This window comes from Bos grunniens, chromosome 4, assembly GCF_055505025.1.
Source record: "Bos grunniens cultivar Pamir isolate PY7600 chromosome 4, Bosgru_T2T1.0, whole genome shotgun sequence".
NCBI lineage: Eukaryota > Metazoa > Chordata > Mammalia > Artiodactyla > Bovidae > Bos > Bos grunniens.
The window spans coordinates 59,437,844-59,709,700 of NC_141168.1; the positions used below are offsets into that span (position 1 = coordinate 59,437,844).

At 41.1% G+C, this 271,857-nt stretch overlaps 1 protein-coding gene, 3 long non-coding RNA genes and 1 pseudogene across 7 annotated transcripts; 4 read left to right on the forward strand and 1 right to left on the reverse strand.

Annotated features, from left to right (window-relative positions):
- The first annotated feature begins 5,968 nt into the window (after positions 1-5,968).
- On the forward strand, positions 5,969-22,669 carry LOC147374227 (uncharacterized). 2 transcript variants are annotated; one of them, XR_015162536.1, is made up of 3 exons: positions 5,969-6,274; positions 21,061-21,251; positions 22,266-22,669. It is a non-coding gene; the product is annotated as an uncharacterized LOC147374227 (long non-coding RNA). The 2 variants fall into 2 exon arrangements; XR_015162535.1 differs by lacking the exon at positions 5,969-6,274 and adding an exon at positions 20,143-20,714.
- On the reverse strand, positions 21,396-211,883 carry AOAH (acyloxyacyl hydrolase). Of its 3 annotated transcripts, XM_086396565.1 has the most exons (22): positions 211,730-211,883; positions 208,107-208,293; positions 189,891-189,986; positions 177,845-177,911; positions 169,283-169,382; positions 147,868-147,927; positions 141,916-141,986; positions 131,743-131,803; positions 130,569-130,711; positions 129,649-129,697; positions 126,068-126,116; positions 123,788-123,882; positions 104,407-104,498; positions 82,264-82,346; positions 61,283-61,319; positions 60,452-60,526; positions 51,649-51,821; positions 45,837-45,895; positions 45,693-45,752; positions 44,347-44,443; positions 37,515-37,591; positions 21,396-22,825 (listed from the first exon to the last, which is right to left on the reverse strand). In XM_086396565.1, the coding sequence occupies exons 2-22, from the start codon at positions 208,231-208,233 to the stop codon at positions 22,697-22,699; spliced, it is 1,800 nt and encodes a 599-aa protein (XP_086252691.1). In that variant the 5' UTR covers positions 208,234-208,293; positions 211,730-211,883; the 3' UTR covers positions 21,396-22,696. The 3 variants fall into 3 exon arrangements, with proteins under 3 accessions (XP_086252691.1, XP_086252692.1, XP_086252693.1); XM_086396566.1 differs by lacking the exon at positions 211,730-211,883 and having other exon boundaries at positions 130,569-130,639; positions 208,107-208,946; XM_086396567.1 differs by lacking the exons at positions 21,396-22,825; positions 37,515-37,591; positions 44,347-44,443; ... (5 more) ...; positions 82,264-82,346; positions 211,730-211,883 and adding an exon at positions 94,447-96,756 and having other exon boundaries at positions 208,107-208,933.
- Positions 132,567-171,110, forward strand: LOC147374229 (uncharacterized). The gene is made up of 3 exons (XR_015162538.1): positions 132,567-132,706; positions 169,175-169,343; positions 171,012-171,110. It is a non-coding gene; the product is annotated as an uncharacterized LOC147374229 (long non-coding RNA).
- On the forward strand, positions 172,291-188,444 carry LOC147374230 (uncharacterized). Its single transcript, XR_015162537.1, has 3 exons — positions 172,291-172,403; positions 182,393-182,611; positions 188,295-188,444. It is a non-coding gene; the product is annotated as an uncharacterized LOC147374230 (long non-coding RNA).
- A 19,376-nt stretch (positions 211,884-231,259) lies between the features above and the next one.
- LOC147374231 (small ribosomal subunit protein eS7 pseudogene) lies at positions 231,260-231,915 on the forward strand (annotated as a pseudogene).
- Positions 231,916-271,857: the final 39,942 nt, after the last annotated feature.

A 271,857-nucleotide genomic window follows, 5' to 3' on the forward strand; every position in this document is an offset into this window, starting at 1 on the left:
ATCATATTAAGCAGAAAAGAGGAAAGTAAGAGAAATCTAGAAGGATAGTACTCTGAGATGACATTACAAGTGTCTTTAAATTCTGATTCTTTTTAGGGACCTGAACATTGCACATTGGTTGTTTATGTAAGGCAGAAGCCCTATAGCTCATTCTGCACACTTCTGCTCAAATGAAAGGCCTTGTCCTCACAATACACTGGATGAATGAAAATGAATATTTGAGATGTGTGTGTAATCTTTTATAATGCTTTCCCACTATAATTGACTTTTTCAATTATTTGATTGTGTTAGATAAAAGGGCTCCTTCTGAATTTTAATTTTTAACATTTTTTCTGCTGTCACAATAAGATTGCATACAAGAAATTGTTTGTAAGTAAAGGAATGTTTTGGGCTTACTGGCTGAAAATATTTTAAGAAAAATCTAAGGCCTTATCATAAAGTGAACTCTTGGATTCTTCTGTTTATCTTAGAGCAGCAGCAAAAATAGCTGAAAAGTTAAATGATAGGTTTGACAACAAAACAGGAAAGTCATCTCCAGGTGGTAGCTCCTGATATGTTTTCAAATGAATAACTTAACGTGGTTGAAAGATACTGTTATTGCTGACCTTGACAAAGAATCAATGGCTGTTGAGAATTAATTTATAAAAGGTAAATAACAAAGGACTCCCGGAGAGGACTTCCTCCGCCCTTCCTTCTTTCCTGCTTCTTAACTCTACAGTTTATAACCCATGTTTATCTTAAGGCATAATGAGATGCCAAACTTATTCCTGATGGTCAGTACAAGAATACAGAATGATCATATCCCTGGAACTAAAAATCCAGACAGTTGGTTTACCAGTGGGATAGACTAATTGAAACTGTGGTATTGATTTCACTTTTGCTTTGGATTTATATAAAAAGAGCTTGTGACTATTGCTAAGAGCATAAGAATCTGAATTTGGACACTGCCTGAAAGGTTGCCTTATTTCTTTTCTGTCCTTGGGCAGGCCTTTGGAGAAGACAAATACCTTTCTTAGCCAAGGGAGTATTCAAAGTCCTGCTCTAGAATCTGCTAGGATAAGAGTCTTAGGAGGCAGGACATAAGCATAGTAGAAGATTTGCTTCTTTATGAAGATTCATGAAAATGGCTTTCCAGACAATAGGCTCCTTCCTGGGCTCCAGGCTCTAGACACCTGCCTCTTCTTGCCCTGGTCCACATCCAAACATGCACTTCCTCTGTCAGGCCAAGGGCACATGTCCACTCAGAACCTGCACCTCCCCTCCTGGGCCATGCTCCTGGCTTCTAGGTCCTTAGAAATTCTTACCCAAATGGCCAGAGTCTGCTTCAGGGGACTGTGTGGCTCTTTCCTGGGTCATCCTCTCAGAGGTCAATCATGATGATATGCTTCCTTGACCCTGAGGGGTGGCTGTTTAGAGGGTGACATGAATAAGGACTGGAGGTGCGGGTGTCTACATGTGTGAATGCATGGACCCCCCCTGAGTGTGGGATTCAGGGATTGAGAGAGAAGAGGTCAGCTGCAGGCCATAGATTGCTCACTAAGTTGTGTGGGTAGAACTCTGAGCAACCCATGATTTCTAAATTCAACCTGGAAGTTATGGTCCTTTGAATATTTTTCACGGCATTAGAATAGAACATATATACTTTGTTTAGCAGCTTGTGAGCTTAATTTATAAGTTTTACATATATACTTTTCTATAAATGGTATGTAAATCTTCACTGTACTTTGTCCAAGACTCTGTGTATAGTTGCATTGCTGGTAAAAATACAAATTAGTGCAACCCCTATAGGGCAAGCTGGCAATATCTGTTGAAATGAAGAGACACAGCTTTGGGAAATGTTCCTGGTGTTCTCCTTACTTCCTGTAAGTAATAAATCCTTCCTTCTCCCCTCTCCAAAAAATCTTTCAAAATTATGTGTGTACTCTATGGCTTGGAGCTTGTCAGGTGGCTCAGCGGTAAAGAATCCACCTGTCAATTCAGGAGATGCAGGAGATGGGGTGTTCAATCTCTGTTTGAGAAGATCCCCTGCAGGAGGAAATGGTCACCCACTCCAGTATTTGTGGCTGGAGAATCCCATGGACACAGGAGACTGTGTCCCCCATAGTGTTGCAAATAGTCAGACGCTACTGAGCATGTGAGCACCCTATGGCCCAGAAATTCCACTCCTGGGAATTGCACAGATGAATTTGTACAACTGCAAAATAAAATATACACAGTGCAATTTTGAAATAACAATTAAAAACAACACATGTTCATCAATGAGTGGTAGTTAAATAAGGTAGGGTACATCTATACAATGGCACAATGGAATATCACCATCCTGCGTGCATGCTCAGTCATGTCCAACTCTTTGTGACCCATGAACTAAGACCTGCCAAGCTCCTCTGTCCATGGAATTTTCCAGGCCGGAATACTGGAGTGGGTAACTGTTCCCTTCTCCAGGGAATCTTCTCAACCTATGTCTCCTGCTGTGGCAGGCTAATGCTTTACCACTGAGCCACCTGGGAAGCCCTACAATGGAATATCATGCAGCAGTAAAAGAAGATGTTCAAGTTTTCCATGAACTGATGTGGAAAGATTTTCAACATTTATCATTAAATATAAAAGCAAGCTGCATAGAGGAGAGGGTGTGGATTCATATTTGCTTATATTTGCAAAAAGAAAGATTGGAAAAAATGAATAAAAATTATTATTTTTGTATATTTGGGGATGAAAACAAGATTCTTTACCTTTGTATATTATTTTTATTTTCATCTCCATGAATGTATTACCTATTAAAAATACAGGTAGATGTTTTTCCCCCTGGCGAAGGAAATGGCAACCCACTCCAGTATTCTTGCCTGGAGAATCCCATGGACAAAGGACCCTTGCATGCTACAGCCCATGGGGTCCACAAGAGTCAGGCATGACTTAGTGACTAAACTATGTTTTTCATTTTTATTTTAAAAATAAAATATTATTTATATTTATTTTTATAAAAGTTAATGAATAAAATATTTCCCATTTTTATTTCTCAAAGGAAGAAATATATAATAAAAGAAAATTGAGGTCCAAAATGTGGTTTGAGCTCTGGAACTCCCAGTGAAATGGGCATCTGTGTAAGTTGAGCCAGGTGGCTGTACCACTTGGGAGCGATATCTGTCCTCACCTGGGTCCCAGGCAGGTGGGGCCTCCTGGCTGCACCATGACTGCACTTTACCCTCACTGTTCACCTCAGTCCGGGGACCCTCCTCCCTGGCATCCTGCTTCTGGCTTTTCCCTACCCAGGGGCTCAAGCACAGTTTCCTCAAGAGACCAGAAGAGGAGCCTCTGAGCAGCTTCTCAACCTGGGGCCTGGTTATGCTCTCGAATGGGGTGCGGTTGTGTGTGTGTGCGCTCAGTCCTGTCTGACTTTTGGTGACCCCGTGGGCTATAGCCCTCCAAGCTCTCTGTCCTTGGGATTCTCCAGGCAAGAATACTGGAGTGGGTTGCCATTTCCTCCTCCAGGGGATCTTCCTGACCCAGGGATCAACCCCCATCTCCTGTGACTCCTGCATTGGCAGGCAGATTGTTTACCGCTTGAATGAGGTTGGGGGCCAAGAAAAAGCTCTGAGGACACAAATGGCCTCCTTCATTCGGATTCTTCTGCGGCACCAAACGTTGAGCTTCTAAAAGCCTCTTCACAGCCTTTTTCTCTGTGAACGTGGACTTAAAAAACTCCCTGTTTCCAAGAAAACCATTGTTGAGGGGAGTCAGCTACTTCTGTTTGGCACCCACGGGCCCAGAAGAGGCCTCTGAAGTTCTGAGGGAAGTGGGAGGAGCCTGTGTCCAGGAGGCCTGGGTCTCCAGCCACTGCCCTGGTGGCAGCTCCCAGCCCAGGCCTCTGGGAAGTTTTGCCTCCCTAACCTAGGCAGAGACCGCTGGGACCAGCACATGGGGAGACGTTGAGGCCCAGAAACTCAACACAGGACAATGACCAGATTCTCTAAGGGATGCTGACTCCCTTTTCCCTAGGACTCAAAGCCACATGGGGTGGAGGTGGGGGGGTTGGTCAATAGGAGCATGCTAGGTCTGATGAATTCCTTTCTACCCAGGGTCCTGTGAGTTTCCCTGCTATGAGGGGAGAAGGCGACCTGAGCCTCTCTGGTTAAGTGCCTCAGAGGAGAAGTTAGAGGTTTTATTATTATTTTTTTAATAAATGTATTTATTTTAATTGGAGGATAATTACAAAGTTAGAGTTTTAACAGGGATGCTGGTGTGGAGGGTTGTTACTATTGCTCTAAGTGAGAGTAACATTGGCCAGCGGCAGGAGCTTTTTAATGCTGTTTTGCACATTTAAATATTGCGTGTTTTATTCTACATGCTATTTGTTGTTTTCTCCTTAGTTCCTCCCATCCTTCTTTATTGTCTCAAAAAAGTACCAAGAGCAGGGCTTTAACAGACTGCAGCCTCTTGTCTGCTCAAGCGGAACTGAGTGCAGTGATGTGGACCCAGGACTTGGCTTTGATGCACTCATGACAGGGCTCCTTCTTCTCAGGGTCCAGCTTCTCAGCTGTTGCGTTTGGCATGAGAAACCGAATACACAAAACAGACAATGACCAGACTACACGTAAGAATAGAACTCTGCCCCATGGTCTGCAGCAACCAGCCAAGAGCAACCAACTCATTATCTATAATAAACAGCCTAGGAAGCAAGTTTGCTATCTAGATTTGTAGAAAATGGAGCCCTATCTCTAGTAACTGTTCCAGGAAGCCAAACAGTAACCTCTGTAACAATCAACCCCAGATGGTCAAGACTTGATTACCAACTGACAGCTTCCCTAAAGTCTATCTCCAATTCCGATTTAGGACCAATGTGAGAAAGCTAAACGTGTACTCCTAACCAGTTGTATGTAGGATGCTGTGCTTCTAGGTAGCCTGCCAAAGCTTCCCCACGCCAGCCACCTCGAGTCAGGCCACTACTGAAGCCTTCCCCTCTTCCCACCATAAAACTTTCCCACTCCTCCATCTGCCTCTGAGTCTCAGCCAACACAAGTGAAAGATGGTGGCTGACTCCCTTGCTATAGCAATTCTTGAGTAAATTGTCTTTGCCTGTTTCTCATTTGGGTAGCCTTTGTTTATTTCCATGACCACCACAATTTTCCAAATCTCTCTAATTCTCACATCTAACCCAAAGGCAACATTTGAATGCTAAGAAAGATGACTCAAAATATTTATGTCTTTATTATTTACTTGATACACGCAAATATTTTTTGAAGTTTTCTGAGGTGGAGTGAAAGGATTAAACGTATTTGGAGTTGGGAACCTGCAAGTATATACACGTGAGCATGTATTTTGATTCTTATAAAATAGTTCCTTATAAAGCTTTTTTTATGTATGTTTTCTTGTAATGTATATATGACAATAGGGCTTTCCTGGTGGCTCAGACAGTAAAGAATCTGCATGCAATGCAGGAGACCTGGGTTTGATCCCTGGGTGGGGAAGATCCCCTGGAGAAGGGAATGGAAAGCCATGCCAGTATTCTTGCCTGGGAAATCCCATGGGCAGAGGAGCCTGGTGGGCTACAGTCCATGGGGTTGCAAAGAGTCGATATGACTGAGTGACTAACACTTTGACTTTCAAGCATGACAATATCTCAGTTTATTAGAGTGAATTTACAGAGTTGATTATAGAAATTTTGGAAGGAGATCAGCACTGGAGGAAGTAACGCTGACTTAATCAAATAACCTCTTTCAGTCTAAGGATTGAATTTGTAGCAGCTGAAAGTGGTACACAAATACATTTGTAGCTTTGAGTTTCACCAGAGGATGGCGCCCATACTTCTCTGATAGGTTTTGCCAAGTTGGTTTGGCATCCTTTCAAGCCGTATCCGAGAGACGTTTTAGAGACTGGTTACCTAAACTGTTAACCAAATTAAGGCCTTTATTATTAATTCAGTTAAAATGAGTGTAAGTGTATAACATCTTCAGAACAATTTATGCCAAAGAATTAAGCAGGCTGAAATGAATGGAAAGCTACTTATTTCCTGTAACTGTACTCACACTTTATATTTAATTTATACAACTTTTAAAAACCAATTTCTACAAGTCAGATCTTTCAACATTTTCATTTTCTTGCCATCTGCTGCTTTGTAAACCAGCCATTTAATATGAAAACTTGCTCAGAAGCTGTACTTTTAATGCACTTACTAGCTCATCAGGTGATATCTCTAATTGAGCTGTTTGCTCCTCAATTGGGAGGCAAGTGCAAGTTGCTGGTCTGTTTTCTTGGCTTTCTTGGTGGACTTGAGCCAAAGGTATGGTCATCTTCTCGTTTCCTCTTCCTTGATCCCCTCATTTGTTCAGTGGTGTCTTCTGATCAGCAGTGACCATAATTTTTCCTCCTTAAACTCTGTACCCTGGATACTCAAGGGCTGTCTGGAGGTAGCAGAAGCCTGTGCTCAGAAACTGTGCTTCTCTCTTGAACATGACCCCAACCTTACTTATATCATACATAGATGTGCTTAGTTCTCAGTCGTGTCTGACTCTTTGCAACTCCATGGACTGTAACCCACCAGGCTTCTCTGTCCATGGGGATTCTCAAGGCAAGAATACTGGAGTGGATTGCTATGCCCTCCTCCAGGGGATCTTCCCAACCTAGGGATCATACCTGGGTCTCCCGCATTGCAGGCAGATTCTTGACCATCTGAGTGCAACAGGGAAACACTTATGTAATAGAATCCACTCACACCACAATCAGCTCACATAAAGTCTTTCAACATAAGTTAAATCCATACATGGAAGGTTTTGCTGTGCCATGAAGTAGGAATATGCTATGCTAAGTCTCTTCAGTCGTGTCCGATTCTGTGTGACCCCATAGACAGCAGCCCACCAGGCTCCCCTGTCCCTGGGATCCTCCAGGCAAGAACATTGGAGTAGGGACTCTCTAAAGTACTAATAAAATGAAGATGTCAGATAGATTCACAATCCCATTTCTGAAATTCTTAGGGCCAGATGTGGTTTGGGATTCAGAATATTTTGAATTTATAAAGTTAATCTTGTGTGTAAACCACATATTATATGATACTCCAGAAGGGTCTAGGGCAACTCCCCCTAATCAGAACAGTAATACTTCTGCAGAGAAACATGAATGTTCTCATTAAGTGGGATGAAGACTAAATGGCCTCGGGTCAGGTCAGCTTTTGCTCCCAAATAAGTTAGGAAAAACTTTTAGTTATTTGTGGATTTGAGGAATGTAGATATAAGTGTTGTGGAGTTATATTAGGTGCTTTCCACGTGCTATTTCATTTAAATCTCACAGATGTTCTATGTTAACTGCAGGAATCTGAGAATTTAATTTAATTTAATCCAATTTAACTTCATTATTAAATTACTGCTGCTACTGCTACTGCTAAGTCACCTCAGTCATGTCCGACTCTGTGTGACCCCATAGACGGCAGCCCACCAGGCTCCCCTGTCCCTGGGATTCTCCAGGCAAGAACGCTGGAGTGGGTTGCCATTTCCTTCTCCAATGCATGAAAGTGAAAAGTGAAAGTGAAGTCGCTCAGTCGTGCCCGACTCTTAGTGACCCCATAGATTGCAGCCTAGCAGACTCCTCCGTCCATGGGATTTTCCAGGCAAGAGTACTGGAGTGGGGTGCCATTGGCTGAGAATGTAATTTAATTTAATGCAATATTAAATACAAGAATCTGAGACCCAGGAATCGGGGGGTCAGAGTGGTTAAATAACTTTCCCCAGGTCACACAGCAGAGTCAACGTTCAAATTTTGGCTTTACTCCAAAAGGCAATATGTTGCATTGTCTCCCACAGTTACTAAAAATTTTGAATATTCTAAAATGCTTTAGCTTCCTTGCCAATTTTGAGTTTTCCACCCATATTTTGTGCTAATCTTTATTTTCTTTGGGGTCTGTGACAGAGAATATGATGGCCCAGTGAACTATTACACCATGATGGAGAGAGGTAAAGCCCCTCTCTGGCATCTTCAAGGAGCAGCCTTGTTTGGCTGGGAAGCAAACAGACAATGTTGCAAATGTCAGATTTTCCAGTGATTAGACATTTCCCTTGTGGTCTTGGTCCACACAGCCACTCAGCTTTGACATCATCTGCAATATAACCCAGGATGTAATTAATGCCTTGCACTTTTCTCTGGCAAATGTTGCACCAGGCTGGCCTCCCATAAAGGGATTCTGCTTCTTTGAATGGGGACTGCTAGAAGTCATTTGGCTTAATAAAGTTGTCAGCCGGCCAGGGAGGAAGTTTGGCTTTATTCTGTACCTTTTCTCAGGATGGGAATGAATTAAGATAATTGTGTTTTAAAATTATGCTTTCAAGGTAATTCATGAGCCATGTTTTTTTTTTTTTTGCATCCTAATTCTCCTTTTTCTCTTTTCCCTTATGTCTTTCCTTCTTCCAAGTTATGATCCCATTTATACTCTAAAGTTTGGGAGCTTACAGTCTTTTTTTTTTTTCTCTAGTATTTCTTTCTTGTAATTAAACCAATAGCTTAGCAATTGCGTAAACGTAAAACTCTTTATATGCCTGTAAAAATATTACAATTCACAATAAACTGTGAAATATTTGAATGGATTCTTCCAGTGACCTTTTATAGACTCTCAAGATTTGTTAGAAAAATGATTCATCAATAGGTGTACATATAACTATATGTTATCCTTAAGGTATTAAAAAATCCTCCTTGACATTTTTATAAAGATTAACAGCAGTTACAGGTATCAGTGCATTCACTAGCTTCCCACCAGTCCATAAAATTTACATACAATGAAGCGCACAAATCACGTTGTACTTTATTGTTTTTTATGTTGTATTTAAAATATATTACAATTTTATTTGTCAATTATTTCTCAATAAAGCTGACCCACTACAATAGGACACAACTTCAAACATGTTTGGATGGCTGTTATTTAAAACAAATAAAAATGGAAATTAACAAGTGTTGGTTGAAGATGTGGAGAAATTGGAAGCTTTGTGCACTGCTGGAAGAAATGTAAAATATTGCAGTCACAGTGAAAAATAGTTCAGTGGCTCCTCAAAAAGTTAAATGTAGAATTATCATATGATCCAGAAATTCTCCACTCCAAAGAATATACTCAAAAGTATTGAAAGCAGAGACTCAGACAGATACTAGTAGGCCAATGCTCCTAGCAGTATTATTCCCAATAACCAAAAGGTGGGAGCAACCCAAGTGTACATCAGCAGATGAACAGATTAGCAAAATGTGGTACATGCATACAAGCTGAATATTTTTAGCTCTAAAAAGGGATAAAATTCTGATACATGACATAACATGGATGAACCTTGAAAACATGATGCTAAGTGAAATAAGCCAGACACAGAAGGACAAATATTGCATGGTTATAATGAGGTACCTAGAATATGAGATACATTATATGAGGCACCGAGAATAGGCAAATTCAGAGACAAAAAGTAGAATGGAGGTTACTGGGACTAGGGGGAGGAGGAAATGGGGACTTATTGTTCAATCAGTACAGAGTTTGAGTTTGGGGTGATGAAAAATTTCCTAGAAATGGTGGTTGCAGACATCATGAATGAATGTACTTATTGCCACTGAATTATACACTTAAAAATGGTTCAAATGAACCAATACAATATTGTAAAGCAATTATCTTCTAATTAATAATAAATATTACAAAGTTAAAATTGAAAATATATATCATTAAACAGAATAAAAATGAAAAGGGCAAAAAGAACGTTTCCAATTCAATTAAAAATATACTTAGGGCTTTATTACATGTATATTTTTATTGAGGTGTAATTTACATATAAAATCAGTTTCAGTTTACAACATGATTCAATATATGTATATATCATAAGTGATTACCACAATAAGTCTAGTTAACATCTGTCACCATATCTAGTGGCAGTTTTTCTTATGATGAGGACTTTTAAGATCTACTCTTTTAACAACTTCAACTATACAATGTAGTATTATTAACTATAGTCAACATGCTGCACTTTCCAAAATGTGATATAGCTGGTATCATGTAATACATACCCTTTTTTTCTTGTTTCTTTTTTTTTTTTTTTTGGCTTGTGAGATCTTGGTACCCCAATCAGGGATTGAACCTGGGCACTGGCAGTTAAACCACAGAATCCTAAAGCCTCTGTGTAGCTTTTTTGGCAGGGCATTTACCCTATTTGGTGTAGTCTGAGATTCTTAGATCTGAGCTTTGATGTCCAACCACTGGACTGCTAGGGAATTCCAATATGTATCCTTTTCAGATTAGCTTCTTTCACTTAGTAAAATACATTTAAGTTTCTTCCATGTCTCTTCATGGCTCAGTAGCTCATTTTTTAAAGCACTGAATAATATTCCATTGTTTGGTTGTATCACACAGCTAATTTATCTATTCATCTACTGTAGGACATCTTGATTGCTTCCAAGTTCTGGCAGTGATGAATGAAGTTGCTATAAACATCCATGTGCAAGTTCTTGTGTGGACCTAAGTTTTCAACTCTTTTGGGAAAATACCAAGAAGTGGGCTTGCTGGACTGTATCATAGAGTATGTTTGGTTGTTTGGTTTTGTAAGACACTGCCTGTCTTCTCATATAGCTGTATTATTTCATATTCCTAGCAGCAGGGATGAATGAGAGTTCCTGTTACTCCACGTCCTCACCAACATTGGGTGTTGTCAGTATTTTGGATTTTTGTCCTTAGGTTTTCGGTGGTAACATGTTGTTTTAATTTGCTGTTCCCTAATGACATATGTTGTTGAGAATCTTTTCATATGCTCACTTACCATTTGTGTATCTTCTTAATTGAAATGTTCAGATTTTTGGTTCATTTTTTTATTGTTTTTTTTTCTTATTGTCAAGTTTTAAGAATTATTTGTATATTTTGGATCACAGTCCTGTATCAGATATATATTTTGTAAATAGTTTCTTCCAGTCTATAACATGTATTCTAATTCTCTTGACAGTGTCATTGAGCAAACATTTTAAATTTTAATGAAGTCCAGCTTATCAATGGTTTTTTTCATGGATTGTGTTGAATCTAAAAAGTCCTGTCAAATGCAAGGTCATCCAGGTTTTCTCCTATGTTATGCTTTATAGTTTTGTATTTTATGTTTAGGTCTATGACCCATTTTGAATTAATTTTTATGACTGTGTAAGATTTGTGTCTAGATTCATTTTTTTTGCATGTGGGTATCCAGTTATTCCAATACCATTTGCTGTCATTTTCCACTGTCTTCTTTCAGAATTTTTATCTCCTATTTTCTGCAATTTGAAAATGATGTGACTCTGTGTAGGTTTTTCAGCAGAGCGTTTAGCCTATTTGGTGTACTTTGAGAGTCTTAGGGAGAAGGCAATGGCAACCCACTCCAGTACTCTTGCCTGGAAAATCCCATGGACGGAGGAGCCTGGTAGGCTACAATCCATGGGGTCGAGAAGAGTCGGACACGACTGAGCAACTTCACTTTTACTTTTCACTTTCATGCATTGGAGAAGGAAATGGCAACCCACTCCAGTGTTCTTGCCTGGAGAATCCCAGGGATGGCAGAGCCTGGTGGGCTGCCGTCTATGGGGTCGCACAGAGTCAGACACGACTGACGCAACTTAGCAGTAGCAGCAGAGAGTCTTAGATCTGAGCTTTGATGTCCGACATTAATTTGGGATAAATTCTTAGTCACTGGGCTTCCCTGGTGGCTCAGACAGTAAAGCGTCTGCCGGCAATGTGGGAGACCCAGGTTCAATCCCCGAGTCGGGAAGATCCTTTGGAGAAGAAAAGGGCAACCCACTCCAGTACTCTTGCCTGGAAAATTCCGTGGACGGAAGAACCTGGTAGGCTACAGTCCATGGGGTCACAAACGTCGGACATGACTGAGTGAGTTCACTTTCTCTCTTTCTTTTCTTTCTTAGTCATTATTGTTTCAAATATTTCTTCTTTGTTTTCTCTTTCTTCCCCTGGTATTCCTATTGTATGTATATTATAGCTTTTATAGTTGCCTTACAGTTCTTGTATATTCTGTTCTTTTTTTCCCCATCTTTTTTCTTTAGCCTTTATTTTAAAATTACAGCTATTTTAAATTTCCAGTTTGGTAATTTCAACATCCTTGTCATATCTGAATTTTGCATGATGCTTGCTCTGTCTCTTTAAACTGTGGACTTCTTTTTGTTTTTGCCTTAAGTATGTCTTCTAATTTTTTGTTGAAATCCAGACACGATGTACTCTGTACTAGTTTCCTTGTAGGTTGTAAGATGTGATTCTCTGTATCTGCCTGTCTCTCCAACTTTGGGTGCAGTGGTTTGCTCTGTGACCTCAATTTTCTGGTAGATCTAAGAGGTTTTTAGTTTGTTCAGCTTTTTACTTGTTATTAGGATGGAGTGACAACTTACAAACTCATTATACACCAGACCAGAAACCAAGAGTCTCTCAGGGCAGTTTCATTTTGTATTTATCCAATTATGATTGAAGTTGAACATACTTTCCTATTTTCCTCTGTATAAGGGGCATTTGATCCTTCTGTAAACTTTTCCACTCATTCTCTGCCAAGTTCAAATTTAAATTATCTTTTTCCTTCTTTATTTTTAGGAATTCTTCATATGTTGGGAAGATGATTAGCTCTTCGTGAAATGAATTGAATTCCCTCACCCGCATTTTTCCTTTTGTCCTTTGACTCTACTTGTGGTATGTGTGCGTGCTAAGTTGCTTCAGTTGTGTTGGACTCTTTTCGACCCTATGGACAATAGCCTGCCAGGCTGCTCTGTCCATGGGATTCTCTAGGAAAGAACACTGGAGTGGGTTGCCATGCCCTCCTTCAGGGAATCTTCCCTACCCAGGGACTGAACCTGTGTCTCTTATGTCTCCTGCATTGGCAGGCAGTTTCTTTGCACTAGCACCACCTGGGAAGCCCACTTATGGTATATTTTTGCCTTATGAAAGGTTTTACTTTTAAAGAAGTAGATTTATAAATGTGTCAGTGTTTCTAGTATGGATTCTAAAAGATTTTGAAATGCATGAAAGTAAAGAAGAATTTTTTACTATTATTATTCCAAACACCATCTTCCACAGCCACTTCTGTCTCCCAAGGGAGTGGCATTCTTTCTCTTCAAAGTAGATTTTTTGGTAATCTCCCTAATGAATCCTGTAATGTGAAAAGATAAACCTCAGAGGGAGTAAGGTGAAGAGAGGAGAAATAATTTGCTCTGCACAATGAAGTAAAAATTGTACATTTCCAGGAATACTTCAAATAGGGACTCAAGGGAGGAACTGAGAACTGACCAATATGCTAAGTGGCCAGTGAGCCAGGAGCAGGAGACCAACGGAGGATTTCCAGGTGGGGAGGGGGTTGTTAAAGGCGGGGTGGGGGATGTGCAGTTTTATGTCCCTGCTATGCTGCGCTACAGTGTAACCCCTGCATTACTTCCAACCACAAAGTGCGGACAGACAAGCCAAAATGAAGAGAATGGGGTGAAATGGGAGCAAGAGAGTAGAGGCCCCAAACAAATTTTCAGAGAGTCAGGTGAGAGGCTGCAGCCAGGGTGACTCAGAAGTTACTCAGGAGACAAATTCTTTCCCCCAAATAGCCTAGAGCCATCATTTGCCAAACTTGGTTATACATTAGAATCACTAGCAGGAGGTTTTCAGAATCACAAATGCCTGAATTTCACCCAGACCAATTAAATGAGAGGCTCTGTAGGTGGGACCCAAGCTTCAGGAGGCTTTAGAAAGTTTCCCAGGTGATTCTGACATACAACCAGGGTTGAAAACTGCTGTTCTAGGTCAGTGCTTCCCAAACTATTTCAAGTATGCAAATAAATCATCCAAGAATAGTTATAATTCAATTACGAATCATTAGCAGGTGGCCCAAGATCTTGCATTTTTAACAGGCTTCTGGTTGATGCTGATGATGCTGGTCTGAGAACCATGTTTCAAGTAGCAGGGGATGGAGGTAATTGACATGTGGGTTAGTGGTAGTGCTCAGTTGCCTTCCAGGGGGTTCTAATTTACCCTGAGTTGAGACTGCTACTTTTCCTACATCTATCTTCCCTTCTCTCCTGATAGTAAACTCATTTTCAGCTGCACACTTGGCTAGATAGAATTTTTAGCTTTTAGCTGTCTTTAGAGCTGGCATACTAACGCTTGGCATACTAAGGTACGAGTAGAAGTCATCTTCCAGGGAGGAGATGTGGCTGATCCTCTTCTCACCCTTCTTCCCACTGGTCCAGGAGCAGTTCAGGCAGCAGTTGCTCAGGAAACCTTTCTGAACTGAGTGGCAGCTAAATGCTGAAGATGGCAGTGAAAATAGAGAAGGAGCCTGGGCACCTGGCAACAGAGTCTCGTTCCAGCCTGGTGCCACCTACCACTACAAGTCTCTTATGTGAGAAATAACCTTCTTTCTTTTAGCAGACTCACGGTTTGGACATCCTGGCTCTTTTTTGTATATTTTTAAAATTTATTTAGCTGCACCGGTCTTGTGGCATGTGGGATCCAGTTCCCTGACCAGGGAATGAACCGGGGCCCTCTGCGATGGTAGCATGAAGTCTTAGCCTCTGGACCACCAGAGAATTCCCCTAACCTTCTCTCTTTTTACAGCATTATTCTTTGGGGTTTCACTCATAAGCAACTGAACCTTGTCCTAGAGATACTTATGCCTTCTGGCAGATTGTGTGTCTGTTCTGTATCTTCCCATCTGTGACAAAGACGAGGTGAGCTGGATCTTGAAGAACAAGCGGGAGTGTTCCAGTGAGAGAAAGGCCAGAAGGCTGAGGAGAGAGCAGATTGAAAGACATGGAACTGTAAGAGGGCTTGGCCTTTGTTCCTTCACTGTTGCTGTAGAACAGCCCCCTGGAAAACTCAGAGGCTTGAAATGAAAAGATATCCCATGATTCTGTGGGTTGGCTGGGCTCCATGCAATCTTGCCTGGGAATGCCTGTCCAGCTGCATCCAGCTGGTGGAGGGCTGGTCTAGGAGGTCCAGGAAATCCTCTTTCACACCTGTGAGGTCTTGGTGTGGGCTGGGGGCACGTTAGATCTTCTCCCTGTGACCTCTCTCTTCCACATTGTGTCTCATCCTGCAGGGCTTCCCTCGTAGCAGCATAACCTTGACCATGCAAGACAATTCTGAGACCTAAGAGGTGAAATGGCAGCTTGTCCTCCATAGTGTTAGGCCTGGGTATGGCCGGCCTGCCTGCACCTCCTCCTCTGGGCTGGGCTGGCTTACAGTGGTGGGGATAGGGGCTACGTCTCCGTGGAAGGAGTGGCAGGGAGGGCAGCCGGTGGAGACTTACCCACTGCCTGTGCTTGTAGTGACAAGTTCCCTTTAGCCTACATCTCCTGTGGGATGTAGGCTAAAAGAAACAGGCAGGAAAAGAGTGAGCCTGTAGAGGCCCAGGCTGTGTCGGTTGATGAGTTCTGGCTTCCTCTATAGACAAAGCAGACTCCAGCCTGTGTGGTGGCCAAACCACACCCTGGCTAGAGAGACAATGAGAGCAAGTGCTGATCAACCACTCGCCATGTTGTACAAGCATTATCTTTCACAATAAAGGTGGGCTTATCTCGGGGCTAACAGCACAGAGCCTGGAGCCAGATGGCCTGGCTTCAGAGTCCTGATTCATCATATATTAGCTGTGCAATCTCCATCTAGTTACTTGATTACCCTCTGTTTCTGTTTCCTTCTCTAAAAAAAGGGATAATCGTGGCAGACCTGCCTTATATCATTGTAAGGACTAAGTGAGATAATACATGTCACATTGCCCTCTGTAAGCATCCGCTCTTGTCCTCAATATTCTCAGTAATTCTGGGAAACAGGTGTTAATACTCTCATTCGGAAGAGAAGTAACTGAGGGACCAGAAGCTTAAACAAGATTCAAACCCAGACAAGTGATTCCAAAACCTGTTGCTTCCTGAAATTCCCACTGGTTGTGTTTTGATGTGTTCCCTAGCTCCAGGAGACAGAAGGATGGTGTTTTGTCTTTATCCTGGAGTTATATGAGCCTGGAGTCTCCACTTATTATTCCTCAAAAGCTCTCTGCTCCCTTAGCAGCCTCGCTCAATGTCCAGGCTCGGGCTGATGTTTGCAGAGGGACCATGTGGAGATCACTGTGAAAATACTAACACCTGGGTTTTTTTTCTGAGCCTGTGCCAAGTGTGCATCTCAGAGGGTAGAGTCCTCAGGGGAAGACTGAAAGCCTCTCAGGTTGGAAGCTGCCTTGAGCATGGGCCGCCACAGAAGCCCTTGGTGCACGCTCTCGCCCATCTTTCTGCCGCAGTTTATTGACTGCAGCTTTGTGAACCCGTGAGTTACATTTGCAGCGCTCTGAGGCTGAAAGGGTTCCTATAAATGGTCCACGTAATTAAGTATAAACAAAGCAGCCAGCCAGGAGCACAACGCCCAAAGAAATTCTTAGCAAACCTCATTGTGTTCTCTTTATTTCTCCTCTCCGTTTCTATCCATCCAAGAGCTTCAAAAGTGTAATCCTCTTTAATGACAGATTCATGATGATGAGGCTCTTATTTTTTGGTATTGCAGTTTTAAGAAGTGACCCAGAAACAAGCTTTTAAAGCAAGCTTTTAAACCCACCCCTAACTCCTTTACCCCAAGCAAAGGACCAGATTAAAAGAGCCCTGGCTTATATGAATATTTATGCTAGACCCTCTACCAGATCAGATTTGAGGAGTTCATCCTGCTAAGCAACCACAGATTCTGTACTCAGATTTAATGAGAAAACTGACATGTTAGTAGCATATTGATGCATTCATTTATCAGGAAATCTATACATTTGTCTCAGGGCCTAGGAGAAATGCTGCCTTAGTCATTTTTAGTTCTACCAGGAAAGCTTTTGTTGCAATGAGAGGAATTCCAAAGACATCCCGCTTTACTCAAGAGATGAGGAGTGGGGGTTCTAGTCTAAATATACCTGGGAAATTCTCTCTGGATACTGCTGGTGAGCGTGTTAGAGGTTGATTCCTTTTCATAGCATCTTCCAAGGTGTTTCTGTAGACCATGATGGCCACAGTGTTAATAGCTCTCCTTTGAGGAGAAGGGGCTCTCGGTCAAAACTGCTGGGTAAATGATGAGCTAAGCAGATCTTTTTACTGTAGAACTTTCACCCTATGACTTCCCAGGAAGCAGATAAATTCTGCTGTGCTCCCAGACATTTTAGACTGTGGAGTTCTTCCTTCTCAAAGCAGAACACCCCAGAATGTATGACTTTGTGTGTGTCATGCAGCCCTTTGGGAGGCTGGGCAAGCTGGAGATCCTTTCTCAGAATAACATTTTTAATTGCAAACACAAAGGATTACAAAAAGAAACCCTTCGTATCGAAATGAAAGTATCACAGTACTAAAAATATTTTGAAATATTTAAAAATGGGCGTCCATTATTGGGGTATAGCTGATTAACAATGTTGTGGTAGTTTTAGATGAACAGTGAAGGGACTCAGCCATGCATATGCATGTACCCATTCTTCCCATATGTACTTCTTTTACAACGGGTCTAATAACTACAGGTGTTTCAAAGTACTGATGGCCATAAATGATATTTCAAGATATGGTCATTCCGCATTATTCACAAATTTTGGATCTGTAAATTCACATACTGGCTAAAATTTATTTGTAACCTCCCAATTAACACTCACGACACTTTTGCGGTCATTCGAGCAATGAGAAATTTCCATCACCTAACCTGCATGTTCCCATTGCTGAGATTGAAAAAGGCAGGACTTTGACTTCTTGTTTCAGTTCTCACACGGAAAACAAGAGTCCTTTCTACAACGTATTTACTGCCTCATTTTGGTCATGTTTATGCTTTCTGTTGGTGATTCCACTGTTTAAAATAGTCCCTGAGTGCAGAGCTGAAGCGCTACATTGTGTGCTTAAGTGCAGGAGACCAAGATGTGCCTTATGAAGAAAATAGATCGGTAATTAAGCTTCATTCAGATGTGAGCTCTAGGGCTGTTGGCTGTGAGTTCAATGTCAATCAATCAACTATAAATTTAAAAAGGTGTCTTTAAACAAAAACCACACATTAGAAAAAGATTGTATATTGATTGATTCACCATGATGCTGTGACCAGATTCTCACAGGTATGTAACCCTGTATTTCCCCTAGGACCAGCAGTTCAGCATTTGCTAATTCAGTGTCCAAGGTGACTGTAGAACATAACTGTCCCGAGTAATGAAAATTGATTGCATCTGCAACAAAGTGAAGTGAAAATATTTGTGATCGACTGCTAACAATACAGCTATAAACATACAGTGTTTTGTTGCCCCATTCATAATTAAAGGAAATGGTGAATTTTACCCAGAGGGTACTACAAACATTTTTCCCATTCAAGTTCAAAGGCCCTCTTAATTCTGGAAGAGGGTGGTTCCCATAGACTGCAGTTCAGAATCCATTCTCTTATGGGACTAACTCAGGGAGAGGGTGGAGTGGCGTAGCTGCTGCAAATTCCTGGGGACTCTGGTCCCATGATGTGCATGCATGCTAAGCCACCTCAATGGTGTCCAACTCTTTGCAACCCTATGGATTGTAGCCTGCCAGGCTCCACTGTCCATGGGGTTCTCCAGGCAAGAATACTGGAGTGGGTTGCCATGCCCTCCTCCAGGGATCTTCCCTACCCAGGGATTGAACCCACATCTCTTATGTTTCCTGCATTGTTGTGTAACAAATCTCAGATAAGATTTTTTTAATTGATTTGCTCTTGCTTGGGGTCTGATTTTATTTTTCTACGAGAGCCTGAACCCAAAAGGCTCTACCAAATGAAAAACGCCCAGGAAGTGGGGATAGAAGTTCTTGATAATTATTCATGTGGAAAATGAGGAACCAAATTTCAGTAGCAAAGGATGAGAGAAGTCTTTGATCTGAACAAAAGAGAAACAAATTACAATATAGTGTTGGGGAGTTTAGATGAAGATCATGCCTCCCCACCAAGGGGGCCCAGAAAGGAAAGCATTGCCTGTGTTGATTGCTTTTCTTTTTTACCTTTCTCACCAAAAGGAGTGTGATTCAATGGGACTAACTCAAATGTGGCAGAAAAATGCTCCTTTTTTTTTTGCCTAAATAGCAAGATATAAGGAAATGTATCCTGGACAGCAACTCTAATATCTCATTCATTCTTGCACTCAGTAGTACTTATCGAGCACCTCTTCATGGACAGGTATTGTTGTAGGGCTCTGCATACAGAGTGAACCTGACTGGCCAGGTTCTCATCTAGTGGAGCTTCTGTTCAGGTTCAAGTCCTTGTCTCTAGGAGGTCACTCCCGGATGGGGGAAGGGCATGGAGAGGGGTGCCAGCCACACCAATAAAGGGGTGCCTCTCAGAGGGCAGCACCCACATACTACGATTCTGAAAAACCAGAGGCTGACAATAGTAGCTCAAGGGGACACCAGTACAGAAATACGGGATAGAAGCTGTCCCCCATGGCTCCACAATAAATTCTGGACACTCAGAAGTCATCAGACGTACACACAACACCTTACAAGGACAGGATATCTCCAAGCCAGAGAGAAAGCCACAGTTGGATCTCAAAGAAAGAACATGTCTGGATTAGAGCATATAGAGCGTGCCCTAAGTGGACATGCCTCAGTCTGGACTCCCAGTCCAGGGGAGTGGACCTGACTTGGGAGTCCAGTTCTTGTGGAGACAGTAGTGATACCTAGTATTTATTTTGTGCAGTATTTGTGAGAAAGGAGTACCATCTTCCCCCATCCTTTGGCTTCTTGGTGCTGTGCCCAGGAAGGAGGCCAAGGCTCAGAACCCAGGGGCCTCCGTTCTCCCATCTGAACTGGTTCACATGGAGAATGAGAAAGATGGAACTGGTTAAATAATCCCTAAGGTGGGAGTTCAGTCTCTAAGAGAATTTAAACAGGAAAAAGGAGCAAGGACAAAGATGACATCTGGGGTGGGAGACAGGAGGTGATCAGACTCAGGACAGTCATCCCTGGGAACCCCCTCCCGGGACCCTATAAGTCTCCGTATACCCTCTTCTAGTTTACCCCAATAAAATAACTCTATTCCTTCAGGGCCTTCTGGAAAAAGATCAAGGCCTAAAATGAATTCTCCATGCCCCCAACAACAGCAAAAGCAATACAAGATGATCAACTTCACTGGTACTCTGGGAAATAAAAATTAGAATAGCAATGAAGTAACTTGGAAGCATTTTAAACAGAGGGGATTGAATAGAATTCTTTCTAAATGAATACAAAATTTTAGTGCAGTGTTCTCTGGGTATATTTTGAGACTGAATGATTTAGATTTCAGATTTAAAAAAACAATAACAAAACAACACGAGTGTTGGTATTTTAGTGCTTAGAAGTAAGATGAAATGTTGAAACATCAGAACCAGGAGGAGACAGGTATACCAGGTGTCCACAGCCCAACACCTCACATCTTTAATCTATTCTCCAAGTTCCCTTGTAGCTCAGTGGGTAAAGAATCTGCCTGCAATGCAGGAGACCTGATTTCAATTCCTGGGTCCTGAAGATCCCCTGGAGAAGGAAATGGCAACCCATTCCAGTATTCTTGCCTGGAAAATCTCATGGACAGAGGAGCCTGATGGGCTCCAGTCCATGGGGTCACAAGAGTCGGACACGACTTAGCAACTAAACCACCACCACAGCCCAACACCTCACATCTTTATTCTCCAAGTTTGTATTTCCTGCTTCAGACAAGCAGCCTCCTGAGGACTTGTTGGTCCCCTGCTGATCTACCTCCTGAGGACATGTGCTGGTCATTCTGAGCCAAGGATCCTACTCAGGTGACAGAAATGAATGGGTTGACAATATTTTAAGTGTGTTGGCCCTCCAAACACAAACCTGGCAGATTAATCTTCTGAGCAGAGATGGATTTACCATAAATCTAAGAAAGATTAAGTTTTAGAGTTTCTTCCAAAGCCCTGGAAGGGGCCCCAACAATGAGTTCACAGGGTCCAATGCTTTGTAAAATTGGCAAAAGTAAGATATTTTAAACACAATTGCTTCCTCTCTGTCACAGTTTCCCTTTTATCTGGTGGCTCTGGAAAAGCCATGGGAATTTTGGGGAAGTTGAAATGGAGATCCATTTAGGTTGCACTGTGTGTGTGGTTAGCTGTTATTTCTGTGCAGGTTACTGCCAGCCATCCTGGGGCAGGAAGGACTTCCAGGTACGCTCCTACTGTCCACCAGCATGGAGACAAAGTGCAGGGCTGGTGGTCAGATCACAGGAGAAAGCGAACTACAGCTCCTGGCATGGGAAGTATGTGGATCATGGAGGAGAAATGAGATGTGAAATGCACAAATCTGGGAGCTAGTCTGGGGTAAGGTCTTCCAGTCATGGATACGATGACTGCAAGATGTGGTTCATGCTGGTGCCTGGACAAAATAGAAGTGTCTCCCTATCAGGAATAAATAAATAAATTAAAAATAGTAAAGTAATAAAGCATACACAATTATACACATACTGTCATTATAATTTCATCTTTATTAAGACAAAAATTTGGGTGCAGGTAGTTTATTTGGGGAGTGATCCCCAAAAGTGGGAAAGGAGAAGTGAGGAGAGTGACACAAGGAAGGAAGAAGAGTCATGTAGGGCGACAGCTCCTGTGAGCAAAGGAGGCTGATTCTGTCGAGACCCCCTGAGAAGCACACAGAGTATATTCCCAAACTGAGCACTAAACGGAGAGGCTGGAGCCTTTATTCCCCGGCCCCCGAGAACCCTGGCCAGAACTGGCCCACACTCTGGGCTGTGCCAAGCAAGCTCCTGAGGGCAGAATGTAGAAGGGCAGGCCTGCTCTGAGGTGGAGTGCTGGCGGCACACAGACTCTGAGCCCCATCTCCATTAGCACCAGGAAGTGCCACATGGGTGAGAAGGATGTGCAATAGAATCAGAATTCTTATATGTGTGCTTATATGAACACAAAGCTTTACCAGCACTACAGATAGGGTGTGTGTCTTTAATGACTCCTCCACAAAAGAAATCTGATCGAGGTCTTCCCAGTTGGAAAACCATCCTAGAAATTTACACAGCTTTACCAGTGATGAGTTGTGTAGCTGAAAGAAACTCTTCTAAACTATCAATAATAAGAAAAAAAAAATTTCTGTTCTACCTATAAACAATCATATTATAAAATCATTATTATAGGAAGAAGTAATCAGATTATGTAGCCAAAGAATGTAAGAAAATCTTTTAAAGTTGTCATTTTTTCCCTAGACTTTGTGGCGCTTATATTTGTTAACTTGTAAAAATTTGTAATTTGTTGTGATTTATTCTCTCATTTCTTCTCTCATACATTTAAGTAAGTATTTAAGTTGTACCTAATTCTGTGTTGTAGTTGCATGTTCTGGTGTGAGAGGCCTTGGCAGCCAGCCAGTGGCCTTCCTGGGAAGAGCCATCTTTAAGGAGTCAGCCACAGAAGGAGGGTCACTTCCTGACACACCAAGACCCTGGGGAAGTTGCTGAACGTCACTCAAGCAGAGTTCTTATTTATTTTTTGGAATAACTAGCCATTCAAGGGTGCAGACAGATACGCTGTGACTCAGAATGGCACCCAAAGCACTTCATTCGGGGTCACTTGAGGGTTACAGGGGCACTGATCCTGGAAGCACAGAGTCACACCATTATTTAGATGAACTCTTAAATGAGAGAAAACCAAGATGATGCTATAGAGGGTCCTGTGAGTTTGTGACAGGCAGCCCCTATAACCATTTGTTGAATGAGTTTAGCCAAGTTGCTGCCTCCCCAGAAGCACATGTCCTTGGGGCCTCAGTGCCCGCCTTGGTCTCCAAACACCTGCTCAATCTGCGGATTGAATGGATTCTCCTTTCCCAGGACGTGGGGCCACTGGTGCTGCATCTTCTTCCAGAAGTGATCTGCCAACAGCTGTAAAACCACCTGCAAGCAAGAACCCAAAGGAAAAGGAAAAGGGGGATTATACCAAAGTAAAGAACTTATCGGCAAGATTTACTCTATTCTTTGAGTGGTGGACAGACCTTAGGCTGGCTCCCAAGGATTCCTACCTTTGATGTGGGTGGAACCTATCACCTGGTTCTAAGCAACAGAGCACAATAAAGGATGTCCTTTCAGTGACTGTCGTGTTATCTATGACTCTGCTTTGCTGGCAGACTTGCTCTCGAGACCCTCCTTCCTGGGATGATGAAGTTAGAAGCCATGTTGGGAAGCCACATGGCAGGTAACAGAGGGTGGCCTCTAGCTCACATCTAGTAAGAAGTTGGGCCTTCAGTCCTACAGCCACAAGGAAATAAAGTCTGCCAACAACCCAAGTGGGTATGGAATCAAATCTTCCCCAGTTGAGTCTCCAAGTGAGAATGTAGATGTTAGTCTGTGAAATCCTAAGCAAGGATCCCAGTGAAACTGTGCCAGTACTTCTGACCCACAGAAACTGAACCAAGTATGTATTGTTTTAAGCTGCTACCTTTGTGGAAATTTGTATTTGGTAATAGACAGCAAATATACTTTCTCAGAAAGCCATTTATTCACTTACCTATGGACAGCTAACACTTACTACAGGCCTGAGGCTTGGGTTTTGGAGATAAACAGGATGAATTCTTTCTTCAAGGAACTCCCAGTCTAGTGAGGGACTGAGACATGCAGAATGATGCTACCAAAGCCATAGGGAGGGCTGTGAGGGGTGCTGGCAACTCTGCTGGGTGGGAGGAAAGGATAGGTCCTCTCTGCAGAGTGTGATAGCTGAGCTGAATTTTCAAGGAGGAATTCACCAGATGGATCAAGAGGGAAGTAATATACATGATAGAGGATGCAGCACACACCAAAGCTCAGAGGTACAGAAGAGAATGGCCCATGGGTGGGGACCCAGGGATGCCTGGGACATGAGGCTGAATGGGTGCCCTGGCAGGGCTGTGGGCATGAAGAGTGTGGCTGGAGTGCCAGGGTGAGGAACGTACAGGCTTAACTCACAGGTCTGTCCCTGGCTCTCCCAGCCCAGTGCCCACTCCCTAGTTCCATTGTTGTATGTCCCTTTATTCACAGTGTCACCAGGATCCATTCTTGGTGTTCAGTCCTCTGGCCTGTCATTAACATGTCTTTGATGAGGAGTCTTTCTCTGCAGATAATGCCTTCATTTAGCAAATGGGGCTTGGACAAGCCTTCAGGCCCCAGATGGCTACATTTCCCTGGGGTTGGGTGGGGGGTGGTTAAAGCTGAATGAATAGAGGAATGTGATTGCTGAAGGTTTCAGAGGGGAACATATTGTTCAGCGCGGATGCTCAGTGATGTCCCTGACTTATTCAGAAGCACATGGACATTGTCTTCAAAGGGCATATCCTGTTCATCTTGCCAATAAGCAGTGCTGCCAGCTCCCTGTGGATGTGCAAAGCCCTCTTCTACTCTCTGGGCTGAAATTCTCTTCGTTTGCAAAATGAGTGAATGATCTGATGACTTATCTGGGTCTAAATTGTGCATAAGATTTTAGCACTTAGAAAAAAACTAGAACTGGTTGAGTCGAGATATTAAACATCCTTGGTATTTTAATACATTCTGAGCCTTCTGAGGTGGATCCCAAATTCCATCCATCCACCAATGTAACCTGGATTATTTCTGTGTGGTGTCTAACACATACACACCCCAACTGCCACTATCACATACAACATGAACCACTCAGACCTAAAGAGGCTGTCAGGCCAGCAGGTTTACTGGACGATCTGATCATCTCTCACACACTAAATCAGTCAGTGTTTTTTCAAAAGAGGACTGGTTTCAGACTGTTTTTCCTGCCACTTCTCAACATAGTAGCCTCCTTCTAGGTCTGTGGAAAATTATGAGTTCTTATTTTTTGGTTTTTGCATTTTACCTTGATGTACCTAAGCAGTCTTCCTAATAATTATGTGGTACCAAGGTATCTGTGGTCATTTATTTCCCAGTCTGAATTAATAAGGGAGGAGATGGGGATGAGGATAAGCAGAGGAAAGTTAAAAGGAAAGAACTCAGATTTGAGTATGGGTAGCTGTTTGGTTTGAAAGCAATTAGTTGGCTGTCACTCTAATGGAGATTAAAATATTCATGAGTGTGCACTGCTGATATTTTGGATCTAAAATGAGAATGGCATCATTATTACTAACTAGAAATTTGTGATAAAATGACCCACTATACTTAATCATTGGTCTGAGAAACGTGTACTGAGCACTTACTATGAGCTTCTTAAAACCAACCTTCTCTGGTAACTCCCATGATACACTGCTCAGCACAAGGCTCAGCTATCCTTATTACCCTGGATGAGCTGGTCCTTAAGCACAAATATCTTTTGTGCTTCCCTATTCACAATTTAAAATATTAAGGCAATACCTATTCAGTTGAGAAAAAATTTAAAAGACAGTTAAACAAAAAGAAAAACAGGATACAACACGTCTTAGTTGAATAGAGTCACTGTTAGCATTGAGCCTTTCTGAGCCACACACACATACATACACTGGATCCCTCTGTAAATATTTTATAATCTGCTCTTTTTGAGGAATAATTTACACACAGTAAAATTAACTCTTTTTGGTAAACAGTTCCATGAGTATTGACAAATGCATTCAGTTGAGTAATCATCCCACCAATCTTTAATCTGCTTTTATTAATTCGTTCTATATTACAAACCTATTTCCATGTCACTGAAAATAGATCTCTATCGTTTTTATTCATGGCACTATACTCCATCAGATAAATGTAAGCTAATTTATTTCACCGATAGAGATTCTTGCCACACATTTCCCTAACATCTGTCCTCAGGACGGGTAGAGACAATTTCCTGCTGCCGGTGCGTACAACATCTGCAGCCCAGGGTGGGTTCACAGGCTGCCTCATTCACTACCCCTGCTAGACACGTGCACGGAATGAAACTGGTCCAGTGGAAAGCTAGGGGACACAGGGTCCTGGGTAAGTGGAATATTGTGGTGAACAGGGTCAGGCTCTTCCTTGTCTCTTCCTCGGCAGTGACTCAGCTGCCTGTGCTCTCGCAGGGCCCCAGCTGCAGAGTCCAGACGGTTGCCACAAGAGTGGTGCTGCTCTTGTCCAGGTGCCACTCAGTTCTAGCAGTGCAGCCCTTACTCTGGGTAAGTCCATATCAGATGGGCACTGGTGCCGGTCTGCAGGCCGCCCTGCAGCCCCAGTGCTTAGGTGGGGCACTGTCACCCACTCATCTGCCTGCTGCAGAAGCCTTCCTGGTAGCAAAACCATGTGATGGCTGTTTCCTCTTTGAAAAGTTTGCAAAGTTTCCCACTGCAAAGTTTCCTCTTTGAAACTCTCACAGAAGGGGTGACCAAGCAGGGTAACTTAACCTCCCATTGTTTTATGTATTTTAGTGAGCAGCTTTTTCAGTTTTTACTTGCAGCCTTTGCTCTCTCTAGGATTTGGGCATGAGTCCATGGAGAGGGGAGTTGGAGGGTGGGGACTTGGTGCTATTTCTTGATTCAGTCCTTGATGACAGTCATCATGTGATTTTAGAATTGCTCTCCCTTCTGATGACAAGTTAAAATTGAGCCACATTTCTTTGCCTAACCATATTTGTACTTATGATGAGTTCTTCCCAGGCAGTACTGGTCCTCCAGGCAAATACACCATGCCAGATTCAGCCCACATGCTCATGATCTGCTCACATATGCAGACATGATAGAAGCCCAGCAGTGCTCATAGCTGGACATCATCTGAGATTCCTCCACACTCCCACTTCAGAAGATATTTGTATATACTTTTTTCAGTTCAGTTCAGTCACTCAGTCGTGTCCAACTCTTTGCGACCCCATGAATCGCAGCACGCCAGGCCTCCCTGTCCATCACCAACTCCCGGAGTTCACTCAGACTCACGTCCATCGAGTCAGTGATGCCATCCAGCCATCTCATCCTCTGTCGTCCCCTTCTCCTCCTGCCCCTAATCCCTCCCAGCATCAGAGTCTTTTCCAATGAGTCAACTCTTTGCATGAGGTGGCCAAAGTACTGGAGTTTCAGCTTTAGCATCATTCCTTCCAAAGAAATCCCAGGGCTGATCTCCTTCAGAATGGACTGGTTGGATCTCCTTGCAGTCCAAGGGACTCTCAAGAGTCTTCTCCAACACCACAGTTCAAAAGCATCAATTCTTCGGTGCTCAGCCCTCTTCACAGTCCAACTCTCACATCCATACATGACCACAGGAAAAACCATAGCCTTGACTAGACGGACCTTTGTTGGCAAAGTAATGTCTATGCTTTTGAATATGCTATCTAGGTTGGTCATAACTTTCCTTCCAAGGAGTAAGCGTCTTTTAATTTCATGGCTGCAGTCAGCATCTGCAGCAATTTTGGAGCCCAGAAAAATAAAGTCTGACACTGTTTCCACTGTTTCCCCATCTATTTGCCATAAAGTGATGGGACCGGATGCCATGATCTTCGTTTTCTGAATGTTGAGCTTTAAGCCAACTTTTTCACTCTCCACTTTCACTTTCATCAAGAGGCTTTTTAGTTCCTCTTCACTTTCTGCCATAAGGGTGGTGTCATCTGCATATCTGAGGTTATTGATATTTCTCCTGGCAATCTTGATTCCAGCTTGTGTTTCTTCCAGTCCAGCATTTCTCATGATGTACTTTGCATATAAGTTAAATAAGCAGGGTGACAATACACAGCCTTGACATGCTCCTTTTCCTGTTTGGAACCAGTCTGTTGTTCCATGTCCAGTTCTAACTGTTGCTTCCTGATCTGCATACAGATTTCTCAAGAGGCAGGTCAGGTGGTCTGGTATTCCCATCTCTTTCAGAATTTTCCACAGTTTATTGTGATCCACACAGTCAAAGGCTTTGGCATAGTCAATAAAGCAGAAATAGATGTTTTCCTGGAACTCTCTTGCTTTTTCCATGACATCACCAGATGGTCAACACCAAAATCAGATTGATTATATTCTTTGCAGCCAAAGATGGAGAAGCTCTATACAGTCAACAAAAACAATACCAGGAGCTGACTGTGGCTCAGATCATGAACTCCTTATTGCCAAATTCAGACTTAAATTGAAGAAAGTAGGGAAAACCACTAGACCATTCAGGTATGACCTAAATCAAATCTCTTATGATTATACAGTGGAAGTGAGAAATAGATTTAAGGGACTGGGTCTGATAGATAGAGTGCCTGATGAACTATGGAATGAGGTTCGTGACATTGTACAGGAGACAGGCATCAAAACCATCTCCATGGAAAAGAAATGCAAAAAAGCAAAATGGCTGTCTGGGGAGGCCTTACAAATAGCTGTGAAAAGAAGAGAAGTGAAAAGCAAAGGAGAAAAGGAAAGATACAAGCATCTGAATGCAGAATTCCAAAGAATAGCAAGAAGATATAAGAAAGCCTTCCTCAGCGATCAATGCAAAGAAATATAGGAAAACAACAGAATGGGAAAGACTAGAGATCTCTTCAAGAAAATTAGAGATACCAAGGGAACATTTCATGCAAAGATTGGCTCAATAAAGGACAGAAATGGTATGGATCTAACAGAGCAGAAGATATTAAGAAGAGGTGGCAAGAATATACAGAACTGTACAAAAAAGATCTTCACGACCCAGATAATCACGATGGTGTGATCACTGACCTAGAGCCAGACATCCTGGAATGTGAAGTCAAGTGGGCCTTAGAAAGCATCACGACGAACAAAGCTAGTGGAGGTGATGGAATTCCAGTTGAGCTATTTCAAATCCTGAAAGAGGACACTGTGAAAGTGCTGCACTCAATATGCCAGCAAATTTGGAAAACTCAGCAGTGGCCACAGGACTGGAAAAGGTCAGTTTTCATTCCAATCCCAAAGAAAGGCAATATACTTTGTTACAAAAATGGAACTCTTTAGTAAGACAACCGTAAAAACCAACCCTAAACAGTAACTACCTTTTTGTTATGTATATGTATATATATATTTAATTAACTTATTTTTTAATTGAAAGATAATTGCTTTACAGAATTTTGTTGTTTCCTTTTTGTAATATTTTTAAAGAAGAAATTCTTGCAATTCAGAGAAAGATTATATAGACTTCACCAACAATTTATGACCAACCTTTTAAATTGCTAAATTTAACACTGGGGTTCTACCAGACCAAAGTGAAAAATCTCTGAATTTATTTTTTCTGCAGGAAGAACACATCCAGTCTATCTTGGTAAGATTGATTTTAAATGCCTGCAGGGAAGCCCTCACCACAGGGAAGGCATGGTTTTATTTCTCTGGCCTCTTAATCTGCTCAGAAACACAATCTGTTGGACCTGGTTGCTTTTGTTCCCAATTAATTGTAAATTTGTAAGCTTACAATGTGATAGTGGTATAAGATGTGTTTTAAAACATTTAAGGAAAAATGTAAGTTTCCAGCTCCAGCCTGTCTGTGCTGATTCAGTGTGCCACCACTCAAACCACTGCTGCCAGCTGGTGTATAAAGCAAACTGAACAAACACGGTCCTTCATACCTGGGTGACCAGCCTAAATGACCACTATTTGAGGGTTTCCTGGCCCAGAAGGCCCTTTCTCTTCTCTTTCCCCACTGCCAGCAGAGATGCCTTCTTTGAGGGACTCCACAAGTCTGCCATGGACCTGGGGTCCCAGGGACTTACGTGTTGAGACAAATAAAGATCTAGAGGCTATTAAACTTATTTAAAGCCACCCTACTGATTTTATATATAGATGTTTGCTTCCAGCAGTGTAAACGAGTCAGGGCTCAAGAAAGAAGAGGGAGTTGATATCATGGAAGATTCACTGCCTGCAGGGAGAGTTTGAAAAGGTTGGTTTGAGTTGCTCCTTGCATGATAAGAGATGAGGCTGTTTTGCAGAGACTTTGTTGGATGGAGTTTCTAAAGGCAGAAGGTGTCAGGAATGTTTAACTAGAGAGTCTCAGCATAGCCAAGAAAACTGGACTTAATATGTTTGTGATTCTTTCAACATTTCCTGTTTACTATTGTCTGATTTTAGACTCAGAGATGTTTTGAGTGCCTTTTCAGATATTTAACTTTGCGAAGATTTTAAAAGGTAGACGTTGAACATATAGAATTGCTGTACCTTCCACAGGTCACCAATCTGGGTCTTGGGTCTTTACCATGATGTTTCTTTTCTAGGACAAACTTTCTTTGCATTTTGTCAGTAGTTTGACAGCTATTCCCAACTCTCTGCTACATCAGCTGTCTCCGGAGGCATCTAGTGATCTCCCAGATCTTCTTTCCAGTGGGTCCTGCTGGGAGGGCCAATAGTTCCGGATTCATGACAGTCACACCTGTGTAATCCCTCTCCTTTGAGTGTGGTGGAACTTGACATTTGCTTTTAACTTCTGGGATATGGCAAAGGTGATGGAACGTTACTCTGAGATTAGGTTGTGTACCATTGTGACTTCTGTTTTGCTGGCAGATACTCTCTGTTGCCGTTTTGTCCTCACTGATGAAACAGGTCACTCAGGTGGCCTCTGAGCAACAGCCAGCTAGGAACTGTTGCTAGCAACATTTTAGTTCCACAAGCCTCAAGGAACTAAATTCTGCATGTGAACTTGGAGGCAGATCCAAGTTAAGCTTTCAAATGATACCCAGCCCTGGAAGACACATTGATGGCAACCTGGGAGAGACAGTGGAGCAGGATACCCAGTTAACCCATGTTGCTGGCCACAGAAACTGTCAGATAAGTAATGTGCATGGTTTTAAAATCATTTGGTATGCAACAGTAGACAACTAAAATACCTTCTCAATCTTAATCCTGTTTGATGTTTATTTCTCTTCATAATTTGATCCCTTGGGCCAACCTCATCCCTGCCAGTGTCTCTAACTCTCACCTAGAAGCAGGTGATTCCCAAATCTGTGTCTCCAGGCCAGACCCCTCTCCTGAGATCAGAACTCATAAACTTGATCTAGTGACTGGATATAGTGCAGGTACCCCAAATTTAGAATGTTCCAATCTTCTCCTGACAAAATGTGGTCCACTGGAGAAGGGAATGGCAAACTACTTCAGTATTCTTCCATTGAGAACCCCATGAACAGTATGAAAAGGCAAAAAAATAGTACACTGAAAGATGAACTCACCAGGTGGGTAGGTGCCTAATATGCTACTGGAGATCAGTGGAGATATAACTTTAGAAAGAATGAAGGGATGGAGCCAAAGCAAAAACAACACCCAGTTGTGGATATGACTGGTGATAGAAGCAAGGTCCAATGCTGTAAAGAGCAATATTGCATAGGAACCTGGAATGTCAGGTCCATGAATCAAGGCAAATTGGAAGTGGTCAAATAGGAGATTGCAAGAGTGAACATCAACATTCTAGGAATCAGCAAACTAAAATGGACTGGAATGGGTGAATTTAACTCAGGTGACCATTATATCTACTATTGTGGGCAGGAATCCCTTAGAAGAAATGCAGTAGCCACCATAGTCAACAAAAGAGTCCGAAATGCAGTACTTGGATGCAATCTCAAAAACGACAGAATGGTCTCTGTTCATTTCCAAGGCAAACCATTCAATATCATGGTAATCCAACTCTATGCCGTGACCAGTAATGCTGAAGAGCCTGAAGTTGAACGATTCTATGAAGATCTACATGACCTTTGGAACTAATACCCAAAAAAGATGTCCTTTTCATTATAGGGGATTGGTATGCAAAAGTAGGAAGTCAAGAATCATCTGAAGTAACAGGTGAATTTGGCCTTGGAGTACAGAAAGAAGCAGGGCAAAGACTAATAGAGTTTTGCCAAGAGAATGCACTGGTCATAGCAAACACCCTCTTTCAACAACACAAGAGAAGACTCTACTCATGGACATCACCAGATGGCCAACACTGAAATCAGATTAATTATATTCTTTGCAGCCAAAGATGGAAAAGCTCTATACACTCAGCAAAGACAAGACTGGGAGCTGACTGTGGCTCAGATCATGAACTCCTTATTGCCAATTTCAGATTTAAATTGAAGAAAATGGGGAAAACCACTAGACCATTCAGGTATGACTTAAATCAAATTCCTTATGATTATACAGTGGAAGTGAGAAATAGATTTAAGGGACTAGATCTGACAGACAGAGTGCCTGATGAACTATGGACGGAGGTTCGTGACATTGTACAGGAGACAGGGATCAAGACCATCCCCAAGAAAAACAAATGCAAAAAAGCAAAATAGCTGTCTGAGGAGGCCTTACAAATAGCTGTGAAAAGAAGAGAAGTGAAAAGCAAAGGAGAGAAGGAAAGGTATAAGCATCTGAATGCAGAGTTCCAAAGAATAGCAAAGAAAGATAAAAAAGCCTTTCTCCGTGATCAGTGCAAAGAAATAGAGGAAAACAATAGAATGGGAAAGACTAGAGATCTCTTCAAGAAAATTAGAGATACCAAGGGAACATTTCATGCAAAGATGTGCTCAATAAAGTAAAGAAATGGTATGGACCTAACAGAAGCAGAAGATATTAAGAAGAGGTGGCAAGAATACACAGAAGAACTGTACAAAAAAGATCTTCATGACTAGATAATCATGATGGTTGATCACTCACACTCACCTAGAGCCAGACATCCTGGAATGTGAAGTCAAATGGGCCTTAGAAAGCATCACTATGAACAAAGCTAGTGGAGGTGATGGAATTCCGGTTGAGCTATTTCAAATCCTGGAAGAGGATGCTGTGAAAGTGCTGCACTCAATATGCCAGGAAATTTGGAAAACTCAGCAGTGGCCACAGAACTGGAAAAGGTAAGTTTTCATTCCAATCCCAAAGAAAGGCAATGCCAAAGAATGCTCAAACTACCGCACAATTGCTCTCATCTCACATGCTACTAAAGTAATGCTCAAAATTCTCCAAGCCAGGCTTCAGCAATATGTGAACCGTGAACTTCCAGATGTTCAAGCTGGCTTTAGAAAAGGCAGATGAACCAGAGATCAAATTGTCAACATCCGCTGGGTCATTGAAAAAGCAAGAGAGTTCCAGAAAAACATCTATTTCTGCTTTATTGACTATGCCAAAGCCTTTGACTGTGTGGATTACAATAAACTGTGGAAAATTCTGAAAGAGATGGGAATACCAGAACATCTGACCTGCCTCTTGAGAAACCTGTATGCAGGTCAGGAAGCAACAGTTAGAACTGGACATGGAACAACAGACTGGTTCCAAATCAGGAAAGGAGTATGTCAAGGCTGTATATTGTCACCCTGTTTATTTAACTTATATGCAGAGTACATCATGAGAAACACTGGGCTGGAAGAAGCACAAGCTGGAATCAAGATTGCCAGGAGAAATATCAATAACCTCAGATATGTAGATGACACCACTCTCATGGCAGAAAGTGAAGAGGAGCTAAAGAGCCTCTTGATGAAAGTGAAAGAGGAGAGTGAAAAAGTTCAGAAAACTAAGATCATGGCATCTGGTCCCATCACTTCATGGCAAATAGATGGGGAAACAGTGGAAACAGTGGATGACTTTATTTTGGGGGCTCCAAAATCACTGCAGATGGTGACTGAAGCCATGAAATTAAAAGATACATACTCCTTGGAAGGAAAGTTATGACCAAACTAGATAGCATATTAAAAAGCAGAGACATTACTTTTCCAACAAAGGTCCATCTAGTCAAGGCTATGGTTTTTCCAGTAGTCATGTATGGATGTGAGAGTTGGATTATAAAGAAAGCTGACCACCGAAGAATTGATGCTTTTGAACTGTGGTGCTGGAGAAGACTCTTGAGAGTCCTTGGACTGCGAAGAGATCCAACCAGTCCATCCTAGAGGAGATCAGTCCTGGGTGTTCATTGGAAGGACTGATGTTGAAGCTGAAACTTCAGTACTTTGGCCACCTGATGAGAAGAGCTGACTCATTTGAAGAGACCCTGATGCTAGAAAAGATTGAGGGCAGGAGGAGAAGGGGACAACAGAGGATGAGATGGTTGGATGGCATCACTGACTCGATTGACATGAGTTTGGGTGGACTCTAGGAGTTGGTGATGGACAGGGAGGCCTGGCTGCTGTGGTCCATGTGATCACAAAGAGTTGGACATGACAAGCGACTGAAGTGAACTGAACTGAATCTTTTCCTTTTTCTGAGTTCTTTGACTTGGTATTTTCACCTCTCTTCATCCAGGTGTCTAATTTTGTGAGTCATCTCCTTCCCTACTCATGAAATCCATTCAATCAGCAGGTCTGGCATTATACTCTTCTAGTCCCATTACCCCCTTAAAATGAAGATGGTATTTCTTAAAATTTTGTTCTACGTTTTGGGAATGAGATAAAAAATAAAGTGATTGTTAGTATATCAGGATTTTTCTATATGTGCTTACTTTCACTTAGATGGTGAATACAATCTGGCTCAAAAATTAATATCTATCATAAATTTGAACTTTTAAACAAAAATCCATGTTTATGTTTAATTACACTTGTCTCTCTGAGAATACTGGAACAGTTGAATCAATAGTGATTATACACTGTCCCCCTCTGCTTCTCCACCATGGTTTTAGAAAGAAATAGGCCAATAAAATAAAGCCTGCTCCGCTCTTGGTGGTGAGGGGCCAGTAGCAACTGTCTTGCTCAGAGGTACAGGAAATGGCGAGGGGGACTGGACAAAGGTTCGTGTCTACTCTTTTGGTTGGCATTATGTCTGTGCCATCAACATGAGGTCATGTGACTCAGCCTTGACCAACTAGCTCTTTCAAGATGGAAAAGGGGTGGACTCCTCTAGCTTCCCCATGGTGTAGAAGAATCCATTCACACGCCTTCTGCTATAGGGCACGCCATTGGGAGGAGAGTATATAGGGACATTCGGAGGCTGCCTTGAAGGCTTCAAGTCACAACCCTGTCCTGATGCTGCTCACATCTGTATCTACAGCTCGGATCCCTTCCTGAGCTTGTTGCAGAGACATCCTGTAGGATCTTTAAATGCAACTTTTACTAACACCTCCTCAAACCACCCTATCCCCCTAAAGCTGTTCTTGATCTCAGCAGGCAATGTCCTGCTGCTCATCTATCCAATTTCCCAACTCACAAAAGAAGCGTCATGCTTAGCATCTCTTTCTCTTTCACCTTCACATCCAATAAACAACCATGTTTTGTTGATTTAACGGTCTGAATCACTCCAATAGAGGCTTTCTCTCTCCCACTCTCACTACCTCTGTTCAGGCTACCACACTCTCCCACACAAAAGTGTCCTCCAAACAGGTCTCCCTCCCTCTGGACCAAACCATTCTCCACGCCACCACCTCAGGTATCTTTTTAGAGCACAAAGTGAAAGAAGTGAAAGTGTTAGTCGCTTAGTCATGTCTGATTCTTTGCGTGACCCCATGGACTGTAGCCTGCCAGGCTCTTCTGTCCATGGGATTCTCCAGGCAAGAATACTGGAGCGGACTGTCATGCCCTTGTCCAGGGGATCTTCCCGACCCAGGGACTGAACCCAGGTCTTCCACATTGCAGGCAGATTCTTTACTGTTTGAGCCACGAGGGAAGCCCTAAGTCTGGGTATTTTTCCTTCTTGCTGAAAAAACCTTCAATGTCTCCACTTCCATAGCTGAAATGTCAAATCCCATACAGACCCTATGTGATCTGTCCCTAAATCTCTCTCTTCATCCTTCTCTCTCCGCTCCACTCTTGTGTTCTGTGTCTCAGCCACACTGAAGCACTTTTACTTCCTCCAATGTGCTGTGCTTTCTTTTGTATTCAGGTCCTTGCCTTTGCACTTTCTTTGGCTCAAAACACTTTCTGCAGCCCCTTCCCTCTTCCTGTCACTTGACAAGTCCATAGTCTTAATTCTGAGTTCCCTCATCCAAAAGTTTTTCTCATACCCCTTTGCTCCATCCCATCTCCCATAATGCTCCCTTAGCATCTGTGCTTGTAAATTAGAGGCATTGACTACTTTACATTTAATTATCTGTTTACTTCTCATTCTCCCACTCTATCCTATAATCTCCTTAACCGGCAGGGGTAGTTTTTTGTTCATCCTTGACTTCTCACTGTATTTGATACCGGATAGGCACTCAGTACACATTCTTGGGTGGCAATTCGCCATCTAGACTATTCAGCTCAACATACAGGCTAAGTAGGCAGGCTTTAGGCATATCTCTCCATTGTCATCCACTTTAGTCATAGCTCCGCCCACTGTGGCCCACTCTATCACCCACTCCCAGCATGTGAACAAATTTCTCAGGAACAACTGAAGATTATAGCACACACTGATTTTCAGCTTTTGACTCTGTTCACAACAATCAGTTATTGGTGAAACCGTCTGAGTGCAAGAAAGAGCCCCAATCTGACAGAACTTGAACCCTAATGCTATTTTAAGAGGCAGGGACACAATACTCTTTTGATAGATCAGACAGATATGTCCCAAGGGATACAACAAAGCTGTCTTTGACCCTCTTCTTTTTAGTTTGTTCCTCATTACTCCCCATCCGACCATCTCCTCTCGTCCCTGTTCTCGGTAGAGTCAGAGGGTAAAATTCTGTGATGTACAAAGAACGATAAGAACTACTACCTCATTACTGCCAGAAAGCAGGTCTCCACGTGAACTATTCTAAAATCAGACATCATTGAGGGGAGGGGGCAAACTCTAATATTTAAGCAGCTTCTAGTCAATAATTCTCTGGATCAACATATCCAAGCGATACACAGGAAACTTAGATATTCTGAAGTGCATTACTTAGATTTTTTGGGTTGTTGCTATTTAACACATGGGCGTTTAATATTCACTTTAAAATTTACCCAGCATCTATGGGACTCCACTGTCCATCATCTGATGGTGGAAAAGCAGTCTTCCTTTTCTTTTGAGATAACTCTTAACCCTGCCCATGGGTACTCATGGGACCTAGAACTCGAGGGAAGGAGAACGTGGTTCTCTTCAAGCTTCTGCAGCGATGATCAGGCCTCCCTGTGGCCTGACTGACCAAAATGTAACAAGTGGCCGAGATAGCCCCGCCCCCGGTTCTTTTCCTATTTTCTATATAAAGAGATATTATAAGGAAGTCCAGTATATAGAACAGATAAAAGAGGAACTTCCCTGGCTACAGCCAGGATAATGGACAGAATGAAGACAGGAGGGGACAGCATCCAACCTTCCAGCTCCCCTTGCTCTGTGAAGAGACCAGAGCAGAACTACTTTCCAGAATTGTCCCTTGGAATCCTAGATGGGAAACAGCTTTTACAGCAGGATATTGCCAAGGACATTGTTCTCCTCTCATACAATTCTCATTTTCTAGAATGATCTGTAGAAGAAATTTCTCACAGAAATTTCTCTAATTTCCAGGAATCCTTCTGATTTTTTTTCTGAGTACTTAATTTATTTTTTTTTTTATCTTTTGAAGGCCATGGTTTATGCCTCTCTTTGCATCAGCCTCTTGGAAAGCCTGGAGTTGATTCTGTGGGTCCTTGCAGGGAGTACCTTAGGAATTTCTGGGACAAATCATGAATTGTAAACATTAAGTCAGGAATCCAGGTATCATTTCTATCTCATTTTCCTTTTACTCTGATTTTTACTTTATTCTTTAAAATGAATATTAAATTAATTTAATTTATGTTTATCTTCTATCTTACACATATATGTATATCACTTCAAACTCTTTCTGGAATAAAACAGGATAAAAATGAACATATGGATGCATATAATGAAAAAATAACAACTTTTAGCAACCATCATGTGACTGCTCTTACCTCATTAGGGTGAAATCCATCCACAGGTTCGATGAGCTGCCAGGGCTGCCCACCTCTCCTTTGCCACTCCTCCGTGACTGCAAGGCAGACACACACAGAATTAGAGACATGCTTTTCTGAGCAGTGGTCAACACCCAGAATAAGGGCTGTGAAGGATGCTCCTCCTGGGCTGATGTTTACCCAACCACATCTGCCTCTGAGTCATTGTTTCAGGATGGGGGTTTTCTAAACAGAAGTGATATTTCCATTGTATCAGTTTCCCCCTTTAACTCAAGAAGAAAAACATGTGATAGTGTTGGATGAATGTGGTTTGTAGAGTAAGGGGGGTGGGAGGGAAGGGTGAGCTGTAAAATATTCAACATTGATTTAAGTCCATCTCGTTTCTCAGTGACCAGAACAGAATTTCAGAAACAAGAGAAAACTATTAAACTAACCTTTCCTTTCATGGGTTGCCATTTCCAGACACTGCCTGCATATATCAAGCCATCATCATTAAAACTCACATAGTTCTCAGAAATATAATTACATAAAATGATCTCAACATCACATGTAGAGCATAGCTACAGAGAAAACACTATGAGCCTTAAAATGATGAGCAGCAATAAAACTGTTCTTCAACAGGGGTGAAACCCAGGAATGTCAGTTGCCCCAAGGCAATAGCACAATGAACTCTACATTGTAATATCATATTGTCAATAAGGATTTCTCAAGGAAATTTCAAATCCCCAGAAAACCTCCAGAGAGAAAATTGTGAGACCTACCGTTACTAGAGTAGCCCACCATGTCCTCACTTCCCTGGTGTCCTGAGAAGGGAGTGGGCACAGCTGTGATTCCCCCGGTTCCTCCCTCCTCGTGCGTATGTGTTCAATCACTGGTTGTGTCTGGCTCTTTGCAACCCTGTGGACTGTAGCCCATCAGGCTCCTCTGTCCATGGGGATTGTCCAGGCAAGAATACTGGAGTGGGTTGCCATTTCCTACTCCATCTTCCCTCCTCACTCCGCAAAAACTCAAGGGCAGGGATCTGTGCCCTCTTGCCCCACCCCCCACTTTTTATCTCCCTTTGCCCCAAGGGAAGAATGAAAATTCTATTAGGGGCTCTGACTGGACAAAAGAAGCTGGACTTCCCTGGAGCTGAATCAATACTATGCTGCTTTTGTAATTAGTTCTAATATCACGCCAGGCCATTTATACTTGCAGTCCAATCCCTGTCCCCAGATCAGATCAGATCAGATCAGTCGCTCAGTCGTGTCCGACTCTTTGCGACCCCATGAATCGCAGCACGCCAGGCCTCCCTGTCCATCACCAACTCCTGGAGTTCACTCAGACTCCCGTCCATCGAGTCAGTGATGCCATCCAGCCATCTCATCCCCAGAGGGGCTGCAAATACTGCTGCCCTTCTCACAGCACAGGAGACAATCCCTGCTGGTGGTTTGGAGTCTTACGCTGGATTACCAGTTCCTGTTGGCTTTTTCCCTGCCTGAATGGCCACCACTGAGCCACTCTCTTATATTTGTGTTTTACTGGGTTTTATTGGAGGGTTCTAGAAGAAACAGCTATTGGAAAATGGCCTTTGCATTTGTTGTGACACTCAAATCAATGACATTGTCCACTGTGTCCTCCACATGTGGTCCTGAGGGAGACTGCTTCATGCTGGTAAATGATGTATCTCTCTGAAGGAGTAGCATATATCTGATCTTCTGATAGGAAGCTTAGAGTTGCAATGATGCTGAAACCACACTAACCCTTATGAAGACTTATTCTGCTGAACCAGCTTGCAGACCTCAACAGTTTCTTGCAGTTGGCCACAGGGACCCTGTGAAAGACAGAGCCTTGGGCAAGCTTGCCTGGCTCCAGCTTCAGTCTGCCTGGTTGTTCTGTTTTTCAGGCATGACCTTGGAATCAGATTTTCTGTTTCATGTTAAACTCCGGCTGCTGCACCTTAACCTCTGGCCCTGAAGCTGAAGCACCTGTGGGCTGTGCTGGCCTCCTGGGTGCATAGTGCTGCTCCCGCCCAGCTCTGCTCATCTGTCTTACCTGCTGTGAGCTCCCAGTGTTTGGCTCAGGCTGTTCCTTCTCCCCTTTGATTGACCAGGAGATGATGGGCCACTTTCCTACTCACTTTTTTGGGGGGTCCTGTTTTTCTACTTTAGAATTTTACACTGATTCTCTGAGTCACTGTCAATCTGACTATCCAACCAATTACCCTTAATGGAGCACCAGGCATTTGGAAAGGTTTCTTCAAAGTCAGTGTCACCCATTACTGAGCCCACTCCATACTTTTTGCTCTTCTGTATGATCAGCCTTATCCCTGTCTTGCAGTCCCAAGAGTTTCTAAAACAAAAATCAATAATGATGCAGAAAGGTCCAGCCCAGGTTAAGACATCAGCCTCCCAGATTATCTATCCCAGGAGAGGTGACCTCGCTTCTATGCTACTTGTGCTCTCTCACCTCACCCAAGTTCTCAATGAGCTTTTCCACCCTTTCTCTTGCGTCTCCCTTTATTTTCAGTTTGGTTTCCCTTATGCTGAACAAGTGTGAAAAAGAAAAGAAAGAGAGAAAGAATCTCTATCCAGTGTTAAGTAATTCCCAGTCCATGTTAGACAATGGAAAGCAAGCCCAATGAAGACCTCAGAAAGCCTGATGAGAAGCTATAGAGTTGGATGAATAAGACATGAGGATTGTATTAATAAGATGGACAGCAAGGCATGGGTCTGACCTGGACCACCCACACATCCTCTGATCCAGCAGGGGCATGAAGTTCCTTACAGTATTTTCTGGCTCTCCTTGTTTGCAGAGAAGGTTCATCAACAAATTCAATCTAAACTTGTGCCTTTACTGGCTAAGAGAACATTTGGAAAGGAATTACAGTAATCTAGAAAGCTGGAAAATCCACAGTGGAAAGCAAATTTGAGCCCATAAGTGAAACAAATTTGAGCCTATAAGTTTAAGCCAAGATGGTGTTCCTGGAGAGAAATGTTTACTGAGAGCCCCATATTATAAATACCAGACTTCTTATAACTATGTTTCTCTAGTGTGATTAAACGCTAGCCTTAACCAAGCTTAAAGTTAGTCTAGACTGTTTCCATTTTGATTTGAATTTTATGTGCATTACTAACTACTAAATGAAAAACTATTTCCCTTAGAGGAAGGGAGAGGTGGTGATGGATATTATACTTCATGGAACAAATTCAGTCATCAGAATTAATGACTGTTTTTTAAATGAAAAGGAATGGTCATTCCTTCTACTCCCTTGGAGGCTTGATCTCATAATGTAGGATCATTTTCTCACATGATGATTCTATCTTTGAGGGTTACCAGTCACTAAATATCTGTAGACATCAGAATTACAACACTTACAGGAAGAGTCAGTAACTCACAGGCAAGAGTTTAAGGTTTCACCTGTGTTATGACCAGACAGAGTTAGATAGAATGATCCTTTTTAGTTTGTTTATCTCAGGGTGAAATTTTGCTCTTTAGAATAAATACAATTGTAAACAGTAGTCTCTATTTCTTCCTGACTGATTTTGGCGTGGGATGTCCAAGCAGGGTATCATGGTAAATTGGTCAGTTTGCTTCCTACCTGGGACCATAATTAAAAATAGGTATACGAATTCCAATTTTTTCTTTGGAACAGCTGATTTAAAGCTCTTGAATCAGCATGAACGATCTCTTGGGATATGGTACCTACTGTATTTTCTTTATTGGTAAAGTCAAAACTTTGCTAATAACCAGTTTTTCAGAGATGCAATAGAAATCACAGGAGAAGACTCATAGAACATTTGCTAGCTCCTTGATGAACAGCAATATTAGCAGATACTTAAAGAAAAATCTGAGTTCTGGTCAGATTTCATGGCTATTGGTCATTTTACAAACACACGTGGGGGAACCAGGTTTATTCTAATTGAGTTGTCTTAGAAGCTGAGGGCAGCTGGTGGAATATTTAAAGTGTCAGTGAAAAAATGGCCTTGTCAGTCAAGTGGCATTTTCCTTCCCCCATTTGGGAGGTGTGGTAGAGATGAAGAAAAAGGACATCACCTGCTCAGGCTGGCATTTCCTGAAAGGAGAAAAAAATTACTGCCTCTGTTTAGCTCATAACCAGTTGGAGGATGAGTCAGCGAGAGACAGAAAAAGTCTTTAAGGTGAGCAATCATCTTTTGGATCTGGACTGAGGCTGTCAGAGTGGAGAACAGACAGGTCTCATGTCTACCCTTGAGGGACAGGGACCCTCAACAGTCATTTGCTCTGTCTCAGGGTGTAAAATTGTGAATTACATATGAAGGTAATATTTGTGATGCTCAAATGCAGTATAGAAATGAGAGCAGAGATTTTCACGTGACTACTGAGACTGCAGATTTAATAAATGACTCCATAGAGTTTCCCAGGAGGTGCAGTGGTAAAGAAACTACCTGCCAAGGCAGGAGACACAAGAGATGTGAGTTTGATCCCTAGATTGGGAAGATTCCCCTGGAGGAGGGCATGGAAACCTATTCCAGTATTCTTGCCTGGAAAACTCCATGGACAGAGGAGCCTGGTGGGCTACAGTCCACGGGGTCACAAAGAGTTGGACATGACCAAGTGTATGTGTTGGAGGCTATGCATGGAGATGGATCTGGGAGTGGATGCACCTTCTGCCTGCCCTGGAAAAATGCTAGTCTAACACTGGGCGTCGGTGAAGACGTCACCACAGATGTCCTGAAAAGTAGATAGAGATTCCAGCTCTTTCAGAAGAGCACATAGCTATTAAATGTGGGATGCTATATCAGATGTTTTCAGAGGCAGATCCCAGGGTACCATTTCCTCTGTCTCCCCTCTCCCTCCCACTGCGTCTTCTCTAGTGGAGACTAACCTCATATGGAGAAGGCAAAGAAATCCCTGTACCAAAACTGGCCCTTCAATATCAGGAAATTCAAAAATTTCAGGAAATTCCTTGAACTACTGATGAGAACTGACAAACAAGGAGAGATACCTAGGAGGTTTCTCAGTAAGATGGTCAATCACCATGTTGATGTGGCATGTTCAGTTTAACTGAAACTTTTAAATTGCATTTATTGCTGCTCTGAGGATAAGAATGTGCTGAGGAACCTCTGCTTCCAAGCATGTGGAATGCTGGTAAGGATGGGGTCTGGGAGGAAGCTCTTTTCTCTATCTTTCATGAAGAGAAGGACTGTTCTGTTTTGTTAACTATATTCCCAGCACCTGTACAGCACATAGGAGCGCTTAGTAAAAATATGATGATTAAGTGACTAAGTTCTTAATCTTGGAGCATTATCGGATCCCCACTGATTAAGTTTTAATGTGTGTATGGATCATCTGTGGATTATGTCCAGATGCAGACAGACTCTGATTAGGCAGGTCCTAATTAGGAGTGGGGCCTAGGGCTCTGCATTTGCTGTATGGATCCTGTTCATTCTGAACTGTGTATTAAGTGGCCAGGGTATGAGAGAATGGTGCTCTTTCCTAGGTGCTGGTTATGTTCCAGGCATGGCATTTAGGAGGATTATACATTATTTCACGCAATCATCACAAAGACTTGTTATGTAGATACAGTGTCTCTGTTTCCAGGTCTGGAAAGGAGAGTTTGAAAATGTTCAGGGAATTTCCAACAGTCCCAAAGATAACAAATGACAGAGCTAGAGATTACTGTGGAAATGAGAAAGTCTCTAGTGAAAGCTAGGCATTATTATATTTTTAAAAACTTTATCTACATTCAGGGTTGGTGATGATCAAAGATTACTTAGTGGTACATTTGTTTTCACCAGGAATTCATTAATGAGGCTTTAACTCTGCATTTTAATGAGGGGTTATTTATCAAAATGTCTCTCCCCATGAGGGAAATATGTATCACCTAGGCAGGAAATCTAGTTAAGAGAGATCAGTCTTGTTGAAAAGATGTTCAGAATTGAAGTACTAGAGTCTACAATGCAAAACGTGTCAGCTAATGCAACATTTGATAATTCATGATGGCCATCTGCTTCATCCCAGATGCTTGGGCTGGGGGAACTGGGGGTGGGGAGATAGAGATGATAAACTCCTTATGAGAAATCGTCCATCCTTTGCACATACTGCAAAGCTTTTCGTTAGCATCATCTCAGCTGGCAGTCAAACAACAGAGGCTTTTGTCTTGTATAACAATTACTTAGAAATGAAAATGGGACTGGAAGGATTAAAGTCAATAGATAATAATTTTTCAGAGTCAAGATGTAAAGGATAAATCCAGTAATCATGCTTGCTTTCTTGTGACCGCTTATCAGTGACCCCAGTGTTTGGAGAGAGTGCTAGAAAAGCAGCAGCAATGTTTTTTCCCGAAAGCTGGGATATGGTTTGTCCATTTTACCATAGGCATCTGAAGTCCCTCCCTTGGAGACTCTGATTTGTTTCATCATGTGAGGGGGCTGGGAATCTGCCTTGCTTTGAGTCCTTAGGGAATCCAGTGCCCATGAGAAGAGACATGGGCTTATCCCTCAGGCCTGTCACATCCTTAGCCCATTCATAAGCAGGGCATTACTAAACTGTCAAGAATAAGTAAGATGATTTCACTGACCTGTTGGCTCCCAGCCCAGAGCCGTTTCTGACTGGTCACTGGATCTATTGCTGCAGGGATTCTAAAATAATGGTGAAATAAGGAAGCGATGCTAAGCGTCCACCTTTCCAGAAAGAGTATCATACTTTATTTCTTCCAATACTCAGAGCTATTAATGTGTCAGGATGGGCAACAGTGACCGTGTCCCTGCTACTGCCTGTTTGCTTGTAAACAAACACCTTGCCCAGGCAGGCTCTAAATGGTGGCTGCTGCTTTTGTCTTGTGTCAATACCTAAACCAAGCAAAACTTACTTTCTTGGAAGTCGAAATCTAAGTAGAAAAGGTCGAAGTTCGTAAATTTCTGGCTGGTTGCAATTTTTTTCAGCGTTTTGGAGAGTTGTTCTGCTCTCTGAATACAAAGGAAACAGGGAGAATTTCATGAAACCTAGACTTGGGCTTTAGGGAGATAATTCAGGCAGAATAAAGAAATCAATAGTTCCCACTCCCACCCCCACTGCAAGTCATCAGCAGAGAGCAGCTCTGCATATTAAATTCTGTTCATGCACAAATGGCCAACTGTTAAAATTCATTAGGAACCAAATCAGTGCAAATTAAAGTAATAAGATACCATTTTCTCCCCATGGTATTGTCAAGGAAAAGATGAACAATCGTGATAATAAAGAGTATTGCCATGGGATATGTGATTGAGAATGTCAATTTGTTTAACCTTTCTAGAGAACGGTTTGGTGATATGGATCAGATCTGGTGTACTCTTTGACCTAATAATTTTCTAGGAATTTATCTTAAGAAAATAGACATGCCACACAAAGACATACATTTTTATATATAAAAAGGTTCATCACAATGCTATATATCATAGTGGAAAATTAGAAACAACTCATATGTCCAACACCAAGGGATGATATAAACCATGATATATTCATGCACTCTGTATTCTAAAATGATTACAAAATAACGATGTAGAGGAATAATTATGAACATTAGAAGGTATAAAACAATACATGTGTTCTGATACTATGCAGGCAAAGTCCCCAAAATATGAAAGTAATACTGGAAAGACATACATATTAATTTTGGGTGGTGAGATTTTGAGTGATTTTTGTTAATGTTTTTTGTATTGTTTTACATTCCAAAGTTTTAAAAAATTGCAACATATTTCCCTTGTAAAAACTTTTAAATAAATTCCTTACAAAGAGATTATTTACCATCTGTGAAAGAAATGTGGGAACCTTTTTCAGAGAAGAAAGGAAGGCTCTGGGGCATCTGGTCCTCCCTTGCCTTGGGAGACTTCCAGCTCTGTGTCTACCTAACCTTGCTCACTTCTCTGATTCTACAAATATGTCTAGGACAAGCTTTCACAGACATCTCTGTGTGTGCGTACATGCGTGATGTGCATCCAAGAGAGGCACACAAAGAGAAACTGGCAAGATGACAGGCTCAGGGAGGCAGAGTGGGGAGACAGGGCACCCCACATTCTCTTGGCTCCTCAAGCATCCAAGAGTTTGAATTTGTTTTTTTTTAATTCACCACCTTGGAGGACATTGCCCTGCCAAAACCCCACCCCCAGTGAAAGTCCTGCAGCAAACACAGGGAGAGAATGCTCAAAGATGGGATCAAAGGACCCACAACAGCCCTACCTCTGAAGTGAGAGTCCGCAGCGTCTTGTTGGAAGACATCCAGCCGTGGCAGGGGCTGACCTGAGAGCAGGAAGACACTTTGAATACAGAAGAATGGTGCGAGTCGTGGGAACATGACCTTGGAAGCAGTCAGTGTGAGCTCACCTGGAGACAGTTGAGGAAGGAGTAGAAGTGCGCGTAGGTCACGTCCTTGTTGAGCTGGCCTGGAAAACAGAGGGATCTGGCCTGTGGCACGCACTCAGAGATACAGCAGCCAACGAGGGACCCTGATGGGTGATCCTGCCTCCCTTGAAGGAGGCTGGGGTCCCCAGGGATCTTCCCGGGTTTTGCACTTGGTATTGCTCTTGAGGAAGCCTAGGTTTTCCTTCTTTCTGAGCTCCCTAGACATTGAGACCCAGAGTTGGGGAGAAGCCCTAAGGAGTTCACTCCCATCTTGAGCTCTTGTCATGGGCTAGGGCAGGACTCCAGGGAGAGGGATACAGGGCACCATACGGACCAGAACACCACTAATGAAGGACTTGGCAGAGCAGCGGGTTTCTCCCGGCAATGGTATCAAACATGGGGCCCAGGGAGCATGCAAGGTGTAGTTGACCAAATCCTCCTTTTGTGTCTATGAAACACTGAAGTCTGACCCAATTAAATAAATATTCCAATTATGACAGGACAATCGAGTGTCTGAAGGTCTGATCATGCTCTATTTTATAGTTTGGTGAACTGAAGGTTTCCGCAAGTGCTTGGGCAGCCATCGAATGGGAGCAGCTAATGTTATACCCCTTCAGGGCCCACAAGTTCTCTTACATGAGCCCTCATTCATAGATAGGCTCTATTTTTGGTGCTTTTGGAGCAAGTTAAAGAAGTACATAAGAATAAAGTGATAAGCACCAAATGCAAGCTCATGCAGAGTCTTTCCAAATATCACCTCTAGATCCAGAATCTGGGGGCATAATTTATTTTCTCTTCACACCTCCCACCCCTGGCCCTTCCACCATATCCCCCGCTCCCCACCCACTCCCTCCCCTACTTCACCCCAGAGGCAATTCAACTTTCATGCTGCAGCTGGGACACAAAATCCAGGCTCTCCCGCATTTCAGGGGTGAATGACTGATGTCTTATCTATTAACACTTCTCTCACGCCCGAAAAAATAAAGGAAAATAATAGGGCCTATCTCGGAGCGAAGAGAAAGATTGAAGGTGATAGAACACAGTCTTATTTTTCACTTATACCTCAGTTCAGTTAGACTGAAAGATAGATTCAATTTTCTTGTCTTAGGGGAAAAATATATTATGTCTCTGTGTGGGTGAGTGAATCCCAGGACTGGAAAACTGCAGGCTTATTATCGCCATTAAAGTCACAGTGACATGCGGGGCCTTCTCTGTGCTCCGAAGGTGTCTGCGTTTTCACATTTTAGATGAATCCCAAGCCACTGGCTCTTGTCTTCACTTTTATTTTATGGACTCCACATGGAGCTCTCAGCTCCCATCTTTCTCCAAGATCCCGCTCTCCGTCACTGAGTCTGCTTTCCCTCTGTGTGTGTGTGTGTCTGTGTGTGCGTGCGTGTGTGTGTGCATGTACTTTTGCAATTTGCCTCTTTTCTGCGTGTGTCCCTGCCTGTCTCAGCCTAGCCCAGCTGCAATGACTGACACCTCCAACCTGCATCGCCACCCTTAACTCTCCACTGCCGGGAGGCCTTGGCTCTTGCTGACCCAGCCCCTGAGTGCCAGCCTTTCCTCTGCCATCTTGTTTCTTTGTTGGTACTGGGGCCATGTAACAAACCTTAGAGAGCTTGGCTGGGGCCCTGACAGCCTGCTTGGCCCTGACTCTCACCCAGTGGCCTCTCTCTGTCTTTCCCCTGCCCGGTGGCTGAAGTCTCTTCAACCTGCCGGAAGTGGCACCTCATGCCTGATCACAAGAAACATTTCTACACCATCTTCTTCCTCCTCTGAAAGACTGGACTTCACTGATATCCACAGGGACTGGAGTTTATCCTGCTCCTGGATGCTGGAGAAGTCATCTGCTGTCTCCCCTGTGGGGGCTAAGCCGATCCATAGTCTTTCTGCGTCCCAGCTTACTCCCCTCTTCTTGCTATGCTACTGCCGAGGTCCCAGCAAACGTTAGGATGAGACTACAAGGCATATCCTCCTTCTGGATCATCTCCTAGTCCCTTTTCCTTCCCCTCTATCTCCTGGCTATTCTGGTTCTGTGTCTAATTGGATCAGGTTGATGGAGAGGAAGTTCTTAGGTGAGTAGGTAAATCTGTGGATGGGATAAGGGCATATTAACTGTAGTTAGAAGATAAATAGGAGAGATGTAATGGGTTGGTTTCCCTTCTCTCTGGTATTTCTGCCTATTAAAGGTTAGGGTGTCTGGGTCTGGTCTAAGATCTTTGGATCTTCGTTCCCACAAGACAGGAACCAGCAGTGAAGCAGGTTAATGCTGGGTCAGTCTCAGGGCTTGGTTGCTTTGCCCAGGTTAGGGTGAATCTCATCTTAATCAATAGACAAACACCTGAGTCTGGTTCCCGGGTCATAGTGCTCCAAAGATTGGAGGTGGAGCAGAAACAGAATGGAGACGATGCGAAGGCAGCAGCCCCCTACTCAACCATGTCATCTTACGTGAGTTAGGAGCCTGCCAGAGGAGGAATGAGGATGCTGGGTAAATCCCACCTCCTTCCCCAGTCTGTCTAGGAAGGACCCTGATGCTTCTTGAGGAATTCAACACTTATTTCCCATGGCAACCAGACAGCAGGGATAATTTAAGATATGAATAATAACTGAAAAACATTAGACATTTTAGGTGGTTTCAACTTTCTCCCTAATTGGATCCCCCTCCCCCACCCCAATGCACCAAACTAGGGTTGTTTATATAGAACACACTTGTTCCACCTTTTGCTTTAGTGCTGTGAAATGCTAGTCTAGATCAGCGGCTGGAGGGAGGCTGTTTGAGGATAAGACAAAGCCTAGGGCTGGGTTTCTCAGCCTTGGTACTGTTGACAGTCATGGTTGTGGAGGGGCTGTCCTGTGCACTGTAGGATGTTTAGGAACATCCTTGGATTCTAACCCTTGGATGCCAGTAGCACCTGTATCTCCAAGTGTGATATGGTGGGGTTGGGTGGGTAGTCCCTGGATGAGAACCACTGGCTGAGAGAATCCTCCAAGTGATTGAGTTCCTGACCAATCACCTTTTTCCTCTCCTTGCTCTCTTCCAAATTATGTAGAGTCATTTGTAAATACTATGGTTGAGTCAAGGGAATTGCATGGCATATCTGAAAAAACTTATGTATGCAGTCTAACTTCAGTTCATGGAAAAGGAATGGGATTTGAAGTCAGAAAACCCAAAGTCAAGTCCCTAGTGGTGTGAGAGAGTAAATTGGGAGCACATTTCCCCTGCCTCCAAGTTCCCTTCTCTAAGCATTTCTTAGTGTGGGTGAAATCTAGGAATCTGAAAACATCTGTTGTGCCATGCTTAGTCACTCAATCATGTTCGACTCTTTGGAACCCAGTGGACTGTAGCCTACCAGGCTCCTCTATCCATGGGGATTCTCCAGGTAAGACTACTAGAGTGGCTTGCCATGCCGTCCTCCAGGGGATCTTCCGAACCCAGGGATCAAACCCAGGTTTCCTGCATTGCAGGCGAATTCTTTACCATCTGTGCCACCACGGAATCTGAAAATATCTGTTAGGGGAACTGAAATTTTCATCCCCAATGGCTCAAAGAGATATTCTCAGCCCAAGTGGTTGTCCTTCACATGTCCAGGGCAGCCCAGAATGGAGTAAAGTTCACTGTGTAATCACACAATCATTTCTTCAGGGTGTGGTCGAAGCCATGTGAACAGGTGGAACATGCTTTCCTTATGAAAGGCTAAACTATGTTTTCTTAGACAACAATAACATTCATAGTATATTTCATAACTGAAGAAGAAAATTACTTTAGTCCGTTGGTAGGGAGTGTGGTATGTGGACATCTATCGTCCCCCAGTAAGGGGAACTCAGTGAAGGGATCAGAGCCCTTTGAGAGCTGGTTAGAGAGTCTCTGCTCTTTTCTTGTGTGGGGAAGGGTGGAACTTGCTGAGGGAGGTAGTAGGGAGGTTAGATTAAACAGGAACTGCAGGAAGAAGCAATGGCAAGCCACTCCAGTACTCTTGCCTAGAAAATCCCATGGATGGAGGAGCCTGGTAGGCTGCAGTCCATGGGGTCTCAAAGAGTCTGACGCGACTGAGCGACTTCACTTTCACTTTTCACTTTCACACAATGGAGAATGCAATGGCAACCCACTCCAGTGTTCTTGCCTGGAGAATCCCAGGGACAGGGGAGCCTGGTGGGCTGCCATGCATGGGGTTGCACAGAGTCGGACACGACTGAAGCAACTTAGCAGCAGCAGCAGGAAGAGGACATGAGAGGACTGAAAAGACACAGGGATGTTACGGATGCAAGGGAGAGCTCTCGCCTCCACCCACTATGGAGGACACAAAGGAAGGAGTTTCGGGTCACCCCGCTCTGAATTGCTCATCTGACTCACAAGAAACTGCTTGTACCTCCAGGGTTGGTCTAAGGAGGCAGACCTGGCAATACCAGGGAAGGGACAGTCTCTTTCCATGAGAGACTGGCACAGGTGCTGTGGATATGGGGCTGAGATGATGGTCCCCAGGCCTCTCCCTGTAGATGCCTCTCTGAGAGGCCTGAGGCCAGCGCTTCCCATCTGCCCTTTGTTTAATTTTCTCTAGTAACACTCAGCCTTCTCTGACTTTTGGAATCTTTATCCCACTGTAACCTAAGCCTATGCTGGCTGAGATTTTTGACTATAATGTTCACTGATGGTTACACAGTGTCTTGAACAGCACATAGCATACAATGAGTATTTTTTGAAAGGACATTCTTCCCTGAAACACAGAAAAAGAACCCTGCTACACCCAGGTTACATATACAATAAGCTGTGCAACATTTGGCAAGCTACCCAACCTTTCTGAGCCTTAGTTTTTTTTCATCAATCAAGTGGAATGAACAGAAACATTTATCCTACAGAATTGTTTTAAGGATCAGTAATGGCAGCTCTTCCCAAGGTGAATTACTACTACTTGCCCAATCTTTGTAAAGCAGCATCTGGAATGCTACACATGCTATCAGAAATTTCCTGGAACTTTAAAGCATTTCAGGGCCAAGAACTCCAAGAATGTAGAAGCAGGAACCAAAGCTTCTGGAGGACTGTGTTCTGTAGAACTCCCAACTGGTCACTAGAGTGCACAGAAAGTAAAAGTGAAAGTCGCTCAGTTGTGTCTGACTCTTTGTGACCCCATGGACTATACAGCCCATGGAATTCTCCAGGCCAGAATACTGGAGTGGGTAGCCTCTCCCTTCTCCAGGGGATCTTCCCAACCCAGGGATTGAACCCAGGTCTCCCACATTGCAGGCAGATTCTTTACCAGCTGAACCATCAGGGAATCCCAAGAACACTGGAATGGGTAGCCTGTCCTTTATCCAGCAGATCTTCCTAACCCAGGAATTGAACCAGGGTCTCCTGCATTGCAGGTGGATTCTTTGTCAGCTGAGCTACCAGGGAAGATTCAGGGTGCACAGAAGCCATTAGAATTCCGGCCACCAGGGGCGCTCACCACTGAGGTCTGGAGAAATCCTTCCCTTGGACTTATTTGTCCCCTTTCTGTCTCTTGTTTGGACTTCGTTGGCTTGTTCTGTGTTCTGTATCTCACCTTCAGCGAAGGAGTTTCCTTATTTAAACTCGTACCTTTCAATTTGTCCAAATTCTTTACTAACTGTGTCTGCCCTGTCTGACTTTGATATGGTTCTGGCCACCTTTGGATACTGACCTTTAGATCCTATACCTGGGTACTCTCTCCTTGATTGGTTCTGGTGACATTTAAGGTGTATTCTTATATAGTTGAGCTACATATATTTGAATTATGAATACACTGACATTGTTAAAGAGTAAAAGAATCTCTGATACCAAGAGGATGATATCTGTCATGCAAATGATCCCAGAGAAATCTTCCATCTGGTAAGCCATATAAAATAACATGACTGTCATTTGGCAGGTGGGAATCTAGATACTGCAGAGTCTGCATGACCTTGGAGTACAATTTCTCAGGAGTGGTCATTTCTGGGAGAGGATCAATATTCCTGTTGGCAAAAGAAACAGAAAACATCTTAGTAGGTTATAAGGATAAATGCATGCAAATACACTTCCCTGCCCATGACACACACACTCTCTCTCTCTCACACACACTGATTATTTATTTGCAAAATATTTCTGACTTTAGGACTCTCTTGTGATTAGGAGGGCCACTGACAGGTCTGGCCTACGAGTTGTGAGCAGCAATGGCATTTGTCATGTTTGGTTGTATGAGAGCCAACATACATCTGTGTCTCTTTTGGGTCTCTAGGATACCCTTTCTCTTTGCCATGGGCCTGAACAATGTTCTAGAAGGCAGCTGCTCCACCAATGAGTACCGGAACAGGGCTCCATGGTGATCCTTGATGGACAATGTAGTGTGAGTGAGTAAATATTTATTGTGTTATGCTATTAAGATTTTAGGGGCTGTTTGTTCCTGCAGTATAATGTCACTGATCCTGACTATTGCACACAGTTAATGGAATCAAAGAAGTCTGGTACTGCTTATTATTTGTTTGGCGCTTTGAGATCTGCAACTTGGCCTTTGAAATTTTTCATATATATCATAGTCAGGGAAACAGACTTTCACTGCAAAATGAAGTGACATTATGTGTCCATACTACATCCTTCCTTTCTGCACTAAATGTGAACTTTCATGAATTTCCTGATAGACTGCTATTCCAGACTGTACCCCTGCAACAATATCTGTCAGCAGACAATTCAAATTTTCATCACTGCCTTTCTCTATGTGGTAGTGCTTGTGCTCTATAGAGGATATTTAAAATTTAAAATTTTATTTTTATCTTTTTGTTCCATAAAAGTTAGTGAAAACAGAAAATGAAAGTATTGAAAGTAGTTATAAGAGCATGGTCCTAAAATCAAAGAATTTAAGACAAACATGTAAATCATAAGTGAATTAAAAGTAGCAAATCTGTATAATAGGCTCCACAGAGTGAAGTAAGCCAGAAAGAAAAACACCAATACAGTATACTAACACATATATATGGAATTTAGAAAGATGGTAATGACAACCCTGTATGCGAGACAGCAAAAGAGACACAGATGTATAGAACAGTCTTTTGGACTCTGTGGGAGAGGGAAGGGGGGGATGATTTGGGAGAATGGCATTAAAACATGTATAATATCATATAAGAAACAAATTGTCAGTCCAGGTTGGATGCAGGACACAGGAAGCTTGGGGCTGGTGCACTGGGATGACCCAGAGGGATGGTATGGGGAGGGAGGTTGGAGGGGGGTTCAGGATGGGGAACATGTGTACACCCGTGGTGGATGCATGTTGATGTATGGCAAAACCAATATAATATTGTAAAGTAAAAAAATAATAATAATAAAATTAAAAATAAATAAATAAATAAATAAACAACAACAACAAAAAATAAAAGTAGCAAATCTTTAGCTTCAATGAGACATTTTTTAATTTAAGCTGGTTGATTTATTTTCATTTGTCTTGGAAAAGAGCAAAGAACAAAGATAAGAAATGTAAAAAATACTAGAAATAAATCATTGAAAATTTCATTTAAATCTCCCTTCTTTTCTTTGTTTCTATCTTTTTTTCTTGTTATGTTTAAAAGGCAAGGTACAAATAGGGATTCTAGAACATTTTTTGGATTTAATATCTAAGCCTACTATTATTTTTGCACAACTGATTTTTGTACAAGCCCTAAGTACACATCAAATTTGACTTAAGATACTAACCTGCATTAACCTGGGAGAGAAAATAGAATTTTCTGATTTTCATCTACTCTTTAGGCTTTAAACTGCCTGTTGTTAATCTAAATGGAATCATGTTCTCTAAGTTCTTAAAATTTCAGATTTACCTAATGATCCTGTCTATGGATTGAATAGCATCCCTCAGACTGTGACCTTATTTGAAAACAGGGTCTCTGCAGATATAATCAGTTGATACGAGATCATACTGGATTGGGATGAGCCTTAAATACAATCATTAGGGTCTTTTTAAGAAGAGGAGAGACGCACGTGTAGGGAAGAAAGCCATGTGATGCTGGAAGTGGAGACTGGAGTGAGGCTGCCACAAGCCAAGGAATGTTGAGGATTGCAGGGAGCCACCAGAAGGATGAAAAGACAAAGAAGGATTTTCCATAGACACTTCAAAAGGAACCTGGCCCTTCCCACACCTTGATTTTGGACTTTTAGCCTCCAGCGCTGTGAGAGAATGTTTCCTTTGTTTGAAGTTACCCAGGTTGAAGTATTTTCTCACTGCCACCCTTGGGCGTTAAATGCAGATTCTAAGCCAGAAAAAGTAAGTTCATGACTCACAGGTTGGACCAGACATAAGAGACATGGGAAGAGGGAATAGAAAGAAGTCCCGGGGGTATTCATTATTGTCACTTTTAAGGGACCTGCTCCTAAATGGATATCGGTGTTGTCATTTTGGAAGGAATTTTTCAAAATGTATCAAAATTTGAAGTTGGCTTAACTATTAACCTTGATTGACATTTCTCTTTTGGGAAATTGTCCTTTAATAATGTTTGCACAAATGTGCAAAAATGTACATACAAATATTGCAGCATTTCTTGGAATAGAATAAAATTGGAATAACTAAAAAGCCTGGCTACCTAAATTATAGTACACCCATGCAGCCATTCAAAGGAATGAAGTATCTAGATAAAGGTGATTGTTGCATATGGCACATTCTGAATGTACTCAATGCTACTGAATCATTCACTTTAAAATGGTTAATTTTACAATATGTGAATTTCATCTCAATAAAACAAAATTTTTTAAAAGAATAATCTAAATGTATTAACATGGGAAAGACTGATGAAAAGTATTGTTGATCAAAAAGAACAAATTGCAGAGCACTAAGCATAATAATATTTCATTTCAATGAATATTAATCAGCCTGTAAGTTAGAATTTGAATAGAAAAAAATCTGGATGCAAATACAGGAAGCTGTCTCTATTGGTTAGCTCAGAGCAGGCTTGTGCGGGCTGGTAGGGAGTGACTCTGGCATAACTCTCCCTTCCTAAATCCTGTATTATTTGAACTTCTTACAACAGATGTTATTTTGTGATCAGAGAAACAATCCAAATGAAAGGGGTCCTTGTATCATTTTATTCTTTCTAAAATAAGAAAGAAAACTGAGTTTTAATGGGAGGGGCAGAAAACATTGTCATCTTATGCCATTTCCGCTCTATTTATTTCACTTGGCCAAATAGACTTTTCGCATTGTTGCTATCCCGAGGGTGACAGACTGAGCATGCGTGTGAGGGTCACATGGGCCAGTTGTGACAAGCGTCATGTCCCCATCCAGAGGAAAAGGTGGAGCAAGCCTGATGTTTGGGGCGTTTGTTGCAGTCGGTGTATATGCTTCTACACTAGGTAATGAGTTCCTTGGACTTTGTGCTAGAGATAGGAGGAAAGGGAAAAAGATGCCCATTTTACAAAACCCCAGCATGTAGAATAAAATTCTATATTTATGGTTTTTATTACTTTGGGAAAAATTATATGGTTTTATGAGCAAAAAGGCTCTGTAACCTACCAAAAAAAAGTACTCAGAAGAATTTGAGAATAGGTTGCCTACCTACTAGGGGTAAAAGACTGGTAAGGCTTGATTTGCAGATGTCCAAAAGCACTAGAAGGACCCCAGTGTGTGGAGGGGATTCGGGCTGCCCTGTGGGCTTGTTCAGACCAGGAGAATCCACCCAGAGTAACCAGGGTTTACCTTCACTGTGTGTTTGGAGTGCAACAGCAGGGGTTAAACAAAGCAAGTTGGGGTCTGTGTCCTGTCTTCTGTCAGTGGTAAAGCTAGCATGCACACCTGTTAACTTTTGCCTTGGCATCTCAGGTTTTGTTTTTTCTGCTGATACAACAGCAATATGGCACAGAGCAGTTATGCTGAGTAAGCCTCTCCAACCACCTAAAAGCGAGATGAGTTAAGAGGGAGGAAAGTCTCCCAAACTCCCTCTTTAATGATTCTTTTTTGGTCAGAGACACAACCCTGATGATAAAGAATCTCAGCTAATTTGCATTTATGAAAGGGCACTTCACAAAATAAGAAAGCTTAACCAAAATGGCTTGAAGTCAGAATAGAAGCCATGATGCTTCTGCAGTCTCCAGTCATCTTTGCTACATCACGTACACCTAGATAATTTACATGTGTGCATTGCTAGGTATACCCTGTTGTAAGCATAGCAAGCTCGGGCAAGTTCAGAAGGGTCTGAGTCACAGATGGTGGGTCACCTCTTCTGGATGCCATACAAGGTCCCTGTGACTCTGTATCTGAAAAATTCTCAATGCCACTTCTATCTGTGTACTCTTTGACTCATTGGAAAAGACTCTGATGCTGGGAGGGATTGGGGGCAGGAGGAGAAGGGGACAACAGAGGATGAGATGGCTGGATGGCATCACTGACTCGATGGACGTGAGTCTGAGTGAATTCCGGGAGTTGGTGATGGACAGGGAGGCCTGGCGTGCTGCAATTCATGGGGTCGCGAAGAGTCAGACATGACTGAGCGACTGAACTGAGCTGAGTACTAGCATTTTAGTGATCAAAGAGTTCCAGTGGTTTGGGAAACACCTCCCAGGCCTTGTGGGCATGCTAAGTCACTTTAGCCATGTCCCACTCTTTGCGACCCTATGGCCTGTAGCCCACCAGACTCCTCTGTCCATGGGATTCTCCAGGCAAGAACACTGGAGTGGGTTGCCATGCTCTCCTCCAGGGGATCTTCCCAACCCAGTAATCAAACTCGCATCTCACGTCTCCTACAACGGCAGGCGGATTCTTTACCACTAGCGCCACCTGTTGTCAAAGGCTGACTGGGCTGAGCTGAAACTTTAAACTTCCCCAGGATGCTCTGGAACCCATGTCAGATCCACTTTGCCATCCTGGGTTTGCCTGCCACCGTGGTGCTTGCATCCTTCTTCACTCACTGGTGAGCTCACACCAGTCACTCGTGGAGAGGTGAGGGGTTGCGGGGACAGAGCTTAGGGGAGAAATATGAAAACCAGATTGAGAGACATGATGCTCATGCCAAGAAAATAACGAAAGAAAAAAATGGTGCCCAGCACATCCTTTCACATGTCAGGACCACAGGGGTGGGCTTGGAACAGACGATGAGCCTTGCCTTTGGGGTGGCTCAGACTCTGTCCTCATCCTAATGAATTGTGCCCGATCATGCAAAATAAGCCTCATGACTTGGGTGCAGGGCCAGCCACCATCATTTCATTAGCCTGGCAGGTGTTTCAGCCAGATTGCACCTGGTGGCAGGTGTGCCCCTTCTCGAGGAAGAAGGCAAACAGACTCTGCAGAAAACATTGCCCAGAATCAGAGCAAGAGCCCAGAGACTTGTTGTGGTTGAGTGTTCAGATTTCACCCACAGCTAGTTTTGTGCTTTTGAAACATCCAGGTAAGAGAGGGCTTCCCAGGTGGTGCTAGTGATGAAGAATCTACATGCCAATACAGGGGATGCCAGAGACACAGTTTCAGTCCCTGGGTCAGGAAGATACCTGCAGTAGGGAGTGGAAACCTGCTCCAGTATTCTTGCCTGGAAAATTGAGGCAGCCGTTTTCTCCAGGCCCGCCAGTTGTAACCACATTATTGACTTCCCACCCCAACTCTTTGAAAAGGCCTCTTGACATAGACGGGGAATGGGGTGGGGACTCACTGGGCCCACATTACCTGATGCATAGAGGTCCTGGGGCCCTTAAAAGAGTATGTGGTCTGGAACATCCTGGCTGGTTGAGAAACTCCTTGGCCACCCACACTGCCACTGAGGAGGCTGGGAGAGAAAATGCCTCTGAGCAGGAGTTCTGTCCCTTCCCTTCTCTATTGGTTTTCTACCCTTGATTGGATGGAATGGATTGTTTTCTGGCAGCTGAACTCCTTGGAGTCTGTTATCTATCAGCACCTTGGCTGCTTCCTCTTAATGCAGTGCTGACCAGCTGTCCTGGATGACATCTGAAACAACGGCACTGCAGAAAAATGCTTTGCAGCTGGCGACACAGATGACCTCTGTAGGTGGCCTTGGCTCTCTCCATTAGGTAAAAGATATTTAGTTTATAATTTCTAGGTCCACTCTAAAAAATGGAATTAGATCCATTTCTGTGGCTAGTATTATGTGCTTATATATATGTATATGTATATCTCTCTCTCTCTATATATATATATATATTTATCACATTTCCAGTAATTATGATATTCTTTTCAGGGATGTCGTGTTGGGATATTGGGGAAGGTTTGTGGTCACCCTTTATGAACTTGAGGCCCTTGAGGCCACTCTCATTTCTCAGCACTCCTATTGCTACCCAAGCCTCTGCTGCTGTGGTTCACTCATACTTGCCCTATTTCCAGGAATTTTTTCTGTATCACTCATATTCTGCAGTTTTTGAAAGCAATGATAGCAAAAGCCCAAGTAAGCTGGGTGAGTTTAAGCCAAATCAAGTAGAGTTACAATGACAAAGCTAAATTTGTCTATTTTACTCTTTTTTCTTGAATTCCTGATGCTAAAAGCTATTTTCCAATCCTGACCTTCATTCATTTAACAAGTACTTATTACCTACAAGAGTTTAAAGAATAGAGAAAGAAGCAGAGAACTATCATCATCACTAAAAAAAAAAAGAAAAGAAAAAAGTCAAGCAAATATCCTAAAAGGTTTTTCAGGACGAACTTATTATGCAATGTGTTGCTGGCTTGAGCTTTTTATGAAATCACTTTGCTCATTTGGGGTAATCTCCTCCACCTTGATGTTCTGGCAGATGGGAGGTATAGTTGCCATCTGTCTTTATTTTTCTAACCCCTCCACAGGACGTTGCAAAATGGGCACCGTGGGGACACCCCACACAGCCAACTCTATTCTTTCACCCAAATGCTTACTGTTTATTTGCCCAGACCCCCCGGGGCAGGTCTCTGGCTGATGTCTACCTGCCCTTTAGCTCCTTGGAAAAGGAAGAGCAGGGCCAGGCTGGAGGGACCTCTGCATGTGCAGCTCCTGCTGAAAACATGCAGTTTCAGGGATTTGGGGCTTTTGCACTATAAGTCTTTCTGCAGGTGTTTTTTACTCAGTATAACTGGCTTGTTCTCTATCCCCTCCCGGGGGATAGGATCCAGAGATTGGAGGGGCACTGGCTGATCTGACCATAGGTTTTTTTCTGTTCTTTGATGGGACTGGGGGCTGAAGCTCATTGCTTTACCTTTCATAAGCTCTTTGAGGTCAGGGATGGTGGCCTCTTTGCCAGTGTATCCTAGAGCCAGGCACAGAGCTTGGCACATCGTAAGTGGTCAATACATACTTTTAAAAGCACGTGCATAAAAGAAAGCAAATGAGACAAGTATGGACTGTAGAAAGAACACAGAATTTAGCCAGAGAACCTTGCTGGGCTCTCATCTTTGCTTCTCACTAACTATGGAAGTAAGTTTCTTAATAACCTTGCTGAAACGGTTTCCTCATTTGTAAAATGGAGCAATAGCCCTTGCCTCTTAGAGCTGCTGTGGGGATGAGATGATACAGAGAGTGGTGTGGCTCTTGGCTCATGGAAGGTTTTGGGGGTGTTTGCTATTTACTGGAGACTACCAGGTGGCTCATCACAGAGCTAACTTGGGTCCCCAGAATGTAGCCTTGGCAGACTTGGGATTCTGGGGAGAGTGGTAAACCAGCCTAGGGGCTGCCAAGGCAGGGCACATGAGTATCTCTGGGTTGCAGAATGGAATCTCCTGCCCTGAACTCACTTCACTGATTAGGCCTCCACCTCCTTCATCATAAGAGTTCTGAGGCTCTCATGGAGGTTTCCATGAGGGCAAACACAATTTCATAATATTCAGCCATGTTTTTAGCACAAGCTTAAAAAGCTCTTGGTGAGTGAAGTACAGAAAAGCAGAAGGTGGGCAGTGAGCAGGGTGGCCTGCTTTTAGTACCCCTTGGGTTGGAGTCCAGCTCTGCCATCCGTCACTAATTGGACAAGTCATGCCCCCTCTCTTGGCTTTGCTTTTCTGTTTTCCAAAATGATGGGTGGGTGGCTACTGGGGAGTTGTTTTAGATCTGATCTCACCTTTTTTTTTTCTTTTTGGCCATGATCACAGGACAGATGGCATTCACATGTGCTGCATATTCTTAGGGGTATGCACAGACTTTGAGAAGCCTTCCAAAATGTTGTGGGGGAACGAAGGCATTCAACATTTTGAAATCACTACTGATATTAGCAGTTTAGCAAAACCACTTTCTTACTATGGGCCATGGGCACAGATAGGATTGGCTGTGAATCATGTGTAGGTTTCTTTGCAAAGCTCTAAGTCTGTGCTATCTCAACCACACGAGTAAGTAAATCAGAAGATGAGTGAAGAAGCTGTTCTTATGGGATAGCTGTGATTTTGCTTTATTTTATTTCAAAAGTCACGCTTCTCAGTCTTGGATTTTTGGCTAGCAGCAGCATATTTCTTGTGATGTAATTCAGAGTTGATCATGACACACCCATTTGTTGTGAAGCAGAGCAAAGAATTAATGGGATCAGATATTTTTCAGAGGGTCTTTCAGCTTTACAGGTTGATTCTATTGAGTCGACATGTGTCCAGAACTTGTTAAGATAGGGAAGCAGGCTACTATAATGGAGTGGAGATGAGGGGAAACTCAAAGAACCTTCCAAACATTTTTTAGTAACTCACCCACTGCAGACATCATTTCCAATCATGGCATATATGACAATGGCTGGATAATCCAACAGCTGGTTCCTAGATAAACTGAGAAACCATAGATGGAAGTTGAATATCGAACACTTGGAAACCTAGCTTTGGAACCAACCAATATGAGAAAGAATCTTCAAATGGCCATCCTCTGGGTAACTTTTTGCTATTTTTCTTTCATTCTAGTGTCTCCATTCCCACTTCCCCTCTTCTCTATAATCTTTAACTCACTTCTCCATTAGGAAAAGACCACATAAATACATACCTACATTTAGAGTAGGTTGAAGTCTCCAGTAGGGGGACACGCTACCATCTTTCACAATATTTGTCATCAGTAAATCCAGATCAGTTTCCTGAGGTACTTATGTCCAGATGTGTAGGACATTATGACAGCTGTGGACATAGTCAACTTTGAAAAATCAAGGATTTCTCAAGGTTCCTATTCTGGACACCCCAGGCCTTGCTAATGAATTTTAAGTCAAATATGAGCAAAAACTTGTTTTCTCATTCATAAAGCAGGAATAAGAAGCAGTCTTTTTTTGTCTTTTTCAGATACTTGGGCCAGACCTAAGTTTTACTCACTTTGTATACATTTTTATGACCCTTTTGAAAGTATACATGTAAATTAACCATATCCTGTGGTCACTGGCCCAAGACATGAAAACTTCCCAGTGTTTGGAGAGTGACTAACAAGTTATGGATGTTCAGTATAAGTGGCTACTGGATAATAACAGAGAGTTTTTTTTTTTTATTAATTTTTCAGAATAGAAACCCAACCTAAAAACTTCTTATATCCCTCCCTTTTCCACTTACCTTTCTATAAATCTCTCCAGGTTTTGGGAGGATGCACCTGAATAGTTAAAATTGAGAAAATAATTAAAGTTAATAAATCCAAGTCAGCACTATTAGTATGAGAATTAGACTGATGGACGGAAATCATGGAAGAACCATTATTGTATGGTCAAAGGTCATCCAAACCATCATACTGATGAGAATGACTTTATCCTACAACTTTCTTAATGGGCCTTCTGTTTACTTGGCATTATATTAACATAATCCTAACATTTTTGGATTCATAGATTTAAAGACATTTACTGAGCGCGAATGGGTACACTTTCTAATAGATGTGAGAAAAAAGTATAAATCTATCAGCAGAGACAGAAACTATCCACAGATTAAGGAATGAGTTAGGGAATGAGAGGGACAGTAAAAAGGATTGTTCAAGAACTGCACATCTCCCTGGAAATCCCCATTTAATAGCCTGCTGGTGTTTCTGCTCACTCCTGAGGCTCCTCCTGACTGGCTGGTCTGTGCAAGAGTCAGATTGTAGAGCTGATTTATTTAAGCTCCCATAGTGACACATATCGGAGAAGGCAATGGCACCCCACTCCAGTACTCTTGCCTGGAAAATCCCATGGAGAAGCCTGGTAGGCTGCAGTCCATGGAGTTGCGAAGAGTTGGACACGACTGAGTGACTTCACTTTCACTTTTCACTTTCATGCATTGGAGAAGGAAATGGCAACCCATTCCATGTTCTTGCCTGGAGAATCCCAGGGACGGGGGAGCCTGGTGGGCTGCCGTCTATGGGGATCACACAGAGTCGGACACGACTGAAGTGACTTAGCTGCAGCAGCAGTGACACATATGACTTCATTCCCCTATTCTTGATACCATCAATAATGAATCTCTTTTATGAAAATTGTATTCATTGAATGTTCTTTTTATTGTCAACACTCTGCTAAACACTTATTAATTCATTTAGGCCTTAGCACCACAGTACGAGGTAGCATCGTGTGTGTGTGTGTGTGTGTGTGTGCGCACGCACGCGCGTGTGCTCACATGGGCGTGTGCGCTTGTCTCTTGCATCTCTTGCACTGGCAGGCAAATTCTTTACCACTGTGCCAGCTTGGAAGCCCTAGGCATAGTAGGTCTCCATTTTATAGAGGAGGAAACTGAGGCTCACTTACAGTGACTTTCCCAACGCCACATAACTAATCATTTGGAGAGTTGCACTTCAAAGTCTGTCCCTTCTGTAAGGCTGAGCTCTGGTTCCCTGTGTGACACGGCTTCTCTAGACTGAGTTCACTGTTTCAAATAAGTTCTGTTTCTTTGTCCATTGGAAGATAGTCTGCAGTGATTAGCGAGTAATCCTCAGGTGCGTGGTACAATTTAAGTGGCAAGGGAGATTTTCCTGTAACTTCTAGCCTTGGAAGCTTGGGGGGAAAGCCAGTGGGTTTCTTGTGGAAACAAATGGGCAAAAGGGCAGTGCACAGCTATTAGGAACTAATTAGCCCATGTCCCCTCGAAATTGTGTGACCATGCAGGGTAGGCCTCCTTTTCCACATACAACTAGATACAAGCTATATGTGCAGCATTGATGTTCTCTTGACTGATTCAGGAATTATGCATAATAAATGAATATTGCTTTATTTCCCCTCTCATTGTGGTAAAATATACAACACATAAACATAACCATTTTAATCCTTTTTGAGTGTGCAATTCAGTGACATTAAATACATTTACATTGTTATGCAACGACCATCACTATCCATTTCTAGAATTTTCCCGTCATACCAAATAGAAGCAGTCTCTGATAACACCATTCTATCTTCTGTTGGTATATATTGAACTCTTCTGGGTACCTCAGATAGGTGGAATCATACCTTACTCATCTTTTTGTGTTGGACTTATTTCACTTGGCATAATGTTCGCAAAGGACCTCCATTTGTAGCCTGTGTTAGAATTTCCTTACTTAAAGACTGAATAATTTTCCATTTTTGCACATACCACATTTTGTTTATCCATTCGTCTGTCAATGGGCATTCGAGTTGCTTCTACCATTTGGTTATTATGAATACGCTGCCTATGAACATCGGTGTGCAAGTACCTGTTTAGGTTTATTTAGGTTATTGAAATCATTGGACCATATGGCAATGCTACATTTAATTTATTTTAGGAATCGTCATACACTCTTTGTTTCCTTTTTGTGGTGGGGCTTTCCTGATAGCTCAGCTGGTAAAGAATCTACCTGCAATGTGGGAGACCTGGGTTCTATCTCTGGGTTTAGGAAGATCCCCTGGAGAAGGGATAGGCTACCCACTCCAGTATTCTGGCCTGGAGAATTCCACGGACTTTATAGTCCATAGGGTTGCAAAGAGTTGGACACCACTGAGCGACTCTCAGTTCAGGGTAGTACTAAATGTGCACACAGACATGCAAATTAAGAGCCGTCAGTTCACCTTAGCATGTAAGCATTCATTCACCCTCTCCATTCATTTGTTGAGAACATGCCATATGCCTGACACATAGTAGGGAATTAACAGGTGAGTTGGACACAGCCTTTATACCCGAGGATTACCATCTATGGGGGCAGACACACTACTGAGCACTAGAGTAAGGTTGAGTGCAGATCCAAACCAGAAAACTCAATGTGATTTGAGCCTATTATCTCTGCTCAGAGAAGGTGCCAGGTTTTACAACACTGAGTCCTAAACATAGACTCGAAGTACTTCTGGGCGTGAGGTTGTTCCCTTTTGCTCTCAAGAGGGAAGATAAGAAGGACAGCCACTGGGAGCCTACAGTGGCTGACTCATCTCATCAGCTGGGCCCTTCATTCAGTGCCAGCTCCAGGACTCTCAACTTCCCATTTTCAGTAAGATAATAAATCAAGAGGTGTTTAATTCTCACTCTTTGATTTTTTTCTTAATGAGAAATGAAAACTCAAGCCATGAGTGGGAAAAAAAAAAATAAAGGGCCAGGTCAGGGATTGTCAATAATTTCCCTCATTATCCAGAGTACAAGTGGGAACTGAGGTGCAGAGTACCCACAGAGCTTGAGGAAAATGGAAATGAAAACCTGTCATGGCATGCCATATGGAGAGCCCCTGCCTGGGCCCACATCCCCTGATCTCTCTGCTGCCAAGACAAAGATGGCAGGCCAATGGCAAAGGCTTGAGGTGGGTTTAAAAGCAGCAATCACAAACATCCACCCAAGGAGAGAGGAAGTATGCATGCTTCTTTACCCAAATGTTTATTTTTTTCTGGTGGGTGTTTGTAATAGGAGCAAAGAATTTTCTTTGCTCCAAAGTTGTTACACTTCCATGATTTCCATTTTCTTTTGGAAATCTCAGTTTTATGGGATTATGTAATGAGTTTACATAATTCCCATGTTACTTTCTCTCCTGAGCCCCCCTTTCCTGTAGTCCTGCTACTCTTCCACCAGTCACATCATCATTTGATATCTCTCTCCCTCCCAAGCTCTATTTTCTCTCTTCTCCTGTATGTAGACTTCCTCCAGGCTGCTGATTTTGTTGCTGCTACTGCTACTACTATTACAGAAAATACTTAGTAAAGCAGTTGGAGCTGAAAGATGTGAGTAAAAGAGAAAGATAGCTCCTAGCCTGTGGAATGTGGCAAAACAAGAGCAGCATTCAAAGAACTGGAGATGCCCTTAAGAGGTCCCTACCTGGTCTCTACAGTGATAGATCAGAGAAATGGAAAAGTTCTGACTATGAAATAGGGACATTTAATTTATTTGTCAAGGTAGTCCAATGGAGAATCTACCTGTCATCAAGAAAGGAAAGAACAGTGTCCTTACTGGCCACAAGTCTGAATTTTGGCTCATCTTTTTTTTTTTTTGCTTTGGGCAGTATGGTCATTTTAACAAATATTAATTCTTCAAATCCAAGAACTAATGGATATCTTTCCATTTCTTTGAGTCATCTTCAGTTTCTTTTATCAATGTTTAATAGTTTTCAAAACATAGGTCTTTTACCTCCTTGTTTAAGTTTATTCCAAAAAAAAAAAAAGTTTATTCCTAGGTATTTTTAATGCAATTTTATTTTATTTTATTTTTTTATTTATTTTTTTTTAATTTTTAAAATTTTTTTTTATTTTTTATTTTTTTAGTCCATAAGACTGTTCTATACATCAGTGTCTCTTTTGCTGTCTCGTATACAGGGTTATCGTTACCATCTTTCTAAATTCCATATATATGCGTTAGTATACTGTATTGGTGTTTTTCCTTCTGGCTTACTTCACTCTGTATAATAGGCTCCAGTTTCATCCACCTCATTAGAACTGATTCAAATGTATTCTTTTTAATGGCTGAGTAATACTCCATTGTGTATACGTACCACTGCTTTCTTATCCATTCATCTGCTGATGGACATCTAGGTTGCTTCCATGTCCTGGCTATTATAAACAGTGCTGCGATGAACACTGGGGTACACGTGTCTCTTTCCCTTCTGGTTTCCTCAGTGTGTATGCCCAGCAGTGGGATTGCTGGATCATAAGGCAGTTCTATTTCCAGTTTTTTAAGGAGTCTCCACACTGTTCTCCATAGTGGCTGTACTAGTTTGCATTCCCACCAACAGTGTAAGAGGGTTCCCTTTTCTCCACACCCTCTCCAGCATTTATTATTTGTAGACTTTTGGATCGCAGCCATTCTGACTGGTGTGAAATGGTACCTCATAGTGGTTTTGATTTGCATTTCTCTGATAATGAGTGATGTTGAGCATCTTTTCCTGTGTTTGTTAGCCATCTGTATGTCTTCTTTGGAGAAATGTCTATTTAGATCTTTGGCCCATTTTTTGATTGGGTCATTTATTTTTCTGGAGTTGAGCTGTAGGAGTTGCTTGTATATTTTTGAGATTAGTTGTTTGTCTGTTGCTTCATTTGCTATTATTTTCTCCCATTCTGAAGGCTGTCTTTTCACCTTGCTAATAGTTTCCTTTGATGTGCAGAAGCTTTTAAGTTTAATTAGGTCCCATTTGTTTATTTTTGCTTTTATTTCCAATATTCTGGGAGGTGGGTCATAGAGGATCCTGCTGTGATGTATGTCAGAGAGTGTTTTGCCTATGTTCTCCTCTAGGAGTTTTATAGTTTCTGGTCTTACGTTGAGATCTTTAATCCATTTTGAGTTTATTTTTGTATATGGTGTTAGAAAGTGTTCTAGTTTCATTCTTTTACAAGTGGTTGACCAGATTTCCCAGCACCACTTGTTAAAGAGATTGTCTTTAATCTATTGTATATTCTTGCCTCCTTTGTCAAAGATAAGGTGTCCATATGTGCGTGGATTTATCTCTGGGCTTTCTATTTTGTTCAATAATAAATAAATAAATAATAAATAAAAAATCAATAAAATTAGAAACGAAAATGGAGAGATCACAACAGACAACACAGAAATACAAAGGATCATAAGAGACTATTATCAACAATTATCTGCCAATAAAATGGACAACGAGGAAGAAATGGACAAATTCTTAGAAAAGTACAACTTTCCAAAACTCGACCAGGAAGAAATAGAAAACCTTAACAGACCCATCACAAGCACGGAAATTGAAACTGTAATAAAAAATCTTCCAGCAAACAAAAGCCCAGGTCCAGACGGCTTCACAGCTGAATTCTACCAAAAATTTAGAGAAGAGCTAACACCTATCCTGCTCAAACTCTTCCAGAAAATTGCAGAGGAAGGTAAACTTCCAAACTCATTCTATGAGGCCACCATCACCCTAATACCAAAACCTGACAAAGATGCCACAAAAAAAGAAAACTACAGGCCAATATCACTGATGAACATAGATGCAAAAATCCTAAACAAAATTCTAGCAATCAGAATCCAACAACACATTAAAAAGATCATACACCATGACCAAGTGGGCTTTATCCCAGGGATGCAAGGATTCTTCAATATCCGCAAATCAATCAATGTAATACACCACATTAACAAATTGAAAAACAAAAACCATATGATTATCTCAATAGATGCAGAGAAAGCCTTTGACAAAATTCAACACCCATTTATGATAAAAACTCTCCAGAAAGCAGGAATAGAAGGAACATACCTCAACATAATAAAAGCTATATATGACAAACCCACAGCAAACATTATCCTCAATGGTGAAAAATTGAAAGCATTTCCTCTAAAGTCAGGAACAAGACAAGGGTGCCCACTTTCACCATTACTATTCAACATAGTTTTGGAAGTTTTGGCTACAGCAATCAGAGCAGAAAAAGAAACAAAAGGAATCCAAATTGGAAAAGAAGAAGTAAAACTCTCACTATTTGCAGATGACATGATCCTCTACATAGAAAACCCTAAAGATTTCACCAGAAAATTACTAGAACTAATCAATGATCATAGTAAAGTTGCAGGATATAAAATCAACACACAGAAATCCCTTGCATTCCTATACACTAATAATGAGAAAACAGAAAGAGAAATTAAGGAAACAATTCCATTCACCGTTGCAACAAAAAGAATAAAATACTTAGGAATATATCTACCTAAGGAAACTAAAGACCTATATATAGAAAACTATAAAACACTGGTGAAAGAAATCAAAGAGGACACTAATAGATGGAGAAATATACCATGTTCATGGATTGGAAGAATCAATATAGTGAAAATGAGTATACTACCCAAAGCAATTTATAGATTCAATGCAATCCCTATCAAGCTACCAACAGTATTCTTCACAGAGCTAGAACAAATAATTTCACAATTTGTATGGAAATACAAAAAACCTCGAATAGCCAAAGTGATCTTGAGAAAGAAAAATGGAACTGGAGGAATCAACCTACCTGACTTCAGGCTCTACTACAAAGCCACAGTTATCATCTTTTTAAAATAAGGCACTGTACATTGCAAGTAAAGAACATTTCCCATAATGTCAGTGTTGGTTTTCCTTTCATGAGTAAATTTCAGCTTACAGTTTCACTGATGGATCAGTGTTGACTATAGCAGCAAGTGCTTCATATTCTGGACATTCAACGGTCTCTAAATAACAGTCTTCTAAATAACCTGTAATTTTTAAATTCTGTGCCTGGCCAGATACTTTTGGATTTTGTGGGAAAAGGCCAGGATGGAATGATTTGAGAAAGTAGCACTGAAACATGTATATTACCATATGTGAAATAGAAGACCAGTCCAAGTTTGATACATGAAACAGGGCACTCAAAGTCAAGCCGGTACACTGGGGCAACCCAGAGGGATGGGATGGGGAGGGAAGTGGGGGGGGGGAGGGGTTCGGGACGGGGGACACATGTACACCCCTGGCTGATTTATGTCAATGTGTGGCCAAAACCATCACATTATTCTAAAGTAATTAGCTTCCAATTAAAATAAATAAAAGCAAAAGATCTAGTTCTCATATGAGAACCTGTAAAAAAGGACTGTAAGGTGCATTTTACAACCTCCGCTATACAGTTTTTTTGTCAGATAGTTCCAACATTTTGGCATTGACATCTGTTAGTTTTCTTTTCCCCTGCAAGTTGAGATTTTTCTGGTTCCTTATGTGCTGAGTAATTTTGGATGTTATCCTTGGCATCTTGGATTTTAAAAGACTCTGAGCCTTGTACTTTTGTCTTATTAGGCAATCCACTCAGGTTCAGGAGGCAAGTTTTACCCAGCCTTCTGGGAGGTTATGATTTCAATGTCCATTCCCCTCTCAAAGCCTCTGTAGTGTTATTCTGATTAGTCTCAGGTCTGTGCCACTGAGAGGGACCTAGACAGAAGTCTATGTTGAAGTTGAGTTCTGAGTCTTTGGTATGCAATTAAGGATCAGATCTGTGCATGTTCAGCTCAAGATTAAGCTCAGGAGTTCATACACTACTTTACGAGGTTGCTTTCCCAAGTTCCTCACACTCTAGAAGCTCCTTGGTCCTTTCCGGTTCCTTGGGCTCCCCTCCATCGTCCTAAAGCCCCAGTTTCCACTCCCCTACTCTCATGTACACTTCTCACAGATTAACTCATTATAGGATCTCATAATAAGAGGACAGAGTGAGAAAATGAGCGATGGGGGATTTACCTTACCCTTCTGGGAGCACAGCTCTTGTCATTAGAGATGTCCCTGGTGGTGGCTCAGATGGTAAAGAATCTGCCTGCCGTGCAGGAGATGTGGGTTTGATCCCTGGGTTGGGAAGATCCTCTGGAGAAGCGAATGGCAACCCACTCCAGTATTCTTGTCTGGAGAATTCCATGGACAGAGGATCCTGTCGGGCTACAGTCCATGGGGTCGAGTTGGACACAACTGAGTGACTAACACCCCCACACCAAGAATTCTAGGCACCTCCTCACTGCTGCCCTGACACTGAGAAGAAACTCCCTTCCCACTTCTAGAGTGAAAGCTAGAGGGCTTCTTCTAACTCCATCAGTTTGTGCCACTCTTCATTTCTGGATTTTGGGAAGTATTGGGTCTAGTTTGGAAAACATCAGAGGACAACAAAATGCCAACACCACTGCTGGTTTGGCTGTACTCCTGATTCTGGTTTTCTTCTCCTGTTTACTTTCCCAGAGTCCTCCAACATCTTTCCTATAGATTCTGTCTAGGTTTTATGGCTGCATTTCTTGGGACAGACAGGGTAGAGTGTGCTTACTCCATTATACCTGGAACCAGAAACCTGAATGCGTTATAAAGAGTATAAATAGTTCATGAAAAATGTGGTGTCATACAGTGACCTAAAATAAATTTAATAATGTCATTTAACTTTAATTAAATTTTAAATAATGCAGGTTTTGCTTATAAATTTAGGAAGCATTTTGAAGAGCACAATTCGTATAATTTAGTTTAAAAAAATCAGCCATGAGAAATTTAAATTCTTTCTTTTCTCTAAAAGTGTTGCTTGTAATAAGCAGAAATATTCAAACTAATACATTGACCTCCAACTCAAAATAGTAGGTACTTAATAATTGTTTGTTGTGACAGTTTCTGATGGTGTTTCTACTACTGAAAATGCTTTCAAATTCACAAGTGTGGTTCTGAATTTCTGTGACAAACTAGATAAATGATTCCCCAAAACACGTATTTTTAGAAGAATATAATAACCTCCCCAGAGTGGCTCTAATCTACCTGCTAGTCTCAAAACTTGACATAGCTTCACAAGTATCCTTCAGCTATGCTAAACTTCTCTCTCCTTTTCCCCCAAAGATACTTTGCCCTTGGAGCATGTATGCACTGAGTCACCATCTCCCCATGGTTTTTGGATTTCTATTTTTTTTCTGCAAGGCTCTCTGCTCAAATGTATCTTCTCTGAAGATTTCCTCTCCTCCAGGCAGAGCTAAGTGGCTCCCACCTTCAGAAGACCTCAACCTCCCTCTCTTTTAGTGTCATTTTCTAAGAACCATAATTGTTTCCATCTTGTCTCTCTTTTCTGGTTACTTATAGTCTCCTTAAAGATGGGCACTTTGTCTTGTTCACCTTTCTGTTTCTAGCACCTATTGCAACATTGGAGAGGAAACAGAGAGAGTGGTGGGGCAAAATCCAATGGAGCATGAGAGGAAGGGAAGTAAAAGAGAAGAGAAGACCAGTGGTAAAAGGCACAGCCCAAGATACTTTGAAACTGACAAAAAAATCCAGCAAGTTCATTTCAACTATCAACACAAGTAGCAGTGAACTTTCCCTATGATGGCCTTTATCTTGAGCCCTAAACCAAAGGGATTGATTGAAAAGAGACTCCTTGCCATGGACAGTTACATGTAAAAGTGTAAGATATGCTTCTGAATCTGTCCTCTGCAGATGTGCTGATTCAAGAAGTACAGAATGAAAATCCTGACCTAACAGAAGAACCTCAAGCATACGCTCATCACTCTTCGTATTATAATTGTTGTCAGTTACGTTGCCCTGCTATGATGTGTTGCATGGGACAAGCAGAAGCCAGAAAGGGCTGTGTAGATAAATCCTAAGAAATAGTCCCAATGGAATCACAATATCTCCATTCTTTAATGATTCTTTGAAATTCCAGAAAGTATTAAAAATTGGAATGATGTCCTCTAATAAAAGGAGGGAAATGTATCCCTCTATATGACATATGTAACACTAAAATAGAAACTTTTGAAATCACTCTTTCAAAAGTTTCTATTATAGTTAAGTGCTGTATCTTGGAAGCATTTTTGGTCTTTGAGAGAAATAACAAGTTTTGATGCCTGCAGTCCTCCTATAGTATATCTGTGTGCATTTGCCTTTTAGATCAAGCATCTCAAAAATTGGTATTAAAATCTTTGTTTGTTGTTGTGATCACACTAGATCATAGCTCCCAAACAGAAATGTCCTAGTTGTTTTGTTATAAATAATTTCTGTTATTTCCTCTCAACATCTTGGGTTGAGACCAAATATTCCACCCAGTGGATGGGTTCATCAAATATTTACTGAGGGCCTATTTCTGTTTGGCAAAGGTGACTTCTTTGCTTCTTCCAATACTCTGTGGCTTTAAAATATTGTCTTAAAAATTTCACTTTGAAAAAAAAAAAATTTCACTTTGAAATGATTTCTAAAAAGTTGAAATAATTTCCATAAGTTAGAATGCTAAACAAGAAGTTGCAAAAATAGAACAAAGGATTTGCACATACCCTTTCATCTAGATTCCCTAAATGTGAAATGTGAGCATATTTCATAACCATAGTGCAGTGATGGAAATCAGGAAATTCACATTGGTTCAATACTATTGTCTGCTCTACAGACCTCATTCAAATTTCACTAATTGCCCCACTGATGACCAGGGCCAGCATCCAATTCAGGATTACATGTTGTATTTACTCTCATGTTCGTCTTTTTTTTTTTTAATGTCTGTTTCACCTGCTTTAATCTGGGCTGATTCCTCAGTCTTTCTTTGTCTTTCACAACCTTGACACGCTTGAAGGGTGCTGGCCAATTATTTTATGCAATATCCTTCATTTGGGGTTTGTCTTATATTTCTTCATGATTTAATTCAGATTATAACTAAATACTACAGTAGCAGTAGACTACAGTAGCAGTTGCTCAGTTAAAGTACAAAACCTTTTTTCTTCCAATACAGAGATTTGGGGGAGGGGCTGGGAGGGTATGTAAATAATAAGCCCTTGTATATATAATTGAATTCAGCTAAGCCTGAATTAATACTTCATTTGTCGTTTTTCTCTTAATCCTTCTTTTACTTTTTTCTTGTCTCTATCCCTTTCTGAGAGGACCACTTTTGACAAAGAAAGCTGACACAGAATGCTGGGTCAAGGTATCTAATTCTGACATTCACCTGGCCTCCAAGGCAGGTATTGGTGTCCCAGCAAGTAAGATGGTGGCTTTAGAGTCTAGAATTCAAAAGCAGGACAGTATGGCCTGGTGGGGGCCTGGACAGACATGCTGGTGTGCCCAGTAGGATACAAGCAGTTTTCAGCTCTAACAAGCTAATAGACCATGGACAAGTTACTTCTCCCCACTCCCTTTCACTCTGATTCTGCTCCAAGCCCTCCTCCTTGGAGAGGAGTCTACCTTAGAATTGCATCCTCACCCCATCGCTACCCAGCTTTCTCTTCTCTTCCCCACTACACCCATTCAGCCTCCCTAAGACATTATCCTGTAGATGGTCTGAATGTGAATTCCGCATGCAGCCCTGAATTTTGCCCCCCTGTTTTAGTTTCTCCAGGTCTGTCAGATTCTCTCCCATTCTACATATGGTTTAACTAAACAGACTGGTTCCAAATAGGAAAAGGAGTACGTCAAGGCTGTATATTGTCACCCTGTTTATTTAACTTATATGCAGAGTACATCATGAGAAACGCTGGACTGGAAGAAACACAAGTTGGAATCAAGATTGCCAGGAGAAATATCAATAATCTCAGATATGCAGATGACACCACCCTTATGGCAGAAAGTGAAGAGGAACTAAAAAGCCTCTTGATGAAAGTGAAAGTGGAGAGTGAAAAAGTTGGCTTAAAGCTCAACATTCAGAAAACGAAGATCATGGCATCCGGTCCCATCACTTCATGGGAAATACATGGGCAAACAGTGGAAACAGTGTCAGACTTTATTTTTCTGGGCTCCAAAATCACTACAGATGGTGACTGCAGCCATGAAATTAAAAGACACCTACTCCTTGGAAGGAAAGTTATGACCAACCTAGATAGCATATTGAAAAGCAGAGACATTACTTTGCCAACAAAAGTTCGTCTAGTCAAGGCTATGGTTTTTCCTGTGGTCATGTATGGATGTGAGAGTTGGACTGTGAAGAAGGCTGAGTGCCAAAGAATTGATGCTTTTGAACTGTGGTGTTGGAGAAGACTCTTGAGAGTCCCTTGGACTGCAAGGAGATCCAACCAGTCCATTCTGAAGGAGATCAGCCCTGGGATTTCTTTGGAAGGAATGATGCTAAAGCTGAAACTCCAGTACTTTGTCCACCTCATGTGAAGAGTTGACTCATTGGAAAAGACTCTGATGGTGGGAGGGATTGGGGGCAAGAGGAGAAGGGGACAACAGAAGATGAGATGGCTGGATAGCATCACTGACTCAATGGACGTGAGTCTCAGTGAACTTCGGGAGTTGGTAATGGACAGGGAGGCCTGGCGTGCTGTGATTCATGGGGTCGCAAAGAGTTGGACATGACTGAGCGACTGATCTGATCTGATCTGATCTGAAACAGGGGAACCATCAAGATGAATTCTTTTTTTTTTTGGAGGTGTGGGGGCTGGGTGCTGGGTAGAGAAGCCAAGAAGTTCAAGATTGAATCTGGTTCATGGGAAGGGGCTTGAGGTTGGGTTGGGTTGGGTAGATGAGTCTGCAAACACATGCACTTTGGCAAATGTTAACACTCTCCACTTTTCGTATCTATATGTTTGCAGTCAGTCCCTTGTGCCCCACTCTCCTACTGAGTGGGTTAACATATGGGTGCATAGAGAGAGGCAATTTCTCACTGTGTGGATGGGCCTCTCAAGAAAACACACTCTTCAGCACTTTTGACTTTCTGAAAACAAAACAACCCCAAACAGGTGTTTACACCAGCTTTGCTAAACTTGCAAAAATAAAATGAAGGAGGTTGCCAGCAGAAAAAGACATTCTATTTCAAGATAGTAAAGTCCCGTTTGCAAACTGTAAAGAGACCCTCAGTGCAACCCCTAAGCCCGTCAGATGCCCTCCTTGGCAGGCTGTGGCCATGGAGATTTAGGGCTGGGATTTGCTTGTTTCTTAAAGCAGAAGAGTCTTGTTTATTTTGGAAGGTGATGCCTTATGAATTTTTATTTACTTTAAAATACATACTGATATTGAATACCATGTTAACATTTGTTTTTCTTCTACCCTTTATTTTAGATGGAGTGTAATCTTGTCACTCAGAGTTTTTGCCCACCATGGAGGTATTCAGTTTGGCAAAAGATTATTGTGTGTGTGCTTTTCCTCTCTTCAAAGGTTAAATGTAACCCCTGAGAGTTATTAGTTTAAAAAAAGCATGTTGGGTTGACAGGTACCTCCTACATGCAGCAGAGTCTGACCTCAGGGTTGCAGGTACATGTCCTCAGTGTCAGAGGAGGAAGCCAGACTTGAAGCAAATGACTCAGCTATAAGCGAGGAGATGCAGCCACAGAGGCAGGGACAAAGGGCTTCAGTGAGGGTTGAATAAAAGCTAGTATTTTTTTTTAATCACACAATCATTTTTAGATGAACTTTTTTTTTCCCTTTATTTTTGCTTTTTATTTGTTGGCTGCACTGTATAACATGTGGGGTCTTAGTTCCTTGATCAGGCATTGAACCTTTGACCCTGCATTGGAAGTGCAGAGTTTTAACCACTGGACCATCAGGGAAGTTCCCAAAGCTAGTATTTATTCAGTCCTCCCTGAGCACCAGGCCTGAGTCCCAGTGATGGGGTCCCAAAAACTAGAACATGCAGCATGGGTGTAGGAGGTGGTTTTGGGGTTCATGTTTGCTGTGTCCACCTTCGCAACTGAATACTGACTGGCATCCATGCTTAGAGCTCTAGTCTCTGATGGGTGATCATCACTGGAGAGAAGGTGAAACCCCTCATCTGCTTCTGCTCCTTCCATGTTCTAGACCTTCCAGCTCAACCAGCCAAGGCTTGTTCTCCAGCCCCTTCCAGCCACGGCTTCCATCTCTTGCCCCACCCATCTCAGTGCAGGGGTCCTCCACTGCCCCACCCTCAGCACTTTCTTTCTTGCCTTAACCCTGCCTTGCCTGATGTCTCCTCCAGCCTCTCTAGGGGAGCCCCAACCCTGCTCCCCAGGCTGCATCCACCTTCCATTCCCCAGGGCTCCCTCTGTAGTCCCCTCATTTGTCCTCTACCCTTCATCCCAGCTCCTCTCTGTCAGTCTTAGACCTGCTATCTATCAGTTTCCATCACTTCCCACTCCTATCCCTAGCCCGACTTTTTCCTCCCAGAGGAAGCTCCCTTGTTTCTGCCAGATTCTTCCGGTGGGGCCGGCTGCCCCTCACCCATCTCCATTACCTTCCTGCTTGCCACTGTTTCCGTGGGCCAGGAAACTCAATGCTAGATGCCCGTCCTTTTGCCCTTGAACTCTGAAAGCCTTTCTGTCATGAACATGTGTCTTTTAAATTTACTTTTGTTTTTTCAAATCTACTTACTTCATAAAAAATATTATATTGAAAAAGTGACTGAGTTTTAAAAATGCTGAGTAAATAATAGGCCAGATGATGAAGTTAGCAACAACAATGAATGATCAAGAAGCAATGTATTTCCTCATTCAACCTTACCACAGCCTAGTGAAGTTCACGTGTGGACTGCTATCTCCCCACTTTGCAAAGGGAGCCTCATGTGGGTTTTGTGATGAATTCCTTCATGTCACATGACATAGTTTAAGGAATTGGCTTTACTGGGGAAAGGGCAAACTTACAAGGCTGGGTTTGTCCCCTGAACTTCATCATCCTACTGAATTTAGGTACAGCCTTTCCCCCAGGGAGGATGGGGTAAAGAATCCCACTGGAGCTGGCTTGTTGTCTAGGCAACCAAGAATGAGATCCCGGCGTCACCTTGGGCAACTGTGCTCATCGCACCGTGATCCCCATTTTATAGATGCAGAAGCAGACCAGAGAAATTTAATAATTTGTCCAAGTCACATACCAGTTCCAGCGCCTAAATTCAAAAAATCAGTCTGCTATTTTTTACACAAAGGAAAAAGATTCTATGAAGCAACAAGGAGGGGAAGACCTCTGCTCTCTGTTCTCTGGGCTTTACTTTACATCTCTGAGAAGTAAGGTGCTGTTCTGTGAGGACCCAGACCACTCTACAGTGTTTTGACCCTACACTGACCCCCACCCGACTCCCATGCTGTTTTGGGAGCTGTAAGGGGTGCTGCAACCGCTCCCCTTTGATGATTGTAAAGAAGGCTTAGCAGGAATCTTGGTGTGCCTAACCCCCAATGCCAGAGAATGGATACCCAAATTAAGATGACTTCAACAGTTTACATTTAAAAATGCCGTATAATTGCTGACAGTGGTTCATGGTAGAGGTATCTATAGAAATTTTTAAGATCTTGTATGTAAACATCAAAAGGAAAACAGGAGCTGTTTCTTTGATTCTCACTATGCAATTTTTAAGAAATGCTTTCATATTTCATTCAACTCTTTCTTCCCTTTTTCCTCTTTATCTCTCACTGGTTCTGAAAAATAAGTGTATCCATAAGTATGCAGGCTGTAGAAAGCTGACTTTTTCTATATCTAATAAAAACCTTGGGGAGTAATTGAAATAACCTGGCTCCGGTAGTCAGGTTACATGCTGCATAATATCAAAGGAAAAATCCATAGTGAGGAAAGCAGCAGAAAACAGGAAGAGGAGCTGGAAAATAAAGCCAGAACATTAAATAATGAGTAACTATGAGAAACTTAAAAAAATTTTTTTAAATTACATCCTTAGAAAAATAGTCAAGAAGCATTTTCAAAGAAGTTATACTAGACAGAGTGTATGCTCTGTGTATTTCTAAGGATTGTGAATTTAAAGAAAAGAAAGGAAATACCACCCCCCCACCCCCCCGCATCCTGCAACTCCACCCTAGCATCTATTCATTAGATAAAAGTTTGACAGAAGCCATGGGTTTCAATCAAATTTTGACACGCATGTTTTTTCATGATTAGGCTCTCCTCCCATATCTTTTCTCTCTTTTTATCTCCACAATCTGAATTTTAAAGAAATGCTGTCAAGACAGTGTACCACAAAAGGAGAGATGTCGACTATAAATTGTACCAAGTACTTTTCAGAGAATTTTACTTTGGTCTTTTTGATTTTACAAAAGATGGCTGCATTCATTGTGGGTACAAAGTGATGTGGAGATGACATGCCTGGGTCTTGTGAGAGAGAGATGCTGGTGTTGCAGGCACACAGGGAGAGCACAGCTTCCAGCTTGTGTTTCTGGTCAAATCCTATTCCTTATTCTGCAGCTAACATGTACCCTCAGCAGAGGACCTTGGACAAGTCCTTTATTTCACTCGGTTTCCTTCTAGATTTTTGTTGTTATTGTTGTTGTTATTTCTATATAAAACCAAAATCTTTGGGAAACAGGTTTAAAAAAAAAAGAAAAACCGATCACCCATAATTTATCAAACGTTATGATTTTGGTGTATTTTCTTATGTGCAGCTATTTGTTTTTCTTTCCTTTTAAAAATATAGTAGAAATTAAAGCAATATCCAATTTTACATCCTGAATTTTCTTTTGGCAGTGTTTTGTCTTTCTAAATAAAGATATATGGGGACTTCCCTGATGGCATAGTGGTTAAGAATCCACCTTGCAATGCAGGGGACATGGGTTCCATCCCTGGTCAGGGAACTAAGATCCCATGTGCCACAGAGCAATTAAGCCTGTGAGCCAAAACTAGAGAGACTGCACACCAAAATGAAGGTCCTGCATGAGGCAAGGAAGATTCTAGGTGCTGCAAATAAGACTCGAAGCAGTCAAATAAAATTTTTAAAAGTATAAATAGGAACCAATGGTGTCCTAGTAGGTCTAAAAAAATATGTTGTTTTAAGCCTCATTTTCTAGAGCTGCATAATATTCCATGTGGGTGTTTTTGTTCTTTGATTTTTACAGTCTCTGTTGACAGAACTTTTGACAACACTGGGGCTGTTTAAATATGTCACTGAAGGAAAAAGAGAGGGCAACAAGCGGCCAGTGTTCACTTTATGTCTATGATGATCCTTAGCCAGATTTATTGACAACTTTCCAATAAACTATTGAGCATGTCCATACACAGAGAGACAAAGCTGATCTCTTTCTGCAGGTCAGTCTCAGATGATAGACTGGTGACTGTGTTATCTTTGCTGGTGTCTCAGTGGAGTGAGACAAGCTGGGTATAAATTCTGGCTCTGAACTTCCTATTGATGGGATCTGAACAAAATTCTTGGCTTCTCTATACCTGTTTTCTTAGCTGTAACAATGTGGATATCAATCATTTCAGTTCAGTTCAGTTCAGTCACTCAGTCGTGTCTGACTCTTTGCGACCCCATGAACTGCAGCATACCAGGCCTCCCTGTCCATCACCAACTCCTGGAGCCTACCCAAACTCATGTCCATTGAGTCGGTGATGCCATCCAACCATTTCATGCTCTGTCGTCCCCTTCTCCTCCTGCCCTCAGTCTTTCTCAGCATCAGGGTCTCTTCAAATGAGTCAGCTCTTTGCATCAGGTGGCCAAAGTATTGAAGTTTCAGCTTCAACATCAGTCCTTCCAATGAACAGCCAGGACTGATCTCCCTTAGGATGGACTGGTTGGATCTCCTTGCAGTCCAAGGGACTCTCAAGAGTCTTCTCTAACACCACAGTTCAAGAACATCAATTATTTGGTGCTCAGCTTTCTTTATAGTTCAACTCTCACATCCATACATGACTACTGAAAAAATTATAGCCTGGACTAGATGGACCTTTGTTACCAAAGTAATGTTTTTGCTTTTTAATATGCTGTCCAGGTTGGTCATAACTTTTCTTCCAAGGAGTAAGCGTCTTTTATTTCATGGCTGCAGTCACCATCTGCAGCAATTTTGGAGCCCCAGAAAATAAAGTCTGCCACTGTTTCCACTGTTTCTCCATCTATTTGCCATGATCTTAGTTTTCTGAATGTTGAGCTTTAAGCCAACTTTTTCACTCTCCTCTTTCACTTTCATCAAGAGGCTCTTTAGTTCTTCTTCACTTTCTGCCATAAGGGTGGTGTCATCTGCATATCTGAGGTTATTGATATTTCTCCTGGCAATCTTGATTCCAGCTTATGCTTCTTCCAGCCCAGCGTTTCTCATGATGTACTCTGCATATAAGGTAAATAAGCAGGATGACAATATACAGTCTTGACGTACTCCTTTTCCTATTTGGAACCAGTCTGTTGTTCCATGTCCAATTCTAATTGCTGCTTCCTGACCTGCATATAAGTTTCTCAAGAGGCAGGTCAGGTGGTCTGGTATTCCCATCTCTTTCAGAATTTTCCAGTTTATTGTGATCCACACAGTCAAAGGCTTTGCATGGTCAATAAAGCAGAAATAGATGTTTTTCTGGAATTCTCTTGCTTTTTCGATGATCCAGCGGATGTTGGCAATTTGATCTCTGTTTCCTCTGCTTTTGCTAAAACCAGCTTGAATATCTGGAAGTTCATGGTTCATGTATTGCTGAAGCCTGGCTTGGAGAATTTTGAGCATTACTTTACTAGCATGTGAGATGAGTGCAATTGTATGGTAGTTTGATAATTCTTTGGCATTGCCTTTCTTTGGGATTGGAATTAAAATTGACCTTTTCCAGTCCTGTGGCCACTGCTGAGTTTTCCAAATTTGCTGGCATATTGAGTGCAGCACTTTCACAGCATCCTCTTTCAGGATTTGAAATAGCTCAACTGGGATTCCATCATCTCCACTAGCTTTGTTCATAGTGATGCTTCCTAAGGCCCCCTTGACTTTACATTCCAAGATGTCTGGCTCTAGGTGAGTGATCACACCATCTTGATTATCTGGGTCTTGAAGATCATTTTTGTACAGTTCTTTTTGTATTCTTGCCACCTCTTCTTAATATCTTCTGCTTCTGTCAGGTCCAGGTGGATATCATTAAAGAGCCTCAATTCTGAGAAATGTATTTTAACACATTTGATACTGGGTTGAGAGCTGCAATCTATATGTTGTTGTTTAGTCCCAAAGTCATGTACAACTCTTGCTGACCCCTCATGGGCTGTAGCTTGCCAGATTCCTCTATTCATGGGATTTCCCAGTCAAGAATACTGGAATGGGTTGCCATTTCCTTCTCCAGAGGAGCTTCCTGACCCAGGGATCGAACCTGCGCCTCTTGCATTGGCAGGCAGATTCTTTACTGCTGAGCCACCAGGGAAGTCTCTGTCGTTTTCCCCTCCTTAACTCTCCACAGAGCTAACGCAATCAGTGGTATCTTAGAATTGAAGAAATATCATATGAAATAATATAATATAATATGTTATATATAACAAATACTTGCTTTATATTTGTGGGAATAGGTGAAATATTTTACATAAATTGTTATTAGCATTTGGATGCTGAGAGGGATTGGGGGCAGGAGGAGAAGGCAATGACAGAGGATGAGATGGCTGGATGGCATAACCGACTTGATGGACATGAGTTTGAGTGAATTCCGGGAGTTGGTGATGGACAGGGAGGTCTGGCATGCTGCGATTCATGGAGTCACAAAGAGTTGGACACGACTGAGTGACTGAACTGAACTGAACTGAAGAGATTAACACCAGCTATTATTTTATCAGTAAGAAAAGAGCTATGTTGTCTTTACAACAGAACATTTGTTCTGTGTAGAATATATATTATAAAAATGTTATTTGTAGGTCATATACTTAGATAAAACTTGTACTGCTTGGGAAATTCTGTAGTACTCTTGTTGATTAGAGATGGCACAGGGATGGCAAATAGGTTTAAGTTTCTGTGCCAAGTCTAATCTGTTGATGATGTCTGTCAGATGTGCTGTACTGTGAGAATCGCTGAGGTGGAATCTGAGTGCAGCAGACAAGAGTGCCAAGGTGTATTAGGAGTATTTTCCCCAGGCTTTGGAAGATGGAGTGGCAACACACACACTAAGTGTTTGCCATCTCTGCATTATTGTCAGAAAATATTACTTGGCAGCTTGTTAGGCAGTAGCCAGGCCATGGTTTCATTGGAAGGACTGATGCTGAAGCTGAAACTCCAGTACTTTGGCTACCTGATGCACAGAACTGACTCACTGGAAAGACCCGGATGCTGGGAAAGATTAAAGGTGGGAGGAGAAGGGACGACAGAGGATGAGATTGTTGGATGGCATCACCAACTCAATGGACATTAGTTTGAGTAAGTTCTGGGAGTTCATGATGGACAGGGAAGCCTGGAGTGCTGCAATCCAGCACTGTGTCTGGGTCACAAAGGGTCGGACATGACTGAACGACTGAACTGAACTGAAGGCCATGGTTTATCAATCAGGAGTTTCGTCAAAATTGTGTGGCAATGGACTGAATCTGGGTTCAAGGTGGGAGGTGAGAACCACACAGGGAAGAACAAACCCAGACGACACAGATGTCTGGGACACACGGGAAATGGATGGAGACCTGGAAGTCATGACAACACTCTGAAAACAGTTTCTTTTTAAAATGGCTTTGGGGGATTTCAGCCACAAACTCTTAGCTATTTTTCCTAAAACCTCAAGACCTGTAGAAATGTGTGTGACGCTGCACCATAGGGAAAGCAGAGTCTTTGCAATGACCTGGATTTCAACCTGCCCTTGTTCTGCTAATGCTCACTTAGTTCTGCTAATGCTCACTTAGTTCTTGCCTCCTGAACCTTGATGTCCTCACTTTGGCCTTTCTAGAACTTTGTGGTTGGATAACTGAGATGCCTGTGTAGTCTTTGTCTTGACTGCATCTTGTCTCGTTCTCTTTTGCTGTGGGTGAAAGGCTTTGAACCCAAGGCCCCCTCTCAGAAAAGGCAATGGTATTAGAAGAGGAATTTGTTCATTTTAGTCTTGTTATCTAATTCTCTGCTTTTGGGTACTTATGAAATAAAACCAATCATTACAGGCACAGTGGTTAAGATTTAAATGGAACACTACATACCATTTTTTGAAATATTCTGATAGTCCCTGTGATTGCAGTGGTTTCTTTTCCGTAAACGAAGGTAAATAGAGTTTTCTTTAATTCTGAAACAAACATATATGTGTATATTTAATTTCAGGACATTTACATGATAGAGTTCAAAGCAGCATGTTTTTATTGTGATTTTTTAAAATGTGAGAATGAACTCAGAAAATCAAATCTCTGCAGACACATTTTCTCTAAATTGTCAATACATTACTAGGAATTGTTACAAGAACAGTTCTACAAAATGGGGTTGCATTGGTGTGATAAGTTCGAATTTCTTCTTTTTTTTAATGACACTTCCAATCATCCCTTTCTAACCTTTTAACCAAGAGCTGTTTTAAATCTCTTGAGCAATTGATCATTTTTACCAGCTTGATTATTTTAAACCTGACCATGTTCCCTTTCTTCTTTTGGTTGTTGTAAAGCTGTGGCAGACACTCTTGTCTTTCAGATTTCTTTCTTCCCCTTCTTCCATTTTACTTTTCAATTTATTTTAATTAAAAAAAATTTTTTTTGGCCATGCCATGTGGCACATGGGATCCCAGTTCCCCAACCAGGGGTCAAACCTGTGTCCCCTACATTGGGAGCGGGGAGTCTTAACTGGACCACGAGGGGAGTTCCCCCCACCTTCATCCATTTTAATAGAAATTTTAGTAGGACACGTGTCTGCCCCCTGAACAATGATGGCTTTACTCATCTTTACCTGCAGCTAGGAACGCCCATCTCACTAAGCTTTGGACCATGAGATAGAAGTGAAATTCTCCAGTGACGGTTTCTGGGAATGCATCTCAGGAAACAATTGTCTGGTGACCTTGCTTAGTCCTTTTTATCCATTCTGCTGCCCACAATAGGGTACCTGCCATTTTGGACTGTGGGGATAAGTTCTACACCGAGAAGGCAGAGGGGTGAGAGTTGAGCTCCCATATCAGACGTGGACTGCATATGTGAGAGAAGTAAACTCCTTTGTTATCTTATTTAAATTCCCAGACATTGAGTTTCTCTGTTACTTATAGCTGAATCTATTGGGTTAACCAAAGAGTTTGTTTGGGTTTTTCCATAATCTTTTACTTAACATTCAATAATACTAATGGACACAGATCTTAGAGACGAATTTTCAACCAGTAGCAAGCTATAACTGCACATGTTTTAAGTCACTTCCTTGGCTCCTCTTTGTCCCATCTTTGATTTTCTATCTTCTTTTGCCAAATTTTAATTTAATTTAAATGCAATTTAATGTTATGTTCTCCATATTTTCATAGGTTTCCTAAAATCCTTTTTGAAATCAGACCAGCTATAAACTAATGAATAATAATTAAACTCAGACATTTTTTATTATCTTCTCAGGTGTATTTTATCTTCTTTTCATTAAAATAGACTTCCTGTCTCACAACCTTACATAAATTACTATTTATTTTTAAGTGTTATATAAATTTCACTCATTATATTTAGAGTGCTTGCCAACTGTCTCAGTGCTTCAGACAGGTAAGCATGTATCAGGTTTGGGATACATATTTGTATCTCAAATATGTACATATTTGGAATACACTGCAAGTAGTGTTCTTTCTGAAGTCTAAGAAAATTAATAATAATAGAAAACAAACTTGTGGTTACCAAAGGAGAAAGGGGAAGGGGGGAATAAAATAAGGGTTTAGTAGTAACACATACACACTATTGTATATAAAATAGATAATGAAAAAGGACCTAGAGTACAGCCCAGGGGACCATACCCAATACATTATATTCAATATTCTGCAATAATTTATAAGGGAAAAGAATCTGGAAAATAATATATATATATCTGAATAACTTTGCTATACACGTGAAGTTAATACAACATTGCAATCAACTATACTTCAATAAAAACTCCAAATCCACGCCCCAACCCCCCCCCCTGCTAAATCTTAATGGCATGTATGTGTCAGTCCTGTTCTACTCTTTACAATCCCATAGATTGTAGCCCGCCAGGCTTCTCTGTCCATGGGGATTCTCCAGGCAAGAATATTGGAGTGGATTTTCTCGACCAGGGTTTTCTGGTTGATCAAGGATTTCCTCCATTGCAGGTGGATTCTTTACCATCTGAGCCACCAGGGAAGCTCTGAATCGTAATAACATTTCTTAATGTTAATAGAAGACCAAGGTCTCTGAGCAATACTTTAATTATAGGATTTTTGCTTTGTGGTAGAGTTTTGAGGTAAGTGACTTATTTTACTTTTTAATATCAAAGCGACCCATGCATATACTTTTCAAAATCAATTCATTTTATCTGAGTGATGTTTATTGACATACATAGCCTTATTATGTTCTATGTTCTGTATGTTCTACAATTGCACTCATCTCACATGCTAGTAAAGTAATGCTCAAAATTCTCCAAGCCAGGCTTCAGCAATACGTGAACCATGAACTTCCAGGTGGTCATGCTGGTTTTAGAAAAGGCAGACGAACCAGAGATCAAATTGCCAACATCCGCTGGATCATCGAAAAAGCAAGAGAATTTCAGAAAAACATCTATTTCTCCTTTATTGACTATGCCAAAGCCTTTGACTGCATGGATCACAATAAACTGTGGAAAATTCTTTGAGAGATGGGAATACCCACCTGACCTGCCTTTTGAGAAACCTATATGCAGGTCAGGAAGCAACAGTTAGAACTGGACATGGAACAACAGACTGGTTCCAAAGAGGAAAAGGAGTACGTCAAGGCTGTATATTGTCACCCTGCTTATTTAACTTATATGCAGAGTGCATCATGAGAAACGCTGGGCTGGAAGAAGCATAAGCTGGAATCAAGATTGCCAGGAGAAATATCAATAACCTCAGATATGCAGATGACACCACCCTTATGGCAGAAAGTGAAGAGGAGCTAAAGAGCCTCTTGATGAAAGTGAAAGTGGAGAGTGAAAAAGTTGGCTTAAAGCTCAACATTCAGAAAACTAAGCATCTGGTCCAATCACTTCATGGGAAGTAGATGGGGAAACAGTGGAAGCAGTGTCACACTTTATTTTTGGGGGCTCCAAAATTGCTGCAGATGGTGACTGCAGCCATGAAATTAAAAGACGCTTACTCCTTGGAAGGAAAGTTATGACCAACCTAGATAACATATTGAAAAGCAGAGACATTACTTTGCCAACAAAGGTCCGTCTAGTCAAGGCTATGGTTTTTCCAGTGGTCATGTATGGATGTGAGAGTTGGACTGTGAAGAAAGCTTAGTGCCGAAGAATTGATGCTTTTGAACTGTGGTGTTGGAGAAGACTCTTGAGAGTCCCTTGGACTTCAAGGAGATCTAACCAGTCTATCCTAAAGGAGATCAGTCCTGGTTATTCATTGGAAGGAATGATGCTAAAGCTGAAACTCCAGTACTTTGGCCACCTTATGCGAAGAGTTGACTCATTGGAAAACACTCTGATGCTGAGAGGGATTGGGGGCAGGAGGAGAAGGGGACAACAGAGGATGAGATGGCTGGATGGCATCACTGACTCGATGGACGTGAGTTTGAGTGAACTCCAGGAGTTGGTGATGAACAGGGAGGCCTGGCATGCTGCGATTCATGGGGTCGCAAAGAGTCGGACACAACTGAACGACTGAACTGAACTGAACTCAATAGCTGCTTTTGTTCCTCTGCTTAATGTTCTGAAGTATTTAACATCAATTTACCCTTAAATCTTTTTATAAATATTTGATCTCCATTCAATATGCTCTGATATATCATATAGTTTGGTAATTTCATCTTCTTGTGGAATTGTCTCCTGAAACCTCTTGACCTGCTTAATCTGGACTTGTTCCTCTCTCACCCTGGTGTGCAGCACATGTACTGGGAGCTCCCTTCTTCATCCTCCTGGGGATTTTCTTCACCTCTTTCTGACTTATTGGATATCTCATTTCCTGGAAGGCCACATTTTTCTTATTTTTGATGGAGCATACTCTTAAATATTATGTTTGAAGGATGTGTGGGAAGTAACATTATTATTAGCATTTGCATATCTGAAACTGTTTTTACTTTTTGACTTGGTGAAGTGTAGGGTGGTGAGGTATTGCTGGTGAGGTGGAGGGTGGGCCCAGAATCACGCCTGTCACACCGTAAGTATAAACACGAATAGGGTTAATAGGACTTACTGGGGAAAAAATTCAAATAGAGAAGAAGCAGTGTTCATTTGGTTTCTGAACTCTCATTATCTCATAAAAAGGTGTCTCAGACAGTACATAGCTAGACTAGCACATCTATATATTTTTAGAGAAAGAAAACTCTTGAGTATATAAATCATTATGTAATTGTAATAATAATAGATTTCTGGGATAGGTAATTGGTTTGTTAAAAAGGAGGAGTCCCTTGGCTTCTTGCTAAGCTACCAATAGGAAGAAGTAAATGGGCTTCTAGGGCCATCAGAGTTTGCTCATTGGCCAATATTGTGGATTTAAGAATGGCTTCATATCTTTGACAATCCTACCCTTAAATCTTGGCTGTCGTGTTACTTCTTTCACCAATAAGATGTGGTGGAAGTGACACTCTGCCAGTTTTGGATAGGCTTTTAATATTCTTGTCAACTCTGGTCTCTTAGAGCCCTGGTCCACCATCTGAGAAGTCTATCTTTTTGGAGACATCATGTAAAAGAGCCTACAGTGGAAGCAACCAAGATGTCCTTCAATAGGTGAATAGACAAATGAACCAGGTATATCCATACAATAAACTATTAGTCACAATACAAAGAAGTGAGCTATCATGGCATGAAAAGACAGAGATAACTTAGGTGCATATTGCTAAGTAAAAGAAGCCAATCTGAAAAGGCTACATACTACGTAATTCCAACTATGTGACATTCTGGAAAAGGCAAAATATAGAGACAGTAAAAAAAAAAAGAAAAAAGGTGGTCTCCAGGGGTTATGAGGAGGGAGGGGAAGATTAACAGGTAGAGCACAGTGGCTTTTTAGGGCAGTGAAACTAATCTGTATAATACTGTAATGGTGAATATATGTCATTACACATTTGTCAAAACTCATAGAAAGCACAGCACAAAGAGAAAACCCTAATATAAACTATGGACTTCAGTTAATAATACTGTATCAATGTTGACTCTTCATTTATAACAAATGTACCATACTAATGCAAGTTGTTAATAATAGGGGCAATTGAGAAGATGAGGCGTACATGGAAACTCTCAGTACTTTCTGCTCAATTTTTCTGTAAACCTAAAATTGCTCAAAAATTAAAGTCTATTAAAAAAAAAAAAAAAAGCCCTACCTGGAAAGGAAGAGAGGCCCAGCTAAACCCAGCTTTCTGGTCACCCCTTCTCAGGCACTCCTTTACATGAGTGAAGCCATCTTGGACCCTCCAGCCCAGCACCAAGTGAATATCATCAGGTGTTTATGGTCAGTGCCACACGGAGAGGAAGAATTGGCTAGTCAAGTTCTGCTTGAATTCCTGAATTTCTCACAGTGCCAAACCGTGAGATATAATAATGACTTCTTTTAAGCCACTGAAGTTTGGAGTACTTTGTTACACAACAACAGATATCCAGAAAGGATGCTTATAGAATTCTGGGTTAATTTCATGCTCCCTCAGAAGTTTGAAGGAACCAATTCATTGGCTCCTGGTCTCCTAGTGTTGTTGTCTGAAGTTATTCTGTGTTTCAATCCTTTAAGAATCTGGGTAGCGTCCATTCTAAGTGTTCTGAAGCATCATGATGATAGGCTTGGCGTGGTTTCATTTTCATTCAGTGTTAGACATTTGATGGACCTGGAAATTCATGTCACTCAGTTCTGAGCTATGTTCTTGAATTATTCCACTGATGATTTCTTCCTTTCTTAGAACTCCTGTTATTTAGGTATTGGGTCACTGATTTTCCTGGTTTTTCTGTCCTATTTTCTATCTTTTTGTCTTCTACTCTATTTTCTGGATAATATCCTCAACTTGATTTTTTTCAATACATCTATGAAAATCTTCCTATGTCACTAGTATAATTTACTTTTTTTGTTACCCGAATTAATATCTCCTCCTGTCTTTCTGAAGATATGCATTTTAATTACTTTTATAAGTGGGATATTGTTGTTGCTGTTCAGTCACCAAATCAGGTCTGACTCTAATAAGAGTTAAAAATTGTTTTTTTGGAACATAGTTTCTGTCTTCTTGAAGTTGTTTTTCTCTTTATTTTATGTTGTTTTTTACATTTGAAGTTTTTCTAATATATCTGATAATCTTAGGTTGTTGGCTTATGTTTAAAAGTGGAAATTAGTTGAAATCTTAAAAGTGGATTGGAAAGTAGGCCTGCTGGGTGTGGCTTGCAATCTATTGTCCTCGCTAGTGGGTGAGCTGGCTGGGTCTTTCTCAAGGAACCACTGCTGTCAGAGTCTTTGGGGCTCCTTCCTCTTGGGATGTGCAGGTTCCCCAGAGAAGGGTCTTCTAGTCTCTGGGTTGCCAGCGTTCTGGGGCTTGCAGTGGGTGGACCTTAGATTCAGCATGCTTGTGTTTTCATAGGGTGTTCCTTACCACACTTTGGCGTCTCCTAGTCCAGAAGCTCTTGATTTTGGCATCCCCAGAGAATAAACCCTAGTCTCATTCAGAATAAGGGAAGGGAAGCTTCTTATCTGAGGATCTTACTACTTCTTCAGTAATCTTCCAACTACTTTTCCAATTACCACTTGCTTTTAGCCTCACTGTCATTTCTAGAACTACTATATGGAGCCAGTTCCCAAGTCCTTCGGGATTCTGCAGTGTAGACTGATTCATTTCTTGGTCTTCCATCCTCCTAGCTTAGGATGCAACTTTCCTGAATCGACTAAGTCAGTTACCACTTGTCCTTGTGTTTCTGGCTTTCAACATTTTATGACTGTTGGCTCTTTCTGTTCTCTTTGTCCTTGTGGACAAATTCATTTTCTGTCATTTTAGTGGGGTTTCTCAAGGGAGAGAAGTAAATGCTTTGTTCAATCTGCTATTCTACCCAGAAGCCTGAAATGAATACTTTATCCACTGCATCATTTATACCCTCTGCGTTGACTATTTTATTATATTTCAAAAAAGCAGATGGGAAATGGACATTAGATCTGAGTTCAATGCTAAAATAATTTCACGGTCAATAAGGAGGGGTTATTTTCCTTTGGGAAAGTAATTGTTACCAATATTTAGCCAGAAATATATTTTTGACATCAAAAATCATTTCTAAAAATAGAATTTATGTACCGAAATACTGTTTTGCTCTTGACCTGCTCATGGAGAGTAAATACTGTGGATATTAATAATATAGGTACAGTTCTAATTCTTTCATTACAGAAAGAATATAGACATCTTTACCAATAGCTGAATAGTTCCATTACTATTTCTGACCACAATTACTATTTCTGAATTTTGGAGATGAGGTTTTGTACTAAGTACTAGAAACTATTTCACCTAATCAAAGACACAATTTTTTTCATCCTCATTCTCAATACATAATCTCCCTTATAAATTTTAGGAATTTAATTTCTCATGCAGTGCTCAGGGATTCTAAGAAGATAGAAGGATCAATACAATATGTTGAGAAGCCTGTAATACAATATTTGAGATGCCTATAAATTGAAAAGATTGCTTAATAGAAAGTTATTTATATACAGGGTCAGTGTAACTTGAATGAATAGGCTAAGCTGAGGATACCATGCATAGTAAGGTTAACTGTGATCACCATTCTGGTTTCACACCCCGCCTCCGTTTGCTCTCCCCTCTCTTCTCGGACTCAAGTTTCCCATATGATCTTTATTTCTCTATTTTTCCTCTGTTCTACCCAGTCCAACAGAGGAAACCCCAGTACAATAGGTTAGTAGAAGAGGTGACAGCTTCAGTTCTGTAATTGAGGAGTGTGGAGAAGGAGTGCTGAAAAGTTTTCTTTCTTACACCTTCCACACTGTCTAAGATAGGTGTGTCCTCAACATCCAGAGTAGGCTTGAAAGTTCACCATACTAAAGTCCCAGTTTTATCAGCCCCATCTATGGTAGGGCCTGGGAAGTACAGCCATTTCACTGACACACTAGTCAGATTTTGATTTCTACCCCCAACATTCAGAATAGATAAATCTTAGATCTAGTAGTGGCTTTTCCCAGAAAACACACAAAAACCCACTTTATCTAAGAACCTTCTAAGGACCCCCACCCCTATTCCATTTCACTATGACTGAAAGAAAAACACAACAAGAGAAAGAGTAAAACCAAGAATAAGCCTCAAGAATAATGCAGACAAATGGGTGGCTTTAAAACTGAAAAACGGTCACATCCTTTGTTGACTCAGAGCAGAACCCATTTGGAGAGAGGCAACAAAAACAGTTTCCCAAAGAGCTTAGCATATTAGAGGTTTTGTGGATAAACCAAGTATAATATTATTGAAGCAACAGAGATGTATCAAGTCCTTATAAATAGATTCTAAATCTATTTCTGAACTCTCATCAGGAGCACAGTCAGTTTGGGTACAAATTCTGAGGTACAAGCAATAAATGCTGGAGAGGGTGTGGAGAAAAGGGAACCCTCTTATACTGTTGGTGGGAATGCAAACTAGTACAGCCACTATGGAGAACAGTGTGGAGATTCCTTAAAAAACTGGAAATAGAATTGCCTTATGATCCAGCAATCCCACTGCTGGGCATACACACTGAGGAAACCAGAAGGGAAAGAGACACGTGTACCCCAATGTTCATCGCAGCACTGTTTATAATAGCCAGAACATGGAAGCAACCTAGATGTCCATCAGCAGATGAATGGATAAGAAAGCTGTGGTACATGTACACAATGGAGTATTACTCAGCCATTAAAAAGAATACATTTGAATCAGTTCTAATGAGGTGGATGAAACTGGAGCCTATTATACAGAGTGAAGTAATCCAGAAGGAAAAATACCAATACAGTATACTAATGCATATATATGGAATTTAGAAAGATGGTAACAATAACCCTGTATACAAGACAGCAAAAGAGACACTGATGTATAGAACAGTCTTTTGGACTCTGTGGGAGAGGGAGAGGGTGGGATGATTTGGGAGAATGGCATTGAAATATGTATAATATCATATATGAAACGAGTTGCCAGTCTAGGTTTGATGCACGATACTGGATGCTTGGGGCTGGTGCACTGGGACGACCCAGAGGGATGGTATGGGGAGGGAGGAGGGAGGAAGGTTCAGGATGGGGAACACATGTATACCTGTGGCGGATTCATTTTGATATATGGCAAAACCAATACAATATTGTAAAGTTAAATAAAATAAAATTTAAAAAAAATCTTATTAAAAAAAATTCTGAGATACTATCAAGCTGAATATCAGGGAGTAAGTCACACACAAAAACAGTGGGGCTTGGAAGGCTAGCAACAGGGTGAGGGAGAGATAAATGGTAACATTTGATGTGAAGGATTAGGACAGGGAGTATACAGGGATAAAGGTGGATAACTTACAGACTACACAGACTTTATTCAGGGGCCTCTACGACTAGGAAGTTTTAAGAAAAGGGTGAATAATTTTCTTTCCAAGTGGTTGAAGGTCAGGCCAGCATGGGGCCAGGGAATAGATTAAAGAATTTTTTAAATTCCTTCTGGTTCTTTGATACTAGCCACAGCCCAGAGCTCTGTATAAACCTTAATTCACTGCATCACAGAAGAACCAAGGTTTCAGCCTCAGAGAGAGATAAACATGCAGAATATGAATCGTGTATTCAGAGAGTCTGGCAATGGGCTAATTATGCAGGGGGAGTTTGCAGGGGTGAGGATGACTGCAGAGGAGGTCCTAGGAGTTCAGACTTGAAAAGATTAGCAAGACAGCATGATAGATTTTGAATCTGGAGCAGCAAAATAGTACAGGGAAATAGACTTCATGGGCATCATGTTCAATAATTCATGAGCTGCTGTACTCACACGGAGCTTCTTACCTGTTAACTTTCCACTAAGATTCCTTTCTCTGATCTTCTCTGAGCTGGCAGCATTGTAACTCTCTCCATCCTCATGTTTGCAGCCTCAGATATGATTCTGGGCCACTGTATCAGGGTAAATATTAAACTGTGATAAAACTTGGGGATTTAAGCCTGTGGATATTTATAAATCCGAAAAGATCACTTGTGGCGTAGAAGAAGATTGTTTCAGTAATCTCAACAGTGTTTCTCAAAGGATGCTCTGTACAACACTAGTTTCATGAGATGTATCTTTCTCATCAAACATACACACATCACATAGCTCTGTGGTCAAATTAGTTTAGGAAATGTTATATTATATATATTATATATATATATAATATATATAATATATTCATATTATACCTTGGAGCAACATTCAGAAAACGAAGATCATGGCATCCGGTCCCACCACTTCATGGGAAATAGATGGGGAAGCAGTGGAAACAGTGTCAGACTTTATTTTTCTGGGCTCTAAAATCACTGCAGATGGTGACTGCAGCCATGAAATTAAAAGACGCTTACTCCTTGGAAGGAAAGTTATGACCAACCTAGATAGCATATTCAAAAGCAGAGACATTACTTTGCCAACAAAAGTTCGTCTAGTCAAGGCTATGGTTTTTCCTGTGGTCATGTATGGATGTGAGAGTTGGACTGTGAAGAAGGCTGAGCACCAAAGAATTGATGCTTTTGAACTGTGGTGTTGGAGAAGACTCTTGAGAGCCCCTTGGACTTCAAGGAGATCCAACTAGTCCATTCTGAAGGAGATCAGCCCTGGGATTTCTTTGGAAGGAATGATGCTAAAGCTGAAACTCCAGTACTTTGTCCACCTCATGTGAAGAGTTGACTCATTGGAAAAGACTCTGATGGTGGGAGGGATTGGGGGCAAGAGGAGAAGGGGACAACAGAGGATGAGATGGCTGGATGGCATCACTGACTCGATGGACATGAGTCTCAGTGAACTCCGGGAGTTGGTGTTGGATAGGGAGTCCTGGCGTGCTGCAATTCATGGGGTCACAAAGAGTCGGACATGACTGAGCGACTGATCTGATCTGATCTGAAGCAAAGCTTCTGGGGCTTATTGAAGTCTCTGATAAACCTTACACTGATTAAACTTGTTTTCCTTTATTTAAATCAGCACTTCCAAAACTTATTTGACCTAGGAATATTCTTAAAAATGTGCATAATACCTTTAACATCTTGTGGAACTAGTGCTTCACAGAACAGGTTTTGAAGAACATTGATGAATTACCTCTGTGATCTATATTTGAGCATTATGGCATGGCCTAAAATCTCAAGTTCAGTCAGCTACAAGAATCCTACTAGAAAAATTTGGAGGTTGTACATATACTTTGGTCAATCTAGATTGCAGTCAAATTATATCATTCCAGACAAAAATTCACATCAATGCTTAATTTCTTCAAATAGCAGATCTTTCCTTTGTTTTATACTTTCTACTTGACTACTGAATGGATAATTTTACTTTAAACTTATTTTCTCCAATTTGTTGACTGCAGTTATTTTAATATTGTGATGACTTTTTGCTAATTTCTTGTAGAACATATTTATTTTAGAACACACTTAGAAATCCAAGGGCTTAAGTTACACTGATTTATTTTTATATGTATCCCGTTATGCAGCTGGTGATTCAATTCATGCTGTTTATATTCCTCCTCCCTTGTCCCTGGCGTTTTCCCTAAAATGTTAATTTCTGCAAATCTGATTTGATTTAGGCAATCTGAGAAATTGCAAGGGAAGGAGGTTTGTAGATTGTACCACACTCTGCAAATGTAAAGTAACGTCATTATGAACTTACTCAGTGATTCTTATTATTGAATACCAACCACAGTGACACACAATGTGCCAGGAGCTCGGGCTTCAGAGAGAAGTCAAGCCTGATCCCTGTACTGGAGATGCAGAGTCTGGTGTGGGGTGGGTGGAGTGGTCAGACAGTGAGTAAACAGTTATGACAAGTGAGATGATATTGGTATTGAAAGAGCAAAATAGGAGCACAGGAGAGAGTCAGATGGGGGTTAGTATGAAGATGCTGTCCAAGGAACTGACTCCTAACTTTGGTTGGTGAAGTACGAATGGGAGTAACTAGATATGACAACAATGAGGCTTAAATGCCTATGAAAAATATTCAAACTCACTCATAATCAAGAGGTTATATATGAGAACATATGTAATAAAATAAAATGCAATAATAAAACAATATGCAATAAAATAGTTTTTGTTAGATTGGAAAAAATTAAGAAAATGGGCAATATTCAGTATTGACAAAGGTGTGGGGCAACAAGTATTCTTATGCAATATTTTGGGGAATGTAAATTGGTGCAGCCCTTTTGGAAAGATTATAATAAATTAAAAATGTATACCTTCTGATCCAGCAACTTTTTCCTAAAGACATTCTCACATGTAGTCATAAAGAGAACCATAGGAAATTCATTAGAGAACTAATGGAATTCGTGAGGATTTGGAATTAAGTTGACTGTCCGTCAATAGGAGAATGAAACAACCATACTATGAAATATCATGCACAATTGCATCAGAATGCAAAATGCTTCAAGAAGTATTATGGAAGCATTAATTTATAGTATATTATGCACAGTATGATGTCATTTATGGGAAAACCCCAACAAAACATTTATTTCTTTATGTAACAAACACATAGAAAGAGTCTGTTAGGAAACCACACTAAATTGATAACAGGGCTTTCTTCTGGGAATGGGAATGAAATTAGCGGAGGGCTCTGATTTTTTTATTACATACCTCAGTATTTTTTTGTAAAATAAAATGTGTTTGTGGTTTGAATAAATAAATTAAAAATAAGTAGGGTTAAAGGGGACATTGTCTCAGTGGAGAGATTGGTCAGTACAAGGCAGGAAGAGTCCTGGGCCAGGAGTCGGTATCCTCGGCCCTTCCTGCCCCGAGCAGTGCCTCCAGTGCCTGCACTCCATCCCTTCCTGCCTTGTCTAATAACTGTTCCCGCCTCTGTCTGCCTTTCTCCCTGTTTTGGCTCCTTCTATCTCTACAAGCATGTGGTAGGATTTCTCATCTAAAAACGTCTCTCTTATCTCTTATTCCCTATGAGCTATCACCTCACTTCTCTGCTCCCTTTGATAGTAAAACCTGTTTAGAGTTGTGTATGTTCACCTGCATTTACTTCTTTACAACCTGAACCTATTCTCTCCAATCAGACATCTCTGCCCCACTAAATGTGTCTGGTCAGAGTGTCACCATGATCACCATCTGGACACTCAGTGGCTCTTCTCAGGGCTCATCTTCCTCTCCGTCTCCCACCATCTAGCTTCTGGGCACTTCTCCTTTGGAAAGACTTTCTTCACTTGGCATCCAGGACACTAACTGCTTCTGGTTTCCTTTGCCTTTTAGGGCGGTTCCTTCTCTTCCCTAACCGCTACATGTTGGCATCCCCCAGCCACTGTCCTCAGCCACTTTTCTTTTTCACACTCATTCCCTGTAATAAAAGATCTCAATTTTTTGCTCTCAGGACCACTTTATATTCTTAAAATTATTGAGGAAATCAGAGAGCTTTTGTTTATGTGAGTTATAGCTGTCAATATTTATATACTGGAAATTAAAACTTAGAAATTTAAAAAATCATTTAATTATTAATCATTTAAAATAATAAATCCATTACATATTAACATAAACGAAATATTTGTTTTCTAAAAACATTTTTTTTCCAACTCCTCCCCCAATTAGTGGGAAGAAAGGCATCATTTTACCATTTGGCTAATATCTTTAATGTCTGACAATAGAAGACACCAGGGTTCTCAAATCTGCTTCTGCATTTGTCTGTTGTGATGTGCTCTTTTAAGGGAGCTATACGAAGGAAAGCTTGTCTTAAATATACATTTAGGTGGAAAAGGGAGTAAAATTTTAATATCTTTTTTAGATAACAGCCAATTGCCTTCTTTGATTCTATACCAAAACTCAGCAAGTAATTATCTCTTAAAAGGCCGATTAGTTGCCATATGGAATCTGAAATGGACTTTTTGCACCATGTTACATTCAAATGATCTAGCTTGTCCTTTGAATGGCATGATTTCCTATATCAAACATTGGCCATTTAGAAAATATTGGTTCACCGAGTTATGCAGATATTCCAAATGTTGACACAACTTATGATGTTGTTGTTCTTGTTCAGTTGCTAAGTCTGATTTTTTGTGACCCTGTGGACTGCAGCATGCCAGGCTTCTCTGTCTTTCACTATTATTTCCAGAGTTTGCTCAAGTTCATGTCCATTGAGTCAGTGATGCCATCCAAGTATCTCATCTTCTGTATCCCCCTTCTCTTCCTGCCCTCAGTCTTTCCCAAGACCAGGGTCTTTTCCAAGGAGTCAGCTCTTCCCATCAGGGGCCAAAGTATTGGAGCTTCAGCTTCAGCATCAGTCCTTCCAATGAATATTCAGGGTTGATTTCCTTTAGGACTGACTGGTTTGATATCCTTGCTTTCCAAGGGACACTCAAGAGTCATCTCCAGCACCACAATTCGAAAGCATCAATTCTTCAGCACTCAGCCTTCTTTGTGGTCCAACTCTCACATCCATACATGACACCTTATGACACAATATTGAAAATTGTGTATCTCATTAGAAAGGACTTGGAGTAATAGGAAGTTGTCAAGTTCATAACAGAAGATACAATTTTTAAAAAATTCTAAATTTTCTCTGAAAGCTCAAATTTTATGCTTGGCAACAAATACTGGCAGTTGTTTCCCTTGAAGTGACAAGCTCATTTCATTCATTGCAGATATAATACCTGCCATATATCCAAGTCTAAATAACTATAATTTGTTTTCCAGTCTTTTTCAACAAAAGGTGTTCCGTGAAAAACTGACTAATTCAGTTTTCAACTCCCTCACACAAGTGCTTTTCTTTAGGCCAAACATCATGTTTTGTTATGTAGCAGAAGTGCTCTATGCATATTTCTATTTCATCAGATGACATTCTTAAAAATCATGTACTTACTTTAATAAAATTAATATTTTTTTCCTATTTTATAGGTGAAATTTTCAAGGGCAGATGTCCTCTCTTTTTTAATCTAGAAGGTGTGGAGGTGAAGACCACTATGATTATTAATATAGCTTAGTGCAATTTTGATTCATGCTCATATGTCAGCAGTTTTATTCACCATTGCTTTTTTACCTCAGGTAAATGGCTACACAGTGCAAAAGACAACTACTGTCTTAGCATTGTTGTGAAGATACTGTTCTTATCCTGTGGACCCCCTGAAAGGGTCTTAGAGACCCAGAGGTCCATGGACCACACCTGGAAAATCACTGATGAAGTCTATCTCCCATTCCAGTTGGCCTCACCCAACCTCAGATTACCAACTCTCTGGCTAATTATTTGTTTTGCAAAGTATAATTATAAGATAGCTAATCATTTGCAATTATATCACATATAATTTTTGAATAATGGATTTAATAAGGTTATTAAGCCCATTAGTGCCTCATACGTACATGTCTTCTTTTTTTTTTTTTTCAAACAGGAAATTAGGTTAGCAAATCTTAGCTTCAAATCCCATCTCTCCAATTTTATGTTTTTAATGCCCCAAGTGACTTGATTTGGAGTTATACATTGCTTTTCAAAATTGTTCTCTCACATAATGTCTATTGGGTTGGAGAGAATAGATAACCTTTAACACTCAGATTCTAGGACACTTCTCATCAAAGATGTGTGTTTAAATGTCCTTGAATAGCATTACTGTGCCACTTATAACAATGGCTTTGTCTATTTCTTTCTAGGGGTTTGACTTGTTTCTGGCCCAAATAGCAAATTTAAGTCAGAAGCAGAGGGAGCAGCAGCTACTCTAGAAAATTCCATCTACTTTGCACCAATTTATGTTGGCCCACTGGTCTCACTCTTATCTCTCGAGCTTGATATGGTAACTTTGGTCATTGCTTTTGGTTCTTTTGGCTTTTGTGACTTTTTAAAATTTATTTTTGGCTGTACTGGGTCTTCATTGCGGAGCATGGGTTTTCTCTAGTTTTGGCAGGAGGGGGTTACACTCTAGCTGCTGTGTGGGGACTTCTCATTGTGGTGGGTTCTCTTGCAGAGCACAGGCTCCAGGGCATGTAGGCTTCAGTGGTTGTGGCTCATGGGCCTAGTTGCCCTGTGGCATGTGGGATCTTCCTGGCTCAGGGATTGAACCCGTGTCTTCTGCTTTAACAGACAGATTCTTGTCCACTGAGCCACTAGGGAGGCCCTGGCTTTCATGACTTTTTAAGGCTAACAGCAGTTTCTTACTTTTTTTTTTTTTAAGTTGTGATTGTTGCCTTGCTCTTCGCTCCAGCTGGTTCTGCCTCCCAGCTTTGAAGAACTTCTTGATCATTTAGCCCTGGCAGGCAGAACTTCTCTGACTTCTGGCCTCACTTTCAGAAGGGGAGTTGGATAACCATAAATGCTCAGGTTAGATGTGTTGGGTTCAGGTGATTATTTCTGTTAAGGATTTGGAGTCACCTGTTTTCCTCTCTGGCTGTTGCTTGGAGAAAATAGTATGCATGAAAGATAATAATGGAGAACCACTTTAATTAATAGCTGGTCAAACACCTAATGCAGGGCTTACTACGCATGAGCTTGACTTCCATTACACAGTAACCCTGGCCCTACATAAATTTGGTTCTTAGAACATTTCAGACTCTGACCCACAAAATTAGTCACAAGCCACAGTTAGCTAAGGGTTGGAGAAAAGCATAGGAGGTGGCAAGAAGGAGGAGCACCTCTCCCCAGCAGTTTTCCTAATGGCTCTAATTCAAGCAGCAGCTAAAGAAGGACACGGACTCAAACGTCATGTTGCCCTAACAGCAACCAAACTTGAATAACAGAGAGAACTTCAGAGATCAGCAGGTGCAATTCCCCTTCATCACGTAAATGAAGTCCAGGAACGCTAAATGTTCCATCTGCAGCCACATAGAACCAGCACCCTTTCATCTGTCAACACAGACTTCCTCCTACTCTACTATACGGACTCAAAGTGCTCTGGAATTTTAGATGCTGCTTTTTCTGTTGACACACATTACCATTTAAGTTAAAGATGTACAAAATAATGATCTGACTTACATCTATCATGAAACGATTATCACAATAACTACAATAACTTTGGTGAACATCTATCATCTCTTATGTGCTCAGTTGCTTAGTCATGCTCGACTCTTTGCCTATGGACTGTGGCCTGCCAGGCTCTCTGTCGATGGGATTTTCCAGGCAAGAATACTGGAGTGGGTTTCTATTTCCTCCTCCAGAGGATCTTCCTAGCCCATAGATCAAACCCATGTCTCCTGTGTGTCCTGCATTGTCAGGCAGATTCTTCATCACTGCACCAACTGGGAAGCCCCATCATCTCTTATAGATACAACATAAAATATTACTTTCCTTGTGATGAGAACTCTTAGGGTTTACTCTCTTGATAACTGTCATATATAATGTATAATAGGAAACTCCAGTACTTTAGCCACCTCATGGGAAGAGTTGACTCATTGGAAAAGACTCTGATGCTGGGAGGGATTGGGGGCAGGAGGAGAAGGGGATGACAGAGGATGAGATGGCTGGATGGCATCACTGACTCGATGGACGTGAGTCTGAGTGAACTCCGGGAGTTGGTGATGGACAGGGAGGCCTGGCGTGCTGCATTCATGGGGTCGTAAAGAATCAGACAGGACTGAGTGACTGAACTGAGTGCTAACTTTGGTGAACAAAGTTATATTTTTATAACTTTTATAACTTTTTAGTTTTATATTTATGATTTTGTATATAATGTCCCTAGTAATTATTCATCTTATAACTGTAAGTTTGTACGTTTGTACCTTTTGACTGTCTTCATCCAATTCCTCCTCCTCCTCCTATCCTTGGGTAACCACAAATCTGATCTTTTTCTATGAGTTTGTTTTTGAAATATAATTGAACTATAACACTGTGTTAGTTCCTGATACACAACATAGTGATTCAATATTTTTATGCATTTCTAAATGATCACCATGATAAGTCTAGTTACCATCTATCATCGTACAAAGTTATTACATAATTATTGACTATATTTTTCTCACTGTACACTTCACTCCTGAGACTCACTTAGTTTGCACCTGGAAGTTTGTATCTCTTAATATCCCTCATCTATTAATATATTGCTTTTAAACAAGAAGTTCTTCCTTCCTGAAGTTTTGGTATTGTTTTATATCCTTCTATATAGGTTACTGGGCCTTGGCTTCTTTAACTGAAATAGGATTTTCCCGTTACATTAGTTGTGTTTTAACGTGTTCTGAACACAAATAACTATTTTTAATCTTCAAAAATAGTTTTTTTTCCCTTGCTTCTAGAGTTCTCCCTATTGTCAGGCTCCCAGCTCCTAAGCTGCCAGCCTCATTTTTTGTTTTTGCCTTCAACCTACTCAATTTCTTTCAGAAAGCACATAGTTTTAAGGGATATTACTTTTTGAATTTTCTGAAGCTGAGAGTCAAGAGAACAGATTTTATTAATGTTGACTCAACTGAGTGATGTAAAGATTTATAAAACTAAGTGGTTATGTTGTCTTTAAATGCATGCATGTAATTTCAATTAGAGTTACTTTCATCTCATAAAGGAGATATTAAATTTTGAGTGGGTGGAGGGTTTGACAGAAAAAAGAAAGGAAAACAACCATCTTCTCTTCCAAATGACATTTTTTTTTGCTTTCAAAGGTACATTTTTTTGCTTTCAAAGGTACATTTTCGAAATAACACTGTGAACATCCAAAGGGTGAGGCAGGAGGCATTTTCCAGAGATCCAGTTGAATAGAGAAATCCATAAATTTCATCCCATGTTGATAAGCATTTGGACCCAAAGGAACATTTGCTCAAAATGCCTGAGGCAGCTGCCACATCTCTCACAAACACTGCTTCTAAGTCAATGTTCTGCTTATTCTGATTCTGCCAGAAGAGGATCCTCATTCTAATGCCAATATCTCTTTAGTGATTTTTACACACTTCATAACTCTTTGTTCTTTAAAGGAGATTGGCCTAGCACAGGTTATCTGAAGGAATAATTTGCATTCCCTTCATGGATCCCAGCCCTGTCATCATGGCAAAGGGGCTCACATAACTCAATGGAACTATGAGCCATGATATGCAGGGCCACCCAAGGCTAAAGGTTCATAGTGAAGAGTTCTGACAAAATGGGTCCGCCGGAGGAGGAAATACCAACCCACTCCACTATGTTTTTGCCATGAGAACCCCATGAACGGTATGATTCTCAAAATCCTTCGAGCTAGGTTTTAGCAATACATGGACTGAAAACTTCCAGATGTACAAGCTATGTTTAGAAAAGGCAGAGGAGCCAGAGATCAAATTGGCAACATTTGTTGGATCATGGAGAAAGCAAGGGAATTCCAGAAAAACATCTATTTCTGCTGCATTGACTACACTAAAGTCTTTGACTGTGTGTGTGAATCACAACAAACTGTGGAAAATTCTTAAAGAGATGGCAATACCAGACCACCTTCCCTGCCTCCTGAGAAACTGGTATGCAGGTCAAGAAGCAACAATTAGAACCAGCTATGGAACAACTGATTGGTTCAAAATTGGGAAAGGAAGACATCAAGGTTGTATATTGTAACCTTGCTTATTTAACTTAGATCCAGAGTACATCATGTAAAATGCTGGACTGGATGAATCACAGCTGGAATCAAGATTGCTGAGAGAAATATCAACAACCTCAGATATGCAGATGATACCACCCTAATGGCAAAAAGTAAAGAAGGACTAAAGAGTCTCTTGATGAGGGTGAAAGGGGAGACTGAAAAATCTGGCTTAAAACACAACAATAAAGAGACTAATGAAAGGTCGTTGCTGAACCACAGAAGACGCTGGGATTCTTGGCATCCAGAGGAGAAGAATTCAGTCTGGGGCCAGAGACGAGGCTTGGCTGCTCAGAGCTTTTGTGTAATAAAGTTTTATTAAAGTATATAAGAGATAGAGAAAGCTTCTGACATAGACATCAGAAGGGGCAGAAAGAGTGCCCCCTCGCTAGTGTTAGCAATGGAGTTATATACTTTTTAATTAGTTATTACAGTGAATCAAAAGAATGTCTGGAGGTTATAAATACCTTACTAGGCTCACTCCCATAATTTACATTTTAAGATAACAGGATTAGCCAGGTTTTTTCCCAGAAACTGTCCTCAAGCAAGATACATTATTGTTATATAATCCTAAGGAATGTAGAGGGAAAAAAAGGTTTGTCCTTTCCTCTACCTTGAGAATTCCAGACCCCTCTCTCCTTGGGGACCCCCAGACTTCTTATCAACCTGCCTAGGAATTGACTCTCTCACTAAGATGATGGCATCTGGTCTTATCACTTCATGGCAAATAGTGGAAGCAGTGACAGATTTTATTTTCTTGGGCACCATAATCACCGTGGATGATGACTACAGCCATGAAATTAAAAGATGCTTGCTCCTTGGAAGAAAAGCTATGACAAACTTAGGCAGTGCATTGAAAAGCAGAGACATCACTTTGCCAACGAAAGTACATACAGTCAAAGCAATGGTTTTTCTATTAGTCATGTACTCCAGCTGTGATTCATAAAGAAGACTGAATGTCAAAGAATTGATGATTTCAGATTGTGGTGCTGGAGAAGACTCTTGAGTATCCCTTGGACAGCAAGGATATCAAACCAGTCTATCCTAAAGGAAATCAACCCTGAATATTCATTGGAAGGACTGATGCTGAAGCTGAAGTTCTAATATTTTGGCCACCTGATGCGAAGAGCCAACGCATTGGAAAAGACCCTGATGCTGGGAAAGATTGAAGGCAAAGGGAGAAGGGGGCGGTAACGGATAGAATGGCTTGATAGTGTCACTGACTCAATGGACATAAATTTGATCAAACTTTGGTAGATAGTGGAGGACAGAAGAGCCTGGCGTGCTGCAGTTCATGGGGTCACAAAGAGTCAGACATGACTTAGCTATTAAACAACAACAAAAATAATTTGCATGACAATATATGAGATGGTTTAACAGAAGCTACTGCTACAAGGGACACACTGAATGGTGACACCCTGGGGCCATCATACTGCTGTGATTTTGCTTAATGGGGATCCATTGCAACCCTTATTCCAGACAGAGAATTCCCTTTTCTATCGAAAGGAGTTAAATATATTCTTTGTCATGGCAGCTACATGGTAGAGAACACAGAAGCAGGTGGCAACTAGACACTAAGAGAAAGACAACCAGATAGCTTGGGCCCCCACAAATATATAGAGAAAAAACCTCACACGGAAGGTGGCCAACCAGCCAGGGTGTGCACCTTCTTGGAAATAAAGCTGATAAGGACAGTGCTTAGAGTCAATGTGGAGCAAGTTCTGTGAACAGAGTGTGTTTGTAAATAGCAACACAGAGCCTAATACAAGAAGGTGCTCGGTCAGCGTAGACTAGCTCAGAATAGAGATAATTTTCACATAAGCCACAGCTAGATGGTTCCTTCTTTTGTGTCATGAGGTCAGAATCTCTCTGCAAAGCCCTTATAAGAATTATAAGCCATTTGTGTCTGAAGAATCAAAACTTTTTCTCTCCCTTTTACCCCACTGACTTTCTAAGGAGGACCTGTCTGCCTGCTGGGTTCTGAAGGATGATGGGTGGAAACTGCAATAGGATTGGGGAACTAGTGGGATTTCATATCGATCAGAGAGGAACCCCCTGGTCAGAGGACAGAATAGATGCAGAAAGGACAGGGGGCACTGGCTGTTCCCAGGCCCCGAGTCAACACCCAGGGACACAGAGCAGGCTGGGTCTGGGTGACACTCATGACTTGTCATGCGTCATCTCTACTTTCAACTTCCGAGCATTAAAGCCAGAATGACACTAGGACTTTGAGGCTTGCCTATTATCTTTTAAAATGTTAATGTATATATATGAGTGTAAATAAGAAAGTAAACTTCTTTGTCTCTTGAGTCAGAAAACTTCAGTGGTGTGCTAGAGTCTTTCTTATCAGAGGTCAACTCTAGGGCCCCTGAGCAGGAGTGCTCTTTCCCTGCCAGCACAGATAGAATGTAATTTGCAGGACGCTCCATCACAAGCTATGATGATGTGAGTGTGCCAGTGGTGGGTTTGTTGTGTCACTTGTGTTCCAGAAGCAATTTCTAATGATCCTCATTTTAACACCTTGGGAACAAACCTCATCTCCTGTTGTTCCTTACATAGACACATTGCCATGTTTGAGGGTACGCAGACATACATACCTGCTGGTGGAGTACAGAAATCCAGTAGTACCAGATAGCTGGGGCCAGTCAAGCTCATTGGTAAGAGCTACTGGTAAATTGAGGAAGGATTTCTAAAGGAAAAACAAGGTAGTAATTATCAAAATGGTCACTAGCTTTCAACAGGGAGTAAGGTTGTCTATTGCTCAGGCATTGCCCTCTGCCTGTCTCTCTCTCACCTTGTTAATCTCTTTAAGGGACTTTGCATTTAAAGCATATGCCTCTTAAGGTTAACCATCATCAGAAAATTCACAGAGATCAGCATTCACTCTTAAACTGGCTTCCATTCAGCTCCTGTGAAAGATGTAGAAGCATGGCATCTCATACTCAACCCTCATTTGAGAGGGATGCTTCAGGACATGGGTAAACTTTCAACTATTTAATTTCTGAGATTTTCTCCATTTTTAAGGTTGGGTAATCAGAAAATTGATCGTCTGAAAACTAATAATACTCAAGCCTCCAGCAAAAATACCTTCCCTGAGTTCACAGCTATGCCTTCAGTTATTAAGATGGTGTCTCCTGACATCCTTGGGTGGGCGGGGGTTCTTAGACACCTTTGCAAAATCTTATGGTTCCTTTTCTCATGAAGATGCACATATACTCTTGTGATTTTTGAGGGGTTCACAGAACTCCTGCAACTCTTGCACAGCCTCCTGTTCAGGAACTCCTGACATGGAATTCTAATTCTAATTTAAACTAGAATTCCTTTGAACCACATTCTATGACTTATGCAAAATCACAAAAGAAAAATGTTGCTAGCTATGTCTCCTGATTGTTCCTTAATATAGATGATATCTGGGATAAACCCCTTCTCTAGTCTAATTCCTAGAAAAAGCTCATCTAGAATAATGTGTTTGGAATAGGCTTACTAGATTTAGCAAATAAAAATGCAAGTGCTCAGTTAAATTTGAATTCTATAAACAAAATGTGGTATACATATTCAACAGGATACTACTGAATCTTAAAGCGAAAGTGAAAGTGTTAGTTGCTCAGTCTGACTCGTTGTGACCGCATGAACTGCAGTATGCCAGGCTCCTCTGTCTATGGAATTCTCCAGGCAAGGATACTGGAGTGGTTAGCCATTCCCTTCCCCAAGGGATCTTCCTGATCCAGGGATCCAACCTGGGTCTCTTGCATTGTAAGCAGATTCTTTACCATCTGAGCCACCAGAGAACCCCATTCAATCTTAAAAAAGAAGGAAATTCTGATACATGCTACAATATGGATGAATCTTGAGGAAATTATGCTAAGTAAAAGAAGCCAGTTTAAAAAAAAAAACAACCCTTGCACGATTCTATTTGTATGAGGTATCATGTGTGTGTGCACAGTTGCTAACCAGGGATTGAATATGAGGTATTCAGTTCAGTTCAGTTCAGTTCAGTCGCTCAGTCGTGTCCGACTCTTTGCAACCCCATGAATCGCAGCACGCCAGGCCTCCCTGTCTATCACCAACTCCCAGAGTTCACTCATAACTTTCCTTCCAAGCAGTAAGCATCTTTTAATTTCATGGCTGCAGTCACCATCTGCAGCAATTTTGGAGCCCCAAAAATAAAGTGTGACACTGCTTCCACTGTTTCCCCATCTACTTCCCATGAAGTGATGGGACCAGATGCCCTGATCTTAGTTTTCTGAATGTTGAGCTTTAAGCCAACTTTTTCACTCTCCTCTTTCACTTTCATCAAGAGGCTCTTTAGCTCCTCTTCACTTTCTGCCATAAGGGTGGTGTCATCTGCGTATCTGAGGTTATTGGTATTTCTCCTGGCAATCTTGATTCCAGCTTGTGCTTCTTCCAGCCCAGCATTTCTCATGATGTACTCTGCATAGAAGTTAAATAAGCAGGGTGACAATATACAGCCTTGACGTACTCCTTTTCCTATTTGGAACCAGTCTGTTGTTCCATGTTCAGTTCTAACTGTTGCTTCCTGACCTGCATATAGGTTTCTCAAGAGGCAGGTCAGGTGGTCTGGTATTAGGGGTTCTTGTAAGAAGAGGAAGAAGGGACATGGGTACTGGACAAAGGCCATGTGATGATGAAGGCAGAGACTGGAGTGATGTTTTCACAAGTCAAGGAACACGAAGGATTGCTGTCACCAGAAGCTAGAAAAGAGGCACAGGACAGATTCTCTCTCAGATCCCTTAGGAGGAATCATCCTGCTAATATCCTGATCTCCAACTTCTAGCCTACAGAACTATGAGAGTAAATTTCTGTGGTTTTAAGCCACCCAATTTGTGGTGCTGTGCTGTGGTAGCCCTAGGAAATGATGACATGGCCTGAACTGGACAATTTGCTTATAGTTCTCATGAGGGTCCAAGATATAAACCCTTCTCAAAATGAGTCATGTAGTAGCTATATTCACACACAGTGGTTATCCCATGCTGTCCTTCCCTTTTTCCCATGGTTCTGTGAACTTCCTTCACTCCCTTTTCCTCAATCATCTTCTCCTTGTACATGCCAATCCCAAGGTCCCCAGCGTTGTTATTATTCTGAGTGCTATTTGCAGCACAAGTGGAGGCTGGAAGTGGGTGGGAGGTGGTTGGGAAGGATGGCTTCTTGGAATACAACTGTATTTGTTATGGTGTTCTTGCCTAGAGAATCCCAGGGACAGAGGAGCCTGTTGGGCTGCCGTCTATGGGGTCGCACAGAGTCGGACATGACTGACGTGACTTAGCAGCAGCAGCAGCTGTGTCAAAGGAGCAGAAACTAACTCATGGAGGCTCCCAATAAGTCTCCACAGTGGATGGAATTCCAGCAACTGATACTTTGTCCCCTCTTGGCAGGAAGCACCCACCACTTTCTGCTCTAAACTCCACCATTACCATGACTGAGCTACTCTCTCTTTTAGTTTCTGTTTCTCCTGACACTAAAATAAAATTCTTTCTCTGCTTTTTCATCTCATTTTTTCCCTAGGTCTTTCTGCTTATAATATATGTTTGCTGTAGGATTTGAGAATATTCAATTCTACTGGAAAAGACAAGAAAAACAAATAGAGTGGATGAAACTCATAAGACATGTTAAGATAGTGAGGAAGCAAGTGGTTTGTGAAATGCAGGCAGAATTTATGAGCTGTGCTAAGTAAGTTAGCAGCCTGTAAAAACACATTAAAACTCTAAGAATGACACAATACACCCCCACATTACTCTATCACCATTTCTTCAGTCATCTGCACAATGAAAACCCAGATTTTGAAAACTGAGTATGGAACTGGGCTTCTGATTCTGGGTGGGTCTGCTTTCTCTTCCGAAGAAGGTAGTAGGCAAGAACTCTTCAAACATAGGGTGGTATGTCTGATATCCTCTGCAACCTGGAATAATAATGTCAGGGATGGTAGTTGTGACGTGTGCTAGCAGAGTAGGGGAGGGAGTCTGTTCTAGGAATCAGGAGATCTGATTTCTATGTCTGACTCTACAAATTCAGCACAATTTCATGATTTGGATATGACATACTGGAAATGGGTTCCATACTCCATGCAGCCCCCATTCTCAATCAGAAGTGGGTAAAAAAAAACTTTATCTTCCTGGTCGAGGCAAAAAAGATGTTGAGAAAGGGGTAGGACTGGTGAGGAAATGGCCAGCAAACCTATCTTGAGAAGGGAGGGTGGTCTCCGTTCCCCAGTATTATCCCAGTTGTTCTCTCTGGATCAATCTGAAAAAATGGTCTCAACTACCTTGGAGAATCCTGGACTCTGCTGCTCTCCAGGAAGCCCTTCCTCACCAGTCCTGGAATTACCCCCATCAGGAGTGGACAGCGGCTGGTGCTGAAATGCCACTGGGATCAGGGTGGGTGTGTGTGCATCCCACAGCTGGAGCCCTGAAAGGCCCAGGAAGGTCACCTGTATAGGCATATCCTGGTTACTTGATTAACCTTGAAATAATGCAAATCTGTGTTTTCCTGGTCTAATAATTCAGACTTCATTGATGGTGTTATGGCAAGGCTTTACTACTACTAGCTGTGCAAAAGTCAGGAAAATATAGCTTTACTAGTGTTCCTGTTCTGATATCGCTGACTATTAGACTATCTACTTCAACAAGACTGTTGGGAGGATCAAGACAGCATCGTATTTAGAGGATGGATCACCTACCATCTCTCTTTCAAAGTGGGTTGTTTCTGGTTTTAAGAAGAATAAAGTTTATTGCCAGAAATAATAGAAAATATTTGAGCAGACAAATGGAAACCTCACATATTTTTTTCTTCCTTAGTAAATTTGGTAGATAAAAATGAAAAGTAACAGCCATTAATAGCAAAGGTTTTATAGACCCTAGCATAAAGAGAATGTTTAAGTCATATCACATTAAACACTAAAAGCCTTATTCACGCAACATTATACTCAAGATATTTCAGGCACTTAAGGCAGGAAAAATGCAAATTAAGATCTCCCTCATCAACTCTTGCTTATTCCTCTGGAGCATTATGTTCTCAGGAAACTCATCTTAAGTGTACCTTAAATGTACATATGTGGAAACACTTAATATTTACCAAGAAAAAATTTCCAAACTTGTAAACAGCACCAGAAACTCAGTGAGTATTAAATCAACTACTGCATTGCTTCAAATTTTCTTCTGACTTTATCAATGACATAAAAATGTTTTATATCATAACTGGCAAGTGTATAGCATTTTTGTGTAATATTTTCACTTAACATTACTTTGTGTGTATTTCCATACTTTGAGAAACCTCACTGGTTCTCATTTTAATTAATCTTAGTATGTATAATACTCTGGGTTTGGGAATATTTTAAGCCCTAGCTTCAATAAGCAACTTATACTTTCATTTCATAAAGCCATCTTAAATGAGAGAGAGAGAATAATGGCATCTATCACCCATATATCTGGTTCTGCCAGCCTTTCAATGACAAAGGGAATATTCTTGCTACCTTTATTTTACTGTTTACATTTGAGCCCTCCCCATCCAGCAAGGCTTTGCACAGAGTATTCTTTAAAAAAACAAACAAACAAACAAAAAAACCCTCTTAACTGAGTTAGACCTAAATTGACTATTTTTGAAAAGTACAAAATCACATGGAGAAATCTGTAGCTAACTGCTATTTGAAAAAGATACCGAAGATATCATCAACAGTTAAACAAGTCTTTTTAAAAATTTATTTCCGAGGAACTAAATTCTCAGAGCAAACAGGTTTGTTGTTGGTCTTTTGATAATGGAGTGAGAGTCTCAAGACCTGGGAATCAGAGACAATAGCTCTATCTGTCTAGCATTTGAGACCACGGGGTTCCGGGTCCTGTTTGGTCTGCCATTATTTCATCTGTCCCGCAGGTGGCATAGGTGAGGTTCTTCCCATGCTTTACGCCTTTCGATCCCACTGTGCTACTGAACTGCCTCCTGCCTTCTCAGGAAGGTCCTTCCTCACTGCCCCTCCTCTGCACCTCCCCCCACACAACCCTAGTGCCTTTTTCTTACAGGAATACCGAATCTATGAAACTTGACGGGTCTTCCTTGACTCTCACACACACTTTCTTCTTCTGGTCCCATTCTTTAGGCTTTGCTTTGTGCATAAATCTGAGAAATGGGCTATTTCCTGTCATCTCAGTAAACAGGGATTTCACAGTCATCAGGGACTGCAGCTCTCCTGTGTCAGCTGGTGAGCCCTGAGGAAACTCAGGAAGGAAAAGAATACCTGCCATCTAGCAGCCATCAGGCTACAACTACACCCTAAGGTGAGCCCTGAGGAAACTCAGGATGTGGAAACACAGGATACAGCCCCAGTTAGCTGAGGTGCATGTCAAAACAGAGATTTTAGTGAGCCCAGACCCTTACATCTTCCCATATATAGAAAAGTGCTAAATTCCTTAACTTGGAATATCTGGTTTTCTTTAACTAACAATAATCTTATGATGTTCTGACTACATGCTCTTTGCTGCAAAGCTCCTGTGTATACTCATTCCCTCCTTTCCTCCTTGGAGCAGTTTCTCAGAGCTATCTAAAATACTGTCTCTCATTTTGCCCCAAATAAAATTTAACTTGCAACTCTCACATTGTGCATTTTTAAAAGTCAACAAATCTTATAAACTAATGTACACCCATTTTTGGTGCTTGAATGTGCTGTTTCCCAGATACCTTTTGCAATTTAAACCAGAGTGGGGAAGGGAACTAATCTCAAGTTCCCCTTATGTGCCAGGCACTGAGACAGGAAACTTATGAAAATTGTTCAACCTTATGGAACCACTCTGTGAGGCAGGGATTAGTTTTTCTTCCTCTCTTTCTCCTCTCTCTATTCCACACATGCTTTTTGAATAACTATCATTATCAGATGCTGAATATTACCTCTTAAAATGAACAAGTACCCAGGTCTCATATGAATAGCAGTGAATTAAATAACCATGCTTTATCCCAATCAAAGATACTGAAAAAGGGCCTCTTAAATGGCACCCCCCACCCCCATCACTGGTTCCAGTCTGAGGGAGATTTTTGTATTTTCTGTTAGTGAATCCCTTACACTGGGCAGTGGGGCCCAGAAAAACTACTGTGAACAGAATTTAGAGGGAGTTTGGACAACTCCCAAATCACAGAGCTGGTAAATAGTAGAGGCTGGGATTTGAACCCAGGTTCTGGTGGAACAGGGGCTTCTCTGATAGCTCAGCTGATAAAGAATCCACCTGCAATGCAGGAGACCTGGGTTTGATCCCTGGGTTGGGAAGATCCTCTAGGAAAGGGAAAGGCTACCCACTCCAGTATTCTGGCCTGGAGAATTTCATGGACACGGCTTTTCATAGCCTTCTTGTATCTGATCCTTTCTTTTCTTTTTAGCTGCCAGATCTCCTAGAATCACAGCGTTAGCTAGCTGGATTTGCTAGTTGTTGAAAATGAAGCCTCCTGCTGAGGAATGGTCTTTCAGATGCTGTTTCAGGTAAAAAGTTGAGAAATCTATACATAACTCTAGAGTTGCCTCCAACTTTTCCTCCTCTGTCTCTTTTATGGAAGCCATGCATAACTTATGAAGAATGCAGAATAAGTATTTTGCAGATAAATATTGAAATTATATGTGGACCCTACATAGACACCTCTGTAAACACCCCATTCACATTCCCAGGGCCTGTTCTGGCCTGACACAAGCTGAGGAAAGGCAGCCACAGGGAAAGAACAGAGCATTCTGCTGCTCTGGAGGTTTATCTTCCAGAGCGACCTGGCAGATGAAGTTCTGGGAGAAAAAGGAGAGGACATTTCATCAGGTTTCTGCCTCTGTAGTTGCAGGCGTAACTACAGCAAGCAGCACTGTTCGTGCAGCCAATGTTTTATATAGACAACTTCAAGAACGTAGTGTAACTTTGAGTTAGATTTGCAAACTTTAGAATTTCATGTGCAGTGGGATAAGGCTATTGTCAAAGTCCCTGTGGCCCTATCATTCATTAAAGAGTAGAGAGAGACAAAAAAGAGAGAGAGAGATTGAGAAATGCAGCAAGTGCCAGCCTGACATTCTGTCTAGAGGGGCACAGAAAATAAATACTTCCCAGCTGGGTAACCTGGAAGACTTTCCTTAACTCCTCTGTGTCTCAGTCCCTTGTCTATAGAATGGACAAATAACAGCACCTGTATCATTGGAAGGTTGAGAGGATTAGAAAAGATAACCTACACCTAAAGTTTAGAATTGTAAATGCTCAATAAAAGCTAGCTGTTAGTGTTATCGACAATAAAGAAGGTCAGGGTAATAGAAAGGATACCTATTCCACATGTGGATATTTAGAGAAGGAATCTTAAAAGAAGTGTTATCCAATGTAAGCCCTGTAAGGTTAGTAAGAGGAAGCCAGTCAAAGACGGGGAGGGGCAAAAGAGTTTAAACATTTGCTATGCCATATGCTTCAAGTGGCTCAGTGGTAAAGAATCTGCCTGCCAAGCAGGAGGTGCAGGTTTGATCCCTGGGTTGAGAAGATCCCCTGGAGAAGGAAATGGCTAAACCAATTCCAGTATTCTAACCTGGAAAATCCTATGGACAAAGGAACTTGGTGGGCTACAGTCCATGGGGTTGCAAAGAGTTGGACACAACTTAGCAACTAAACAACAACAATGTCATATGGAAAGTCACAAAGCTAAATTCATCATATTATATACACAGAAGACCAGTAAACCACCCTCCCCAACCAACCCCAAACACCAAGTGTGCCAGTTTCCTATTGCTGTATAACAAATTACCTCTAAATTCAGCAGTCTACAACATACTATATATAAGCAGATCAGTAACAATAATTTCTCTGCTCCTGGGATGACATCTATTCAATGCACATTTAAACTTCAACTTGAGCTAAATAAGTAATTTTCAGGGAGGAGGTATAGCATTTCATCTTTAACCCTATGCCAGTCCAGAAACTTATGGGGGCAGTGAAGATATAGTCAAACATAGAATTCTAGAAAATATGACCAGTAAATATAAAGAGGACAGTATGGTAGGCAACAATTTTTCATCATTTTGCCTGAAAATAGCTCTTTTTATTTTTTTATTTTTACCTCATCAGCTCCTCATAGTCTTTTCCTTTTCCCTTTTCTATTATTTATCGTTTAAGCTCTAACCCCATGATTTATTTATTTGATGAATGAATGGAGGGATGCATTTATCTAAGTGCCCCATATCCAGTGAAAATGCATTGTGTAGCTGGACTTTTCATACAAAATTAAATTCTTTCCATCACCATTTTATAACTTCCCCAGTGGCTCAGTTGGTAAAGAGTCTGCTTGTAATGCGCGAGATTTGGATTTGATCCTTGGGTTGAGAAGATCCCTGGAGGAGGAAATGGCAACCCACTCCAGTGTTCTTGCCTGGAGAATTCCATGGACAGAGGAGCTTGGTGGGCTATAGTCCATGGGGTTGCAAAGAGTCTGACATGACTGAGTGACTAACTTACACTTTCACTTTCATCATCATTTCCAGAGGGACTGGAGAACTATATCCAAATTCATAAAAGTGAGAAAACAAGAGTTCAAAATGTCATGTTCTTACACAAAGATAATTGCAAATCAATCTTTTGTGGGGCAAATGAAAAAAATTCTTTCACAAACAGAAAAAACAACTCCTCTAAGGGCCAGGAACAGATAACGATGAATGAATATTATAAAAGTCCAGTCTTCAGATACCATCACTGGATTTTCTAAAAGTTTGGTCATTTCTGAAGCAGTCAGGCTGCCATTTGTCTTGGTGTGGGGGGGGGGTGGGTAGTTTTCCTCTTTTGAGAGGCAACATCCAGCCTTAGATTCTAGAAGAAGCCCAAAGTCCACAGTCAAACTACAGAGTTGAGGAGAGGGAAAGCCGTTACTGGGGCACCTAATGAGCAGGCTTGAGCTGTGCTCTCCATCCCACTAGCTCACTCAAAAAACTGCTCTCATTTTCGTTCTCTCCCCTGTTTTACCTTCGCCCAAGAAGCTGTCACACAACCTCTCTCTTTCTATCTTTCGAACTCAAGTCAGTGCTACAGCCTCTGGCCAGGGTCCCTGCCTCCTCACACGCCCCCACCATCTTCAGCAGTGTATCCCAGAATCTCATGGGGAGCTTCTTTAAAACATGGATTCTGTTCAGGTAGGTTTGTGCTAGGGCCCTAGAGTCCTTATTTTTCAGAAGTGCCCTAAATAGCTGCAGTCACTAGCCAGATTTCAGAAAGGCTGCTCTACAGGTTACTACAGTTACTCAACACCATCCTCACGTGGCACCAGCCACTGCCCCAGCCTCTTCTCCCAGTCCTCTCTCTCCCACCACTCAACCACCTGTGGCCCCTCGGACCTCGGGGCTTGTCACAAGCTCTTCCTTCTCCTTCCTTTAACCAGTTGCTGTTATTGGTCAATGGAGAAGGAAATGGCAACCCACTCCAGTATTCTTGCCTGGAAAATCCCATGGAGGGAGGAGCCTGGTGGGCTACAGTCCATGGCGTCGAGCATTAGCTAAATCCTGACGTTCTTGATTGCTCTGATCTTCCTCTGTGAGGTACCTTCTTCCTGCTCTCATCACACCTTATTATATGAGAGGAAAGTTTGTTTCCATTGTAAATCACTAATTTGGAGATTCTTTCACAGCAGCTGAGCCTATACCCTGCTTGATTAATAATTAATCTTTTGAGAAGGGATGACCTACCCTTCCTTTTTTCTGGCTAATATGTTATCAATGTGAAATCATGACCTCCTTGGTTCTTTTTTTTAATTGAATTATAGTTAACTTATAATGTGCTAGTTTCTGGTGTATAACAAAGTGATTTAGTTGTATATACATATTATATACATATACATATTATTTTTCAGATGCTTTTCCATAATAGGTTTTTACAAGATATTCAATATAGCTCCCTGTGCTATGGGCTTCCCAGTGGGGCTAGTGGTAAAGGACTCATCTGCCAATGCAGGAGACTTAAGAGACCTGGGTTCAATCTCTCAGTTAGGAAGATCCCCTGGAGAAGGGCTTGGCAACCCACTCCAGTATTCTTGCCTGAAGAATCCCATGGACAGAGGAGTCTGGCAGGCTACATGTCCAAAGGGCAAAGAGTCAGACATGACTGGAGTGACTTAGCACATACTCTGTGCTATCAGTAGGTCCTTGTTGTTTATGTATTTTATATATAGTAGTGTTTATATGTTACTCCCAAACTCCTACTAAATTTATTCCCTTTGGTAAACATAAGTTTGTCTTCTATGTCTGTGAGTCTATTTGCATTTTGTAAATAAGTTCATTTATAACATTTTTTAGACTCCACGTATAAGTGATAGCATATGACATTTGTCTTTGACTTACTTCACTTAATATAATAATCTTTGGTCCATCCATGTTGGTGCAAATGGCATTATTTCATTCTTTTTAATGACTGAGTAACACTCCATTGTGTATATTTACTCTTTGGTTCTTCTTGATCTACTTTCCTTTGGGTTCTTTATCAACTAGGCTTTAAATTCTTGGTGATACCATCTTCAGTTTCTGCTTCTGGAATCTTTGAACCTTGTATTTAATTTTTTTCTTTTTCTTTTTAATACTGAAAACATTTTGTATTGGGGTATAGCCAATTAACCGGAGAAGGCAATGGCAACCTGATCCAGTACTCTTGCCTGGAGAATCCCGTGGATGGAGGAGCCTGGTAGGCTGCAGTCCATGGGGTCGCAAAGAGGCGGACACGACTGAGTGACTTCACTTTCACTTTTCACTTTCATGCATTGGAGAAGGAAATGGCAACCCACTCCAGTGTTCTTGCCTGGAGAATCCCAGGGATGGGGGAGCCTGGTGAGTTGCCGTCTATGGGATTGCACAGAGTCAGACACGACTGAAGCGACTTAGCAGCCAATTAACAATGTTGTGATAGTTTCAGATGAACAATGAAGGGACTCAGCCATACATAAATATGTCCCCATTCTCTCCCACGCCCCTCTCCCATCCAGGCTGACACATAACATTGAGCAGAGTTCCATGTGCTAAACAATAGGTCTTTGTTGGTTATTCATTTTAAATATAGCAGTGTGTACACAACCTTCCCAAAGTCCCTAATTATCCCTCCACCCCACCAGCAACCATGAGTTCATTTTCTAAGTCTGTGAGTCTCTTTCTGTTTTGTAAGTAAGTTCACTTGTATCATTTCTTTTTAGAGTCCACATATAAGGGATGTCATATGATATTTCTCCTTCTCTGTCTGACTTACTTCACTCAGTATGACACTTTCTATGGGCCTCGTATTTCATAATGCTCCCCATAATTCTCCTCTAGGACTGATGGTTTAGCTCCTACCTCTGACCAATCCTCCAGTCGTTGCCTTAAGTAGGAAATCCCCAGAAAATCACACAGAAGCCAGACTTGACTCCCAGCCCTTGGCAAGGACTGGGCTGGGTAATCCCCAGGAGAGGCATGGAGGGAACTATTTGAAGGAACCAGTGAATGAATGGTATATAGCAATCAATTCCAACCATTCAGAATTATTTTTAAATGCTAGAATTGTCCTCTTCCCCCATGCCAATGGATTTGAGATTCTAAACGTTTCCTCTATGAAGCATCACTATCATTAAACCTATTTTATGGCCGAGAAACTTGAGGGAGAGTGAAGCAAAATGGTAGATATAATTAGCTAGAGGGCAAGGATTGTTCTCTGGTCTTAGCAATACACTGGATTGCACAGGTGTTTACTGACTCATGCTGCCTCTCTATGTGGAGATCTCTATCTAACATGCCCGGGGAGCAAGCATGTGGGCTGAGTAATTATAAATGCCTTTCAGAAGTATGGAGCTTAAAATAATTTCCTCTTGTAGTTTTTCAAAACAACCAGTGTTTGTGTCTTTTTAATCCTCACAGAAGGCATAGAGGGCAAAGATCATCAATGATTTCAGAGGCATGAGGCTGCAAGAAAACCGGACTTTGCTGTCAGGTAAGAGACACAGATGCTCACCTTGAGCAGGAAGAAAGGGGCACTGAATTGATCAGGACTGAAAGCAACAGCCCGTCTGCCCTGTGCCCATAAACGGGGAAAGGGAACAGAAGAACATTCTTTCTCATGTGGCCTGTTTGCTGTTGGAGAAAAGGATTCACCATGGTACACAGAACTCTCTTTTCCTGACAGAATAAATGAGAAATAACTAGGATTGGGGCTTCATTCTTCATTGTTTAGCATCTTTAATCCATCAGCTTTTAAGATGTCTGAGGAGCAGAAAATGTAATTTTATCCAGTTTTATTAGACAACAGCCTTTCCTCATCTGAAAAAATAATTTAAAAAGTACCCTAACTCTTAATATTTCTGGAGTCGACATGAAGTTAGTGGAGGTAGAATTTCCATATTTTATTATGTACCGTGAAAATCAACCTTTATGCTTAATGGAAGCCTTATGCTCACTGATAAATCAAGAGAGCGAAGGCAGGGCTGGGTAGTGAGAGGCAGGGTGAGAGCTGATACTGGCTCTGTTGTCTGTGGGCTAATAAAGAGTAGACTAGCTTGATTTACAAAATCATCTCCAAGAGAGGAAAGAAGTGCAGGGGGACTTGAAAGACTGGCGCTGCTTTGCTCTCGGGTGAATATGCATTTTATGCAGCCAGATTAAGGATTCATTTTGTCCTTGACACAGCACGAAATTCAATCTGCACTTACTTAGCCTACAGACAACAGCCTGCCAGGGGTCGTGTGAAGATTTTATAATAGTACAGGCAACAGTCTTCACCAGCAAAATAAACATTTGGGAAATTGTATTTTGAAAGCATTTCTTCTTCTTCTCTCCTCACCAATCCCCAGCCCGTCATGCAATTCTGGTTCAGTGAAATGCAGCATTTAATATTTTGGAAATAATTTTCAAGCAGATGGGGGAAGAGGCAGGAGGGCAGCTTCTATTACTAGCCTTGATGATCTCTCTACCTTCCCTTCTTTGTCAACAAAACAACTCAAGCAGTGATTGTTTTTCCTTTGCAAGAAAATAAAATAAGACAGCATGAAAGTGTTCTCAGATTTGCTCTCTGTTTGCTTCTGAAATCTTTCTAAGCTGAGGTCTTCTGTGTGATACAGAAAGCTCATTTTGAACCTGACTGCTGAGGATATCTTGGAGAGATGCTAAGGTGTGTGTTTTTGTTTTTTTTTTCTTTTTTAAAGAGGAAGAGAGCAGGATTTTCTGTCCCTGGCAGAGTGAGCCTCAGAACCCTTTGTTTCTGTGTAACAACGAGGGTAATTCTTCACACTCTCTTTATTGAACTACAAATATCTTTCCAGATGAACACTCTCCTAATCTAATTAGCTGTAAACAGGCCTCCCGGGTGCCACGCTACTTTAGCTATGGGATGGCATGAGCAGGAGGGGAGAGGGACTAGTTCAGGAAAGATATCCATGACTGTGAGTCTTTTCGATGGGCACAGTTGGGATGGGGTGATGTATCTGCAGGAGACTTTTCTGTCTTATAAGGAGACAAAAGCAAAGACTTATTGACTACTCTCCTAAAGGGCAGAATGGCCTACTATGAGCAAAGAAAGCTTGTTTTTCTATAGCACTTAACTGGTCTTCCCAGAATATGACTTACTAGTTAGCATAGCAAAGGAATGGCATCAAGCACTCTCGGGGATCCTGAAGGGTCTTGGCTGATTAATATGCATCCCCACTGTCAGACCCTGAGAAAGGCCATGGAGCCAAATGTTCACTTTGGAAGAGGTGATCCCATTATGGTTCCTGGTGGAACACCAGATCATGAGGGATTACAGGGTGGGGTTGGGGGTCAGTGGGTACTTTCAAGTTTCACAGTCAATGGTAGAGAATCCAAATTCAGAACCTCTGTCTGTGCAGAAGGTTGGAGAAAGGTTGCACAGCTTCATTTTTAAAGACAGCTTTCAGTTGTTCACCTTCTTCATGTCATTTTGGAAAGGATTCCTAAAGAAAGTTGAGGAGGGGATAATCTGGTCTTTGGTGAATAGCAGCGAGTGGTGAGGGGGGAAGGGTGGGCTCCCTGGGTGAGGCAGGTCCTAGGTTAATAAGAACCTGAAGAAATGAGGCTTCACTGGGTCATGGTTATGCCGTCCACCAGCCAGGCCTCCCACATGGGACCCACAAGGTTGAATAATCAATACTGGTCTCTGACAGCTGTTTCCTGCCAGTCATCCAGCCTTGAGCCAACACATAGGATTTCTGTTGTATTTCAGCCTCCTCGGACATCCCTGCTTTCTGGTGCCCAGTGTTGGCTGGAATGGATTCCAGACTTGTTTTGAAAGGGTTTGAGTCACCTGTACTGGGTTAACACCAATGACTTCTGGGCTCCAAGCCCACTCCTCTATTCTCTGCTCTGTGCTATGGGGCTGGACTCTGCAACTACACTTCCCAGACTCCTCTGCATCTCCCTGCCAATGAGAGGTGCAGGTGGGAGATGGACAAGAAGGGCAGGAGAAGGAGAGGAGGAACTATTTTCTGGCATTTAGTTGAGCTGGCATTCAGCAGCCTCTAGCCTCCAGCCCCCTTTGCTGCTTCTGTCTCCTCTCTGCACTCCTCAGTGGTTCAGAGGTAGCTGGTCCACATGGCTTCAGCAGTGAAAATACAGGCTGTGCAGTGGTCCAAGCACCAGCTGCACCTCTCCCTCTGGCTTCTGGTAATACCTCTTCCTCCTGTTGTTCTTTAGCTCTGGAGTCAGCAGTTGCTTCTTGCAATGATTAATCTCTGATAATTTTAGCATCCTTCCTTTTGTTCTATGGGGCTTCCCTTGTGGCTCAGCAGGTAAAGAATCTGCCTGGAATGTGGGAGACCTGGGTTTAATCCCTGGGTTGGGAAGATCCCCTGGAGAAGGGAAAGGCTATCCACTCTAGTATTCTGGCCTGGAGAATTCCATGGACTATATAGTCCATGGGGTCACAAAGAGTTGGTCTCGACAAAGCGACTTTCATTAACTCATTTTTGTTCTAAAGTCGGTATAATCAGTTCCCTGTATTAAATCCATCAGTGTAGCCAGTATCCTATATTAAATCTCCTCTGTTGGAATGCTTTCATTTTCTTGACTAACCCCTGATAAATGTTGATTCTGACAAGAAACCCAGTTTAAAAGGGTTCCACTTGTTGAATTAGCAAAAGGTTGGAGGCTTTCTCCCTTTGTGGTGACATCACTAAAAGAGAACCCATGGGCAGAGTGAGGACTGAGGACAGTCAGATGGGCAGAGATGCTCTCCTGGGGAACTTCAGTCTCTAACATCCTCCAGAAATATTCAGGTTGAGAGATGAGCCCACATCATGCTGATGGCTTCCCCATTTTGCTCTACAATGGTCTGTCTTAGAGTGCTTCTTCCTTGGCATTTCTACACATGAAGAATTTTGAAAACTACACTGCAGTACTCTACAATCACATCTTTCTTTTGTAAATCCTCAAAGTTGGACAGTGGAGGCAGTGGGAAAATGACAGTGGTTCTCAAGTATAGTCTGAGGACCCATGGGGAATCATAGAAACCCTCAGAAAGTATTCATGAGATCACTATTATTATCACAATAGTGAGACTTGATTTACCTTTTTCATTTTAATTCACTCATAAGGGTACAATGAGATTTCAAGAGGTTACACACATGGATACAGAAACAGGTTGTAGGCAGAAGCAGATATGGGAATTTCAGTTCAGTTCAGTTCAGTTGCTCATGTCCGACTCTTTGCTACCCTATGAACTGTAGCATGCTGGGCTTCCCTGTCCATCACCAACTCCTGGAGCTTGCTCAAACTCATGTCCATTGAGTCAGTGATGCCATCCAACCATCTCATCCTCTGTCATCCACTTCTTCTCTTGCCTTTAATCTTTACCAGCATCAGGGTCTTTTCCAATGAATCAGTTCTTCCCAACAGGTTGCCAAATTACTGGAGTTTCAGCTTCAGCATCAGTTCTTCCAATGAATATTCAGGACTGATTTCCTTTAGGATTGACTGGTTTGATCTTTCTGTTCAAGGGACTCTCAAGAGTCTTCTCCAACACCACCGCTCAAAAGCATCAATTCTTTGGCACTCGGCTTTCTTTATGGTCCAACTCTCTCATCCATACATGACTACTGGAAAAACCATAGCTTTGACTAGACAGACCTTTGTTGGCAAAGTAATGTCTCTGCTTTTTAATATGCTGTCTAGGTTTGTCATAGCTTTTCTTCCAAGGAGCAAGTGTCTTTTAATTTAGCTGTCTTTTATTCAGATATCAAGGAGATTTACAAAAGTAGAAAAGAGTGCTATTATTCTAATTTAACTTTTGTTTTGGAAAATAAAGTTATTTATTATAAAAATATGTTATTTATGTTAATATGTTTCTTATTAATAAATAAGATAAATTTATTTTAAATTTTAAACTAATAAATTCTGGTGTGGAGTTGGTATATTTTCTTCACTTTTACTAGTCACTTAAATTTCATCTCCAGCCCCTGGTCATCTAGAGTTTAGTCCCCACATGGATGTCAAATCCAGGGAAATCATTTCCAAAATTTTCAATGGCCCAGGCTGGTTCTCCCTTCCGTTGAGGGGGGGTGGGGGGGCGGTGGTCCATGTTTTGCCCCAGGACACATACACTTCCTGTCCTGATGCTTCCATCACCACCCTTACATTACTCACACGAATGTCAGAGTCCAGCTTTTTTGACCCCAGTCTCAGGAGACACCTGTCCAAGCCACTTAGTAGCCTTCCACAGTGAGGAGAAGCATCGCACTCTTCCCCCATGGGGACAGCTGAGCCCCAATGCCATACTGACACTAACCACCTCCCTTCTTCTGTGGGTTCTGCTGCAGTCCTTCTAATATTTGACTGTGGAAGGTGGGAATAGTTGACCCACATTATCTTGGGGTCTCAGTTGAAAGTTAGGTAGAAATAACTAGTCCAATTTTCAACACCTGTCATAAAATCATCCTGTATTTCTAATGAAATATCTCTCATTATTTATATATTACACATGAGGAAATTAAAGTTCAGAGAAAATATTAATAATTAAAGGTAAGTGACTAAGCCAGGATTTGAACTCTGGTATGTCCAAAATTGAGAGGGGCATGACAACCCATTCCAGTAATCTTGTCTTTAGAATTCCATGGATGGATAAGCCTGGTGGGCTATAGCCTATGGTGTTGTACTTTATGCTCATTGTCAAGTTGCTTTCAGAGAAGTTCTAGCAACTTAAGTTCTCATTAGTGATGAATGAACATGTCCCTTTCATCTTGCTAAAAGTAGGCCTTCATCACTTTTTAACCTTTGCCTATTTATCAGACGATAGATGATATCTCATTGCTGTTTTAACTTGTTTTTCTTTGATTACTACTAAAGATGAAACTGTTTTTATATTTATTGGTCATGTTCTTGATCATTAAAAAATTAAATTGTTTTTTTCCTTATTGATATGCAGGAACTCTTTATTATTAGAGGATTTAAATCTTGTCATATGCTACAAATATTGCTCTAGTTTTTCACTTATCGTTTAATTTTATGAATATTTTGACATTGCACACATTTGAAGATTTTATGTAATTAAACCTAGTAATACTTTTTTTGGGCTTCCCTTTGTAATATCATGCTCAGAGAAATTGGAATACTTCCTAAAATATTTTTTTTCAGGAAGGTATAAATCTGTTCTATTTTCTGAATCTTTGGATGACTGGGAATATGTTTCTGTGACTCTCATGTAGGAATAATATCTTGGCAGTTGGAGCATTTTTAACACACCATCCTCAAAATGCTGTAGAAGCTATTCCACTATTTCCCAAAATTTACTGTTGAGAGTGAGGTCTGATACCAAAAAGATTTTTATCTGTTAGTATGTCCCCAGTTATTTGTAAGAGCAGAATGACTGCAAGATTATTCTTTATACTTGGAATAAAAAGGAAAAGCCAGACACGATGAGGAGTCTGTTTTACACTTTCTGGAGTTGAGTGGGTTTTGGATTAAAGTCAAGGATTTCTTCAACTAAAGAAAATTATCTTTTTTTTTTTTTTTTTCAGTTTGGTCACCACTTCTCTGTCTGATGTATTCTCTTCTTCTGGGTTTCCTAGTCAATCCCCAGGACTTATCCTATGCCTCTTATGTGAGTTTCAGAATTTCCCCAGTGGGCTGACTGGTTTTCTCTCTTTTTTTTTTTTTGGCTTTATTTATTACTTTTTTTTACACTTTATTTTTTTTTAATTTTATTTTATTTTTAAACTTTACAGTATTGTGTTAGTTTTGCCAAATATCGAAATGAATCCGCCACAGTGGTTTTCTCATCCTGTTTGTTTCGCATTGTCCAACTTGCTCATCAGTATGGCCATCGCATTTTTACATCAGGCAATTATTGTTTCACCTAAAAGTAGTCTTCCCTGATCTCAGACTGTTTCTTTTTCACTAGTGTTGTCTCCTCAAATTATTACTGAGAATCTGATTTAATATCTTACAAAATTCACTTTCCTGTTGCAAGCTTTTTTTGAAAGAGCTCTCCTCTTTGGAGATCATGAACATTTTTTCTATATTCAAATGTTTCTCTGTTTTCTCATCCTTACGAGGGAGTGCTGTGTTTGCCCAGTTTTGGAAACTGGAAGAGGCCCAGTTAGAGAGTGTTCAGGTTCATGTCTGATTTCTTCAATGTGCAAAAGGGATCAAGGAAGAATCGATCATTTCTGTAGTTTAATTTCTCTGTATCAGCAATCCCATTTTCTAGAAGGTTGAAGAAGGAACCACATCCCAAGGTGATCATGTGACAAGTGCTTTCCCACTGTGCCTGCATTCCTTCCCACCTGTCAGGGGCACCATCCTCCTTCTCTGATGGACAAGATGGTCTTGCTGTGAGAGTGTTGTTCTTATCACATTGTTTGAACTGGACTGAACTGAAATGGCAGTGGAAGTGCCTTTTATGGCAGATTGTGCTGAGAAGGGAAATTCGCACCTGTTTGAAACTGACATTACATTTATAGAGAGCAAGGGGGGAAACAAACACAAAGGCTGGCACATTGGGGATGATTACTGCCAAAATTACTTACCAAAGACATCTGCGAAGCTGTGATCCAGTCAGGAGGGATGTGGAAATGAGCCCCAGCTGAGTCCCCCAGCAAAATGACTCCCCTGGGCTGTGAACCTAGGGGGCACAATTTATTTGCATTATTTATGCACTCAAGTAGTTTGGAGCCTCTAGGTTAGGTAGTTAGGTGAGCACATACCCTGGTGTGTATTCCATGCGTGGAGCATCATAACAGTGATACATTGCCACTTTTTGAGTGTTGGAGGATGAGGGGCATAGCATTTAGGAGCTGAATGAGATTTCTAGGCCACTGAAACTGCCAACTAAGCTGTAGAGATGCAGGTGTGTTTCCTAGCTCCGCATAAAACAAACTGCTGTGCAACCTCTTAAGTGAATGATGGATGAATAAAAACATCAGAAGTTTATCTGAACTCAGAAATATGCCCAGATTTTGGTCCTGAAAAATTGCTTTCTTGGAAAACATACCCATTTCTGTTATAATTCTCTTTAGGAATTAGTGATATCATGGAGCAATTTTGATTTTTCAAGCATGTTATGGATTTTTAAAGTCCTGAATCTACAAAGGCAAAAGCACGGAATGGACAATTACGCCTGATTGATGGAGAAATGGAAAAATAAAGTCACTGTGCAGCCTTGTACATTTGAGGTTACAGATCACTTAATCTGATTCTGAGGAATTCACCCATGGGTGATGCATGTACTCTTCCAAAATTCTTAAAGTCCTGAAAGAATCAAGTGATGCCTCCCAGAGTCAGAGAGGAGAGCTTCCTTTCCCCGCCTACAAACCCCCTGAATCAGGTCCAAGGATGCTCCAGCCTTGCTCCAACGGCTCCCTATCTCAGAACTCTGGGACAGCCAGCATTTGGCTATGCAACTGGGGACTGAGAAGGCCCAGGACATCGAGGAGGGGACGGGATTTAGGGAATCCAAGAGATTCCATAGTGACCCCAGAGCCTCACACCATGGTTTCACTCAATGTTTATTGATTCATTTACTTGTTAATTCATTCTTTTATTCATGCAACAGCATTTCTAAATGGTATGACTTATGTATTGGGTCCTTACATTTTCTACCTCTATCCTACCCCCCTGACAGCTTAGAGATGTTAGACTTTAAGTTGATTGAGGACAAGGACTATATCATGTTTGTCCATGAAAACTCAGAGCCAAGTATAGACCTTAGTGCATAATAGGAATAGGTATTCATGAAATATCCTGTTGAGTGAATGAAATATTTTTAAATGTTAGGAAAAAGCACTGCCTAAACAAATATAGTGGTGCTACCATAGGGTCTTGTGTGAGGCTCTTTGGGCATCAGCAGTGCCATGTTTTCAGCACTATGTGGTTGGTATTAATAAGTTTCTCCTAAGAGTACTGGTAGGCTTCCCGAGTGGCGCGGTGGTAGAGAAACCACCTGCCAATGCAGGAGACGCGAGAAATGCGGTTCAATCCCTGGGTTGCAGAGATCCCCTGGAGGAGGAAATGGAAACCCACTCCAGTATTGTTGCCTGGGAAATCCCATGGACAGAGAAGCCTGGCAGGCTACAGTCCATGGGGTCTCAAAAGAGTTGGACATGACTTAGCCCCCCCAAAAAGAGTACAAAGACTACTGGTGGCCCAGGGGTCTGTGGCACGTGGGCATTTAGAATACAGAGCTTTTGTTCAAGTGTTTTCGGGAACTCTCAGCAGTTATAGTTTGGCGGCCTCCCTCAAGTTACCCACATACAAGCCTTTAACCCATTTGACACAAGGACTTTGTCAGTACAAGCCCAGATGTCTGACCTTATGGTGTATTGAGAAGGACACAGAGCAGAATGAAAATTATCACCTCCACTTATCTTCTTATTTGGAGAGGTGCTGGATTTCAGTTACCATGGTATCTATTTTACAGCCTTTAAGAAAAAACTGAATTTTATATTTGTGTATAGTTGATTAATAATGTGTTAGCTTCAGTTGTACAACAAAGTGATTCAGTTGAGCATATACAAGTATCTATTGTTTTTCAAATTCGTTTCCCAATTAGGTTGTTACATAATATTCAGCAGAGTTCCCTGTGCTATACAGTAGGTCCTTGTTGGTTATCCATTTTAAAAGTAGTAATGTCCATCCAAAACTCCCTAACTATCCCTCTAATAACTTTCCAGTCACCCAATAAAGGAATCAGTTAAACTCATTATGCTGTAGCATCAGGCATTTCCTCATTTGTCTGTTCGACTCAATTTGACTCAGACTAGAAAAGAATATTCTATTAGGATAAGTACACTGACTTTTACCATTCATACCTTCACAGAATTTCTTCTCGTATGGGATTCCATCTTTTGGATCAACACCCTTTAAGAGAGAAGTGATGAGATTAGCAATTTGCTTTTAAATTTATGAGACACAAGTACAAAATCCTCCCCAGATGGCTTTTAAAGCACAAAGGCAAATCAGTAGATAAAATCCTTTAAAGTCTCTTGAGCCCTTAATCCAAGGTAGCAACATTCTACGTAAGTGAGTTAGGCTTTAAGGACCTGGGGGCAGGAATAAGGAGAGATCCAGAAACTGGACCATCTTGTTCAGAAGGATGCAGGGCAGGGCTCTGAGTGCTGGAAGTGTCACTGGAGGGAGCACTGAGGGTCCAGTCAGTGCTGGGACACAGGGTCAGAGTGGGCTCAGCGGTCTCTAAACTAGAGCTCTAAGTATCCTGACTTCTCCAGTGCCTAAGGAGTGATGTTTCTAGAGCAGTGATTCTCAACAGGGCTGGTTTTAAGGCAGCCCCCTACCCGCCCCTGCCCTGCACCCATCCCCAGGGGACTTCGGCAATGTCCGGAGACATCTTTGGTTGTTACAGTGTGGGGAGGGGGAGCTACAGGCATTTAGTGGGGAGAGGCCAGAGATGCCGCTAACCATCCTACATTTTTCAAGGCAGCCTGGACGATAAGACATCATCCCAAATGTTGATACAATGAGACTGAGAAACCCATCAGTGAGGTTGAGCTTGTGAGTTGGACAGGGTTACCATAGCTGAGGGCACTTTCTAACACTGAATGCTAGGTCTGTGCATTAGTAGAGTAACTGGTCCTTGGAAGGTTCAAGCAGAGTCTGGATAACCCTAAGGAAAAGTTAATACACATATATAGTTATGTTTTTTGTTTTGTTTTGCTTGTCAAACTCTGGTCTGGAGAACACTGGCATTCCACTAGATAGTAATGGTATTAACAGGATTCTAGGAAGAGCCTGATGGTCAGAATGTATTGGAAACAATGTGTTCACTCTCTTGGTCGTGGGGGCTCCCAGTGTGCAATAAAACATTAAAGACGCTGAGAAATTCGGAAGTAAAGCAAACTGTTTAGGCTTATTTGACCCAGTACTTTCTAAACCTGGGTATAGCACCCCTCCTCCTGTATCTTTTAACCTCCCACTTGACAGCGGAGTTCCTGGACACAGTTAGGGAAATGTTGGACTTGGTGGTTGCAAAATCCTCTCTGAGTTCATGATTTTGTGATTCTGGGAGTCATTTTTCCTCTACGGAAAGGGATAGGTGTGAAGGTCATGTGTCTTTTTCCTATTAACTGATGATGAACTCTGAGTCTTGGCTCTCTGGGCTCCTCGTGGATTTCCACTGTCAGACTTTATTTTTTGGGGCTTCAAAATCACTGCAGGTGGTGATTGCAGCCATGAAATTAAAAGACGCTTACTCCTTGGAAGGAAAGTTATGACCAACCTAGATAACATATTAAAAAGCAGAGACATTACTTTGCCAACAAAGGTCCATCTAGTCAAGGTTATGGTTTTTCCAGTGGTCATGTATGGATGTGAGAGTTGGACTGTGAAGAAAGCTGAGCGCTGAAGAATTGATGTTTTTGAACTGTGGTGTTGGAGAAGACTCTTGAGAGTCCCTTGGACTGCAAGGAGATCCAACCAGTTAATTCTAAAGGAGATCAGTCCTGGGTGTTCTTTGGAAGGACTGATGCTAAATCTGAAACTCCAGTACTTTGGCCACCTCATGTGAAGAGTTGACTCATTGGAAGAGACTCTGATGTTGGGAGGGATTGGGGGCAGGAGGAGAAGGGGACGACAGAGATGAGATGTCTGGATGGCATCACCGACTCGATGGACATGGGTTTGGGTGAACTCCAGGAGTTGGTGATGGACAGGGAGGCCTGGCATGCTGTGATTCATGGGGTTGCAAAGAGTCAGACACGACTGAGTGACTGAACTGAACTGAACTGAGCACTGTCTCTTATTGGCCTTCCATATGTAGGTGGGGTCACACGTCAGAGGCAGGGATGGGGTCATGGAACAAAGATAGGAGCTTCACATACTAATAACCTCTGTGTCATCCAACAGGACAGCTAAGCTTGACTCTAACAGAACAAGAGCTGCCTTAGGGATCCTGACACCTCCATACCTTAAGACTAGGGGTGATGTCTTCCCCTTCTCATGAGAAGGCAATTTGACTAATGATAGGGTGGGTGGGGTGGGCTATACTGGGGTACAATCTGTCTTGCTCTCCACATCCCAGAAATAACAGACCATCAGTGTCCTGGAGAGAAGAAACTATTTACAGAAACTTTCTCCTCTTCATTCAAGCAAATAAGGCAGCCATTCAAAGGCAATTTATCTTGAAGCTGCTGCTGCTGCTGCTAAGTCGCTTCAGTCGTGTTCGACTCTGTGCGACCCCATAGACGGCAGCCCACCAGGCTCCCCTGTCCCTGGGATTCTCCAGGCAAGAACACTGGAGTGGGTTGCCATTTCCTTCTCCAATGCATGAAAGTGAAAAGTGAAAGGGAAGTCGCTCAGTTGTGTCCGACTCTTAGCGACCCCATGGACTACAGCCTACCAGGCTCCTCCATCCATGGGATTTTCCAGGCTAGAGTACTGGAGTGGGGTGGAATCTTAAACTTCAAGGCCCCTTGTTTGTATGATCCCTGCCTGTGTGAGTGCTGGGAGCAGCTGGGAGCTGTAGAGTGTTTTAGGTGGAGAGGAGTCTGGCTGCAGTCAGAATAATGTTTCCACTTAAGCACTCCTGGTAAATTGGAAAAGAGATCTCAAAAGAAAGTGACCTGAATTTCCAAGACTCCAGGAATTTGTTAAGATTTCTTTTATCATTCTAGTTAATCATACTTTTATACTTGATTTTGTATTTGGTATACTTTTTACTTCATGCTGCTGCTGCTAAGTCGCTTCAGTCGTGTCCGACTCTGTGCGACCCCATAGGTGGCAGCCCACCAGGCTCCCCCGTCCCTGGGATTCTCCAGGCAAGAACACGGGAGTGGGTGAGGAGCCCTCAAATCCTATAAGTTCAAGACCTCACAAAATTTAGATTTGCTGCCATTACTGTCCTCAGATAAGTGTTTGGCTTTTCTCCTTCCTTCCCTTTTCTCTACTGGAAGCTACTAATCTATTCATGAGGAACCAGGGTAGCAGCATAGATGCTTCGGGATGTAGGTAGTGGGGAAACTACAGGTAATTTCCACTCTGCCTGGGTAGCCTTATGAAACAGGAAAAAAATGGCTGCAATGAAACGGTGACAGCATGTGATTTGCTCCACCAGCTGTTTGGGTTGCTGTAAAAAGTTTGCTAACACCATGATTCATTTAATTTCACACTGTTTCAGACAGAACCAAGGGGTTAGATGTGAGTGACCTTAAACAAGACTTACAGTGGCTGTGACTGAGAGAGCCTCAGCTCTCATTACATCATTGACACTTTTCACGTGTGATTGGATTCTATGCTGCTCTTTCAAACAGCAGAAAAAGAGTTGCCTTAGCCTACCATCTTATCTTCTTCCTCAGGTCTGACTAAGCAAACAGGCAATGGGCTTGTAAGGAGGGCAGAAAGCCAGAGAATAGGGTTAAGTCTGAATTTAGTTGCTTACCCAAATGCCGTTACAGTTTGAATCTTGATATGAGTCCCAGTTGTCTGGCCTACAGAGAGGACAGCCACATTAGTCTTCAGCATATATTTATCACTCTGAATGTCAGCTTCACAAATGAAGGAATGAATCAATGAGTGCTACACCAAGTGTCACTGATGACCAACAGGTTCTTCAAGGGAAAATGCCACACACCATTGTGTGTTGTGGCCCACAGAACCCTCACTCGGCCTCTTTGTCATTCTCTTGGCTTTGGGTACTTGCTGGGAGCTGGGGACCAAATGCAGCCTTTTCATAACTGACTACGTTCATGGGTGGTATTGTTGGGTAATGGTGCTGATGAGCGTAATGAACACATCTGCAGTCTATTTTCTTCAGACAGGCAACACCATTAAAGTTACGCCTCTAAAGTCCCAAACATCCGGTTAATGCTTCAGCACTGTAGTCACAGCTAAGATGAAGGCTGGCATATCCAGTTTGAGTTTTGAGATGTGATTGGCTGAACATCATCCTGGGACTAAAATGAAACTGGCACTCCACTCCCTGCAGTCCTTGCCTTACTCTTGGTGGAAAAGGCTACTTTTTCTGGGCCCAGGGCTGCCTGTAGAGCTTGAGCAGGCGGATGGATAAATGTCCACAATAACCTGTCTACTCACTTGTTTCTTCCACTAGACTGTAAACTCGTATTTCTATTTGTTTACCACGCAGCATGATGCAGAATGCTTGGCAATGCTCGATGAGCATTTTGGGGGGCAATAAAATGAACAATTACTGGTTTTTTTCATTGAGTTTTACTTCAGTGAGGACACGGACGTCCCTTCTCTCTGTAAGCACGAATCCCCTAGGCTGGAGGAGATAATTATGCCTCCCGCCTCCTTTTCAGAAGGTAATTTTCAAAATCAGTGATGAGCAGAGACCATTACCTTCTGCCTGGGTATGCCATCTTGTTGCTGTCGTTGCAATCTCTCCCTCGCCAATAAAAGCCCCGCAGTGTCTGAAAGTGAAGGGCACACACAGGAAGGGTCAGTTCTGCTCTGATGTTGTCCACGGTGAAGGCCAGTCCGAGCTGTCAGAGGGGGATTGACATCTGCAGTTTCAAATTCAAATATAGTCTGGGAACACCAGAGATCACCAAGAAAATTAAGGTGAATATGCTACGACCTCCCGAGTGAGGTGAAATATAATATGGTGCCAGGGCCAATCACAGGTGTAGCATAAGTGTGCGTGTGCGTGTGTGTGTGTGTGGTGTGTGTGTGCACTGTTGTGTGTGTGCCAATATGTGACAGCATGGGGGTGCACCTGTGTGAATTTGCAAGTCGTGAGCATGTGTACATTCACATGGGTGGTTATGCAAATGCATGTTTCACACACGCGTGTCTGTGTGTACATGTGTGTTCATGTGTATGTGTCTATGTGTACTTCCACACACAGCAGGGCCATCCAACTCCTTGAACTTTCTCTGTTAATCATCAACCTTCTCAGGCCCCAAAGCAATTGGTTTATTTTGTTCAACGATTAATAATTTTACTGAATAATTAAAAACTCTAGCCAAACTGGTTACTTGCATGGATTTATTATATTTTTGACATGTCTGATTCAAAAGGATTAAGAGCCACGATGATGTCAAACAATTCTTTTATTGCTCGAATTGCCAGGTAGAGTATCTGAGATCCCATCAACTTTGGAAAGTTTGTGACATCTGTTACTTGCTTGTTGAATTTCACAGAGAATATTATGATATCCTAACTGTTCTAAATCAAACATGTGCACACAAACACATATACACTTTTAAAAAGTAAGTTGAAATATATTTAAGAATTTTGAAAATAATTCATGACATGTTTTCAAGATAACTGTTATCCCCATGGAGAATTCCAGCTGGGAATGGCTTCAGGAAATGAAAACAGTCTAGGACTAAGATCCACTTTGATGGTCCATGTGGAGATAGCGTAAAGGTATATAAACATTATAAAATGGTGTATTATCAAATTAATAATACATTCAAATGGCATTCAATCTTGTCTTATTAAAGGAAAGAAATTTATAGGAAGCAATGCAATATTTACTGAACGTCTGGTTACTCTTAACAATACTTACTGGGAAATCACTATATTTGTCTGAATCGGCATCTTTGAATGGCACAGAATTTTGTATACTTCTAGAAGAAAGAAAATGAAACACCTGTGAGCTAAGAAAAAAGAAAGCGTGTTTGTGAAAATAAATACAGACATGTTTAGATATGACTGTGTTGAGTTTACTTAACAAAACCCCATTCTAAAAATAAAATTAAGGGCCTAAATAAAAATTTAAAAAGTAAAGATAAAATTGAGTGCCAGCCCAACTTTGCTTATTCCTACTCGCCACTCAACAGAATGATTTTCTCTCTGACATTTTACTTGGCCTATAAGGGTAAGTAAAATATAATGAACTCAAGTGTTAGAGGCCATGGGATATGGCTGCTGAGGTCCTCAGGAAAGGAGGCTGCCTTTTTGGTCCAGTCAATGAACTTAGTACTAGAGATTTTACACATTTTACACATTCTGGGACAGAAGTCTTTTCTTAAGTTTCTCCTCTTTTAAATCACTTCATCTGAGACCCGTTAGGCATTTAGTTGTCACTCCCCTTTAAGAGCCGGGTGTAATTGATGTAATTGATGATCGAGCAATTAATGCCAAGAACTACAGATACCTCCTTTGAGCGAGGATTTCCCTTAAGTCCTCACTACCAGACTTTCCCCAGCTTCCAAATGGCAAACACTGTTTTCCCTTTAGGAGAATCACTTACAGAGTAGCAGGCAAGTGCCATCATACGGCAGAGTGAGGTTACTCTTGGAGCTTAGAATGTAGAGAGAGTAACATGCTCCCTTATAGGTTTTAGTAAATGGTCTTCTGAATCAAGAGCTTCTCAGCAGTTCTGAGAGTCTCCAGGCTAGCGAATTCAGCCAGAGCAAGCATGGAGCCTAACTGGTGGTGTGGAGCCTGTCTTAGGAGCTCTGGGATGGTGGAGCCACTGGAGGTCCACTTTACAGATCTCTTGCGGATGACATCCCCTGTAAGAATAGGTAAGGTTCTCCTATGTATGTATCTGACCTCTTGGATAGCTGTTTTAGGCTCCTAGTTGAGAAAAGGAGGAAAGACACAGAGCAAGAGAAAGAATAAGAGGAAGAGGGGGAGGGAGAGGGATGGGGTAGGGAGGAGAGAGAGGATGAACAAACCCACACAGCCGTATTATCAATCTGAGAAAAAGCACTGGGTAAAAGGTCTTTCTCAATGATGCCAAAACTGTCTCCTTCTACCTTCGCCACCTTTGGGGTGAGAGTTTGTCCGTGAAGGAAGGAACAATGAGTTATTTCTAGAATTAGAACGTTTGGTCATTAAATTAACCTTTACTTGTTTATTTTAAAGGCTCAAAGTAACTAACCAAAACCATACATTCTAGACATACGTGGGTAAATCGGCCATCCTAAATCTCATAAGTTGCAATTTACATAAACTCCACAATCCCTTATTCATAGCCTGCATATCCAAACAGTCCTGAAAACCAAGAGTGGTTTCTTATTTTCAATGTTGAAGCTAATTTATTTGATGGCAAAATTTGACCTAAACCAATCTAAGGCAATTCATAACCTATACCCTACTTAATATGACTATCCATATATTTCACTGCTGAAATATAAATGTGTTTAATCAGGAGTGCTAAGAGTGTGAGTGTGGGGAGTTATAGTATACGCATGATATGTCACTTTCTTAAAATCTGGGAAATTCTGAATTCCAAATTACATCTGGCTCCAAGGTTTTGGATAAAGCATTGTTGACTTTTACTATAATTGCTTCTGCAAAATTGTATATAAATTTGAAACATTGTGTATCCTTACAGGTACCTGGTTGTATGCCAAAATATTCATTCATTCATTCCATAGCTATTTTTGAAGTCCCTACCATGTGCCAGACATCATATTAGATATTAAGGATGAGTATTAGATACATTTCCTATGCTAGAAGAACTCAGTGATGGTTGGGGAAAACAATGCATTAATAGATAGGTACAGTGCTATGGAGAAAATTCTCTAAGAGGGTTGTGCACACAGAGGGAAGACATTTCCCTCTCTACAGGGAGGGAGGCAATCTTAAAGTGAAAGTTAAAGGATTAGAAAGCATTTTCAAAGCAAGTAATTGGGTGACAGGCATTCTAGTAGGAAGGAAAAATATGGGAAGCCCTATAACATAGCTCTAGGTTCTGAAATTAGACTCCCTGGATTTGAATCTCAGGTCTGCTGTACATAACCTTAAGGCAAATTATTTCATCATTTTTACATCTGTTGGCTCATTTGTAAATGGGGTCAATGTCAGTACCTGCTTCCTTGGACTGTTGCAAAGACTAAATGAGTTGTTATGTGAAGCAAGGAAGACCTGTGCCAAGCATGTGATAAGTATTCACAAAATATTAGCTCTTTTCTTTATTATGCACAGTGCTAACAGCTATTCCAAGGGTGGCTTCTAGGACTGGGCAAACAGGCCTAAGTTGTCTGCTCTTATAACATTTTAGTTTCTGGATATATCCCCAATTCAACCCATGGATTCTCTTCAGATTTTCAGGTTCCCAGCCATACAATGTCCAATCCAGTTATGCATGCCCGTTATTTTTAGATAATTTTACTGTAAACTTCTTTGCTGTAAGTACCTTCACAGCAAGCATTTTTGTTACAAACATTCTCACTGTGTAACTAATTGGCCATAAGACAATTTTGCCATAAAAGGTAAAATGACTGGTTGATAGTTTGTTTTGATATGTATCATACAAAAATCATGACAAATGATGATGATTTGCCCCAAGAGCCAGTTTCTTATTTCTAAACACACTGCAGTAGAGGAGAAAGAGGCTGAGCGCCTGAAAAATCGCGGGTTTGAGCTCACATTTCCCATAAACCTCTGGAATGTTTATCAACAGACATGTGACAAGATGCCAGGATCACACAACAGTGTAGAGGCTTTCCTAACACAATACAAATGTGTGTGTGCTCAGAGGTGTCCGACTCTTGCACCCCCATGGACAGTAGCCCACCAGGCTCCTTTCTAGGCAAAAGCACAGGAATGGGATGCAATACAAAGCTTGGGTATAAATATGCATCCTAGTATTTGGAAGTTGATACCTCCTCTAACAAAGGAAGAAATTTTAGCAAAAAGAAAAACTGTGATGCCGAATGAGGAGGCGAATCAATGTGTAAAACACTAAGAATGAAAGCCCTGGAAGACAAGTGCTCAGGCACAAGTCACAGAATAAGGTCAGTCATCTGCACAGTAGTGCCGTTAAATCTACGCACCCTTTAAATGGACTTCCCTGGTGGCTCAGATGGTAAAGCATCTGCCTACAATGTGGGAGACCCAGGTTCAATCCCTGGGTTGGGAAGATCTCCTGGAGAAGAAAATGGCAACCCACTCCAGTATTCTTGCCTGGAAAATCCCATGGATGGAAGAGACTGGTAGGCTACAGTCCATGGGGTTATAAAGAGTTGGACATGACTGACTTTCACTTTTCACCCTTTAAATATATTCAGATATTTTGTATTTAGTAATAAAGTCTCTTTAATTGTGTAATTAGCCTCATGGCTAATTAGTTATATGGTGAAACTAATGTTTGTGGCAGCAAAGATGTTTAAAACAGGGAACTTACAGTGAAGATACCTAGAACTCCAGTTATCACCTTGGCTGGTGCAGCTGATCACCTGCTTGCTGCTCCTGCCCTTTGCCTGGGGTCTGGCTGACAAGCTTGACCCAGTGAGCAATTGTGACTGCAGCTGAATGTTATTCGTTACATAATATTGAGCTATTCAAGCTCAAAACGCCTAAAACTGTGTCATGAAACTGGGGCATTACAACAAAAGAAAACTAGGGAAAATAAAGTATCCATGAGTATCTGCCTCACATTTGAATCCCAGGCAGCAGTGCAGGGTCAGAGTGGCTCTGTTTCTTCTGCATGTGGATGTGTTATATGCATCTCTGTAAGATGCAATGAAAGCAGAGCAAACCATGGAAAGACACTTCCTGGCATGTTTACGTGGCTCACTGTGTGGTGGGGATAGGGACTGAGGTGAGTGGCAAGAGCAGGGCAAAAGCAAGAAGGAACAAATGAAAAAAGCCAAGAACGATGAAATAAAAATGCAATTAACACAGGATATGATAGCCTGTGTGAATTTATGTGAAATAATACATAGGTGGGCTTAAGCATTTGGAAATTCAATAAAAAGAACAAATTATAGATATTAAGAGGGGACCCTCCTGACTCACCATTGCTGCAATAAAAAAAAATTAGGCAGTGTATAGGCACTGTGAATTCTGATCAGAACAAAACAACAAAATCGTTGGTTGCCCCAAGGTAGTAGCCTGGTATCCTACACATTTGTGTCTCTAATAAATTAGTGTTTTTTCTTTGTTTATTCATTTGTTTCTTCACTGAGTCCCTACTGAGGTCAAGCACTGTGGTAGGGAGCAGGGCTAAAAAGTTGACCAAGAAATGGTTTCCTCACTCTTCAAAAGCTGTTGGTAGGTGTGGGAGACTGATGGAGAAGCAGCCAGGGAAGAACAGGGTGCAGGAGCAGGTGCCAGGGAGCGCGGGGTACCGAGGAGGCTAGCTACATGGCTGAAGACAGACTGGGAGCTGGAAAACTTCTTACCATTCGTGGAGATGCCACCATTGCATTTTGACGGCATTAGAACAAACAGCAGGGCACAGGGAGAGGCAAGGAGCAGGAAAGGCATTCTTATTGGAGGGGATTTTACGGAAGGGTTAATGCAGTAGAAGACATGTGGGTCTTGTCTCTACTACCTGCTGACTGTGTTAGTGGGTCAGGCATTAAATGAACTAGAACCAACTTGTTCATCTGAAAGTGGGGCTCAGGGTCAAGGGACAGACAGTGTAGTGGTTCTGGGTCCAAATATCATATGTATCCATGACTAGTTCTGTGACTTGGGGAAAATAACTTTACATATTTAAAAAGGGGGACAAAAATGGGGTCTGCTAACAGGGCTGCATTTACAAGAGTTCTTGGTAAAGAGACAGTACTGGGTTATTCTTCCTTGTCATTATTATCACTGAGCCACAGGTTATTTGAAGAATAAATGAGGTTGCATTTAAATGTGCTTTATAAACCAAACAGCACTGAATAAATTGTGACCTGGTATGAATTATACTAGAAGCACAATGTTTTAGAAGAAGAAAAACATATTGCTTTTTCATAAAAAGAATTTCCCTTTTAATTTGGGCCAGGAAAATCTCTGGCCACAGATGCTCTTGAATTCAGTGTTTCAAAGGTGGTTCAATTGCAGAGATGTCGTTTTGGTCCTGCAGGCCCACGTTTGACACAGAAAATGTAATGATGATTTCAGCAAGGAGGAGACAGGAGTCTCAATTCAACAAGAGCTAGGTATGATGAAATGATCAGGGGCCTGGGGACCTAGGGACCTGGCTGTCTCTCAGCCTCCCAGCATCTTCTTTCATGTCTGATATTCCCCCTCCACTCCTCATATCCTGATGCTGTCCGCCTCCACCTCTATTCATGAAAAGCAGTGTTGATAACTGTTTCCGGGATCTAGGCCAGCACTTTGCACAGCTGGCTTACAGGAACTCATGTGGGCAGATGAACCAGGAAAAGTTTTTAAACTAAGAGGTTCTGAATGTGGGTCAGAAGCACAGCCTTCTCTTCTCCTGAGATACTTTCAAAGCAGACTGGGGGCTGTTCAGTGGCTTTAGCTTCCATGTAGCTGATGAGATGAAGGATGGAGGAACATAGGAAAAGTGCCTCTGTTGTGGGCTCAACTGTGTTCACCAAAGAGAGCTGTTGAGGTTCTAACCTTTGGTCCCTGTGAATGGGAACTTATTGGAAAGAGGATGTTTGCAGATGTTAAGTTTGGATGAGGTTATTAGTTCAGTTCAGTTCAGTCACTCAGTCTTTGTCACCCCATGGACCTTCAGCACGCCAGGCTTCCCTGTCCATCACCAATTCCCAGAGCTTGCTAAACTCATGTTAATCAAGTCAATGATGCCATCCAGCCATCTCATTCTCTGTTGTTCCCTTCTCCTCCTACCTTCAATCTTTCCCAGCATCAGGGTCTTTTCCAATGAATCAGTTCGAATCAGGTGGCCAAAGTGTTGGAGCTTCACCTTCAACATCAGTCCTTCCAATGAATATTCAGGACTGATTTCCTTTAGGAGGTCATTAGAGTGGTCCCTACATTACCAGATGGCCAACATTGAAATCAGATTGATTATATTCATTGCAGCCAAAGATGGAAAAGCTCTATACAGTCAGCAAAAACAAGACCGGGAGCTGACTGTGGCTCAGATTATGAACTCCTTATTGCCAATTTCAGACTTAAATTGAAGAAAGTGGGGAAAACCACTTGACCATTTAGGTATGACCTAAATCAAATCCCTTACAATTAACAGTGGAAATGAGAAATAGACTTAAGGGACTAGATCTGATAGACAGAGTGCCTGAAGAACTATGGACGGAGGCTCATGACATCGTACAGGAGACAGGAATCAAGACCATCCCTAAGAAAAAGAAATGCAAAAAAGCAAAATAGCTGTCTGAGGAGGCCTTACAAATAGCTGTGAAAAGAAGAGAAGGGAAAAGCAAAGAAGAAAAGGAAAGATATACCCATTTGAATGTGGAGTTCCAACCAATAGCAAGGGGAGATAAGAAAGCCTTCCTTAGTTATCAGTTCAAAGAAATAGAGGAAAACAACAGAATGGGAAAGACTAGAGATCTCTTCAAGAAAATTAGAGATACCAAGGGAACATTTCATGCAAAGATGGGCTCGATAAAGGACAGAAATGGTATGGACCTAACAGAAGCAGAAGATATTAAGAACAGGTGGCAAGAATACACAGAAGAATTGTAAAAAAAAAAGATCTTCATGACCCAGATAATCATGATGGTGTGATCACTCACCTAGAGCCAGACATCCTGGAATGTGAAGTCAAGTGGGCCTTAGGAAGCAGCACTATGAACAAAGCTAGTGGAGGTGATGGGATTCCAGTTGAGCTATTTCAAATCCTAAAAGATGATGCTGTGAAAGTGCTGCACTCAACATGTCAGCAAATTTGGAAAACTCAGCAGTGGCCACAGGACTGGAAAAGGTCAGTGTTCATTCCAATCCCAAAGAAAGGCAGTGCCAAAGAATGCTCAGACTACCACACAGTTGCACTCATCTCACATGCTAGTAAAGTAATGCTCAAAATTCTCCAAGCCGTGCTTCAGCAATATGTGAACTGTGAACTTCCAGATGTTCAAGCTGGTTTTAGAAAAGGCAGAGGAACCAGAGATCAAATTGCCAACATCTGCTGGATCATGGAAAAAGCAAGAGAGTTCCAGAAAAACATCTCTTTCTGCTTTATTGACTATGCCAAAGCCTTTGTGTGAATCACAATAAACTGTGGAAAATTCTTCAAGAGATGGGAATACCAGACCACCTGACTTGCCTCTTGAGAAACCTATATGCAGGTCAGGAAGCAACAGTTAGAACTGAACATGGAACAACAGACTGGTTCCAAATAGGAAAAGGAGTACGTCAAGGCTGTATATTGTCACCCTGCTTATTTAACTTCTATGCAGAGTACATCATGAGAAACTCTGGGCTGGAGGAAGCACAAGCTGGAATCAAGATTGCCGGGAGAAATATCAATGACCTGAGATATGCAGATGACACCACCCTTATGGCAGAAAGTGAAGAACTAAAGAGCCTCTTGATGAAAGTGAAAGAGGAGAGAGAAAAAGTTGGCTTAAAGCTCAACATTCAGAAAACGAAGATCATGACATCCGGTCCCATCACTTCATGGGAAATAGATGGAGAAACGATGGAAACAGTGGTTGACTTCTTTTTGGGGGGCTCCAAAATCACTGCAGATGGTGATTGCAGCCATGAAATTAAAAGATGCTTACTCCTTGGAAGGAACATTATGACCAACCTAAATAGCATATTAAAAAGCAGAGATATTACTTTGCCAACAAAGGTCCGTCTAGTCAAGGCTATGGTTTTTCCAGTGGTCATGTATGGACGTGAGAGTTGGACCAAAAGAGAGTTGAGCGCCAAAGAACTGATGCTTTTGAACTGTGGTGTTGGAGAAGACTCTTGAGAGTCCCTTGGACAGCAAGGAGATCCAACCAGTCCATCCTAAAGGAGATCAGTCCTGGGTGTTCATTGGAAGGACTGAGGCTGAAACTCCAACACTTTGGCCATCTGATGTGAAGAGCTGACTCATTTGAAAAGACCCTGATGCTGGAAAAGACTGAGAGCAGGAGGAGAAGGGGACAGCAGAGGATGAGATGGTTGGATGGTATCATCAACTCAATGGACATGAGTTTGGGTAGACTCCGGGAGTTGGTGATGGACAGGGAGGCCTGGCGTGCTGTGGTTCATGGGGTCGCGAAGAGTCGGACATGACTGAGCGACTGATCTGATCTGAGCAACTGAACTGAACTAATCCAATATGACTGGGTTTAAAAGGAAAAGACAGACACACAGGGAAGATGTCCATGCACGAAGAGGAAGGCAGAGATGGAGAGATGCAGCTGCAAGCTCAGGGTTGCCAAGGATGGACAGCCACTGCCAGAAGCTAAGAGGTAAGGAAGATTCCACCCAGAGTCTCTGAAGGAATATCAGCGGGACTAGAGTCTCAGAGGGACCTTGCCCACACATTACTTTCAAACTTTCAACCTCCAGAACTGGGAGAGAATACATTTCTATTGTTCTAAGCTACCCAGGTTGCGGTATTTCAGTACAGCAGCCTTAAGAAATGAATACAACCTCTCAGTTCAGGTATAAGGCCTGACTCTCATCTCTGGAGAGTCCTCCCCTCTATCCCTTCACAATGAGAGCCAGGCTGGACCAGAATGCACTCAAGTGATAGGAACTGCCTGCAGGAGAGTGAGAATAAAAGCAACAGGGGCCCGGGCAGATGGCATGGTCTCAGTGAATATGTTACAGAGAAGGAATATTATTTTGAGTCATAGCATTATCTGTACATGTAGCACCTGTGGTCTGGCTCCAGAACTAGAATGTGAGCACTCGGGAGGACATAGTTAACCAGGAGCCTAGGAACCTGCCATGTTCCCCCACCAGGGCTCAGGCCAACAGTCTGCATCTTTAAAACCTCCCAAATGGCTCTATAGCTTGAGTTGAGACATGGGAAAAACTGAGGTTCGGAGACATGAAGTGGCCCAAGTCCTCAAATCTGGCTCAAGACACAGCACTGCAGAGGAATCCAAAAGGGGATGTTTCCAGAGAACAAGTGTGGTCCAATATACCTGGGGGTGTATGTTGGGTCCTTGTGGTTGGGAAAAGTTACTTTTTTTTCATACTTTTTGGCCACACCACGTGGCAGGTGGAATCATAGTTCCCCAACCAAGATCAAATCCATGCCCCCAGCAGTGGAAACAGTCTTAACCACTGGAAAGAAGTCTTGGAAAAATTACCTCTGTAAGACTCAGTTTCCTTATCTTCGAAATGGGAATAGTGATGGAATTATGAGAATTCAGTGCAGAAATGCAGTGGAAGTTCAGTATCTGGCCCTGGGAATAGTGGCCGTACAGTGGCAGGCAGCAGCCCTGCCACAGTTACAAGGGAAGGAGCTGGGTGGAAGGAGACCTATGCTATTTTGCCTCTTAGTCCAACGTGCCTCTCAGGATACTGTTCCATCTTTCAATAGTCTGAACAGTAGTTACTATGACACCCAGCACAATCTTAGAGTGAGCTGGAGCATGGGATTTTAAACTGAGACAGGAGGGCTTGGGAACTCTGGACAGTATCTCTGCATTTGGAATTCTGTTCATAGATATTAGAGCTAAGGTTTTTAGGTAATAGGTCGCGCTCTTGAAAACAAAGGTCCTTTACCAGCCTCTTGAGTGCCTTGCACTAAAGATGCTCAAAGAGTCCTCACCATAATGGGTGGCTGACCTCATCCGGATCTTACACAGCAAGGAGGGGCTGTCCTGTCCCCGGTGTGAGCATGCACTGGCAGGCAGGCTGTGTTCCAGCCCAGGACTGTAAGTCAGGCTTGGAGGTTCAAAGATGCTGGTATTCAGTATATTTCCAAAATGATTTGTTCTAAGCTAATTTGTCTTCTAATTTCTATACAAGTCATGAGCAAGAAACACTTTCACCTTCAGAAAGATGCCTTTTAACTTGAAGATCATTTTCATCATTAGAAAACAGAAACCACTAAAGATGCTCTCCCCTGTTAGTGCTCAGGAGTGGGCATTCATATACATACAGTTTAATCTTCTGACAGATCTTGGCCAAAAATGGGAGTGAACAAATACCAGCACCACTTCTGGAGTACGTCTGGAGAGAAAAAGCAAAAAGAGAAAGAGTTATTTATTTCAAGGAATGGTTCTCCAGTTTCTAAAGGTACTTCCTCTCTTCTTGGCTCCACATTTTGAATTTCTGGCCTCTTCTTTCTCCAGAATCTGGGCCATATTACTTAACTCAATTTACCCCGTGTTCCTGTCCCCACACTCTAAGTTCATTGCACCTGTGTGCTGGCTCCTTTGCTTGAAGGTCTCTCTTCCCCCAGCCAGCTAGTCCCATTTTCTTGTCTTTTCCAGCTCTTCCCAAAAGAAGAGACCCATCTTGGTCCATTCTACTCAGACAACATTCTTCTCCTCCCTATTTTCAGTGGCTTTAAAAAAGGATTTGAAAAATAAAGACTGTTTTCAAATAAGATAATTCCATCCTGTTAAGAGATAAAATAAAGACTAACAGGAGAGATGGCTTAGGAAGAAGGAAGGCCCCTTCCCTGGGGGGTGGGGGGGGTGGAGGGGTGGAAGGGGTGCAGATGAAGCCCCCAGAGTTTCCTGAACAAAGGGATTTCAGACAGCAGTTTACATAAGACTCTAGCTGGGGGATAAATTAAAAACCTGGGCTTTTTTTTTTTTTTTTTAATTAAACAGTGCTTTTAGAAGTATTGCAGTTCCTGTGATGCTTTTCACAGACAAAAGGAAAAACAACTGGGTAGAAAAAGTCAGGAACTGGCATTTATCAACAAAGAGAGAAAGGGAGACAGGTATGTCCTGCTTTTTTAACGTTCACTTCTCGCCACCTTGATTCGATGAAAGACCTACGTTAGTATCTATCTTCATGAACTGAAAGAAATCCGAAGAGGAGTTTTCACTTTCATAAAAACAGAAAAAAAAGCAAAAAGCAAAAATAGTGTTCATCATCTGTTGTGCAGGAGCCAGAGTGGAGCCAATGAGTAACCTCGAGTACTGAGAGAGGCCCCGCCCAGCTCCTTCCCCAGAAACCACACTGAACACTTAGGTATCAGGGAGAAATAGCTTTGAACCATGTCTGTGAGCTTCTGTGCTTGATCTCCACTTATTGTGTGCATCTGTTAGCAAGATGAGTGCTAAGGTAGTTGCTGCTTAGCCTTAGGAAAGACTTCATAGGAATGGTCTACTTTTGGATAGCGGGGAAGCATGTGGTAATTCTCACCAACCTAGAGAGTCCTTCAGATGGCTGTGAGTGTTACTAACAGTTGTCAGTATTCTGACCCTAGCAAAGGCAGACAAGTAACCTTTTCTGGCTACAAATGAGATATTTAAGGATCTTTGTGATCTTTGTACAACTTTCTAGAATGAGGAACAATCCTGACTAGTGCTCTCAACTAAATGCAAGAGGTGGAGCAGAAGAGGCTGTCCTTGTCGTCATGGAGCTCACTGTCTAGTGGAGCATAGGGGTGGATAATCCCAGCTCTCAGCATGCTCTGTGAGGGCTGCTGTGGTCCAGGCATTAATATGGCTTTCTAGGAACTGGAGGAGGAGGCAGGCGAGAAAGGAAGAGACAGATGCTCCAGGCTTTTCAACTCAAAGGCAGTTTGCAGACTTGGCTACAAATGTAATTCGTGGGCTCCACCACAATCTACTGACTCAGAAAGCCTGGGGAAGGCCTGGAAATTTGTGTTTTCATAGCTCCAAGTCATTCTGATGCTCACTAAGATTTGAGGAGCACTGCTCTAGACTCTGGCTGAAGAAAGTATGATCACAAACCAGAAGCACTGGATGTCATCTTAGTCTTAGGACTAAGAGTCTCTGGCCACACAGTTGACTTGTTCAATCAGAATCTGTATTTTAAAAAGGTCCCAGGTAGTTGGAGTCCACACCAAAGCCAGAGAAGCAGAGGAAGCACCCGGCACAGGGCTGTGGGCATATGAGTGGGGCTGGCATCTTGCAGGACATTTCAACCTGGCTGGAGCATAAGGAGCCAGGAGAATGCAGTGGACCAAGGAAGGAAGGACACATAGGATGAGCCTGGAAGGCTGCATCATGTGCTGTCTTGCGGGCAGTGGGGAATCCTGGGAGAGATCACATGTATTTCAGAAAGACATCTCTGGAGGAGACATGAAAGCCTGGAGGAGGCAAGATGGGACAGAAAAACCCATTGGCAGATAAAGACTTTAAGGCCTGGTCCTGGGCTTTCTAACCTCAGCACTAGTGCCATTCAGAGCTGAATAATTCTTTGTTGTGAGCTGTCCTGTGCATTGTAGGCTATTTAGCAGCATATCCGGCATCTAGCCACTATAGTCAGTAGCCCCCAAATGTCTCCACTTGTTGCCAAATGTCCCCAGGAGAGGTGATGGGGGACAGCATTGCCTCCGGTTGGGAACCACTGATGGAAGGTGGGAGGAGGGGGGATTGTGGTACAGAGATGGGATGTTTGGAGAACTGGTAACTGAGTGAGCTGAGCAGTGTAGACACACTGTGAAACAGATTCTGGCGTGCAATTACACCATAACATGGGTGGCAATTGGTAGAGACACATTCTAAGATCCAGAGTCAGGTTGCACTTGAAAGTTTGAGTTACTTCTTTTTATATTTACTTTGTCTGAAGGCCTTGGTCTAATTAACCTAATGGCAATGTAGATTTTAACACAGATGATAACCAATACATCAAACATTTTATAAGGACAGGCTGATAATTACTACACAGGAGATACAATGGAATAAAATGCACAGCTGTTCACTGTTAGAATTCAGCCTGAAGGCTGCAGCTGTCTTTGACATTCCTTGTGCAGAAGTTGAATCTAGGATGTAGGCAGAAGGTGATGTAACTTGTCCAGGGATCCCCAGAACTCCTTCTGTTAAGACAGATGTTTTGATCATCCAGCCTTTTCATCACATGGTATGGGAAAGACTAACGTCTTCTTACAACGTGCAAAGGGAACTTAGATGGACACAGAGCAGCACTGCAGAGACCCTCACTTGCATATTTGACAGCCCCTTCCTTTCAATTCAAACCTTACTAGACAGAGGCAGAATGGGGGCTGTTTTTATCTCAGAGATGGATTTAAAACAGCACATCTGGCTGTGTGTAATCCTATCTAAAATAAAAGTCCCAAATCTGGGCTCTCCTGGAGCATAGGATTCAGGCAACATTTTCATTTTTGCCATCTATTTAGCCAACTTCTACTTGCATCTGGAGCTTTGCCCACCCCATGATGTTAAATGAATACAGAACAATAAGCAGAGGTTAAATAAATGAGAATGTGGTGAATGTGGTAAATAGAGGCTCAAAGGGAGAGCATAACTTCTCTTCTGCATTGCAGGCAGATTCTTTACCACCTGAGCCACCAGGGAAGCCCCCTTCTGTACATAACCAACTTAAAATTGAATTTCTGAGTGATATAATACTTTTAAACCATTGTCATATATTATTTTACTTGAATTTGTATGTGTGCTAAATTGCTTCAGTCGTGTCTGAGTCTTTGTAACCCTATGGACCATAGCCTGCCAGGCTTCTCTGTCCATGGGATTTCCCAGGCAAGAATACTGGAGTGGGTTGCCATTTCTTCCTCCAGGGGATCTTCCCAATCCAAGGATCGAAGCTGTGTCTCCAGCTTGGCAGGTGGTTTCTTTACCACTGAGTCACCTGGGAAGCCCAGGGCAAGTCTGAACAGTGGCAATTTTTAGTCTTTCCAGATGGTTCTATTGAGTAGGTAGGTTTACCATCAGGGCCATCGGGTTCAGCTGTACAGATTGTACACTGCACAATTTTAATAGTCACACAGCCTGTGATGTGAATGGTGCTTCCTGAAATTCAGTACTGAGGAGGTCTGGTTGAAAGCTACTGTAATGTGGAAGGGTTAGAAACTGGGCAGAAGCTAAACCTGGACTTAAATGATGGGTTTCCCACTCACAAGCTATGTGGAATGAGGAAATTACTTAACCTATCTGATTCTTAGTTTTCTTATCTATAAAATGGGGTTGATAACAAAAATATGCTCGCTCCTTTTAGGCATTTTTGTGAGAATAAACTGAGGACATGACTCAAATATTCTAAACATTTAGATGCTCAGTGATCTGTCAAATCCACGAAGACCTCCCTACCCGACCCCCCGACCCGGCTCCCCAGCCACAACACTTAATCCACTTAATCCCCAGTCTGGATTTTCTGACAGGTTGTGCTGAAATGATATGCAACCTACTGTGTGTTTCTCTGCATTCTGGCTAGGTCTACAGTTACATCGGCCATCACAATGGAATTAATTGCAGGCAATATCCTCTGAGCAGTTTTTTAAAGATTCTTATTTGCATTTCCTGATTATTTTTTCTTTGATGGCTTTAATTTAGAGAGTAAATAAATTGCAGGATATTTTTGAGGAGCTTTTTTTTATTGTTGAATTGTTCAGTTGATTTTTTTTTTTTTTTTTTTGCTTCTCGCAAGGCATGATTGGAATCCTGCCCCATGAATTATGCTGGCAATTTTGGTGACAGAAATGAAAAATTGTAAAGTCCTAATTAGCCTTTGAGTCAATGCCAAGGCAGTTTATGCTAGTGAAGTAAACAAGGCTCTGAGAATAAATTTTTAGATGCATGTTGAGAAGAATTAAAAGAAAAATGGTATTATTCTCCAGTCTGTTTAGAGTTCTGAAGGTGGTGGTCAAGGTTTCATGTGAAGCTTCAATTTTTTGTTCAATGTCTTAAGAGGATTAATTGAACCAGTTATGGTTGGCCTTTAATTACTCACTGAATTAAATAATAATTGACGTTTCAGGCATTATGATTGCTTAATCGATTGTGTAGAAATGTCTTCATGCTGTCATTCAACATGTATCAGACTTGTACATCAAAACCCATGTGCCCCCCTCAAGTAGGGTTGCCAAATAAAATATTGTGCTGGACATACTTATACTAAAAATTATTCATTATTTATTTGAAATTCAAATTTAATCTTCCATTTTTATTTGTTAAATCTGGCAGGCTGAGCCACAAGGAATTTTCCTCCCCCTTCATTTCCATGTTGCCAAATCAATACTACTTTGACTGTATTGCATCAGTGAAGGATAAGCTGGGCCAGCAGGGAGAAGCCAAGGATGAGGGCCATGTCCTCTCATCTCTGACGAATGCCTCCTTCCTGCCAGAACTGCTAGCATCAGGGGAGACACTTCTTCAAAGGTTTACCTTTCTGCTTCCTTTTCATCTGGGGCTGAATGACCACCAGGGCCCTAGTCAAATACTTGACTTAATGATAGCCAGTTTGAACTAACCATTCTGTCTGTTAAATAAAACTATGATTGCAAAGAGGAAAAATTAGGGGAAAAGAATAATAATGGTGATGATTTTAGCTAGCATCTGTTGAGTGCTTGATAAGTCCCAGGTATGATACTAGGCACTTCACACACATGGACTCTCTTAGGTCCTGATACCTAGCTTTGAGAAAGGAATGCTGTCATTGTCCCTATCTCACTGATAGAGGAACTGAGGCTCAGCCTAGATCACATATTTAGAAAGTGATGGAGCAGGAGGCTATAGTCTCCTCCAATGTCATCTGCTGGAGGGCAGCAATTCTCAACAGTGAGTGCCAGAGGATATGTGGCAATGCCAGGAGACATTTTTGGTTGTGGTGACTATGGTGGGGGGTGGCATCTAGCAGATAGAGGACAGGGATACTGCTAACATCCTACAATGCCCTGGGCAGAACCCACAACTAAGGATTACCCAGCTCCAACTGAAGGTGAGAAATGCAGCTATAGAGAGAAGGGAGGAGAAAAAAGAGAAAAAAAGAGGATGGGGCTCATATTCCTACTTCAGTCCCAATCCAACTGTGGAGTGTTGCGAGCTTGTGTCAGGAGTAGCTCCTGGCCTTCGGAGTGGGAGAGCAGGGGCCAGAGGGAGGTGAACATGCCAAGGACAATGCTGGCATTCTCCCTGTCATTCATTCAGCTTACCAGAGCTGGAGATTTCTTGACAATCTGTCTGGCCTTCTCAAGTGTAAATGTCCATGCCTCCTATAAAAATAAAGTTAGACAATATTACAACTTGTATCCCATCTTTTCTTTTCCTGGGTTTCCAAAGTTAGGTTTTTTGTTTGTCACTTAGCAATAAATGCATTATTCTATAGCTTTCTGATAAAATAACTCACAGGAAAGCAATTTCATGTTAATAGCTCTCTTTAATAAGGGATTTGCTTTGTGCAAGATGCTATGCTAAGTGCTTTGCAAATATTATGTTATTTAATCTTCACAGCATCTCTGAGAGATATGACCTTTTTACAGATGAAGAAATTGAGATGCAGAAAAGCTAAGAAATTGGCTGCAGATCTCAGAGCCAATGTCCAAAAGAGATGCCATCTGAACCCTTGTCTTCTTGCCTGCTTTGCTAAGCTCAGTGACTTGCCTTTGGGTCTGAAAGCCCCAGTGCAGAAGGTGCAAATTTCTGTTATGGTTTCCTTTTTGGCAGCCTTTGTTAGCTTAAAGTTCATTCTCCACAACATTGAGGGTGGTGTTCCTCTGCCTTAATTATGGGTCCCCTGTTTCTCTGCTTTGGAAATATCCCTTTGAATTTGAGGCCCATCTCAAGCATCTACAGCGTCTAGCACAGTTTCTGATACATCGTAAGTGCTCAATAGATAGAAATCAAATTTTATAGAAATAAAATAAAATTTTATAGAAATAAAAGTGAAAGAAAACATTTATGATATTGTGCCAAGCAAGGAAAAAATAGGTTATCAGATTTTGCACATACAGAAAAGAAAAAAAATCCTGCAAATGTGTGCGTGTGTGTGCTCATTCTACTCTTTGCAACCCTGTGGACTATAGCCCACCAGGCTCCTCTGTTCATGGAATTTTCCAGGCAAGAATACTGGAGTGGGTTGTCATCTCCTACTCCAAGGGATCTTCCAGACCCAGGGATCGAACTTGCATCTCCTGTGTCTCCTGTGTTGGCAGGCAGATTCTTTGCCACTGCACCACCTGGAAAGGCCCTTGCGAAGAAATATGCCATAATAATAGTCGGTGATAACTTTTTCCTAAATTTTCAATAATGAGCACAAATTCAGCAATAAATACTTTTTAAAAAAAGAACTCAATACACATTGCCCTGTTGCTTATTGGAAATGATCTGTTCCCAGTACAGGGATGTAGTGAGGACCCTGAGATCTGGGGGTGAACAGACACTCCTGTCTCCTGAAATTCCCGTTCTGGCAAGGAGGCGCCAGGAACAGGTACAGTAAGCACAGCAAGTGGAAGTGAGATGAAGCAGAGAGAAGGTGCTGGCAACATCTTTTTAGGAAGGGCCATTTGGATCCCCTTGAGAGAACTGATCTGATTTTAACCCAGCTCAGTTCTCTAGGGAGACCAATGTTTAGTGAGGAATAAAGACAAGGAAGAAAAAGGAGGAGAAGAAGTGACAAGGGTTTTGCCAAGTACCTTCTGACCCCTTAGTGCTGGGCATAATTGCTGCTTCTGGGTCCCCCCTGGAACGCTGAGGGCAGATATGTATGGTCTTGGCTTGACAAGAGCAGCACTGTCTCCCACAGTTAAAGTGCACTAATACCATCATAAGAGAAATCATCAGTGCTTTTAAAAGATGCTTTTGGTAAAGCTAAATCCTATGTATTGGAAAATAGTCACCGTAGGATATAGAGGAACACAGATATAATAATAGACCGCAAATTCCACCCAAAGGTCAGACATGCCACTATTTGATGAAAAATTAAAAGCAGAGGAGCTCCCTCCATTTGTCTTCCTACATAACAGAAATGGCCTCAAAGCCCCATTTGTCCTTTCCTCTTAACTCTTCTGTCTTCCACTGGAATTATTTATGCATTTACTACCTCCAGTGGGCAGTCAAGTCCTCAGGAACAGCTTCTTTCAAACCTTGCTCCATTTGTAAATTAATTTATGTCATTAAATTTGGGAGTGAGGAGCAGTTTGTCCTAATAAACTTTTAGAAAAGATCAGGAGTAGATCAGTGAGCTTCTCCCCACCCCTAAACCCCCTCATAAATGCTTGCTTCTTGACAATAAAAAAAATTTCACGTCTAAAAGCATCATTTTATGTCCCAGGGGGCTTCTTCCTTTGTGGGAGCTTGTCACTGCTGTCAAAGTGTGATGTGAAGAAAAGACATTTTCTGTAATTTTCAAATCTACTGCTGCTATAATTGATAGCAGAGAACTTGATCACTAAAAATTATTCCCTGTAGAAACTCATGTCTAATAATACTATTTTTCTTTATTTCCTTCACTCCTGAGTGTACCAGAATTCAACTCTTTAACATCACAGAACCTGAGAAGGACCAGTTTGTGACTGTGTCCTGTCTAATTCATACTCCTTAAATGTTGAGGGACATTATGTTGAGATCTGGAGCATCCCGGGTGCACTGTATTCTCTGCGTGTTTTCCCATCCTTGTCAATATAGTGTGCTTTGGCTGAAACATCTGAATGTTTGCGAAATGCCTTTCCAAATGGTACTCCTTACCCTAAAGTGGCTCAACCCCTTGAATAGGCTAATATGTGCAATGGCTCTCCCAGCAGGGAATTTAGTTTACAGACTTCCCAAACTTTTAAAACTTAACAACAATTTTCTTTTCTAGCACACCCATTAACATCTCCCAGAGTGGGAGTAAAAGCAAGGCTTTTTGTGTCAAACATGTCTCATTTGAATCTGAACAGAGTAACTTACTGGCTCTGTAACTTGGGACAAGTTATTTATCAACACTAAGCCTCGGTTACCTCATCTATAAAATAAGGATAATAGTAATTACTACTTAACACTTTCTACATTGCAGTCTTACCAGTTTGCTGTCATTCTTCTCTCCCAGGATACAAAACCCTTGATGAGAAGGATTATGTGTCATTCACTATTACATCCCTAATATATAATTCATGGCACGACACAGATGCTTTAGAAGAACTTGTGGAATGAATGAATGAATGATTGCACAGAGAAATGACTGGTTGAATGAATATTTCTTTTTTCTTTCATTATCAATCATATGCTCGTGACTACCCTTGTCCCTGGGTTACATGAATTTCCACACAGGTGCGTAGGTGCTAGGCATACAGAGCCAGCGCTCTTCCAACGGTCTGATCCTTCGCATTAAATCATCCACATGCCATAGGATCTAAGTTTGCCATTCCCCTGAGCCTTGGTGATATTATCTGGCTTGTGTTAAAATTTCAGACTTAATTTATCCTTGGAAAACAGCATGACAATGGTGGGGAAGGTGCTGGAATTCAGAGACTCGGACCACGTGCTCTGCTTGCAGACAGCCATGGTTAAATTATATAACCTCCAAGTCTCTGCTATCTGTAAAATTGAATGTAAAGACGAAAGTCATTTGTTAAAGCTATTTGTTTGCTTGTCTTAAAGACGGGCAAAGGGGGCAAGTTGTAATCAACATGAAAATGAAGATAATTGTTCTCTTACCTTGGTAGCATTTTCACTGTTGGCAATCTAGCATTTTTAAGCCATTGTTTCTAAAGCATGAGGACCACGCTTCTATCTTCTGGAAAACTACAACTTCAGAATGGAGGGTGCAACTGTAATCAGTGATTGGAAAGAAAATTGGGGAATAGGTTCTGAGCCAGATATAAAACTCTCCTGGCTGGAAGCCATAATGATGTTTCTGACTCACTGAGAGCAATCATCTGAGCATAAGCAGATTCTCCATCAACAATGAGGGGCTTGCTTCTGGAAATACTCATTTGATCCTGCAATTTGTTATGGTCAAATCTTTTCAATTTCTCATTACTTTCTCCCTTTGATTGCGGTGTTTCCTTATTCCAGTTTCAAATCTCCTTCAGAGTCTCATGAGTGAATTGCAGAGGAAGCCATTACACGGACTCACAGAGATATAAGCCCTCACTCTTGAAACTTATAGTCCAAAGAACCATGGATATGTATATTGCATTTTTTTACTCAAGGACTTGGAAAATTCCAAGGACGACATGACATGGCTCCCTAGCAGTCTAAAAAAGGGGAAAGGCCAACCCTTTGCTTGATCATCAGGGCACACAGTAGCATATACCCATGGAGGCATTGCTTATATAAGTTTGTAACAAATAGTAGCCTGTCCAACTGGAATTTTCTGGTTTATTACATTATCTGCATTCCACTGTAACCTATAGTGGCTATTTCCCAACATGTAGGGTTTAGCTCTCCCAAAGTCCAATTTGATTTTGATGTTCCCACATTTCCCAGTTTTATGACTCTGGAATATGTGAAAAAAAATCATATCAGTTTATGTCATTTTCTTCTTCTGGGGACCAAAAATGGGGGTGGGGGGAGAGAGAAAAAGAAAGAAAGAAGAAAAAACTGTGAAAATAACTGAAAAACACCACCACTTTTGAATGCATTCCCTTATGCTGTTAAATATCTTTTCTTCATACATATTTTACCATTAGCTAAATTTCCTCTTTTTCTTCTCCTGGGCCATTTTTGCATTGTGGATCTATTAGTATCATTTGGACATTTAGTCACACAGTCTCTATCCTTTTTCTCCAGGAAATACCTTTTAAAAAAAGTCTTATTTTAAATAAGACTATTCCCACCCCACAACTTTGCCTGTCATTTCCTGTAGTTTCCAGAGAGAAATATGTTCCTTGCCTCTGGTTTCTAGCAGCTATACACATTACTTGGCTGATGGCCTCATCACTCTGATCAATGCATTTGTTATCACAGTCTTCTCCCATGCTGATCCTCCTGCCTTTCTCTTATAAGGAACTTTGTGATTACATGGGGTTCATCCAGATAATCCCAGATAATCTCTTCATCTCTAGATCCTTAATTTAATCATACTTGCAAAGTCTTTTTTGATTCTGAGGATTAGGATATGGACTTCTTTGGGGAGGCCATTATTCTGTATACCATACTGCTCATTCAACAAATATTTATTGAGAAATTAATATATGCAGTGAAATGTGCTGGGCTCTGGGGAAATCACAAAGAATTTAAAAAATAAATCAGCCAGATTATCTGCTTTCATGGAGCTTACACCTTAACAGAAGGGGCAGACATTAAATCATAATTTTACAGTTATTTATCTTATTGTACAACTGTTTCATTACAGTTATGATAATTTCTAGAAGCATGGAGAGCCATGAAAGGAGAGAAATCCTAGAGGACCTAACTTGGGGCATCAAGGAAAACTTCTTAGAAGAAATGATTTCTGATCTGAGCTCTGATGTGGGTGATTAATTAGGTGAAGATGAGGGCCAAGAGTGGAAGCTGAGAGACTAGTTATTAAAACTTTAAAACTCAAAGTATCTTTTAGAACTGTTCAAATTCACTAGGGTCATTAGCTTTTCTTGAGCTAAGGGAAGAAAGCATATTCTCAAGAGAGATAGAGTTGCCATTATTTTTTAAGTTCTCAAAAGCAGGCAAGAAAGGTTTACAAATTTGAATACCATTTAAGTACCTTCCTTGGAATTATCTTTTCTTCTCCCTATCAGAAGTCAAGGGTAACATTTGTGTTATTAGTGCTGTCCCCTGAGGATTCTCGAGATCTCTAAGAGTTTAATGACCTCCAAATAAGACTGAAAATTTAAGTCTGTGTAGACATATTCTCCAAGCTTCCAAATGTGGGCTTAAACTGAAATGCAGCTTGGAATGTCTATCAAATCCTTTGAAATGCTGGGGGAAATGACTGAATAGCAGACTGTACATTCAAGAGTGGTGTTAAATTCTATTCTCAGTTCTGTTAGAGTTTTAAAACTTCAAGTCTTCAGGGAGTGATTTAATTTAGTGGTCTCTGATATTTACAGCCTTTCCATTTCTGTGATAATTTCTTGTCTAATGATCTTCAAAGAGTATTGTGGAAGCAAAATACATAAGAGGTCAATGGAATCTCACTTAATTTTTACTTTTTTAATTATGAGAAAAGGATCATCATTTCTCCCTATATTTTTGTTCCTTTGATCTTTCTCCATGAGCCATTTTTTTGTTCTTGCTGTGCTTGCTCAGGTGGTTTTTGTGTGTGTGTGTGTGTAAGAGCTCTTTGAATCATGGAGAAAATAATTCATAGTGTGGCATATTACAAAAATGCTTTCCCAGTTTGCCATTTGTCTTCTGACTTTGTACATGTCAGGTTTTTCACCAGTTAGATGCATTCATATTTCCCTTTGTGACTTTGGGATCACAAATTACAAATAAAATTACTTAGATTTTTCTTCTTTTATGGTTCCATTCTTTATGACTCAACATTTAATTCATTTGGAATTTATTTTGCTATAAAGAATAGACAAGTATCCACCTTAAATTTTATTCCTAAATGGCTAGTCTTTAATCCCACCCATTTACTGAATACGCCAGTGTTTTGTCACTGATTTGAAATGCTATTTTCTTTTTATCAAAAACAAAAATCTCAAATGCATTTGAGTTTATTTTTAGACACTATATTTTGTTCCAATTTAAGCTTTTAGGCTGACTTTTCTGCATCTAGATGGCTATATTCCCCTGTAATTTATCTCATTGCTCATAATTTCCTGAGATGTTTAAAGAGGAACTTTAGAAACACTGTCAAGCAAACAACTCCACAACCAACAATTTACTTGAATTTTGATTTCTCATCTATAAAATTGGGATAATGGAATAACTCTGCAATTGTATGAGAGGATTTTCAATGATGTATGATAAGTAGTTAGTCCAGCTTTTGGTGTGTTACAGTCATTCAAATTGTGGTTGTCAATTACCTTTCATTTTTCATCCCCTAATGTGTACCTATCATAGAGTAGGGGCTTAGTAAATGGATATTATGAGAATAACAGAATGACTGTCCATGACTTGAAAGTCTATCAGTGTCAGTCAAGACTTTTTCACCCTAGTACTGAGAGTTGGACTATATATAAAACTGAGTGCTGAAGAATTGATGCTTTTGAACTGTGGTGTTGGAGAAGATTCTTGAGAGTCCCTTGGACTGCAAGGAGAACCAACCAGTTCATTCTAAAGGAGATCAGTCCTGGGTGTTCATGGAAAGGACTGATGTTGAAGCTGAAACTGCAATACTTTGGCCACCTGATGCAAAGAGCTGACTCATTTGAAAAGACCCTGATGCTGGGAAAGATTGAGGGCAGGAGGAGAAGGGGACAACAGAGGATGAGATGGTTGAATGGCATCACCGACTCAATGGACATGGGTTTGGGTGGACTCCGGGAGTTGGTAATGGACAGGGAGGCCTGATGTGCTGCAGTTCATGGGGTCACAAAGAGTTGGACATGACTGAGTGACTGAACTGAACTGAACGGAACCATTCCTGGCCTCAGGTATCAAAGATATGTTTGTCTTCCAGGAATGGCATTAATTTATTAAGTGAGGTAATTTGGAAAACTTTATTAAGTCTTCCAGAATATTAAGGCACACAAAAACTGTCCTTGGATGTATGTTCTCTTCAAAAATAACATTTGATTTTCTAATGATTTGCCAAGTCACAGTTGAAGAACAGCTATCACTCAAGGAGGAAATTTCCTTAATCTAAAACTCTGATGATCACACAACTGACTCCTTTTTTATTTAATAATTTGTTTTCTTCTAGACCTGGATTTGTGAGAAAACACTCACATACTATACAGAGTTAGGGTGGAGAACAGAAGAAGTGCAAATACAGCAAGCTGGGTAGGTTGACTAAACAACTGAAGGAGACGAGAAGCTTGATTTTATTCAGTTTAGTTCAGGTTTTGAGCTACTATTTTGCTAGAGTTGCCTGTGGTAGTAGCGATGGAGGCACCAATATAACAAGAGAAAGTAATTTCCTTTCCTTGTTTGACATAGAAATTCTGCTAAACTGAGAACACTTAATTCATTTTTATTTTATATGTACCTGACATAAAAAGTCAAGTCGTAACAACACAAATAGATTAAAGAAATTTACCCAAACACACACACACACACACACACACACACACACACACACCCCATGTTGAAAAAGAATGGAGCTCAGGATCAGAGATTACTTTTATTGAATAAGAACAAAGGATTAACTGCTGGTTACTAGAGAACATTTTGGTTTTAAATAGGGGAGACTCTAAACTCCATCCTCTTGTCAATTTGATTTTAGTGCTCATTCATGGATTCGTTTTATTTTTTAAAAATGTCACCATTGATTCCAAGAACCGTGGTAGCTGCTGTTCTGTAGTAGCCTTTGGAGGTATATTCTTATGCCTCCAAAACTTATTCAAGTTGGGGCTCGTATTATACTGAACTCTAGGTTGTTACAATAGGAGAATAACACAGAGATGCATTTCTGGGAGATAATTATGTCCTTATTCATAAAGGAAGAGTGGAAAGGACAGAATGCATGCCCATGATGAGTCATCTGGAAGATTAGTGGCAGGAAAGCCCAAGTCTAGATAGATGGATCAAGACATCCTTTTAAAAAAAAAAAAAAAAAAAACTTTATTGTTAAAAAATGGGATCAAGGCATCTTAAGGATTAAGATTAAGACCATCTTAAGGATTGGTCTGTTAAAGAGATAAAGAAGAAGACGCACTGGAAGTATAGACACTAGCTAGTGTTGGGAAGGAATGTAGCAAGAAGAAGAAATATAAAGGCATTACTGTCCTATTTCATAGAAAGAACTGGGTTAAAATGTAATCCATTCATTCAATACACATTTATTGGGCAGTGTGCCAACCTCCTATACCCAGAACAAGCAGTGGGGAGAGAGAACTGGCTCAGATGTAGTCCCAGCCTGACAATTATAATCCAGCGGTCAATCTTATAGCTTCAGACACAGAAACTAATGACTAACATACAAACTGGAAACTGCAATGCTAGCTGTTAGGATATAGCTGTTAGTATCATGGGGACAATGAGGAACAGAATCTAATCCTCACTGGAGTAGGAACATAGGTGTCCAGTGGTTTCTTGAAGAAGGTGACAGTTGAACTAACTAGATCTTAAAAGATGACTCAGGGAAAGGGCATCACAGGTGCAGGGGAAAATAGAACAAGGTTGGGAGGTGAGAACAAGCAGGATGTGATGGGAATGATAAGTACTGAGCTGCTGCAGAGAAGTGGATGAACCAGTTCCTTCAAGAACAAGGCTGGGGAGGTAAGGACAGGCTAGTTTATGGAACTCAGGCTTTGTCTTGGCCTTGATGGATGGCTGTCCATCAAGACAGGGAGCATGTCAGATTTGCATTTTGGAAACATCACTTGGGTGCCTGGATTTGAGGGTTTCAAGGTGGGAGGTGGAGATATCAATTACAAAGTTGCTGCAGGACTCCACCCTAGAATGATTATTATTGTTGTTCAGTCACTAACTCGTGTCCAGTTCTTTTTGACTCCATGGACTGCAGCATGTCAGACTTCCCTGTCCTTCACTATCTCTTGGAGCTTGCTCAAACTCATGTCCATTGAGTCAAGGATGCCATCCAACCATCGCTCATCCTCTACTGCCCCCTTCTTCTGCCCTCAATCTTTCCCAACATCAGGGTCTTTTCCAATCTTTGCATCAGATGGCCAAAGAAATAATAAGTCCCTGAATGAGGCAGGCAGAATTGAAGATGAAGAAGGGGAATAGACTAGAAAGAACCATTTAGAAGGGTGAAGGCTGGTGTCAGTACTGAAATATGCAATATGGGAGGAATAGCTGATGTGGGCAAAAGATAATAGTCCAGTTTCTGACACATTATGTTCAAGCTGTCTTTGGGACCTACAAAAGAAGATATTTATCTGGCAGCTGCATGCAGTGGCTGAATCTCTGAGGACAGTCTTGAACTTTGTTTGTGAGGCTTAATAACAAGAGCAAATGTTTTGTATGTTTATGATGATCAGTCACTATTCTAAGAATTTTCACACATGCCAATTTGTGTAGTCTTCACATTATCCTTTGGTGGTAGGCTCTACTCTATTCCTCATTTAACATATGAAAAAACACAAAGCAGTTGAATGATATATCTCAAAGCACTTAGCAAGTACATGGTGGGGCCAGGGTCACTGATCCCCGCAGGATGGCATTGGGCAGTCTGTGTTTAACTGCCAGGCTGTCCTGACTATAATTACTCAGAGAGAAAGCCCAGAGTGAGCAGAGTCCTGGCTGGGTGGGTCCTGGTGCTTAGGAAGGGAAGGGTAGCCTCAAGGAGACAGAGTAGTGCAAGGAGAACCAGAAAAGAGTAGAGAAGTTTCTGGAAGGGAGTGGCAAACAGTGTTAAACGCAAAGGATAATGGATAAGAATGATCCTGGATTTGATGTTGAGGAAGTCATCAGTGACTCCTTAAGTCATCAGCTTAAGGAGAAGTGTTTTATTAGAGTAATGGGGCTAGAGGCCAACCTGCAGTAACTTGAGAAGCAAATGGGACATGAAGAAAAGCTCTTCTCCTTTAAAAGATAGCTGGAAGTTGCTGCTGCTCCTAACACTTATTAATGCTTATTACAAGCAAAGAAAGCACCATCCTAAAACTCAATCTCCTGCCCCACTATAAAATGCATATACACACTTATAGGTATGTATGCATATAAACACACCTGGAGATATATATTAAATTTTAAAATATTCACAACTGCCCTATGAAGCCTGAGTATTATGTCCACTTTACAGATGAAGAAACTGAGGCCCAGAGCAATTGAGCAACTTGTTTAAGGAGAGACAGAACATAAGAAATGCAGCCAGGTTTTGAGCTCAGGTGGTCTGGCTCTAAGATCTGTGCTCATAACCACAATATTGAACTACCTGTCAATTAGAGGAAGGAAAAAATTAGATAGTAGCTGGAGAAGAATGGGAGTCCTGGGGTTTATTTTTATATTAATTTTTGGAATGGGAGCAACCTGAGCTGGTTAATAGGTATCCTCCTTTCCCTCCTTGGGTGTAGATAACTTCAGTGTAATTTGGCCCAATTAGCAAACTGTTATGAGAAAATCCATAAAAAAGGAATGAACTCTAAATATATTGTTTCTAAAACCTTCAGTTCCCTCAGCCCTTCTAAGAGGTCTTAGCAGTGGGGGTTTGGAGACTTGAAGCCCATAAGCAGAGTTTGTTAATGAATCCATGAGAAAAGGGGCAGAAGTCAAGGAACCAAGGATGAGACTGGGGGTAAATGGAGACATGTGACTTTGGGTGTCTGGGAAACTACCAGATGACAAAGAAAAGGCCAGCAGCAGGAGGAGAAACAATATTTTCAGGCTTGTTGATGGCAGCTTTCAGGCTTGGGCCAACAGTTTTTACCCTTCAGTGCTCATCAGAAGTTTTGTAGAAGTGCAGCTGCTCAAATCTCACCCCAGAAGTACTGAACCAGATGCCCTTGGGTGGGACTCCACACATATTTCTAAAAACTGCTTCACGTTCTAAAATCAGCTAAACCTTTTATACTCTGGTATGTTCCACTGAGATCAGATAAACCCTTGCAAGGGAGGAATAAAGCAAATACATGTTCAGAAAGGCCCTTTCCATCTTGTCTTTCATGTAACAAAACTTAAAGCACCTACTATGTGTCAGGCATTGCACAGTCCTGGAAACATGATGGTGAGTGAAAAAGACATGGTTCCTATCCTCAAGTGCTAGGAAAGAAACAAAGTGCTGTGTGAGAGCACAAAGAAGACCTTCAGATGGAGTGTGAGGAGGGACATTTCAACAGAAAGCTGAAGGAGGAGAAGTAGCTGACTGTGCAGAGAACTGGAAGGGTTCTAAGCCAAGTACCCAAAAACAAGGGTTCTGAGGCAGATGTAACCAGAAGCCTGCATATGCAGTCAACACCTCCTGCACCTTGGAGGTAGCCGTCTCCACTCCTTCCCAGGGAGAGCCCAGCCCTGCTCTGCTGAGCTTTCTGTTCCTCTTTGCACCCTCTGTTAGAACACTTGTCTCTTCGTCAGAGTTTGTTTACAACTCCCTTGTAGAATCACTATTTGCATCGTGACTGCCTGTCTCATTTATTGGAATACTGTCCTACATAATTCTCTCTCTATAAATATTTGCTGCCTAGGGAAAAAAAATCATTCTGTAGCAGCTACAGGACTATAGGCAAGTCTTTTGATCCTCCAGGTCTCAGTGGACTTACCTATAAAATTGAGGAGTCATATCTGTCCTGCAGATTTGTGATGGTTAAAAGAGATAGCTTACTCAATGTGCCTTGCAGTGGGGCTAGCACACAGTAAGTGCTCAAGAAATGTTTGTTGAGGCGTGGCTGCCTATGTGAATGACTGACCAAATGATTTAACTGGTAAGGAGAAAGTTGGGATCCTTGGGCAAGATTCTTAGAACTTAAGCTCTTCATAATATTTCCATTAAAACTAAAACCAAGAGATGTTTACTTTCTGATATTGAGAACTGACTACTCTGAATGTGCTTCATAATCTCTGCCAAACACACATGTGCTGATGTGAAGAGTTGCAGGTCTGAAGTCTGAAGCCCCAGGTTAAGTTCAGGTTATTCTCACTAGATATGAAACTTAGGTCAAGACCTTAAGCCTCAACTCCACAATATGTTTAATAACTTTATCTATAAAATAGAGTTTGACCCTTTGATACTATCTAAAGTTGGAGACATCAGTACACACACACACACACACATACCCACACACACACAAATGGATGGATTCATAGGTTACATACATACATACTTTACTAAATTCTCCACCAGGAGGATCTAGAAGCAATGTCATTCCAGTAACAACTTGAATACCCAGCAACTAGATCTTGGTTTCTAAACACCATTTTCCAATAAAAGGAACCAAACCATCTTAGAAAATGGTGGATTTTAGGGTTGGGGCGTAAAAAATACAAGATGACAATAAAATACTCATCTGGCATTACCAGAAAGTAAGGAAGTTTGAAAAGGAAAGAGGAAAAAATGAAAGAAGGAAGAACAGCAAAGGAAAAAAAAAAAAAAAAAGAAAGAAAGAAAAGGCACTGTGTTGAAAAGGACACAGGGCAATATGAAAGAGATCCTAGTAGATCCTAGTGGCCAACACTGAAAAAATCTGACCAAGAAAATAAGTAACAGTAGTGGATTATAACTCAAGTATAAAATACTTATATACAAGTCCATATTGACATAAATGAATAACTGAATAAATAAATAGGAAAGAAGAGACACATCTTCGCAGAAGAATTTCAAATAATGTATGTAGATAGATACTCCCTTCTCCAGGAGGTAAGCTGGGAGCCCCCATTCTGTTAGATTTAGTGACTGAGTTATAATGAATAAAGAAAAGAAAAAGGTAAAGATAGCGACTTCCCAGTGAGGAAACCTGGCAAATGTCACCTTAGCCAACTGATCAAGGTTAATATCCCCCTGAATATAGTGTGGTATCATGTATCCCTGATAAAATGTGATGACAAGGGCACTTAGCCTCTGTGGTTTTCCTTCCAAAAACCTGTAAGTCTCTCTACTCAAAATAAAGACATCAGACAAATCCCAATTCGAGGGACATTATATGAATATACTTAATCAGTACTCTGAGAACTGTCAAAGTCATGAAAAACAAAGAAATAGTAAGAAGCTGTCACAGACTAGAGGAAACTAACGGAACACTAAATGCAACATGTGTCTTGGATTAGATCTTAGAACAGAAAAAAGGACATTAGCAAATTAAAAAAAAAGGCGAAAACCAAATCAAGTCTAAACTAGTAATGACTAATAATAGTCACGTGTGCATGTATACTCTGTCAGGTCCGATTCTTTGTGACTCTAATAGCCACCAGTTTCTCTGTACATGGGATTTCCCAGGCAAGGATACTGGAATGGATTGCCATTTCCTCCCTCAGCGGATCTTCCCAATCCAGGGATTGAACCCATGTCTCTTACGTCTCCTGCGTTGGCAAGCAAATTCTTTACCACTGAGACACCTGGTAAGAAATACTCATGTGACTATTGATTAAGGACTAGTACATGACAATTACAAGAATAATGTGGCTTCTTTAGTTTTGACTAAGTAATGTTAAAATGTTAACATTATGGGAAACTGAACTTGGGTCAAGGTGTACTCTCCATGGTATGGTATGATATTTTTACAACTTTTGGTAGATCTGAAAGTATTCCAAAATAAAAAGCTTATTAAAAATAGTTTGGGGGTGATTAGATGATAATGTATCTAAAAGCGTTTTGTGAGCTCACAGAGCTGAGCACATCGTTATGAATGGAAAGGTGCTGTCCATTGTAGGATAAAATTTAGTGATTAATAAATCTTAGAAAATGTCGAATTTCCTGCTCATCTATAATTTTTTCCTAAACTCTACTACCTTCCATTAAAAAGATGCCAGGTATTTTATTAATGCCAGATATTTTCTTAATAAACTTAATGTTTAAAAAATATAAATCCCTGAGATCAGCTTGTTTATTCCTCAATTGAAGAAGAATTTGTCCTGTGTCACTATGGACCGTAGCCCTCCAGGCTCCTCTGTCCATGGGATTCTCCAGGTAAGAATACTGGAGTGAGTTGCCAAGCCCTCCTCCAGGGGATCTTCCCGACCCAGGGACTGAACCCACACTCCTATGTCTCCTGCATTAGGGCTCCCCAGGTGGTGCTAGTGATAAAGAACCCACCTATCAATGCAGGAGATATAAGAGACACAGGTTCGATCCATGGGTTGGTAAGATCCCCTTGAGGAGAGTATGGCAATCCACTCCAGTATTCTTGCCAGGGACAGATGAGCCTAGCAGGCTACAGTCCATAGAGTCACAAAGATTCAGACACAATTGAAGTGACTTAGCACGCATTGGTAGGCAGGTTCTTTACCAGTACTGCCACCTGGGAAGCCCATCGCTTTCTCATAAAAAGTGCTAATCTACTCTTTCCAAATCTACTTATGTCAGCTTCCTGATTGTTTGGATTCCAGGGAAGCACAGATTCCCTGTGCGTGCCCACAGGCCCACACACTCAGCACTGGAGAGTTATGGTGGTTTCCTGCAGAAACTGGATTTACTGTGGGAAAAGCTGTTGCAAAGTCTAGACTGCTTTCCTAAGGCAGCAGATCTCTTTAGCAGTAGTTTAAATGGGCCAGAGGCCCCAGAGAAATAGGAGAATCCATCTCCACTAGCATACACCTTCTGAATATAATTCTCTTTTAATGTGGATCAGAGTGCTGTGAAGTAAGTCTTGAGCACACCTTAGAGGTGCTGGTAGATGCAGCCTGTCCCTCCAGCTCAGGGGTGGTGAAGAAAGGGATCTGTTCAAAGTCACAGGGTCTGTTTGGGGATCTCAGAGTTAGGGGACCAGGAGGGAACAGCATAAAACTGAGGAGGCTCCAGGCTGCACCCAGCCCAGTTGGAGCATGAGCGCATGCACTGTTGTTCTCTGACCCCAAAATGAGAAGAGGTTCAAATCAAAAGGGCACACATGGAGGAACCACATCTGGTTTTCAGTTGGCGAGCTGTGGTATCAGAATCACGCTTAGGCACATGCACACAGAGACACACAGCAGCAGTAGGCAGGGCCTTGCTTGGTGTGTGAACGAGAGGAGGGATGACATGAATAATCCCCCTAAAGTAGGTGACACAAAACCGTCTGGGTGGTCTTTACAACACAGCCTGCAGGTTTCCTTTTCCTCACCTCTCCCCTGCTCTCTTGTTTCTCCTTGTCTTGTCCTCGTCTCCCCTCCACTCCCCGTCTTCTCACTCCATCCTCCTGGTGCCCACTGTACACTGCAGACTGTTTCTTGCTTCAGTTAATTATGGATGGAATTGTCATTTTGGAGCACACGGTAGAAAAGGATATAAAGACGAGGCTGAAGGACTGGCAAGAAGTGGCTGAAATTTCAACTTCACTGCAGATGATGTAGGTTCAGGGGATCCCTACAAGCTGTTCTACCTTTCGCTTTTGGCCCCCCTAAAGTCAGATGTCCATTTTTCTACACTGTGGAGCTCCCCCTGCAGGCCCCTGAAGCAGAGAGATTTCTTCATCCCTCCACCCTGTAAAATGCATTTCACAGGGACAATGGCTTGTATCACACTACATTTTACCGGCATCTGAAACACACACAAAGCAAGACCTCAAGTGTGTAGAGTCCTGCTTGTGAGGAACTAGCTGGCCCAGGAGCAGTGGTTTGACTCAAAATACCAGTACCCCAGGAGAATCAATGGAGAATCAGAGCACAGTTGAAAGAACTTGGGCTTCAACGACAAACAGACTCAGGGCTGAAGCTTCTCATTGCCATTTACTAGCTATGAAACTGGGAAAAACTCATCTTCTAGTCTCCATTTCCTCATCTCTAAGATACATATACTCCCCCAAGAGCATTGCTAAATGAGATCACCCATGTACAGTGCAGTGCCTGGCACATTAACTCATGTATTAGGCATGTGCCTGACATGACGGAGGGGACAAAGATGGGCAAGATGCAGAACTGCTGCCTGATCTATTTACACTCGAACAAGGAAACCTATGTACATGTAACGTCTTCCTATCTCTGTGCCTCCCTTTCCTCGTCTGCAACATGTGGCCGACAACACCACCTACTTCATAAGGTTAATTATGTATGAAGCATTTAGAACAGCACCAGCACATGGCAGTACTCAAAAAGCATTTCATGCTGATGACTGAGAGGAGAGTGAACATTTTGTCGAGAGGATTAGGAGTTATTTCACAGAGAAAGTGGCAATGAGACGAGCTAGAAGGATGGGCTTGACGTTGATGGGTCATTCTGGGCAGAAGGGATTATTAAGGACAAAGGTGCAGGGAAGGTGGGAAGGTTGAGGCAACAAACAAATATTTCTTTGTTATGTACAAAGCATTGTCCTACACATTGGGTATACAGTGTAAAGAAGATAGAATCTGACCTCCTGGAGGTTATAGCCTAGTGGGAGAGACACAATCACACAAGTGTATCATTCAAAACAAAGCAACTTTAAAGAAAGAAAAAAGAGGAGCTCTGACAAGAGGAGTGTGTAAAAGGATCCAGGGTAGGCTTCCTCAAGCTTTAGGCAAAGGTATTGGGGTGGGGTGACAAGATCATATCTGTTTATAGAAAGACATTTCTGGCATCCATGTTCAAAATTTATTGGAAAGAGGGCAAGATTTGGTTGGACTAGATGGGACTATGTAGCAGGAGTAACATCAAAAGATGATTGTGTGACTACTTCATACAACGGTGCTGTTACTCATAATAACATGGATGAATCTCACAGACAAAAGAAGCCAGACACAAAGAAGAATATATCGTATTATTCTATTCACATGAAATTCAAGAGTAGATCTTCATATAAATAAACTACTCTGTGGTGGATTTCAGAGTAGAGGCTATCATGGGGGGTGTTATTGACTGGGAAAGTCATGAGGAAGTCTTCTAGGGGGATGGAAATTATACCTGTCTCTTTATTACTAATTCACACTTGCTTTGCAGGTGTAATTTGTGTGTCATGAGAATGAAAGGAAGGTCTGATATGTACCATTTAAAAAAATACATACTCAAAACATAAAATTAAGGGGGAAAAGTAAAATAAAATATTGTATATACAACAGTATCATAACTCTCAAAGAAATTAATATAATTTATTTAATACTAAAAGGAAAGCATTCAATATTTTAACATTGGTTATTTCTGGTGGTGGGATTTCAGTTAACTGCTGTAAAGAGACACCCCAAGGGGATTTTCAAGAAACACTGACATAAAGGCTAAGAGATCAACCAGCCTCTCTGAATGAAGGACAGGGACATGAATCTCAGTTCCGGTCCTTCCCAGGGGAGTGAGTTTCAAGTTCCATAACCTTTCTAACTATCAGTTTCCTCAGTCTTAGAAAAGGGGTCATCCAAGTGTGCCTCCATGCTAGGGGTATTTGGGAGATTAAAGAGGATGAAGAATAAGCACAGTGAGTGCTCAGTAAATACCTGTTATTGCTATTAAATGAAATCGTGGAGGCAGATGACTGTCCACACTGCACCAACTGCTCCTCTTTTCTGGGTCATCTGTAAAGCTGGAAGTTGGCAATGTGGATTTGAGGAGGAAACTGATCATTTCTGAGATGAAATCCTCTAACTTCCTCTTACCCAGAAAGGATGGTCAAAATGTTCCCAAACTGGGAATTGAAAAGGGGGTGGTGATGGGAGGACAAGGAAATGCTATTTTGAGTATAAATTCTACAGAGTATAAAAATAAAGAATGTCATTTTAAATGGGATAAAGTTGAACATTTTGTGACTATGTATAGCTCTGAGTGTGAAAATATATGCTATGCTATGCTAAGTCACTTCAGTCGTGTCCGACTCTGTGTGACCCCATAGACGGCAGCCCACCTGGCTCCCCCGTCCCTGGGATTCTCCAGGCAAGAATACTGGAGTGGGTTGCCATTTCCTTCTCCAATGCATGAAAGTGAAAAGTGAAAGTGAAGTCACTCAGTCGTGTCCGACTCTTAGCGACTCCATGGATTGCAGTCTACCAGGCTCCTCCATCCATGGGATTTTCCAAGCAAGAGTACTGGAGTGGGGTGCCATTGCCTTCTCCCGTGAAAATATATAAAATGATGTTATTTAAGGAAACCATGAAAACCCATATCACTTGCCTTTGTACATAGAGACGTTTCTTCTGTAAAATGATGTTATTTAAGGAAATCATGAAAACCCATATCACTTGCCTTTGTACATAGAGACGTTTCTTCTGTACATTATCAAATAGCAAATATTATAATATCATATTTGCATGCTATTTGAATACATGGAAAAATTTTAATTAAAATTAACAAACTCTTCCAGATACCAGTGGAGCCAACAGCTTCTCAGGTAGAATTAAGGGAAATTTAACTAGCAGTTTAAGTCAACCATCAAGTTAGCATGAAATGCACATGTACCCCAAATATTTACATCTCTATCTCTCTGCTCAAGGAACAGGCTTATGATATTTAATATTTGTTGTTCAGTCACTCAGTTGTGTCCGACTCTTTGTGACCGCATGGACTGCAGCACACCAGGCTCCCTGTTCTTCACTATCTTCCGGAGTTTCCTCAAACTCATGTCCATTGAGTCAATGATGCCATCCAACCATCTCATCCCCTGTCACCCTCTTCTCCTCATGCTGTCAATCTTTTCCAGCATCAGGGTCTTTTCCAGTGAATCACATCAGGTGGCCAATGTATTGGAGCTTCAGCCTCAGCATCAGTCCTTTAAATGAATATTCAGGGTTGATTTCCTTTAGGTTTGACTGGTTTGATCTCCTTGCAGTCCAGGGGACTTTCAAGAGCCTTCTCCAGCACCACAGCTTAAAAGCATCAATTCTTTGGTGCTCAGCTTTCTTTATGGTCCAACTCTCACATCCGTACATGACTACTGGAAAAACCATAGCTTTGACTAGATAGACATTTGTTGGCAAAGTAATGGCTCTGCTTTTTAATATGCTGTCTAGGTTAATCATAGTTTTTCTTCCAAGGAGCAAACATCTCTTAATTTCATGGCTGTAGTCACTGTCCACAGTAATTTTGGAACCCAGGAAAATAAAGTCTTGTCACTGTTTCCATTTTTTCCCCATCTATATGCTATGAAGTGATGGGACTGGATGCCATGATCTTCATTTTTTGAATGGTGAGTTTTAAGCCAACTTTTTCACTCTCCTCTTTCACCTTCATCAAGAGGCTCTTTAGTTCCTCTTTACTTTCTGCCATAAAGGTGGTTTCATTGGCATATCTGAGGTTATTGATATTTCTCCCGTCAATCTTGATTCCAGCGTGTGCTTCATCCAGCCCAGCATTTCTCATGATGTGCTCTGCGTATGAGTTAAATAAAAGGGTGACGACATACAGCCTTGATGTATTCTTGACGTACTTGACCTACTTCCCAATTTTGAACCAGTCCATTGTTCCATATCTGGTTTTGTTTATTCTTGACCTACATACAGGTTTCTCAGGAGGGTGGTAAGTTGATCTGGTATTCCCATCTTCTCAAGAATTTTCCACAGTTTGTGGTGATCCACACAGTCAAAAACTTTAGCGTAGTCAATGAAGCAGAAGTAGATGTTTACTGGAATTCTCTTGCTTTTTCTATGATCCAAGGGATGTTGGCAATTTGATCTTTGATTCCTCTGCCTTTTCTAAATCCAACTTGTACACCTGGAAGTTCTTGATTCACGTATTGTTGAAGCCTAGCTTAAAGATATTGAGCATTACCTTGCTAGCTTGTGAAACAAGTGCAATTATGCAGTAGTTTGAACATTCTTTGGCATTGCCCTTCTTTCAGATTGGAATGAAAACTGACCTTTTCCAGTCCTGTGGCCACTGCTGAGTTTTCCAAATTTGCTGAGATATTGAGTGCAGCACTTTAATAACAGCATCATCTTTTAGGATCATGATATTTAATATTGCCAGTCAGCAAAACCATGCCAAGACCAAAAGTGTGTTAAACTGGCCTTTTTTCAATAAAAATAAAAAGGAAATGACAAGTAATCAGAAGCCTGTTATGTTATACACAGAAAGACTACAATTATGGGAAAGGGGGCATAAAATTTTGTTTTATTTTATTTTCATAGGAAGTTTCTGAAAATCATTATTTGATACCCAACCAGATCTAATCTTATATTTCATTCACAGCATGGGTAAGGCTTCCCAGGTGGCTCTAGTGGTAAAGAGTCTGCCTGCCAGGACAAGAGATGCAGGAGACGCAGGTCTGATCTCTGGGTCAGGAAGATCCACTGGAGTAGGAAATGGCAACCCACTCTAGTAATTTTTGCCTGGAAAACTCCATGGAGAGTGGAGCCTCATGGGCTACAGTTCATGGAATTGCAAAGAGTCAGATATGACTAAGCACACAGCATTAGCAGGAAATTGTGTCAACACTTGCCTTTCTCTGTCTGCATTCCAAAAAAAAATTGTCCAACATGATAAAATGCACACAGGGTATTCTGAACAGCTATCTCTGAATAATAATAATATTGGTAATAATTATATTAGCTACCATTTTATTAATACTTATTTACACAGCTGGTATTGCACTAAGCATTTTATATGTATTAATTTACCTACTTTCCCCAACAAATGTAGTAGGGAGGTATTTCAGGTATTTGATTAGGCCCACATTAGTGAGAACAATAAAACTTAGACTAGGGGAACCAAATGCCTGAGTTTTCCCAGGATGTGGGATTTCCATTGCTGATACCAGAAAAGTCGTAGGCAAAATACATGAGTTGGTCACTCTATAAAAGTAACTTGCTTGAATTTTAAGGGGTAGAGAGGGATTTAACCTCTCCTCACCTTGGCTGGCCAGATTTCCTATGTACTGCCTGCCCAAGTCTAGATTACAGTCCAAAATAAACAGCAAAGACATTCTTTGGCAGCATGGGGGAGGCATTTAAGTTGAACTTTGGGAATATTATTTTGGGTGATGTAATGGAAAATGTCGTTTTGCAGGTCCCTGTCCCAAACCACGGAGCCAGTGAAGCTGAACCTCCCTTTACAACATGTCCAAAGGGCTTGCATGGCATTGTGATCTGACGTTCGGAATGAAAAACCACTCACCTTGGGAAGGGGATAGAGGTGACACAAGGGTTGGCCGGGATCCTGTTTACAAAACTCCAGGGTATGACACACCACATCAGCATTCATATCTGCTCTGAATCTGGAGGGAAATAGGGTAAAACAAAGGCTATTTAAAAGCTCTCAGGCATTAGAAAGCAGAAGTAATTTCAAAAGAAGGTAAATCCCCGGAATGGATTCTGGCATGGCCTTTGAGTCCAGTCCTGTGTAGCTGCTGGATCAGAACAATTTCCTGCCACTTGCATTCTACTTTCACATTAAGGTCCTGGGCGCAGGGAGAGACGGGCTAACAGCACTGAGCTGTAAGCCAGCCTCTTGCATGGGCACTGGGATGCTTTTCTGGAAAAGCCATAAATAAAATTGAGATAGGAGAAATGGACAGGAGTGTAACAATATTTTAAAGTTTGCTGAGCCTTATAGCAAAAAATATCTTTATGATATGGCCTTAAACAACCGAAATCATTTTCTTAGGTGTAATCAAAGCATCTCTTTTCCTTTTAAAGTAAATTTATTTTTTTACCTTTGACTTTTTCCCCTGGGGATGATGTAAGGATAGTGTTCTTCAAGCATTTGGGTTTATGTTTAGATTTGAAGGGGCTAAAACAAAGCCTCCATATTCAGTTTCTACCTGCCACTCCCAACACGCTTCTTAAACCAAGAAAATGAATACAAAAGAATTAAATGATACCATAAAAAAGAATGAAATAATGCCATTTGCTGCAATATGGATGGACCTGAAGATTATCATAAGTGAAGTAAGTCAAAGACAAATATTATATATTACTTATATGTAGAATATAAAAAATAGCTCAAATGAACTTATATACAAAATAGAAATAGACTCATAGATATAGAAAACAGACTTAAGGTTACCAAAGGGGAAGATGGGAGGGATAAATTAGGAATATGGGATTAACAGATGCAGACTAACATACGAAATAGATAAACAACAAGGTTTTACTGTGTAGCACAGGGAACTATATTTAATATCTTGCAATAAACTATAATGGAAAATAAAATAAAGAAATATATGCATAATCAAATCACTTTGTTGTACCCTTGAAACTTAGACAATATTATAAATCAACTATACTTCAATAAAAAAGAAAAAAAAATTGAAGGTCACTAGTATGTGAAAACATACTGGAGAAGGAAATGGCTACCCACTCCAGTGTTCTTGCCTGGAGAATCCCAGGGACGGGGGAGCCTGGTGGGCTGCCGTTTATGGGGTAGCACAGAGTCGGACATGACTGAAGCGACTTAGCAGCTTAGCAGTAGCAGTATGTGAAAACATAGGCTAAGATCGCGGCTTCCAAATTTCATTCCAGCTGAATGAGACTAACAACGTGACTGGCAAGATGGCTTTTCAGCCTTTTGTGAGCACCTGAGTTAAGAGGGCAAAGCGAGATCATCATGAATCATCCACTTGGCCCCAGGGTTTCCGCATGGGAGGTGGAGGGGAAGGTAACCAACTTAAAGGTGGCTAAGCAGTGGGACAAGCTATTTGTGACACACAAGGTCCATTACCAAAGTAATATCTACCCAGGGTCAGTAAATCAGGAGAGGGTGACTGTTTTCACACATCTGTTCTCGATTTAATGGTTCATTTATTTAACTGATGACTGCTGTCTTTGTGGGAATCTGGTATTTAGTGGACTCAGAAGGGTGATAAATAGGGCTCTGCTTAATTTTTTTTTTTTTTTAACCTAAGGCCAATATCCCATCTGTGGCAATTCAGAACCACAAGAGCCAACTCATCATATGGTGTCCACCTATTCTGTTTCCCCTGCAAATAGAGCACAATTTCAAGTAAGTGAACTTGAATATGAGAGTGAAGATGAAAAGATGTTCAACATCACTCTTTATCAGAGAAATGCAAATCAAAACCACTATGAGGTACCATTTCACACCAGTCAGAATGGCTGCGATCCAAAAGTCTACAAATAATAAATGCTGGAGAGGGTGTGGAGAAAAGGGAACCCTCTTACACTGTTGGTGGGAATGCAAATTAGTACAGCCACTATGGAGAACAGTGTGGAGATTCCTTAAAAAACTGGAAATAGAACTGCCTTATGATCCAGCAACCCCACTGCTGGGCATACACACTGAGGAAACCAGAATTGAAAGAGACACGTGTACCCCAATGTTCATCGCAGCACTGTTTATAATAGCCAGGACATGGAAGCAACCTAGATGTCCATCAGCAGATGAATGGATAAGAAAGCTGTGGTACATATACACAATGGAGTATTACTCAGCCATTAAAAAGAATACATTTGAATCAGTTCTAATGAGGTGGATGAAACTGGAGACTATTATACAGAGTGAAGTAAGCCAGAAGGAAAAACATAAATACAGTATACTAACGCATGTATATGGAATTTAGAAAGATGGTAACGATAACCCTGTGTACGAGACAGCAAAAGAGACACTGATGTATAGAACAGTCTTATGGACTCTGTGGGAGAGGGTGGGAAGATTTGGGAGAATGTCATTGAAACATGTGAAATGTCATGTATGAAACGAGATGCCAGTCCAGGTTCAGTGCACGATGCTGGATGCTTGGGGCTGGTGCGCTGGGAAGGCCCAGGGGGATGGTATGGGGAGGTTGGGAGGGAGGAGGGTTCAGGATGGGGAGCATGTGATTTTTTTTTAAAAAATAAAATTTAAAAAAAAAAAAAAAAAAAAAAAAAAAAGCGAGATCATCATGAATCATCCACTTGGCCCCAGGGTTTCCGCATGGGAGGTGGAGGGGAAGGTAACCAACTTAAAGGTGGCTAAGCAGTGGGACAAGCTATTTGTGACACACAAGGTCCATTACCAAAGTAATATCTACCCAGGGTCAGTAAATCAGGAGAGGGTGACTGTTTTCACACATCTGTTCTCGATTTAATGGTTCATTTATTTAACTGATGACTGCTGTCTTTGTGGGAATCTGGTATTTAGTGGACTCAGAAGGGTGATAAATAGGGCTCTGCTTAATTTTTTTTTTTTTTTAACCTAAGGCCAATATCCCATCTGTGGCAATTCAGAACCACAAGAGCCAACTCATCATATGGTGTCCACCTATTCTGTTTCCCCTGCAAATAGAGCACAATTTCAAGTAAGTGAACTTGAATATGAGAGTGAAGATGGGGGCCCCTCATTCAGACTGGTGTTCTCTAACTGAAAAATAGGAGAGGGAGGCTGGGCATGTGGTATCCCTCCCAAATCCTCTAAGACCAGAGTTTTATCATCAGAAAGACTGAATGTGAGAAGCACTCCTTTGGACAAGAATAGAAAATGCTGAGCCTCATATGTCCAGACAAGTGTATCACGATAAGGATGTGCAAGCTGCAAAGAAGTGGCAAAGTAGCATGTGTGCTCTTGACCAACCTCAGGACAAAAGGCCTAGGCTACACATACTTTGTGAAATCCTTAGGAAATCTCCAAATTTCCTACCAGGGGCTTCCCTGGTGGCTCAGCTGGTAAAGAATCCACCTGCAATTCAGGACACCCTGGTTTGATTCCTGGGTCAGGAAGATCCACTGGAGAAGGGACAGGCTATGCACTCTAGTATTCTTGGGCTTCCCTGGTGGCTCAGGTGGTAAAGCATCTGCCTGCTATGTGGGAGACCTGGGTTCAATCCCTGGGTTGGGAAGATCCCCTGGAGAAGGGAAAGGCTACCCGCTCCAGTATTCTGGCCTGGAGAATTCCATGGGGTTGTAAAGAGTTGGACATGACTGAGCAACTTTCACTTTCACTTAGGAAATCTCTAAACCTGTAATAACTATTCCCACTCAACATTGCTTTCTCTTTTCCAGAGCAGCAAATAAGACCAAAATGGTCACATTTCAATTTATATCCTTTTATGACCTTTACAGGAGTGAGTCTTGTGGGCAGGAAACTTCAACACATTTGACAGAGCTAATTAACAAATTTAATTAGGATCATGGTAGAATGAAGTCAATGCTGATGATCGTTCATCATCATCATAACTCAGAAGAAGGGAGCAAGGTCAGGGTTAAGTTTGGACAGACAGGTAGAGTGATAGCCTATGGCAGAGAGCAAGGACAGGGCCTTTCACACATGAAAGCTCTCAAATTTAAACCTTTGACATCACTTCCAAAGGAGGATTTATGCATTAATATATAGTCGCAGAGACACACTCATAGCATTGAAAAAAGATCTTCCTCATATGACTTAACACTTTTATCCCACTTCTGGACTACGCTCTTCAGAGTGTACTATGAATTTAATCATTTATAGAAATCTTGTAGTTATCTTTTTCCTTATTTACTCTTATTGAATTATAGCTGATTTACAATGTTAATTCCTGTTATATAGCAAAGCAATTTTCTTGTATCTATATATCTATATATATAGATCGGAGAAGGCAATGGCACCCCACTCCAGTACTCTTGCCTGGAAAATCCCATGGACTGAGGAGCCCGGTAGGCTGCAGTCCATGGGGTCGCTCAGGGTCGGACAGGACTGAGCGACTTCACTTTCACTTTTCACCTTCATGCATTGGAGAAGGAAATGGCAACTCAGTCCAGTATTCTTGCCTGGAGAATCCCAGGGACAGGGGAGCCTGGTGGGCTGCTGTCTATGGGGTCGCACAGAGTCGGACACGACTGAAGCGACTTAGCAGTAGCAATAGCAGTATATATATATATATATATATATATATATATATATACACACACACATGGTTTTTTTTATTATTCTTTTCCATTATGGTTTATCCTAGGATTTTTTTTTTAATTGGAGGATAATTGCTTTATAATGGTATGTTAGTTTCTGCTGTACAACAATGTGAATCAGCTGTTAAGTATACATATATCACCTCCCTCTTGAGCTTCCCTCCCACCCCTTTGCCATTGTCCTGTGAATGGCTCAGTTGTAATACTTTATATTTTTGTCCTTTAAAAATACATTAATTACACTTAAGGTGTATCAAAATTGTTATAAACTCTGTTTTGCATTTTTCTTCTAAATATGTTAGTAGTTTAGGCCTCTCCTGATCTCTGAGAACTCTTAAGTTGGAATATAGGAATTTATGATTGAGAGCATAGATACTATGAAGCAAGGGAGATGAGCAGAAGACCAGCATCAGGTTTGGTTGGCAATATTTGGCACAGTGGATGTCAGAACAAGGAGGACTGGGCCCCTGGTTGCTGGCTGGGCCAGGCTGCTCCTGGAAGTAGCCCCACCCTGTCTGACCTGGGTTCTTGGGGGAATGAATGCCTGAATGCTAAGTGCCCCACTTCCTAACAATATCTTGTGGTTTGCCAGTGGGTAGAAAATGTAATTGCTGAATAATTAGCCCATGAATCACTGAGAATTGACTGGTGTGAAATAATGAGGAGAGATGCCCTCTGGGTTAGGAAACACATTTAATATTGGAAGCCTGAAATTTAGGTAAAACTAAATTATAAGATTGTCATGTTCAGGGTCTACATCAACCCAGAACTTCATGTGATTGATTAAAACAAGCTGTAAGAAGAGGCCACCATAGGAAGAGTAATTTCTATCAGCAAACAACTAATATGGGTCCTGAAAAATTACTCACAAACAAAACTAACAGTGGATGGAACCGCAAAGAGGGATTGTTTATTACATCTATCTTTCTTCATAGTGGCTTATCCCATGCTAGTGAGAATTAGCCATCGTATAACTTTGAGTCATCTCAAAGAAAGAACTTTCCTCCTTTCCCTATCACCTACTCTTTCAATGGCTTGCTGGGCCCATTCTTTCTCAACCCTCTGTGTCCATTTGTAGTTATTTGAGGTGGTGACTGTCTCTTGTACAGTCCACACCTATAGTACTGGTGCAAAGTCTGTCCTCCCTTTGATCCCATGCTTACCTGGCTCTTGCACTCAGCACCCTCCAGCCAGCTATAGAATAACAATGGATGTCCCAGTGAAGCCAGGCCACTTCCCTATTACTCCCAGCACACTTGGTAGCTAATCTCTGATATCCCTTTTAGATATCTGTGGGTACTGCCCTTTGTTGGCCTCTGTGACTCTCCAGTCCCCTAATCCAGGTCCAAGAAAACCTCTCTGGCCAAGCTGATGTTTCCCCAGCGCACCTGGCTCAGACTAGGTGTGTAAACAGATTCACTATAGGCTATTTTTTTTTCTTTTTTTATATGTTCAAGTAATTTTCTTTGAAGCAGTCTAGTCAGAGTTCATCTGTGGTGATAATTTTGTTTTTAAAAAGAATTAATCAATTTAACGAATGTTTATCGAAGACTTTCTATGCTTAAGTATTGCCCCAAGCCCTGCTGTTACAGGCTTCCCTGGTGGCTCAGATGGTAAAGCATCTGTCTGCAATGCAGGAGACCTGGGTTCGATCCCTGGGTCAGGAAGATCCCCTGGAGAAGGAAATGGCAACCCACTCCAGTACTCTTGCCTGGAAAATCCCATGGACATAGAAGCCTGGTAGGCTACAGTCCATGGGGTTGCAAAGAGTCAGACATGACTGAATGACTTCTCTTTCTGGTGATACAAAGATCCCTCCTTCCTCCTTTTTTCCTTCCTTCTGTATATTCAGTATTTTGCTTAAGTATTAATATTTTGCTTAGATTAAAAAATGTAGTCTTAGTTCTCAGAAGTATTTCAATCTCATTAGCAACTTAGAAAAGTAAATGGAGAATTACATTACAAACAGATGTGAAAAGCACACAGGAGTTTGCATAGGAAAGGAAGAATTTGTGTGAGTGTGTGTGTGTGTGTGTGTGTGTGTGTGTTGGAGGTATCTATCTTAGCCTGGGGAGAGTCAGGGAAACTTCCAGAGGAAGTGACCCTGGAACTAAGATCTAAAGAAGTAGGAGATGAGGGAACATTTCACGCAAAAGTCCTGAAGCAAAAACCTTCTGGTGTGTGTGGAAAATTACAACTGTTTTGGAGCATGGTATGCTATAGAAGAGCCAGGAATGAGTCTGAACATGTTCTCAGAGATAAGGTCATAAACAGCTTTGTGCAGGGGGCTAAGGAATCCTGTAAAGTGTGTAAAAAACTTTATGTTGGAGATTGCCGTAGTTAGTTTTGCATTAAGAAGCTATTTGATCAGCTAGAATGTGGATTATGGACTTGCAGGGCAATGGGGGATCCAGCAGGCCTGGGGTCCTGTTAGGAGGCAGTGGCAGTAATAGAGAGACGAGCTAAGAAGATGGGAATCCCTGCCTTCTAAACACTCCCAGTCCAGGGTCCATGAAAAATCACTGACCACAGTAGAGTGAGATTAACATAAATAGAGGCAGGGGCACAGCACGATGGAGCACTGATTGTCCCTCTGGTCTGTATTGTTTTAAGTTTCTTTTGTCTTTAGAAATCTTTAACTGCAGGCTACCCTGCTGTGGGGGTAGTTTCTCTGAGCCACTCTGCTCTGAGGCTAAGGGCATATAAAACAGGAACCATGTAAGAACGTTCACAGCAGCACTTTCTTCACAAAAGAGAAAATCAGAAAACAAGCCAAATACCCATCAATGGGAGAGTGAGGGAATAGATTCTTGTAGAGACACAATGGGATATTCTATGTACTCAGAGTGCATGAACTACAGCAATGCCGCGAATCTATGGATGAATCTTAGACATACAATTTTAAGTGGTAGGTCCCCAAAGATTATGAATGATGTGATAATCTCTTTATAAAGAAATAACTAAAATTTTAAAATATGCTTTAAAGGAATATAGAAAATAATCATAATAGGTTTTAATAATTACTTATATATTATTTTATGACTATAATGTATTATATTAATAAAAATATACATATATATATATAACTATACAAAAGGAAAACAAGAGAATGATGAGCATGGACTTTATTACTTGGGTGGAGAAAATCATGAGAATAAAGACACGAGACCCTGTGGTTAGGGTAAGTTATTGTCAAGGTCCAGACTTTGCTTTGGGTGGTAGGTTTGGGGGCTAATGACATTATTCAGAATAACTAGGTAAATAACTGGATAAGAAATGCAAGAAAGCCAAGTTTGGATTCTTGATGAGAAAGAGCCAAGGACAGGAATATGATGTGTCTGATTCAGTGTCCTGAGCTCAAAAAAGAAAAAAAGGTAGAAGAAAGGAAGCAGACAGAAAATGACAATGGCATGCATATAGGATCCTAAGGGGCAGGGGTTGGAGAAGAGGAGAAGGCCAGGCAGCCAGCAAGTGGGAGGCAAGAAGAGAAGAACCTGAGAAGCATACGGCCTGAGAATCCAGGAGGGACTGGAGGGAAAGCCCAAGAGAAGGGGGCAGACATCCAGTCCCAGCCACTAGGATCTCCCCATTTATTGGCATTATTGGTCAAAATTCTTCCAAACGGCCCTTGGAGAGAAACTGAGCCAAGTTGCCACACAGTAATTTGAAGAGAGCCTTTGCCTAGGATGACGATCTGAGTCAGGTTTGAATTTTCTACTATTAACAAGAACCAGATAGGACTTATGTCGTGTACAGTAAGTACATCCGGCTGGAAATGGAGCCAGGCATCTCCCAGTTTTCTCCCCACCTCCCACCATGTCCCAGCAACTGAATCAGATGAATGTATTAGTATACTCACAGTTTTGTGATGTCTGGTCCAAATATATGTACCACTAAATAGCAAGTGGTCTTCAAGAACAGTTTTTCTAAGAAAGATAAAGCAGGGGAAATAGATTATTATGATGAATTTAACACATGAGTCAATAATGATCTTTACTAGGAACTGAAGCTGAGTGCTTAATTTATCATTAATTCGAGTGATTAATTATAAGGATTTGGCAGAAATGTTACAGTTATTATATCCATGAAAATATCATTTCCAGCTCTGGTTTATGTAAATGCTACTTTGCTTACTATACATGCTAAAGAAGGCTAGTTTTTGATAAAAATACAGTTAAATTCTGGAGTCTCATTTTCTTTTGTGTAGCAGGGAACGTCTGAATGGTAGTGAGGATCTCATCTGTTAATGATAGAAACAGGATTTGCTGGAAAGTAAATAATCTGAAGTATTGCTTTGTTGAAAATATTCTTCTCTGGTATTCATTTGGGGGGAAAAAAGACTTGACTTTGACTATTTAGCTTTTGCTGTTGGTATCCCAGAGATAAAAAGATACTAACAGTCACAGGTGTCTCTGTATTGCCACCTACACCAGAGAGAACACACACATAGACACACACAAACCCATTACCTAAACAATCCCCTTCCTCCTGCCTCCCCTGTTATGACAGTACAGGAAGGCTTTGTGCATCAATCTGTTTGCACAATGAAACCTGTTAACTCTCTGGCCCTGTTTCTCTGCTTTGTCAGCCATTGTGGAACCCTGGTCATTCCAAGGAGGACTTTAGCAAGGTTAGGATAGATGGACTGTCCAGGAACAGATGGGAAACTCTCCCTGGGAATTTTTCTTGTCCTGTTTACCTCAAACTGGGCTGCCAGTTATTTGGGGAGTAGGGTAGTGGAATAACAAGATAAATATGGGAACTCTCTCTAGTACTCTTGAAAGAGAAAGTGTTCATCACTTATGCATGTTCCACTCTTTGTGACAGCATGGACTGTAGCCCACCAGGCTCCTCTGTCTTATGGAATTCTCCAAGCAAGAGTACTGGAGTGGGAGTACTAGTAAGAGAGCCAATACTCTTGAAAAGTGAAAGTCACTCAATTGTGTCTGACTCCTTATGACCCCATTGACTGTAGCCTGCCAGGCTCCTCTGTCCATGGAATTTTCCAGGCAAGAATACTGGAGTGGGTAGCCTATCCATTCTCCAGGGCATCTTCCCAACCCAGGAATTGAACCGGAGTCTCCTGCATTGCAGGCAGATTCTTAATGGTAAATAACCATAAGGGAGGCACAATGTAAATACTACTTTCATATTAAAATAGTTTCATGGGACTTTTTTTTTCGTGATAAAGCACAAGACTTCAAATTCATTATGCTTTTTAAATAGGAACTTAAAACCTATCGCACATTACTATGGACCTTACAAAAATAAAAAGAATGATAAGGAAATACTATGACATCTTCATGGCAGCAAATTAGATAATTTAGAAGAAATGGACAAATTCCTAGAAAGACAGACTGCTGAAACTGACTTAAGAATAAATAGACAATCTTAATAGAGATATAACAAGAGATTTAACTAGTAATCAAAAATGTCCCATAAAGGAAAGCCCAGGGCCAGACAGCTTCACTGGTGAATTGTACCAAACATTTTCAAAACGTGTCTGACTAGATATTCTCCAAAGAAGTTACACAAATAGCTAATAAGCACATGAAAAGATGGTCAACATCATTAGCTGTTAGAGGAAAATGTTAAAAACCACAATGAGATGCCACTTCACACCCACTATGATATGCTAGAATAAAAATAAAGATAAGCACAAGAAATGATGAGGCCATGAAGAAATTAGAATCTTCATATTCTGCTGGCAGGAATATAAAATGGTACAGCCACTTTGGTAAACAGTCTGACAGATCCTCAAAAGGTTAAGTATAGGGTTACTATGTGTGCCAACAAGCCCACTGCTGGCATATACCCAAAAGAATACAAACATTTCCACACAAAAACTTACACATGAATGTTCATAGTGGAATTATCTTTATATAAAATCAAATAAGTGGAAACAATTCAAATCCAAACGTCCATTAATGACTGAATGGATGAAAAAAATAGTCTATCTACGCATAACAAAATGGTATCCAGCTATAAAGAGTAATGACTTTCTGATACATGGTACAACATGGATGAACATTAATTATGCTAAATGAAAGAAACATGCTTCTGTGGTTGCATTTATATGAGATGACCACAATAGGCAAATTCATAGAGACAGAAAGTCAACTTGTGGTTGCTTAGGGCTGGAAGGAATGGATGGTTAGGAGTGGGCAACTGAGGTGGGTGGAGGTCCTTGTTGATATAATGAAAATATTCTTAAATATATGGTGGTGATGGACATACAACTCCGTTCAGCTGGTAAAGAATCTGCCTGCACTGCATGAGGCCCCGTTTCCATTCCTGGGTCAGGAAGATCCCCTGGAAAAGGGATAGGCTACCCACTCCAGTATTCTTGGGCTTTCCTGGTGGCTCAGATGGTAAAGAATGCACCTGTGGTGCAGGAGACATGTGTTCAATCCTTAGGTTGGGAAGATCCCCTGGAGAAGAGAATGGCTATCCACTCCAGTATTCTTGCCTGGAAAATTCCATGGACAGAGGAGCCTGGTGGGCTACAGTTCATGGGGTTGCAAAGAGTCAGACACAACTGAGTGACTTAATTATTAATTGAAGTATACACTTTAAATGCATGTATAATTGAACTAAATCTCAACACTACTGCTATAAAATAAAAACAGCACCCCCTTGGGTGTTCCTTTTTAGGGGTCCTAAGGAACTTTGATGCTCCAGAACTCAGAGACTTGGGTTTCAGCACTGGGTAACTGGCTTTGACCTTGGTCAGGTTGATTTCCCTTCTGGGTTTCAGTTTCCTCATCTGAAAAATGTAGGAGTAGGATTCAGTCCCCTTCACTATGTTGTCTTGGAAGTTGGAGGATTATATAACTGACATTCAAACTTACACAGACTTGTAACGCACTTTGGAATGAGTTTCCAGTGTTGTTCGTGAGAACTAGTTTAGCCAAGAGCAGAGCAATTTAAAAATGGACACCAGGTGTTCTTTGATACACTTGCAGTGTTGTCTGAAAGGCAGGGAACAATTTTTTTTCTTTCTGGTAAAATAAGAGATGCTTCCGTGTGCATGTGTGTGTATGTGTGTATTTATTCTAGAATCTTGTTTTGCTCAAGTTGAAGTAAGTGGCAACATTTCCTAATCTCTGTGCAGGGCCAACAATCAGTTTCCTCAAATTTCGTGATGGTTAAGAATGACAGGCTACTGCAGAAATGGCTAATGTGGGACACGAGCTGGGTTTCTGAGAGCTAAACTCTAGATAGACCTAGAAGACGACAGAGCAGAGATAGGCAAAGTCTCTAGAAAAAGCCTGATCGGGCCCAGTCAGCCATAATTAGGTGATAACCTGTTATTGCTACAACTGAACAAAAGATTGACACCAACATAGTGCTAGTAACCTATCTGATGTAAAAAGTCTACAGTTAAATTGTGCTTGCGACCAGGAAGTTACAAGAGCGTTTAATTTCTACAGAATGAAAAGGACTTGAAACAGCATAGGGATAAAAAGGTATGGCCAATTCCAAAGGCAAAGGAAGGTTAAAAAAGAAACAATTGCACAGTCATCATATGTTAAGTGTATCCATATATATGGGTGTAAATAAAACCTAGAACATTTCAGGTAGTAAGTCACCTTTAGGTTTACCATCATTTCTTTTCTCATAAGAGACTTTTGGGGGAGTGGTTTTTTCACCCTCATTCTATGAGAAGAAACTTTGAGAATTGAAGGCTTCCTCAAGGGTAGAATGGTTCAGTAAGAGATTAAAATCTTTTATTCCAAAAGCCCAAGTTATTTGTAGTATGCATTTCAATGTACTTAGGACATTTTTTGATGCCTCATCTACCTCGGGTATGGCAGGTGTATACCAACTTACTAATTAGAAATTTAAAACACAATGAGTTGACCACCAAGATAGTTCTGTGGCTGTGTGTTCTAAGGGTGCATGTAGATTTTCAGAGCCTACAGAATGCGAAGAGAGTTGCCTTTCTCATTTTAAGTTGACATCAGTTTTTAACTATCATACTCCACGGAGATAAGATTTCTGCACAGGTGACCCAAGAAAGTGAAGTTCTAGCAAGACACTGAGGGCATAGGAGTCTGCTGACCCCTGGTGAGAATGATTCTATTAATCATTTTTCCATTAACAATTCTGAGATTCTTCCAAGGTGTTTACTAATGAGAGCCAGAGGCAAAAGCAGTGGGTGAAACTGAAGGTCAGAAATATTTTGCACAATTCGAAAAAACTGTCTTCCCAGGCACAGGAAAGGCCAACATGATTTACTGAGTGATTATTCTCCAGAATGTTTCTGCATGCTTTTTTCTGCTAAGGTTATGTTTTATAAACTTATTTAGCTTTGGAGGTAAAAGCAGTATTACTTAAAAGTAATTTTAAAAATCCTAACTGTTGCTGTGCATAATTTGACTTCCCCTCTCTCCCATTCTCCTAGCTCTCCAGAGAGAAGGCAACATTGGGTGTACTCAGGCAGTGCGGATGTTTTCATATTTCATAAACAAAGCAGTCCTAGGATGTCTTCTAGAAGGAGAAATCTTCAGCCAACGATCAGACTGCCACTGTTGCCCTACACAATTCGCATGACTGTTCTATATGTTCTTCCGCCTCCACAAAATGGAAACAGTAACGTCCACTCTGCCTTCCTGTCTGTCAGGTCAAAGAGCCTTTAATCTGAACTGAGTGCTTTATTTCCACCCAGACATAAATGTTAATTAACAAAATGAAAATACCCCCAAGTAGGCTTATGAATTCTTTGAAAATCTCCTCTAATTGAAAGGTAGCCCACTACTGAAAACAGAAATACCTCCTTTGCTTCCCTTTGGTGATGTGCCAGCTACTATTTTACTGGAATCTGACTTTCAGCCTCTCATTTTACCTGAACAAAAATTTTTTGTTAAGAGTCAGAAGGAGCCAAGATGGAACCTTGAATACCAGCAATCTTGGTTAATGCATTTTTATGTTTTGCTGGTACATTAGAACAGGATCATCTGAGAAACAGGATTTTTACTCACGCTTTCACCTTTGAACAACAAAACTTTGCCTAAAAAGAGAAAATCAAACTCGAGGCACAAATGGTGATATCTATCAGTGTGGTCTGCTACACAGAAATGAAAACTAGTCAAAACAAGTCTTAATGATAATTATGACTATTTATTTTTTTTCCTTGTAAAATGATAATAACATTTTCTTCTTCTTCCTCTAATTCAGAGATCTGAGAATAAAAAGTAAGGTTTATAATAGGTGCTGAATGTCCAATAATAAAGGGATGGATAAATAAAATAAGGGACATTTATATGGTGAAGGACTGTAGAATAACTTAGAGGCTCGACCTAAGTCTATGTATATCTTGACATGTATAGATCCAAAAACATACTGTTGACTGAAAACCAGAAGTTGCAGAGTGGTATATGCAGTAACTATTGATGTAAAAATGAGATCCCCACAAGGGAGGATTCTGAGGCAGCAGAGTTTTCGTATTTCACTGAATCTCAATTAAAAAAAATAATAATAATAATAAAGCTTCTGAATAGGAAAACCAAAACACTATGAACATTAGTTACAGCAAAACTAGATATCTCCATGAGCCCCCAAATACAATTAAGGCAACAAGAAATCACTCACAACTGTGAGACTTGGGGGTTATCAAGTGTGGGAGAAAGTAAAGGGATGCAAGGAGTAAATAGATGAATCGCCAAAACAGCCTGGGTATTGATGACAAAGTATGGTGGGCCAGTAAGAATATCAGCTGAAAGTGGGAAAGGCGGGGATGAGGTTTAGCCCACTTCTGTTGGACATGAGTACAAAAGACTCAGGGTTAGAAGGACAAAGGCATTTGAGTGGTGAGGCATCCCCGAATTCTAGAAACTCATCTACCAGAGCTCCCTTCCAGGATAAGACTCACACTGAGGAGAAATTAGCTGGATAGAAGCAAAACAAAGAGAAAATCCAGATAAAAGTGGGCAGGAAGATAGAATCAGAAAATCTCAAAATGCAAGCAGCCATGTGTTTATTTTTTAACACCAACAAAAACAACAGAGGAAGGAATTCTGTGCATTTGGAGAGGCTGCCCTGAACCACTTCTCTTTCTAAGAGTTTTGGAAAAATAATTTCACATAAAAATAAGCAACAGAAATGTATCTAGGTCAACTCCCATACAAAGTTATTATAAGAAGAAAAAAAAGAATAAGGAACAGAATCACATCCTTGCAGATAGCAAAAGCATGCCAGAAAATCGTGCCAAAAAAAAAAGGATTAAAACATAACAGTATTTTAAAATGAGTGAGAAGTATTAATAAAACGATACAAGACATGAAAGAACAACAGAAATCAGAACTGAAAAAACTCAGAAATGGAATAAAAGAATTCAGGAAAGAACACAAAATTATAAAAGAAATGACATCCATATTAGAATGAATGTGAGAATAAAGGCATACAATAGCTCACATTGTAAAAGAAATAGAAGATGAAAAAGAGGAAAACTTTCAAGATAAAAAAAGAAATGAAGTGATGAAGAAGTATTCATCATATATTAATGTATGTATATGGAGTCTAGGAAGATAGTACTAATGAACCTATCTGCAGAGCAGCAGTGGAGGCGCAGACATAGAGAAAGACTTGTGACACAGGCGGAAAGGAGAGGGTGGGATGAATAGAGAGAGTACTGAAATATGCACATTACTGTGTGTGAAATAGGTAGCTGGTAGGAATCTGCTGTATGACACAGGGAGCTCAAACCCGGTGTTCTGATTACCTAGAGGGGTGAGATGGGGTGGAAGGTTCAAGAAGGAGGGGACATACGTATGCCCATGGCTGGTTCATGTTGATGTATGGCAGAAACCAACACAATATTGTAAAGCAATTATCCTCCAATTAAAAATAAATAAATTTCTCAGCCTAAAGCCATCTTTTCAGAAACCTCCATGCCATGAGAATGAAGTGGAGGAAGAAGTGAACACACAAGCTGAAGCACAAAAGAAGAAAGATGAGGCAGAGGTCCAAGGAAACCCGTATAGCCATGGAAACCACAGAAGCAGAAATAAGGGAAGTTAGAGGCCAGTGATGCTGGTACAAATTGTTGGATGGCATGCCTACTATCTAGAACTTGTCTCAGTGGATCTGGAACATCCATAGCTATTCTGATCACCTTGACCACCTTTGAGAGACCCACCTTGCTTATATCAAAGGGGTCCCTTTAGGTCCATTGCCCTGGACCTGTGATTTTTGGACTAGTTATCTTCTCAATTGTGGCTGAATGTAACATGTATACGATAAATCATCTCTTTTGCTGTCTTAGCTGAAGAAAAGAAATTGTTAAATTATTCATTCAAGAGATAGGCAAAATCATTAATACAGGCAAAGAAGATTTAAAATATGGATACTGTAAATCCCCGAAGAAGAAAACCAAATCAAGAAAACTGAGCAAATACTACAAAGTTTGTGAGATTTAAAAAAAATGTATTTGAAGCCACAGATTGAGAGAGCATACCGTGTGCTTGAGGACATCAACATACAACAACTGACACCAAGATATAGTCTAGTTAAATGACTAAATTTTATAAAAATGAAAAAAAATCATTCGAACTAGGCAAAAACAGTAAATAACTTATAAGAAAAGGAAAATTAGATTATGATTAAACTTTTAATAACATACTTATGACACTTGCTGTTACTGCTGCTAAGTCACTTCAGTCGTGCCCGACTCTGTGCAACCCCATAGACGGCAGCCCACCAGGCTCCCGCATCCCTGGGATTCTCCAGGCAAGAACACTGGAGTGGGTTGCTATTTCCTTCTCCAATGCATGAAAGTGAAAAGTGAAAGTGAAGTCGCTCAGTCGTATCCGACTCTTAGCGACCCCATGGACTGCAGCCCACCAGGCTCCTCTGTCCATGGGATTTTCCAGGCAAGAGTACTGGAGTGGGGTGCCATTGCCTTCTCCGATTTACAACACTTAGGGAAAGAAATTACATGCCAAGGAGTTTTATATCTGGAAAAACACTGACTTTCAAGTATAAAGGACAAGCCAGCTTGTTATTAACATGCAAGAATTCAGGGCCTATTGTTCCCATGAGTCGTTTCTGAGGAATGAATTTTAGATAGTAACTCGACTAGAGAGACATCTGCATAAGGGCTGGTGGTGAACATCAGTCTTATAGTTGCTGATGGAACTAAAACTAAATGAGGGTGCAAAGGGAATGTATATATTGTATGTAATGGCTGTATGCTAAAATAATACAGTACAATGATTAAAAAGTGTAGAGATATGGGGAAAGCATATTCAAATAACAATTTAACTGCTCTCAAGGATTATAAAATATATTAATAATAGTAGAATTAAGATTGACATCCTGAGCTTCTTGTATGTGAAAAGGAGAATCGGTAAATGAGTAATCATGAGATATTTTAATTTAATCAATCCCCTTGTCCATAAGAGTTAGGACTTCAACTGTGGAAAGAAGATACCGATATGAGACAGAAGATGCAAAGAAAAAATCCTGCAGTCCTGAATTTGAATTTAAAGTGACAGGATGAACTCATTTGATGTTTTATCTTAAAATAATATAAGTAAATATATATATGTATGTTTTCTATCACTGTCAACAGAAGAAGTCTAGAAAGAATGACCGACTGAGTAGCAATGACATTCCTATGCACTCAGACCTTGTGGTCTTAATACTATTTCCCACTAAAAGAAACCAGAGCATCTAAGAGAAATGACTGATTTCAAGCCTGGGCTTGGAAATGTACTAGACAGGCTAGTACAACTCTCATACCAGTTAGTGAGGAAGCTATCAATGATTATGTAGACTTATGTCAAAAGGAGTCAGCTTACAGAAGTTCCCACTGGTCAAAGATGAGACAAATTTGAGCTTCAAAAGGATAATAACTGAAGTAGACTAAAACTCATCAAATGCATATGAATTCATGAGTTCATAATGATACTGTAAAGAAAACCTAGGGACATTACTTTGCCAACAAAGGTCTGTCTAGTCAAGGCTATGGTTTTTCCAGTAGTTATGTGTGGATGAGAGAGTTGGACTCTAAAGAAAGCTGAGTGCTGAAGAATTGATGCTTTTGAACTGTGGTGTTGGAGAAGACTCTTGAGAGACCCTTGGACTTCAAGGAGATCAAACTAGTCCATTCTAAAAGAGATCAGTCCTGAATATTCATTGGAAGGACTGATGCTGAAACTGAAACTTCAATACTTTGGCTACCTGATGCGAAGAACTGACTCATTTGGAAAGACCCTGATTCTGGAAAAGATTGAAGGTGGGAGGAGAAGGGGATGACAGAGGATGAGATGGATGGCATCAGTGACTCAATGGACATGAGTTTGAGTCAACTCTGGCAGTTGGTGATGGACAGGGAGGCCTGACGTGCTGCAGTCCATGGGGTTGCAGAGTTGGACATGACTGAGTGACTGAACTGAACTGACTAAATGACTAGTTTGGGATGATACCACAAGGGCAATGAATTATTTGAAAACTGGCAAGTAGAGAAAAAGAATCAAGCATTTACCCTGCCTTTCTTAGAATAAATAGTACCATTAGTAACTGTGGAGAAAAAATACATGCAAGAATTCAGGGAATATTGTTCCCACGAGTCCCTTCTAAGGAATGAACTTTAGACAGTAACTCAACTATCTAATGGAGAAGGCAATGGCACCCCACTCCAGTACTCTTGCCTGGAAAATCCCATGGATGGAGGAGCATGGCAGGCTGCAGTCCATGGGGTCGCTAAGAGTAGGACATGACTGAAGTGACTTAGCAGCAGCAGCAACTATCTAAAGATATATCTAAATGATAATGAAGATGAGGGAAACTGACTCTAATGTATTTCAGCTGCTAAATGAAATATAATTGATATATTAGAACAGCACCATTTTGTAACCCCAATGCAGTAACAGTCATAGAGCATCAACAGTGCTAATATCACAAAAATAAAACAAGAGAAAAACACTTATGATGGCTTCCTGATGAAAGAAAACACCATTTATAGCCTTACCGAAGAAATCAAACTGGAGTCTGGTCAAGCCTCAGATCTAGCTGCCATTTTCAGGAAATACAGACACAGAGAAACACATTCAATCCTACCACAGGGATGCACCAACAAAATGCAGAAACTACAGGGCAGATTCCATAGCTCACTTACAAGGAAAAGGAAGGGATGGAAAAGAAACTGGTAGATTAAAATGAGACTTAAAAGACACATCAAAAATTAAAAACTGAACAGAACTATGGTGTCTGGAGATACCCAGTTGGATGAGAAAGTTATAAAGCAATATAAGAGGATGATTATAGTAACAGGCAGGTTTTTTTTTTTTTTTTTCTTTTTTTAGGGAGAAGGAGGAGTTTTTGATGAGATGGAGCATGTGGATGGGACTTCTGGAGTAGCCACCAATCTGTTCCTTTTTGAACACAGCCCTGTTCCTCTGGACTCTGTTTACAAAGATGTTCACCTTTCAATAGCTAATAAAACTATACATTTATTTTGTGTGGTTTTCTGCATTTGTTTCCTTTTACCAGGAAAAGATTTAAAAATTACCCATAGATAATACTACACATCATCTATAGATTCATAGACAATGACGTGAATGTAAAAGTATAAAATTTGACAAAGCTAATACCCATCAAGTTCACATGAATGGTTCTCTCTAGAGAGGTAGAAGGACAACAGAACTGGGATCAGGGGAGGCCAAAGCGCCTTCTAGTTTATTTGTCACATTCTAATTCCATGAAAGAAAGATGATGCAATTATGTCAAAATGTTAGCAGTAGTCAGACTGGGACGTTGCAAGCAAATGTATTTGTGTATTATCTTCTCTTAGTTTTTATTTTTAAATACAAAACTGAGCTTATGAGTGTACATTGTGACTGTAAACAATAACTTTTCTAAAAGTGCATTGATGCCATTGACAGAGCATTTGTTAAGTCAAAGATAAAACTGTCTTGAGTCCAACTATCTTACTTAAAAATAATAATGTAGGCATCTTTGGAGAATTAGTTCCTTAACATTAACTGAATGAATATTTGACTCTCAATGAAGTTCACTCATTGTGATTGTACACCTAAGAATATTCTAATATAAGGGAAATAGAATCAATATTTTCATTCTGATGAAATTTAAAACAACTATACAATTTGCTTAAAGGCTTCCCAGGTGGCTCAATGGTAGAGAATCCACTTGCTAATGCAGGAGATGCAGGTTCAATCCCTGGGTCAGGAAGATCCCCTGGGGAAGGAAATGGCAACCCACTCCAGTATTCTTGCCTGGGAAATCCCATGGACAGAGGAGCCTGGTGGGCTACAGTCCATGGGGTCACAAAAGAGCCAAACACAATTTAGCAACTAAACAACAACAGCATACCATTTGTTTAAACCACAGATTATTTCCTTCTTTTGCAGGATGTGTAAGTGATTTTATTGAGTTCCAATTCATATCAATGGACTGTTCCCAGATTATTTTCCAGTTTGGAATTTTAAGATCCATTGTCTTTTCAGACTAAATAAAGTTCTGTGTTAGAAGGGATGTATGTGCATTTGAGAATGTGTATGTGGTTAAATTAACATAAATCATTGAAAATTATTTATTATTGATTTTTTTGCCTTCCTGGTACTTAAGGTCATGATCACTAGGTGGGCAAATCATTGTAAATGATTCATAAAAAAATTGGCCATTTGACATTTTGCTCCCTAAATGTCCACAGCAATCTCATTCTGCTATGATGGAAAATGAATGTCTGGGGAAAAAAAATGCCTAGAGTGTTCTTTTGTGTGCTTCTTTTAATCCCTATGATCCCCATAAGAATATCAACTCACAGAAGGAACACAGTCAGATTCTCCTCTGTAAACTCATGTAGGGTATAAATTCACTCATGATGGCTCACAAGTGAGAAAAGAATCAGACCCATAGCCAAGTGACCCTTTTTACATTACCAGGCAAGTAGCTGCACAGTCTCTCCATTGAGATCTGGACTGTCGAGTTGTGAACTTGAGTGAGCTGTTCAATCATAGACACCACCAGCACACAACCTGCAGGGAGCAGAAGAGAAGTCAGCTATGTCACATGGAAAGGTTCTCTGGAGGACCGGAAGAAGAAAGGGGGATATGTGTGTGTCCTTAAGAACACAAACCTTCCCAAAACAGAGAACTTTTCTTTGCCATGATTTTTATAATCGACCACATGAATGAATACGCTGAGTTTTTAGTGAAATATGATAAGAAAATTATGACTTTGGGGGTCAGAAAGACAGGTTATCAGCTGACTTTTGTCACTTTTAAGTTATGTGACTTCAGGGAAGTAATTGAATCTTGCTTTATTTCCATTTCATTTTGATCATATGGGGGAAAGAGGTGCCATTTACAGGAGTTAGTGTGTAGAAGACAGCCAGCCAGCGCTGAGGACAAGCTCGTAGACACTGGCCTCTGCTGTCTACTCTCCCTCCCTTCTGCCGTAGATAGCTTCACTGTGAGTAGGATCATCTCCACCTTACACATGCTCAACTTATGACCCGGGCTCAGATTTTTAATTGCAGAAAAGCAGTGGAAATTGCCCAACATTTGGAGTCAGAAGACCCGGGACTGAGTGCTGCCCTTGAATCTTGGGTTTATCATGTATCCTTTCTAAGCCTTGGCTTCCTCACTGCAAAGTAGTTAAGTTTCCTGTAGGGCTGCTGTGATGATTAAATGAGATGATAGTACAAATGAAGATGGCTTTGAAATCAAAACACTATTGTAAAATATTATTTTACCTCTCAGCTATAAAGCACTCTGCTTGAAAGCATGTACCAATACAATAAGTGTCCAGAAGGAACCTTGGATTAAATTAATAATATATTTCTCAAGCTACCTTGATGTATGATAATGGTTAAGGCACGGAATTGCTAGGCTAACACCCCTAGAACGTTCTGTCACCAGCCTAAATTGCCAGGGAAGACCAAACCTTCTTTGTCCAAAGGGAGGGGACTCTCATCTATACACAAGGGGTTGGTTGTTCAAAGATCAGTAATTCTGAGAAGAAACTGTTCAGCTTCACTGAGATAACAGGAGTGGAATTTATTGGCAGAGGCTGGTTTCCAAGGAGGCAAAAGAAGGACTACATCTAAAATAAAGAAGTTCCAGGGTGGCTGGCCCAGCAATCAGCTCACTATTATCCATCTGCTCAAGAAGCTGGGACCCAAGTTCACATGCAGTGTCATTAAAACCAAATTCCCACTAGGAATCCTTGAGGGAAAGTGGCTGATAACAGATGTGAATAGTACAACTGGGCTTCTCTAGACAGAAAGAAATTAAACCTCCCATAGAATGAGAGATTGCCAACAAAGAAGAAGAAATTCCACCTTTCTAGACATTGCAACACCTGATCAGGCTTTGGCCTCGGTTGTTCTGTACCCTTCAGTAAAGCTGGGCTCACCAAATCTGAGATAGTTCAACCTTGATAACCACAGTCTTACTGCTCTGGGAGCATCTTCCTCTGGGGCATTCAACTTCAATTACCAAGGTGGATTAGGTGTGTTTTTAACTTAATCCTTGCATTGAGGGCTTTATTACATTGCAGTGAATTCAGTAGCTGATACTTATTAGCACTATACAGTCTTAAAAACATTTTCATGTATATTTTGTTTCATTTTACCAATAACTTTTCAAGAAAGGGGGCTTCTCTGGTGACTCAGATGGTAAAGAATCTGCCTGCAATGGGGAGACTGGGGTTCAATCCCTGGGCTGGGATGATCCCCTGGGAATGGCTACCCACTCCTGTATTCTTGCCTGGAGAATGCCGTGGACAGAGGAGCCTGGTGGGCTACAGCCCATGGGATCACAAAGAGTCAGACACAACTGAGCAACTAACACTTTTTCAAAAGATGGATGCAATGCAATCTCATTTCAGAATATTTTTAAAATATACAGCAGTGTTAAAAGGATAAACATCACTTAAATCATCCAGAGATAAACAAATTTCACTTTTAAACACAAAATATATATAATATACTTGAATTTTTTAAAATTTATAATGCACTTTTCAATCTTGATTTATGTCTCTGCTAATCACTTGTTAAGTTAGGTGGAGCTAAATACATTTTAATAACTGCAATTTAAAATAATTATAAGTAATTATATTGCAATGTTATAAGAGGATGCAGTGTGGTATAGTTGAAAAGAGAGAAGCTTTGAAATAAAAATTAAACTTTTTAAAAAACAAAGTTCAAATACTGGATTAGTCACTTAAAATGGTGTAACTTTGAACAAGTTACCTAACCTTCTGGAACTTCTTATTAAGAGTTTACAAAGAAGACATACAGATGGCTAACAAACACATGAAAAGATGCTCAACATTACTCCTTATCAGAGAAATGCAAATCAAAACCACAATGAGGTACCATCTCACACCAGTCAGAATGGCTGCTATCAAAAAGTCCACAAACAATAAATGCTGGAGAGGGTGTGGAAAAAAGGGAACCCTCTTACACTGTTGGTGGGAATGCAAACTAGTATAGCGCTATGGAGAACAATGTGGAGATTCCTTAAAAAACTGGAAATAGAACTGTCATATGACCCAGCAATCCCACTGCTGGGTGTACACACCAAGGAAACCAGAATTGAAAGAGACACGTGTACCCCAATGTTCATCACAGCACTGTTTGCAACAGCTAGGACATGGAAGCAACGTAGATGTCCATCAGCAGACGAATGGATAAGAAAGTTTGGTACATATACACAATGGAGTATTACTCAGGTATTAAAAAGAACACATTTGAGTCAGTTCTAATGAGGTGGATGAAACTGGAGCCTATTATACAGAGTGAAGTAAGTCAGAAAAAAAAATACCTATACAGTATATTAATGCATATATATGGAATTTAGAAAGATGGTAATGACACCTCTATATGCAAGGTAGCAAAAGAGACACAGATATAAAGAAAAGACTTTTGGACTCCATAGGAGAAGGTGAGGGTGGGATGATTTGAAAGAATAGCATTGAAACATGCATATTACTATATGTGAAACAGATGACCAGTCCAAGTTCGATGCATGAGACAGGACACTTAAAGCCGGTGCACTGGGACAATCCAGAGGGGTGGGATGGGGACGGAGGTCGGGGGGAGGTTTGGGACAAGGGGATACATGTACCCTCGTGGCTGATTCACGTCAATGTACAGCAAAAACCACCACAATATTGTGAAGTAATTAGCCTCTAATTAAAATAAAAAAAAGAAAAGAGTTTACAGTTAGAGTGTAAGTTCCTTTTGGGAAGGATTGGGGTCTTCCTATTTCTAACTTTGAGTACTTGGCTTGGAGGAAGGAGATAAGAGATGTTGGCTGACTGGAAGCAAACTGACTAGAGAGCCACCTGAGGCACAATTCAGTCACTTGGTAGAGACCTCCATAGAAAAGGGTTAATGAATGCAACCGACTTTGTGTTCTAGCTCCGTCATCTCACGGATGACATTGCTTACTCTTTGTTCCATCTCATTGCAGGACATGGCTCCACTTCTCATCCTGCTGTGCAACAACCAGCACCCTCTCTTAAGTTAACCAGCAGATTCTCTAGCAAATAGTCACGACACACAGCTCAGGATCAAAGACGAACGCGGTAGAGGTTGGGTTGAGCTCTTGCATAGCAGTCACTTCATAGAGTCTCATCAAGGAGCTGCAGCATTTGTCACCCAGAGTGGACTTGAAACACACAGGTACATACCTGTTTGTTTTCATCCTTGGCATGGAAGGACAAATGCAAAGAGAATTGTGCTGCTTGAGATTAACCTGCTTCTTTGTCCTTACAAAGGTGAGGTTTTCTTTTACTCAGAGCAGTCCCAACAAGGACTGATGATTTTCGTGGCTCCTTAGCACTACTTACTTAAATAGGAAGTCATTAGATAGTGCCACTTGGCAAGTCCTAAATAAAAAGGAACCCCTTCCCCCCAAAATTTAACTGTCTCTAAAGATTGGGTATATCTTGCCACTATCGCCACTCTGCCTAGTGAAGAGTTGTTATGATCAAAAGAACTCTGCAGAAAAGCAGGTAATGGGGCTTGAAATATGTAAACGCCTGTGCTGGGCTCAGCTTTGATTTGAGTCCCACTCACTTGGACATCCCCGCCCATTTCCACCGAGCTCAACTCCCCTTGGGTTGTTAATTTAGGGTCTGCAGTGAGGTGTGTCCTGAATCCTTTAGTAACAAGAATAGAGAAATTGACTTTGCTATAGTTTCTAATAAGAGGTTTCACTGTCTTGACAGGCTGAGAAAATGTTTTCCCTTGGAGAAATGCATGAGCAGAGTAATTTCTTCCCATTATAGACTATTCTCTGGCTGCTAATAAAAAGGCCTGGGTTTGCTGAAGCAAGTTTGTCCAAGCTACTGTTCATTTAAGAAGTGATGAGAGTGGGTGAGAACTATGTATTTTGCTCAGTGGTCACCATCTGAAATCTTCCATATGGAAAATCTCTTCTCACCTGGCATCTGAAAATAATGAGTATAATAGAAACAGACACCCTTGACATTGTAAGAAAAGAAGCAAATAGGCTAGAATAAAAACACCTGCTACAGGAATCTGCTTCTAGACACACATCTCAGGTAGACTGCAGACTGTACCATGGAATCTTTTTGAAATGAAACAGAACTCTTAAAACTCTAATTATAATCATATCTGTGCTGGCTGGAGATGCGGCCAACTGCAGAGAGAGGTCTATTAGATTTCCCATTTGTCTGAAGCCTGCACTTCATCGAGAAGCCTTGAAAGCACCTGGCAGTTATCAGAACCAGAGTCAGTGTGACTACACTTCCTTTTTGACCCTGGGTTGGGGCATAAATAATTCATTACATGGCTAGAATCTTCTTTGCCGTTTTCAAAGAGTTTTGCATACATTTTCATCTCATTTAAACTTCACAACAACTTTACTCATCACTGTAGGAATTATTGCTCTTGTACAGACCAGAAGTCAGAGGCTCAGAGAAGTTAGGTCCTTGCCAAGTATGTAGCTAGTGAGCAAAGGAACTGAGACTGGAACCCAGAATGTAGTCTGGGTCCCTTCTGGATGCCAGGCACCATGCTGAGCTGTGAGTACATGCTGAGAACAAGCTGATATGGTTTCTGCCCTCTCAGAGTTTTGTAGATGGCCAAAGAGGTAAGGATTCAACTTGAGAGGAATGGGAAGCTGTGAATAGGTTTTTGAGGAGAAGACTGTTTCCATTCGATCTGTGTCTTGAAAATATCATGCTGGCTGTCCTGAGGAGGAAGGATCTTAGATGGTAAATATGGGGGCAGAGGGATGAAGAAGGAGGCTGTTTTGGGCCTGGGGAGAGATGATGGTTTATTGGACAGCGTAACGAGAGACAGTGGGAGTGGAAGAAAATAGACAAATCTGGGATCTACTGTGGAAGTTGACCCAAGGGGATTTATTAATGAACTGATGAGAAACGTGAGGAAGGCAGAATCAAGGATGACTCTTTCATTTCTGGTCTGGGTACCAGAGAAGTGTAGAACACAGGTTTTAGAGTCACAGCCCACCTGGATTTTTGTCCTTGCATCCCTCTTGGACCAGCATGACATTTTCAGTTCATTTCCCATATGACCCATCTCCCCCAACCTGGTGCCCCTCCGCAAATGACTAAATTCTGTTCTCAGATTTTCCTAATCGGGTGGGAGCAGAGATTATAGTTTTATATGTTGTAATTCTAACCAACAAACTTTATACCCAGACTTTCTCACTTTGGTGAAAAGGAAATAAGAAAGAAAGGTAGGAAAACAATCACCTAAAATGATCCTGCAGCCAGCCTTGTTTCCCTAGGATATTATTTACCAAGCCAGATAGGGTAGCACACAGCCCATCTGTGAATACTACACTTTCACCTTTTTGTCCGCTTTCTTCTCTCAGTCTGGACATGGATAGGGAAAGAGGGTAGGAGAAGAAAAGAGAGAGGAGGGGAGGAAAGAGAAGGGAGAAACCAGGGTACAGTAGAGAGTGAAGAATCTGGGGCTCAGACAGACCTGGATTCAAATCTTGCTTCTATCATTTGTGAGTTGTTGTATTTGGTGGGATTGTTAACCTCTCTGAACCCAGATTTTTGGTACCCACAGAACAGAATAATAAAATGCCCTTGTGCGGTATACATTAAAAATGGTCACAGACATTTTATACTTCCTCCCATGAAGAGGTGATATCTATCTTCCAGCCCTTTGAATCTGGCCTTGTGACCTTGCTTTGATCAGTAGAATGTAGAAGTGACAGCTTTTCAGATCCAACTCTAGACCCCAAGAGGCCTTGCATCTTCCGTTTTTCCCATTTAGAATTTCACAGCCATGAGCTTGAGCTAGTCTGCTGGAGAGGCCACATGAAGGGAAAGTCCAGTAATAGTCTGACAACTACCAGGTTTGTGAATGTGTGTGTGTGTTAGTTGCTATGAGGCCATTCTAAATATCCAGCTCATCATTCCACCATCTACTAACTGAGTGCAGCAGCGGTAGCGAGCCTACCTAAGACCAGCTCAAGGGTCACTGAAAAATGCCCAGGCAAAAAATGCCAACCCACAGGCTTGCAAGCTAATAAATGATTGCTGTGTAAGTACACAGAGGTTTGTAATTCGGCAAAGGCTATCTGAAAACCTGGCAAAAGTCTTGTGAGGATTAAGTGATACAACACATATAATGCACATGGTGCCTGGCGCAGAGTGGATGTTTCAGGTTAGTTTCTACCCCACCTGCTGGGACCATCATAGGGTAAAGAACGTATCTTCCATGACTCTTTTTTAAAAATAGAAGCTCAGAAACCTATTTTTGAAAAACATGTAACATCACTAGTCTTTTTCCTTTTCTATGGTTGAATTTACTTTTATTATAGATATTTTGTATTTTCAATGTATTTGGGCAGATTAGGCTCTGTGTCCTAAACCAATCATCACCTGGAATATTATTTTTATGAGAAAATGCTCAGTGAGTTTCAAACTGCCATCTCTCCCAAAAACACTGGCAGTGAAAGAGGCACTATATTGGATGATTACTGGTGAGAACAAGGCTAAGGGCATCCAAGTGGGGGCAGAGTCCAAGCAAAGCAGCAAGAGGCAATTAGCAGCCTGTGCTGAGAAATACAGAATAGTGTGCTTGGCTAATTTAGAAATACATAGAAAACAATGATAAAGAAAAGACAGTGAGGACACTGGGAGTCGATCCATCCTGTTCTTATTCAACACATACTTACTAGTGCCCACTATGTGCTCAGAGGCTTGAGTATACAAAGAATAGGAGAGCACAGGACACTAGAAAATGCTGAAGATTAGAAAAATAATCTAGTTATTGCAACCTGCAAGTGTTTGGTGGCGAGACCTATTAGTGCTTTGGGAACACATCAGAAGAAGAAACTAACGCTGCCTTTGGTAAGTAGTGACATTTTCCTGGAGGAGTTGAGTGTTACGAGATGGGAGGACCTTATTTGACAGAAAAAAGGCAGGAAAGGACTTCAGGAAGAGAGTAGCAGTATTTCTAAAGAACTGAATGTGAGAATGAGAAGAGCTGGCCAAGACTTGAGCCCAGGCTCCATGGGAAAGGAAGAGTAAGAAAGTTAGGAAGGAGATAGATCATGAAGAGGCTTGAAGCTCAGATTACAGACCACCAGCTTCATGCTCTAGAATATGCTGCTGCTGCTGCTAAGTTGCTTCAGTTGTGTCCGACTCTGTGCAACCCCATAGATGGCAGCCCACCAGGCTCTGTCCCTGGGATTCTCCAGGCAAGAATACTGGAATGGGTTGCCATTTCCCTCTCCACTAGAATATAGATTAATGGTTTTCAAATATTTTGCTCTGAACCCCCAAAAGAAATTTGAAAAGCTATGTACCCTTCTACATTTTAATGGATGTTAAAATATTATTAAGGGGTATAAGTTCCATTAGTTGCAAGGGGTACAATCCCAGGAAGATTGTAAATATTACAATAGAAAAATTACATTAATCTTCCATATGTATCCAAAAGAATCTAAATATTATAATGACTTATACTTACTCTCATCTACTTTAAAAATATATGATCAAATTCTTCTTTCACAGTGAAAAATTTGCATTGATAATTCCTTTCCTTGAACTCATATTTCAGTGAAAAGTCTATTTCACTGAATTTTCCTTCCACTAGAGTTTTATCCCAATATAATGTATTTTTATGGTTGAAGGTATTTTTTCACACTAAAAATATGTATAAAATTTAAATAAAACCTTTACTTTCTTGTGAATAAAACACTGAAAGTATTTTAAAAATTCTTCTGGATAGATTTTTATTAGTAAAATTAACTTATCTAAGCAGTATGTATTGTTAATTTGATAAACAATTTCTAAATAATAAAGGTAAAATTTTATTGGAATTCCATCTTTTAATGAGATGGTTGGACTATTTCAATTAATACCTGTATCTTTTGAAAAATATTACTTACTCTTGTAAAGACACAAGGTTCATGTCAAGTATCATGTCTTTTTTTTTAATTAAAGTATAGTTGATTATAATTTGTGTTAACTACTGCTGTACAGCAAAGTGATTCAGATATATATATGTGTGCATATACATTCTTTTTTAAATATACACTTCTCCATTATGGTTTATCATAGAATATTGAATATAGTTCTCTATGCTATACAGTAAGACCTTGTTGTTTATCCGTTCTACATACAAAAGCTTACATCTGCTAACCCCAACGTTCTTATTTTTCATTTTTAAAGAGATAACAGCTGAGAAAACATGCTTACTTAAAGAAGTAAAAGAGAATGCAAGGACTTCTGATACCGTGGTGTCACTCAATTCTTTAACTCCTCTGAGTTAAATGTCAAAAATCTGAAAGTGATCACATCACTGAAAATTATTAAGTCTCCCTTCAATTGTGTTGAAAGCAAAAAACTTGATAAAACTGAGTTGCAAAAACATTTGCTGCCCAATCAATGGAGCCTTCCACTTTCTCAATTTCTGAGAAATATTTTAAAAAGTTTTACTAAGACTTACCTTTTAATTCTACCTACTACAATTTCACTTAGAGAGATCTTGTTAAAAACTAATATGCTCAGAAATAATTGGCAAGTTGAAATATTGTTCTTTTCAATACACTTTTGCCTATACAACATTTGAGGTAAAATTCTTTATCTTATTGTGTACCTCATAGACATTTTTGTCAAATGTTGGAGCCACAGATATAGTTCATTCAAGCTATGAAAAATGCCCTCTGTATAAACCTAAATGGCAAAGTCAGATCTTATTATCAAAGAAATTAACCAATCAGATTTTCTTTCAGAAGAATATAACTTTATTTTTTCATTTACTTTTATATTTGAATTTTAAGATAGAGGATGGATGGATAGAAGAAGATGGATTAATGGGTGGGTGGATAGATGGACAGATGGATGAATAGAAAGAAGGGTAGACAAATAATGAGTAAATGGATAGATAGAAAAATAATCTTAGACTATGCCCAATCATTTTTATCCACAAACTTAATTGCTAACTTGAGAAGTTCTCACCTGCCAGCAACAGCTTACTACTGCCAAATTTCTCACATTTTGTTGAAAGAAAAAGGTGTTTACTTTTACTTGTCTACTTAACAATCCAAATTTAGAAATTAAATAAAACAATAAAACAAGATCTAAACTCATTATAAATATAAACCTAGATGGTTTTGCAAGGAAATATACCTGAATATCAATAGTGATCATCTGACTTTGAGGACTACAGTTCATTACATTCTTTAAAAATATCTGTATTTTCTAAAATCTCTATGGAAGTCATATATTCTTTTATAGCTACAAAAAACCCCCAATAAATTGTATTTTATCAAACAATATCTCATTGAATAAGCTTTTTAATAGTTGCCTTCTACTTCAATAAGCTTAAGGAAATTATGAAAAGACCTTTGTTCTTTCAGCTCTCTACTAGGTGTTTTCACAAACTATATCTCATTTAATCCTCACAGCAACCTCATGAGATTGGTACTTCCCATTTTACAGATGAGAAATATGAGACTCAGAGAGGTTAAGCAATATACCTGAGGCCTTTCAGACAAGTAGTGATTCAACTGCTCATGGGCTAGCTAGTGATTCCTACCCAGATGCACTGAAATTTGAAATTTATACACTGCTGACTATCACAGTGCATACATTAAAATTTTGGATTCTGAAAGTGAAAATTGTCATTTGTGTTAACCAAAATAATAATTGCTATAGTGATGTCTATATGATTTGCGAATATAGTTTCTTAATATTCTTTTCACTTTCTAATGATGTTTTCTGGAGAACAAAGTGTTTAATAAAGTACAACTTGTATTTTCTTTTTGTATAGTTCTTTTGATGTCGTATCTAAGAGTCTTCACGCAGTCTAAAATCACAAAGATTCTTCTTCTGTACTTTTTCTGAAAGTTTTTAGTTTTAGTTTTCACCTTGAGGTCTAAGATCTATTTTGAGTTAATAATTATGTATGCTTTGGAGTAAGGAATCAGACAGTGTCAGCTCTTTAACTGGTTTCTTTGAAATTTTTGGCTATTCTGGCTTCTTGTCTTTTCCATACAAATTTTAGGATCAGCTTGCCAACTTCTACAAAAAAAAAGATGTTAGGATTTTGAAGGAATTGTATTTAGTCTATTAGATCAATGTGGGGAGTATTGCCATCTTAACACTATTGAGTCTTCTGATACATTAGCCTGAAGTTATCTCTCCTTTTCTGTAAAGCACCTTTAATTTCTCTTTACAATGTTTTATAGTTTTCAGTATAGAGTAATTACATTTCTTTTGTTTGATTTATTCCTATTTTTATCACATTATGAATGGAATTGTTTTCTTAATTTCAGTTCTTAAACATTTGCTGTTAATATAAATAAATATAATTAATTTTTATATTAATCTTGAATCTTACCACCTTGCTAAACTTGCTAATTCTAGTACTTTTATTGTAAATACCTTAGGATTTTATATATTCAGGAACATGTCTGAAAATATTGTTTTACTTATTCCTTTCCAATTTGCTTGCTTCAATTATTTTTCTTTCTTTATTAAGCTGAATAGAATCTTCAAAACAATGTTAAGTACAAGTGGTGAGGTAGACATCTACCATGTTTCTGATTTTGAGAGAAAAGCATTCAGTCTTCCCTCATAAAATATAACATTAGTAATAAGTTTTCATAGATGCTCTATATCATGTTAAGGAAGTTCCTTTTTCTTTCATAACTTCTTGAGTGGTTTTAACATGGATGGGTGATTGATTCTGTCAAATTATTTTTCAGTTTCTATCAGGATGATAATGTAGTTATAGCTTCTATTCTACTAATCTGATATATCCTATTAATTGATTTTCAGATCTTAAAACAACCATGCATTCCTAGGATAAATGGTACTTTATTATGGGGTATAAACTAGTTTATATGTTGCTGCATGCAGTTTTTTAATGTTTTTTTAAGGATTTTTGTGTCTATGTTCATACAGGATATCAGTCTCTTATTTCCTTTTCTTGTGATGTCTTTGTCTGGATTTGATATTAATGTAAAAGATGGAATGATCTAGAAAGTATTCCTTCCTCTTATATTTTATGAAAAAAAGGGAATGAATTTAAATGGGTTGGTGAATACATTCAAAGTTGTGGCTAAGTTGGCTTTACTTTTCTTAGGCTCTTTCAGGTCTTCCCAACACTTGCAGTTTCCAAATCAGTCAGGGATGTGTGGAGACCTTATCTTGGCCTTCTATGATGCTCACATTACTAGGGCTTCACTGTGAAATTTCTGGCTGATCGTCATTGTCTCACCTAGGGCCAAAACCTTAAGCTAGCAAACTGCGTGTTCTCCTTGTTAATTCCCAACAGAGTCCATCACTTTTAGCCAACAAAGCCATCTTTGAATCCTGGCTGAATCAAGCCTGTCCCATTAGCAGTAGACCTGCTGGTTTTTGCAGACAGCTCCATGGTAATGAAACTACTGTTCTCACTAACTAAGCTGAGGGCCAGGGTAGATGGAGCAGCCTCAGGCAAAAAGGTCAGAGTTTTACTGTTCTTCTTGAAGTGCGAGCAGTTTTTCAAGAATAAACATTCCTCAATTCACTGTGGTCCAATGGTTGATTTTTAGTGTCCCAAAACGGTTGCTTAAGACAGTCTTTCCAGTTATGCTTGGCCTTTTGCACAGCGGGCTCACGAGCCCCTCATACCATAATAATCAGAATTCCCTCTTGCACTTGTTTATATCTGAAAGAATCTGGGGCTTATGTTAAAGGGCAATCTAATCTGTTTTAATTTACATTTGACATTTTTAAATTGTGGGAATCATACTTTTAAAAAAAGGACTTTGTCCAGGGAAAGATTCGGAAGATTTGTCTTCTTTGTTAACATTGAAGAACAATTAGTTTATTAGAGAAAGGGAATAATAGTGGAGTAATTTATTTTTCTTTTCAAATTCTAAGTGTGAAGGCGGGAGAAAAAATCTTGACTATCAACCCCTTCCCCCTCAGAAACAAAACAAAACAAAACAAAAAACCCTCAACCCACAGCATTCTCTTCATCTATTAATTTCCTCTATATAGTCATGCCTATTTGGTGAATCAGTTTGGGATTCAGTCACATACATTCTCTTTTGCAATACTCCTTAGCATTTAGTTTGGAGACTTTTCTTTTTTAATCATTTCTATGAGTGGTTGGCAGAATGACAAGATTAGTGAGGGCAGAACCTCAGAATGTGATTGGATATCACTTCTGTGATTATGTTATGTTCTATGATAAGAGAGGGGCTTCCCATTTGTTGCTAGTGGTGAAGAACTTGTCTGCCAATGCAGGAGACAGAAGAGACTTGGGTTGGGAAGATTCCCAGGAGGAGGGCATGGCAACCCACTCCAGTATTCTTGCCTTGACAATCCCATAGACAGAGGAGCCTGGTAGGTTACAGTCCATGGGGTCGCACGGAGTTGGACATGACTAAAGCGACCTAGCACACAGGATAAGAGAGATTTTGCATATGCAGTTAAGGACTTTAGTTAGTCTACTTTGAGTTAGTCAAGTTTATTGGACCCAACATAATCAGGTCAACCCTGTAAACAGAGGATTTTTTTTTTCCCTCTAGCTGTTCTTAAAGAAATAGGTATGTTGTTAACTTCCTTTGTAAAGGAGTAGCCTCTAAGAGCTGAGAGTGATCCTTGCTGACAGCTTGTAAGTACATGGGACCTTAGTCCTGAAAATCCAAGAAACTAAATTCTGCCAACAACCAGTGAACTTGCAAGAGGACCTGAGTCTCAACTCACATTGCAACCCCAGCTGACATCTCAATTTCAGCCTTGTAAAATTCTGAGCAGAGAACCCAGTTATGCTATGTCCAGATTTCTCATGTGCAGAAATTGTGAGACAGTAAATTTACATTGTCTTAAACTGAAGAATGTATGGCAATTTATTACACAGCAATAGAAAGCTAATAGACTATGAACGCTTTTTTTTTTTTCCCCATAAGTGCATCTTTCAATAAGATAGCCAAGATTTGAGAATTTGTAGTTACGCAGATAAAGATTGACAAGAAATTATTCAGTTTGCTCGGGCCTCTTTGCTTTATATTAGGTTCAATTTTAGGCCTTTTATAGCATATTTTCAATTGTTTTTTACTGATTTCCCAAAGAGTACATAATCACAACTCCTTTGGGTACTTAGTATGTACTGAGCACAGTTGTAAGTCCTTCATGTTTATTTACTCCACATCACCCTGGCTTCCCAGGTAGCTCAGTGGTTAAAAAAAAAAGAAAAGAAAAACAAAACCCTGTCTGCCAATGCAGGAGATGTAAGATACCAGGGTTCCATCCCTGGGTCAAGAAGATCCCCTAGAGGAGGAAATGGCACCCCATTCCAGTATTCTTGCCTGGACAATCCTATAGACAGAGGAGCCTGGCAGGCTACAGTTCCATGGGGTTGCAAAGAGTCAGACACAACAGCGGTATGAACATATACCTAAGCCTCCACACCGTCCTAGGATGCAGGTCCCATGTAATTTCATCTTATAGACAGGGGACACGAAGTACAGAGGGTGAAGCTGTGCCCTTATGTCACGTATGTACAGAGAGGCAGAGCTAGGACTCAAATCCAGACAGTCTGAGCCCAGAGTCCAAGCTCTCTTACTCTTAACCACCATGTCTTACTATTGTTTATGCAAGCTCATCTAGAAAATGTGGAATATTCAGAAAGCGCTGAAAAGAAATTACAAATCATTTGTAACCTCATTACTCACAGATAACCACACAACCACAATTAGCATTTCGCTGTTCATCCTATCTGGGATAACAGCTATGTAAACAGAAAGGTGGGTACATTATAACTTCTGGGGGATTTCACTCCACTTAATGTTTTGTGACATTTTTTTTTCCCTCTTTCTCATAATATATTTAAACTATAATCTAGTTTACTGTGTCTCCCTTTCCCTCCAAAAAAGAATTTATTCACTTTCTTCTTGAGGAAAAGCATACTGTCCACTGTTTTTCAATTTTGCACACTTTGGGATCTTTCCCCAGAATTGTGTCCCTCTCTCTAGAGTGTCTTTGTGGGTCTTCTCTGCAGGGGTATGACCCCAGAACAAGCCAGAAAAACAAAAGGCAGATGTGAGCTTAGTGAAAAATGGAGGTGATCATAAACCTACCATCTGCGCCAAGGTTGGGGTTAAATTCTATGATAATCTAAAAATATAAGTAGAGGATTTAGGAGAGGGGAAATGGGAAAGTGAGGGACAAAGTGCAGAGGGTTGCATGAAGCTGCAGCTGGGAACCAGAGGGCAAATGGCTACACCTCGAGCCTCAGCAGGGCCTGTGAGGGTGAAGGTGAGCAGGCACCAGCAGGGAGTGACTGCGGACTGCCAATACCAGCCAAAGAGCTGCACCAGCCATGACACTTCCATGTGGGAGCTCTGAGGGCCGGGGACTGTAAGTGTCAGGGAGACACACAGTCTCTCCCCAAGAACCGAGAGCAACCCTCAGAGAGGGGAGAAGGAAAAGAGCCCTGAATTATCCGGAGAGACTAAACCTAAACCCACGAGTGGAAAGATGAAATGTTTTCTGTCCTCAGCAGTGACTGTGATGGTTTATGAACAAGTGTTCAGATATAGAAAAATAGAGAAAATAAAATTTCTGTCCATGTAAATTGTTATCATAGATTTTCAACCTTCTCTGCTGGCTCTGTCTAAATCTTTCCTATTTTTGTCAGTGACATTGTTACTTTACCATTCCCGCTGGCCGAATGCTTAGGATCATTTCCTCTTTATCATTCGAACATAAAGTCATCCCTGACCATTGTATGTGTGATGTGGGGGTTGGTTTTAACTTTACTCCCAAGGCATTTTATATGCTTAACCAAACATGAATGATGGAAAAAAGATTTTTTGTTTTCTTTTAAAACTCTTTAAAAAGCTTCCTGAGCACCAAATAGGGCTTAAATAAAAACAAAAAACAAAAACAACCTCAAAAGTCAAAACATTTAAATGTCAATGACTTAAAAATGTAAGGATTATTTTGCCCCTAAATCATCCATGTAAAGAAAATAATGTTTTGCAAAAATGAACATGACTTAATATTGATTTCATAACATTTGAAAGGCAGCAGAAAGAGGCCCTGCCCATTCCAGCACAGTAGAATCAGAATTTGCTTGGTGATCAAATGAAATGTATAGTTCAGTGCAAAGAAATTATGGTAAAACTAGGGAAAGAGGCCATTAGGGTTTTGCATTGCTTAGTTCTGATTTTGGAATATGTTCAAGGCCATGCCCTCCAGATCTGCTGGCTGGTTCCCACTGCAAAGGCTCTTCCTGGCATAGGCACTGCGGTTGTTTGTTTATGATGGGGATGTTGGCTCAGTCACTCAGTAACTTCTACAGTGGCTCCTTGTGGAGCATCTCTCCAGTCACGACAGTCCCCACTTCCGTGAGCATTGCCACCTCCCTCCCCGAAACTGGCAGCCACATCTGCATTGTGAGCTCTCTTCACTCCCACCTGCCTCTTATTCACTGATCTAAAGACTTAGCCCAGATTCTTTCTTCTAGGAAGTTAGATTGACAGCCAGAAGGAGAATCCCTCTCTGTGTGGGTTGACCTCTTATGTGCAAACTCTGGATTATGGGAGCCAGTAAATTGGAAGGCATATAGTCTTGCTTTTTCATCTGAAAGTTGTTGGGATTAACAGAAGTCCAACAGGCAACTCCTCCTTTACTCCCACCCTCTCCAAGAGGCTCTCCCTCTTACCACCAGCTGAGAGTGGAGTGAGCTTACTTTGCTGCTTCCTAAGACACTTCCACATTTGACCGGTGACTAAGGGCATCCCCAGGTCCCCTTTCAGGAGATACCTCCCACCGCCACAACTGCTGAAGGCACACACTTGACCCACAAAATTGTGGTATGACAAAATGGTTACTTTAAAATTTGTTTTGCAGTAAAATATAATCAAAACAACCACATCATAGGATCCCCTCAACACCTCTTGCTAACTCTCTGAGCCTCATTGGGAATGGGGCAGGAAAGGAAATGAGTATATTATGTCTACTTTATGGAAGTGTAAGACCAAGTTATCTCAGTTCAACCATCCTAAAAATAAAACTGATTTCACTTAAGCCTTTCTCAAGAGCATTTCATTTTATAAGCTTGAGGTATTTGTTTTGAGAAAAAAGAAGGTGGTAAATAATTATTGGATGGAACCAAATATTGAGTGGGGACAACCTCCTAGGCATGTTTCCAATGGGACCACAGATCTCTGTTTCCAGGTCTGTGAAGAATAGATTCTCATGGAATCTGGGCCTTAAGGTTTTAATTTAAAAGAAGACTTTTAAACTAGGGATGTGTTCTTTACCATGTATAATGACTGGAAATCATGATTTTTTTTTCAAGAAATAGGACTAAATCAGATATTTTCTCTCCAGTCTCCAGAAATAATTTATGTGTCACACTCTGTATCCCAATTTTTCATTTGTAAGAGATGGCCACTATGCTTATCCCTTGAGTTCTTTTCTTGGCTCTTTTCCTGGGATCTGCTCATTGAATAATTACTACTCAGACTTTGGCTCCATGGACCGACCCTGTGAAAGCCTGCTGGGAATCTCCAGGTATGATATGAATATCAAAGGTCTTACCCTACTTTTACTCCTCTCCAAAACAACAACAACAACAAACAAACAAAAACACCAAACAAAAACACCAAACAACAACTTGGAAATAAAATACTTTAATAAAAGCTAAGTGAAAGAGCCTTATCTCAGCCAGTGTTCAATGTTTTCAGGTGACTGTTTATTGTCAACTCTGGACTCACTGACAGAAAGAACAAAACTAAGATTGCTGAATCCCTACTGTGTGCAAACACCATAAATTTACATGTATTATCTCAATTCTCACAGCATCCCCATGAAGTGGGTATTATGTGCCTCATTTCATTGGTAACACAGAGGCATGGAAGTGTTAAGTAAGTTGCTCAAAGTTTCAGATTGTACAGGATGGAGCAGAGGATGGGGATGGCAGCAGTTCAAAGGTCAAAGTCTACCTTCTTTCTGATATATAATGCTGCCTGTTGTCCTGAAAGGCAGTTGAGAATTTCAGGCTCTTACAGTTGCCATCCAAGGGGAGAAGATTTCAATCACCAATGAGGTGGAACACTTTTAATTCAAGCTAGCAACTATATAGCACACTTCTATACACGCATATTTGCATACAGAGTGAATGCTTACTTTAAAACTCAAAATTTTTCTCTGCTAGTGAGGTTATTGATACTTTAACTGGATTCTTTTGGCCATGGATGCCATTAAATAGGTGGTTTTCTATGAAAGCCAAGATTTTGACCCCATGATATTCACATTAAAAATACACAGAATAAGAATTCCCTGGTGGTTCAGTGGTTAAGAATCCTCCTGTTAATGCAGGGGACACGGATTTGATACCTGAGGAAGATCCCACATGTCTCGTGGCAACTAAGCAAGCATTCTACAACTACCGAACCTGAGGAGCCCATGCTCTGCAACAAAGGAAGCCACTGCAATGAGAAGCCAGACACCACAGCTACAGAGTAGCCCCCATTAACTGCAATTAGAGAAAGTTTGAGCACAGCAATGAAGACCCAGTGCAGCCAAAGATAAATAAATTTATATATCAAAAAAGAAGTAAATAAGAAGTAAAAAAGAGCTGAGTTTGTTTTAAAAAAAAAATGCACAGAATAATTACTTACCTATGCAGGCATGGCCATTGGAGTGTCTGGTGTCAGGCCAGTTGCCATAGCCTGAAGAGGCCAAGGTGTGAAGGGTCAGGAGAAAAAACACAGGAGCAGCCATAATGAGTTTCCGAGGAGACTTCATCTCAGAGCTATTATATCAGGAGACTTCAGGCTGGTGACAGAAGCTGCAGGCTGAAGGATGCTGAAGTTGAGGCCCAAGAACTGATTAGTCTCTCTCCATTTCTCTTCTGTCCTTTAACACACGCTCACCACACTCACATACACATTTTTCACTACGCAGAACCCAGACAGGGAGCCGCACGTCTTGGGTCTGGGAAGAGCTGGAGGAGCCCCTGGTGCACAATTCTTCTAAGCTGCAAACTGAAGGAAAAGCTGCCACAGGTTGCATCTGAGGCAGCCAAGAGTGCTTTTGCACTTGCTGGCTGAAGTCAGTGGCGGTAAACCCTAGGAACCTTGAAGCCTCCCGGAATCATCCTGTGGCCTGGTTAGGCAGCTCTTCCTCTTTCTTTCTTGCAAAACAAAGCTAAACTAAAAGTAAAACTGAAGAAGAAAACCTCAACCACAAACACACAACACTTTAGCAATTTGATAGCAGTGTTCAGACTGTAAAAATTACCATCTGTTATATTCAGAAGTTATACAGTTTTGCTCTAAACTGTTTTATATGCTGAGATCAGGCTCCTTTGGTGGTTAAAGAATGTTCTGATCAAGTAGTTGCTTTCCTTTGGAAATGTTGGATTATTCCTTCAAGGGTCAAGTTTTCCTAGGGCCTTTCATTGGTGTTCAGAAAATGACCAATGAGATAGTCATTGGGCACTTGGCACTGGTGGGTTTTCAATCTAATAAGAAAAAAAATGAGCTGAAATTAATCAATTCATTTTTACTTGGCTGTGTATGATACATCTCTTTTCTGAAGAATTTCAAAGTATGTTCAGATCCCTCACCTGAGAATGATTCATTCATTTTTGAGAGGCTGATTTTCTACTTTGAAGATGAGAACCGAATGCTATTTTTACAAGGAAAAAAAAACTAACTGAAAACTCAACCAGACTGTAGATAAAGACATATAATCTAAATGCTTTGTTCTAAAATAGGATACAGCAAGGTCACAAGCTGTTTCTTATCCAATAAGATAAGAAGACTGGGGCAAATGGCCACAATCTGATGGGCCTAGGGATCAAGCAATCAACATTCTCCCTTATTAGGCTCTGAAGAAAGCTTGTTATAGACTTTATAAAATATTATAAAAGCTATCAAGGGACTTCCCTGGCGGTCCAGTGGCTGATATTCCACGATCCCAAAGCAGGGAGCCAGGGTTCTATCCCTGGTCAGGCAACTAGATCCCATATGTTGCAACTAAGAGTTTCCATGTCACTAAAGATTCTGCATGCAGTGACTAAGACCAGGAGCAGCCAAATACATAAAAATATTAAAAATTATTTAATTGTTTTAAAATTTTAATTAAATATAATATTTCTAGTAACATTTACTAGAAATCAAAATTGGTAAAGATTTCTTCTCCTCCTCCTCCCCCTGCTTTTACTTAAGGAGTAACATTTTAAATAGCAGGTAGAATTTTAGAGTTGCATTCTTTCTAGGATGTAGGAGATACCAATTTTTATGGTTTGAAGATTCCTTGAGAAAGCATCAGTTTAACAAATGCCAATTTGTCAAATTTCTGAATCTGTGACAAACACCAGAGTGTTTCCCTTCTTAAGTCCCCAGCACTGGCTGGGTCAATGACTACCAAAAATGTCTTGCTCATCAAGGGCCCTTGACTTCCTTTGAGGCTGATCTGCTGGTTTGCAAGGTCCCTGACCCTGTGGCCAAGGGAAGCTCTAGAGGTCACCAGGACCACCAGAGGGGTCAGGACCCAGGGAAATTCTAGAGAATTCCTGAGGAGGCAGAATCAGAGTTATTACTAGTACTGCCTGCAAAGACAAAAAGATACTTGTTCAGCTATCCTGTCTGATGTTCACTTCTAGGTCAAGTATTAGACGAGTGGTGGAACCTTTCTAAACTTTGGTTTCCTCATTTATGTTGGGATAATAATATTTCTCAGGATTCTAGGAAGGACTAAAATAGACAATGGATTCATGCTATAAAGCAGTGTGCCCTGCAAGAAGTGTTTGGTAAAACAAAGTTTTGGTTACTGCTATCCCAGCAGGAGTATGAGGAAATCTGCACCCGAGGCCAGATTTCAAGAGAATTATTATAAGACATTCACAGTAGTTGCAGGCCAAGATATAGGAAAATGATACTGCCTGCATTTATTAAAGGCTGCACTTATTGAACACCATCTGTGTACAGAACCAGCCCTCCAGGAGCACAGAGGGTAGTTTGCTAACAATAGGTGGGTGAGGAATCTTTGCATAGGTTCAGAAAGAGCCACTGCACAGGCTCTGGGCCTGCTGGGGCTTACCTGGTAATTCAGCAGTAAAGAATCTGCCTGCAATGCAGGAGACACAGGTTTGATCCCTGGGCTGGAAAGATCTCCTGGATGAGGAAATGGCAACCAGTTCCAGTATTCTTGCCTGCAAAATCCCATGGGCAGAGGAGCCTGGAGTGCCACAGTCCATGGGGTTGTGAAGAGTTGGACACTACTTAGTGAGTAAACAACAAGAACAAACTGGAGCTCCTGAGGGTCTCCTAGTCTAGGTATGTAGCTGTGAGCCAGACTGGGCCACCTCAGGGTGAGGGACATTTCTCAGTGTTAAGACAGTGGGCAAGTTTTAGACCCGTGGTCATGTGTGCACGAACTCAGGGAGTTCACCCACAAGCACTCCTGGAATCGTGGTCCTGAGGTAGACTGGATGCTTAGGCTTCAAGCAGGGTGGGCTGTACTGGGAATCCTGGGCTTAGTTCTGCAGTGGAGATAGTCCTTTGTCGTTTCCAGGGCTGAAATTCCTCAGCTGCAGGGGAATGTCAACATGTAGTGGGTTTTCCCTAAACAGAGGTGATTTTCATGCTTGAAGGGTGAATTCTTAGTTAGCAGGGTCAAAAGAGGAACACAGAAATCAGGAAATGACTTGCTAATTGATACTGAAGGGAGTGCATGTGCCCACACACCGCTAAACAAACCCTCCCTCCAGCTGCCCAGGTGGAGGTGGAAGTGGGTGTGGAGGCGGTGGGCCCTACCGTTTGCACAGGCTCTCTCAGACTCCTGGTCTCCTCTCCCCCGGCCGTCTCACTGGGCACTGAGTGCACATGGCCTAGAATATCTGTACAACTTGCTGAAAGGCCCTGGACCTATGGCGTGGTTTCTCACAAAAAACCCCTTGTTGGACCCTGTGTATGTCCCCTGAGGACCTCCTGCTGCCAGAGGCTCCAATTCTGATTTTCTCAAAATCTCTTTTTAGAAAATGAGATTTCTTCCTTGAAGCACTTTGTTACTTACTTCACCAGAAGCGTTTGGATTCGAATCACAGTCTGTCCTGCTGGCAGAAGGCTGAGGGTTTGTAAATTCTTGAATGTAACACTGGTGGTTGGTTGTGGCTTGTTCTGTCTGAATATGCTTCCTGATTAGTTTTCGAACTGAACTGGCCTCAATCACCTCATTCACAGCAAGTTCCTTAATCAGAAAAACAAAAACAACAAAAACCCAAAACAAAACTGACCTGGGTGACAGAAGACACTAAATTCCGGTGCTCTCTCAAAAGTGCCTCTTCTCTGACTTTCTGACACCAAGGATCTGTCTCCATGCTTCTGGCTTCCCAAGACTTTCTGGGGTGACTGTCTGTTCAAACCAAGCCCAGATCCTTTGCTGGCCCCTCCGCCGCAGTCAGAGTTTATTTATTCTACTTTCATTCAGTCTCTTCTGTTCCTTGCTGCAGAAATCCTAAATTAATTCAGGAGAAGGGTGCATGCCGGCTGATTAAAAGCATTCTGGTGGAGGGGGGGGTGGGTTCCCTGGTGACTCAGCGGTAAAGAATCCACCCACCAATGCAGGAGACATTCCTGATCCAGAATGATCCCTCATGTGCAGAGAAACTAAGCCCGTGTGCCACAACTATTGAGCCTGTGTTCAAGAGCCCAGGAGTTGCAACTACTGAAGTCCACGTGCCCTAGAGCCTGTGCTCCGCAACAAGACAAGCCGCAGCAGTGAGAAGCACTGCAGCTAAGCAGTAGTCCCCACTCGCTGCACCGAGAGAAAACTCGCACAGCAATGAAGACCCAGCACAGCCAAAAGTAAATAAATAAATAAAATTATTGTAAAAAAGCATTCTGGGCTTAGGATCAGGTGAGCTTTCATCTTCATCATGGTTTTAGCACTTTACTGTATGTTCTTGGGCAAGCTGATCCACCTCTCTGAGTATCAGCTTATTTAACTATAGAATGGGTTATATGATGCCAAATATCATAGGGAAATTATGAGGATTACAGAGACAACATGAATTTAAAATAAACTAACAGTGTTAGATACATTTAAAACTAACAATGAATTAACACTATCCTTCTCCAGTATTGGAATTTTAACATGTTTTACTTTGTACATTTTCTCAGAACCTTTAAAGGGATGTCCATTTTAGTTATGCACTTAAGTAGATACAGAGTAGAAATTCAGAACACACTAGAGGAGTGGCCAGCCATGGGTATTATCAGTGGAGGGAGAGAACTTGCAGATGTATTGTAGGAAGTAACCACCTGATAAGAGAGAATGTGGAAAATCACCCCAAGAGGTACACTGGTAACTTCCAGCAGGAAAAAACACCCCCCAGAAAATAAGCCAGTGATCCTCAATGTGTTAACAGTGTGGCAATGGCAGCAACGCTGTGACCCAGACACACAATGAGTTCTGTACTCCAACACTCCTTTCTTGCTCCCCGTTAATCATATCCCCCATTCCCACACTCTGACATTCTTAAGACTTTTAGAGATACATTCACACTTGCTGGCAGAGGTATGCCGTTTATAACTACAACTGCCTTCTAAGGAGAGTGAATTCTTTAAAATGAACTTCTTTTGTCTGCTGGTCAGCTGACAGTAAATTTGGGAAAAGGAACTGTGGCACGAGTTGCTTTTCAGCAGTGAGGAGGTAGAATTTGGACACAACGTAGAAGGAAGGAAATAGCAGCAGAGAAGGGAGAAGCAGAATCAGATGAGATACTGGGGTCTTGCTGACTGAAGAGGCAGCAGAGAAGTGCTGGGACATGGGGATGACAAAAAACCCTGAGCTAATAGGAAGTTGTGATATGAAGAGGAAGTTGTTTGCTGTGCCATGTGAGAGATGATGCTTTGCCCAGATTCTGAATGGATTCTTGTGGAAATCAATGAGGAAATGAGTTTCATGTTTGGATCAGAGCTGGGCAGAGCAAAGAAGGTAGTAACAGGTCCAGGGAGGGAGAGGGACCCGGAGTTTATATGCTCAGGGATTCACGGGTATTTTGGGGAGGGCTTTGGACTTTCACATGTTATAAATAGTCTCATATGCTTTAGACTCCCGTATGCTATAGACTGGGGGGAATATGGGCTTAAACTAGTTTTACCTAGATCTGCAAAGTATAAAGCAGAGTTCGAATGCACAAAACAGAATAAAATAAACAGGTGAAATAAGCTTGAAGCACATTCATTCATTCTTTTATTTTTTTAGATAAAAGAAGTTCAGAGTGGGCAGTTTAGGGCTGTTAGGTTGTCCCATGGTGTCTTCAGGCACCCAAGCTTCTAATTTTCTGTTCGACTATCTTAGAATTAGTAGGGCAGAAAATATTAGACCTAATATGGCTGCTAGAGCTCCAGCCATCATGTCTATGTTCCAGAGCAGGATTAGAAGAAAGCAGAAGGCTAGTGAAGCTTACACCTTTCTTTATAAAGAGCTTCTTTCCAAATCTTCAGAACATTTTTGCATACATCTCGTTGGCCACACGTGGCTACCAGGGATGCTGGGAAATAGTCATATAAGCCTTCCTAGCTTAAGGAATCTGGGGCAGGTGGTCTTTATTCTGATGGCAACATGCTCAGTGAAAATCCAGAGTTATAAGCAGAAGGAGAAAGAGAATTATTGGGAGGCAACTGTCTACCATGTGTATTATACATAAATATATGTGAATATTTTTCTTTCTCAATTGTATATAATTGATTACCTTGCATTATGAGCATTTGGAAGATGGAATGAGGCACACTGACTCGTCCTATTCTTCCCAGTGGTGTTTTCTTTAAAATATGGACAGCAGACGCTCCCTAAAGGCACTTTTCTCTCTAACTCTTGTTCCGGACAGCTCATGGAAAAACATATTGGCAAAAACTTTCATGAAAATCACAGCTGAGACTGAAAAGGGACAAGCTAACCTATGGTCAGGGGACTGTCGGGAGTAAGCCAGGGTCCTGACTTAATAGGGAGTTTGCCACTACATTTGAAAAATATGGATTAGTTAAATCTCTTCTGGGGATATTTTCACGGAAGAAGTGTAAATAAAATTCACTAAGCTTCAAGCTAACCATGAACGAAATGCTAAAAGCAGCTTCAAGTTACATGTGGAAGATGTAGGACATTGCAGCTGCAGAATGATCTCAGAAGCAAAGTGGCTAAATATAAGGAGACCTTGAGAACTTGTCTTGAGCTGCTGCTGCTGTTAAGTCGCTTCAGTGGTGTCCGACTCTGTGCGACCCCACAGATGGCAGCCCACCAGGCTCCTCCATCCCTGGGATTCTCCAGACAAGAATACTGGAGTGGGTTGTCATATCTTGAGCTAAGTGTATACTATTTTACTGCATGAGCCCCAGATGCACACAATGAGTTCAGAGCAGTCTATTACAGGCTTATTTGGAGTTCTACATTCGGTTCAAAGATCTCTTCTTGATATCCCCAGTCACTGTGTCAAGAGTTAGTAGACAGAGAGTAAGGGAAAAGGAGAGAAGATCATGAAATTGCTTCACACAGTATCTGGCACAGAGCAAGATGCTTACAATGTTGCATCCAAATCCACGTCCAGACTCCTGCCAAGTGCCTCCAAAGGGAAGGTGATGGAAGGGAAGCAAAGGGAGGGATGAATATACCTTAATAGATTAAAAAAAAAACAAATAACCAGAATAAATATATCCATGAATGACCTTATGTTATGATAATATGGGCTTTTAGAGAAAAAGAAAGATACAAGGAGTTTTATTAAAGATGAAATTAGAGTTGAAGAAAAATAGTAATCTTATTAAAAAAAAACACAGTAGATCATATTATCCTGATGCTTACAACCCGCCATGGCTCCCTATGGTCCACCAAATAACGAGTGAATTCTTTGGAAGGGCTCACAAGTCTTCTCATCATTTTGAGACTCCATCCCTTCAGTCACATTTCTCATCACTTTCCCAGGTGTTCTGCTGGCATCAAATTACCAGTGTTGTGCCTAGACAGGCCCAGCTGTTCCTGCCTCAGTGCCTTTGCAAGAACTTTCACTCTGTCTGAAATATCCTTTTCCTTATCTTCCAGGACAACTGCCCCTTTTTGTTCAAGTTTACTTCTTCTCAAAAACCTCCTGTGTCCCTTGCCAAGCACAAGTGTTTGACCCATTCTCATTGTTACCAAGACACTTCAGGCAAGCCTCCACTGGCCCTTGCCTCTGTAGCCTGGACATTAGTGTGGACATCTGCTACTTCTTCCCCTCTACTCCCTCCACTGGATGCTGAGGGCAAGTTGTTTTGCTCTATCACTGTGGAGTATGCACCTACTCATGGCAGGTATTCAATAAATGAATCATGGGGGGAAAGGGGGGAGCAAGCCAAAAGAAAAACTTTAAAGATATTATAAAAAGTGCTGTGCAAGATTTAAAGATATTATGGCAATACAGTGGAACAGATGACATTTTTCAGCATGTTCTCAGGAGTATTATGCAAAAGGAAAAGCATTAAAGGCATACAATTTTGTTTTCAGAACTAAACCCTAGTATAAATGTTGTGGAATCATATCAGCAAAGGATGCAAAGGAGGCTGAGCACCTGAGTTAGGATTTGAAAGGCAGTCCTATATCTGTGTAGCAAAAAAAACAAGAAGTGAGAGTGTTATCTTTTCAGAGAGAAGTCTACAGTCATGCAATTTCCTCCCAATTTGTCATGCTTGTTTTAATAAGACAGCAGAGTTGATTTCCCTGCAAACTATGAACCTGCCAGTTTGCTCTGATCAAGGGTGACCCTTCTTCAGACCCTCATCCCTCTATCTTCTCCTGAAGTCATTAATTAGACCATCTGCTTCCCCTGGTGTTTTCTGCTTTGCTGGAATACATTTCAGGAGTGGTTTAGCCTCTCGGGAGATACCATCTCGCTGTTCTGTCTTACCAACACCCCTACCTTCCCAGTATTCAAGTCAAAAAGAATGGAACCATCTAACCGGGTGTTTCCTGTACACCCGGCTCCTTTGAAGCATCTCCCTGCAAACTGCCCAGTGGAGGTAAAGCAACAATCTGGCACCTCATTTTAAAAGCTCTGGTGAGATATCTCTCCCAGGAGGTTAGAATACCTTATGGCTGCAGGCCATGAGATAAGAAATCCACTTAGTTTTTGATTCAGAAATTTCTTTTCCACTCTTTGATGTGAGAAAGTGCTCAGACTTTAAAACAGACCTGTGGGTTTAGAAGGCGGGCCTGACTCAAGATACCCATGTGGAAATGATCTGTGCCAGGCTTCAACCAGCTATACTAAAGACAATCCCATTAACACATAGCACCATGAACGACGTCCTTGAATTTCACCGTGCAGGAAATAGTTCATTCTCAATCAGCAACAGCAGAAAACTTTAATCCTCACATTGTTAGCTCTGAAACTTGGATCTTTTACTTCCATGGAGTCAGAGGTCCTAAGTTACATGATTATTAATGGAAAGAATCAAGTAGTGGTCCTTTCTCTGCGTTTTCTTTCATATGTAAATTTTAATAAAAATATAAGGAAATATTATATTGATGAAAGACAAGATTTTTCAGTAAACAGCTTTCAGACATTCAGCATGAAAACAATTATAATAAAATATGACAATGTTTGATTTAGTGCCAATATGTGGCTTTTAAATAAAACCAAATAATTTCCTATTAATTGTCAAGGAAATTAAAAAGTCAGCCTTATTTGACTGGATCCATGGACTGCAAGGAGATCCAACCAGTCTATTCTAAAGGAGATCAGTCCTGGTTGTTCTTCAGAAGGAATGATGCTAAAGCTGAAACTCCAGTACTTTGGCCACCTCATGCAAAGAGTTGACTCATTGGAAAAGACTCTGATGCTGGGAGGGATTGGGGGCAGGAGGAGAAGGGGACGACAGAGGATGAGATGGCTGGATGGCATCACTGGCTCGATGGACGTGAGTTTGGGTGAACTCCAGGAGTTGGTGATGGACAAGGAGGCCTGGAGTGCTGCAATTCATGGGGTTGCAAAGAGTCAGACATGACTGAGCAATTGAACTGAACTGAACTGAACAGTCTTCATAGGGTTCTGGGAAACTCTTCATTGAGTCATTCAACACATTTATTGATCATCTGTTACTGATTGCCTTATGGCCAGGTGCTGTTGCAGGCATGGAAGTTAAGAAAACTCACAGATTCCCATCCTCACTGAATTTACATTCTGTGGACTCACAGTGGACCCCAAGTGCCATATGACAAATCAATTTATTTAAATATGGTTGAGTTAAGGCAAACTGGAAGTGTTCAAACAGGAGATGGCAAGAGTGAATGTTGACGTTCTAGGAATCAGCAAACTAAAATGGACTGGAATGGGTGAATTTAACTCAGTTGACCATTATATCTACTACTGTGGGCAAGAATCACTTAGAAAAAAATGGAGTAGCCATCATGGTCAACAAAGAGTCCAAAATGGAGTACTTGGATGCAATCTCAAAAATGACAGAATGATCTCTGTTCATTTTCAAGGCAAACCATTCAAAATCACAGTAATCCAAGTCTATGCCCCAACCAGGAATGCTGAAGAAGCTGAAGTTTAACAGTTCTATGAAGACCTACAAGACCTTCTAGAACTAACACCCAAAAAATATGTCCTTTTCATTATAGGGGACTGGAATGCAAAAGTAGGAAGTCAAGAAACACCTGGAATAACAGGCAAATTTGGCCTTGGAATACAGAATGAAGCAGGGCAAAGGCTAATAGAGTTTTGCCAAGAGAATGCACTGGTCATAGCAAACACCCTCTTCCAACAACACAAGAGAAGACTCTACACATGGACATCACCAGATGGTCAACACCGAAATCAGATTGATTATATTCTTTGCAGCCAAAGATGGAGAACTTCTATACAGTCAGCAAAAACAAGACCAGGAGCTGACTTTGGTTCAGATCATGAGCTCCTTATTGCCAAATTCAGACTTAAATAGGAGAAAGTGGGGAAAACCACTAGACCATTCATGTATGACCTAAATCAAATCCCTTATGATTATACAGTGGAAGTGAGAAATAGATTTAAGGGACTAGATCTGATAGACAGAGTGCCTGATGAACTATGGACGGAGGTTTGTGACATTGTATAGGAAACAGGGATCAAGACCATCCCCAAGAAAAAGAAATGCAAAAAAGCAAAACGGTTGTCTGAGGAGGTCTTACAAATAGCTGTGAAAAGAAGAGAAGGGAAAAAGCAAAGGAGAAAAGGAAAGATATACCCATTTGAATGCAGAGTTCCAAAGAATAGCAAGGAGAGATAAGAAAGCTTTCCTCAGTGATCAGTGCAAAGAAATAGAGGAAAACAATAGAATGGGAAAGACTAGAGATCTCTTCAAGAAAATCAGAGATACCAAGGGAACATTTCATGCGAAGATGGGCTCAATAAAGGATAGAAATGGTAGGGACCTAACAGAAGCAGAAGATATTAAGAAGAGGTGGCAAGAATACACAGAACTATACAAAAAAGATCTTCATGACCCAGATAATCATGATGGTGTGATCAATCACCTAGAGCCAGACATCCTGGAATGTGAAGAAACATCACTATGAACAAAGCTAGTGGAGGTGATGGAATTCCAGTTGAGCTATTCCAAATCCTGAAAGATGATGCTGTGAAAGTGCTGCACTCAATATGCCAGCAAATTTGGAAAACAGCAGTGGTCACAGGACTGGAAAAGGTCAGTTTTCATTCCAGTCCCAAAGAAAGGCAATGCCAAAGAATGCTCAAACTACCGCACAACTGCACTCATCTCACACGCTAGTAAAGTAATGCTCAAAATTCTCCAAGCCAGGCTTCAGCAATATGTGAACTGTGAACTTCCAGATGTTCGAGCTGGTTTTAGAAAAGGCAGAGGAATCATAGATCAAATTGCTAACATACGCTGGATCATCGAAAAAGGAAGAGAGTTCCAGAAAAACATCTATTTCTGCTTTATTGACTATGCCAAAGCCTTTGACTGTGTGGATAACAGTAAACTGTGGAAAATTCTGAAAGAGATGGGAATACCAGACCACCTTACCTGCCTCTTGAGAAACCTGTATGCAGGTCAGGAAGCAACAGTTAGAACTGGACATGGAACAACAGACTGGTTCCAAATAGGAAATGGAGTACATCAAGGCTGTATATTGTCACCCTGCTTATTTAACTTATATGCAGAGTATATTGTGAGAAATGCTAGGCTGGAAGAAGCACAAGCTGGAATCGAGATTGCCAGGAGAAATATCAATAACCTCATATATGCAGATGACACCACACTTATGGCAGAAAGTGAATAAGAATAATGAGTCTCTTGATGAAAGTGAAAGAGGAGAGTGAAAAAGTGGCTTAAAGCTCAACATTCAGAAAACTAAGATCATGGCATCTGGTCCCATCACTTCATAGCAAATAGATGGGTAAACATGGAAACAGTGGCTGACTTTATTTTTTTGGGCTCCAAAATCACTGCAGATGGTGATTGCAGCCATGAAGTAAAAAGACACTTACTCCTTGGAAGGAAAGTTATGACCAACTCAGCATATTTTCATACTGTTCATGGGGTTCTCAAGGCAAGAATACTGAAATAGTTTGCCATGACCAACCTAGATAGCATATTAAAAAGCAGAGACATTACTTTGTCAACAAAGGTCCATCTAGTCAAGGCTATGGTTTTTCCAGTAGTCATGTATGGATGTGAGAGTTGGACTGTGGAGAAAGCTGAGCACAGAAGAATTGATGCTTTTGAACTGTGGTGCTGGAGAAGACTCTTGAGAGTCCCTTGGACTTCAAGGAGATCCAGCCAGTCCATCCTAAAGAAGATCAGTCCTGGGTGTTCATTGGAAGGACTGATGTTGAAGCTGAAACTCCAGTACTCTGGCCACCCGATGTGAAGAACTGATTCATTTGAAAAGACCCTGATGCCTGGAAAGATTGAGGGCTGGAAGAGAAGGGGATAACAGAGGATGAGATGGCTGGATGCCATCACCGACGCTATGGACATGAGTTTGGGTAAAGTCTGGTAGTTGGTGATGGACAGGGAGGCCTGGTGTGCTTCGGTCCATGGAGTTGCAAAGAGTTGGATATGACTGAGCGACTGAACCTAACTTAACTTAACTGAGTCACTTTTGCTTTTTTGTCATTATTCATTCACATGATCAGAACAGAAGCTGTAGGGAGAACACCTCCTTGGGAAACTCACAAACCTACCATTTCCACAGGGCAGGAAGCTCGCATCCTTTATATTACTCTGCCCTTGAGTGGTCCTGACGCTGAGCCCTAGAGTTCACATAGATTGGTTCATATGTTGATTTTTAAGTACATTTCATAGATAAAATGAAACAACTTCTTCTATCAGTAAGTTAATGATATGAGGCCTTTTCTCTGATCCCCTGATATAAAATATCTTCTATTTTATAGTCATAGACCCCTTTGGAAATCTGATGAAAAACTATGGATCTTTTTCCTGGGAAAAAAGCACATATACAAACACACTAAAAAAACAAATTTTACATGTGAATTTTAAAGCATCATAGATCCTTGAAACCCACTTATTTATTTTCTGGAAGTTCATGGGTCCTAGGTCAAGAACCCATAATTTGGAAGATCTTACTTTTCTCAACTTCTTATTCTGTATTTCACAAATGTGAAATTCCCACGAACTGGTGTTTTCCTCTTTAAACTTATCCCCTTGGGTTGAGAAATTTTGTAAAGTTTGAAAGTGAAGTGAAAGTGTTAGCCACTCAGTTGTGTCCAACTGTTTGCTACCCCATGGACTGTAGCCTGCCAGTCGGCTCTGTGGGATTCTCCAAGCAAGAATACCAAAGTGGTTTGCCATTCCCTTCTCCAGGGCATCTTCTTAACCCACGGATTGAACCTGGGTCTCCTGCATTGCAGGCAGATTTTTTTACCATCTGGGGCACAGCTATTTCCGTATTAGCATGGTGATAGAAGCTCTTCCTGCTAGACAAGGTAGTCAAAATGAACATCAGCCCTGTGTCTGGCTGCTGTCATTAAGCAATGTTCAGGAAACTCCAGCCCAAGGGCTGATCTTTCCCCACACCAAATGTCATATACTGGCTTTCATTTCTTCCCTCCAGTTTGTACCAGTAACATCAAAGTTCTTTTGCAACTTTTCTTTGCATATTTGAGCAAGCTCTGTTATTTCAGTTTGTATTCCTCTTTTCACCTTTCATAAAATCTGCTGAATACCTTATCACAGTCATTCAGAGAAGAGGGAGTCTCCCTTTTCCCTGCCATGAGGGAATGTTTGCAGAGGACGAAATGGTGACTTTAATTTAGAATTGTTTGTGAAATTCATTTTTCAGTGTGGTAGCCTAGATAATGGCCCTCCAAAGATATTCATGTCCTAATCTGGGAATATGTTACCTCACAAGGCAAGAGATTTTGCAGATGTGATTAAGTTAGAAATCTTGAGCTAGGGAGATTACTCTAGACTACCTGAGTAGGCCCAACATATTATGAGGATCCTCATAAGGGAGAGGCTAAAGGGGCAAAGTAAGAGTAGAAGATACAAAGGGCAAAGTTGGAGTGATGCAAAGAAGGGACCAAAAACCAAGAAATATAATGCTTTTAGCCTTTCAAAGCTGACAAGGAAAGGAAACAAATTCTCACTTAAACCCTTCAGAAAAAATGCAGCTGTGCCAACACTTTGAGTTTAGCATACAAAACCCAGTTTGGAATTCTGAGCTCCAGAACTGTAAGATAATAAATGTGTGTGTGTGCATTTTAAAACATTGATTTATTTATTTGACTGCATCAGGTCTTAGTTGCATCATCTGGAACCTTTCATTGTGGTGCATGGACTCTCTGGTTGTGGTGTGAGGGCTCAATATCACGCAGGCTTAGCTGCTCAGCGGTATGTGTGTCCTTAGTTACCTGACCAAGGAGCGAACCTGCAGCCCCTGCTTTGCAAGGAGGACTCTAAACCACTGCACCACCAGGGAAGTCCAAAAGTTAAGCTCCTAAGTTTGTTGTAGTTTGTTACAGCAGCAATGGGGAGCTAATACCATCACTGACTATTTCATTCAAAAAGAACAGAAGAGTAAAGGAGAAGCAAGACCAACCTTCCAGAGGAACCTGCCTGTGCTCTGTCTGCTACAACATCCAGAATACAAGGTGTCTGGAGTTCGTCTGTGTGTCTCTGGTTATTTCTCCTCACCAACTGTCTCTAGACGGTTATGCCTTCATAGTCCTTGTTTGTGCTCCTGCCTTTCTGTCTTCTCTCTATCTTCTTACAGGGCAGATGCTTCCCTGCTCTCATTTAATGTCTCCATTTTCTTGTGGGCTGAAAACCAAACAAATTATGATTCACTTTAAAAACAAAAGAAAATAGGCTTTGAATGAGAGCTCACAGAATCTATCAAAGGGCCATATGACCTTTAAAGGTTTTACTGTGACATCTATTTTGACCCTAGAGGTTCCATAGCTTGTCATCTTTGCTTAGAATAGTTTGATATTCTGGATAAGCATTCTCCAAATAAAAGAGAGTTAGCTCTGTATTATTAGATATAAATCTCACAAGTAATTTTATATCGATGAATAATTACTATGGTGCCATGCTATACAGAGGTTAAGAGGAAGTTAATTGGAAGTCTGCTTACCTTTGTGTTGCCTTGAAGCATCTTGAAGCAATCTGAACCTGTTTCTCCAACTATAAAATGGGCTTCATAGCACCTGCTCTCTCTTTTTCCTTACTTGATTCTTACAACTGTCAGATGAAATACTTTATGAAATGCTTTTTAGCTGCAAAAATGTGATAGAGTAATACTTGATAGCAAAAGTCGCACTGAAATTTTTATTTATTTCAACCAGTGTTTGGATATTTCAAGGTTTTCTTTATGCCATTTGGTAGAAATTCATTCATCCATTCTTTCATCATTCTTTTATTTATATAATACTAGCTGAGCAGGTTTATATTTTTATTTTGTAATCCCTAACTCAACTGCCTGCAGCTTTCATATTGACTGAAACCTAGAGAATTCAGAACGTATCTCCTTCCAGTGACCTTTGTCCTAGGGCAGCCAGGCCTTGAGATTTATTGGCCTAAGTAAGTGGAAGAAAATGATGTAAGAGGATTTCAGATCAAACAAAAAAGAGAGAGGGAAGCCTGCCCCTTCTGTGCCAGCAAAGTAGAGGAGAAGGACATAGAGGTGAGTGAACAAGCAGTCATAAATATATACACAACTTCTTCTCATCAGCCAAACTGAGGGTCCTATATGTCAGAAAGATTAGGGGGTGGGGGAGTCAGAAGCAGAAAGGTTTCACCCTGCTTTGGGACTGTGAGGGGACACCATCCTACAGAAGGAATCTCTCAGCTGAGTGAGGAGCCTGTGGCTGAGTAAGAGGTGTGGTGAGGCAGGTCTGGCAGGGAGGAAGTCTGAGTTAGAATTCCCAGTTTCTCTCCTAGCACCCTGAAATCTCCTTGTTTCCCTTCATCCACTTGCCATCTGGAACAGGAGGTGGGGTACTTCCCTGGCAGTCCAGTAGTTAAGAATTCGCCTTCCAAAGTAGGGAGTGTGGGTTTGATCCCTGGTTGGGAGGCTAAGATCCCACATGCCTCGGGGTGAAAAAACCAAAACATAAAACAGAAGCACTAGTATAACAAATTCAATACATAAAGAAAAAGTGGTCCACATAAAATAATTTTTTTAAAATAAAGGAAGTGGTAAGGAGGTCTGGAAGGCTGAGTGTTTCTCTAGCAGACCTGATCACCTCAGAGAGATTATTCAATCTCATGGAGACTGAGATTTTACTCACTGACTGGTTTAAAGTGTAACCTCTGTGCACATTATCCACAGGATGAAAGGGAGATTCTATTATTAGGAGAAAATAAGGAAGCAGTATCTTAGTCACATAAGCTGGCATTGTGTACAATTTTTGACTCCAGTTAACCTGGCAATGATACCAAGAACGGAGGAGCTAGTGGTGGGGTGACCCAGCCCTTGCCCTGGAATAAGATCCGTTAGTTCAGGCTTATGAGTGACCAAAGGCTGAAGGACGAAAGGCCATAACTGGAGAGCCAGGGACCACTGAGCCAAAAGGTGGCTAACTCAGCTCAGGGAGCAGGCGGGCTCCACCAAGGAGGAGCGTCTGATTACTGGAGACAGGGAATGTGCTCACCTCTTACAGGAGTGAGGCTCGCGAGGCCATGACACTGAACTGCAGAAGCCTGGCACCTTCCTCAGGCATTTCTAGTTGTAAGTTACAGGAATCTGTGGGAACCAGTTTGAGCAAAGTCTACATTTCAATGGCTGGGTAATACAGAAACTCATGGATACCAAGAGCAGAGACGCTGCAGGACTTTAGGAAAGCACAGGACCTGGGAACTATAAGCAATCCAGAATGGACGTCCTCCCTGTTTTTCTCTGAGCCTCCTCTTCACTCTTCCTTTTGGCTTGGGCTATCTTCCCCTACCCATGTTCAGCCAGGACGGCCACCAGGAGCACATGCGTTTACATGTTGCAGGGTCAAGTTTCTCTCCGTCTCAGTTGAAATTGTGACTCATTTGCCACCACATCAACTCTGGCTGGGACGATGGGTGATTAAGTGCAAAACCACTCCCAAAGCAGTGCAGCTTGCAGGAGGGGACTGGCAGTGGGCAGAAGAGAGCCTGTTACCCGTGGACTCAGGAAAGCAGAGTCAGCACCCTCCCAGCCATAAGTCAGGAAACACAGCTGTAGGCAACAGACATTTTCTCTCACTTTTTTTATTTTTGTCACCTTAAAAAAAAAAGTGGAACTGTCTATGAGAAAAACAAAATTAATTGTGGGGAAACAAACCAAATCAGAAAATTAGATTAACATTGGAATTTCACAACAGGTTGGTGTACTAATTTTCTTACCACTCCTTAATGAGTTTCAGGGAAAAAAATCATGGTATAATTTTAATGTGATTTTGATTGCTTTATTCTCAGGTCAACCTGAGAAGTTTTTTATGATGCTAAATTATTCTTTTTTTATAAGAAACTTTCATAGATAAAAGTATAAGTACTGGGGTGTCTGGGAGTTTAGAGAAAGAGGATGGAGAAAACAAGTGTGAGGAGACAGTGAGAGGTGCCAGAAAGAGGGGCTTTCTCTCTACTCCATCATAGCCAGAGCTGGAAGTACTCCTGTGTTTGGTTTTTTAATTTATTCAATATTAGAGATCCATTCAAAATTCAAGATGAAAAATGTAAAATATTTTCTGTTTTTCTATGGATGTTTTAATTTTTCTGCCTTAACATTTTGAAGTATGCACACAGCAAAATGTGCAGATTAAACATGCAGTTCAGTTAGTTTTGACACATATATATGTGTATCATTTTATTTTTAAATGTATTTTCTTCGTATGACCTGACTTAATCAACCCTCAAATAGCTTTAGCATAATAGTCAAGATTCATAAATCAAATGAATTTTTGTAATTTTGAATTTCATGAGGCTTATTGAAGCAACTATGTGAATTACCATTTTAATGCCAGGCTCCCCACACCAAGCTCACAACCACGCTTCGCTCATAGAACGTGAATCAATTTCTTCTAGTTTGAAGTAAATTGTTTGCTTTATTCGTAAAATTAAGTTGCTCAAGTCTTTGCCTCTGGTAATAAATAACTCTTAGTTTGGCAATTTTGTTTGAGTTATTTTTAACCACTCTTTATTATAAAGGTAAATCATTTTTATTGTTCAAAGGTGAAAAAAATGTAGAAAGGCTTCCCCCCACATTTCCTCACTAGTAAGTCTATTCTAGATATAACCAATAGCTATAGCTTGGGATACATGCTCCCTGGCATTTTATGCATATTAATTTTTAAAGTAAAAAAATACTGTCATACATTTTTATAAACTGTTTTATATTTACCTTTACATTTACCAATAAACATTTGTCTCATGTCAACAATTATACTTCCATACTTCCATTTTAAATAAATGCATACTAGAGCATGGAATTTGCTTAAAAAATAACCTATTGTTGAAACCTTGGAGTATTTCCATATATTTGCCATTAAAACCCACATGATGTTATACATCCCCAAAGTAAAAACATTTTCCAGTCCACTAATTATTTCCTTAGGATAAAATTAATTATACCACTGCAATTGCTTAGTTAATGTTATACACTTTTTTTTTTAAAAGGCTGTTTTTCATATAGCAAGGTTTCCCATGAGAAATTCTTCGCCAATTTGGGCTTCATCACATGCATAGAAAAGTTTATATTCTCCCCTTACTTCACTAACAAAGGCAGAAAATACGTCATTTCTTTAATTTGTATTTCTTTTGTTACTATTTAGGTTGGGCCTTTCCCCCTTATGTTTATTCTCTCTACATATATATTTTCTCATTTTATTTTTAGAAATGTAAACAAGTCTTAATTAGTATTTATTTTTGGCTGTGCTGGGTCTTCATTGCTGTGCACAGGCCTTCTCTAGGTGTGGTGAGCGGGGACTATTCTCTAGTTGTGGTACACGGGCTTCTCGCTGCCATGGCCTCCCTTGTTTTGGAGCATGGACTTCAGTAGTTGCAGCTCTCAGGCTCTGGAGCACGGGGTAGTTGTGGAATGCATTTAGTTGCCCCGCAGCATGAGGGATCTTCTGGGACCAGGGATCAAAACCATGACCCTTGCATTTTCAAGCGGATTGTTAACCACTGGACCACCAGGAAAGTCCCTATATTTTTATTTTTAAAAATGCTCATTTATGTCTTCTTTGTCTTTTTGGATGGCTCATGTTTTTCTTATTGTTGCTGTTTAGTTGCCACATTGTGTGTTTTGTGCTCCCATGGATCGCAAAGTAGCCCACCGGGCATCTTTATTCATGGGATTTCCCAGGCAGGAATACTGGAGTGGGTTGCCATTTCCTTCTCCAGAGGATCTTCTCAATCTTCTCCAGGGATTGAACCCATGTCTCCTGCATTGGCAGGCGATTCTTTATCATTGAGCCATCAAGGAAGCCACTGATCTGTAACAGCTGTTTGTATATAATATATGGAAACCGTTGCACTTTCATATATGTTGCAGACACTGTTCCCTGCTTGTCATTTGCCTTCTGGTTATGTTTCCTGTTGCAGTTCTGGTGAAGAATTACAGGTCAACCCTGCAGAGTCCTAAGCATGGAGTGCAGCAGCTCACCTAAGGGCTGGCCGCTCACGCAAAGGATCTTGGAGGTTCTACTGAAGAGGGAGGGATTTAAACATATCTAGGGAGTGAATTTTGCTGACTAGATGAGAGATGTGAGAGTAAGGGACTTCTGGCCCAAATAATGAGGCAGAGAGCAATGTCTTGAACTAGATGAGGGCCATCAGGTGGAAGCACGCATGGGAGGAAGATGATGAAGATTATTACATGGAGTTATCATCTTTGGATTGTCTGCAACACCCAGGTATAATGGCACATAGTGGATTGCTCAGTGGGTCAGATTTACCTGAAATGAATTCATTGTCACCCTGCATATAGTAGGATGTTCTCCTTGGTGCCTTTTGATCTCTCAGTTCTTGGTGCCAGCCCCTCCCAACTAGTTTCAATAATCTCAGTTCTGCTTCTTCGGAACCCACAGATCCCAAAGAGAATAAAGGTCACACACAGGTGACAATCCCTTTACATCTGACCGAGGGCCAGGACCGTCCTAGGGGCTTTGTTTCTTTTCTTTTTCTACTCTGGGGTTTGTATGGCTTTCCCAACTAAGGTAAATATTTGCATGGATATGCATGGATTTCCTTGTAGAATTCAAAAAGTGGCTTTCACCCCTTTCTAACCTTCAGTAACTGCTTTGGCTCAGGTGGAGCAACTCATTTGAACTGTCTTTTAGCCTCAGAGGAGTTAGATGATCCCTAGAGAAGGTAGTGCTCTGATTAGCAATGGCGTGAAATGCTGCTACCACCCAGCAAGTGCAGGGAGCTGCAGAGCATCCCATGGGTGCTCATGGGTGAGAGAAGCAGTGTACTAGCTCTGGGGGAACAAAGGTAGGGGGTTGTTAGGTGAGTAGATGGAGGGGAGAGTATTAGAGGGAGGGATCTAAACAGAAAAGCTTGCAGGACATTCAAAACAAAAGTCACTTAATTCTGTAGTTTTCAAAATTCATTGCAATTATAAAGCTCACATTTGGACAAATTATACAAGTCATTAATCATCTATTACTAGCTGTACGGTATTTGTGATCACATTAGAGGTCCATGAGCAATTGAAACTTCCCCTTTGTGCATAGAATGGCCCAACTATAAATCTCAGAAGAGTTGGTCCATCTAGAAAAATGGTATAGATGATCATATTTGGAAGCAGAAAGAGATACAGACAGAGAAAAAACACATGGATACCACAGAGAAAAGAGGGGGGAAATTGGGAGAGTGGGATTGACATATATACGCTATTGACTACTATGTGTAAAATAGATAACTAATAGGAATCTACTGTACAGCACAGGGTGACCTGGGCCGCCACTTTCCCCTCCTCCTCCTCCTCCTCCTCCTCCTCCTCTTCCTCCTCCTCCTCCTCCCACAGCAGCTTCCTGGTCTCCACGTAGTCCGGGCAAGATCCTCTGGGCAACCTGCTCACCTCCCACGTCCGCAATTATTCATGACCCCATGCGGGCTGCAGCCCCGGGTCTGGATACGGCCAAAGTCGGGGTGCCTGGAGCCCCGTTGGCTGTTGAGGTGGCAAGGACAATCACCAGTGATGGGCTTTGCATATAAAAAGCCAAGGGGTGGGTTGACCGTGTTCAGATCTGGGAGCTCAGGGATGTCGTCAGGCTCAGTGCACCCTTCTACCTCTGGTTCTGCTTCCCTAGGGTGGCCTCCTCCTCAGGGGACCCCAGCACCATTAGGCTCCCTCTCTCCTTCCTCCAGCTCAGCTGCAGAAGCGAATTGTCTCCTAACTAAGTTCCATGCAAAGAGCTTCCCTGGTAGCTCAGATGGTAAAGAATCTGCTTTGCAATGTGGGAGACCTGGGTTTGATCCCTGGGTCAGAAAGATCCTCTGGAGAAGGGAATGGCAACCCACTCCAGTATTCTTGCCTGGGAAATCCCAAAGGAGCCTGGCAGGCTGCAGTCCATGGACCCACAAAAAGTCGACATGACTAAGGGACTAACACACATTCAAATATCATGTTCTCCTTCATCCACTCACAAAAGTATGCAAATTATGGGCAAGCAAGCTTCCTCTTAGGTGCTAGAGATGGTTTGGAGGTGGGAGGAAGCAGCATGATCTACCCCATATGTAAACTTTTCATCCCTTTGATATTTCATGCTATTGCTTCTTTTTCATTCACACTTAAAATATTATTGAGTACCTACTTCTGCCACGCCATGCCAGTCATGGACATCTCAGAGATGAATAAAGCACACTTTGTCTCAGAGAAGCCAATGGGCAGTAGGAGACCAGAGGCACATCGGAGTTTAGAATCCAGTGCCACTCTTGCTGTACAGATGCATGAACAAAGTTCTGTGGGATCACCAAAAAGAATGAAAGTAACTCGGTGTGTTGCGGCTTCACAGAGGTCTATGCAATGCAGACTTGTGCAGGTAAAAAGGATTTCAGCGAGAGAAAAGTGTGGAGGGAGAAGCTGTGAAGGAGGAGTGAGCTTTATATGCAGATGTATGGAGGGTTCTTGAAGACAGTGGCTGGAGCAAGAGAGGGAAGAAGTGAATGGAAATGTAGGAAGGCTGCGGCGTGGGAAGAATTTAGGACTAAGAGTGTGCATTTTCGGCTGAAGAAAGGGGAGGTGTCACCCCTTGGGTTATCTTAGGGTATATGTTGAGGTGGTTCTGAAAGACCTTGCAGAAGTGGTTATGGCATAGAGGTTACTTCCCATCCTTTAAACAGACTGACAGTAGAAACTGAAAGGTTTTTTCTATTAGCTTTTAATTCCATTTCATTATCAACATCAAATATTTATGCAGCTTCTGTAGGGAAGTGAGTCCCACAGTCAGTGAGGGGTAGGAGATACAGAGGTTAATCAAAAGATACAGTCCTTGGGTCTTTATGTTTGCAATTTAAAATAGAAATGCATGAGAAGAATTAATAGTAGGACAGATATATAACATTTTTGTTAATCAAATGTTAGCTATAAGGTTTAGCTAGGTTCTTTTATTTTGTTTGCTCCTTAGCACAGTGGCTTTCAAAGATTTTTAACCATGACGCAAAGAAATTCATTTTATACTGTGACCCAGAACCCATAAGAAAATTTCATCAAGTACTATTGAGATGCACTCTAATGTTTTATATCCTCTTGTATTTTATTATTTAAAAAAAAATGCTGATCACTGACCCTCTAAATTGATTTCATGACCCACTGCTGAGTTATAACTTGCAGCTTGAAAATTCCTGTCTTCTCATGTCTTCGAAGGGGTGATGAGTACGTAGGGAAGAGGAATGATACCACAGATAGGGGAGAGAAAACGTGAGCAGGTCTGTCATCAGTAAAGAGGTGACAGAAGCAATCACCACTCTAACTTTCTGTGCCTTAAGAGGGGAGTGAATGACCGAGGGGGCTTCACTAGGAAGAGGGCTTTATTTCTCCAAATTAGAAGACAATCTTTTGATATCTGGTAAAGGTATAGAGTAGTGTGGATAAAACTATGTGGTGCGGAGCATTCTGAGATAATCATGGACATTCTTTAAAAAATCTGATGAGTGATGAAATAAGTTTGAGGAATGTTAAAATTTATATACCCAATTTGGATAGCTTATTTATCCACTTTTATCCAATGGATATTTATCCATTAAATATCCTTCCATATTTACAAGCATATTTCAAGAGCTGAAAATACTTCTGGTAACAAAATAAATTTATCCTTTTTTAAAAATCCAAGATTTGCTCTTCCTAGGCCTACTGGTGTCAGTGGCAGCAACAAGTGTTGGCCACATCTGCCAGGTGCAGGCCATGTTCATTTCCAGCGTGAAGATCATGAAGCCCAACATAGAGAAGTTGGAGGAGTCTGAATTGGGCATCTCCCAGGCCCTCTTGGAACTGGAGATGAACTCGGACCTCAAGGCCCAGCTGCGGGAGCCGAACATAACAGACGCCGAGGAAACTGAAGTTGGTGGTGGCTGGAAAGCTATCATCATCTCTGTTCCTGTTCGGCAGTTGAAATCTTTCCTAAAAATCCATGGGCAGCTGCTGCACAAGTTGGAGAAGTTCAGAGGGAAACACATCATCTTCATCGCTCAGAGGAGAATTCTGCCTAATCCAACTCAAAAAAGTTGTACGAAAAATAAGCAAAAGCATCCCAGGAGCCTCACTCTGACTGCCATGCATGACACCATCCTGGAGAACTTGGTTTTCCCAAGTGAGATTGTGGGTAAGAGAATCCCCATGAAGCTGGACGGCAGCTGACTCATAATGGTCCATTTGGATAAAGCACAGCAGAACAACGTGGAACACAAGGCTGAAACATTTTCTCGTCTCTACAAGAAGCTCATGGGCAAGGATGTTAATTTTGAATTCCCAGAGTTTCAGTTGCAAACAAAAATGATTAAATAAAATATTATTCACAATAAAAAGCCCAAGATTTAATTGATTAAAGAACCGTTTGTGTTCTGTCACATTATCATCTTGCAAACCATTTGGGAAATGCAGATATAAACGGGCATCATTGCAGAAGACGAAGCTGAGAGTGCAGAGTCAAATGGGAGACTGTTTGCATCCATGGTGGTCTTTTTACTAATAAAGGGTCTAAGCCAGGAAAATGTCTTCTGTAAAGAGCCAGGTAGTCAAGACTGTAGGCTTTGGGAATTCCTTGGCAGTCCAGTGGTAAGGATTTGGTGCTGTCACTGCCATAGGCCGTGATTCAGTCTCGGATCAGGGAACTAAGATCCCACAAGAAAGTAAGTAAATAAGAATACTGTAGGCTTTATTTTTGTTGCAATTACTCAGCTCTGCCATTCTACTGTGCAAGCAGCCATAGACAATACATAAGGGAGTGAGTAGGCTGTGTTTCTGTTCAACTTTATTTATGGACATTGAAATTTAAATTTCATATGACTTTCCTACATCAAGAAATCTTATTCTTCTTATGCTTTTCCTAAGCATTTAAAAAATGTAAACACCACTCTTGGTTTGTGGGTTATGCAAAATCTGTGCTAGATCTTGTGTGTGGGTCATAGTTTGCCAGTCACTGGTCTAAATCTTTAGGTTTTGCATCTTTACAACTCAAAGGAGAGACCAAGAGTCCAAGTGAGGACCTAAGGAGGCCAAAAGGCTGGAATTTGGGGGAGTCCACCCTAACCCACTCCAGTACTCTTGCCTGGAAAATCCCATGGATGGAGGAGCCTGGTGGGCTGCAGTCCATGGGGTCGCCAAGAGTAGGACATGACTGAGTGACTTCACTTTCACTTTTCACTTTCATGCATTGGAGAAGGAATTGGCAACCCACTCCAGTGTTCTTGCCTGGAGAATCCCAGGGACAGGGGAGCCTGGTGGGCTGCCGTTGATGGGGTCGCACAGAGTCAGACATGACTGGAGCGACTTAGCAGTAGCAGGAGCACTCTAAGAAAAGTTGGGTGGAGGACATTTGAGGAGCTAATTTCTGGGTTACAACTGTGTTATAACCCTCAGGAAGAGGGAGAATATTATTAGAAGTCAGTGTATTAGTTATGGTAACACTGGCTGCTTAAACAACCCTTAAAGATAATTAAAGTCTATTTCTCACTTTCCAAAATAGATGTTTCTGATGATCAGCAGTGGTTTTCCTCCAAGTGTTTATTAAAAGAACTAGGTTGCTTTCTTCTTGTGGCCTCATCCCCTTTATCCCTCAGTTCACCATGCACTGTGGTCCCTCACATTAGTCTATAGATGGGAAAGAGCTTGGAGGATCTTATGTGAGAGGTTCTTAAGGATCAGGCTTAGAACTGGCACACCTCACTTCTGCTCACATACCATTGGCCAGAACCCAGTCACATGGCTACAACTGACAGCAAGGCAGTCTGGGAAATATAGTCTTAACCTGTGTGGCCAGGAAGAAGAGGAAATGGATTTGATGCACACTAGTTAATAAAGAAGTAGGGAAGGCATTCCAATAGAGGGGGCAGCATAAATAAAGGCAGAGAGAGGGGAAAGACTGAGATGAAACAGGGAACTACATGCCATTTGGGGTCGCCAGGAGTGTTTGTGGGAAGGAGACGTTAGAGATGGGATGTCTGTGGTATAGAGCTCAACACTACCAACCTCCCCCACCCCCAAACCCCACCTTGCAAGAGGTAGAAAAGGTGCATTTAATGTGAAGACTGAAATGAATATTTGTGCAGGATGTAGGGGATGGGGGGCTGCTCTCTCATTTTCCCTTCCCCCTTGAAAACAAAGATCAGTGATCTCAGAGTGGGTGCAAGCAAGAAGAGGCCAGGAGCAGGGTGATCAGGCTTGTGTTTGCTTAGGTTCCAAGCCACTGGGCTCTGCATGGTCATACACTTCCTGACAATCTAGTATCTCAGTCCATCAGACAGAGACTGGGAGCCCGTGTTCCAGGTGTAAAGAATCAGCATTTGGTTGGCATATTCTTTGCCTTCTATCCCCACAGGAGCTTCTGATGCACCAGTAGATGACTGGACACGGAAAACAGAGGCAGGATCAGGTTTTAAATGACTACCAGCAGGCACACCCACCTTGTGCTAAAATCTTTCTCAGGTTCCTGCTGTGCTGTTTTATCTCCTCTTCCTTTCAAATGCCTCAAGCAAAAGTCCAGAGCCTTCCAGGGAGGCTGTGACATCCTCCTGGGAACAAGCTCCAAACCCAGGGTGAGAGGTATTAAAGACTGAAGGAACCTGCCATCTGCATTAACTTCTAAGTCTAGTCAAGAAAATTGTTTCTGTCTGCCCGGGCTTGACAAATCAATCAATCACTCTGTTTCCCGAATTTCCTGGGAGCAAGCTCTCAGCTTTTCTGTACAAATACATCCCAGTACTGAGCTCGAGTAATAGACAGGAGGTTATCAGCAATCATATGAGAAGAGAACCTTTCTCTACCATCATTCTCAGCACTAAATTGCTCTTATCAGCACAACTTAAAAGGAGGAAACTGCCTTTATCCACTAAGCATCCTTCCTTTAGTGATGCTGTCCCTGTTGCTCCTCACAGGCTGCACGGTTACATCACTAAAGGTCACTGATTGATGCCACCATCTCCCTTTGAGACCCTTTTCTCTCTCCCTGCATTCCCTTCAGTGATGTTCATGCACCTTTTTCTCAGTCTCCTCTCCTGCCTCCATTAAGTCACAACAAAAACATCCCAGAGCCACTTGAGATCATCCATGCAATGATGGACAGGCTTGGCTATACAATTTGCAGGTCGCTGTGCAAAATGAAAATGTGGGTGCCTTGTTGAAAAAGCAGGAAAAAAAGAACCATATGTTGATTCTGTCATGCCATGAGTAATGGGAGAGGTTTCGTCCTCCTGTTTTACTTTGCTAGGGCTGCTATAACAAGATGCCACAGACTGGTGCCTTAAATATCAGAAATGTATTTTCTCACCACTTTGGTGGCTTGAAGTCTAACATCAAGCTGCTGGAAGGTTTGGTTTCCCCTGAGGCCTCTCTGCTTAACCTAGAGATGGCCACCTTCTTTCTAATCCCTCACATGGCCTCTTCTCTGAGTCTATTCCTCTTCTTATAAGACCATCACTCCTGTTGGATTAGGGCGCCATCCTAGGACCTCACTTAACCTTAATTACTTTTTTTTTTTTTTAATTACACTTTTTTAAGGGCTTCCTTGGTGGCTCATACAGTAAAGAATTGTCTGCAACGAGGGAAACCCAGGTTCGATCCCTGGGTTGGGAAGATTCCCCTGGAGAAGGGAATAACAACACACTTCAGTATTCTTGACTGGAAAATGTCATGGAAAGAGCCCATGGGGGTCACAAAAGGCACGACTGAGCAACTAACACACATACACGCGTGCACACACACACATGCACACACGTTTCTTTAAAGGCCCTGTCTCTAATTACAGTCAAATGCTGATACTCTGGGGGACAGGGCTTCACCATATGAATTTGGGAGGACACTGTTTCATCCATAACACTCCCCAAAGTAAAATGTAATGTCGCCAAATGAAGGGGAAGAAGCTGTCAGGCAAGCAAGAGCAACAGATGGTTCCAACCTTGCTCATCTGTACCCTCATTGTAGCACAAATGTGTTTACCCAGCCCAACTTTCTTTTCGTACTAGTACAATTTTGTTTTTTAATGGTATAAATGTATTAGGGTCAAAGGAGGAGATTTAAGAGCCTGAAGGAGTGCTGGTTAATTCTCAGTTAATCTCAGCCCCATTAACCCTCTGCTGCTGCTGCTGCTAAGTTGCTTCAGTCGTGTCCAACTCTGTGCGACCCATAGACGGCAGCCCTCTAGGCTCCTCTGTCCCTGGGATTCTCCTGGCAAGAATACTGGAGTGGGTTGCCATTTCCTTCTCCAATGCATGCATGCATGCTAAGTTGCTTCAGTCATGTCTGACTGTGCGACCCCATGGACAGCAGCCTACCAGGCTCCTCTGTCCAAGGAATTCTCTAGGCAAGGATACTGGAGTAGGTTGCCATTTCCTTCTTCCATTCACCCCCATGTCTGCTGTAATAGTATAGGCTGAGAGAAGAGAAATGGATTCTGAGTAAGGCGGGAGAGACTCAGGTTTATTAACTGGACCACGAGGCCCATTTCAAGTGTTGGTCACTTTTATTCCTTAATCCTTAAGGTAAACTATACACTGATACTTCTGTGAGATTTTCTAGAACAACAATCAAACAAATTCTTCACTTTTCTTGACATAAATTAAATCTTCCCTGGTGCCTCCCTGTTTTCTTTCCTCTTTCCATACCTCAAATTTGTCCCAAATCCTCTCTTTAAGATCTATGGAGGATTAGAGATTTATCACTAGTATATCAGCTCTTAGATCTGCCTTCTTCTCTGCCTAGTGGTTTCTCATTATCCACAACTCATTATTATGTGTATTCAGCAACATATATTTATTGAACACCTACTTTGTACCAGCAATTGTTCTGGGTAATTTGGAAACATCAGGGAGCAAAACCAGATAAAGATGTCTATGCTAGGAGAGCTTACTTTCTACTAGAGAGGTAGAGAATGCTCCATAAGTATAATAAATGGATAGATCACATATTGTAGGTTCTGACAATGCCATGGGAAGTGAAAAGATGGAGTAAGAGAAGCAGGATGGGGAGTTCCAGGGCTTGGGGACATATTGATATATTAGAGTACTCAGAGTGGGTCTCCTGCTGAAGATGATGTGCTGGACAGTCTTCATTAGCCCTTCCAGATCTACTCTTCAACTTTCATCCTGCTCTGTGCCCAGGGAGGATGATCTATATGGGCTGTACCAATGGGCCTCTCTCTGTGTGACTTCTCATTGAGTTGGGCCAATGGATGACACTGGCAGGGCATTAGAGGGCAGGAGTGCATTGAAGTCAAGGTTTTTATTCCCCTGGCCTCTGCATTTCTAGGTTACAGATTGGCAGCAGCTATAATCCTTATTGAAGTTTAAGCTCTTTCCAGATTGCCTCTCTTGAGTTCCAAGGGGTGCTCCCATTGTTGCTAACCCCCTGGTGCCTCCTCTATTCCTTATTGGTGTCTATTAAATCTGTCCACATCTTTGTAAAATGGCCCTTTATTGTACTCTCCCATTATCCCCATTTGAATGTACTACTTGTTTCCTGCCAGAATCTTGACTTATATAATAATTAGTAGTGAGAGAAGTGCCCCTGGGACACAGCCTCTTAAAATTAGATTTTGTGATTGAGTTGCCTATATCTGAGAAGTATAGAGACAATCTCCATGACGGGAGGAGAGGGAAAGGGATAAGACACTGATCATCTTTGGCATGCACAACTGTCTCCTCTTAACCGATTCTTATACTCTAGTTATTTTTCCATTCCTAAAAGTACGGTGGGAACTAATGTACTCAACTGGCAGAATACACACATTAGCTCCCTATGGTGTGAAATGAAGATTACATTGACAGGAAGAGCCAAGTAGAAGCCCCCAAATAATCACCTTAATGCAATGTGGTATCCCTGGAGGAACTGCAGAGTTTAATGCCATCATCAGAGACTTAGAAGGTGCAGGGTGATTAATTCTACCATATTTCCATTTAACTAGTCTATTTGGCAGGTGCACAAACCAGATGGGTCTTAGAGAATAATTGTAGATTGTCCCAGACTAAATCAGATGGTTATGGAAATCACAGTTGAGATTTTGGATGTGGTACGATTACTGGAGCAAATTAATAATTACTCCTAGCACCTGGTTTTTAGCTACCAACATGAAAATGCTCTCGATGGATAGTGGGAAAGGTAGCTGTCAGTCATTCTCCTTCCTTGGCTACGTTAGTACTTCTTCAATGAGCACATGTAGACCATGGCAACAGAGACTAAGATGGAAGTTTAACATGGACTTCTCATTCCCAAGGTTGACTTGGTGAGAGTCAATACGGACTGCCCAACTTTTCAAGTGCAGAGGCAACTGAGTCCTAATAAAACACCATTCCCTGAAGTAAGCAATGATTTGTCCTCGCAGGAATAAATATATATCCCAAATACACATTTGCCTTCCTTTCTCAGAACTCTTCTGCTGGCATTCCCACTTATGGGTCTACAAATGCCTTATCCATTGACATGGTTTCTCACAAAATGTATCCATTTAACGCACTTATTTGGTGGTGAAGGAGGTGTGGCAAAGGGCTCTTGCTTCTGTTACCCCAAAGCAGATGACTTGATAGATTGCTGGAATGGTCTGATGAAGATAGTTCCTTACAAGCAGGTACCATCTTCTTCAGTGTGCATGGACCTAAGAACCAAGAGAAGTGAGAGTGGCTTGAGTGAAGTCTGATGTTATCACTATCTTGATATCTGTATTCTATGAAGGGATGTTCTGCCAGAAAAGAGAGTTCTAGTTCAATTAAATCGGGAGCTGAGCCTATTCCCCAGCCATTTTTAGGCTCCTCTTACCAGTGAACTAACAAAGAAGGTGTGGAATGCACAGTACTGGCTGGGGGAATTGGTACAGGGATCTTGTAAAACTAATTTCTGAAAAGACTAGAATAAATTCACAACCAACTGAAATAAATGTTTAAGCAAACTAAAGCCACAAAGTATCACAAAAGGAAATGGTTTATGTAAAATATATTAACAAGGACTTCTTCTTTAGAGAAGCAGAAGGTATGGTCCCCAGAGTCAGTAGGTAATTACACTATTCTTTTTCTCCAAGAGAAGCATCTGCCAAGATTTTCTCACATCCTGGCATATATTCCTTTGAAATATGCAAGGTTTCCACAGCCATCTTTGTAATTTGTTCTTCATATTCAACATAATCTTTATTCATAGCTACATCAGAGTTTGATGATTGGACCATAAAGTAAACATCGTGCCAGAAACATAAAGGCTTTAGCCAAGAGAAGAAATTGCCCAAAATTCTTGTTTGGGGAAGAAGGCAATTTTTTTTTTCTATCAGCATCAGTCTTCTGCTGCTCTTTGCTGCACAGGATGCTTTAAGCACCATGATTCTGCAGAAAACACTGCACTGACTTGACATCAGCAGGAATAATCACTAAATCCCTTGGCCTGCTGGGTACTGGTCTGCCAGACATGGTGTGACTGAGACTCAGTGGTGTCAAGGTCATGGATCAGGAGTGGTAAGGCAGTATCAGTGAGACAACAATATTGTCTGGAGGCTGGGTTATTGTCCATCATTGGAGACAGACAGCTTGGCAAGAGAGTGATTTGGCTGTTCTTTGGCTGAGAGTACACAATCTCATCCAGGGAATCTACAAAGCTGCAATAGGAACCAAGGGCAAAGGAAACCTGTGATTATAGCAGCTAGACTAGACCCAAGGCTATAATGGTTTCAGTAGTCACCTAAGTGCTACTGCCAGCTTTTAAGATAGAGCTACCTGCCCAGCTCTGCCATGCTTGGCCAGATCCTACAGATTTAAATGGTCTTTGATGACTGTGCCCTTGCTGTTCACGTCTTATCCAAAGGCACTATTGCCAGTTAGTTGGGGCTTGAGTTAAGGGCAAAAATCCTAACTCTGACATCTACCAGCTGTTGTTCCCAAGGCCAATTGCATGGAATTTCCCCAAATCTCAGATTCTCATAAGAAAAATGGGAATCATAATATCTACTTCACAAGGATGTTGTAAGAATTCAATGAGATCATGTTTGTAAAGCACCTTCAATAGCATTCATATCGAGGCTCAATAAAAGATGGTGGTGCCAGTCAGTATCACCATCATCATGAAGACGGTTTCTCCAGAGTCCAGAAGAGCAGAAGATTCAAATGGCCTTGGGGATGGTCTTCATTTCAATGAATCTTTCATGAACTAGGTCAGGCAAGAGTTACACTAACAGGACTTCAAGATGATGAAAATGAGAGATACATATTTGAGTCACTGGCATTGAATATAGTCAAAACTCTGAGGACTGAAGACTGCCTGTACGAGAAAAGGAAGAGATACAATACATAACATGAATTACCTTAGGAAAATGACCAAAGTTAAAAGAACCAGAGGAATCAGAAAAACAGGAAAAGAGAGAGAGAGACTGGGAAGAGACCCTAAATGATATTTCCAAAGCCAAAGGGGAAGTGATGAGAAATCATCATTAAAGGAGAAATCATCATTAAAGAGGTGATGCCTAGTAGAGGGGTCATGCCAAATGAGAACTGAGAAAACTGTTGAATTAGACAGGAAGGAGGTCTTAGTCTCAACAAATGAACAGTTTCCAGGAAGTGGCACATATATCAGTCAGGGCTCAATAAGAGCGGCAAAACTGGTAGGATACATATGTTGTTTATAAATTATCTGTCAATTATAGATGTTAATATGAATGTGTTCTTTATTGATTATGTCAATGATCAATATATTATTGAGAATAAATATTAATGTTTATGATTATATGATATTGTTATAATATTATGTTAATTCTCATTAATATATTTCAGTATTTATTATATGGAGTTGGATTATACAATTGTGCTGATTGGCTCAGCTAACCCAAAGTCCATAGGGCAGGCAGTCCGGCAGAAAAGACCTCCAGCAGGCTGACACATTGTGGGGCCAGGCTGAAACTTGTTCACAGTCAGGGAGTTGGGAAGAAAGATCCAATGGGAAAAGAGAGCAATTGCAGGGCCAACTGCTGTTTGCAACTCTAGCTCAGGAAGGGCCTAGGTCCTCTTTCAGAGGTCTTACAACTGATTAACTCAGTCCAACCCATGATAATCTCCCTTTTGATGAACTTAAAATCAATTGATGAGGTAGGTTACATCTGTAGGATCCCTTCACCATAGCATCTAGATTCATGTTTATTTGCTGAGGGACAACATGGGAAAACAGCTACTTCCTCTCTCAGTCCTCCAGTTTGCATGAAGCAGTGTCTTTTGCAACCTGCTCTGATGGGAAATACCAGAAGGAGACTTCCCTGGTGATTTAGCCTAGACTAGTTGACACACATCACAAGGCTTTATGTGGTGGCTGAGTGGTGGGGGTGCAAAGACAGTGTTTCTAAGAACTTTGAGGAGAAAGTGGGAGATATTCACAACAAAAGAGAGAAAAGAGCCTGAAGAAATATGTGCAAGGGAAGATTCCAATGCAGAGCAAGGGAATGAAACTGTGGTTGGAGAGGATAAGTAGGAATAAGACTTCAGTATTGTCAAAGGAGGATCTCAGTGCTAGGGAGGGCAATCCACCATGGACCATGGGCCTCCCTATGCATTCCTGCTGGGTATGCCCAAAGTGAAAGGCCCTGGTTGCTCTTTATCTAGGCTGCTTGTCCGAGTAGTGTTTGCCGTAGGCAGTTTTGAGGGATGAGGTAACATCCCCTCCAGACAAAGAGTAGGTTTGCTTCCACTTGTCCCTCTCCCATAATGCAACCCATGGCACGTGTGGGCACCCACCATGAACTTTCTTTGCCACCCTTTGGGACTTGGTGGGGAGAAATTCAGTGTTGAGAACCAACCAATACAAACCAATGTAAACCTCTGGCTATTGCTTCAACCATGAGTAATAACATTCTTGGTCTCCAACTGGGAGTCTTGTATCCTCTGCCAGCATCCATAGAATTGTAGCAGTCTAAATTATTTACTTGTAAGTAGGGTAAAATCCCAGACCCTTTACAATTCTTGATAAGCAGAGGAGGAGACAAATATTCCTATTTATGACTGAAAGCACTAATAAGTCTTTAAATCTGACAGAAAACCATTCATAATTAACTTTTTAAATTTTTAAATAAATGAATTCCTTGATTCTTAAAATATTAATTGATTGGTTCTTCTAATCTGGAATGAAAACTATGCGTATCCTTATCTAAACCCCAAAGTCTACCTTCAAATGTATTATCAATGTATAATCTACTGATTTGGTTGTAGAATCATAAGACTTGGGCTTGAATGTAAGCTTTGAGCCTTATTGTCCTCAAATATGTAACTGGGACAATAATACCTGACTCTTGCAGTGTAGCTGCATAGGTCAAGTGAGGGCTTGTTGGTACACAGGTGAGATATTGTGGGCAACTCACAAACAATGGTTCTCTCTTCTCTCTTGTGACTCTTAACTTACACACCGCCTTAGAATTATTTTCTAGTTTTTGCATAGAGTTTTCATGTTTCTACTTAATCAGTGACTTTCAATATTGTCAGCTCTTTTGATAGTTCATAGAAGAGTCAACTATTTACTGGGTTTCCTAGTCCTCTCTCATGAGTTCAGCTACTTTGGGCTTAACATTACCTTTCTAGTCTCAGTTTCAATCCATACTCTTTTAAATGTGCTGCTTTCTGTGTAATAAATGCCATTTGCAAGCACTTAACATTTACAAAGAACACTCACATTTATCATCTCAGGTGAGCATCCTTTAGTGCATCATGTTTTATATGACAGCGAGATCAGAATCGTCCACTTTGCAGATCATTAAATGGAAATGTTATGCTGTCACCCAAGATCACAGCTTACCAAGGTCATTGGTAAATGGCAGAGTTGGAACATAAACCCTGGTGCTCTGACTCTGAGTCTGGTTCTCTTCTCACTTTGTCTTGCTGTTTGTTGTATCCACTCTTTTCTCTTCTTTTTTGTGTTTCGCCTACCTTTGGGCTAGATTTTCTGAGGTCTCTTTTTGACAACATTTCTTTGCCATGACTCTGTATTAGCCAGGGCTCCTTCCATTTCAAGTGACAGAAAACCTACTCGAAAAAGATGTATTGATTCGTGTACAGGGAAGAATGGGGAGTAACTGGTGACAGGCAGTGCAGGGTCTGAGGGCTCACAAATATCATTAAGAGTTTTTTTCTCCTTCCTGTTTCTCATCCTGCCTCTTTCTGGTCTTTGGCCTCATCCACTTCCTGCAGATGTTTCCTTTTTGTGGTAGCAAGTATGGCAGGCCACAGCATCTCTGTGTGTCGCCACCACGTGCTACTCAAGAGTAAAGAGAGAGTTGTGCTCTCCATCTGTCTGTATGAGATTAGCTCCATTAAAGTCATGTGCTTATTCATGGGACCAATCACTGGCCAGGGAGTGGGGTATTGTGACTGGTCAGGTCAGCATCATGTGTCTATTCAATCAACCAGAAGCTGAGGTTTTGTGTCTGGCAGCTCATTTGAGTCAGTTGATTAGAACAGGAGAAGCACGGCTCATAGGGAAAAAGTAGGGAAGGGGATGTTCAAGAGCAAAGCTAAACAAAAACAAAAAACCACAGATGTCAAACAAACCCTACATTCCAGATTGGCATAGATAATTCAAATGTCAAAAATATATTTTCTTTGAATTTTCACTTGAGGTTTTATTCTTTGCAACAAAGATTATCCACTAAATTTCATGTGATTTAATACCAGTGTAAGCCTTTCATAAAAATAAACTGAAACTCGGGAGAAAATACATTTGTCAGACCACACATCCGGATTTGGAGCTCAGTACACATGGTCTTGGTGAGTAAAGACAGTAGGGTCCGCGGCAGGGTGTGTCTGCCATTCCTCCACCTGCCCACCTCCGGGACTCCATTTCTTGGCAGGGAAGCCAGGCTGCTTGAGCACTCCTTGAATATATATTTAATGGTGTGACATTTACACGATGCCAAGGGGACTTTGACTAAATTTAAAATAGATCTTAATACCTAAAGCGAGAGAGAGAAAGCAGAACGAAATGAAGTACATTCTGTGAATTTAAAAGACAGTTTACAACAGAGCTAAACCAAATACGCCTGAAGATTTCTGAGAGAGATGTTTATTGTTTTGTCTTTTTTTCCTCTGTCTCTTCCTTCCTCTCCAATCAGAAGTACTAGGCAAATCAGTGAACAATAATAACAATGAGGATATTATTAATAGTGATTACTACTGTTTACAGAGTGCTTACCATGTGCCAAACACTCTGCCAAAATCTTTTGATATAATATCTAATTCAGTCTTCAAAATCACAGAAAGAATATTATCCCTACTTTATAAGAGGAGACCAAGGTATAGGTAGATTAAATATTTTGTCCAAGTTCATTCAGCTGATAATACTACTTCTATTAGTTTCCAATTTATTCTGCACAGATTACCACAACTTTAGTGGCTTGAAACAACACATATATTGCCCGAGGAGAAGGCTTTCAGCTAGTTAGGGAAAAGGCTAAGATAAAGCAGTAAAAGACCCCACAATTGTTGTTGTTGTTTAGTCATTAAGTCATGTTCAACTCTTTGCAACCCCATGGAGTGTAGCCCACCAGGCTCCTCTGTCCATGGGATTTCTCAGGTAAGAGTTCTGGAGTGTGTTGCCATTTCCTTCTCCAGGGGATCTTCCTGACTCAGGGGGTCAAACCCCCATCTCTTAAATTGGCGAGCATTGGCAGGCGGGTTTTTTATTGCTAAGCCGCCAGGGCATTCCCCACAATACAGCACCCCAAATAATATGGATTTTTATTTGCTTCTCACATGACTGTCTTGCTGGCCGAGGTTGATGGGCAGCTTTGCTCTATGGGAACCATCTCATCCCTTTGCCTTTGCACAGTTGAAGATGGGTCACAGACATGTCTGGTTCTAGCTTAAGGACACAGAAAGCAAGGATGTCTGGGGCAAGCAATATTCTTTTAAACAAGTAAGACACAAACTTCATCCTGTGGCTACACCTATCCTCATGGGAAATGTAGTTTTAGCTGGAGAGTGCCAGGAATCAAGAGGAGATTAGTTGTGGGAGACAACAAACCCTCTGCTGCAGCATGAAAGGAAGACAGGGCTAGACTAAGAGGACACTGATGGCCATGTGAAAGCACTTAAACTTTACCCAGAAACCAGTGGGGTATCATCAGCAGCAGTCCCCAAACTTTTTGACACCAGGGATCAGTTTTGTAGAAGACAATTTTTCCATGGAAATGGAAGAGGCTGGTTTTGGAATGATTCGAGTATATTACATTTATTGTGCACTTTATTTCTATTATTATTACATCAGCTCCACCTCGGATATCAGGCATTAGATTCTGGAGGTTGGGTACCCCTGCATTAATGAATGACGGATTTAATCTCAAAAATGCAAATTCCTGCACAAGCAAGAACAGTAAACTGGACAAAGACAAGAGAAGGATATAGGAATTGCATTTAGGATGTATTTAGCAGTTATCTAGGGCAGAAATCGGAGAAGGCCATGGCACCCCACTCCAGTACTCTTGCCTGGAAAATCCCATGGATGGAGGATCCTGGTAGGTTGCAGTCCATGGGGTCGCTAAGAGTCGGATACGACTGAGCGACTTCAGTTTCACTTTTCACTTTCATGCATTGGAGAAGGAAATGGCAACCCACTCCAGTGTTCTTGCCTGGAGAATCCCAGGGACGCGGGAGCCTGGTGGGCTGCCGTCTATGGGGTCACACAGAGTCAGACACGACTGAAGTGACTTAGCAGCAGCAGCAGCAGCAGGGCAGAAATGATAAGGAAAGAAAATAAGAGATGGAATTGAGAGCTATTTGGGGGAATCGACTAGGCTTGGTGATTGCCTTACTGTGAAAATTGGGTAAGAACAGGGAATTAAAGACAATTCTAAAATTTCTGTCTGAGTGAATGGATGTGGCCTTCACCCAGATATATAACTAAATGGAGAAATAAATTTGGGAAGAAAAGAAATAAAATGAGGCAGTTAGATTTGTTTTTTGAAACTCAAGAGAATGATTTGCCCTGAAGATACTGATGTTACTGTGCCCAGTGTATGAGTGGTCATCCAAATCATGGGAGTGGACAAGATTTCTCAAGGAGAGAGGATTAAGTTGGCAAAGACCCAGAGATGGAACTTTGCAGAACAGATGCGTTTAAGGAGGCAACATGGAGGAAAAGCACTCTAGTAGGAAAACTGAGAATGTGCTTCAAGAATAGCAGCAGGAAAACCTGGAGATAGCAGTTTGTGGAAGCAAATATAGGAGAGCTTAAAAACGGAAGATGTGCTAAATTGTTTAATTCTGCAAAGAAGTCAAACCAAATAAGGGCTGAAGACACATCAGGTGGATTTGGCACTGGGAGGTCATTGATCACTTTGGTGAGAAGGGGTTTAGTGGAATGTCAACACAGAAGAGGGTGGAGAATTGGGGATACAAATACAGATGATTCTCCAAGACATTTGGCTTTGAATGGATGAAGACATATAGGGCAGGAACCTTTTTTTTTTTAATATGGAAGATCCAGGAGAGGTAAAAATTGAAGATAAATATGACCAAAGAGTAATTAATTAATCAAAATGATTAGGACAGAGAGAAATCAAAATGGAAGAAATCAATTCAGCAAGAAAAGACAGACCCAGAGCAATAAACCAATCCATTTTCCCCTTCAATTGAGACCCTTTAGAGAAAATGCTAGAGTGGCAATCAACTGTCAATATAAAGGTAGAAAATAGTAAACCAAGAATGGTGAGATCCCATCCATGATCTAAGGATTTATTTCTGGTTTTGAAGGTTAGGACTAGTTGCAAGACATAAACCAAAACTTGTATAATTAGGGAGTCTTCATGGACTAGTCAATTCAACCACAAGGCAAGGTTACAATATGAGTTGAGTCTAAGTGTTACTCTGAGATGTAATTAATTCCCTGCAGGTACAGAATTATCTTAACAGCAAAGAGATGAATTGGAATGTCAGTTTGCTTTTTTCCATTCTTTCCCTCCCTGCAAGTGTTTTCTCCTAAAGTGAATTCTGTACTAAATCATCTTAATGATGCTCCCTCTCTGACTTGGTTGTTTTTCTGCCAGTGGTATCCTTTTCTGCTTTCCTAACTCACCGAGTTTCACTTTGCTCTCTAAGCATTTCTCTGGGGAGCTTTTAGGTTTCTACATCCTAATTTCATTTTAGTATCTTCACTTTGTCTTTTGCATTATATCAATCATCTGTTACTTTTGGACTTTGCCTTATGGTACCAAGCTGATTAATATATGATTTTCAAAATATGTTTGCATGCAACAAAGTGCATCAGAGTCCAAAAAACAAAGAAGGAATTTGTGTTTACCTACAGACTGCAAAACCATGCAGTACAGCATTGTACTGAGTCTATAAAGCATTGAGTCTATAAAGATGAATTTGGACTTGGTTCCTGCCTACCCAAATGATGTTTGTTAATTTCCCACAAGAGTGCTGAGTTCATCACAGGTACATATTCAAATGCTGGTTTTCTTTCTTCTTTCACTCCCTCACAGAGTTCACTATCAAATGGAGGAGACAAGCCTTAATAAACACTTATAAAAGGAGTAGAAGGGAACATTAGAGAGATGGAATTCCTTTTGAGAATGAACTGAGGTGTGAAAAAGCACTTTGCATGGAAAGAAGAGTGAGTAGAAACAAGTCCACGCTACAGTGTTTTCCAGAGCCTTGTTAACAACCACACTTGGATTTGGGGAAATCACTTTTACTAACGTTTATTGTTTTGGGTGGGGTGGGGGGCCTGGATTAAATTTCTTTGCTTCACGAGATCACCAAACAAGGATCTAGGCTATTAAATTTTGTGGCAGAGGATTTTTTTTGGCCAAATATAGCCTAGATTTCATTACTCAATATTCCTTGGTGGCAAACTTGTTAGTGAAAAAGTGTTAGTCGGTCAATCATGTCAGACTCTTTGCAACCCCTTGGACTGTAGCCCGCCAGGCTCCTCTGTCCATGGAATTCTGCAGGGAAAAATACTGGAGAGAGTAGCCATTCCCTTTTCCAGGGTATCTTCCCGACCCAGGGATCAAACCTGGTTCTTCTGCATTGCAGGTGGATTCTTTACTGTTTGAGCTACCAGGGAAGCCTCAAACTTGCTGGTAGTATTTGCTAAATATGCTCTGGTATATGACACCTATTACCTGCTAGCCTTGTGATCCTGGCCAAGTTACAAAATCTCCCTTCCTCAGTTTCCTCATTCCCACAGAGTTGGAAGTGGGCTTCAGTTGTTTGGGTTTTTATATTTCTTGAATGATTCATATCGGATAATGTCAGCAGGATAAATGTCTGTAAATTTTTGTTTCATGTATTTTGAAGCTCTCTTCTTAGACATAAACAATTATGATTGCTTTGTCTTCCTAATTAATTGCACTGTTATCATTTTGAAGTGCTTCTTTTTAGCTCCAGTAATTTCTGTTTTGCAATTTCTTCCCCCTGATATCAATATTGTTGCTTTGGTTTTCTTATATTTATTGCTTATTTTCTATCTTCATGGTTCAACTTCTGTCCCTTTTTAATTCTCTGTCTACATTTCTGCTGCTTACATCTAACTTCTCTACAGATCTGTCTGCCTCATAGTATCTTCAGCTTTGTAGCTTTTGTTCACTACCTGCTTCTCCGGGTTTCCTGTCTTTCTTCACTCATTATTCCACAAATAATATTACTATTGCTATTGATGCTACTGCTACTACTACTATTTATCTAGCACTCTTAATACCACTTATACAGCACCTACTATGTGCCAAGCTCTGTCCTAAGTGCTTGACATGTGTTAATTCATTTAATTTGTTGAGTACCTGCTACACCCCCGACAGTCTGCATTTGGGTATGAGTCTTTGTGAGGCCTAGGAGGAACCTTTCACTTTTGCTTACTACTTAAACCTGAGCACTTACCATGGTGTTAGGTATACAAAGGGCGCTAAGAAGTTGTTGTTGTTTTTTTTTTAAATGTCTGAGCCTCTAGTTATTTTGTAGAAGAAAAGTTCCAGCCTATCTGATAATCATTCTGTAAAAGGCAGGCTCCCCGCCAGCAGAAATGTTAGTCAGGATGCTCTTTGAGCCTTAGGCCAGCTTTAGATGGGGCCTTTGCACCATCTATAGTGAATCTATGACTTGCTAGGTTGTAATCAGCATAGTGGGGTAAGTAGTACAAAACACGTGGTAACCTATGAATTTTTTTTGATGGAAACAGTAAAGACAGCATGGGCCACCCAATGGAGACATTCAGGTATATACATATGCATTTGCATGCCAATTTGTGAAGTGTCTTACACATAGTTCCTAGATGTGGGTATGGGGAGAATTAGAAAAGAATGCATGTCTCCTTTAATTTTACTGCTGTGTATTCATTAGAAAAAAGAAATGTTAAATAAAATATTAACTAGTGCCTCAAGATTACCCTGTTAATATTGCCATGTGTGGGGAAAAAGTTTTGGTAGCTGACAGGACCTAGGTGCCAGAAGTGACACTAGATTGAATATATAGATTCTTTCCTTTCAAAACTGAACTTAGTCTATGATTATTGCATCTTGCTGTAATCACAACCATACCTCAGAGGTAAGAAGGTTAACCAATTGCCCTTACACTAAAAATTTCAGATAATAACAGTAGCGAGCAATTACAAGGATTATCTTTTACAGTATTGTTTAAAATGGGGGGGGCGGGTATTGGAAAGAATCTAAATGTCCAACGATTGGGAACTGGGTAAGCCAATAAGGGCAAATTTATACTACAGAATATTTTTCAGCTACAAAAACACTGCTGTGAAAGCGTGGGCAATAAACTTGGAAAGATATTAAAACATATTATTAAGTGAAAACAGCAAGGTATAAGCCATCTACATTTGATTAGTTTTTGCTAGGAAATATCTACCTATTCACTTAGTTAGCCATCAATCAGCATCTACTGAAGGATTTAGTCTTTTAGTGTATAAACTGTTTATCTTAAGATGGAAATATTCTGGGTCATCTTATGTTTTATTTTCCTTTCGCTTATCTTTATTTCTGTGGTATTTTTTCTTTACTGACTATTTACTACTTCTTAAAATAAGTAACATAATTGGAATGTATTATAATAAGAGAGAGTAACAGTGAAACAGAGCAAGTGCCAGCATGCTAGAAAGTGTGTGTGGGAGAAAAGAAAGAACGCATTAATTCAGAGATGGACTGGTATCTCCAGGCTGCCACCTACCCACCCTAACTTTGAACATGACATTGGCTTTCAACCTGCCTCTTTCACTAAAGCAATTCACACCATGTTCCTGATGACTTAGGATGACTAGACCTTTTGTTTATGAGGTGTTTCCCAATTGCTCATACCTGTAACCTGAAATCAACTCATGCCTATCTATGTTGAGCTCCACTTGGACTCTCTCAGTCCATGTAGTGATAAGATTCTGTTCTATAATAAGTCAGAAATTGGACTGTAGATGCTGTATCAGGCTGCATAAATTTTGTGATTGGTTAGGACTGCTTATCGGAGAAGGCAATGGCAACCCACTCCAGTACTCTTGCCTGGAAAATCCCATGGATGGAGGAGCCTGGTAGGCTGCAGTCCATGGGGTCGCTAAGAGTCAGACACGACCGGGCGACTTCCCTTTCACTTTTCACTTTCATGCATTGGAGGAGGAAATGGCAACCCACTCCAGTGTTCTTGCCTGGAGAATCCCAGGGACGGTGGGGCCCGGTGGGCTGCCATCTATGGGGTCGCACAGAGTCGGACACGACTGAATCGACTTAGCAGCAGCAGCAGCAGCAGCAGGACTGCTTATGGGCTTCTCTGGTGGCTCAGTGCTAAAGAATCCACCGGTCAATGCAGGAGATGTGGGTTAGATCCCTGAGTGGGAAATATCCCCTGGACAAGGAAATGGCAGCTCACTCCAGTATTCTTGCCTGGGAAATCCCTTGGACAGGGGAACCTGGTGGGCTACAGTCCATGGGGTCACAAAAGAGTCGAACATGACTTAGCGACTAAACAACAACAAGGATTGATTATAGGGCAAATACATACGAACATGTAGCAAACTTCCCTTCTATAACGGAGGTACAAGCTAATTGCCCATTATCATTTATTAATGCTTTTTTTTGACACCTAGATCAATTTTCTCAATTACTTTAACTGCCCCTGACGTATATTATATAAACATGAATGCAAATTTTTGTATATTGAAACTTATATTTAAGTCAGATCTCAATTGCTGAGATTTTCATATTTGAGGAAGTAATTTTTATCTTTATAGATTTATTACTTAATGTTAAAAATTATACATTCAAAATTACTTTAAGTTGGTTTTCTAATTCTTTTCATTTATCTAGCTGTTTCATTTGTCAAGGTAATGAAAAACAAAATTTAACTTGCCTGGTTCAACTGAGCAGTTTAATGAAGAGATGGTGCTATGGGCTGAATGTTTGCATCATTGAAATCCTAACCCTCAAGGTGATGGTATTAGGAGGAGGAGGCCTTTGGAGGTAAGAAGATCATGAATGAGATTAGGGCTCTTAGAACTAAGAGAGATTTCCTCATCCCTTCTACCATATAAAGTTACAACAAAACCAAAATGGTTATCTAGGAAGTGGGGTTTCACCACAGAATCTGCTGATGCTTTGATCTTAGACTTCCTAGCCTCCAGAAATCTAGAGAGAAATAAATTTCTCACTAAGCCACCCAGTTTACGATGTTTTGTTATATAGCAGCCCAAATGGACAAGCACAAAATGGTTTACTATGATGTGGGCAGAGCTGAAGAAACCAAAATGGATGTGGAGACAGCCAGGACATAATAACGTAAGAAATTGTTATTAGCCTTAGACCTAAAGGGACACAAGGAGGGAATAATGTTTCTGAAGCCCAATGAGAGCTGGTGCCATGCAAGAAGAACCACCTCGTGGGAGCTGTGCTCGTAAGGGGAAGAGAGTCACACCGGGGGCAAAGTGCAGAAGGAGAGGGGAGTGAGAAGAGGTTCTTAGTGTCTCTCTTCCATGTGCCAATCTCCTGTTGCCTGTAGCCATTGGACATGCAGCAAAAATGCCTGGATAATGCATTCCACAGGCATCAGGACAGAGACAGGCGGAAGAGGATGGAGAGCAGAATGTGAATGGCAAGGGGGGAAATGGAAATAGTGTATTCACTCAACAAATATTTTTTTAACTGATTGTTATGTTCCAGACATTGGGCTAAGTGTACTTAACACATTAAGCTTTGTTTGGGATTTGTAAGTAGATCTATTGGGCATAGATCTAAAGGCAATTTCTTTTCACTTGAATATTATTTCTATTTACAGTATTTCAATAGGGACAGCTCTGTGTGGATTAGACCTCAATGAGGTTTGCTACCTTTTGCTTCTGTTTGCCATTCCACATAATAGCACACTTTGAAAAGCTGTAAGTATAGAGCAGGCACAGATTCTTATAATTAAGCCGAGAAACAAAATACACAATTGAATTTTGGAATTTTACATAAGGGAGTTTTCTAGGCTCTTTGTTGGCTTTAAAGAAAAAGCACAAATAAGGACACAGAACACAGGAGACTGGAGGCAGGAAAAAAAGCAAATAACTTAATGAGCTATTCAAAGGGGAATTCACAAACTCTGCTTCCTGAAGACTAGATGAGAAAGATGGAGGCATTTGGGTGGGAGTTCATATTACTACTAGGAATGTGTTGTATGGAGAAAGGCAATGAATTCTCAAAGGAGAAGGCTGCTGATAAAATTCAAAATCAGAAATTAAGGAATATGCTTCTTCATCCAGAGCTACACAATCCAGTACATGAAAGGGAAAGTCGCTTAGTCATGTCCGACTCTGTAACCCCATGGATTATACAGTCCATGGAATTCTCCAGGCAGAATACTGGAGTGGGTAGCCTTTCTCTTCTCCAGGGGATCTTCCCAACCCAGGGGTTGAACCCAGGTCTCCCTCACTGCAGGAAGATTCTTTATCAGCTGAGCCATTAGGGAAGCCCAAGAATACTGCAGTGGGTAGCCTATCCTTTCTCCAGCGGATCTTCCCAATCCAGGAATCAAACTCGGGGTCTCCTGCATTGCAGGTGGATTCTTAACCAACTGAGCTATCAGGGAAGCCCACACAACCCAGTCTGTGGAATAGTAAATGGACTTGCATTTCTCTCTTCTACCCTCTGGCAGGAGAACGGGACGACAGAGGATGAGATGGTTGGATGGCATCACTGACTCGATGGACGTGAGTTTGAGCAACCTCTCGGAGTTGGTGATGGACAGGGAAGCCTGGTGTGCTGCAGGCCATGGGGTTGCAAAGAGTCAGACTCGACTGAGCGACTGAACTGAGCTGAACCCTCTGGCAGTTTTAGAGTCCATTCCTTTACATTTTAAACATGGCCTTCCTCCCTTTCCTTCATAGAAGCCAAGCAAAAGAATTTAGATAGTACAAGTGTATCTTATATCACACAGTCGGTTAGTTACTTCTTAATTAATGTGTGAAGCTTGGGAATTAGAATGTCCATCTTCTGACTCAGGAAGTGTCCATCTTCTTGCACTGTGTAAACTTGGGCAAGTCACTTAATTTCTCAGAACCTCATTGTCCTCATCTGTGAAATAAGGGTGATGGGCGAGGATTAGCTGGGAAACAGAGGGTTTCCCTTCACTTTGGGAAGTCGCTGATTGCATGAATTGTATAGGCAAGTGTATCTGTAAGTATCTGTGTGTTCACAGTCCCCCTTGGGAAGAGAGAGTCAGTGTATTTCACTAGATTCTTTAAGAACTTTGTGGTCTCTAAAAACTACTATGTAATTCCAAACCAAAAAAAGTTAAACTAGAAAAAATTCTACAACTTAATAAACATCTTTGGTTTAGGTTGTAATTTCAGAGCTGCCTCAAGACCTTCCCTTGAGCTTCAATTGGTAGTGGCTTTGCTAATTCTGTTTATACTTTCTTCCCTGTTTTAATGATCTTATAAACATGTAAATCAGATTCTTAACAAGGACATAAGCCATCAAATATATTTGAAACATTCACATTTAAAAGATTATTTTTATGATGTGAATATACATGTCCTGTTTTATCTGTTATTAAAATCACCATTTGAATGTTTTGTTTCTCATAACATGCAAGGAACTACAGCTTGAGATATTTAATAGAATTTCAGAGTAAAAGAAGACCTTGCAGCAGCATTATTCAAAAGAACTTTCTGAGATGATGGAAATTTTCTATAAACTGACACTGTCTGGTATAGTGACCATCAGTCATAAATTTGAGCATTTGAAATGTGGCTAGTGCAACTGAGGAATCAAAATTTTAATTTAATTTAATTTTACTTTACTTTAGACACACACGGCAAGTGACCACCTTATTAAACAACATAGTAGTAGAGAATGTTCCATATAATGCATTTCAGGAGCTGAAAGTCTCAACACCTCCTAAAGCAGTGGTTTTCAACAGTAACACTATTGAGCAAGGTCAGATAATTCTTTGTGGGGCATGAGGAGGAGGGCTGTTCTGTGCATTGTAAAGTGCTTATCGTCATCCCTGGTCTTTACCCTCTCAGTTCAGTTCAGTTCAGTCACTCAGTCATGTCTGACTCTTTGCAGCCCCATGAACTGCAGCACTCCAGGCCTCCCTGTCCATCACCAACTCCCAGAGTCCACCCAAACCCATGTCCATTGAGTCAGTAATCTCATCTCATCCAACCATCTCATCCTCTATCATCCCCTTCTCCTCCTGCCCTCAATCTTCCCCAGCATCAGGGTCTTTTCAAATGAGTCAGCTCTTCGCATCAGGTGGCCAAAGTACTGGAGTTTCAGCTTCAACATCAGACCCTCCAATGAACACCCAGGACTGATCTCCTTTAGGATGGACTGGTTGGATGTCCTTGCAGTCCAAGGGACTCTCAAGAGTCTTCTCCAACACCACAGTTCAAAAGCATCAATTCTTCGGCGCTCAGCTTTCTTCATAGTCCAACTCTCACATCCATACATCACCACTGGAAAAACCATAGCCTTGACTAGACAGACCTTTGTTGACAAAGTAATGTCTCTGCTTTTTAATATGCTATCTAGGTAGGTCATAACTTTCCTTCCAAGAAGTAAGCGTCTTTTAATTTCATGGCTGCAATCACTCTAGGTATCATTAGAACCCAATCCCCAGCTGTGACAATGATTTAAGATATTATCAAATGTTACTTGGAAGGTATAGTCACCCCAGGTTGAGAAACACTGCCTTTGAGTTAGTTGTCCTTGAGATTTCTTTTTTTTTTTAAATACCCAAGGAGCAGGCACCTCACCAGCTAGACAAATTTTGTCTTGAGTTCTTGAAATTATTAGGAGGTTATTCCATATATACATCTGCCCATAAGTTTTTCTCTCTCATCTTTGCACTTGTTGGCAACCCTGGTAAGCTGTTTGTTGAGGAGCAAAGTGAACAAGCTAGTTGAAATGTGTATTAACAGGGAACACAATGCATAGTGTTAAGAGTGTGAGCCCTAGAACTAGAGAGGTTGGGTCCAATTTATGCCTTATCAGGAACTAACTGGGTGATAATTCCAAGTTAATTCAGCTCTCTATTTTTCAGTTTTCCCATCTGTAAAATAAGAATAATAGTAACAAGGGTAGTTTTGGATTAAATAAAATCATGTTTATAATATGTTTGGTTATTATTACTACCAGTAATAACAATGATACCATTTTGCTCTTCTGTTGTGTTAATAGCTGTTTAATATTTTATCACATGTAATCCTTCCAGTGATTTTGTTATTCCTATTTGATAAATAAAAAATGTTGAGGCTCACATAGTTTAAGAGATATGCCTAAGGGCATGCTTGCTAAGAAAGCTAGGATTTAAATCCAGTTCATCCACTCATATGTGGAATATAAAAAATGTTAAAACAAACAAACAAAAAAGTAAATGAACAAACCAAACAAACACACAGATACACAGAACAGAGTAGTGCTTACCCAAGGGGAAGGGTGGAGAGGGAGGTTGACGGGTAAATGGATCCACTGTATGGTGACAGACGGAAAATAAATTTTGGGTGGTGAGCAAATTATGGGATATATAGAATAGAAATAGAATGTTATACATGTGAAAATTATTAAATGTAGTAAGTCAATGTAACCTCAATAAAAATAAAAAATAAATCCAGTTCATTTGGTACTATTTTTACTGTTCTTTCTGCCATAAAGAAAGGACTCTGCCTGATCTCATGATCTTACATTCTTTACCTGTGAGGGATCAGTCTATGTGCTCTAGATATGAAAAATTTTACATACTGATCAGGGATTTATGTCACCTTTGGAAGGGCCAGGGTGCCAAGTCAGAGAAACCACTAGCCAAAGATCAAAGCATGAAATACTGAAGCCAGAAATTCTCCATCTGCCTTGGTGTCTAGATACAACCATCACTGCACCACTCTGCTTCTCTTCTTCCTACCAAAGGTCTCTTACAACTGCTCTAACCTAGATTCTGTAGAGAATGGCATTCTGGGAAATGTAGTTCTTGCTTTGCTTCTGCAGTGCAGAGCAGATCTAGATGGGGATGGCAACAATACTGAGTTGACAATCAACAATCCAGCACACAGTCAAGGGATTCATTTAGTCACAGTAGGTTATAGAAGTCAGGATGATCTGTGGGAAAGTTCCTGAATCCAAATGCCCCCTTTGGCACCATAGTCATGAGTGGGCAAGCTACTTCACCTCTCAGGCTCTTTGCCTATCAGGATTATGGAAAATAACATCAACTAAATGATTCTCACAGAGTCTGGAACACAGTGGATGCTCAGTATTGGTTCTTGGTCCTGCCGGCTATAAACAGACTAGTGTCTTCTATGAGCTATTTGCCCTTAGTCCTCTTAAATACTTCAAGGCAAATACTCTTTGGGCAGAGAGGACTCCAATATCCACTCTTCCTTCCTCCATAATGATAGAGGCCCTGGGATATCTTCAGATGAAAATCACATTTCTGGACTCTTTTGAAGTCAAGTCTGGCCACAATTGGGCTTCCCTTGTGACTCAGCTGGTAAAGAATCTGTCTGCAATGAGAGAGACCTGGGTTCAATCCCTGGGGAGGGCAGATCCCCTGGAGAAGGGAAAGGTTACCTACTCCAGTATTCTGGCGTGGCAAATTCCATGGACTGTGTAGTCCATGGGGTCACAAAGAGTCAGACATGACTGAGCGACTTTCACTTCACTTCATTGGCCACAGTTCACCTGATATGCGTGAGGAGTGATCCATGCAAATGCCAGGTATGGCCTTTGAAAGGAATTGGACCTGCACCCCCCTTCTCTCCCTTTTTCTGCTGCTTGGGATGAAGCAATGTTGATGAGAGCCAGACAGCAGTTTAGACCGTGTGTGAGTTCACAGCTATGGATTGAAGGCAATAGAGGATCAAGAAGAAAGAACTAGACTCCTTAGACTTCTGGGACTGCAGGGTCCAACAAGACAGCTTAGGTTCAGACTACTTGATGAGTAAGAAATACACTTCTAATTGCCACCACTGAGATTTCTTTGCTGTAGCCTGTCTTCTAACTATATATTGTTGGATTCAGACGCTCCTACATAATCCCTCAATTATGATATTAAGGCAGTTTTGTGTAGGGGTGTGAATGCTCACTTGAGACAGATTTCAAGCCAGAATGGCCAGTGTCTCACTTAGCCAGTTAATTGCATTTTGAAGACAGATCCTGAAAATGGTAGATGAGCAAAAGAAGTGCAACAATGGGGAGAGGTGTGAGCACAGCCTGGATGCCCTGCAGGGGAAGCAGTGGCCCGTTAAGGCAGCAAGGTAAGACAGATTTCAAGCCAGAATGGCCAGTGTCTCACTTAGCCAGTTAATTGCATTTTGAAGACAGATCCTGAAAATGGTAGATGAGCAAAAGAAGTGCAACAATGGGGAGAGATGTGAGCACAGCCTGGATGCCCTGCAGGGGAAGCAGTGGCCCTTTAAAGCAGCAAGGTGTGCTGTCCAGGTGGAGAAGGCAATGGCACCCCACTCCAGTACTCTTGCCTGGAGAATCCCAGGGACGGGGGAGCCTGGTGGGCTGCCGTCCATGGGGTTGCACAGAGTCGGACACGACTGAAGTGACTTAGCAGCAGTGCTGTCCAGGAGAACAGTATAAGGAATGCTTTAAATGCACAAGTCAGCGTTATTTTCCTGGCTTTCATGAATACTTACGGTGTTAAAAAAATAAAACAAAAAACAAAAACTAACTTGCTCGATAGAGCGATGCTTCCCTTGGCTGATGCCTGGGTGATCATCTATGCTTAGCCAAGCAGCATGCATACTTTTACCAATAATCATAATTTAAAGATTGCAAGTGATAAAAGCATCACACTGAAATATCTGTTGCCTTTACAGACATGAAGAACTGGAAGGTACAGCCACAGTCGTTGGGTTCTTGGCTGGAACATTTATTGTGGCATTAACTGCATCATAACCTCATCGGTTGTATAGATGTCCTTTCTCTAGAATGTGAACCCTCTGTGAATTATTTGCCTTGGTACCCTCTGCTCCTAGGATGGCCGATAAATATTTAAATGGTTGAATCTGTTCAACCTTTTCACTTTGTAGTAACTTGTTCTGAGTCAAAATTAAAAATAAAGAAAAAAATCTGCTTGCTTTTTTTTTCTTCCAAATGGAGAGTTCTATTTCTGCTTTCCCCATGGCCTGGATGGTTAAACAAAACTCTTATTAGGAATGCTAGAACCCAGGTACACATATACACACAAAACATATACATACATATACACAGGTATGCAAACAACCCCCAAACGGCTATAAACACAGAGGCCCACACAAGCACACACAAACACGTGGGTTTCACTTGAATTTCAAGTAAACAATGAGTTCTTATTTTAGTATAAATAAGCCGAAAATATTACATACACGAATACATATGGAGCATACTTATACTAAAATAATTATTTGATGTTCACCGGAAATTTAAAATTAGCTGTGGGACCTGTGTTTTTTTCTGCTAAATATAGCAACTCTGCTGCTACTGCTAAAGTCGCTTCAGTCGTGTCCGACTCTGAGCGACCACATGGACTGTAGCCTACCAGGCTCCTCCATCCATGGGATTTTCTAGGCAAGAGTACTGGAGTGGGGTGCCATCGCCTTCTCCTCTCTGGTTCCTCTGCCTTTTCTAAAACTAGCTTGAACATCTGGTAGTTCATGATTCACGTATTGCTGAAGCCTGGTTTGGAGAATTTTGAGCATTACTTTACTAGCGTATGAGATGATTGCAATTGTGTGGTAGTTTGAGCATTCTTTGGCATTGCCTTTCTTTGGGATTGGAATGAAAACTGACCTTTTCCAGTCCTGTGGCCACTGCTGAGTTTTCCAAATTTGCTGGCATATTGAGTGCAGCACTTTGACCTTTTCCAGTCCTGACTTTCACACTCATCTGATGCTGTGAAAGTGCTGTACTCAATATGCCAGCAAATTTGGAAAACTCAGCAGTGGCCACAGGACTGGAAAAGGTCAGTTTTCATTCCAATCCCAAAGAAAGGCAATGCCAAAGAATGCTCAGACTACTGCACAACTGCACTCATCTCACACACTAGTAAAGTAATGCTCAAAATTCTCCAAGCCAGGCTTCAGCAATACGTGAGTTGTGAACTACCAGATGTTCAAGCTAGTTTTAGAAAAGGCAGAGGAACCAGGGATCAAATTGCCAACATCTGCTGGATCATGGAAAAAGCAAGAGAGTTACATAAAAACATCTCTTTCTGCTTTATTGACTATGCCAAAGCCTTTGACTGTGTGGATCACAATAAACTGTGGAAAATTCTGAAAGAGATGGGAATACCAGACCACCTGACCTGCCTCTTGAGAAATCCATATGCAGGTCAGGAAGCAACAGTTAGAATTGGACATGGAACAACAGACTGGTTCCAAATAGGAAAAGGAGTATGTCGAGGCTGTATAGTCACCCTGCTTATTTAACTTACATGCAGAGTATATCATGAGAAACACGGCTGGAGGAAGCACAAGCTGGAATCAGGATTGCCGGGAGAAATATCAATAACCTCACATATGCAGATGACACCACCCTTATGGCAGAAAGTGAAGAAAAACTAAAGAGCCTCTTGATAAGCTTGAAAGAGGAGAGTGAAAAAGTTGGCTTAAAGCTCAACATAAGATCATGGCATCTGGTCCCATCACCTCATGGCAAATAGATGGAGAAACAGTGGAAAGAGTGACTGACTTTATTTTTTGGGGCTCCAAAATCACTGCAGATTTTGATTGCAGCCATGAAATTAAAAGATGCTTACTCCTTGGAAGGAAATTATGACCAACCTAGATAGCGTATTCAAAAGCAGAGACATTACTTTGCCGACAAAGGTCTGTCTAGTCAAGGCTATGGTTTTGCCAGTGGTCATGTATGGATGTGAGAGTTGGATTATAAAGAAAGCAGAGTGCTGAAGAATTGATGCTTTTGAACTGTGGTGTTGGAGAAGATTCCTGAGAGTCCCTTGGACTACAAGGAGATCCAACCAGTCCATCCTAAAGGAGATCAGTCCTGGGTGTTCATTGGAAGGACTGATGTTGAAGCTGAAACTCCAGTATTTGGCCACCTGATGTGAAGAGCTGACTCATTTGAAAGAGCCTGATGCTGGGAAAGACTGAGGGCAGGAAAAGAAGGGGACAGCAGAGGATGAGATGGTTGGATGGTATCACCGACTCAATGGACATGAGTTTGGGTGCACTCCGGGAGTTGGTGATGGACAGGGAAGACTGGCATGCTGCAGTCCATGGGGTTGCAAAGAGTCGGACATGACTGAATGACTGCACTGAACTTCCTCTGTAATCTTACGACCCCTTCTGGGACAGAGGTTAACTCACCCCAGTTCCAGTATTTTGAAGAAAGGTCTGTAAATTCCTGGTGCTGAGTTCTGACTGTGCTTTTTTCTTTTGATTCTGTGATTTATTCTAATAGAAAAATAAGAATCTCCCAATGGGCAGCTCCTGGAGAACTGGGGAATCCTTTGAGTATATTCAAGAATTAGCTTTTTACTTTTTGTAACTCTTAAGTTTTTTTAAACTTAACATAAACACTTCACTTATTTATTTTGAATCTTTCTCCCTTAATAATATTAGCTTAAACACTATGAATTTCCCCTGCATACAGTTTTCACTAGAATGTGGTATAGTCATCATTAGTATTTCCTAAGTAGTTTATAACTGCACTTTCGAATTACTCTTTGATCCTAGAGCTATTTGGGAGAAATATGTTTTGAGTTCCCCAAGACTCAAAAGCTTGATGATTTTTTTTTGTTTTGTTTAAATTTCTAAATTTTCTGGCTTTCTCACCAGTATCTAGCATATTGCTTGTCAAAATGGTAATGCCCATTAAATAGTGGATGAATGAATGAACAAATGAATAAATGAGAAAATGAAGCCTATGGATTTTTCCATTCTTGAATTTGTTGATGTATGTTAAAAATTTTTTAACTTATTTTTGGCTGTGCTGGGTCTTCGTTGTTTTGCATGGACTTTCTGTAGTTACAATAAGTAAGGGCTACTCTTCATTGTGGTGCACGGGCTTCTTATTGTTGCAGCTTCTCTTGTTACAGAGCACAGACTCTAGGTGCCCGGGCTTCAGAAGTTGCAACCACAGGCTCAGTAGTTGTGGAGCATAGGCTTTGTTGCTTGGCGGCATATGCAGTCTTCCTAGACCAGGAATCAAATACCCGTCCCCTGCACTGGCAGGCAGATTCTTACCCACTGAGCCACCAGGGAAGTCCTGTTGATGTATTTTAATCCAATTTTTATGAAATTTTATAAACACTTTAAGGATAATGCATTCTTTTGGTAGGATTAAAAAGTTCTTTATTTATTAAACAATTTTGGTGTATGTTTCAAAACTTCTAAATCCTTATGTATCTTTCATTTCTCAGTTTATGAGAAAAAGGTTTAAAACATTCCCATGTTTTAATGTGTCAAAACTAGTGATGAGTATGTTTCTGGGCATGACTGACTGTGAGAATCCTTTAAAAGCAATGGTATAGAGATGACCTCAAAAACCAGAGTCCAAACAAAGCAAGATGAGGTTCAGCAGATAGTTTGCAAAATGGCTTTAATCTCTCTGCTAAGAAGGAAAAAGAACTGCTTTTCTCTACTTCTGTGCAGTTGCAAAATCCCATATTAGTCTAGTGTGAAAGTCACTCAGTCGTGTCCGACTCTTTGCTACCCCATGGACTGGAGCCTCCCAGATTCCTCTGTCCTTAGGGATTCTCCAGGCAAGAATACTGGAGTGGGTTGCCACGCCTCCAGGGAATCTTCCCAACCCAGGGATTGAACTCAGGTCTCCCACCTTGCAAGAGGATTCTTTACCATCTGAACTACCAGGGAAGCCCAAGAATACTGGAGTGGGTAGCCTATCCCTTCTCCAGTGGATCTTTCTGACCCAGGAATGAAACCAGGATCTCCTGAATTGCAGGGAGATTCTTTACCAGCTGAGCTACCAGGGAAGTCTGCTGCTGCTGCTGCTGCTGCTAAGTCGATTCAGTCGTGTCCGACTCTGTGCGACCCCATAGATGGCAGCCCACCAGACTCCCCCGTCCCTGGGATTCTCTGGGCAAGAATACTGGAGCGGGTTGCCATTTCCTTCTCCAGTGCATGAAAGTGAAAAGTCAAAGTGAAGTTGCTCAGTCGTGTCCGACTCTTCGTGACCCCATGGACTGTAGCCTACCAGACTCCTCCGTCCATGGGATTCTCCAGGCAAGAGTACTGGAGTGGGATGGCATTGCCTTCTCAGACCAGGGAAGTCTAGTTCCCTTAAATCAAAGAGGGGCACAAGGAGTTTGCCTTGACACAGGAGTCATGCTTGACAGGCTTTACTAGGTAGCTAGTTCAAAGAGGTTGAAATTCTGTCTCCTTTTACTATTTCTCCTGGCATGAAATTAGGGGGCCTAAGGATGACAGAATCATAATGCTATCAGATTTGAAATGCTAAGGGACCACCTTTATTTGTTTGTTTTTCTTTTTCTCTAATAGATACATTAAACAGCAAGCAAGCTTCATTTCCAGACAGAGGTAGAGTGTTCTAAGGAATTTTGTAAACATTATATGGTCTCGCTGGAAAAGAATATGGAGCTTCGAAAAACTGCCACAGTTTATTATTCCCATTTGTTTTCAAAGAGAAGAATAGTTTTTCACACGGAAATGCTGAAGAGCCCCAAGCCATAAAAAGAGATTTTTTTTTTTCCAAAGAGTTTTCCTATAGCACGTCTTAGTCATGATCTCTTGTTTTTCTCATCTTTTTGTTTGTCTATCTCTGGGCTATGTTATTCGACATAGAAAGGTGCACACCTGCTGTATTTCCACTGTGACTTGTACTTTTATCTTTTAAAAATAGTTTTTTTTTTTTTTTATTTAATCCTTTTGCCCTGGATTCTACTCTGTCAGATAATAGTATCACTCCTACCTTTTTAAGTGTTTGCATTCACTTGGTAGATCTCTACCTCCCTCTTTCTTTTAAAACATTCTGCTTATTTGCTATTAGATGCATCTCTTAAAAAATCTTGTAAAGTGAGGGCTATTGTCTTATAACAGGGAAAGTCATCCATATTCAGTGTTTGATCTCGTTCTTGTCATCTCTAAGAATTTAATTTTTTCATATTTCTACAATAATATATACTTTTTAATTTCTAATGTATATTTCTGTTCTCTCTCCTTTATGTCCTTAGGCTACTCAGAATTATATCTCCATCTTTTACTTGTCAATTGCTCTGTTTCAAATATATAAATTTCAATTTATATGTTTATTATTCTTTTTCTTAGGTCAATATTAACAGAAGCATAGGTCATGTATTCTTATTCTTTTAAAAATGTATTTGATGTAGCTTTGGCTATTGTTGTTGTTAAATCACTAAGACGTACCCGACTCTGTTGCTGCCCCATGGACTGTAGCCCTCCAGGCTCCTCTGTCCATGGGATTTCCCAGGCAAGAATACTGGAGTGGGTTGCCATTTCCTTCTCCAGGGAATCTTCCCAACCCAGGGGTCGATCTAGCGTCTCCTGCATGGCAGGCAGATTCTTTATCACTGAGCCACCTGGGAAGTTCCCAGCTTTGGCTATATTGCATTAAAATTTGAGATTCATTATAGCTGCTATCATTTTCTAAATCATCCTTAATTGCACTTTTAATTTCTTCTTACTTATTTATTTGTGGCTGACCTGGTTTTTGTTGCTGCGCTTGGACTCTGACTGCGCAGCGGGAGCTACTCTCCAGGTACAGTGCACAGGCTTCTCATTGCAGTGGCTTCTCTTGTTGCAGCGCATGGGTTCATTAGTTGTGGCTCCCAGGCTCTAGAGCACAGGCTCAATAGTTGTGGCGCACCGGCTTAGTTGCTTCAAGGCATGTGGGATCTTCCCACATCAGGAATCAGATCTGTGTTTCCTGAATTGGCAGGCAGATGCTTTACCACTGAACCATCAGGGAAGCCCTTCGTTTCCTCTTTGACTTCAGTGTTACTTAGCTGTGTTTTTTCAGTTTCCAAGTAGAATTTTAAAAAGTCATTTGCTATTAATTTGCTGTTTTTTTGCAATCATGAAAAATTGACTAATATAATGTTTCTTTGGACCTATTGAGATTTGTTTTGTGGCCCTAGATGCCAGTTTTTATAAATAAACTATGAATAGTATTATGTGCTATTCATGATAGATAGAATGGTAAATAGATAGATAGTAGAGGTCCAAGCTTATAAATTATATTAACTTTTTATATCTTTAGTAATTTTCTCTATTACTCCAAATTCTAAGCCAGGTATACTAAAATTTCCTATTAGACACATTTTTGCCAATTTCTCCTCCTAATATAATTGTGATATTTTAATGCTAGTCATTGATTGAATAGATTCAATCATTATTCATGAATATTTTATCTTTATTGGAAATGTTATTCAAAAATATGAAGAAACTCCTTTGTTTCTTTTAGCTATTGTTTCTCTTTATTTCAACTTTATTTGGTATTATTATTGCCATCCGTATATGCTTTTTTGGTCCAGTGTGTTTTTATCCAAGTCATTATTTTTAACTTTTCTTAATTAATTTTAGTTGAATCTCTGGAAAATCCCATATACTTCAATTTTTTAATTTAAATCTGATTTTTTTCCTGTTTTTAAAACTTCTATTAAATATGCATTGGAAGGACTGTTGCTGAACTCCAATACTTTGGCTTCCTGATACAAAGAGCCAATTTGTTGGAAAAGACCCTGATGCTGGGAAAGATTGAGGCAAAAGAAGTAGCGGGCAGCAGAGGATGAGATGGTTAGATAGCATCACTGATTCAATGGATATGAATTTGAGCAAACTCTGGGAAATAGTGGAGGACAGAGGAGCCTGGCATGCTACAGTTCATGGGGTCACAAAGAGTCAGATATCACTTAGTGACTGAACAACAACAATAAGTAATTTAATATATTCATGTTCATTTTAATAATTAATTTCTATCACCTTGATTTTGTCATCTTATTTTGTACTTTAAAACATTTTTCCTCATTTTCCATTTTTTTTTCTTTTTCTACTTTTTCTTTTTTTTCACAATGGTCAAACTTCCCTAATTTTTTTTCTTTAAAAACTGAAATTTGTAACTTCAGTCTACCAGTGACAGTCTTTAAACTGAAAAAAATGTATTTCCCAATTAATATCAAGAATAAAACAATGTATCTTTTGGATACCTGTATAAGCTGTGGGAGATAAATACCCTCACACTTTCTTCTTTCTTCCTCCCTTCTTGTCTACCATCTGTCCTTAATTTTGCCAATAGACAGTGGAATTTCCATCCAGATTAATAATGATAATTTTTTAAATGTTATGAACATTAAATTTAAAGATCTATTCTTTTTTAAAATTGAAGTACAGTTGACTTACAATATTGTGTTAGTGTCAGGTGGATAGCAAAGTGATTCATTTATATATATATATTTTTTTCAGATTCTTTTCTATTATAGTTTATTACAAGATATTGAATATTATTTCCTGTGTTATATAGTAAATCCTTGTTTTCCTGTTGTCTGTATAGTAATTTGTATTTGTTAATCCCAAACTTCTAATCTATCCCTTCCCTCTTTGGTAGACATGTTTTTTTTTCTATGCCTGTGTGTCTGTTTCTGTTTTGTATATTGATTCATTTGCATAATTTTTCAGATTCCATGTATAAGTGATATCATATATTTGTCTTTCTCTGACTTCCTTCATTAAGTATAATATTCTCTAGGTCCAATCATGCTTTAAAGAATTATTCTTGAAGTTTGCATTAAGTTCCACTCCAAGCTAGTATTAATTATTTAATTCAAAATTTTACTTCTTTTATTGCTCATCACCATTAATTTCTTATCCAACCTCCAGACTCAATTTCTTGGCTTGGAGAATTTGTGCATCAGTACTTCAAGTAATTTTTATTAAGGAAAATACATGGATTCTATCCTTCTTAGTTCTCGCATCTATGAGACTCTTTTCTGATGTTCTTGTGCGTGTTAAATATCACTTCACTGGATGAAAAACCCATAGGTCACAATATTTCCCTCTCACATGCTCTGGTTATTTTCCTCTGACTTCTGGCATTTGAGATTTTTAAAGAAGTCTGGTGCCAACTGAAATATTTTTGTATTTGAACTACCACCTATTCTCAAGCCCTGGGTGCCTATAAGACTTCTCTTTTTTTATTCAAGCTTAAAAATTCTACTATATAAACATGCATTTCTTTTGCCTGATATTAAAAACATTTTTTGTGCTGAATCTCATCTTTATCTCATCTTCTTATAAATTCACCTGTCTATGGTATCCCATCTTCCAAGGGAAACTTCTATTGTATGTTTAAAAAGAACACACAATAGACTTACGTTTAATATTTAATAATGCAAATAGCAAACTAAATCATCTCATTGATAAAAGTTAAAGCGAGTCAAATAAAATGAAAACTGCCCCTAACGTTTCCCCAACTTACTTCCCTTCCCCAAATTAAAAAGACATACCTATGTTCCTGTATCTTTTTCTGTGAATTTACCCTCTTATCAAAATGTATGGCTTTCCGCACTATTATTTGCATGGAAAATTTCTATTCATAGTGTTTTGCATCTTGCTCTTTTCAGTCAACAACAGGTAGTGGAGGTCTTTCCACACCAGCTTAGATCAGGTTTCCTGGGAAACAGAAGCTGAGAGGAAATCTGTGTGTAGGAGGCTGATTAGCTGCTGCTCTTGAGAATAACACCTGGGGGAGAGTAAAGGGAGCATGACTGACCAGAAGAAGGTCAACTGCAACGCAGCCACAACAAAGCTCACAGCCATCTCGTGTGGGGCTATGGAGACCCACGTGCATGGGAAATTTGATGTGAACTGCTCCTGAAGGGGCCATGACTTGTACAGGTTATCTCCCCCTTGGCCAAGGACTGCTCCTGGGGAGGGACTTGGCTTTGAGACATTAGCAGGAAACCCTCTGGGCAGCTGAGGAAACAGACAAAGCATTACAGCACCCATCGCACACACCAATACTTACAGATCTAATACCACTGAATTCGTGTATGATAACTTTAGAAGTAAGTAGATCATCTGAAAAAGAATACTCTGTTTCAGTGGCTGGTCACTGTGATAGTAGATCAGATGGCAAACACTAAGATGTCACTGATACAATAAAAATATTTAACACGAATATTTTCAGACACCAAAAGCTAGAGAGAAAAGAACAATAACCCTCATTAACCAGCACCTGGATTCAAAAATTATCAATATACTGCAGCATTTTCTTTCTTTATTTTTATTGTTATTGTTGTAAGATTTAAAAATAGTCCCACCTAATATCCAGCATAGTGACTGTGATTAATAATACTATATTGTATACTTGAGAGTTGCTAAGAGAACAGACCTTAAAACCGATCACTCCCCCCAAAATGGTAATTATGTATGAGAATAGAGATGTTAATTAACCTTATTGTGGTCATCATTTCATATCATTTTATACACCTTAGACTTATGTATACTGTATTCATAATATAAAATCTTAATAAAGTTGGAAAAAAATTTTAAATAAAAACTATTCCAGTCATCATGTTGTTTTATCCCTGAACACCAAGTCTAAAATAAGATTAAAATTTCCTTAGCTAAAACCACCATGCCACAATTACATCTAATAAAACTAAAAAAAATTCCTTAGTATCATACAATATCCAATTTCCTATCAAGATTCTCAGAATTTTTTAAAAGTCCTTTTGCCATTGGTCTGCTCAAACAAGGATCCCAACAGGGTCTGTGCACACCATTTGTTTGTCTTTTCGCCTAAGTCTCTTCTAGTCTAAGCAGCCCTTTCTCTCCTGGCTTGTTTTATGCTGGGCAGTTGTCTGCTAAAATGTCCTGCACCTTTGTGGTATCAACTGACTTGTCCTTTCTCTCTACGCCTACATTTTCTACACATAGCTAACCTTTAAAATGTTCTATTAGATTCTGTTTCTCCTCTTTTTTGGCCAGAGTCCTTCAGAGGTGGTGGTGTGTGCTTCCCATGGCATCATATTTGGAGGCGCAGATTGCCCACAAGAACAGCTTCAAGTGATGCTAAGGTGACTGACTGTGTGGATCACAACAAACTGTGGAAGATTCTTAAAGAGATGGGAATATCAGGCCACCTCACCTGCTTCCTGAGAAACCTGTGTGCAAGTCAAGAAGCAACAGTTAGAACCAGATGTGGAACAAGGGACTGGTTCCAAATTGGGAAAGGAGTACATCAAGGTTGTATATTGTCACCCAGCTTATTTAACTTATATATAGAGTACATCATACAAAATGCTGGGCTGGATGAAGCACAAGCTGGAATCAAGATTTGCAAGAGAAATATCAATAACCTCAGATACACAGATGATACCACCCTTAAGGCAGAAACCTTAAGGAACTAAAGAGCCTCTCGATAAAGGTGAAAGAGGAGAGTGAAAAGCCTGGCTTAAAACTCAACATTCAAAAAAGTAAGATCGTGGCATCTGGTCCCATCAATTCATGGCAAATAGATGGGGAAACAGTGACAGACTTTATTTATTTGGGCTCCAAAATCACTGCAGATGATGACTGCAAACATGAAAGTAAAAGACGTTTGTTCCTTGGAAGAAAAGTTATGACCAACTTAGATGACATATTAAAAAGCAGAGACATTACTTTGCTGACAAAGGTCCATATAGTCAAAGCTATGGTTTTTCCAATAGTCATGTATGGATGTGAGAGTTGGATCATAAAGAAGGCTAAGCGCCAAAGAATTGATGCTTCTGAACTGTGGTGTTGGAGAAGGCTTTTGAGTGTCCCTTGGACAGCAAGGAGATCAAACCAGTCAGTCCAAAAGGAAATCAATCCTGAATATTCATTGGAAGGACTGATCCTGAAACTCCAATATTTTGGCCACCTGTTGTGAAGAGCTGACTCATTAGAAAAGACCCTGATGCTGGGAAAGATTGAAGGCAGGAGGAGAAGGGGATGACAAAGGATAAGATTGTTGGATGGCATCACCAGCTCAATGCAGATGAGTTAGAGCAAGCTCCGGAAGATGGTGAAGGACAGGGAGGCCTGGTGTGTTACCGTCCATAGGGTCACAAAGAGTTGGACATGACTGAGAGACTGAACAACAAATGTGATCACTGGCACTGTTAGTCTTCAATTCAGCCTGAGTACTCCCTTTATAAAGTTCCAAGCAACCTTTGCTCTTGTGAAGCCATATTGTCTAAATCAGTCCATGCATTTAAAATCCACTAACCAAGTTTCTCGTATCCAATTAATATATTCTCTCGTCATCTTGATCCTCTTTCAATGGGACAACATTCTCTTGCATCTTGTCAAGATACTGAAAATACATCCTTTCAAACATTTATTTGTATGTGGCTGTTTTCAGTTTGTCGTGTATTTTCCTTAATTTCTCATATAAAACCCCTCTTATTTGAACTGCTGAAACTTCTCAAATATCTGGCGACTTTTCTTTAGCAAGAGATGTCTCTCTTTCTGAAGTATGGATAATTGTTGTGATTTCAGTCCCTGCAAAAAGAGACAGGCATTTCAAAGGTGGTGGGAGGAAGGGCTACGGTCTGGCGGTGAATGAACCACACTCCTGGTGGTTCCACATGCTAGGAGGCTGAGGTCTGCCACTGCTCCTGAACCCCAGGGAGTCCCCTTGCATGGGGGGCTCTTCTCTGTTGAGATTGTGGGTGCTAGGGGCTCTGAGCTTGTCCTCTCCACCTTCTAGACTCTTTCTTATTTTTTTAACCTTTGTCATGGAAATTAGGGAGGAATGGAAGTTAAACATGGGGTCTCCTATAGACCACATCAAGTTTATCAGCTTAAACAAGGAACCATTATTTATCAATATTTATACAAAGTAGATCAGTGAGCCATAACTTTTGCTTAAAGGCTATGCAATGCTACAGTTAGAACATGTACCAAAACAGTATAAATAACTCCTGTGTATTGTAAGTTCCATTGCTAACTTAGCTGTTGAAGATTTTCTGTTAATGTATTTGCTTCCTCATCTTTCTCCCACGTATGGGCTTCTCAGGGCTGTTTCACAGTTCTTGGTCTTTTACAGCAAGATGAACTTTTACTGTGGAATAGAGATGTTCATTATTTCCCTTACCCATTTTAATTCCCCATTAAACTCCAAAGTGTATAATGGTTTTTACTTTTTCTCTCTGTAGAGTGGAGCATTGCCTACAGCTTGTCTCTCTAGAGACGCTCCTGTTTTTTCCTCTGCTGTTTCTAAATAGTCTTTAATACGGTGATGTATGATGTCTCTCTCCTACTGCTCCTAATTTGGGTTCTCATTTCATCTAAATAATTGATATAATCTGTCAATAAGAAAATCCAGACCTATATATCTATCTAAGATTCTGGTACTATCTATCTATTTTATTATTTTGAAAATATTCATGAAAATAAAACATAGATGCCAGTAGTTAAGTACCATCCATCCATTACTGTGCCATGGGCTGAGAAATTTTTTACGCCGGGTCTTGCTTTCTAAGGGATTAACCCTAAGCTATTCCATTCAATCTCAGGCCAGCAACATCTTTACTTTTTCAGGAAGTCCCACCATGATATTACTGCCTGATATAAATATGGTTGGTGGACTCACAAATCAGGGAATCATGGGACCTACTTGCTCTTTTCCCATACAAAGGTCAGGATCACAGAAACCTCCAAGAGGTAGACCTCTTCAAGGGAAACTTTAAAAAAAAAACCATAGAAAGTGAGCATGAGAAGTGGAAATAAATTGGAATTGTAGTGCGGTTTCTTCCTCAAAGTTCAGTCATGCTGAGTCTCAGTTTCTTCATCTATGGAGTAAAGAAAATGATATCACCCAGCACAGGTACAACATGTGTACCTGCTTGCTCAGTCATGTCTGACTCTTTGTGACCCCATGGACTATAACCCGCCAGGCTCCTCTGTCCATAGGATTCTCCAGGCAAGAATACTGGAGCCGGTAGCCATTTCCTTCTTCTGGGGATCTTCCTGACCCTGTATTGAAACTCTGTCTCCTGCATTGTCAGGCAGATGCTTCACCACTGAGCCACGTGGGAAGCATAGGCCAGAGAAGAGTCTCAGCTAAGTATCTGCCCAAATCCCCATCCTTCAGTCGTTCTCAGTTTTGTATCTTGTGCAAATAATTTACTGGAATCTGCCTTACTACTTTTCACTGTGAAATTATATATAAAAAACCTGTCTTTATGAGCACTTTTAATGTGTGTCTGGTTCTGCTCTAAGCACTACACCTGTGTTGCTTACATTTATCCTCCCCACAATCCTAAGAAATCGGGGTGCCATTATTACCCCTGTGGAAATAAATGAAGACCAACCAAATGAAAACAAACCTTTAGCGCTTGCTGTAGGAAGGGAGTTGGCCCCCATCACTTGCACCTGGCAGAGACTCTGGGCAGTCAGGGGAGTGGGAAAGCTATAAAAAGGGACAGGCTTCATGTCTGCTCTGATTAGAGGCTGTTGGCATGGAGATGCAGGAGGTAGGTTAACTAGAAGTGGGGCATCTTTTGTGATTTGTTTGAGGAGTATATTCAGCTTTCTCAGGTTGGCTGTGAGTTGAAAGGAAGGACAAAAGTCTAGGGAAGCTGGCAGCCTTGGCCATATCCTGACAGTTCTGGGCCAATTACTGTACAGGTGATGGTTGGGCTTCCTGGGCTGGTTGCTATAGAGGTAACAGGCCAGAGTTCTACTGATAGTTTGACCATCTACAGATAGTTTGACCATCATTCATTTGCATATTGTCTCATTCCTACATTGCAGGTGAGGAAACCGAGGCACAGAGAACTTAAATGACTTGGCCAAGGTGTTGTAGCCAATAAAGGCAGATTTGGGATTTGGTGCAAA

Coding starts and splice junctions, on each gene's coding strand:
- AOAH (XM_086396565.1), bottom strand. CDS start 208,233: ATGAAGTCTCCTCGGAAACTCATTATGGCTGCTCCTGTGTTTTTTCTC. Junction 123,883..126,067: donor CGAGAAGAAATTCTGTGAAG/GTATGAATGGTA, acceptor TGTGCCCCCTAG/GTTCACAGCCCAGGGGAGTC. Junction 104,499..123,787: donor CAGCTTCGCAGATGTCTTTG/GTAAGTAATTTT, acceptor TTTTTCCTTTAG/AAATCCTTCCTCAATTTACC.